Here is a 264139-nt window from a genome sequence, read left to right on the forward strand (position 1 = left end):
TGGTCCATTGCACTGATTAGCCGTACATAGTAATCTCCCCAGATAGCTCAGTAGCCCAGGGTGGGAGAGGAACCCCACAGACTTTCAAAGCCTGCCATACTGTGAAGTTTTTAGGATCCAATAGCTTGGGGCATACCAGAACATCTCTTCCAAAGTAAGAGACAAATTGTTGTGCTTTGCAATCCCCACCATGAAGAACAAGGTGCAACCCTGGGGGGGCTGGACTTCTGAATTTTGGAGATGGCATATATCACCCGTGGGCATGCTCCTCTGGGCAACCTGCAAGGCTGCTGGTGTTGGTGGGGCCTGGAGGAAGAAAGGGTTCTGTGGCAGTCCAGGCCACCATTAAGGTTGCCCTGTCTTTGGGCGTTTTGACATACTACACCTAATGAAGCCAGAAGTGTCTCTGGCCAACACAGATACTCGAAGGAGTACTGACAACACCCAACAAAAGAATGATACACTGGAGAAGGTCATGCCCTCATCGACCAATAAATTATTCTCCATTTGAAAAGCAGGTCCTGTTTTGTTACTGGGCCCGAGTACAGTATAAACACCTGACCACAGGGCACCAGATGACGTGGACGGCAGCTTTGCAGCATTCTGTTACAAAATGCAGTTGGTATATCTGGGTCCAGGCCTGAGAGGATCCAGAAGGCAGAAGTAAACTATACAAGCAGGTGACCAGGAGCTCCTACTGCTCTTCCATCTCTCCCTCTACCTGTACCTATAGACTCATGGCAATTTCTTTACGACCAGTTAACAGAGGAGGAAGAAGAACCAGTAGGCCTGGTTTCTGGCTGAGTCAGTGCAGCATGCTGACATCAGCCCGAAGCAGATGACTACGGCACGTCATCCCACCCAAGCATGGCCCTGCACGACAGTGGTGAAGGAAAAATCTTCCCAGTGGGCTGAACCTCAGATCAAACATGTGGTGGTCCACTCTGTGCAGAATGGAATACGGCCTGTGGTATGAATCCACACTCATTCACTGGCAGTGGCTGATGGGTTGGCTGGCTGGTCAGGGGCTTGGAAAGAACAAGACTGGAAAACTGGGGAAAAGGAGATTCTGGAGGGGAGAGAGATGTGGATGGACCCTTTGGAATGCGTCTAGGGTGTGAGGACATTCATGTTCCACACGTATGCCCACTAATGACCATATACAAGCCCATAAATGAGGTAGACAGGATGACTTATCCTGTGCATATCACTTGGGCTCTTTCCCCAAGCATCCCAGTGCTTCCTGAATAGCCCGTAGGCAAAGTGGCCATGGCAGCTGGGCTGGTGTCCACGCACGGACTCCACAACATCGACTTTCCCGACACAGGCTGATCTGGCCGCTGCCACTGCTAAGGAAGGGCCCTTTCTGCAAACAGAGGTCAACACCGACCTTCCCACATAGCATCATTTCCAGGGTGGAGGGACCAGCCAGCCACCTGGCAACATGTTAATTACGTGGGACTTGTGGACAGGGCTGTGCTTTGTCCTCACAGGAAGAGGTGCCTATTCCAGGTTCAGATTATCTTCCCTGCTTGCCGTGCTTCTGCCAGCACCATCATCTGTGGATCTACGGAAGAGCTTCTCCATCACTATCTATTCCTCACAAGGGTGCCTCCAACCAAGGAACCCTTGTAGGGGGCTCCCACCCACAGAATTCACTGGTCTTAACACATGTCCCACCACCCAGCAGCAACTGGCTTGGAGGAGGGTAGAATGGCCTGCTGAAGGCTCAGTTACAGGGTCAGCTCGGAGACAACGCCTGTGGGGTTAGAGGGTTGCCTACAGGATGCAACTGACAGCTTTAAAAAGCTACCATACCAAATGACTATAGTTAACACTGTTATATTTTATATTTTAGTATATTTTAAATTTTATATTTTATATATTTTAAAGTTGTTTAGGGGCGCCTGAGTGGCTCAGTCAGTTAAGCATCTGACTTCAGCTCAGGTCATGATCCCAGAGTCCTGGGATCAAGTGCCGCGTTGGGCTCTCTGCTCAGCGGGCAGCCTGCTTCTCCCTCTCTCTCTGCTGCTCCCCCTGCTGTGTTCTCTTGCTCTCTCTCCCTCTCTCAAATAAATAAATAAAATCTTTTTTAAAAAGTTGTTTAAGGGGTGCCTGGGTGGCTCAGTTGGTTGGGCAATTGCCTTCGGCTCAGGTCATGATCCTGGAATCCCGCATCTGGCTCCCTGCTCAGCAGGGAGTCTGCTTCTCTCTGACCTCCCCCTTCTCATGCTCTCTCTCTCTCATTCTCTCTCTCTCAAATAAATAAATAAAATCTTTAAAAAAAAAAAAAGTTGTTTAAAAAGCAGATCCAGGGGCACCTGGGTGGCTCAGTCGGTTGAGAACCCAACTCTTGGTTTCAGCACAGGTCATGATCTCGGGATCATGAGATCAGGTCCCAGGTCAGGGCTCTGTGCTCAGCAGGGAGTCTGCTTGAGATTCCCTCCCACTGCCCCTCCCCCTACGCTCCCTTCTCTCTCTAAAAATAAATAAAATAAATCTTTTTTAAAAAAGTAGATCCAAAGAGTTCTCATCACTAGAAAAAAACACTTTTTTGCCTTTTTTTTTGTATTTATATGAGAAGATGAATGTTAATACACTTACTGTGGTAACCAGTTCACACTGTGTAAGTCATGTCATTATGCCGTACACCTTAAATGCATACAGTGGCAACACTAGCTGTAAGATACTTAAGCATAAATCTAACAACATAAATTCGAAACCTCTATAGAGAAAAAAATCTCCAACCATTACTGAAGGACATAAGGAGACCTGTATCCAGAACTGGAGAAATACAACCTGTTCAGAGATAGGAAGACTCAAAATTGTAAAGATGCCAATTTCCCCCCAAATTAATTTATAATCTGTAATGAAACTTCAACAAAAATCCAAATAGGTTTTCTTCTTCTTTTTTTTTTAAGATTTTATTTATTTATTTGAGAGAGAGAGAGCACAAGCAGGGGGAGGGGCAGAGGGAGAGGGAAAAGCAGGCTCCCCACTGAGCAGGAAGCCTGACTCACAGCTCCTTCCCAGGACCCTGGGATCATGACCTGAACCTAAGGCAGACACTTAACTGACTGAGTCACCCAGGCGCCCCGCAAATAGGTTTTCTTATTGAATTTGATAAAGAACAAAAGCTAAGAAATATCTGAAGAACAATGTAGCAGCATTCACCCTTCCAAATACTGTCATACTATTATGATGAAGACAGCGTGGTATTTGTGCACAAACAGATTAAGGGAACAGAACAGAGAGGCCAGAAACTACTTGTGCCATATGAAAACAATATACAGCAGAGGGGACATTACAAATCAGTGAAAAAAAGATAGTTGGACTATTCAAAAGTGGGGCTGGTAGAATTAGTTACCCCCATGGGAGAAAATAGTTAGATCCTTACTTCATAGTATACACAAAAATAAATTCTAAATGGATTGGAGACCTACATGGGGAAGCAAAACTTGATTTTTAGAAAAAAAATAGAATTATTTTTATAGCATTGGGTAGAAGAAGATTTCTCAAATAGGACACAAATAGAAGAGACTATAAAATTAAAAAACAAAAAACAAAACCTTCTGTACCCAAAGAAAGAAAATAAGAAAGGAAAATAAAATAAAAGACGGTATTCACAGAGAAAAAAAAAAGCCACAGACTTTAGGATTCATTTTCAGAAGATATAAAGAACTCTTATAAACTCAAGAAGAAATGACAAACAACCCAAGGGGAAAATGGGCAAAGGATTTTAACAGGAAACCCAGAGAATGGTCAAAAGCATGTGGAAAGAGTCCCCAGACTCATTAACGGGAAAATGCAAATTGAAACAACCCTCACAGACCACTTTGCATCCTTCAGGTTGGCAGGAATTTAAAAGCCTGGCGATGTCAGGCATTGGCAAAAGATGTGCAGAAATAGGAACTCAGCAAGCTCTCACACACTTGCCCAAAGAGGGATAAACGAGAATGTCCATTGCCACTCTGTCTGTAAGAGCAAAAAACTGCAAACAACTTAAATACCCATCAGCAGGAGACTGGATAAATAAATTGCAGCAGAATTGTACAATGGAATACCATGCAGGAGCTTAAAAAAAAAAAAAAAAAAGAAAGAAAAAGAACTAGAGCTGCATATATCACTAGGGAAAAAATTCAAAAGCATAAATTTGCAAGCATGTTGAAGCATAATATATATATGTTGTAATTTAAATAGAGTTAATAAATAACCCAAACATCAGCTCTAGATATTAGATAATTAGATTATTATATATTGTAAAATTATGAAGAGATCCTAAATATTCAGGAGAGTGGTTACCTCTAGAGAAGGGAACAAGACTGGTTACACAGCAGGAATAATGGTGGTGAACTCTCTCTGTAATGCTTCATTTCCTTAAAAATAAGCAAAAACTCAGAAGCAAATATGGCAGAATATTAAAAGTTGCTCAAATAGATGATGGGTGCAGAGGATGCTATATATATATACATATATATAACTCTCAACTTTTGCTTGAAATATTCTACAATTAACAAAATGGAGGGGTGCCTGCGTGGCTCAGTCCGACTCTTGATCTCAGGGTCATGGGATCAAGCCCCACAACAGGATCCGTGCTGGACATGGAGTCTCCTTCTCCCTCTCCTTCTGTTCCTCCCCCTGCTCTCTCTCTCTCTCTTGAATAAATAAATATACAATCTTTTTAAAAAAATATGTCCCCATAAAAACCTGTACAAAAATATTCATAGCAGCATTATTCATAATAGTCAAAAAAGCAGAGAGAGCCGAAGTGCCCATCAACTGATGAATGGATAAACAAAATATACTATATCCATATAATAGTATTTGGTAATAAAAATGAATCGAGTGCTGATACCTGCTACAGCGTGGATGAACCTAGAGAGCATTATGCGAAGTGAAAGGAGCCAGACACAAAAGTCCACATATTATATGACCCTGTTTGTATGAAATATGCAGAATAAGCAAATCCATAGACACAGAAAACATGGGTGGCTGCCTATGGCTGGGGAGGTGGAAGAAATGGGGAGCTACTGCTGGTGGGTATGGTGTTTCTTTTTGGAGTGATGAAATGTTCTGCAATTAGATGGGGGTGATGGTTGCAAAACTCTGAATACACTAAAAGTACTGAATCACACACTTTTAAAGGGGAATTTTATGGTACATGAATATACTTCAATTAAACACGCGCGCGCGCGCGCACACACACACACACACACACACACACACACACACACACACACTGAAGATCCTGCCATTGGAGGTTGTGGCCTGCTCGGCCCCTCCCCCATCCTCTCCCTGGAGGAGGTTCAGGACATCATACAGGAGTGTGACTTGGAGACTGCTCAGATGCTTTGTCCTCCCACGATGACCGTGAGGAAACGAAGCTGGAGCCCTGTGTCAGAAATCCAGTTTTGCAGGCTGCCGTGTGGCATCAAGAGTGTTTACCACTTTATCCTATAGCCAAGCAAAACACATGCTTGATTGCAGAGAACAAATGAGCTCTGGAGTGAATGGGAGGCTTTTAGAGGCTCCTCCATATTTGCTTTGAGTTGACTTAGAAGACAGCCATCGTCATGTCACAATAACTGGTCCTTGGATGTGCAATCATTTCTGCTCCTTTTGCAAACTGATATAAATATGTTTATATTTCAAATAACTAAAACATTTGTAAAAAAAAAAAAAGATGTATTTTATACATTCATTTATTCATCCAGCTAGCAAACAGACGCACCTAACGAATGAGCACCTACTACTTGCCAGGCACTGTCCTAGGCACTGCGGAGACAAGAAGAACAAAATGGAAAAAGCCCCTGCTCTACTGGAGATCACGTTCAAGTCAGGGAGACTGAAAATGAGCAGAGAGTATATGAGGCAGATGGTGACGAATGCTGTATTGACAAAGAAAACAGGCTGAGGGGATCAAGTGTCTGGCTTGCAGGAAGGACATTCATGATAGGCTTATCTCAGAAGGAGACACCGAGACAGAGATCCAGATGAGGTAAGGCGGAGCCAATAACAAGCTCGGCATACACCAAACAAGCACAAATACCCAGAGGTGGGAACAAGCTGGGTGGGTGTGAGCCACAGCAAAGAGGCTAGTGTGGCCAGAGCAGAATGAATGAGGAAGAGACGGGTAGAAAATGCAGCTGGGGAAGATGCGAGGTGCCAGCCATGTCTCGATGCCAATGTGCAGATTGGCATAAACACAAAGTGCGATGAGAGGCCCATGGAGGGTTCCAGGTGGGGAAACCATACGTTCTGCTTTGTATTAAGAGGCCTACTATGCAGGAACTGGGGTACCAGGGTGGGGGGCAGGAATGGAGAAAGGAGACACAGCCTTCCCTGTACAAGCACAGACGAAAATCAGATGGATCACTCTCAGTGTAGTTCCCTCCAAAGAACATCTAACTTGCAATTCTCCCTACAGTTCGGATTTGTTATAATGGGTATGCATTAATTTGGAACTCAGAATAAAGACGTTTTCAAAGATAACCACCCAGGGCGCCTCGGTGACTCAGTTGGTTAAGCGTCCGACTTTTGATTTCATTTCAGGTCACGCTCTCAGAGTCGTGAGATCGAGCCCCACATCGGGCTCTGTGCTGGGCAGGGAGCCTGTTTAAGATTCTCTCTCTCCCTCTCCCTCTGCCCCCCGCTTCCCCCACTCACACACTCTCTCTCTCTCTTTAAAAAAAAAGAAAGATAGATAGAAAGAAAGCTAACCACTCATTTGGAATCCTTGCGCCCTGCTAGTGGGAATGTAATGCGGTCACTATGGCAAACAGTATGGCGGTTCCTCAGAAGGCGAAGCACAGGATCACCATACGATCCAGCAATCCCAGGGCTATGTACACACCCCAAAGAACTGAAAGCAGAGACTCCAACAGATACCTGTGCACCAGTGTTCACGGCAGCATTGTTCACACTGGCCCAAAGGTGGAAACAACCCAAATGTCTGTCAAAAGATGAGTGCATTTGGGGGCACCTGGCCGGCTCCATTGGTGGAGCAGGTGACTCTTGATCTCGGGGTCATGGGTTCAAGCCCCACATTGGGCATGGAGATTACTTAAAAATAAAATCTTAGAGAGAGAGAGAGAGAGATGAGTGGATTAAAAAAAAAAGATGAGTGGATAAACAAAATGTGGTGTATATATACAGTGGAATATTACTCAGCCTGAAAAAGGAATGAAATTCTGACACACCCTGCAACATGGATAAAACTAGAAAGCACTATGCTAAGTGGAATGAGCCGGAAACGACAGGACAAATGTTATGATTCCACGTGTATGAGGTACCTAGAATTGGCAAATTCATAGAGACAAAAAATATAACAGAGATCACCATGGGCTGGGACAGGGGAATGGGGAGTTAGTGTTTAATGGGTAGAGATTTTCTGTTTAGGATGATAAAAAAAGTTCTGGAAATAGTGGTGACTGCCAATATTGTGAATGCACTTAATGCAAATGAATTATAGACTTAAAATTGTTTAAATGGTAAATTTTACCTTGTGTATATTAACTACAATTAAAAAAAGTTCTAGGGGCATCTGGCTGGCTCAGTTGGTAGAGCATGTGACTCGTGAGCTCCAGGTCATGAGTTTGAGACCCATTTGGGTGTAAGCAATTACTTAACAATAAATTTTTAAAAAATTTTTTTTCTAAAAATCAAAAGAAGAAGGAGGAGAAGGAGGGGAAGAAGAAAAGCACTTAGGAACTGTCAAGAGACAAGTTCCCTTTCCCCAAATTTATCAGAGAAGGGTGACATTTAAAGATGGTGGGGAGAAATCCACATGAATGCCATCTAGAAGGCAGACACTTGGGAAGAATATGTTTTTACGAAATAATGAAATCATATGTCTAAAACTCTCCTCTATTTTTTTTTAAAGATTTTTTATTTATTTATGTGACCGAGACACAGCGAGAGAGGGAAAACAAGCAGGGGGAGTGGGAGAGGGAGAAGCAGGCTTCCCGCGGAGCAGGGAGCCCAATGGGGATCAATCCCAGGACCCTGGGATCATGACCTGAGCCGAAGGCAGACGCTTAACGACTGAGCCACCCAGGTGCCCCTAAAACTCTCCTCTATTAAAAAAAAAAAATGTCTGTGGTATGGTCTAGGCCAACACAGTCTGATATAACACAGTGTGAGACACGTGTGATTCACATTGCTGGTAGTCACACTTAAAAAAAAAAAAACAGGGGCACCTGGGTGGCTCAGTAGGTTGAGTGTCCAAGTCTTGATTTCAGCTCAGGTCATGATCTCAGGGCCCTGGAAGCTCAGCGGGGAGTCTGCTTGGGATTCCCTCTCTCCCTCTCCTTCTGCCCTTCCCCCCACTCACTCTCTCTCTCTATCTCTCTCAAACAAATAAATAAATCTTAAAAAAAAGAAGACGGGATTCATTTTTACACATTTTTTTAACCCAACATATCTAAAATATCAGCTTGTGAAAAAATATAAAAAATCATTAATCATATATTCTACCTTTATTATTGTTTCATGCTAAGTCCTCAGAAACTGATGTGTATTTTCCATAAGCAACATATCTCAACTTGGACTAGCCATGTTTTAAGGCTCAGTGGCCCCAGGTGGCTCATGGTTTTTGTACTGGATGGCTCTGGGCTAGAATGAGGGTTGAGCCCTGCACCAGCACTCAGACTGCTGACTTCCAGGCCCAACACTACCACTTACAGCCATGGGAACCTGTGGAAAGTGCCTCAGGAGTTACGAATCTTGGTCCTACTCCCGGAAAATATATAACAAAGAGTCAACAGTTCACCTGCTTATACAATAAAGGTTATTGGTAGACTCCAGCATGATAACATAAAACTAGAAAGTTCATTCAGTTATGATGTCTGATTGAATCGACTTAACACTAAAATGCCATGTGTTAAAATTGTAGTGGTACAATAGCCAAACTGTGGAAAGAGCCAAGACGTCCATCGACAGATGAATGGATAAAGAAGAAGTGGTATATATACACAATGGAATATTATGCAGCCATCAAAAGGAATGAGCTCTTGCCATTTGCAATGACGTGGATGGAACTGGAGGGTGTTATGCTGAGTGAAATAAGTCAATCAGAGAAAGACATGTATCATATGACCTCACTGATATGAGGAATTCTTAATCTCAGGAAACAAACTGAGTGTTGCTGGAGTGGTGGGGGGCGGGAGGGATGGGGTGGCTGGGTGATGGACATTGGGGAGGGTACGTGCTACGGTGAGCGCTGTGAATTGTGCAAGACTGTTGAATCACAGATCTGTACCTCTGAAACAAATAATGCAATATATGTTAAGAAAAAAAAAAAGAAGATGGCAGGAGGGGAAGAATGAAGGGGGGGAAATCGGAGGGGGAGACGAACCATGAGAGACGATGGACTCTGAAAAACAAACTGAGGGTTCTAGAGGGGAGGGGGGTGGGGGGATGGGTTAGCCTGGTGATGGGTATTAAAGAGGGCACGTTCTGCGTGGAGCACTGGGTGTTATGCACAAACAATGAATCATGGAACACTGCATCAAAAACTAATGATGCAATGTATGGTGATTATCATAACAATAAAAAAATTTAAAGACTTCAAAAAAAAAAATTGTAGTGGTAGGTGGGGCGCCTGGGTGGCGCAGTCAGTTAAGTGTCCGGCTCTTGGTTTCAGCTCAGGGAGGGAGCTCAGATCCATAGCAGTCTTCTCCAGGAAAAACAAAAAAGCCTCAAAGCCACCTGTCATTGACTTATAGGTATAGAGAGCCCAAGGGGCACATGGTCATAATTGCTGTGCAAGGAGATTTTCTCACAGGCTATAAGATGATATTTCTCAAAGGAAGGAGCTCAGAGCTTCCTTGTTTATGAATTTATCTTCATTTTATTGAAGAGCCTCGGCTGTTTCCTGACAGTGCACACCGAGCCGGCCTGGAAGCCTCAGGCCCCAGCCGGGCTGACCACGAGCCAGACCGAGAGTAAGCTTCGGCCCACGCTTCCTGTTGAGTCCGGCAGCCTGAGTTTCCTGGTGACCCTTCCCTGCACCCAGCTGATTCAAAGGCCTGGCAAGACCCAGTGCCAGCCAAGAAAATCTGAGGCAGCCAGGTTTGTTATTTCAAATCTCTAACCCTGCAGACCCCTGTATTTGCCTAATAAATATGAAAATTAAAACAAGGATGCGTGTGACAGCCATGATTAGAATTTAAGGGGGCAGGGTGCCTGGGTGGCTCAGTTGGTTGAGCCTCAGACTCTTGGTTTTGGCTCAGGTCACGATCTCAGGATCGTGAGATCGAGTCCCATGCCAGGGTCCATTCTCAGCACAGAGTCTGCTCGAGATTCTCTCCCTCTGCCTCTGCCCCTTCCCCCACCCCACCCCACCTCATCCCCCAACATGTGCGCATGCGTGCTCTCTCTTTCTCTCTCTCCTCCGCCTCTGAAATAAATAAATAAATATCTTTAAAAAGAATTCAAGTGGGCAAAAATCCCTGTGTGACCAGCCTTCAAAATGCCAGCCCATTTCAAAGTCAACTAACTCAACCAATATAGTAAGATCACAAAAATTGTGAACAGTAGGAGTGTAAAATGTCACAGTCATTCTAGAAAACAATTTGGCAGTTTCCTATACAGTTAAACATACACTTACTACAAGACCTAGCAATTGCACTCCTGGGTATTGATCCCAGAAAAATGAAAACTTGCATTTATTCAAAATTCTGTACAATATTTATTACAGCTTTATTTATAATAGTGACATATTAGTCAGGGTTCTCCAGAGAAAGAGAAGCAATAGGATATGTATAGATCTATATTGATTATAAGGAATTGGCTCACGTGATTATGGAGGCAGACAAGTCCCAAAATCTGCAGTTTACAAGGCTGGAGACTGAAGAGAACCAAATGTGTAATTCTAGTCTGAGTCCAAAGACCTGAAATCCAGAAAGGGGTGCTGTTTCAGTTTGAGTCTGAAGGAAGGAAAAGACCGATTTCCCACCTCAAAGCAGTCAAGAAAATTTTTCCCTTAATTGGCTTAGGGTCAGCCTTTTTGTTCTCTTCAGGCTTTCGGCCGCTTGGATGAGGCCTGCCCTCATTAGGGAGGGCAATCTGCTTTACTCGGTCATTGGTTGATTGATTGATTTTTAAAGATTTATTTATTTGAGAGAGAGAGAGAGAGAATCTCAAGCAGACTCCCCGCTGAGTGTGGACCCTGACACTGGTCTGAGATCACGACCAGAGCTGAAACCAATAGTTGGACGCCCAACCGACCACCCCACCCAGACGCCCCTAGCCGATTGATTTAAATGTTAACTCATGGGGCGCCTGGCTGGCTCAGTCAGAAAAACATGTGACCCTTGATCTTGCGGTTGTGAGTTTGAGCCCCACGTTTGGTGTAGAGATTATTTAAAAATAAATCAATAAATAAACTTTATTTTTTTTTAAGATTTTATTTATTTATTTGACAGAGACAGAGATAGTAAGAGGGAGCAGCGGGAGAGGGAGAGGGAGAGCAGGCTTCCCGCCAAGGAGGGAGCCCGATGTGGGACTCGATCCCAAGACCCTGGAATCATGATCTGAGCTGAAGGCAGATGCCCAATGACTGAGCCACCCAGGCACCCAATAAATAAACCTTAAATTCATCCAGAAATACTCTCAGAAAAATCCAGGATGACATTTGACCAAATATCTGGGCAACCTGTGGCGCAGTCAAATTGACCTACAAAATTAACCATCACAAGTCAGAAACTGGAAACAAGGCAAATGTTCTTCAACAGGTAAATGGATAAAACAAACTGTGGTATATCCATACAATGAAATATTACTCAACAATAGAAAGGAATGAGCTATTGCTACTTGGAACAACTTGAGTGGATGTCAGGCATTTCTGCTGAGTGAAAAAAGCCAATTTCAAAGGTTACATGGAGGTAAGGGATATGTTCACTTTAGGGGTGCTAATTTCACAGTGTATACATGTATCAAATCATCATGTTGTAGGCTTTAATACATATAATTTTTATTCGTTAATTGTACTTCTATAAAGCTGGCGGGGGGAGAAAAAAGATTAGACCCTGCCCATAGAGCTGTTTTTGCTCCCTTTTGCCTGGTATTGGTACACATATTTAAAATAGCTCTTTTTTTGCGATAATAATAGTAATATATGTTGATTGTAAAAAAAAAAGGTTGCATATTATTTGATATTTGAAGTGACAGAATTATAGTGTCGGACAATCAATCAGTGGTTGCCAGGGGTTAGGGTTGGGAGAGGGTGTGGCTAGGAAGGGGTTAACACAGAGGAGTTTCTTAGTAGTGATGGAACAGTTCTGTATCCAGATTGTGGGGATAGTTACTTGAATCTGCACATGTGATAAAATTTCACAGAACTGTATACCAACAAAACAAAAACAAAAAAGAGTGAATGTTTTTTAAAATAATGTTGTCTGTTTGCCATCTTCCAAACCAAAGTCTTGGAACCTTATGTACATTACACAAGATATTGACAGCAACCTTGTGAATTAAAACTATTGCCCCCATTTGAAAGAGGAGCAAACTGACACCTAGAGAGTGTAATTAACTACACACGATCCCATAGCAGGTAAGTGGCAAAACCAGGACTTCAACCAAATCTGACTCCAAGTCTTCTGCCCCTTCCCTGCCTCATGAAAAGTCCTAATACATAAATACACGCCAAAGCATGGAGCCTCCATCGCTCACCTGCCATTCTAGCCCCGATGTCACCTCACACCACGGCTGGGTGTCCTGCACTTATCCCTCTCACACACGCTGGAACTCCTCACAGCTGTGGCGAGATCCCAAGATAAACGCAGAAAAGGAGAAGCTGCTGGAGAGAGGCTGTAAAAATTAGCAGAGACATGAAGCCACATTAAAAGCCAACCACAGGACAAGTCCAGACAGGCTGATGGCTCCGCGGGGGGGTCAGGGGTCCCAGAGTAAAGAAAGCAGCTTTCCCCTATAAACCTCACTTGAATTTAGATGGTGACTGACTTTTCAAGGATATGTGTCTCCTGTAGGATGCCTCCCCTGACTCCCTCCAGGCTGACCTAGGGGCCCCACTTCAATGTTCCCACATCAACAGGATTTATCTTCTCAAGGACTTTCCATACAGTTCTAGAATCACCAGTGTATATACTGTTGATCTTGGAGCCCAGAAGAGAACGTGGCCTGGATCAGGGGCTCAGTCAGTGTAGCGTGAATGAATGAACTGCAAGCATCTAACACAGGATTGCAGACTCAGACGTCTTGCAAGGCCAGGGAGACGATACAAATGAATGGGGTTGGGGATGGTAACATAGGGAACAGCAAGGAAGAGAGTGAACGGGGGAGCACGTGTGCCACATTCGAAAGGGGCAGCCACTCCTCAGCCCTGGCCACTTGTTGCCATGTGGGAATGTGGACCATCTATTGCCACATCTGATTTTTCAAGAGAGGCCAAAATCCGGGTTTTTATGATGAGCTCCTGATTTTTTTCATGTTGCGAACTAATTTTAAACCTTTTTAATTAAGTGAGAGCCAAACAAAACACATATGCTGGTTGACCACTGTCCAGAGGCCATGTTTGGAACGTCCGCTCTGAAACGTCAGGCTGTTTCAGAGTTTCTGAGGCAGTGATTTTTGTTGATAACTGCTAGGCAAAGAGCTCAAGAGCAGGCAAAGGAAAGCCAGCGTCACCGACATCCATAAGCTAATTCCCTCCAACCGCCTCTTCTGTAAGCAAACCACCAGAAGAGGCCCAAAGAGCAGTCAGGAACTCTGAAGGGGGGTTGAGGGGGGCACAGATGACCACACGACTGCTAGCTGGTTTGGTTATAGGATTCTTGTATAACTTGGACCCTCATGAAAAATGCATCTTTTTTGAATTATCAGACTATTTTCATCCCAGCGCTCTAGGCACAAAGACCAGACAATCTCATCTAATGGACAAAAGATGGTCTTGCCAGATCTATTTCAAGAGGAGCCCTCATTGCTGCTTGCACAAGACAGAGGGAATTTAAGACAAGACTGGACAGGGTCCTGTGGGAGAGGCCACGGGTGGTGAATCAGCCCTGGCCTGAGAACCTAATATGGATGCAAAGTCTCCCCACTCCCACCCTTGACTTGAAAGCCAGAGGCCTTTTGTCATCTCCGTCACTGGCCAGTCCTTCCTCTTAAACTCAGGAAATTAGTACGACGCTCAGAGACCAGCCAAGCTTCTAATCCTCCCTCGACCATCTGTTGGCTGTGTGACTTCAGGCAGGTGACAGCTTTGGAAACTCAGTTTCTCCATCTTTAAAATGTAAACAACACACGTTGGCATCACACACCCCTTCATAAGATATAACGGAAAGGCACTTCATCTCTTTGGTATTCCTCCCCAAAATCTATATCCCCAGTCTAATCATGAGAAAACATCATCATCAGACAAGCTCAAACTGAGGAACATTATACAAAATATTGGAGTATACTCTTCAAAAGTATCAAGATAAAGAAACACAAGGATAGACTCAGAAACTGTCACAGGCTGGAGGAGACTGGACAACTCAATACAACATGGTATCCTGGATTGGATCCCACAATGGAGTAAGGCCAGTGGTAGAATAGCCGGTGAGAACTGAATAAAGTCCGTGTCATTTAGTTTAAAAATCATGGGACTAGGGCTTCTGGGTGGCTCAGTCGGTTGAGCATCCGACTGTCGATTTTGGCTCAGGTCATGATCTCAGGGTCGTGAGATCAAGCCCCGTGTTGGGTTCCACCCTGGGCATGGAGCCTGCTTGGGATTCTCTCTCTCCTTCTCCCTCTGCCCCTCCACCGCTGCTTGTGCGCGCGCTCTCTCTCTCTCTCTCTCTCTTTCAAATAAATAAATAACTCTTTAAAATGATGGGACTAATAGCTCTTCTTCATATCCCTTTCCCCTTCTCCTTCCTTTCTGGAACAATTCAATCCTAAAACTTAGGTGAGACAGAGCTAGGTAGGTGTCCACAGTGGAAGGTTGGGGGGCAGCCATGGTGACCCAGAGTAGGCGCCCACACAGGGTGTGGGTGGCCTGACATAAGGATTCAGAGCCCGAGAAGGGTAGGAAGACTGTCCATGCAGGATGCAGCCTGGAGTGGGGAGTCAGAGCCCACGCGGGGAGAGGAGAGCCTCACTGTCTGAGAACAGAGTTATACATATGGAAAAGGAGAAGGTTGGGACAAAGCCTGCGGTGTTGGACAGGAATTACACACATTGGTGTGAACTCATATTGGTGTGAACTCTTTCAGTATATAGAGATATAAAAGTAATTATAGAGATGAGTATTTAATAGATAGAGTTTCGGTGTTGCAAGATGAAGAGATCTGGGAATGGATGGTGGTGAAGGTTATACAAGGGAGTGTTCTTAATGCCACTGAAATGTACACCTGAGAATGGTTAAGATGGCAAATTGTATGTTCTGAGTATTTTACCATAATTTGTTTAAATAATAAGTAGACGTCGACATAACTGGTTGTGTTTGTATGGGTCATGTTGTGTGTGTTCTGCTGTGTCTGGATGTGTACACACCAACATTCCCTCATTTTCTCCCCTGAGAGGGACAAGGAGGCCTCACCCTGGTAGCAATGAGCACACCCAGCACCGAGATCTTGACTTCTAAACACCACTTGCACTAAAATGAACCGGGGTCCTTGGAGAAATGACTGATTTCCGAGGGCTGGGACAGGAAAAGTATGAGATGAGCCTAGAACATCTTGTGCTAGAAAGCTCAAAGAATGACAGGCCTGGCAAAAGAATACAGCAATTAGCTTGAGTGGGCTCCCACTGGCCACACCAGGAATAATTATCAAAATGAGCAATGAAAGTGACCGATTACAGCCCCCCTGAATCCACAAGCATATACAGACATGACATTTCTCAGCCAAGATCAGAAGGCAAGAGAGCACTGGGGAGAAGAAGGACGTTCACTCTTATTTTCCTTTTTCCTATTTTTTTTTTTAAATGTTGAGTGAAAAGGACATGACACATAGAGCAAACCAGAGGCCCAGAAAATTCCTAGAGAGACTGTCCAAGACATATGGACTTTTGAGATCTGTCCAGTGTCATTTCCTGTTGATGGGGAGGGAGGATACAGGGGGTGTCATTAGAAGGGGGTGGGGGGTTGCAGGGGGCAGGAGGGAGGAAAGGGGGCTAGGCCACCAACTGCTGCTTCCAGTGAGCCCCCTCCCCTGGTGCTGAGGGGCTGGGGAGGGGGCGACGGGTGGCCAGGGGCCTCCGGGAATGGCCTCTGCCCTGCAGAGCAGAGGTGCCCCACATCTGGTTCACATTGACGGGTAAAAGCAAATGGGTTTCTGAGCTGGAAGAAGCCCAGCAGACTTGGCCAAGCCATGCTGCTTGGACACCAGGGCACAGCATCACCTCTTCCACGGGTCACCGGGCCTGGCCAGCTCCCAAGGGCCTGCAGAGAGGACGTGGTTGGAAGGAAGCCATCCTCTCTGCTTAGAACCACATTATCTGGGCCCAGCTCTGCCTAATGTACAAAACAGCCATGGGTCCAGAGGGGCTGGTTCTGTGACGTGCAGATAGATGACTCACTTCAGGCCCAGAATGAGGCTGGAGCTCTACACACACCAAGTGTAACCACCTCCACCCACACGGATTGTTTGTTCTTCTCATGGTGCCTCCCTTGGCTGGGAAGGGACAACTGATTTCTGGGGAATCTTGAGCAACTTTCTTAGCTTCTCTGAGACCCAGTTTCCCCACCTGGAAAATGGAAACGATGATTCCTTCCTCACAGGGTCATGGTTAGCCAATGAGAGTCACTGAATGAAAAGCAGAGTCAGCTCCAGAAAGTTCTTGATCAATGTCTGCCATTCCCATTGGTCATCTGGATACCAGTCTTATCTCTCCTATTGGATACTAAAGTCATTGGGGTGGGTTGGGGGGGACAGCTATTTTTCTTGCAGGCTTTGTACCCCAGCAATGAGTCCCATCCCGGGCAGTATCAGGCAGGGGATCGACAGAGGACAGTTCACTTGCCAGTTTTGCTATTTGGTGGCTGTGTGACTCTAGGCAACTTCCTTAACCCCTCTGAGACTCCATTTCTTTCTCTGTAGTGGTGGAATCCTTGCTCCTGCCTCCCAGGGGTTTGAGGGAATCAAGAGAGGTATTGCATGTCAGGAGATGGTTTGTCGTATCTGCTATTTTCCTTCCCACACTCATTTAAAAGCGTCAAAAAACAGTATTGGGTTGAAGGGATGCACCTCAGGGAAGCATCTTTTAAGACTGTCAGCTCTGGCCCTTTCTCTGCCCAGCGTTAGATCTTTCCTCTCCAAAACTCAGCAGCCGCCGGAAGAGTGCTGATTCATTCTGGGAAGAGCTCTGAGGCCCAGCATCCCGGCCAGCACCCCTTGGCTTCCCAGCCCGGCCTCCAGTTGGCACCCTCACACTAAAAAAAGGACATTGCTTCTTCAGTGGACGCCACCAGCTTGCTCTTCCCCGGCACCCTCCTGGGTGGTCACTAGGAGCCACCCAGCTTCGGTGGGCACACTTGTCCATTGCAGAGCCCTGGTCAGGAGCCAGGTCCACAGAGCCAAAGAGTCTGGGACTCTGGGACACCACCTCCCTTGGTCCTTAGGAGAAGATGAAACCAGAGAAGTGAACTACACCTCGGCAAATCACATGACCTCCCTGTGCCTTTGCTTTCTTATCTGTACAAATGGACACCAGCCACCTCATAGAGGGTGATAAGGCTTTGCTGAGAGGTTCGAGTATATAAGGGGTGTACTTAGCGCAGTACCTGGCACAGAAGAAGTGCTTAGTGAATGTTCACTATTAGGAATATTAGCACTCATTTGGAATCTCTCCAGCCCTGGGCACCTGGGTGGCTCAGTCGATTAAGCGACTGCCTTCGGCTCAGGTCATGATCCTGGAGTCCCGGGATCGAGTCCCGCATCGGGCTCCCTGCTCGGCAGGGAGTCTGCTTCTCCCTCTGACCCTCCCCCCTCTCATGCGCTCTCTCTCTGTCTCTCATTCTCTCTCTCAAATAAATAAATAAAATCTTTAAATAAAGAAAAAATAAAAGGAATCTCTCCAGCCCTAAATAATTCCTGCTAAGCAACTCAGAAGTTGCCAGGATTCAAGCTCAACTTTGATCTACCCAGGCTACTGGGGGAGAGAGATAATCTCTCACTTCCTTTCTTAAGTGAGGAATCTGGTAGTCCATCAACGTCTAATCCACTCCTATAAACCAGCCAAGCTATAGATGGAACCATGATCCAATCAGGTACTTAAGCCTTAATTCCTCTCATCTGATCACCCAGATCCCACCACACCTAATTAACCTTCTCCCCAAATTTTATCAATCACCCACTTAATCACCAGCCATGATCTAACCCCCCCCAACACTGGGACACTGCTCAATGTAATCAACACACAATATTAAAAGCTTTCACTTTAAGCTCTTTTTCTGAAACCTTGAACAACAACAAAAAAAAAGCAGAAAAAGTAGCCTTCCCCACCTCTGTGAAATCCTAAATAAAAAAGATAAATTTGATATGTAATTATAATGTATCATATATAATATAAGAACTATATTACATATAACGAGACAATTATATAAATTATTTTTCTGTTGTGCAAGTGTGTATATATACATTCAACCAGGGCTAAGAGAATGCTTATCACACTCAAGAGGGCAATGGAACAAATTATACATCCTTTGCATGACAAGAAAACTAGAAGGATAACATTGTGGAGGGTCATGGCATCTCTGGAACCGTTCTTGAAATCTGCTTCATGACCAGAAAGGGATGCAATTGTAGGTGAGGACTGGGGACAGGCTCTTCGAGTAACCGTTTAGAGATTTGGGGTCTAACGCATTTTGCACAGCCTTAAAAATATTGCACCCTCAAAAACAAAACCAAGAAAACGCCTATCTATGCCTCTACCTATCTGAATTTTTTTGCCCCTCCCCCCACCTTAAAGTTCTGCTTTTTAAACTAATTGAGAGCTTACTCGTTGAGCTGTTTAGCTCATTCACCCTTAAAACACCCTTCGGGGTTTAGATAGTAGTTTCATCCCATTTTGCTGAGTTCGAACGTGAGGCACAGAGCAGTTAAGTCACTTTCAGGAGGTCACACAGCTACTAAGTACTAGAATCAAGATTTCCCAAACTCCAATCGGCCGCTTTCAGAGCCCTCACTTTTAACCAGTAAGCTCTGCTGCCTCCCTGTGGTGGTTTTTCCAGCTGGGAGAAAGCCCACGGCTTTACACAAATGCCTCCCTTCCGCTGTAACACACCGAACTCGCTACCTCCCAGGTTGTTACATAGCAAATCCCACACCCCGTATTCACATTTTCCACATGCAAAATATTAACCCACCATGAGAAAAAACAAAACAAAACAAAACATTTTTTTAGCCAATAACTTCTCTTTTCTCTGATTTTAGATCATTATGAGAACAGCATTTTGTCCTTCCCTTCCTACGTAAAACCAAAAGAATTCATTGTCAACTCATGGTTCCTCTTTAGAAGTCCTGGGGGGTTGAGTCCATTGAGAGGAACGCGGTGATACGTGGCCCAGTTTGGGGGTCCCTATCGCTTTGACACCCCGATCTGGAACGCTTGGGGGAAGTTACATGTCCAAAGTCTGAGAAACATCTTTTTCTTCACATCAGTGTTTTAGCTACGTCAGGAGGCAGGGAGGCGGGTTGAGTTTTTCCTGTTAAAACTTTCAAGGCTCAGACCTCAAGTGTTTGGCCTCAGAGGCTGGTTCCGGGGTGTGGCGGGGGAGGTGTGGGGCGGCGGAGGGTCCTGCTGGGCGGGAGGTTCGAGCCCTCTGATGGGACGAGGAGCGAGTGTAGCCCCTTTAATTCGAGAATTAGGACAGAGCCGATGGGCTCTGGGCGGGATGGATTGAATTGAGGCCTGATGGGGCAATGGGTTCCTCGCTATTTACCAAGTGGTGTGGGGGGGGGGGGGGGCGGTGACAGAAAAGAATCGGAGAAGAGGACAAAGGAGAGAGTGGGGACGATGACCCACGGCCGGGAAACTGAGGCCCAGAACAAGTGTTAGGACAAGGGCGAGTCGGCTTGCAAATAAGGAAAATAAAATGATTAAAAGGACAGAAACGCTTGTTTCCTTCACCTTTTGCAAACATGTCTGCCTCGGAATCCAGGCTTTCCAGAGCGAACTTTGCTGAGCGCGTGTGGCGGGCCCCACAGGCAAAGACCGCCTGGCAGGGTCACGTGCTGATGGCCGAGCTCCCCTGAGCACTCCTCGCGTCGCCTCACCTACAGGAAGCTCTCTGACCCTCACAGCAGCGTTAACAGGGGAGAAGAGTGAGTCCCAAAGAGGGGGAGTAACCCGCCCAAGATCACAGCAAGCAGGTGGCCCAGCCGGAGCCCCAGGCCGGCACTTGCAGCCCCCGCACCAGACACCCTCCCAGTTGCCAGTGTTGGGAACTCCTCCCTTGCAGGGCTCATTCTGTGACGAATACATGCCTTCTCCTCATTACTCCCAAAATGATTGACAAAATGGCTCTTGCTGAGTTTCCGTTGGTAGCATCGTGTGTGTGTGTGTGTGTGTGTGTGTAATTTATGATGTGGAGGCCAAAGACAAAAGAAATCTAGAAAAAATTAAATTTCTTTTGCAGCCCACTGACAAGTCCTTGAGACAAGTCTTCAAGGAGCTTAGCAGCCTCAATGTTAGTACTTTGCTGGAGGCAAAAGGCAACCTTAGCTTGACATTAGCCTGACCTCCAGGATCCTGTAAAAATCCCTTTGGAAGCTTCCTTTATCTCTACCCCCCCAAGATACATGTTAGCAATCATCCCCCAAGCATATGGCCCACTGATATACATTGGAAGGGTCTCATGACTAAGGTTTTACTAGACTGTAGTAAATGACCTTTTCCTAACAACAGCTAGCCCCTCGAGGTCCTGGAAACCTTGCTTCCAAATTCCTTACAGACTTATGCTATCCCTAACGCCCCCTCCCAACTTGAAAGTATATAATGGGCTCTTTCTGCCCATGGGTCCCACCCTCTGCTTTAATAAAACCACCCTTTTTGCACCAAACATGTCCCAAGAATTCTTTCTTGACCATTGGCTCCCAAACCCCAACACTTCACATCAATTTATATGTTTATATTTATAATAAATTTTTTAAGGATTTAAAAAATGTTTTTAAGTAATCGCTACACCCGACATGAGGCTTGAACCCACAACCCCAAGATCAAGAGCCACATGCTCTACCAACAGAGCCAGCCAGGCGCCCCTATATATATTTATAATTTTAATATTTTTTTCTCTGAATTACTTTAGGGTGTAAGATGCATGCTCCTTTATGCCTCAACACTGTCATGTTGTCTCCTAAGGGCAAGAAGACTTTTCTACACAACCACAGTACAATTTCCAAACAAGAAATTTAATACTGATTAATATTATCTAACATAGAGTCCATATTCAAATTTTGCTAATTGCCTCAAGAACCTCTTTAATGTCATTTTTCCCCCCTCAGTCAAGGATCCAATCCCGGATCATGGACTGCATTTAATTGTTTTCTCCTCCAAAAAGTCACGTAGGACCTCAGCACATGACTTCGTTTGGAGAGGAGGTCTTAGGCAATCAAGTTAAAATGAGGTCATTAGAGTGGGCACTAATCCAATATGACCAGTGTCCTTATAGAAAGGGACAGCTGGGCTCAGAGAATGCACAGAGGGAAGCTGACGTGAAGAGACACAGGGAGAAGGCGGACATCAATGAGCCCGAGAGAGAGGCCTGGGACAGATACTTCCCTACCAGCCTCAGAAGGAACCTGCCCACACCTTGATCAGTTCTGTAGCCTCCAGAACTGAGACGATACATTTCTGTTGTTGAAGCCACTGGTTTGTAGCAGTTGGTTATAGCCGCCCGAGGAAACGAATATAGTTGTCAGGTCACGTTTAGGAGCCTGTTTGGCTTGATTAATGAATAGCAGGTGACCCACTGGGACAGCCACCCGGGGAAAGAGTATCTTCTCTAGGGCACCACAGGCAGCCTGGCTTTCAGAGCGACTTTTCAGGGTCCACAGCACCGATCAGATGAGATCTGGGTGGACTTTCTCCTTTTCAATGTCTACCAGGGGCGTGGGGTGGGCCAGTGCCCAGAGCTGGCCCCAGGTTCACCCAGGGGGGCACCAAGACTTGGAGGAGGAAGCCAAGGGGTTCCGTGGCGGAGGGGAAGGAGAGGCTGCACGGGGCTGTCCAGGGGGCTCCCTGGGTGAGGTGAGGATTTCCTAGGGTGTTTCTTTCCCCCCAGAAAAGACAGTTTTCAAGTTTTTAAGTTAAGGAAAGGTTGAAATGAAGTTCCCTGCTATCTTTCTATTGGCTGAGTATCACTGTGGCTGCCTGACAAACGGCCACAGCCTGGGGTCTCCCTGGCAGTAGGGCCTTGAGGAGGGAAGAAATAAACAGTTGCTCGCCGAATCGGCCCTGCTGGGGGAAAGGAATGCCTCACTCTCCACTGAAGGGAAAACAGGACCTCTGAGCTTTGGGGCCCAACAAGGAACGATGCAAAAAGTGGTTCTGCTTTCGGAAAGACCACTCACTAGAGGCACAAAGCATCTCATTGCCAGGGAACATATGGGGTGGTGAGAGACATGTCTCCAACACCCCACGGCTTAGGAGAATGTCATCACCTGCAGACACATCTACAGCAGGGCTGGAGCCAGGAACCCATGATGCTCCCAGGAGCTTGGATCCTAATTTGAATGGGCTTAAAGGTCACCAACATAAGATTTAGGGCTGAGAAAGAGGACACAAGCCAACGGTGAATCACTTAGAAACTTTAGACCAGAAGTTTTCAATCTCGGCCCTACTGATGTTTTGGACCAGATAATTCTTTATTGTGGGGGTCTGTTCTGCACATTACAGGATATTGAGCAGCATCCCTGACCTCTACCCACTTAGATGTCAGTAGCATCCCTCTCCCCAAGATGAGACAATCAAGAAGGTCTCCAGACTGTCCAATATTCCCTCAGGGGGCAAAAATTGTCCTTGACTGGGACAGTGTTCCTTTAGATTTAAAAAAAATAATAATAATAAGATTTATTTATTTATTTTAGAGAGAGAGAGCATGAGCTGTGGGAGAGGGAGAATCCTCCCACTGAGCGTAGAGCCCAGCACGGGGCTCGATCTCATGACCCTGAGATCATGACCTGAGCCAAAACCAAGAATCGGCCACTTAATCGACTGAGCCACCTAGGCGCCCCTAGACTAAAATTAATCCCAAGCTTGCTAATTTTCTTTTTGTTCACAATTACCTGAAATCTTGCTCAAAAGTCTAAACGACCCAGGTGGAACCCCAGTATCTGACCCCCACTGGAGGTGGCAAAAAGCAAGTGAAAGGGCAGTTAAGGACATGGTGTCTAACTTGCTTTCTCCTTGCACCTCCGGTGAGCTGAGGCGGTCAGCTTCCTCGCTCCCCTCGGTCTGCCCCTGTTGCTGTAGCTGCTGAGCAGGGCAGAAACGGCGGCTGGTCCACCGCAGAGCTGGCTGCATTTCAAAAACGGCTGGGAGCCCTCTCCGGGGGCTCTCCAAGTTTAATTAGTTCTCATTTGCAAAGTTCCTTACACAGCTCAGGCCAGGATGCTATGGGAAGTCCAAGTGACGAGGGTTTTCGCCACCCTCTTAAAAAGAACATTCCCGAGAGAAAGGGCTGCGAGAGCGAGAACAGAGCTTCTAGGAGGGAGCGTGTGGAGTCCTTGCAAAGTGCATTTGAGACCGTAGAGAAAGAGCGTAATACTTTCCAACTTTCTGGGCCTCCTCCTATTCTCTAGAGCAGGAAATTATGTAAAGTGTTTCCTGAACAGCTGAAGTATGTTAGAAACCTGCTAACATTCTCTACATTATCTCCAGGAAATAGACGCTGAAGAATTTCTTTGCAACAAGAAACTATGTGAGCTTTGCTGCCCATTTTCACCTGAATGGGGTGGATACTCCCTCTGGGAAGGGAAGCCTATGATCTTCTTGGCTCATGTGGATGTCATGTCCTAAAGAACATACCCTGAAGAGAACTCTTCTGGGGTGTGTGTGTGTGTGTGAGAGAGAGAGAGAGAGAGAACATGAAGAACTTTCTTTGCCAGGTAATTTAGCAATGTCAGTAATAGCTTGCTAGTTATCTACTCATCCTCACTTAATCTTCGGGTGGGGTAGGGATGAGGTCAACCTCTTCTGTTTTTGGAATCATTCTAGAACGCGCCACCAAAGGAAACTGATTAGCCACATCCCTCCTCTAGAGACTTGCTCTCTCCAAGGCCCGAGCCCATAAATCTCCCAGGCTGGGGGTCCCCAGGCATCCCGCCCCGGCAGGCCGAGTGTAAGTGTCCCAAGCACATCCACCTCGGGATGTTGGTGGGGTCACGGTACCAGAGCCATCTGGGAGACAGCTGTCCCCTGAGTCTCCTACGAGAAAGGGCAAGCGCCATCACCACCGCAGACATACCAGCGGGATTTCAGCTATAACCTCAGAGCCAGGAGCAAGGCCTAGAAAGGAAGCCAGCCCCCGACACAGACCTGCTGCTGCTGGTGAAGGCCAGGCAGGTTCCCTGCTTCCTAATGACAGTTCGCGACCATTGTCCCTGCGGCAGTGCGGCCTGGGATCCAACCCTTGGGAAGTGTGTGATATGCAGTCTGCGGGAACGACCAGGCGCCAAACGCGTCCTGTGGATACCGCCCACCCTCTGGGGCCGGCGGGGAAGCTGGACGGGAGGCCAGGGGGAGAACTACAAAGCCCTGCCTGCTATCTTCACTCCCCGGGGAGAGGTGCCACATTCTTACGCGCTTCATCATGCTTTTGGGAATGAATGTCAGCCCAATGCCATCAAATTTAGGGACAGCAGTTACAACTCCTGTCCAAACAGAGTCCTGTAGGCAAATCACAGCCAAGGTCATTGGTCTGAGGTCTGAAACTACCGCGTGAATGGGGCCGCTGGCTGGCCTCAGGCCGTAGAGCAGGCGACTCTTGATCTCAAGGTCATGAGTTTGAGCCCCACCTTGGGTGTAAAGATTAAGGAGAAAGGGGGGAGCCAAACCACCGTGTGAAGCGAACTCAGATGGTGACATTTTAAAAAGTGGGGGAAGGGCCTGGGTGGCTCAGTTGCTTAAGGGTCTGCCTTCAGCTCAGGTCATGACCTCAGGGTCCTGGGATCGAGCCCCAAGTTGGGCTCCCTGCTCAGCGGGGAGTCTGCTTCTCCCTCTCCCTCTCTCTCAAGTAAATAAATAAAATCTTAAAAAAAAAAAAAAGCGCACTACAGAGTGTAGAAAGTAAATTGGAAAGATCTATACCTCAGGTCTATAGTATTTTTGAAGGTGGCTGCACCTCTGAGAACCTAATTTTCTTCAGGCTCTGAGCAACTTTTCCCCAAAAGCTCACAAGCACGTATTGCATACAATTTGGGGGGTCCATGGGTCCCATTAAGGCCTATTCTGCATCTCAGGTCACTCAGGTTAAGGATTCCTATCGATGAAAAAAGGTAAAATTATATGGTGAGATTTTATTTTAATCTTTCTGGTATCCTGTAGTTTTAAATTTTTGACAATTAGTTACTATTTCTATAACCAGGAAACATTACCTTACAAAGTTACCAAAAAGAAAGAAAAGGAAAAAGCTTCATATTCACTAAATTAATGTTTCCCCAGGACAGAGACAACTGGTTGAGAGGATGGGCAGGAAGGGTACTGGGACAGTCACTAGTCACCTAAAACTCTGGTCTAAATCAGAGTTTGAGTCTACATGTTTTCCCACATTTCTCCCGTATTCCAACAGTCGTGCCCCAAAAATGGTATGTGTTGTTTTTGGGTTTTGGTGTGGTTTTTTTGTTTGTTTGTTTTTTTGTAGCTACCATCAGAAACTACCATCTATATATCAGACCTTGACTTCTCATTCAGTTTCAGTTAATTCAAAGCTTTCTTCTTCATCCAATCCTTCGTTTTCCCTTGTTTTTATGGGTAAGCTTCCAATATTTCTGCCTCAACCTGTTCAAGTTCTAAACATCAAGGCTTGTTCAGAGAAGAAAATACAGTTTTGTTTTGCTGCCTCAGTGCGTTCGAGGAGCTTCCCGTCACTGGGAAGGGCCCATCTGTTGTTTGTAGTGACAAGCTGCCAAGCAAACCATCGCCAAGCTGGACTTGGGTGGCTCAGGTGGCTGTTCTCACAGCCAGTGAGAAGTTCATTGAGGAGGTGCTCGCAACACTCCGTCTGCCAGAATTAAGAAGGGAAACGGTGGGTGCAGGAAGAGAACACAGAGCTCTCCCTGGGGAGGCTACAAGGGCTCCCCTCGGGTGGGAGGCACCGTTTGCAAAGCTAAGGCCAGCCTTTAAAAGGCCTGAGGGCTCATGAAACATTCTAATTTTTGGATTGAATCCTATTGTTGAGTATAGAAACAAATCCATCGGGGGCGTCTCGTGTTAGTGTACGGCTGTGAATGATGAGAAAAACAAAGAAGGGCGCCCAGCTGGCTCAGTCTATCGAGCATGTGACTCATCTCGGGGTTGTAAGTTCGAGCCCCACGCTGGGTGTAGAGATTACTTAAAAATAAAATCTTAGGGGCGCCTGGGAGGGTCAGTCAGTTGGGTGTCTGCCTTCGGCTCAGGTCATGATCCCAGGGTCCTGGGATCGAGCCCCGCATCAGGCTACCTGCTCGGCGGGGAACCTGCTTCTCCCTCTCCCTCTGCCTGCTGCAACCGCTGCTTGTGCTCTCTCTCTCGCTCGCTCTCTCTCTCTCTCTCTCTCCCCCTGTCAAAGAAATAAAATCCTTAAAAAAAAAATTTAAAATAGGGCGCCTGGGTGGCTCTGTTGGTTAAGCAACTGCCTTCGGCTCAGGTCATGATCCTGGAGTCCCGGGATCGAGTCCCGCATCGGGCTCCCTGCTCAGCGGGGAGTCTGCTTCTCCCTCTGCCCCTCTTCCCTCTCGTGCTCTCTCTCATTCTCTCTCTCTCTCAAATAAATAAATAAAATCTTTAAAAAAAATTTTAAATAAAATAAAATCTTAAAAAAGAGTAATAGTAAACTTAACCTAGAAAGTAAAACCTGTCCTGTGGCTAGAATACTGAGATATCACTACTAATATAGTATTTACTATCTGTAGAGAACTTAATTTATACTAGGGATTGTGCTATTTTGATGACCCACAGGTCACTCAGGACATACAGAAGAGGCAGCATTTGAACTCAGGTAGAGCTGACTCCTAATGCCTAGACCTTCCCACCGCAAATCCCAGAACTAGGGTGGGGAAGGGCATTCCCGGTTGTGAAAAGCTTGGGAGGAATGCACAGCTGATCAGTAGGAAAGGGTTTGACACATACAACTCCTACACAGCGTTAGGAAACTGTCCCAAATATTTAGGAGGAAAGAGGCGTTTATAAGACACCAGAATAATGCTTTCAAACTATGCCAGCAACATGCCATTTAACATACAAATGCTCAAAATTAAATTGCTCTTCTGCCCTCAAAAACAAAACAAAACAAAACCCTATTTAATAGCTTGAGTGTTTTTTTATCATCTTTACTAGCTGAGGTTGTGAGACTTAACTCCGTGATGTTGCTAAACACTTTTCACTACACGTTCCCTTGGGGGAGGACGCTACAGGATTTGGCCAGGTTTTGTTCATCCCAAATTAGGTCAACAGCCCAATCTCAAAAGAAAGCACCATTAATGACATGTTTCGAGGGCTTTCCAAATTCAGCCAGCTGGGTTTTGGCAAGCTCCAGCAGGGCAGAGGGAGGCAAGGAGTAGCCAGCTTCACTTTTCTTCATGGCCTTCCGAACTTGGGGTACTGTAATCTCACAAGGGTTCCGACTGCCCAACAAACTGAAGATTTTGCTCCTAGAACTATTGGTAAGATAAAAAGGAACATACCACTTTGGTGAACACCATTTTGGTTTTAATTGACCTGGTTCTTGGAAGCCCAAAAAAAAGCAATTCGAGGCCAAATGCTGAAGCAAAATCCCCCTTAACACCAAAGAGCTGCTATAACGAAATTATCCAGTTTTTATCTTTTCAGTGATGATGCAGCCACAGAAAGATTCGGGGTGAAGGAATAATCCAACCTAAAGAAACGGAATGTCCTACTTTATTCCAAAAACAGTAGCTTAATAGGATTTAAAGCTGATACAATTAGTAAGGTAAAGAATCAACACTTGGTGCAGTGTTTTAACACTGATGTTCAACCTCTAACCATAGCTTAACTCTAAGGATTTTTGCCACAAGCACAAGTGCTAGATTTTCCTTTGATATTTGCCTCATAAAAATTTTAAGTGTTACCTTCCCACCCCTACTTACCTACTACTACAAACTAATACAAAACTGAAAGTTATGGGCAAAGGGAATTTATTAAAGTTTTAAAAGGGATTTAAAACTGATAGGAGCTACAAAATGTGCATTAATAAAAGCTATCTAGACATTAACACTTTGGAACGAGGAAAAGGTTGGTGGCTGTATAGGAAACCAGCATGCTAAAAATGTTATCTAAGACATGAAAATGTATTTCTGGCCATCAACTGTCTCCTGTCCATTACTTCACTACTGGCTCATGCTTTCCCTCTGAAAGTGACAGACCTGATGCTTCTTAGCAGCATGTATTCGACTGGTCCCTCAGCCCACTAAGCCCACCTCTCCTACAACAAAAACCTCTGGTCTCCAGGTTTACTTCCATGTTCTTTCTTCTCACATTCACGATGTCGGGGTCCGGCATCTAGGAGACTTACCTTGGAGCAAGGGTAGGAAAAAAGGGCAGTGCAGCAAGTAGGTGGGACAGGAAGGGCAGCCTGTGCAGTTCTGTGACTTCTGCCTCCCCTTTATGGAGGAGGTCCTTTGTATACAACAAGCCGAGAAAATGACCAGGGCTCCCAATAGGACACCCTGAGCTCGGGAGGACCAGGTGTAACATGGCTCAGTGTTCCAAATTAAAAATTTGGCTGCAGGAGGTGTTTTAAATAAGCATTAGCCAAAGTATTCTCTATTTCTGCACCTAAACAAGCATTAAATATATATATCTCATAGTGGCCACTTTAAAAGCCTGTTATCTACAAAAGGCAAGATGTACTTAGGTGCAGACTGATGAGCTGAGGGGGTAAGAATATCCTTATGTTTATTCCCATGGAGACAAAGTAAACGGAAATCTGTTGCATTATACTACTACTGACTTGCAAAACTAGCTTATTTTACGGAATGCAGTAGCCCTCTGTGGTCCCAACTCATTTTTTTTTTTTTTTTGACAGAGACACAGCGAGAGAGGGAACACAAGGTGGGGGAGTGGGAGAGGGAGAAGCAGGCTTCCCGCCGAGCAGAGAGCCCGACGCAGGGCCGGAACCACGACGCGAACCAAAGGCAGACGCTTAACGACTGAGCCACCCAGGCGCCCCCCAACTCACTTTTAGTCTTCAACCCAAATGCCCACCTCCACCACCTCAGCTCTAGAACTTCTATGGGAAAACAAGCTGGGAAAACAAGCAGGCAAAGCTGTCCGACTTCAGCAGTGGAGGCTTGGCTCATTACTTTCCCACTCATCAACAGAGAAATGGATAGTAGTGCTTTTAAGGTGCGTTTCATTTGTCCTAAGACTTGTGGGGAACTTTGGTTAACCCTCGCTCTCTCTCTCTCCCCCAAATCCATTTCCTATACTGCTAATAGCATAACTATTCCTTAGATTAGTGGCTTTATACCTGGACTGTACAGAAAATGCATACAGGGATGAAATTTTAAAAAGATACTTGGATCCCACCCCTTACCAATTAAACAGAACTTTTGGGTAAATCAATACACCTTTGAAACGTTCAGCCTTGAAGTTTGGGAGGAATGAATTCTAACTGTAGCTCGAGGAGACTTGTGATTAAACTTTATATATAGGGCGCCTGGGTGGCTCAGTTGGTTAAGCGACTGCTTTCGGCTCAGGTCATGATCCTGGAGTCCCGGGACTGAGTCCCACATCGGGCTTCCTGCTCAGCAGGGAGTCTGCTTCTCCCTCTGACCCTCTTCCCTCTCGTGCTCTCATTCTCTCTCTCTCAAATAAATAAAAGCTTTAAAAAAATAAACTTTATATATATACATATGTATGTATTTATCCTGTCTCCCTGGCCAGTGAGATTTAAGGAGACTGTGGCTAAGGGCTTCTGGGAAATTTTGTTCATTATTCTATGCAAACTTCTGAAAAATTCTATTCTGACTGGTGTGTAGTGGATATGACATCTGGAAGTACCAACAGCCACGATTTACAAAGAATGGAAGCAGCCTAGAGCTAAGCCAGAACTCAGAAGTGAGCAGGACAAAAAGTTATCACCCTTGCATCCTTGATGACCTCACAAACCTGACATCAAACCATGTCTGCAACCAGAACCACACCTCTGGTTACTCACATTGGTTTGGGTCTGGTACCCTTCATCTGCAATCTTAAGAACTCCAAATTAGAAAGCAATACATAGGAACAGTGAAGTAAAGAAAAGAGTGGAATTTAATCTTTATTTACAGGACACTGCAAGAGAGGAGATTCTACATAGAAATAAGAAACCCACTGAGGAAGAGCTTCATACAGGTTGTACAGTTTGGAACTGGTCAAGTAGAGTTTTGTTGTAAAAAGTGCTACAATAACAAAACACATTTAAAAAGAGTTCTTAGTAGAGAAACAGTAAGACAAACTTCTACCAAACAGAGTACACAACAAACAACTTTCTGCCTCAGCTGTACAATCTAAAAGTTAAAAGTCCCGGGAGTGCCATCCTGAACTTGGAACGTATAGCCTTCAGAGGTAGTTTCTGGCACAACATTCTGATCTTCCTCTTCCTGGAAGTATTAAAAAACAAAACCAAACAATATAATTCCACAAACAGAGCACATTTCCAGGCAGCAGTGTGTCTAGACGTCTGTATTTATTCTTAAGGTCTTCATCTGCATATTACACCTTTAATGCTGAACCGTATTTCAATATTACAAATAGGGGAGGGAGAGCTGCTGAAACTTGCTAATTCTGGAGCGCCTGGGAGAGGAAGATTCTGAAAGGGTGAAGGATGCTACCACAAGAGAGATTTACTTTCCCACCTGTCACTTTTCAGTAGGAAATGGGAAGGAAGATGGCCTATTAGTAGGGTTGGCCCACTTCTCCATCAACTCCTACACAAACTTACTCTCAAGATATTCTTAATTCCCTAAGACTATTCATTCGAAAGTACACTGGTGATTTTTTTTAATTTTAAAAATTTCTGGTTAAAGATTATATGATCATCAAGCCAAACATCTGAGGAGCAAATACATACATCACGTCCTACTCACACTGATATTTTGCCATATTTAACAAGGGCACAGGGCTCATTTAAAAAGTATAAGGAAAAAAAAGCTTAGGGGCTTGACGTTGTGTATTTTCCAAATTCTTGTTAACATTACCGTGTTACTCACCTCTACAGAGAAATACTTCTCAATCAAGTTTAATGAAGCTTTGTACACAGACTCATTTTCATGGTTTTGTAGAGCTTCAATTTTGTCCAAACCTCCACATTCTTCAATCATTATACTAAGTTTCTCAGTTTCACCTAGTTTCTCAGCAGCCTAAAAAAAAAATTCCAAGTTTACTGGAATTTACTGAATGTTCTATTTTAATGAAAATAATGTTTATGTTTGGGTACTGATGTACATCAGACAACCACTCGAAAAGTTCCTTCAACAACCCTATGAGATGGTTTTATCTCCAGTTTACATTTTTTTAAAGATTTTATTTATTTGAGAGAAAGCACAAGTGGGGTGAAGGAGAGAGGTAGAAGCAGACTCCCCACTGAGCAGGGAGCCCGATGTGGGGCTCCATCCCAGCACTCTGGGATCATGAGTCCCGGGATCACAACCAGAGCTGAAGGCAGACGCTTAACTGACTGAGCCACCCAGGCTCAGTTTACATTTTCTAAAAATTCAAGGTGATCAGATTTCTATTTGCTCTTAGCAGCTACTTCTGTAGCACTCAGCCAGATCTTACAGTAGTTCTCAATTATTTCTGTGCATCAAAATCACCTGGGCAACTTTAATGACACCATATCCAGGTTCAATTGGTCTATGATGAGAACAGAAAATTACTGTTTTATAAAAGCACCTGAGGGGCGCCTGGGTGGCTCAGTCAGTTAAGCATCTGACTCTTGGTTTCAGCTCAAGTCATGATTCTCAGGAGTCGTGGGACTGAGCCCCACACTGGGCTCTGCACTTGGTCTGCTGAGATTCTCTCTCCCTTTCCCACCCTCCCTGCCCCCCTTAACACATGGCTCTGTCTCATAAATGAATGAGTAAATTAATAAATAAAATCTTTTTAAAAAAGCACCTCAGATAACACCAAAGTGTAATCAAGGTAGAGAACCATCGTATAAGGGCAAAGATGGCCTAAAGTGTATAAAAACCAATTTCCCTGATTGGATTATTTGCTGATATCAAGAATTTACTAGGTATAAAAATGAAACTGTGGTTATCCTTTTTTACAGTCCTCAAATTTTAGAATACATAAATATTCACAGATGAAATAACTTATATACTTCAAAATAATTAAATTTAGAGGGTTTAGGTAAGGGGAGAGTAGGAAAATAGGCCAAATGTTGACAAATTATTTATGCTGGGTGATGGATACACCGAGCATCATTATCCTAGACTCGACTGTTCTAGGTAAAATTTCCCTATCAGAAGTTTATAAAGTCATTAGGTAGGACCTACCTACCTTCAACTACTGTGACAAGGTGTCACATGCTAGCATGCTCGGGTTAATTAGGAAGGGAACCAGAAGAAAAATACAATTAGGTAACTTTAAGTCATCAAAATTTAATTGTACCAAAATTCCGTATGACATTGGAGAATTAAAGATTTTTGACAAAATAGATAGGATTGAATCCTGTCCACATATGGACTTGATTTCAATTCAGGTCACCCACTTGTCATCTCCTTTAATCTCTTATAATCCCTTGTCACGTCTTACCGAGAGTGTGCCCCACATAAACAGCCTAATTCTGTGGCCCTACTGAGTAACCTTAGCTGTCCTACCCTGAGTCTAAATATCATCAATTACCATCAAGCCCAAATTCAAATACTACCTTATGACTTACCTGAAAGATGTTTGAAATGGCATCCAGAATAACCAGAATAATTTTGGTGTCTTTTGCAGTTAAGAGGTTCATCAATGGTTCTATTATGCCACAATGAACGAGGTATACAATCTGTTCAACGGTCCCACCACTTGTATAGTTGGTCACAGCCCAGACAGCTTCCTTTTGTGTCTTAAAGTCTGCCTAATAAACATAAGAAAACAAGCTTACTTCAGAACGATTGTTAAAAATAAGATCCCAAAAGTACCGTTACAGAAAAACAAGGACTAAACTACTAACTGATTCCATCCAACTGTAAGTGAAAGAGCTTACTGGCCACTATTTAGAGAAGGACTTAGAACCCAACACTGGTACATGAAGAATCTTATCAAGCACAGCTCTACCAAATGTCCATCCATAAATACTAACATCCATTGGTTAAGTACTAAGACTTCATTACCTTAGAGAGAACACCAACGAGGAATGGGACTAATCCATGATTCACAACTTGCTGTATCTGGTCCTGGCGACCAGCTGTAATGTTTGACATTGTCCACGTAGCTTCCTTCTGAATATTAGTTTTGGGGTTCGTTAGGAGGCTGGGAAAAACAGCAAGTGCTCCTGCATCTATTACAACCTGAGTCTGTTCATCCGTCCCAGTAACGATATTTCCTATGGCTCTTAGTGCAGGAGTCTGAAAAGGAAAAAAAAAAATGTTGGTGCCAACGGTTAGCTTTTATTTTTTCCAACACTGCTCAAAAACTCTACACCCTAAATAAAGGTTTTGACAAGTCAGAGGCTCCTCATGGCCTAAAATAGGCAATGTGTCAACATCAGTATCAATTGACCATGCTTCTTATGGTTTATATTCTCAACGAAAAGTTAACAACTTACCACAATGGGCAATTCAGTAGCTCCTAGAAGCTTCACAAGCTGGGGCACAACTCCTGTTTTCACAACCATTTCAATCCGTTCATTTGGACCATCAGTAAGGTAGGAAATGGCCCAGCAGGTATCTGCCAATACTTCTGGATCATCATGATGCAGGAGACGAACTAAGGTAGGAAGAATCTGCTCAACAGCATCTAATGGGGGTGCAGGATTCTTGTTGCGACAAAGGTTTGAAAGTGTCCAAGTAAGGTTACGTAAGTAACCACACTGAGGGAAAAGAAAAATGCAATGAGAGGTCCCTCTATATTTTGAGGGGGTGGCAAAAATTAGAATCAAGAACTGAGTAACCTGACTTATGTTAGCAACTTACTGCTAAAGATGACATATCAGGAACTGCAAGGAGAGCCAATAGTGGGTCAACTGCACCATACTTGATAACCAAGTCTCGAAAAACTGAACCATCACCTAAAAAAAAAAGTCAAGGTTAATCATAATCTACTTGTCTAGCACCATCAATGTCCAGTGACTGAGTGTACCAGTGTCCTAACACAAAGACAATACTCTCGGAAATTCCCTAACTTACTTAGATGCCCCTAATACCCCTTTATAAGCACTAAAAGCAAGCAAGTTTAAATCTTAACACACAGGTGACTCTTACTTATGACAAGGCACTTCTCCCAACCTCAGTATGATTAGAGATAGTCAAAAGGATTTTAAATCCAAGTACCTGCAATGTTTCCTAGAGCCCATACAGCTTGTTCACTGATGTGGGCATGGGAAGATGCCAACAGAGAAATGAATGCTGGGATAGCACCTCCATCTACCACAGCCTTGGTCTGTTCTGACGTCCCAGAAGCAATGTTAGTGAGAGCCCAAGCAGATTCAAACTGAATGGGACTACAATCAGTTCTGCCCAAGAAGGACACAAATTTTGGAATCAAACCAGCCCGGATTATGTTGTCTATGGGGGGCTGTTTTTCCCTAGAAAGCAGTTTCCTAAGGATAAGCAGAAAGAGAAACAAAAGTTGAAGATGATTATCAAGAGAAGTTAACTTTAAAAATCAATTTAAAATGCAATTCAACTTGAGATAACCTTTTAAAGTAATGCACTAAATGTTGAAATTTCCTGGAATTTAAGAGGAGATGAACAGACTGGTTGCACGGTGCTGCCACACGTGGCGTCTTTAGTTACCTTTTCCCCAAAATTGAAATATTACCAATAACGTAAAATAACCACCTCTCTGCATTCCCACAAACTACTTTAGATCTTGTCACTTTACAACTTTGACAATCTGACAGTTATACTACCGTTGTTAATTTGTTTCCCTAACTACTAGTGAGGTTAAGCATCTTTTCCTTCATCATTTGTCACTTGGATTTGTTTTTCAGCACACTGTCAAACTACAGAAATTATTAATTCTTTGTTATGGATGTCACAAATATTTGTATTTGATAGAAGGTAAGAGTAAATGCGCCATTCTAAATGAATGTGCAAATCCCACTTACTGAATAATTCCTCTTTCTCTGCCACCAATTTGAAATGCCACCAAAGTACAAAAAACTTTGTAACTTACTTAAAAAGCACACCAAAAGGTTATCACTGGGGTGGGCAGGACTTTAGGCAGCTGTGATTTATACAAAATCACAGTTTCACCTAAGGGAAGATTCTAATAAATAGGCCTATGGCAAACTTAACTTTTATTTTACCCATGCTATCTGTCTGTCTCTTTCCCACCAAAAAACTCCAAGAGGGCTGATATCTTAGGTTACCCATGCTTTGGCAGAAAAGACTTACCTAGCAGCTTGAGTAGCCTGGAGCTGGCTTTCCAAATTGTTGCTATTTATGCCTTTGACAATGTCATCAACAGACCAATTTACAGTGCCCTGCAAGGACAGTGGTATTAATTTCACAAATTATCATTTTTAACATTAAATACAAACAATAAAATCCCTACTTGCCACTGTGAAGACATTTTTAGGTTTACAATCAGTTACTAAAAGTTTAGCCTTACATTTAATTTTGGCTATTAATTAAATATTCATTCTTTCACATGCAGAACAGTGCTCAAACTTGGTGTATGACTCACTGGAATCTCCAGTTATGGAGTATCATCCCAGTATTTTGTCACTAAAAGAAGAGACTATGAACAATTTAATAAATGAAATTAGAGCAGTTTGAAGGTTGTTCCTACATTAGTCTCAATCACTTGCATTCAGATATGCTGTTAGGGAGAAAGGGATGGAGTTATGTAGGCAACGTGCTGGGGATTTTCGTATCTAAGCTTATAATCTCTGCATTTCCACAGTACAGTGCTACAAAAATGTTTCATGTTGTAATCACAGTAGAAGGGTTTGAGAATCAGTGCTATAGTTAACTCAAAAAGATAGCATCCCTTTTTCTGTAGCTTACAACTTAACAAGGAAAATGTGAAAAACAGATAACCATAAAACAAATGGTGAATATTCATGTTATGTTAGCATTTACTCTCCATCTTAGTGCACAGCTGGGATGCTATGGGAACCCTGAAAAGGGAACATTTTTCCTGCTAGGTTGACCAAGGAGTGCTATAAGAATATAGGATTTGACTATAGTACTCTAGAAATAGCACACAGGTACTATTTGGTGGGGAAAAAAAAAATTGAGGCACTAAAGATTCCCAGTATCTTTGAAAGATAAAAAATAAATTGAAAATCTAAGATTGATCTAATTTACACACACACAAAATTTTTTTCTAAGAATACGGATTTTAAAACTACCAAAGTTTTTAAGCAGAGAAAGAAGAGGTCTAAAGCAGTATTTTAAGACTATGTTTAGGTAAGTATTATGTGGCATAGAATGAAGGGAAAGATAAATTAGAAGACCACTGAAAATATTTCAGGAGGAAAAAGATCTGAACAAAGCTGGTGAAAAGTACAAAAAACAGGAACACCCAAAAAAAAGGCAGAAAGTGATTGGTTCTAGACACACTAACTTTCAGTTAACATTGGACTGGCCAGTCAAGGTACTGAACTGGTGGGTGGAAATGCAGAAACCTGAAGGGAGTTCAGAGCTAAAGGAGACCTTGGAATCAGCTTCAGTAGATTAGGGAGAGTAGGTAGAAAAGGAGACAACCCAACAGAATTCCTGACTGGGAGCAGAAAAAAAGATCTTCACAGAGTTGACAGTTAAAACCGTTAGGCTAAGTGATCCTGGAGTCCCGAGATCGAGTCCCGCATCGGGCTCCCTGCTCAGCGAAGAGCCTGCTTCTCCCTCTAACCTTCCCCCCCTCATGTACTCACTCACTCTCTCTCATTCTCACTCTCTCAAAATAAATAAATAAATCTTTAAGGGCGCCTGAGTGGCTCAGTTGGTTAAGCGACTGCCTTCGGCTCAGGTCATGATCCTGGAGTCCCGGGATCGAGTCCCGCATCGGGCTCCCTGCTCAGCCGGGAGTCTGCTTCTCCCTCGGACCCTCCCCCCTCTCATGCTCTCTCTCTATCTCATTCTCTCTCTCAAATAAATAAATAAAATCTTAAAAAAAAAACCATTAGGCTAAGAATGTTATTTAAATTTCTTTCTTTTTTTAAGTAGGCTCCATACCCAGTGTGGAGCCCAATGCGAGGCTCATGTCACAAGCCTGAGACCAAGACCTGATGCTTAAGCCACTGAGCCACCCAGAAACCCCTTACTATTTAAATTTCTAAGAAAATCACCATATTGATTTTGTGGGTTTGCCGTAATTCATAATCTAAAATATATATTTACCTGGTTGTTGCGGTTTTCCTGTAGTGGAGAGGTAGCATCATCAGGAAACGAGCTTACGTTTCTCCTTTTCAGCATCTGGTCATCCTTCTTAGCTTTCCTTAGCTCCACATTAACTTCTATTCGGCGCCGCCTCATTTCCTTGGAAAAAGATAAACCACTTCACCTACTGTTATCAGTTTTTGTTGCGAAGTGAGGACATTTATTTCAAATTTCCTCAAAGTTCTGATCCCTTCCCAAATACCTTTCCATTTACAAAATACCACAGGAAAGCAACAGAAGGTACTCACTGTACTGTCTTTCCCCTTGTTCTTGAATCTGTTAAGGCGAGCAGCTGGTGAATTAGCATTCTCATTGGTGGACATGGTTATGAGACAAAGGGAGAAAGCTGTTAAGATGGAGAGAAAAAAATTCCCCTTTTATTATTTTGCTTTGTCAATAAGAAGAGCGTTATAGAATTATCAAATACTGCATCCACACTTGTATATTAGAGGAGCAACTTCCTTTTTCCACACTATGAAATAGTGAACTGGCCAAACAGTATTAGTCCCCTCCCCTCTGAAGGGCTGAGACTTCCTGGAGCAGTGCTGTCCATCAGAAATAGAAAGCAAGTTGTATAAATTTAAATATCCTAGCAACCACATTTTTCAAAGCAGCAAAAAGAAATGAGTGAAATTAATTTTAATCTCTTTTATTTAACCCAACACATCCAATATGTTCTCATTGCAACGTTATAATATTTCGAGCTTTTGAGATATTTTACACTTTTTTCACCCTAATTCTCCAAAATCCTCTGTGTACTTTAGGCTTACAGCAGATCCCAACCGGACTAGCCACATCAGCCTGGTGACTACCATAATGGACAATGCAACTGGACTATTTCAATTAAATAGTTAACTGAAGGCAAAATAGGGGAACTAGCTCACAGTTAAAACCTATGTCCTACGGGCAATAAATCCATATCCTGGAGGCTCTCTCTATTGTCTTTAAATGGCCAAAATAGGTACATTCTCCACACTTGAAAACTTAATAAATATCTGGCTCATCATCACATTATGGAGTCTTCGATAACATTCCGTGTCAACACTGAAAACTCGAGACACAGTTCTGCATCCTCAGCATCTCGCAAACATTTTCATTTCCAGAAATTTCGAGTGAATGCACTTAATTAGGCTGATATCAACTGTGCTTCATTCAGACTTGAAGACCGATAGCCGAAAGGGGACAAAAGTACAAATCCTCCTTACAATTTGTTATCTTTCGTTCGGTGATGTTCTTTTCCGACGCTGTGTCACAGCCAGCCCTGGGCCTACGTGTTAAGAGACAGTTCTTCCAACTGCCACCCCCATCTCCAGGCCCTTCCCCTGCCCCCCACCCGGGAAGATGCAGCGGGGAACCGGCGGAGGAGGGGCGAGAGGCGCTGGGCCACCTCCCGGGACTCTCGCCCTCGGGCCTCATTGATTTTCCCCGCCGCGACGCGCCAGAGGTCTAGCCGCGGTTCGCAGAGCCGCGGCGCCCTAAAACCCAAGCACTCGCACCGCGAAACAGCCGCCTTGTCAACGAACGACGCCCCCGGGGCCTCGTCAACGAAGGAGGCCAGAGCCAGGTCGGGCGTGTACTCCCGGCCTCCCCTCCCGCCACCCGCAAGCGGAGGGCGGCCTGCACATCTGCCGTTATCACTCGGGCCGGGCTCCGGCCTGAGTTCGTACCTACACAGCCGGCTCAGGCTTCCACAGGAGGCGGTCCGGGGCGCGCAAGCCGCAGGACAGCTGCCCTCAAAACGTCCACCACGGATCACCCCAAAGACGGTGTGGCTCGTGCAGCCGGCCGGCGCGATTTAAATTTCCCGGTGTCCCCGCATTCCGATTGGCTGGTTCGAGCCTACGCTGCGCTCCCATTGGCGGATTTAAAAAACACGTTAAATTGGGGGGGGTCATAGGGCGAAGAAGAGACGATAGCATCGCGAGATATGGGAGCGGCCGGGCAATCCCAGAGCGCTTTGCAGTTGGGTGAAGAAAGACTCCAGATCCCGGCATGCAGCGGGCCAGTTCTCAGCCCCACCTTGGCCCGAACCCCAGCGCTTCTGCAGAGGGTTTATGCCAGGGAGATCGCTCGCAGGTCGTTTGCCTGGGCATCTGCTTTAACCAAAGCACCACAGCTGATTTCCAAAATAATTCTCTTTAAAAATCTTGATATAGAGGAGGAGGGCTAAAAAAAAATCTTAATATAGAAATATATTGCTTTGAGTTTTTTCCTTGATAGGACACAGTAGGAACTTAGCAGGGGTTTCTGGCTATTATTGAAGGAAGAGATAAGGCAGGTTTGTGTTGCATTTTTTAGTTGTTTTATTTTTTCAACCTTTGTCATAAAAGACTGCATAGAAGTCACAAATCTGGTAACAAAAGTTTTCTTATGCCTGTTTCTCCAGACACTCTTATTTTTAAATACTTCCAAATACAGAAGAACTGCAAATCTTTACCCAGATTTGCCAAATGTTAACATTTGTGTGTGCATGTGTGTAAAAGTAACATGTAAAAGCCATACATACACACATATATACATATATATATAAACTTTCAAACCAATTGAGAGTAAGTTTCAGAAATTCTGTCCCTTAACCACTAAATACTTCAGTGTGTATCTTCTGATGACATTCTCTTATATGACCACACCGCAATCATCAAATTCAGGACAAATGAACTTTTTTGTTTTGTTTAAGGATGTTTTTAAGGTTTTATTTATACTTGAGAGAGCACAGAGGGAGAGGGAGAAGCAGACCCCAGCTGAAGCGGGGAGCCCAATGCAGAGCTCAATCCCAGGACCCTGGGATCATGACCTGAAGGCAGACGCTTAACCGATTGAGCCATCCAGGTGCCCCTTTAAGGATTTTTTTTTTAAGGTTTTTTGTGTTTGTTTGTTTTTTTAAGTAATCTACACCCATTGTGGGGCTCAAACTCATGAACCGAGATAAAGAGTTGCATGCTCTATTGATCGAGCCAGCCAGGGACCCCAAGACAACTGAATTTTGATGATATTATTTATTATATAGTCTGTATTCAAGTTTTGCCAATTGCTCCAATATGTTTCTATGCTGTATCGTACACTTTTCTGAATAAAATGTTTGCATTTTCTTGCATCACAAATGGTTATCAGAGCATCAGATTTAAAGATGTTTGTTTTCTCTCTGCAATTTTTCTGTATTCTAAAAAGGGTATTTTTAGAAACATTGTATTAGTTTATTACTATAAATAAATTCAAACATTGAACTTTGTTCATTATTGTAGACATTTTTGTCAGCCCCACTCACTGTGTAGCAGCAAAGGGGTTCATTGGCAGCTGATTCTACTCCCACCTCCTCAGTCAGTATAATCCAATCCCCCTAAGTGCAAAAATGTGGAAAGAATTCACCCCTAAACCAGTCATTGCAAGGGATTCTCTTGGCTACTGTGAATGGTTCAGGGAGGCATATGACCTAAATTCATTCAGCTGGGAAGCCTATGCCTTTTGTTTAATGACTGGAGATAGGAAAGCAGGCTGTGTTCTTCTGGACTGGGGGATGTGAGTCCTAGAAATTTGAATAGGACAATTGTAGAGAAACGATGAAAGCTCTGATCAAAAGCCTGCCCTACCTCTGAAAGTTGCAATTACATAACTTTGCAATTATGTCACCCAATACACTTCCTTTGTTGCTTAAGCTAGTTATATTGGGTTTTCTTCTGCTTGAAAATATGGAGTACCATGTGCCCCAGAAGTGTTCTAAGTGTTTTACATATATTAATACATCTAATCTTCACAACTCTGTGTTGTAGTATTATTAATCTACCTGCACCATTTCACAGAAGAGAAGACTGAATTAGGAGTGGTTAAAGGAGCTTGTCCAGGTTCACACAGCCAGTAAATGGCAGACAGGATTCAGACCCAGGCTGCCATGCTCTTCTGTACTCTCACCTGAAAACAACCTGAAACAGAAATATGATGTCCAAAGTGAAAGTTGCCTTTGAAAGATACAATGTCATCCTGGGGGTACCATACATCCTCTACTCTTAACTATTATAGTTTGGATGGAGATTCAGGAGAGGACCTTGTATGGCCTAGGCCAATCAGTACATTCCATCCCCAGGCCCCGGGGACTGGTTTGGTGAAGATGTAACACAATGCAATAAATATTTACTGAGGCCTTTGGGTGTGAGATATCCTCTCTCTTCCATAGGACTGCGTGTGCTGGTGGCATGAGCTTGAAACTCTCCTGCTTTCAGAGAAGCAAATCCAAGTGCATCTAAGGCTAAATAATCATAATTTGTCTGTTAGTTGTTCTTTCAAGTAAAAACCATTTTCCACTGAAAAAGCAGTTAGTTTAGCTTGCAACTCAAACATCACACAATTTCTTTCCCTCAAAAGACATTGTGGGGCACCTGGCTGGCTCAGTCTCTGGAGCTTGCAACTCTTGATCTCAGGGTCCTGAGTTCCAGTCTCACCATGGGGATAGAGATTACCTGAAAATGAAGTGTTTTTTTAAAAAGTGGAAGAAAAAAAAAGACAATTATTGTATTTGTATGTGAAAGAAGTGATTTATGTATACTTCCCATTTTGTCACACAAAATATTAAAAAGACGTGTCCTCAGGTGTGGAGATTTAATACAATTGACAATTCCTACAGTGTCATCAAGGACTTTTTTTTTTTTTTTTTAAGCAAAGCCAGCTACCTCCACCCCCTTCGCCAGTGTATGAACATGAAGGATGACCATTACTAGTTTGGTTCCACTGCCTTGATTCACTGAGGTGTCAGTTTTACCCACTGTCATTTCTGTACCACCAATGCTAAATGATTAATGAATTGTTATTTACTAATAATGTCCTAATCTTCATTAAAAGCATTTCCTTAATTACTCAGGCTTTACAGGTACTAAAACAGTGACATGGGACACACAGACACCTAAGATTTGAAAGATACACACCAAAATGTTAACAGTGGTAAGCTCCACGTGGTAGAATTTTCAATTTCAATTTCCATCGTTTGGCTTATCCATACTTTATACAATTCTACAATGAACAGGTGTTCGGTGTCTAAGGAGAAAACGAAATTGTGCATTTTTAAAAACCACGAATGGAGCATCTTCACAGGCAACAAGCATGGACGTATTGTGCATGAACCAAAAAGTCTCTGAATCTTTATCCAAGACCCAGGACAGGATAAAAACAAAATCCCTATTGTTTTGTATTGACGGACCTTGTTATATCTATTTCCCCTTTAATCCGGAGGTAAAGAAGAGACAGGGGAGAAAAATGGACGTTAAATGAGTGAGGGAGAAGGGCAGATTTGGAAGAAAAAAAAAAAAAGGCCTGTTTCCCCTGGAGTCCCCCAACAATCCCCAGCACATGATAGTTTATAACAACGCTGCACGCTGAGTAACTGCGGGAAAGCAAGGGACGGAGGGGCAGTAAGGGACGGGAAGGTTGTAGGGTGTGTAGGTAGCAGAAGGGGCTCAGGCTCTGCGGGAGGCGGCACTAGGCGATCCCAGGGAACTTTGTAAAATGCAGACGCCCGGGCTCCGGTAAACAGAATTAGAACGGAGGGAGGACAGGCACTGGAATTTCGTCTGAGTTCCCCAAGCACGCATATCGCGCAGCGAGGACAGTGAACCTTCCAAGCCCACAGGCCGAGAGCAGCCCGGAACCTCCCGCGTGCCGGCCACGCAGTGGCGGAGCACTGGGGCGGGGAGGGCCACGCGCAGGCGCACGAGGCCGCGGGTGCCGGGCCGGGCGGAGGGCGCAGAGAGGCGCAGGCGCGCGCTGCCGCCGCTGGGCGGCTTCCAAATCACTCGGCGCCCGACGCGAGACCGCAGAGCGCGGAGCGCGGGGCGGGGCGCGATGATGGCATCGCGTAAGGAGACGGTGTGAGAGCCCGGATCCTGTGGTGACCCAGTGGCCTAATGGATAAGGCATCAGCCTCCGGAGCTGGGGATTGTGGGTTCGAGTCCCATCTGGGTCGCACGGAGATTAGTTTTGGTGGAGAGAAAGGTGGTAATGGGCACTGACGGCAGTGAAGTAGATTTTGAATTGTGGTCATTTGGCGTCTCTAACAGCGATCTCAAGAACAGCTGTATTTAGAAATTAGGAAATGCATGTCCGCGTTTTTAAAATACTGCGATTAAGACCCTGCAAGTGAAGGCGGATATTTGGCACAGAACAGGAGCACTTAACTCTTGCTAAATTTATGCTGACTTTTTTTTTAAGTAAAAAATCCTTAGGAAGCACGAACTGCCGACTAGACAGACAGATGGCATCCCCTCTTGTTGTCTACCTTTTCAAGCTTAGCTTCCCGGTGGGCAGCCACACCTGCAAAACTTTCTCCCCATGCTTATGCTCGGGGCTGGCTCCAAACAGATTTATTTTCAGTACTAAGGGGAGTCTATAGGGAAGAACCATGCTGTTGCAACGGGCATATATAATAAACATATTTTATAGTTTCTATCCTAAGGCATTGTGAACAAAAAACTGTAGTTAGAATGTATGGTTTTGGGGTATGTGTAGGGGTGTGTGTGTGTGTGTGTGTGTGTGTGTGTGTGTGTTTGATTTGCAAATTAATGTAATAAAAGAAATACAGACATTAAGCTTTTCAGACCAGTTCAGTAGACCATCTTGAAAAGTTTAAACTCTTCTTGCAAAAGTTGTGCAAGAGGAATATCACTGAGTTAATTCCTACTCTTTAAAAACAACTAAATACAAAATGCAATATGCTATCCTGGATTTGAACCTGAAACAGAAAAAGGACGTTGGTGGGAAAAACAGTCTGGGTCTGGAGCTTAATTACCAGTAATATGCCCACGTTGATTTCCTCCTCCTTATGTCAAATGTACATGGCGATCTAAGAAGTTAACAGTAGAGGAAACTGGCTGAAGGGTAGATGGGAGCCTTCTGTTCATTTTTGCAACTTCTCTGTAAATCTGACATTATTCTAAAATTAAAATTTTATTTTATTTTTTAATTTAAAAAAAGTGTTTATTTGAGAGAGAGAGAGAGCACGTGCAAGCACAAGCAGGAGGGGCAGAGGGAGAGGGAGAGAGAATCTCAAGCAGACTCCACGCTGAGCACGGATCCCGATTCGGGGGGCTCGATTTCATGACCCTGAGATCAGGACCTGAGCTGAAACCAAGAGTTGGGTGCTTAACCCACTGTGCCACCCAGATGCCCCCCAAATTAAAATTTTATTAAAAACTAAACAACCAATGGAGAAAGGTAACTGATATACTTACTCCCCCTTTTAAAGATTAGGAATGTAGTGAATTTTAATTTTTTATTTTTTTTAAGATTTGATTTATTCATTTGAGAGAAAGACCCACACAGAGAGAGGATGAACCACAGGAGGGACAGAAGGAGAGGGGGAGGGAAAGAAGACTCCCCCACAGGGCGCAATCCCAAGACCCCAAGATCATGACCTGAGCCGAAGTCAGATGCCTAACCGACTGAGCCACCCAAGAGCCCCTGTAGAGCTGAATTCTTAAACCAGAACACATGGATAAATGAAGATCAGGGGATAATTCAGCATCTGGGGACACTGAACAGTGACAATGCCCCCCTGGCTCCCAAAGGCAAGATCGCTCTCCTAACAGAATACCTGTCCCTGAGGATAGGGCAGGACAAACCCCTCACTGGTTCTCTGCCCTTTGGACTTCCGGCCAGCCTGCTTAGGCCTCCAGTGTGTTCCCCTGACTCTCCCACCCCATTCCTCTTCTCCAACCTCCTTCTCAGCCTCATTCCTTCTCTAAGGTAGGTGTTTTGTGGCTCACTCACCGTGGTTCACTCAGCTAAAATCAGCACACATTTATTGAGTGCCTACTGAAACCCCCAGATTCAGGTCACTTAATGCAAATTCCACATTTTCCTCTTCTCTCACCACCGTCATCTTCCCCATTTCTCCCCTTTCCTGTGTCAGATGCAGAGTTGTCCCTCCTCCAGTCACAGCCCAATCCCTCTCTCCGACTTGGCTCTGAACCCATCCCCTCTCCCCTCAGGAAACTTGTCTGGCTCTTAGGAGGCACTCAGAAGGTATAAGCCCATTAATTTCCCTCTCGCCTGTGCCTTTAGCTTTCCGCATTACTGGCTCTTTCCATCGAGCCCAGAAATACTCTACAGGTTCTCTATTCCTTAAAAGCTCACCCTTGGCCCTGGGCATCTCACCTGAGTCCTGGGTACCCTTCCTCCCTGCAGCCAGGGGGCTTCAAGGGCAGTCTCCACGTGCCCAGAGTCTCCGTTTACCCCACATGCCATCCTCTCTTCACTTTCCTGCTGATGGGCAAACTCCTTCTTGAAGGTGACCTCTTAATTGGCACTTCTTTTTAAGATTTATTTTTATTTATTTATTTGAGAGAGAGCACATGTGCATGCGGGGGCGGGGAAGAGTGAGAGAGAGAATCTCAAGCAGACTCCCCGCTGAGCACTGACCCTCACACGGGGCTCTGTCTCACAACCCCAAGATCATGACCTGAGCTGAAATCAAGAGTTGGATGCTCAACTGAACTACCCAGGCGCCCCTTAACTGGCAAATTTAAGAAACACCTTTCCAGTTCTTATCTTGCTTAACTTCACCCCAAAGATTGAAGTTCCTGACCAGTCCTTCCTTTTTTTTTCTTTTTTTTTTTTAATATGAGTATTTTTTTTTTCTTTTTACGTAAGCTATTTGCCCAACATGGGGCTTGAACTCACGACCTTGGCATGCTCTACCGACCGAGCCAGCCAGGTGCCCTGATCCGATCAGTCCTTCCTTCTTGAAACAAGCTCTTTGCCCACACTTCCAGAAAATCCCATTTCCTCAGTTCTCCAGACAACTTCTTTTCAATCTCCTTTGCTAGTTCCCTCTAGGTGCCCACAATGGAACACAATGGAAACAAACCAGCTCAACCCAAGCAAAGCGAATGATAATTCATTGGAAAGACACTGGGGAAGGGAGGCGCTCACTAAATAGCAGGGCAAAGCGGGACAACCAGGCTCGGGGACCGGCAAGCATCAAGGACACACCAATGGCCCCCCAAAAGCGAGGAGCTGAAAGCACAGCGACTCTGAGAACCAGAAACGCCTGGTCAGGAGGCTACCACCACTGTCATCATTGGCACTTGTCACACAGCTGGAGCTGTGACAAGTACCTCTGACAGTTCTCTTCGTCCACTTGCTCCAGAATCAAGGTTCTGGCGAAATGTTTACAATTTCCCAGTTTGGATCAAGGACCTTTCTCCTGTTGATCTATGGGGCCACATAGAAATTACCTTCCCACCAATTCTTCCCTTAAGGCGATGAGGTAATTCCTTAAAAGGAAAAAAAGAGGCATGGGTGCTAGCTAGACATTGAAACACCAGCACCTCTCCTCACCATGAATTTGGTACATTTTGTTCTTAGTGATCCATATTAATTGGTCTACCACTACTGTTGATTTTAGGTGATATAGACCAGGATTGTTTTTTTTTTCCTCATTGAACTTTGTTTAAAATGGTCTCAAAATTCTATGACAGATTTTTGGTCGTTTCCATTAAAAATTACTGATTTTCACGGCACCTGGGTGGCTCAGTGGGTTAAGGGGCTGGCTCTTGATTTCAGCTCAGGTCATATCTCAGGGTTGTGAGATCGAGTCCCCTGCCTCAGTAAAAAAATTTGCTGATTTTATTTTATTTTTTGAAAGATTTTATTAATTTATTTATTAGAGAGAGAGAGAGCACAGGCAGGGAGCAGGTCAGAGGGAGAGGGAGAAGCAAACTCCCTGCTGAGCGGGGAGCCCAACTGGGGCTTGATCCCAGGACCCCGGGATCATGACCTCAGCTGAAGGCAGATGCTTAACCAACTGAGCCACCCAGGCACCCCCCCAAAATTACTGATTATAAAGACTAGTAACTTAAAACTGCCACACACACACACACACAAAACAAATGGTCCACAAGCATTCTCATTTCCTTCTGAAGGTTTTATGATGCATCATATCATTAACTAGTCTTTTACTATTAAACTGAAGTGGACAATTGAGACAAGAGTTCTGAGACCATTCTTCTACCACCGATTAAGACTGGAGTGGCAGGTATTGGGGGATAAGATCCATTTAACCTTCTGGGCCCTTTGGGCAGACTTGTGACCTTGCCAGGTCCAGCCTTCCCATCCATTGCTTTGATGACACTCACAACAACCACCTGTCTCATGTCATGAACAGCAAAACAGCCTGGACAAGAATAGTCAGAGAAGTTCTCAGTACACACGGCCTTGCGAGGAACCATATCAGGGATGGCAACATCACTAGATTTCAAGATTTGGGGGCCACCTTCCAGTTTTCCCAAGAAAGACCATCCATCTCCTTCAGCTCTGCGAGCATGTGAGCTGTGCGAGCCGTGTGACTATCCAGCACTGATTTGGCCTGGATGGTTCAGGATAATCACCTGAGCCATGAAGTCAGTGGCTTCCATTGGTGGGTCATTTTTGCTGTCACCAGCCACATCGCCACGATGAACATCTTTGGCGGACACCTTTTTTTTTTTTTTTTTTTGAGAGAGAGAGAGAATCTTAGGCGGGCTCCATGCGCAGCGCAGAGCCTAACACAGGTCTCGATCTCATGACCCTGAGATCATGACCTGAACTGAAATCAAGAGTCGGACGCTTAACTGACTAAGCCACCCAGGCACCGCTGACAGACACCTTCTTGACATTGAAGCCCACGTTGTCCCCAAGAAGAGCTCCACCCAGAACTCCATGGTGCATTTCAACAGTTTATTGTTTTGCGCCAGTTATACTTACTTCCATTGTAGCCTTGACTGGAGCAAAGGGGACCACCATGCCAGGTTTGAAAACACCAATGTCCATGTGGCCCGCAGGGACAGTACCAATACCACCAGTTTTGTGGATGTCCTGAGGGGGCAGATGCAAGGGCTTGTCAGTTGGACAAGCTGGTAAGAGGATGCAGTCCGGAGCTTCAAGCAGCAATGGTTCCACTGGCCATTGCCTTTTTACAGGTGACTTTCCATCCCTTGAACCAAAGCATGTTAGCACTTGGCTCCAACGTGCTCTCACCATTCCAACCAGAAATTGGCATTTGTAACCAATTGGCATTTGTGCCAAAATTGGCACAAATGCCCCTGTGTTGAGGTTGTAACAAAGTTTCTTAATGTAGGTGCAGATTTCATTAACGTCTTCCTCATTTCTCTTTGGGGTGGGGGTGGTTCCCGGGAGGCTCAGTCGGTTAGGTGTCTGACTCTTGATCTCAGCTCAGGTCTTGATCTCATGGTCCTGAGTTCAAGCCGCATATTCCACACTGGGTGTGGAGCCTACTTAAAACAAAGACAAAAACAAAACCAAGAAGATCGACAACAACAAAAAAACTCTAAATAGACATCTAGGGATGCTTGAGGTAAGTTGGATGTCAGCTGTCCTTGCTGAGGTCCTTGCTGAGTGCATGACTCTGAAGTCCTAGCCCCACCGTGGGAGACAGGCCAGCATATGAGGAGACAATGACAGAACCTCCAAATGCTGGAATTCATTGTATAGTGTATAAGCTGGGGTGTTTGTCCCCATTAGAATTGTATCACTGTAGACCTGGTTATTTGGAGAAAACCATTTTCCCCACAGGAAAGATACGTTATACCTATGATCAAACATAGCATCCTCAATAAATAGAAGAATATGGCAAAATTCAGATATTTGACATTTTTGCATAAAATTCTCCCTTTCCTTTTAATTGAGCTAGATAATATCAGGCGTTTACTGGGATCATGGATTTTTTTGAAAGTAATTTCTAGGGGCACCTGAGTGGCTCAATCGTTAAGCATCTGCCTTCGGCTCAGGTCATGATCTCAGGGTCCTGGGATCGAGCCCCACATCGGGCTCCGTGCTCCGCGGGAAGCCTGCTTCTCCCTCTCCCACTCCCCCTGGTTGTGTTCCCTCTCTCTCTGTGTCTCTCTGTCAAATAAACAAAATCTTTTAAAAAAATAAAAAATTTAAAAGTAATTTCTACACCCAATGTGGGGCTTGAACCCATGACCCCGAGATCATGGGTTCAAGATCAGGGGTCATATGCTCCACCAACTGAGGCAGCCAGGCACCCCGATTTATTTTTAATTGTAGGCTGTTCTACTTTGGGGTTAAAAAGTAATTATTATCAACATGTAACATACATGCAAGAAAGTCAGGTATCATAAGCATGCAGTTCGGTTATGTTCACAAACTGAACACACTTGTATAACCAGCACCCAGATCAAGAAAGGGGATCTTACTCACTGCAGAAGCCCCCCTTGACCCTTGACCCCTTCCAATCACTATCTCCTCCAGGGCTACCAGTACCCTTTTTCTAACACCGTTGGTTAGTTGTGCCTCTTTTTATACTGGATTACTTTGGAATTTTAATTTTTAAAGGTTTGACTAAATACAGACACTTATTAGTATTCTATCAGTCCAAATTTTCAAAATTCATTTTAAAATGTCACAATAAGTGCCAGAATTAATATTAAAATGCAATCCAATAAGATTAACATTCAGAATTATCATACTTTGAAACTTACCAGATTCCAGTGTTAAAACTACAATAAAGTTGACATTTTTTCTCTACTCCTCTTGGAAGTCCCACAAAAGCAACAAGAGGAATGAGAAGCAGAACCACAAACATCATCATCAATGACACTAGGAGGAGACATCTGCAACTCTTCACATAAAAGCGGAAAGGGCTACAAGGTCTACCGAAAGCAGGGAGGAGCTGACAGGCCCATTAGATGCTCCTGGCCGCAGATGCTAGGAAAGGCCAGCAGAGGGCGCTTCTCCAAGGGGAGGGTCGCAACTCAAGAGGCAAAACAATAATCCCTTGTTTGCAAAGACAAGACTGGGGTGTGTGGACAGCGCCTTGTCCTCACAGGAACAGATTCGTGTTCTGGGTATGGATTTGCCTTCCTCGCCTTCAGGACTTCTACCAGCACCACCGTTTCCAGATTTAGACATTGCCAGGATTTACCAGTCCAGGAACCAAGGAGAGATGGGAGTGGTCCCTCCCACTATGACCCCTAAAAACTCACTGGAAGAACTTTTTGCTTTCCTTGCCAGTGGTCTGGGACTCAGTGGGTCCAGAGGTCCTAGTGCCCAAGGGAGAAATGTTAAGACCGGGAAACACCATCATGGGTCCATTCATTTGGAAGCTGAGACTGCCCATTGGGCATTTGGGATTCCTCATGCTGCTGAAGACAAAGGAGTCACTGTTATGGGCTGAATGTTTATGTCACCCCAAAATCTATATATTGAAGCCGTAACACACAATGTTATGATATTAGGAGGAGGGGCCTTTGGGAAGTAATTAGATTTAGATGAGGTCATAAGGATGGAGTCTCTCTCTCTCACTTCTCTCTCTCTCTCACTTCTCTCTCTCTCTCACTTCTCTCTCTCAGTTACAGCAGGACGTTCCTGCAAGCCAGGAAGAGAGCTCTCATCAGAACCAAAAACCATGCTGGCACCCTGATCTCAGACTTTCTGCCCCAGAACTGCAGAACTATGAGACATAAATGTCTGTTGTTTAAGCCACCCTGTCTATGGTACTTTGTTGGAGCAGCCCCAGCTAGGACTGTCACTGAATTAGCCTGTGTGATTGGTACAATTACCAAGTGGAAAATGGCCCTGCGAGACAACGTCTGGAGCCCAAGGATTTACCAGGGGCACATCTTAGTGTGCCCTTGTCCCAAAAACCTGGTTAATGGGAAAGTACAGCAACCAGATAAAGCAACTGCCAAGAACTCAGGTCCTACAGGAATGAAGTTTTGGGTCTCCGTACCAGGCATAGGGCTCTGCCCAACTGTGGGTAAGGGGAACATGGAATAAGTAATAGGAGAAGGCAGCTATTATGGCCATTTGTAGAGGAGGCCTCTAGTGCTATGTTTTATGCTAATTTGTTCTTTGTTCTTTTTTCTTTCTACCTTATATAAAGAGCACTAGGAGTGGCTAATGATTTGGGTATCACTTGATTACTAGCTGTATAACTTGGGCAAGCTGTTAGCCTTTATGTGCCTTAGTTATTCATCTATAAAACTAAGATAATAAAAGCATCAGCTCCTAGGTTGATGTAAAGACGTAATACTTGGAACAGTGCTCAGTAAGTGCCAGCTATTATTATAATCATCGTTAATATTAACAATAGATGTTCTTTTTTTATTTCATTGTAACATTAGACAAGGAAGTCCCCAAATTAAGAAAGGAAATTTTCTCTAATTTTATTATCTTTAATTTAAAAGGCTATTTATTGAACTACAAGTACCTGTTTATATTGGATGTCGTAAAATTTGGAACTAGAATTTTTTTTAAAACCTTCAAAATTAATTCATAAGACTTTTTTTTTTTAAACAATAGTTGCTATAGTCATAATAGGAGAAAACATCCAAGAGAACGGTAGAAACCCCAAGTTCGGCATAATGATTACCTCTAGGAAGGAAAGAAAATTGGATTAGGGAGGACATAAGGGGCTTTGGCTGTGTAGTAGTTGTCTATTTTTGCAAGGCAAATTACCCCCAAATTTGGCATCTTAAAATAGTGAACATTATTAATCACACTTTCTGTGACCCAGGAACCTGAGAGTGCTTTAGCGGGGTGATTCCACTCAGGTCTCTCCAAGGTTTCAGTCAAGCTGTGGGTTGGGGCTGCAGTCTCATCTGAAGACTCAAGTGGGAAGGGTCTGCTTTCAAGCCCACTTCTTGGCTGTTGGCTGAAGCTGTCAGTTCCTTCACATGAGCCTCTCATAGACTGCCTGACTGTCCTCCCAACTTAGCAGCTGGCTTGCCTCAGAGTAAATGATCTAAAAGAAAGAGAGAATGCATACCCAAGATAAGAGTTCAGGCTCTTTGTAACCTAATCTTGGAAGTGTATATTATCATTTCTTCCATATGCTATTGGTGACTCAGACCAGTCCTGCTATAATGTGAGAGGGGGCCATAGGGTGTGAATACCAGGAAGTGGGGGGTCATTGGGGGCCAGCCATCTTGGAGACTGATTACTACCAACTATATGTGTAATTTTAAAAAATTAAATGTTTACTCTGAAATTATGATACCTCAATTATATTGACTAACCAGTAGTTTTTTTTTAAGATTTATTTATTTATTTGACACAGAGAGAGAGCACAAGCAGCGGGAGTGGCAGGCAGAGGGAGAGGGAGAAGCAGAAGTCCCCCTGAGCAGGGAGCCCGATGTGGGGCTCGATCCCAGAACCCTGGGATCATGACCTGAGCCAAAGGCAGATGCTTAGCTGACTGAGCCACCCAGGCGCCCCCAGTAGTTTCTTTTTAATTAGACCCTGTTTTACACAATACAATTTTTGGAATAATGGAAAAGGAGAGTAATTTTTTTTCAAGATTTTACTTATTTTTTGAAGCAGACAGAGAGAGAGAGAGACACGGTGGCAGAGGGAACACAAGCAGGGGGAGTGGGAGAGGGAGAAGCAAGTCTCCCGCCGAGCAGGGAGCCCGATGCAGGGCTCGATTCCAGGACCCTGGGATCATGATCTGAGCCCAAGGCAGACGCTTAACCTACTGAGCCACCCAGGCACCGCATGAGAGTAATTTTTTAATACTAAGAAAATATGATGCAAATATAGAAAAAATATTAAGATTTGACAAAACTGGGTCATGCTTATGTAAGTATTCACTATATCATTCTCAATAACTTTCTAAATGCTTGTAATATTTCATAATAAAAATATCTTCCCTTAAAAATGTTCAGAGGAAGAGCACACCTCAAATAATGATGACAAAGAATCCTGAAGAGAATTTCAAGACACAGTTAGGCATTCTCAGATAAATACAAGAAGACATGGTCCTTGTAATTAGGAAATTATAATAAGGGAGTAGACTGAGATGAAAGAACAAAAGGATGAACCCAAAAAGAAGCCAACTAATAAGAATTCCTTAGCTTTAAAATCCTCTTGGAAGGGGTGCCTGGGTGGATCAGTTGGTTAAGCGACTGCCTTCGGCTCAGGTCATGATCCTGGAGTCCTGGGATCGAGTCCCACATCGGGATCCCTGCTCAGCAGGGAGTCTGCTTCTCCCTCTGACCCTCTTCCCCCTCCTGCTCTCTATCCCTCATTCTCTCTCTCTCAAATAAATAAATAAAATCTTAAAAAAAATAAAATAAAATCCTCTTGGAAGGAGCCAAAGGCAGAGTAGATAGTACTGAACATGAAAATCGGTGACATGATGTACTGAGTCAAGAAAATCTCCTAGAATGAAAAGGAAAAAGGGGCACTTGGCTGGCTCAGTCAGAGGAGTGTGCCAACTTTTGATTCGCAGAGTTACGGGTTTGAGCACCACGTTGGGTATAGAGATTACTTTAGAAAAATAAGTAAAACTATAAAACTAAAAAAAAAATTTTTTTAAAGAAAAGGAAAAAGATAAAGAGATTAAAATGATGATGGAGAAGATAAAATATATAGAAGACATTATCAGAAGATCACTATTTAGAGGCACCTGGCTGGCTCAGTGGGTAGAGCATGTGACTATTGATCTTGGAGTTGTGAGTTCCAGCCCCACATTGGGCGTAGAGCTTACAAAGAAGATCAATATATAAGGAAGTGCCAGTGCTTAATGCACTTGAAGCAAAATCAAGTGTTTAGCCACTTGAAAGTGAAACATTTTGGGTGCCTGGGTGACTCAGTTGGTTAAGTGTCCGCCTTGAGCTCAGGTCCTGATCCCAGGGTCCTGGGATCGGGCCCTGCATCCAGCTCTCTGCCCAATATGGGCTTGAACTCATGCCCCAATACTTATTTTTAAAGAGAACTTGAATTTGATCCCAAACACTGCCACTGAGTAACAAGCAATCTTGAGCAAATCTCTCAGCTTCTTGGGGTGCCCGGATGGCTCAGTTGGTACAGCATGCAACTCTTGATCTCGAGGTCACGAGTTCAGGCCCCACATCAGGCGTAGAGCTTACTTAAAAAAATTGTATTAAAAAAATAAATTGTCGGGTGCCTGGGTGGCTCCGTCGGTTAAGCATCTGCCTTTGGCTCAGGTCATGAGCCCAGCGTTCTAGGGTCCAGCCCCTCATAGGGCTCCCTGCTCAGCAGGGAGTCAGTTTCTCCCTCCCCCTGCTCTTTTGTGCATGCTCTCTCTCTCTCTCAAATAAATAAATAAAATCATTTTTTTTAAGTGAAACACTTGAGGTAGTCCCTATACACGAGGAAATATCAGTAAAACAAAGATGATGACTATGATTGATATTATTCAACAAGGTTTGGAAAGTTCTCATCAATGCAATAAAAAAGTTAAAGGTTTGAGAAGAGGAGACAAAATACTTTTTAGATTACATGGTTTCCTTTGGGAAAACCCAAAGGAATCAATTGAAAATGGTTTGGGGGGTGCTTGGCTGGCTCAGTTGGAAGAGCACGTGGTTCTTGTTCTCAGGGTCATGAGTTCAAGCCCCATGCTGGATGTAGAGATTACTTAAAATAAATGAATAAATAAAAACTTAAAAAAATAGTTTGGAATATTTTTGGGTATACACAAATTGGGTTATACAAAATGTATGATATACAAATTAGTAGCTTTTCTATACATCTACCAAAAGCAGTTAGAAAATATAAAAGGCAAAAAGAACTTTTCTACATTACATCAAAAATATAAAATATCCAGGAAATGAATTTAACATAAAGATGTATTTAGAGCTTAGATGAAGAAAATAATAATATCCTAGTGGGGGAAAGAAGACTCAAAGAAATATAGAGATACGCTATTTTCATGGACAGAAACACAATATTGGACAGCTGTCAATTCCTTTACAAATGAATCTATTCATTTAATACAAATTCAAAAAACCCAACAGAATTTTTAAAATTTAGCAGAGTATACTTGGGAAAACAAAACACTGTGATAGACAATTTTTGAAAAGAAAAATGTGTTATAATATCACTATAATTATAACAATGTCCGAATATGAGCATATAAGCATGGGAGTAGACAGAGGGAGTAAGAGAAAATCTAGAAATAGACCTAAATTTATTAGAAGTTAATACTCTGTTAAAGGTGACATCTCAAATTTAGAAAGGATGGATTTATTTGTCAATTGGGTTAGACAACTTTCTAGTTATTTTAGAAAAAAATAAATTAGATTCTTACCTCATACTACATATCCAAATAAATTCCAGATGGAACCAAGATTTAACGACAAGCACTAGAAAAACAGAGGCTGATATATATATATAATTTTGAGTTGGAGAACGTCTAAGCATGAGACAAAGACACTGGGGACATTGTTAAACAAAAGACTGATGGATTTTACTGTACAAAATTTAAAAATTTGATGACCAATAAATCACTAACAGGTTAAAAATCAACACAATTTTGTGAGGAAATATCTGCAATATATATAATGGACAAAGAGTTAAAATTCTTAGGCTAGAAATAGCTCCCAAAATCATAAAAGAAAATGAACATCCTAATAAATAGACAAAGACGAAGAACAGGCATTTGGCCAAAGAAGAAATCCAATGGCAAATAAATCCATGAGAAAATCTACAATATCACCAGCAATTAAAGACATGCAAATTAAAACAAAGAGAAACTTTCTTTATTTTTTAAAATATTTTATTTTTAAGTAATCTCTACACCCAGTGTGGGGCTCAAATTCACAACCCCAGAGATTGAGTCGCATGCTCCTCTGACTGAGCCAGCCAGGCATTCCAGAAACCCTTAAAAAAAAAAAAAAACTTTTCGGAACAGCAAGGATATCAAATAATGATGATCTGATATCCCAATGTGGAGAAATAGGCATTGTTACATACCTACATTGATTGCTGGTCAGTGTGAACTGGTACAACATATTTGGGGGACAAAGCAGCAATATGTAGCAAAAACATTGAAATTATCATATATATTTGATGCAGCAATACAATGCCTAGGAATTCAGTCATTAAAAATGACCATGGGGAACCAGGCCGGCTCAGTCAGAAGAGCATGGGACTCTTGATCTTGGGATCGTGAGTTCAAACCTCAGATTGGGTGTAGAGGTTACTTAAAAATAAAAAATCTTAAAAAAAATATGCCATATGATGGAATCCCATACTTAATGAAATGGAAAGATGTTGACATGTCATTAACATTTTTTAAAAGATTTTATTTATTTATTTGAGAGAGAAAGCGAAAGCGCACAAGCAGGGGGGAAGGAGGAGGCCCGCCGCTGAGCACGGAGCTGGCCACAGGAATCTGGAATCAAGACCTGAGCCAGCTTAACTGACTGAAGCACCCAGGTGCCCCTCATTAATATTTTAATAAAAACCATTTTAAAAGTATCTATATACCATGATCCCACTTTTATATAAAGAAACTATATAACATATTTACATGCACATGTATGTGTAGAAAAAAGTCTGGAAATTGATATACCGAAATATCCATAGTAGTTATTTCTAGATAATAGGACTGTTGATTTTTTCTTTTTTCTTTTGTATTATCTATTCTGCAAAGAATATGTATTACTTATACACATTTTAAAGGATTTTATAAAGGGATGGAAGATATCAGAAAAAAATAGCCAACAGATTTGACTATATAAACTAATAACATTTCTTATGTAAGATATCAAAAATTATTCATCAATCAATCATTAGAACACTTCAGCACCTCAGAAACAACCACCCCACCCCTCCCGTACCCTTTCCAGTACCTACTCCCAAGACCACCCTGACTTTTTGCACCTTGAATTAGTTTTGTCTGTTTATGAACCTATAGAAATGAAATTACATAGTATATAGTGTTTTGTGTCGGACTTTTTTTACTTGAGATCATGTTTATGAGATTGATCCATATTTTGCTTTTGTAATTGCAGCTCATTTATTTTCATTGGTTTATGGCAACAAATGTGGTTCACAATTTTGTCTCCAGGAGACATTCGGCATTGTTGGGAGACAGCTTAGATTGTCATAACTAGAGGTGGAGGGCACTGGTACCCAGTGGGTAAGACCAGGGAAACTGGTCAACGACCTGCGGAGCACAGCAAAGAATTATCTTGGCCTCCATGTTAATAGTGCTGAGGTGAAGAAACCCTGCTCTAGGGGTGTCTGGCTGGCTCAGTTGGTAAAGGATGCAACTCTTGATCTTCGGGTTGTAAGTTCAAGCCCCTTGGTGGGTGTAGAGATTATGTAAAACTAAAATCTTTAAAAACGAAAAAATCCAAACCCCTGCTCTATTTTGTTCCAGTATGTCACGATATATCCATTCCTTTAATGATGGGGACACAGAAAGGTTTACAATTGTAAACAGCCTGAAATGTTCACACATTATGGTTTGTCCAAATGACAATGTATTATGCAGTTATGAGATTTCACATTCGCAAAGAGTTCTTAATAGTATTTTGAACAGTTTTTTAAAATTTATTTGAGAGAGAGAATGAGAGAGAGAGAGAGCACAAGAGGGGGGAGCGGGAGAAGGAGAAGCAGACTCCCCGCTGAGCAGGGAGCCTGATGCGGGACTTGATCCCGGGACTCCAGGATCATGACCTGAGCTGAAGGCAGTCGCTTAACCAACTGAACCACCCAGGTGCCCTGAACAGTTTTAATTGAATAAGAGCTGGATACAAAAATTGTATGCACAAAACATAAAATGGGGAAGCCTTTCTGTCATGGTGTCATGTGAACAACACAGGATCCAAAATAGTGTGGACACTCTGCCCACACCCGTGGAAGAATGATAACCAAGAAGGAGCCTGGGAAGAAATACATGGAGATGTTGTAAGGATGGTGGGGTGCAGGGGTAGAGAAGCGAGGCCTACATTCGGTAGTTCCCATGTCCACTCTTTTATTTTCCAAATGTTCTGTTACAATAATGTAGAGTGATAGGAAAATACAACAAAGAGCTAAAACAAAAACAAGCTACTCACAACCTCTCCTGGACTCACCGTTGTTTGTGGGAGAGTTTGTCCATAGGGCGTGGAGGCTCTCCAGCATCTTCTCCCATTGAATGTTGTTTTCCACAGTGAGCCACATGAGGGGAGGATTTATGTCCTTACATCCCAGGATCGAGCCCAATCCCTGTGGGAGTAAGCCTAGAGGTTGTCTTTTTTTTTTTTTAAGATTTTATTTATTTATTTGACAGAGAGAGACAGTGAGAGCAGGAACACAAGCAGGGGGAGTGGGAGAGGGAGAAGCAGGCTTCCCACCGAGCAGGGAGCCCGATGTGGGACTCGATCCCGGACCCTGGGATCCCATGACCTGAGTCGAAGGCAGAAGCTTAATGACTGAGCCACCCAGGCACCCTAGGGGTTGTCTTTGAAAGTCTGAAGAATTTGGGGAGACCCTGGTCGCCATTGAGATGGTCCTGAAATCGAAAAACTGGAACGTGACCGTGATTTACCTAATGGAAACCAAAGCAACTATTGTACTCTTATTAAAGAATGATTATGACTGAGATTTCTGGCTTCTAAAACAGTGTCTGGAACATAGTATTTTGATACCGACTGGTGGACTAGAGTTCAGTTCTGGCACTAACCACCCAGAGTTAGTGCAGACCCCACTATTTAAAGGGCATGCTCCACAGCAGTACCACTCCTATTTTGGACCACCTGGCTGCAGACCTGGGGGTTCTCACGATCCCCCTCAGGTGCGATCATTTTCTGTAACAACGCACAGAACTCAGGAAAGCACTATACTTAGGATCGCAATTTCATCATACAGGAGTCAAATCAGGACCAGCTACACGGAGAGACACATAGGATGAGATCTGGGAGGGTCCCAAATGCATAGCTTCAGTGTTCTCTTTCCATGGTTAGGGAGTATCGCCCTCCTAGCACATCACCAACCAGGAAGCTCCACAGAGTTTTCACTGGGGTTTCTTTTTTTTTTTTTTAAGATTTTATTTATTTATTTCACACACACACACACACACACACACAGAGAGAGAGAGAGAGAGAGAGAGAGAGAGAGCAGAAGCAGGGGGAGCAGCAGAAGGAGAGGGAGAAGCAGGCTCCCCACCAAGCAGGGAGCTCAATGATGGGCTTGATCCCAGGACCCTGGGGACCATGACCTGAGCCGAAGGCAGACACTTAACCATCTGAGCCACCCAGGTGCCCCTCATTGGGGTTTCATTACATAGGCTGGATGGGTTAAATCATTGACCATCCAACTGAACTCAATCTACAGCCTCTCTCCCCTCCCTGGAGGTCAGGCAGGCTCAAAGTTCTGCCCCTCTAATCGCATGGTTGGTCTCTCTGGTGACCAGCTCCCATCCTGGAGCCATCAAGGAGCCCTCCAAGAGTCACCGCACTAGCAAAAACTCAGGTGTGATCCAGGAAGCTCACGAGTCACTATGATACTTCTATCACCTGGGAAATTCCAAGGGTTTTAGAAGCTCCATGCCAGGAACCTGGCACAAATTCTTTATTATACAACACATAGTAGACACTCCATAAATATTTGCTAAGCGGAAAGATACACTAAAAATACCAGAAATTGGCAGGGGAGAGAAAGGCAGTTAGGCTCCTAGATTCTTCCACCTGACAAGTGTATATACCTATTATGAAGACAGATACATTAGGCTACAAAAAAGCCATACCGTTAAACATTCCAATCCTCTGACCAACTCCCCATGCTCTGGTTTATATTACCAAGCACCCTGATGATAATTTGACTTCCCATGTGGCTTGTTTATATTAAGACAACACTAGCCAAGCTGACATGAGTATGCATTTCTGCCTGAGTCGATTTCTCGTTATAAATTAATAAAGTGGCATTCTGGCTTACGTGGATCAGTCTCTTTGAGTTCTTTGTGCCTTCCACCATCAGTGTAGTTTCTGAGCCAGATGCTGCCCAAGACCCAACCCTGGACTCTGGCAAGTACTTCCAGGCTGGTGCCACCCCAGAAGCCTCTAAGAGCCTGTGGGAGCCATCCAGCCGGCTCTCTGCCTCTACATTTCAGGGTGTGGGCTTCGGGGCATTCACAACATTCCTGCAACAGAAGAGTTTCAGGAACACCCCAAATTGGATCTGGGTGACTTGAATATAATCTCAAGCAAGCAGGTATGTCTGAGATGTGGTTGTAAACGAGAAAGCTTAAGCCTAATTAATTTGATTCCACTTGACTTAAAGAGCATGTGAAAGAAGGGGATCTGAGGACATCTGTAAACTGGGCCTCAAGAACACAAGCCTCCAGAGGCTGGAGACACTGACTCTTGTGTACACAGGCTTTGCAGTGACTGGAGAGATTTTACTCTTCTGGAAGAAATAACTCACTCCTCTAAAACCCGAATGAGGGCGCCTGGGTGGCTCAGTCATTAAGCGTCTGCCTTCGGCTCAGGTCATGACCCCAGGGTCCTGGGATGGAGCCCCGCATTGGGCTCCCTGCTCGGCCGGGATTGGGCTCCCTGCTCGGCCGGGAAGCCTGCTTCTCCCTCTCCCACTCCCCCTGCTTGTGTTCCTGTTCTCGCTGTTGTCAAATAAATAAAAATAAAAATCTGAAGAAAAAAAAAACCCGAATGAGGAAGATTAGCCCACCATGAGCTGCAATTCAATTTAGTGCTCAACAAATTTCTGGTTAATAATGAGATTGCTGAATCATCTTTACCATATCCTCTCCATTGCAAATTAATGAATGATGGTCTGGTTTATACATCTTCTTATGAGTTTGTTTAATATGAGTCATTCCCACAAATCTGATGAACTGACAAGAGTTTCAAGCTAAAGAAAGTTGAGGATCAAACTACAGAGGACAGTGATCCCCTCCAACATATCAACAGCCTGTGACTAGTCAGCCAGCTCCTCTCTCGATGAACATATTTACCTCACTGTATCCCTTAGACCACAGGACACCTAAATCAGGAAACTGTTCCACAGTACTTTTTTTTTTTTTAAAGTTTATCTATTTTTAGTAATCTCTTCACCCCACAAGGGGCTCGAACTCACACCTGGAGATCAAGAGTGGCGTGCTCTTCTGACTGAGCCAGCCGGGAGCCCCTGCTCTACAGTGAATGACATTCTCTTTGGATACCCACTATGGCCCCATTGTCACCACCTGCTTTCTTAGAGATCTTGGTTGTTAGAATACCTTTTCTTAAATTGGAATTAAACGTGTCACCTTATAACTTCTACCTCCTGGTTCTTTCACAAAATATCACAAATGTTTTTGTGCGACCAGGCTGTTTAGCCTCAGTTCCTGTGAAGGAACTTGGTGATGGAGCCAAGCCTCTCACTCCCCTATTGTTCTCCAAGCTTTCCAGTGTCTTTCTTGAAAACATGATCTCCCCTGAACCTGGTCAGTTCACTAGCATTATTATTTTTGAGACATAAGATATTGGTGCAGCAAAAGTTTGTTATTTCTTTCAGCAGCTGCATCACACTTGTTGGCTCATATGCTTCAGATAAAATGCCTTCACCTCAGTGCATTTCCCCTTCCTTTTGGGTTTGAAGCTGTTGAAATGAAACACACATTGGTAAGGCTGTGGGTTTACCACCGTGAGCTTATCCACACACACCCCCCACCCTTGGTGAATGCTATTTCTGATCAATCTGAGGAAGAGGGTCCTTAGCTCAGGACTCATATCCAGAGTCGTTTCAAGAATTCAGACCTAAGCAGTGAATGAGTTTATTCTTAGAAAGAAAGAGAAAGAGGGGGGGGGGAAAGGGAGAGAGAGAGAAAGAAACAACAAAAGATCTACCTTTCTCTAGGAGAGGAGCCATCACAAGAGAGCTGGGGAGGTGTTTTTCTCATTTTTATCTCCTAGCACCTGGTTGGGTAAAAAGCACTCAGCATGGGCTTGATGAATCTAGCCAACGAGAGACTAATTTCAATTGAGAGAGAGGAAAGAAAAAAGAAAAAAAGGGAAAGGAGAAGGGAGAAGAGAGAGTATTTTGCTCAAGGCTGTTTTTCCTTCTGGTTCTAGAATATAAAAATGGCATACATAGTAAAATAGTTTAACCAAACCTAGGCTTGGTTTCTCTCAGAACCCCCGACACATTCCCCGATGAATTTTTTCCTGTCATCTTGAATCCCTTCCACAAGCCCAAATTGTCTTCAGCACTAATCTGCCTATTTGTTGTTGACTTAATCTGGAAAAAACTTCCTATCACTCCTTCTCCCCCACCCTGTCCCTCAGCCCCTCAACACCCTTATTCTCTCCACTTGCCCCACCCTCCCCTCCCCCCTTCCCCAGTGCGCAAACCCACACGGGTTTCAAGTTTAGGATTTGATGTTGTCACTGCCCACAGACATTCGCAGGGACAACTTTGAGAGGCCATGTGCTTGTCCCCCTTAGGAAGTGGGAGAACTCCCTGCAGCTCGGTTTTGTTCCAGTGGTCTGTTCAGTGAGTGATTCCCGTTTCCCCAAAGGCTGCCCCTCATTAGCATGAACGGGGGTGGGGGTGTGGAGAAGGGGTGGGGGGAGAGAAAGAGCAAAAGCCCAGGCTCAGTTTTAGAGCCTGGGAACCGTGTCTACGAAAATGACAGCTAGAGCTTTCTGGCTCCTCTGTTTGATCGTTGGATCATCTCCCGAAGCCCCAGTGGCGGAGAGAAAAGGTAAGATCGGCGAAATGCTGAGTCCTGGGAGAGGAGCAGGGCTGGGGTGGGGGGTGGGGGACGGGGGAGAGGGCGCGCTGAAGGGCGGGACAAGAAAGGGGTCAGAGCGTGCAGGAGAGGGGACTCGGGTCCGTGTTCGTGTTCGAAAGGAGCCAACTGTGTCCCCAAGATTTTGTGTGTCCTGGCAGCCTTTTCGGAAAGAAGCCAGTTCAGCTACTGAAATGATCTCGAGCGAGCCGGGCAGGCTGGAGAAAACTTTGCATGTTAAGTAGTTGCTCCATCGCAGAGGAGGGAAAGTGTCAAAAGGGGTCGCGGCGTGCCTTTCGGGCGCCGTGCGGGCCGGGCTCGCAGGACGCGGCGGGCGGCGGGCGCCGGGAGGAGCGCGGGGTCCGCCCTGCGCGGGGGCCCGGGTGCCGCGGGCGGTCCGGGGCGCTGGGTGCTCCCGCCGCGGCTGAGGGCGAAGGGGAGCCCAAATCGGACATTTCTCCCCTCTCGCGGCAAGCCCCAGCGAATGGCCCGGGGGATACCTGAGTCTTTAACACACACACACACACACACACTTTCGTGCATGAGACGAAAAGAAGTTACGGAGGGAATGAAATAAGGGATTCTCTGCGGGGAGAGGTTTTTGTTTTGCTTTGATTTGGATGTTCTGCTCGATTCACTATCTCTGGGAAAAACAGCTTCCGCACCTCACAGGGCAATTTACTTTGGGTTATTTTTCCACATGGAAATCGAATGACTTCAGTGGCATTTAACCCAAATATCAGACAATCTTTCCCATGACAACAGATGGTGATATCAATGGGGAAGCAGTTGTGAGGTCAACAGTTGACAGTCAGGAATTGGATATCTACCAGAACTTTATTCAGCTGTGTATGGGACAACGTTGGACATAATGAGTCAGAATCAACCTCTTTGCAAAAACATGAACTATAACCAGCTATTATTGCTGGGTGAAAGCTGATTTTAAAGGAGATTGTCAATTGGGCAAGATAAATCACTTTAAATGAAGTGTTGAAAGAGCTGCGAGGGGGGAGACCAAGCTCTTCGATGCAAGAGGAGAGAAATGCGGAAAACCAGCCGTTGAGACAACAGAAAAAGAAAAATAAAGACAGGTTCTTGCGCCTCTTTGGAGGGCACTGGGACCCAGGCAAACGGGGAGGTGATATTGTGTAACTGTGCATGGAAAGTTGCCCAGCTTCCAAGCTGGCTGAAGTTTGCTCACTAACCTGTCTGCAGAGCTGGGGAAAATCACTAATAATTTAAAAAATTTGTTTTCATGCCGTATCATTTAAGAGAATTTTTTCTCCACCAGGGAAGGGGGAAATGTTAAGTGGTGTGGGTGTGCTTTCATACTCAACCAGGGGCCTTGGCCTCCCAGCCATGCTTTAAAAATCTTCCTTAGCTGTAGTTTACTAGTAAGTGGTGTCCAAGAAGCCAGATAAAAATCCACTCACAGAGACCAAGATGACAGTGTAAACACGGATGGGAAAACCAAATAGCTCTGTTGTCAGGGGCGCTTAAACAATTAGGAGAACCTGTAATATGAGACCTTTCCCCCTGGGGTTTGCTCTTGGTACTTTCTCAACAAATTGTACATAGCAAAAAGGCGGATGTTTATATATATATTAAAGAAATGGCAAAAAGAGTTTATTTAACCACAGTTGACAGTTGTGTTTAGTCCTAAAACAAATAGGTTGTTGCAATTTTAAAAGCTATAGATTTGAAAAGGTTCCTTAAGAAAATGAAATGTTCCCATGTGGTGAGAAAATTTTTCTTAGTTGGCCTCACTCTTAGAGGGCAAGACGCTCATCTCAAGTCTTTCCCTGGGGCCTAGGAAACCTGTGCTCCACTCGGACCCGAAGCGGAGTGGCGCACAGGGGCGCCTTCCTTACCACAGGGGCGCCTTCCTCTCCCCCTCCCGTTCCTTTCCCTTCACTTCCAGGTCTCCCGGCCTCCCCCCAGCCCCCCATCGCCCCTCTCGCAGGTGCTTGCTAAGTTTACATTGTCCCCATCTCCTCTCCCCTCCCAGAGCCCTTTCTTCGCCCGCCCGCCCATCTGCCTCTCCGACCCTCCGCCCGCCTCTCCTCTCCTCCCCACTCGGCCTCCCCTGCCCTCCCCACAGAGTCTCCCCTCCCCGCCTCTAACCTTCCCCCCCACCCCGCCCTCCCCACTCGGCTTTTCCCTCCCCTCCCCTCCCCGCCTCTCCTCCCCTGACGGCCTCCCCGGCCTCTCCTCTTTTTTCCCCTACAGCCTCGCCGCCCCACAACAGGAAGCCCGACCCCGGCGGCGGCCCGAGTGCGGAGGAGACGCCGGGGCCCCGGGCGCAGTCGGTCCCTGAGGTCCCGCGGAGGCCGCGCGCAGCCGAGGCCGTTCCCCGCGCTTGGTCCGACCCGCGACGCCGGAAACCCCCGCCGCCCGCCGAGAACCGGGCCGGCTTCCGGGAGGCCGCGCGCGCGCCCGCTGGCCCGCCGAGCCCCCGCCTCGCGCAGGCCGAGAACCGCGCCTCGCCGCGCCGCGTGCCCGCGCTGGAGGACTCCCCACGGCGCTCACGCGCTCGGGCCCTGCGCTTCCCGGCCGCGCGGCCGCCCGCGCGCGCCGCCGAGACTCCCGCCGGCCCCGCCCACCCCAACCGGCCGCGCGCCGCCGCGCCGCCCCCCGTGCCCGCGCCCGCGCCGCCGCCGCGTCTCAGCCCGCCTCAGAGGGACGCGGAGCCCGGCGCCGAGCCCTGCGCGCGCGTCTGCAGGGTGGACCTGGACGAGCGCGAGTCCTACTGCGCGAGCGAATTCGGTGAGCTCCGCCCCGCAGCTCCTCCCGGGCCCGGGCTGCAGAGCCCAGGCCGCGAGGCGAGCCTTTCCGAGCCCAGAGCGCCGGGCTGTGCTCGCGGACTCCCCTAGGGCAGACCCTGGAGAAACCCACTCACTTGATCCTGCAGTCCCCAGACCCATGTGGACTATTTCGTGATGTGTGCAAAACTCACTAGGGAAGGAGAGGAAATGAGCGTTATGCATTTCTCCAAACTCTTTGTTTTTTGAAAGCAGCAGTGAACGGAATCGTGCATGACGTGGACGTGCTCGGCACAGGGATCCGGCTGGTGACTCTGCTGGTGGACCGGGACGGGCTGTACAAGATGAACCGCCTGTACATCACTCCGGACGGGTTTTTCTTCCGAGTCCACATATTAGCCCTAGACTCCTCCAGCTGCAATAAGCCATGTCCAGAATTTAAACCTGGTATTGAAACTGATCTCACTACTTTATATACGGACTTTATGCCACCACTTGTAACTTGGATGCCAGAGCCCGGTCTGTTTGTTACCCCAGTACCGTTTTTTTGAGGAGGAGGAGTCTAAAATGAATAGAATTTAGACGACAGGTATTATTTCCGCCACTCCGATTTACGCTCCATCAGCCTCCCGGTGCCTCTGGCTAAAGGTGGGAACAGCATGGATTGACACAAAGCGGGCCCTCAGATATTTGTTGATTAAGTGGAGTGAGCAACGAAACAAGGTTGCTAGAGGGACACAGAAGAGGCTTTTAGAAAAAGTTTAGCATGGCCTTTTTTTGGAGGGGGGTAAATACCCACTCCCGCATCTTTCTAGAGGTGTGCTCTGGAAAATCCTCCTGATACACTGTGATTAGGACCTTTGTTCTGTGATGTTGGCTGGTTACAGGTTGATTATCTGGTTATCTTCTGAAGGCCACTAGACTGTTTCCCCCTGTTGTTTGAGGGTGCAATGTCTGAGATTTAACATGTGCAGCAAGATAATAGATTCAAGCTTAGGCATTCCTTGCCGGCCTTGCATTTTCTTACTGTTTCTTGGCATTTAAGAGACACTACGAATTTACATCTTGGTTACTTTTTTTCAGGCAGCAGGTATATTGTGATGGGTCACATCTACCACAAGAGACGGCAGCTCCCTACATCTCTGCTCCAGGTCCTGCGGGGACGGCTCCGACCAGGAGATGGACTGCTCAGGAGCCCCAGTAGCTATGTGAAGAGATTTAACCGAAAAAGGGATGGGCAAGTTCAAAGTGCAATTCACACCCAGTGCGTTTGAAATGTACTACCCTTGCACTGCTGGATTGTAAGAGACTTGTATTCAGCAACGAGACAGGACAGGTCTGTCTTCACGGAATGGGGTCTTCCTGTGGAGTAGGGCACACAGCTCCTTCTGGAACTGATTGTGTAGTTCCAACTCTAATGTTGAAGTTGCCACTTTCTTATTTGCAAAATGCCTCTTCAGTGGCATGCTTCTGAGCTCCCTGGCAAAGTTATTCACACGGCTCAGGTAACTGACCTGTCCAGTTAGCAGATCACTGCTTCATGGGGTTTATTTTTAATTATTTTAATTTAAATACATTCTTCAGTAGAAATAGTTCACACACACACACACAAATTTCCTTGATTTTAAATATACAACTCTGAATAGGTTATATCACATATCAAACCAAGTTTCATACTAAAACCATCACATTTTAAATTCTGTACAGAACAGTGCACTAGTCAAAAGACATTGTATGAAATGTCATTTAGATCAAACACTAGGGTCAGAACTCAAGACAAGTATTACAGTTTTACACTTAAAAGAGTACTAACGGGCTTAATTCGAGCAAAATATTATTCGAACAAGTGTTCCTGATGTACCAAAATGTAAGAAATAGTTTATTTTTTGCCTCCCTGCTCCTCATATGTCTTGTGCCAAACTGGCAACTATCCCAATGCTAAACATATTCTGGGTGTATCTGATGTCATTTTTCTGTTAAGACCAAGTATCGTGTTTGTGTTCGTAAAGTAGTAAATCTTGCCTTGAAATCAGATCTTGGATGCACCTGGTTTTTTTAGCCTCACGGAGCCCTAAAGGTTTGGGAAAAAGCCTTTCTCAAACTTACTCCAAAAACCCTGGAACCAATATTCAATGACAGCTTGCAAGTATGTGAATTTTAAACATGTTTTCAGTTGCTTTGGGAAAGGTTTAATCATTAGCTGAATTTAATACTGATTTTATACTTGAATCCACAAAGACATTAACAGTTTTTTTTAGAGGACCAAGCTGTGTTATCAGTTAATTTGAAACACGTGAATAGAGACAGATCCTCCACAGCTGAAGATTACTGCCTAAGGAAAGATAAACAGAACTGTACCAAAGAGGAAAAAAACAACCCCAGCCTATTCTGGTCTCAGAGGAGAGGCACTCAGGGAGCTCAAGATGTGTCTTTAGGTAGTCTTTGGCCATACAGAACAGAAGCACACTACACCTAAAGGACGTTGAGGACATGACAGTCAAGCATCCACAAGGAAGCTAGTAGCAGTAACATTAAGACATGACATCTGATTGTGATGGGCGATACTCTCATTTGTCCCAAACAGGGGGCAAAGAGAGAAAATAACATTTGAGAGCTTCTGACTGTTCTGTGGTAAAGCATTACTGAGGGATTTTTAGAGAGTTTTCCAAAAATGAGTCTTGCCCAAACTTACTAAAAATCATGCTAGAATTGCTTCTTGGGAATGAATCAGCTGCATTCATTATAACACGAACTATTGGCAGGAGAGTAAGAGATTGAAGAGCTTCTGGCTTTTTTTTTTTTTTAGGATAAACATTAACTGAGGTAATAAGTAGCACCAGGCACAAAAACCAAAGCCGAATTTTTAAATGTGAAAAGACTAAGTGGTGATCTTGAATAACATGGTGAAGAAAACTGCAAAATGGCCAGATAAACAATTGGTTGGATGGTCGCCAAGTTAGAACGTGAAGGGAAGAGTTAAATTGCTTTTCCGTAAGCCCGAGGGTGAGGGTTTGGTGAGACCACTTTGACGATGCTCCGTTTCTGAGGAGCTGCAGAATCACACGCAGGGACAGAATCCTGTAATGGGCCAGAGAGCTGGAGGCTGTACGTGAGTGTGTTCACGCGGGCAGACACAAGCAGGCCAGCTTTTCAGAAGCTGCCCCATCAGAGTTACAGCCATCATTCAAGACCGGGTCGAAAGGAGAGACAGGTGAAGCTCAAAAGAGGCAGAACAGGGGTGGGCGAGGGGGTGTGTGCACAGGAGGCAGCAATAATCCCGGGTTAGGCAAAAAAGGTTAAGAATCTCATCTTCAATGTTCAGTCATTACCTTGGATACAATCTTTAATTTTATGGAAAATTTTAAGTAGCCAATTCATCGTAGTTCCCATTCCTTTTGTCCTACTGAAAGATTTCTTTTTTAGCACATGGATTTGTGCTCCAAAGACTATCAAAGGCTGTATGCTCGTGTACTAGTCCCTCATCAGTAAAATACTCCACTGCCTTCAAGAGGAACTCAGCAGCATCCCTCCTTTGAATTAAGCTGTTAGAACTCAAGAAAAAAGTACTTGTCTTGCTTTTAGGTCTATACAAAATATATACCTTTATTTGGTACTAACTTTTAAGTTTTTAAAGATATCGCTTGGCACTGTTTGTATTTCCCTTCAATCTTTTTTTTTTTTTTTAAGATTTTATTTATTTGACAGAGAGAGACACAGCGAGAGAGGGAACACAGGCAGGGGGAGCGGGAGAGGGAGAAGCAGGCTTCCCGTGGAGCAGGGAGCCCGATGCAGGGCTCGATCCCAGGACCCTGGGATCATGACCTGAGCCGAAGGCAGACACTTAACCAGCTGAGCCACCCAGACGACCATCCCTTCAATCATTTTTAAGGTTGATCAAAAACACGTATATGTAAACACCTAAAAACTGACCAAGCAACTGCCACCCAATTTCAGGTCCAGAACCTTATCATTTAAAGCTTCTCTTTAGTTGAATTTGGTCTAAATTGGACCAACTGGGGGTGTGATCTTATAAGAAATGTCTTTTTCCGTAGCTTACTCAAAGTATCCAGAAGTAACCTCAGAATATTTCAGGTTATTAAAAATACTTCTCAGCTGGCTCTTTACCCCCAAGCACTCACAAGACACTGCTCTGTCCATGAGACAGCACCATTCTCACTTTCGGAATGAGAAACTGGAGGCTTCCAAGGAACAGCCTCAAATCACAAAGAGTGGGAGCCAGGATAACTGCGCAGCTCTGTCTAGTTCAGCCCGTCCTCCGTCCGTGCGCATTTTTATTTTATTTTAAGATTTTATTTATTTGAGAGAGAGAATGAGAGAGAGAGAGCATGAGAGGGGGGAGGATCAGAGGGAGAAGCAGACTCCCCGCTGAGCAGGGAGCCCGATGTGGGACTCGATCCCGGGACTCCAGGATCATGACCTGAGCCGAAGGCAGTCGCTTAACCAACTGAGCCACCCAGGCGCCCCCGTCCATGCGCATTTTAAAAAAGTCACCACCAGGCTGGCTCTCTAATCTCAGAAACGCACAACAGATGAATACCAATAGGGAAAGAACCTCAATTTACAGATTCTGGGAAGGTAGATTATAAACAACAGCAAATCTCAGGGTCTCTAAATAACACTCCAGGCCATTTGAAATATAAAGAGACAATTGTTTTACTTTGGAAAAGATCTCTAAAAGTTCACAATTTTTTTTTTTTTTAACCTATTGCAGGACATTAACTAAAATACAGATCCTGCAGACTCTGGATGGGAGAAAAAATCCTTACCAGTATTATGAAAACACTTATTATGAAAGGCTTTCAAGGATTGTGAACTTCACAGATGAAACATAACAAGCACCGATAATACTTTTAGTCAAGGAAATCTGATGCAAAGTACATGTATTTACAAGTCTAAAGACTGGATAGAAAAATCCTAACCGCATATCACAAATGTGCCTTCTACTACTTGGATTATTCAAAGTAAAATAGCTGTGATATGTATATCTTATTGACTAGCAGGAGCTTGTCAAAGAATACTCATTGAAAAGCAGCTTTTGAAACTCATTATGTGTTATAAGAATGTTTCCCCAAAATTACTTTTGAAATAAGACTAAAGCTCTGTAGTTGATAAAACTATAAAATGTCTATACGGTGACAGAAATTGCAAAAGGCTTTATACTATTAAATACACATATGAAATTAATTTCTTCCTGGGCTGAGGATTCCCATAAAATTTACCTTTTTTGGTACAATTTGGCAATGCCAATGGCTACAGAAAATATATCAACCAACCAAACCACTGTTTCATTAGAAACTGCACCAAATCCAATGTCAAAAACATTACTTTATTTTTCTAGGATGAAATGTCCTATTACGTACAAAAAGAATTGCTGTTTAGAATTTGCCACAATCTGTTAAAAACATAGCAATCTATTGCCTACAGGTAGGAAAGTTCTTGCCGCAACAAGTTTTAAATGATTAAGCCCATATATATCTATCTCTCTCTCTATATATATGAATAAATAGTACAGAAATACTGTGACATGACGAGATGCAGAATGATTTTATAATTCATTAAAATGTAGGATTCTTGCATCAGCACAGTGCATACAATAGGTAACATTTTTTTTTAAAAGTAAAAGGACAAAATAACCTGTATTTGACTATTTCCATGTTAGTATTTTAAGCAAAACTTTGTTTCCATGTTTTCATATTGAGCAATTAGTCTCTTTAAGTTGGTAAGCACAGGTTTGTAAGTGACATTTTTAGGTACAGAAAGGAATGGACTTCATGAGATAAAACTAACCCAGAATAACCTGCACACCTGAGTCTGTGATAAGGAAGAACTGGGAACTGGAGCAACATCTTTCTTTTAAGAAACTAAGGTCCGGGAAAGGTTTTGCATAGCAGGGTGATATTAAACAGAAGGAAACTTCTTAAAAACATGATTTGACAAATTCCAGAAACTGGCAGGACAAAGCTAACATGAATTAGTGCAAAATCTAGTAAAATTTTTGCAAAGCTGCATAAACCAACTATGGCAGATCTCACAGAAGCTGTTATCACAAGGCGGTAGGTAATACAACGTGTAAGTTTAGAACACCGAAAGGAAAAACATGCAAAATACACCTTCTGCTGACTCCATTTTGCCCCTACTGCTTACACTACTTTTTCTTATGTGGGAAAAACCCCCAAACAACTCAGCCAACCAACAAAAAATACAAAATGGATGAAGTAATTTAAAAAATGCCCTTCATAAAACAGAAGCAGCTGTCTGTAACTGATAATTTGCCTGGTATTATATACTGTACAGATGAAGGCAATGTGTACTTTGCCACATTACCCTTTAGTATGATCAACTGATGCAACAGGATTAGCACCCCTGAAGGTTCTTCTTTGATGTGATGACAGTGGGCTGGGAATTATAAAATGAAGGGCCACTACTGTCCTCAGGAAACCCAGGTACACTTAAATCCTTCAGCCTGTTATTTGCCTTGCAGCCCTCCCTTTCCCCTCAAAGGCTTACAGATAATCATTAGCGCACATTCAAAGACACCATCTGTGGGAGAAAAATGATCTCCATTTATTTTGTTTCATATACATCCATAGTTGAATTTTAATACAAAAAGAAAAAAATTAGAATCTGACAAATGTTTACAAACAAGATACCTTCAAATAGATTTTACTCAGTTTAGCCTGGTGCAGAGTAAATGACAAACTGTACTGTTATATTCAAGGCAACAGAGTCTGTAGTCCAGGACTACTTAGCCCAACCTTTATGCAAGCTTAATTTTTATCTACCATGAACAATAAACTCATTGTTGATTCCCAGTTGTGTGTATGTGTGTGTATGTGTGTGTGCACATGTGTACATAGCAGCTCCTTTCATAGAAAGAAAAGACATCTAGAGGTCGTCTTGTACTTTTACCTACAGGAATCATGATAAGATACAGAATGGATTACATGTAACCGGGGCTGGATTTTATAAGAAAAAATAATTAGCTGACAAATGAGGGCAGCAATAAAAAAGCGTCTTTTTTGCAACAATAAATAAATACAGTCAAAAGTTTTCTGTGAGACTCTAAACCAGCTTCTTCACTGAAGAGCAGACGTGGCATTTCCATGGAGTTACACTTGACCCCATATTATCTTTTTTTTCTTGCTTTCTTTTTTCTTTTTTTTTTTTTCAATAAACAGTTTTCCCGCTTCTGCCACAAGAGTAAAACCATTTGATCTTGACAAGATAATGGTGACGTTGACTTTGCTTTTCCCTTGTCCGTTGGACAAAATTGGCCAAGAATATAATTGGACTGTTATGACCAATAAAAACGAAGTTTAGGTCAAGTCTTGTCAGGATAACCTGACTAAAAACATCTGGCTCCTTAATTTAAAATAGTTCAGACAACCAGATTCTTGCTGTGTTTTATGTTAGGTTAACACGCTGAACTTTAAGAAGCTGTAGACTGCAGTTTGTTGTTATGAGACCTACAGAATACAGAAAAAAGGGAACAATTAAGCACCCTTCATTTTTTAAAACAATGATGCTTTACGTGGATGCCAAGGTCGGTCTGTCTGGGGGAAGCAGCCATGTTCTTTCATTCGCCCTTGGCAAGCAAATATATGAGAACGAGTAAGAAATTTTTAACCTAAAATAGAAATTTTCACTGTACACTGAAACATGATAGTTCACTGGAAAAGGCCATTATTAAAATATATATATATGTATATGTATATATATATATATATATATATTCATCTAATAAAGATTATACATTTTTAGCCAGAGGGACAGATAGAAACATTTACAGAAGCATTACCATTGTGGTAAAGACATGTGTGTGTGCGTGCTTATTTACATTGATTTGGGGGAATATGAAGAAAAAATTGTATTAAAAAAGAAATAGCAGTATTAAAAAATCACATTTTTCTGTTAAAGTCCAGAAAGTCTCCTTTCTAGTTTCACAGTTTTATTCACAACTTTCGTTAGTAAAACCAAATTACTGTACAGTTACCAGGACTAAGTCAAAGTATGGTCTATTGCAATAGTGTATATAAATACAGTATTCCAGGAGTTTACAATTCTTAAATACATTGTTCAACATGGCTGCTAGAATAAACTGTTTACTACTATACATATATTTTCAACATTAAAAAATTATATTAACTAATGAACTTTTGGGGGCAATTCTGAATTAGGTAATCACGTGGTACAATAAAAGAAAGAGTGACCCCAACATCCAGTTCTGATTCCAGTTAAGAATTCAGACTAAAGATATCAGAATCTGTAAGAAAAGAAAGAACATGGATGGTATAAATGATGAATTATAACAAAGTACAGTAATGAAAATAATGTACAAACAATGCTGGAGATCATAAATTAAAAATGGGGAATATGGCAAAGGAAATACTGGAAACCCATAAATCAATCAAATTTCAATGAATGGCTACATATATGTCTCATTCTGCCTTAACCCTGGAAATCAACAAAAATTCCCTAAAATCTCAGTTCATTTCATTTCATAGAACTGAGCCAACTTCTCAATTTGCTCCTATGTTTCTTAATGAAAATGATGTAAAACTCAAAGAAAATCAAAAGCTACAAGAAATAACTAGGTGGCAGGCTCTCCTAAGCGGGCCCCTCTACTGTGCAGACCCAGCCCCTGGGCCGCCCTCCTCTCCTTTCCCCAATTCCTTTGTTTTGTCACAGGCCCACAGACGCTCTCCTCTCCAGCGGCAGCTGCTACCATCCCCACTCTGGGTTCGGCCTGCGAGCCCGGCAGCAGGGTGGGATTCATATCCCCAGCTTCCACCTCACAGTTACCGCCCAAGGCTAAAGCCTTTCCAATTAAAAAAAAAAAGCAATTTTAGAAACTGAATTGAAGGAAGAACTGCATGAGGTGCAAATAAAAAAGCAGGGAGAGACTTAAACTGAGTTGTGGTCCTCTACCCTAATCTTTACCCCACCTGGAGTCCAGGCTCCCTAGGACCATTTACTTTGAACTTCAGTTCTTGGGTAGGTAGATTTCTTATACTGATACTTCTTGTTTTATCAACTTCGTATCGCTTCAATCCTGTTCCAGCAAATGAGAACTAAGCTCACATAACCATTTTCCTGCCTCCCTTCTTGAATCCAAGTTTTACTTCTAATTTTAAATTAAATCTTTCTGTGCTTTGTCTATAGGTTGATTCTAAAAGTTGAAAATCAATGTATTGTTTACATTATTAGGACTACATAAATATTTTTCTCCTTGGGGCACCTACTCCTTGGCTAAGAGGGCATTCTTAACATTCCTATTCAACTTTGGTTTTCATGGAATCTTGAACTGCCTTCCATTTTTTCCTCTTACACTCTTAAGCTAATTATCTAATGTATGAATCATTTCTCCTCCCAGACACCTTCCTCTTGGGAGTGTTCCATTCTCCTGCTCCAGTTTGGACTGCTTGCTGGGTTGGCTTGCTGTACAAATGTCACCCTGGGTCAGAGGAATTCATATTGTTTTCTTGAACCTCTTGTTTTTGGATCCAAGATGTTTGGTTTTCTTGATTTACTTCTTTAATTTGCTAGTGCGCATCTTAAAATAACTTGCTAAGAAAGAGTACATAGGAAGAAGTCCCTTTCCGAGTCCTTCCATGACTGAAGATGTACTTTTCTCCCCCTCACTTGATTGATTGGCTGGACACAGAATTCTAGGCTGAAAATCCTTTTTCTTCAGAATTTTAGATTTATTCCTTCAAAGTCTTCTAGCATTCCATGTTGTTAGAGAAAAGTCTGATACCAGTCTAGTTCTTGTTACTTTATAGATTGTTTCACCTTCTTTAGAAACTCTGAGAAGAGCTTCTTTTATCCTTGGTATCTGGGAATTTTACAGTGATTATATGCGGGATGGACTTTGTTTCCCTTGTCCAGCTGACTTACTATGTTTATCCACTATCCTCATCATTCCATACCCCACTCCATCTCCTTACTCCACAAGAATGGAAGCTCCATAGGGACTCAGTATCTGACACACAGCAGGGTCTCAGTAACCATCTGCTGAATAAATGAACTTTGTTTTCCTTGGGTTTGAAGTCTTGTGCCTCTTCTCATCAGCTCAGGGAATTTTTTTCCTATTAGTCTTTTGATAGTTTCTTCTCCTCAGTCTTCTCTCTTCTTCCTTTCTGGAATTTCCATTAGGTGAATACTGGATATGCTATCGTGCATTTTTTCCTTTCGTATTTTTTCATCTACTTGTCTTTTGTTCTTCACAGTGCAAAAGTCCTTGATTTTGACTTTCACTGCTTCTAGTAAGTTTTGATTTTTTAGATTGCTTTTCTAGCCACACTTTCTGATTGTTCTTTGTTCCTAATACCTTGTTAGTCATTTTGTAAATTCAAGATCTTTTTTTTTTTTTAAGTAAACTCTACCCCCAATGTGGGGTTCGACCCCAAGATCAAGAATTGCAAGCTCTACCAACTGAGCCAGCCAGGCGCCCTTAGATGCAATTATCTTCTAAAATTTCTCTTAAGACATGATTTAGAGGCTTTTTTCCTTTTTTCCCCCCCGAGTTCTCTTTTGTTCTCCCTGGAGTCTATTCTTCTGCTATACCTTGACCTTTCTCTTTTACACGGAAAGCTTTCCTTACGTATCTGGCCATCCCTGGGGTGTTGCCTCAGATCAGGGTTCCTCAATCTCAACACTATTGACATTTTGGGGTTGGATAATTCTTTGTTGTGGGGGGCTGTCTTGTGCACTGAGGATGTTTAGTACCATCTCTGACCTCTACCTATTAGATGCCAGCACTAATAATACTGTATTAATTCTTATTGACACCGCTCAGTAGGACAAACAAAAATGTCTCCAGGCATTGCGAAATATCCGTGCGGGGGTGGGTGTGGGCAAATTATCCCCACCAAGAGCCACGACTTTAGGGTGACAGGGCTGTGGACCGAACCAATCCTCAGAGGTCAGGGTCTTTACTCTGGGTCCAATTCTCTTTTGTCTACTTGAGTTCTCTGCAGACAGTTTATTCCATTTCTTCAGGGAAAAACCTTGTGTTTTTCCAGTTCTTTGGGCTTTCCACACAGGGCTACAGCCAGGTTAGGAATTTACAGATCTTCAGTTAACTCTTCTCTTGCCTTCTATTATATTTTGGACTCTCCGTGTTGGGAGGCCCTCAGTGGTTCTACTGGTCAGCAAGCTGGTACCTCGCTGAAGAGCCCTCTAGGAGGAGTCTGGGCTATGGTGTTCCCGGCTGTGTCAGCTAATCTTCTTTCATCTGCTTTCTGTATTTCAGAGTCTGTTAAAATCTCATCAGCTAACTTTCACCATATTCTTTTCATGTTCTGAGTTGATTCCTTTATTATTATTTTACTAGGGGCTTTACCATATGAGTGAACCCTCTTCCACTTTAGGTTTTAGAGCTAATGGGTTAACAGAGAGGAGGTGACACAAATGGGAATGTTGCAGAGATTTTCAAAGTCTCTTTGGTTTTGGTCTAGAGCCTGCCTACCTACCTGCTTTCCTTTCTTCCTTGCCTATACTTTTTGATTCCTGGGCTTGTTCCTTACCTTTAGTTTATGTAAAGTGATTCTAAAACACAGTTCTTGATCTACCTTGCTGCAGAACAAGGGGAGAGACAACACTCTATGGACTGTCCTCAGAGGAAAATAACTAAGCCGAGCACTGCTTCTTACACTTTGGTATGCAGAGTTCACTAGACAACAGAGATGCCCAGGTCCCAAACCAGCAAAGATCTACCCAATCTGAGTATCTAGGGAGGATCAAGCATGCAGGTTGGTGGATGGGGGATGGTGAGTAGTGAGTCTCAGGGCTAGAGAGTGGTGGCAGTTATCACAGGAAAGGAGAACAGGCTTTTACGGAAGGAAGAAAGCCATGGGCTTGAGAAGCAGGGACTGAGGTTCAGACACAAAAGGCCGAAGGCGCTACATCTGAATTATCAGGCCAAGTTGCTCAATGCTTCTATGTTACTGGAGGTTCATGGGAAAGGTCTGTGGACTTAAAGTCTAGTCTTGCCCACAGAAAAATATCCAGAGAAATAAAACATTTTATGATCTCAAAGATATAGCCAACATAAATTAAGGAGAAAGTACTTAAATCCCTCTTCCTGGTCTTCCCCTTAGTCTACCCTATACAACAGTCATTTTTATGCTTTTGTAAACTCAGTAAGGGGAAGAACTTGGTCTTACTACTACCTTTGTATGTGCCCCGTGCCATTTCTTAAAAAAATATATATATATATATGTGTGTGTGTGTGTGTATATAATATATATTTTATTAAGTAAATTCTACGCCCAATATGGAGCTCAAACTCATGACCCCGAGATCAAGAGCTGCATGCTCCACCGACTGAGCCAGTCAGGTGCCCCTGCCCCACGGCATTTAAGACAGCACCTTACATTTCTGTAAGCATCTGATAAGAGCTTTATTTATTTTAAAAAATAACTTTAATTTTGAGCAAATCACAAACTCAACAATTTCTCATTACTGAGTCTGTCTTCTGGTCCTTGGCGGTATGTCACAATGCTAGAGTCTTGATTTTTTTTTTTTTTCCTTATTCTTGATTAAGGTTCAAATTTACCATAAACAGCACTGGCTGATTCCCTAGACAAAGCAGTATAGAATGTGAGGAACTGGATCACTTTAAAACGCTGAACACGCATGCTCACCTGCTAGCCTTGAACCCTTTCAATTTCTGTACAAAGAAGGACTCAAGAACTTCTGCACACTGGTAAAAAGGCGAGTCACTCGGATTGTAGTAACGACAGTTATCAAAAATTTTGGTCATATCTGCCACAAATTCTGTCAGCTTTTCATAATATCGTCTTTGAACTCTTTCTTCCATGGTGGCAAGGTCTTAAAAACACAAAATGTAAAACATTTTCAAAGCTTTAAGGCAGATCCAATGTGAATATTGCCCACAGTTCTGACTCACAAGACTATGTATTTCCTGCCCAAACAGTCCTGGAAACAAGTTGATTCACCACTGGAAACTAATAATTCATGAAGAAAATAGGAGCACTTCTCCAATTTTGTTTTTGACTGGGGGAGTCTAAAATATAAATCTTGGCTATTGTTACAAAGGTACTTTTACTTTCAGTTAACTACAGAGAAGAGCCCTTTATTCAGCTGGGTTGAAATAAAAGCAGCTTCACCAACACCATCTAGACATCTAAGTACAATACATTTTTTACATGCAAACAATTATGTATATGTATTACACGTACAAAGAGGAGGGAATCCAAAATTACAAACAAAAAATCTTTGTGGTTTTGTGATATCTGTGATACCTGTATTAGACTTTAATAACATCATTTTATCTTTATTCATTTTTCTTGTTACCTTATATTGGTGACAAGTGACACTGACCTAACACTTAAGGTGGCAAAGACATAAAGTGTCTACTTAAAGGGAAAAATGTCAGCTGATATGAATAAAAATATTAATATATTAATAGTACAGATAGTATGCAGAAATGACTTAAATAATTCAGGAGGTACACAGGTGAGTGCTTTCAAATACACTGAACTAAATCTCCCTGAAATACCATTAGGTCCTAAGAGACAGTTATGTTTGAAGGAAAATTCCATATACAATTTTACATAAAAACCTGGGAGAGAAAAAGCTGGTGATCTCAAATCAATCTAGGATTGACAAACTCATAGGTAACACGATTCTAAATGAAATCTCAATGATTATTTTAGAATTTGAGAAAATGATTTTTTAAAATTTATTTATTTGAGAGAGAGAGAGAGAGAGCAAGTTGGGAGAGGGGCAGGAGGAGAGAGACTCTCAAGCAGACTCGGTGCCGAGCAGGGAGCCCGACGCTGGGCTGTCTCACGACCCTGAGATCATGACCTGAGCTGAAAGCAAGAGTCAGATGCTTAACCAACTGAGCCAGCCCAAGGGCCCCGAGTAAATTTTCAAGTCCAAGAATATCTAAGAAACATTTAAAAATATAAGTAATAGGACAGAACTTAATCAGACTTTAAACAGATCTTATAAAGCTGTGATAATGGAAAGCGTGGCACTGCGCAGGATGACACAGATAGTCATGGAACTGTACTCAAAACAGGAACAGACCTAACTGTATTCGGTATAAGAAATTTATATATTTGAGGATGTCATTTCAAATGAGCAGAAGAAAAAATTCATTAATAAATTGGGTTGAGGCAACTGCCTACATATCTGAAGAAAAAATTCTACCCCACACTAATGCCAAAATAATTCCAGGTGGATTAAAATTTAAGGACAATGAAAACTATAAAATGTACTAAAAGATACAACATTGTGAATGTAATTAATCACTGAACTGTGCATATTAAAGAGTTGTTATATATATGTGTGTTTTTTAAAGATTTATTTATTTATTTGAGAGAGGGAAAGAGAGAGCGTGCAAGCAGGGGGAGGGGCAGAGGGAGCGGAAGGAGGAGGAAGCAGCGACCCGCTGAGCATGGAGCCTGACACGGGGCTCATTCTCACAACCGAGATCATGACCCAAAATCAAGAACTGGAGGCTTAACCAGCTGAGCCTCCCAGGCACCCGATATATAGATTTTTAACACACGCACGCACGCACACATCTTTGACAGTTCCAGTTTATGCAGATAAGGGAAAGAACACATGTGCAAACATGCTCCTAGCCCGATGAAATTTCAAGCCAGGCTTGGGCACATCTGCTGTGCGTAGCGGGTCCAGTAAAGCTGTACCAGAAAGAGAAAACACTAACACAGCACATCATTCTTGCATTTAAGTTCCAGGTACTTACTGCCTGCTTAATTTTAATAATGTATGTGAACAGTGCTTGGACATTTTGTGATTCCAACTTAAACAGATATCCGTTAAAAAGAAAATACTAGGGGGGCACCTGAGTGGCACAGTCCGTTAAGTGTATGAATCTTGGTTTTGGCCCAGGTTGTGATCTCGGGGTTGTGGAGTAGAGTCCTGCATCAAGCTCTGTGCTTGGTGCTGAGTCTGCTTGAGATGCTCTCTCCCTCTCCCTGTCCCTCCTGCTTGTGTGCGTGCTCTCTCAGATAAATGAATTAAAAAAAAAAAAAAGTACTAGGAGAACATATAAGTGAGTATTTATAAATCTGGGGAAGGACAAAGGACTAAAGTATGACTCCAGAGGCAGAATTTATAATGATGAATAGATTTAAAACCAAAAACATTAAAAAATGATCATATGCTGGTGCACCTGGCTGGCTCAGTAGGTTAAGTGTTTAACTCTTTTTTTTTTTTAAGATTTTTTTAATTTATTTTATTTGAGAGAGAGAATGAGAGAGAGAAAGCACATGAGATGGGGGAGGGTCAGAGGGAGAAGCAGACTCCCTGCCGAGCAGGGAGCCCGATGTGGGACTCGATCCCGGGACTCCAGGATCATGACCTGAGCCGAAGGCAGTCACTCAACCAACTGAGCCACCCAGGCGCCCTAAGTGTTCAACTCTTGATTTCAGCTCCAGTCATAATCTCAGGGTTATGGAATTGAGCCCCATGTTGGGCTGTCCGCTCAGCATAGAGTCTGCTTGTCCTTCTCCCTCTGCTCCTCCCCCTGCTCCTCCCCCTGCTCGTGCACTATCAAAAAAAAAAAAAAACATATGCCAAAAAAAAAAAAATCAGTAAAAAACTTTGTTTTGAAGTAGGCTCCACACTGATCTCATGACCCTAAGATCAAGACGAGCTGAAATCAAGAGTCCGATGCCCAACCAACTGAGCCACCTAGGTCCTTGGTACATAAAGAGCCCTTAAGGAACAGTGACAAAAATATGAATATCCCAAGAGAAAAATGGGCAAAATACATAAATAGGAAACTCACATAAAATGCAAACAATAAGTACACATCACTAGTGAAGTCATGCAAAGCCAAAGAACCACTTTCTTTATCCAAATTAGCAGGAACTAAAAATAACACATCAACATATTTTCAATGATCACCTCCAAGACAGAGTATGAGAGTGGCAGTACATTTTATACTTTACACTCTGAAGCTGTGTAACATCTGTACACCAAACATATTATTTTGAAATCAATATTTTCAAAGAAACTATTTCCCCTCAAAAGTATAATACTCAGTGTTTTCAAGAGTAGAGAGGGAAGGATACGTATATGCACTATCACTGGGAACTGGTTCAATCTGCAGAAGTGCAATCTGAAAGTATGTATCAAAAACCTAAAAAGTATATATATCTTTTGACCTAGAATTTCTAATTCTAGGACTTTCTCCTCAGAAAACGAACAAGTGCAGGCAGATGCTTAAACAAAGACGTTCACAGAAGTGTTGTTTAGAGCACCAATAACTGCACACAAGTGAAAAACCCATTAATTGGGGGTGATTGAATAAATTATCTTAATGGCATACGATTAACAATGATGTAGGTCTATACCACGTTTTCACGTGGTATGAAAAATGTACTGACAAGTTTATAAAGTATGTTATAAAACATGGTCTATTCATATAACCCTATTTCTGTTCAAGAAAATTTATAAAAGCTGCTGATTTTGCTGGCTCCCTCATTCCCTGAAAAGAAACTACTATTTTCAATTTAGTCTCTATATCTTTGCAGACATCTTCTCTGCATTTCTAAATACATTTATGTGCCCTCAGAAAATACAGAATTGTTTGCTGCTTAAAACCTAGGTGTTTTTCTGTAACTTTGATTCTTCTTTCAACAGTATGTCTTGGAGAGCTGTATCATCTTTGTGTACGTACCTACTACAGAAGGGGATGTTTACACTCGGCGGTCTGAAAAGGAGGAGGGGGGAGGAGGGGGAAGAGGAGACCAGAAAACAATCCAGTTTTGTTTTTTTTTTAAGCTTTTATTTATTTATTTGGACAGAGAGAGAGACACAGCGAGAGAGGGAACACAAGCAGGGGGCGTGGGAGAGGGAGAAGCAGGCTTCCCGCCGAGCAGGGAGCCCGATGCGGGGCTCGATCCCAGGACCCCGGGACCATGACCTGAGCCGAAGGCAGACGCTTAACGACTGAGCCACCCAGGCGCCCCAACAATCCAGCTCTTCAAGAAAAGAATTTTGGTTAAATAAGTTAAGGTATATTCAATTCACAGACTACCGAAAGCCCTTAAAGTCATGTTACTGAAGGTTAACAACACAGGAACAGGTTTGTTAAATAGATGATTATATATATTTTTAAGTTTATTAATTTATTTTAGTAATCTCTACACCCAACGTGGGGCTCAAATTCACAACCCCGAGATCAAGAGTTGCATGCTGGGCGCGTGGGTGGCTCAGCCGGTTAAGCGTCTGCCTTCAGCTCAGGTCAGGATCCTGGGGTCCTGGGATTGAGCCCCGCATCGGGCTCCCTGCTCGGTGGGAAGTCTGCTTCTCCCTCTCCCACTCCCCTTGCTTGTGTTCCCTCTCTCGCTGTGTCTCTCTCTGTCAAATAAATAAATGAAATCTTAAAGAAAAAAAAAAAGTCGCATGCTCCCCTGACTGAGCCAGCCAGGCGCCCCTCAAACAGATCATCATATGGTATCATTTTTAACACACACACACACACACACACACACACACACAAGAACACACCAAAATGGGATTCAGTGAGGAAAAGATAAAGGTGCATTTTATCTTTTCTTACTTCTTTTATGTCCTAGATTTTCTAGAATTGTGTTATGTTTAGAAGCAGAATTATCTATCTAGATAAATATCCCTAGATACTTTCTCAAAAGAGATTATACAAATCTAAAATACATACATGGATTAGCTTCTTCTACCTTCAACATCAGAACAGAGGTAACTGGCTACTTGTTTATTCTTCAGATAGTTTTAACTAAGCCCTCACTTATTTCCCCTTCACATTTTTCCCCCTTTGAAGTTGTGTCAAACACAAACCCTTCTCCTTTTTAAAAACTGAGGTAATAACTGACATATAACATTGTATCAGTTTTAGGTGTACAACATAATTATCCGATATATGTATATACTGCAAAGTGATTGAATACCTAATAAGTTTAATTAACATCTATTACCAACAACATATACTAGAAAAGTTTTTTTCTTGTGATGAGAACTTTTCAGGTAACTCTCTTAGCAACTTTCGAATATACAATAAAATCCTTCCCATTTAAAAAATGCTCAGCTGGCTTTTGAAATACTTCTTTCATCAGCTGGAGCTAATCCTTTCTTGGGCAATTTTGGAAGCTTTTATCTATGTTTTAATTTTTATAATTTCATTTGCAGATACACAAGTTTTAACATAATCACCTGAAACTGTTCATTGTAATACAATCACCTGTGGCTGTTCCTTATTACCATTTTTCTGTCCTGGGAAATGACAGTATATTCTCTTGGATCTCTACTGTAGGCCCAACAAACTTGCTTTCTTCCAGGAAAAGATGAGGAAAAGGTGGCAGGGAGTGATGAGAGGCTCAGACAGATCCTGACCTGTGCACTGATTTCATTCATCTTTTACATAGCTGCATCATACTCTGCTTACGTATCATTTGATTCAGCTATTCCTTTACTGATGGCCACTGATTTCATTTCTGTTTTTCTGGACTTATAAACAGTGCTGTGATGAACAACATACTTGTGCACATGTAAATCCTAAGAAATGAAATCGCTGGGTCCAAGAGAATGCAGATTTACACTTTAATACACACTCCCAATTTATCCCACAAGTTACCACGGTAATTTATTCTTCCACCAGCCCTGCTCAACGTATCCTCACAATATATCAGTTTCATGGATGATAAACATCTGCTGAGACATCTGAAAACACTCCATATATTCAACTCAAGTACCTACCCATAGGTTCCTTAATAACACCGTAATAATCTGGTGCATCATTAGGATCCACTGGTTCAAGGAAAGGCCAGGCCATCTTATGGGCCTATAATGGGGGCAGAAAACAACATTATTGTCAGGTGGAAATACTAATTTCATTTAAGTTTCCCAACTGAGTTATTGTATCAATCAACCCTTAAATTCCAAAAGTCAGTTTTAAGCCTGAGAGATGCAATTATTTTATACTTAGAGGAGTTTTGCTCTAGTCATAAATCATTTCAGGTGAGCATAATCTATGCTAAGCGTTCTCGAAGGGTGGTCTGAGGACCTCGGCTGGTGGCGGGGGAGCACTAGCCTAGAAGTCAAAAACTTATACTCTCATCCCTACGTGACAACCTGCTATCTATCTGTACAGCTGGAGTGGAACAGGTTCAAAGTGTGGAATGGTTCCCACTAACGAGGGGGCAGGGACATGCTATTAAATAACATCACCCATTTACCGAGACCATTGTTCTTTTCAGTTCTTTTAGAAAGTTTTTATTTTCCTTTAAAGATTTTATTTTTAAGTAACCTCTACACCCAATGTGGGCTCAGACTCACGACCCCAAGATCAAGAGTCGCATGCTCTTCTGACTGAGCCAGTCGGGCACCCCTCACTAGAATTTAATCAAACTGTTTTTCAATCTATAGTGGTGAGGTAAGCTTTTCTTTAAAAACGAAATCTAGGTTAAAAAAGTGAGTCATTTAAAGACCGAGTGTTACATAGACAACAACTGCGCTCATGTGTGGATATGGTTAACCTCATGATCTCGGCATGTGAAGGACTGAAGTCTGGAGGACTTCACTAGACTAGCTGGGAGTCAGGAAATAATCACAGACTCTGAGACTGGAAGGTTCAAACCCTACAAATATCTCCAAAGTCACGCTGGTTGACTTCCTCTTCAAACGCTGCACACAGAGCGGTTTCTCACCTGTAAAGAACGAAGCACCCTTTTTAAACCCTCATAATCTTTCTCTGTTAGCGGCGTGAGCACTGTCATGGCATCCTCTGTCGACTGGCACTGTGGACAGACATACTCGTCAATGAGCTCTGCCTCACTTTGCAAGATGCCAACGCAGCGCCCATGGTACCAATTCTGACACCGATCACAGCCAATATAAAATCTGCAAGATCCGAAATGGAAATGTGAGTTCAAAACAGATGGGATCACATTATTTATAAGTTACTTTTAAAAATACTAAAACATGCACCTGAAAAGATTCTAACTCTGGGTATAAAATAGTTTTGGTATTACAACTGTTTTAATACTTTCGCAGATCAACATTCAACTGTGTTAATTTAGTGTTTCTGATGTTAAGAACAAGCATTAAAAGTTTATCAAGAACACTACGTAATATTGGAGAATATTATGCAAAATATTTAATTGACTTTAAAGCTCAAAACAAAATAAACCAAAAATCTTTCAACTAGTACTGTATCAAATGGGAAGCTGGTATTGGCCACCCAACCGGGAGTTCAAAATCCTAAAAGCTAATAACAGTCTCAGAACTTATAACCAAATTAGCGTTTTTTTTCTAACCTACAATAAAGCGCCATTTCAAACACTGATAAAGTCCAAACAAGTCAGGCTATTTTAATCTCATTAATTTCTGTTACATATTGAAGAATCAAGTCTACCATTAAACCACATTTTTTCCCCAGTGCATCTCAAACATTCACTATGAAGCAACATAAATTTTGAAGGGGAGGTAAAGAGGGGAAAGAAGAGGGAAAAAAATTGGAAAGGAATTTGTAATGTAAGTGTATAATATATGCAGAAAAAGATCTTGCTTTTTATTTTAAAATAAATAAGTAACCAGTCAGAGCAATTTGGCTTCCTAAATTATTAAATATGATGCTCTTATCAGAACTCACTGTGACTCATCATAAGGTGTTCTGCAGATACAGTACAATTCCTCACTGCTGCCCTCTTGTGCCCGTTTACAATCATTACAGATGTACACATCCATTTTCTTAGCCTCCTTTTCTGTGATGCCAACACATTCTCCATGATACCAGTTAGTACAAAGATCACAGCCAATATAGAACCTAAAAGTATTCACAATGAAAATGACAATGTAGTTGTCATTTTGAGCTGCATGATACTTAAATCTGTCTTCCCTGTCCTGATTCACTTGCTTACAGGATTACTTTCTGCAATGAGTCAGCTGAACATCTGTATCCAACCATTCTACCCCTGGCAAACTACAGCATCTGACACTGTATCAAGTGTAGAAACATAAAATCACTCACATCAGTTTCAACAAATACACTGTTTAGTGAAATATGGGTCTTTAAAAACACACTGGAATTTGAAAAAATAAACAACACACTGATGGTAATGTCTCCCTCTTAATGAATGTGTGTAAAACTGTAACAGGCACAAAACCAAAGCCAAAGAATCAATGACTTACATCTGTCAAACCTATGCCACAGAAGCCATTTCAAATTCAGGGCTATTTCTTAGATAGGTTTGAAAATGTATCTCACAGTTTAAATTTGAAAACAAAGCAAAGCGCAAACACCAAGGAGAAGTTACACTACAAGGAACATGCAGGTCAGCCAGGTATAGAAGATAAATGGTCAAAATATGATATGAAGAAGAAATCTAAGAAAGATACATGTGATAATTCAATTTCTACTAACTTTTCTAAATTAACATGGGAATTTAATCCAATTGTTAACAGATTATGACATGGGCCAGTTTTTCAATGTAATGTATGTGACAATGTGGAGAGTGACCAGGTTAATTACCTGGTAAGGAACTGCTTCAACTCAAACTGGGGGATATACAGTGTGGAGTGTGATATAAGAATAGGTAGCCAAAACAGCAAGAGGTTCCACGGTAATTGGCGAGCTGGGGCTGTATGAGTGTGTAACGGAGGGCAATCACACTCAGTCAACCCTCCAGGCTTTTGTAATATAAGATCCCAAATGACAGAATGAATGAAAAGCATCTCTATGACAAAGAGTGTATCTAAAAGTGCTGACAGGAGCTATGTAGCAATGCCATGTAAAAATCATAGCAAGAATTAGTGTGAATCACAAGGGATCCGACTGATCTTGCTGATAACGATTCTACCAAAGTATTTCTTGGTATATTAACCTGGAGAAATGGAAGTAGTCCTCAAACTAACCTGCCATATGAATGTAAAGGAATAATAAATGATTGTGTAGTTCATCCTATTCACATTAATTTTTTTCTTTTGAATTAAGACTCCTGCATGATTTTCACTGCCACATGTGGGGGCTGGGCCTTCAAAGTGTTTCTGCATGTTGACTTCACCCAGATGGCGGGCTATGTGTTCTGGAAGTAAGCTCAGGACTTGAATTTCAAGTTTTAGTTACTCTCACTAGGTTTCCAAACCAGCCTAGTATGGTACAAGAGATCACAAAATACTCCTAAAAAACATAGCTCATCCCAACTAGAACAGGGAGTGCATGAACCTGGTACACTGAAGTTTTAATAACAACAAACTGAAAAATATGAAATACCCACAAGATAATGAGGTGATCGCAGAAGAAGGAGCACATGTTCATGCGTGCCTCATTTTATGCAACTTAAGTATGACAAAAATGTGTGTGAAATGAATTTCTGCGATCTGAGTATTTAAAATAAGCCAAAGAAGCCTAATTATTTAAATAAAGTCCATATGCAGATATTTTTGTAAAGAAAGTCAATCATGTTCTGTTTTGTTCTGTAAATCACTGAGTACTCTTGTGCTTAAAGGGAGGCACGCTTGTGTTAGACTAAAGGCAAAATCAGTTAGCAGGGCCCCACTTTCCACACTATCTATCATCTCCAATAAAGACAATGAAAATGGAAGATGCCAAAACTGAGGTGTTTAATTCAACACACAGCTAAATCTAGCAACAAAAAGTGTTGATCTAGCAACTGGTCATAATTTTAAATAGCACCGCCAAACAGCTTCAATGTTGTAACTTAAAAAACATCATTGAAGAGATGACAATTTTATTTTATAAATTGATTAGGCATCCACTGAAGGCAGACATTAAGCATGGCTAACTCTAAATAATCATATATTTTTAGCACAATCAAACTTTCTGGTACTGCAAAAAACACTGTAGTTAATCTTGGCTTTAAAAAGCTGGCCTACATTTAAATGCTCAAAATGAAAGCTCAATACTCCGTTCAATGATAATGATAAAAAAAAAAATGAAACTGCATTAATGGACTAGTGTTTCTAAAATCTTGTATATATCACCAAATACAAGTCACAACAGTCAAAAACATCTTCCAGCTGCCATGCTTTATTATCACATTTTTGAGTGTCATTCTTGAGGACCGAGTGAAAAGAACACTCCGGCTTTTGTCCCCAAAAAGAAAGTGGGAACTTTGACAAAAATATTAATTTTCAGTATTCCAATACAAAAAAACAGAATTGCTTAAAATTAAACAATAAAACCACTCAAACTTGAAACACTGTCCACCATTCATAGTCAGATAGTGCCTAAGATTTGATGTAATCATAAGGTTGGGAACAGATTCCAGAAAGGATGCTCTCGGCTTTGGGCAGCAGTAATAATATACCTCCTTCTCCAGACAGCATTACTGATTGATTTGGATTTAATCCAGAGAGAAGAGAAAGCAAAGAGCAACAGAAAGCTTGTTTTTGACAGAAAAGAATGTGATGAAGAACAAACATGAATCATGAACACGTAAAATACAAAATTTTTACTTCTCTAGTGTCGAGTTTAAGAACATCAGCTACAAGACCACAGATGAAACCTCATTACCCTTACTTTCAACTACTTTCATTGACATTGCTACCAATACACTCATCTTCTTCACAACTGGAAATTTAACAGCTAAACTTTTAATAAAATAAACTAGAGCCCCCCCAAAAATCTACTCACTTAGATTCATCGTAAGGCGTTTTACAGATACAGTAAAGCTTTGTGTCCTTCTTAGTTTCCTTTGAGGTAGTAGAGATCATTTTCTTCTTCTTGGACTTGGAGCTTGAGTCTCTTTCTTCTTCTCGCTTCCTCTTCTGGGAAGCCGCAGGCAGCGTGGCCGTGGCCGTGGCCAGGGGGCCTGTGTGCTGCGGGGGAGGCGGAGGCGGGGGTGACGGCGGAGGGGCTGGAGGCGCAGGCGGGGCTGCAGGCGAGGTGGCCGCCACTGCAGTGGCCTGCACCATGTCTTTTTCTTTCTTAATTTTCAAGTCTCTCTTGAGCTCTTCCTGTTGTCAATTAAAGACAATACAAGACTGTCACTCCACTTAAAGTAAATGCATCACTTGGCCAGAGGACTTTATATGACCTTCCTTCTTACATTACCTCCCTTGTCCGAGCAGCTCCACAGCTCAGCCCCGTGTAAGGGGTGAGTAACTGTAGTGTCCTAACTATTTTAAACCCAACCAAATCAACAAGCAATATAAAGTGAAGATTATGTAATAGCCAGAAAGCTGCTAGCTATCCTCAAAGAAGATCTGACAGAAAGATGACCAAGTTTCTGAAAACAATGTCCCCTCCTGGCTTGCCCGTGTTGTATCCTAGTTACTTCAGTTGTTGCTCCGAATGGGGTTTCAAGTGTCCTCACCCACCGCCTGCTTCCTTCTGGCTGCTCTCCGTCTATGTCCCTAGAGTGAGACCCAGCATGAACTGAACATGACACTCAAGATGTGGTCTGACCAGCCAAAAGCTGAATGAGAGACAGACTTGCCTTATTTATTATGCTCCTATGTCTAGAATTTAAGAATGCAGGGAAAGCTATTTTATCAATACACATTTTGACATAAATGAAAATCCTTACTTCTCTTCATGTGAAACACTTTACAGACACACCTCTGTTACCTAGTACTACAACTTATTCTTTGAAATAATGATTATTTCCCTAGAGAAAAAAAGCCATTGTCATTGGCATCCATATACAAACTTGGTATAAATAAATCACCACTAGGACCAAGCCTTTAAACATCACACACAAAAAAAATTTTAAGTAATTTCTACATCCAATGTGGGAACTCGAACTTGTGAGATCAAGAGTCGCATATTCCAATGACTCAGCCAGTCAGGCACCCTGTAAACATCACAAAAATCCTAACAAATAAACCTGAATGGTCCTGGTTTAATGAATCTATTTTTTCTACCTAGCATCTAGATAGTCTTGTAAGTGAGAAGGTAAGTCGTATGACAATTCAGCAATCCTTCTCTATTTAAAAACAAAGTCTAAACTTCTTCCAAGGGAAGAAAGTAAATCTTGGGTGCCATTTTCCTAGTTAATATGATGTGTTTGTAACATAATGAAACAGATTTTAGAAAAATCAAGATGGATATAGTGGGGTGGGGGTCCTGGCTGGCTCAGCTGGTAGAGCATGCGACTCTTGATCTCAGGGTCTTGAGTCTGAGCCCCACATTGGACACAGAAGTCACTTAAAAAAGATGTTATAGTGGTTATACACGTTGATCCCCCACTTCAAGAATATACCAATGGTAGTAAAAAATAAAACAGAGAAGGGGCGCCTGGGTGGCTCAGTTGGTTAAGCGTCTGCCTCAGGCTCAGGTCATGATCCCAGGGTCCTGGGATCAAGCCCCGCATCGGGCTCCCTGCTCTACGGGAAGCCTGCTTCTCCCTTCCCCACTCCACCTGCTTGTGCCTGCTCTCTGTCAAATAAATAAATAAAATCTTAAAAGAATAATAAAACTGAAAAACTTGAAAAGCTACAGCCATGCTTGAATAAGATATAAATGTCTCTATGAAATGGAAACACAAAACCGTACACAGAGCTGACACTGCAGGCCTGCGGGATTCCAGACTCAGAACTAGGAGGTGGTAGCCCAATAACAACCAGTTTCTGCAGGGAGAGGGGGACTCAGCATGCTTAGTGGGACTGGGCCATAAGAACAGGCTCCCTGCTTGATGGAAGGGTTGGCTGGTCTATGCTGGGCCTCCAGAGAGGAAACAAAAACACAACTCCTCTCACTTAAATGCGAAACGTTGGGACGCCTGGGTGGCTCAGCCGGTTAAGCGTCTGCCTTCGGCTCAGGTCATGATCCCAGGGTCCTGGGATCGAGTCCCACACTGGGCTCCCTGCTCTGCCGGGAGCCTGCTTCTCCCTCTGCCTGCCGTTACCTCTTCTTGTGCTCTCTGACAAATAAATAAATAAGATCTTTTAAAAAAAATGCCAAATGCAAACCAAATGAAAACATGTGATATGAAAAAAAAAACAACCAACAAAATCAGTTAACTGAATCTGCGGCGCCTGGGTGGCTCAATCGGTTAAGCATCTGACTCTTGATTTTGGCTCAGGTCATGATTTAGGGTTGTGAGATGGAGCCCCGCAACGGGCTCCGTGCTAGGGGTGAAACTTGCTTAAGATTCTCTCTCTCTCTCTCCCTCTCCTCTGCACCCCACCTGCACACCGCTTGCACTCCCTCTTAAGAAAAGAAAAAATAACTGAATCTGAATTCATTCCAACCGAAATTAATTTTATAGAACAATTTGACAAAAACTTTGTAATATGTTTGAGGAGTTCAAAGAGCTAAATGAAGGTTTAATTCTACTAAATAATAAAATTACTTTATCAATAAGAGAAGCAAAGGGGGATGGAGGAGAGAAGAAAAGGTGGAACACAGGACATTTTTAGGTCAGCGGAATCATTCTGTACGATACTGTAATGATAGGATTCTGTATTCTGTATGTAACACGGAAATATGACATGATGCATTTGTCAAACTCCTAGAATTGCATAACACAAAGAGTGAAACAATGTAAACCATGGGCTTTAGTTAATAACAATGTACCAACATCGGCTTATCAGCTGTAAAACATGGCCACACTAACACAAGATGGTAACAGAGGAATTTGTGGTGTGTGAGTGTGTATGGGGGATAGTCTACAAGAACTCTTTCTGCATAATTTTTTTGTAAATTTAAAACTGCTCTAAAAAATAGCCTATTTAACAAAAAAGAGATAAGCAGAAATCATACAAGAACATAAAGGACCAATCACATATCTTGAATATAAAAAAATTATAATTAAAGTTGTGGAAGCATTTTTTTGTAGAATAACTTGTTAATGCTATAAAAAATAATGGAATAGTAATTCCACATTGTTACCATGGCTTCGTGAGGGAGTAAAATTGTGGGAGAACTTTCATGATTGGCTTTATATGTTTCTATAATGTTTTAATTTTCTATAAGCATGTATATTGTAAAATTAAATAAAGAAATCCACTACACTTGCAAAAAAATATTTTAAAAATATGCTAGTACATATACATTTGAATACTGCCCTTCAAAGCAAATTATCTTAGCCATAAATTCTACTAGTTAAAATAATGCTGAATGTCTGGGGCGCCTGGGTGGCTCAGTCATTAAGCGTCTGCCTTCGGCTCAGGTCATGATCCCAGGGTCCTGGGATCAAGCCCCACATCAGGCTCCCTGCTCGGCCAGGAACCTGCTTCTCCCTCTCCCGCTCCCCCTGCTTGTGTTCCCTCTCTAGCTGCCTCTCTCCCTGTGTCAAATAAATAAATAAAATCTTTAAAAAAAAAATAATGCTGAACGTCTTCTTTCTTAAAGCATAATAAATTTTCTTCCTTATTATGTAATATACTGTCAAGAAAACCACACTGTAAGATGTTTATAGCAGAAATATTTTTAAATGGCTGCACAGTAAAATGAATGCAGAAAAATGTTCAGTATATGTTGTCTCCAGTGTGATTCCGTTTCCGTATAAATTACATTTATACATGAATACGTCTATTAAAAATAATATATACAAGATATATTCTAAAATTTTTTAAAAATGGTAATCTTGGGGGCACAATGACTTATAGATTATTTTTATTTGTTGGCCAAGGTAATTACTTTAGAAAGACATCTGAATGTACATGTCCAATTTACTTATTTATATGTAAAGAATACAAACTATTAAATATCTCTCCCCACTCTGTGCAGAATATGCAGTGGGAATAGCAAATGACACACGTTAGATGTTAAACAAATACCTGCTGAGTGAATTAAATGGATAAGTCACATTAGATTTACTATTCTGCAACCTGAATTTTTCATTCAAGCATTTATCATTGAGAATTTCCCCAAAGAATTAAAAACAAAAAGGACCAATCCTACCCACACCACTTTGTTAAAATGGTAGTCCACTGAGTGGACACTCTCACATGTATTTAATCCAGTGGTTCTCAGCTCAGGGTGGTGCTGGTACCTTGAGTATTTAAGAATGTAGGTGGAGGGGACAAGGTCACTTTTTGGGTTGAAGGTGATGATACTAGTATTGAGTACTCAATGCTATGCTTCCTACACTGTGTAAAAATCTGGCCTGTGGAAAGGGCCCAAAGTGCTTCTTTTGAGAAATACTGATTACCAATCTCTTCTCTGTGGATTTCAGGTTGATTCCAAATTTTTGTTATGATTATTAACATTATGTCCTTGCTCATACATCTTGCCTGTTTCTTGGGTGAGTTTCTAGAACTGAAATTATGGAATATCAGAATATCCACATTTTAGAGTCTTTTGATATACACTGATGTAATGTTCTCTAGAAATACATGGTATTTTCTCTAAAAAAACAGTATTTTCATTCCACTCCTTAGTATTTAGGTTGACTATCTTTTTTTAAAGATTTATTTATTTTAAAGATTTATTTATTTGACTGACTCCTTAGGATTTAGGTTGAGTATCTTTTTTTAAAGATTTTATTTATATGAGAGCACAAGCAGGGAGAGAGGGAGAAGCAGGCCTCCCGCTGAGCGGGGAACCCAACATGGGGCTCAATCCCCTGGGATCATGACCTGAGCTGAACTGAAGGCAGACACTTAACCAACTGAGCCACCCATGTGTCCCTAGGTTGACTATCTTTTTATATGTTTACTGGTATTTGGCATTTTTAAATTTGAAAATTGCTTATTTGTATGTCTTACACATTCTTGTACCAGAGTGTTGTTTTTTCTTTTTTTAATTTCAGCTTTATTGAGGTATCACTGACAAAACTGCAAAATATTTAAAGTATACATTGTAGTAACTTGATATACATATATATTGTGATAGGATTTCCCTTATCTAGTTAACCCATACTCACCTTTTTCTTAATGACCTAAGAGCTCTTTAAATTTTAGGACTACTAATTCTGTCATCAATGTCACAAAATTTTTTTCCTGTTACCTATTTTTCAATATTGTTTATGGTATTTTCTTTTTTCCTATATGAAATTTTTTCTTCTGTCATCAAATCTTTTTCCTTTATGGCATCTGAAATCTGTAATGCGCAGGAGTGGTTTTCCACACCCTGAGATTACAAAAATGACAATCTTGTTTTCTTCTATTATTTTTGTGGTTTCTTTTTTCACATTAGAATTTTTGACCTGAAATGGATCTTAAGTTGAGAGGGAATATCTGCTACTGTGAATTGGCTCTTTTGTTTATGACACTTTCGCAATGCTTGTGGTCTCAACATGTATCTAGTGCGTGACCACCTCATTGAAATCTTTCATAAATAAAATTTTTCTTTGTGGGTTTTGATATAATGATCGTATCATATACAATAAGAATTTTATCCCTTTTTTTCTTTTCTTGACTTAACACACTAACTAGAAATTTTTGGAGATGATAAATAATAATGTTGGATTTTGGCACTGTCATCTGGCTTCTGACTTTAGTGGGAAGATCTCTCAAGTCTCAGAGTTGCGTAATGTTGATTGTTGGGCCGATCAATTTTTTTAAAAATGCTTCTCATCTTAAAATATACAAGGTACTTCCAGGGATGCTTCAGATGCCTACTTCTCTTTTAAGAAGCTGTTCAAATATGTGTGAATAGATGTCTTCTTTCATTTTTCAATAAATTCCCCAAGCAAGCAGAGGATTAGCAATGCCTACAGGATCAGTCAAGGAGGAAGGTGTCTTATTTAATGGACAACTCTTTATTTTCCATTTTTCCAACACTATTTTGCAGTTCTTGGTCTACCTTTCTCATGAAACTTGGCTCCTGATAACTACTGGAGAGACTATGTCATAGAGCATAAAAGCTATCCTCAAGAGGGTTCTCAAAATGTTTTCCTTTACATCAACAGACTGACCTCTAAGAGTGGCTATGGTAGAGATTACAATACGCCTTCAGATGTAAGACCTCTGTCCTGTTTCAAAAAGACGTGTGTCCCACTGTTTTTAGTCTCTGTACAAAAATGTAAGTTTTAGAAACAAGCTGACATTTAAAGCTTAACCCAAGTTGCAAGGGGGAAAAAAAGAATTAAAGTTAAATGCTAAACGCTGGACACAGAAGGAAAGGAAATACGCTGTTACCTGCACTTCAATCTGTAGGTCTTTGTCCAGGAGCGCTCTCTTTTTTAGGATTTCAGCTTTGAGTTGTTCTTTGTGTTTGAAGAGCAGCGCGGAGAGCTTGGTGGCATTCTGCTTGCTACGTTTCTGTTCCACACTCTCTTCACGCTTCCGTTTTTTTGCTGCCTGTTTTTCTTCTTTGTCTATCTTATCCAAAATATACTTCATCACCTGGTTACAGACAATCATTCTAGAGAGAAATACACAATCCATGTAATGCTGGGCATTTCATTCTGAAAGGCTTAAGAAATAATTTTTCTATGTCTCTATGGTTGATACACAAACTTTCTGTAACTGGAAAGCTTCAAAGAGTGATTCAAACCAGTTATGAGCAGCTAGCAGTGCCAAGTGTTCTCATTTAATGAACTTCAGCCAAGATTTAAAAACAAAAACCAAAACCATAAACTCAGACCTCCCGTGCGTGTGCACGCTAAAGAAGATTAAGGCTGGTATACAACGAGTCCTTGTGTTCCTGGGTTATAAACATTTCTCCCTACCTTTGATTCTCTTCTCTTTCAGCTGGAGTCATGGTCTTTTTCTGCTTTAAATGTTCTATTACAGCATTATGCTTCATCACCACCTTCAGGACAGAACAAAATCCCAAAGTGCATATTTTATATAATGACTGCAAGTTGGTATACAGTTAACAACAGCAGAAATCTGAGCACGTGTACGTTTTCCAAAGAAACTGTAAGAATTTTATATCCTAATACAAAAAAAATTAGAGCTACAACAATATGGCCTGGGCGCTTATCGTGTACTGGGCACTGTGCTAAGTAAGCACTTGACATTACCTCAACTGTTCCTCCTAACAACACTGAAAGGGATAATTTTATAAAAGAGATTCTGAGACATGAAAAACTTAACTCACTTGTTTGAGATTAAGTAAGTACTATAAGCTGTAATTTTTACCCAGCTATCATTCTCCAAAAGCCATATATAGTTTTTTAACGTTACGCTCGCTTTCTTGGCATCAATTTCAAATATTTTCCCTCCTCCCTGTCCCACTTTGCACAGAGATTAGGATAAAGACAGATATTGTAATAATTCTCAATTTACACACTACACAGTACTAAAAGCTGGGTAATGATGCAGTTGAACATATCTATGACATCACAATCTCTAAGAGTATTACCATACACCTTTAAAATCCCTTTGCTGTTTAAAAAATGCTTCTAAGCACGTTGTAGTAGAATCATCAAACACGCTAAGAGACCAGATCTTAATTATTCCCACCACTAAAAAGAAATGATGCCCATATGATGTGACAGAGGTGCTACTGCTACAATGGCAATCATGTTCCAAGTATCAGGGTATCAAATCAACACGTTGTACACCTTAAATTTATACAATGCTGTATGTCAAGCATATCCCAATAAAAAATAAAAAGTGCTTCTACATACATGACCTCATTCAATCATTACAATAATCTTTTATGGCTGGAAGGAGGGAGTATTAATGAGGATATAGAGCTCAGGGCAGAGAGATGAGTTTCACAGACTGAATAGAAGACCCCGGAACTGAACACAGGTCTCATGACTTGGGAACACTTGTAATCCACACTCAAACTCCTGACTAATGCTGTTGATGCAAAGGCAGTTTTCTCCAGTGATGCTACAGGATCTTATACATGTGACTTCATTTTAAGTAGAATAATTCTAACTCCTCTAAATGGCCTTACTTCACTAAGACGCTACTGCAGGATGGCACTTTTTAGTTAAGCTATGGAACAGAAGAATGTCAACCTTTTACAAAGGTGTGGTTAGAAATGCAAGTGAGTTTCCACTGTCTATAATTTGCTTGGTCTACATGCAAACTAAGGAATGACAATTGCAAAGAGCTTCAAACAAAGGACTATGACACCTGATGTGGCTTTGAGCTTGGTCAGACCTTCAAGTTTTGTATTCATAGTACTCAAACTCCTAACTCCATTCTTCCCATCTTAGTTCTCCCCGAATACAGGTAGTTCTTCTAATAAGCACTGATTGTTTACATCCAACAAAGAGTTCCAAGCCATGGTAATCATTCGTTATTTCTTGTCAATCCAGTGCTGCTTCTAAATCGAACCATCAATGACTTTTGTCTCATGTCGGAAACCTAACACAACCAACACTAGGTCTACTGCACAGCACAATCATTCAAGCTACTGAACATGCTGCTTTTACTTAATAACTTTACCTGTTTCTGAATGATTTCACTTTGATTAGAAGCTTGGAGGGTGTGTTCCCGCTTAATTTCTATCTGTTGCTGCTTCTTCTTTTGCTGCTGATCCCTGAGTTGCTGAACCCTTTGCAACTGCTCTTGCACACTGGCTGCCTGCACTGTAACCACATTCTGAATCTGGTGAGTCTGTACAGGACTGCTTTGCTGAATTTGAATAGGTAACTGGAGTTTGATTTGCTGGGGCACACCACCTTGCTGAGCCTGTATCTGAGCCACAACCTGCGACTGGATCTGAGAGAGAACCTGGACTTGTTGCAGCTGAGGCACAGCAATGACTTGGGGCTGTGGCTGCTGTATCTGTAGCTGAGGACGGGATGGGGATGACACAGTAACTTGACTTAACGTCTGTCCTGATGAAAGAGTTTGAGTTGGAGACTGTACCTGGGGTTGTGATTGTGGCTGGCCCTGGGAAGGTATCTGAAGAGATGTATGTGGTTGAATTGGAATCGGTTGTGAGGTTGTAGTCTGACCCTGGGATTGCTGTCCAGGAGACACTTGGGATGGAGTCGATGGACGTATTCGAGTCTGTGGTGGACTTTGGACGCGAGCAGGAGACTGTCCTTGGACATTACTTTGAGGCTGACACTGTACTGCGACTTGGGGTTTGGATGACTGTGCTTGGGTGGGTTGTGCTTCAGAAGGGACATGGGATGCAACAGTTGTTTGGGTCTGAACTTCAGCTTGAGTCTGAACTTCAGGCTGAGCTGGGGACGGGGGCTGGGTTTGGGGCTGGGGCTGAGCTGAAGGCTGAGCAGTCTGTGGCTGGGCTTCTGGAGGACTCACACTTGATGACTGAGCTGGTGGCAAGGTTTTGGCTTGTTGCACCTGTGTCGGGGGTGATAATTTACTCTGTCTTTGTTCACTTGTACCTGTGAAAAAGAAAGACCAAATATTTCTATTACTCTAGAACACAGGACCTTGCTAAAAGAAGAATTTGAAGGGGATTTTCTAAAGGTGAGAATTCCTTATTTTAGTATAGAAGATTGATGCCTTAGGGGCGCCTGGGTGGTTCAGTCGTTAAGCGTCTGCCTTCGGCTCAGGTCATGATCCCAGGGTCCTGGGATCGAGCCCTGCATCGGGCTCCCTGCTCGGCGGGAAGCCTGCTTCTCCCTCTCCTACTCCCTCTGCTTGTGTTCCCTCTCTCGCTGTGTTCTCTGTCAAATAAATAAATAAAATCTTAAAAAAAAAAAAAAGAAGAAGAAGAAGAAGAAGACTAATGGCTTAGAAATGTTCCACAGACACACCTGAGGTAGGACTCTCCCAACTGGGGAGCCGGGTCCTGCTTCAAGGCTGCCCTCTGCACACGCTAACTCTCTGGAGCACTGGCTTTTAAAGCAAGGTGCAGTCTCTGGACATCAGCCAGGACTTCTGGCATAAGGCTAATGCTAAAACCTCATTTTTCTCCTATGGCATGGTGAGGGCAGCTTTCAGGAGGAGGCTAACAAAGTGGTTCTGGACACGCAGCTCTCAGATGTAAGCTATGAGCTAGACAGATCCACCTTCCCTGAGATTATCTGCATGACTCAATCAGTGCCTACACAAAGCTGGGCAAGAAGCAAGTGTGAGCACAGTTACCATGATAGCCACTATTTTTTGCTCCCCACCCCAATTTTCTGTATTTTTTTATGGGGGGATGGAGGTGACAGGGAGCCTGTAGGAACAAGAGGTACTGTGAGGCTGACCAGTCATCTCGTAAGCTCACTGGCTTGAGGCATATCCTCCCAAAGGTAAGCAGTGGGCCTCCCACCCCTCTGTTAGCCCAGCCACCTGAGGACTGACACGCAGCATTTCTGGTAACCCCGAGTTCTACCTGCTGCTGTAGTGGAAACGGTGGTGGTGGTGGTGCTGGCTGCTGTGGCCGTTGTTGCCAAAGGCGTAAAGAGGAACCGCTGAACGGTACCGTTTGGCATGGCAGCTTGCATCAGCTGCTGGCCTGGACCCGGAAGTATGGTCACCCCTTGAGGTATCAACTGCAACTGTCCAGTCGTTTGACCTTGTCCTTGAATTACTACTGTCAAACCTTGATTGCCACCCTGTGGAAAAGAAGAGACAACATGTAAACAGTGTCCAAGGCATCAATCTGTAAGTATATCACTTTTATGTTAGAAAGATCCTTTCATGTAATGAAAACATATATTTGAATGTCTACAGAATAGCATCAGAAGGAATTCAGATAAGCTAAAATACAAATATTTATTCGGGAAGACTGATGCTGTATAGTGGAAAAAACATAAACTAAAACCCCAGAGCTCCAGTCCAAGCTCTCCAAATGGACAGCCAGGTATCTGTTTACAAGTAACATTACTCCTCCAGATCTAAATTTCCCCAATCCATACAATAAGGGCGTTGAGGTGAATGACTAACATCTCCCCGAAATTCTGATTTTAAACCAGATTATATTCATATTATTTTATAATTTTCAAGCATCTTTATACATACTGTCTTGTGACTTCGTGGAGTAGTGAGAGAAAATATTACTATGATCTTATCACTAATTAGAAATTCAAGGTTAGAAAGTCCAAGTCACTTGCCCAAAGTAGGAGACCAAGTTCAAGGTAAGATAAAATGAGGAGCCCAGGTCTCCTGGTTTCAGTTTTCAACACGTACCAGGTTACCCATGGTGTGTGTCTGTGTGCGCTCAAGTATGAAAAGCTTAGGGTTTAGACAGGGAATGCAAACACCAAGTCAGGAGGGTTGCTAATGCCCACATAGTTCTCAAAATGGGGACCAGGAAGTAAAAACTCTGTATGTACTACCTCTTCCGTCCAGGACTTACTAATCCAGTGACCTCAACTACCAGGGACATGGCGGAGAGTTAGAAAGCAAAGTAAAAACAACCCACCCCAAATTCCCAACAGCCAAAACTGACACCACAAAGTTCATGTACAGAACTCTATGTAACTTCACTCAGGAGTCCCTTATTTATTCTTGCATTTCAAAAATATCGTTTTTTGCACATTCAAAAATACATAAAACATCAAGTGTAGTTTGAAAAATAATTATAAAGTAAACATCTATAACATCAGCATTCAGGTCACCATCACCAATATCCAAGAAGCCCCCGCTGTGCTCTGCTCTGATCTCCAGTCCCCTGGAGGTAACCACTGTTCTCACTGCTACCATAGCATTGCACTGCTTCATACTGTGTAGGTATGGATCTTTTTTTTTTTTTTTAAAGATTTATTTATTTATCTTTAGAGAGAGAGTATGTGTGGGGGGGAGAAAGAATCTGGAGCAGACTCCCTGCTGAGTGGAGAGCCCAACACGGAGCTCAATCTCACAACCCCGAGGTCACAACCTGAGTCAAAATCAAGAGTCAGACACTTAACCGACTGAGCCACCCAGACACCAGTTGTAGATCTTCATAGGGCTCTGGGTTCACAACTTCAAGAGCACCATCCATGAAGAACATGATGGGAATGACGCCCCTCCAGGCAGGCAATGTAATAGCCCTGTATCCCTATACAATAGAGCTAGTTTTGCTTGTTTCTGAGTTTTATGCGAACGGAATCGTATGTTTGTTACTTGCTCTTTTAGCTCAACAATGTGGTTTTTGTGTGGCTGCAGTTTTTCATTTTCATTGCTGTAGGAATGTACCACAATTTGCCTAATTGATAGTAGACAGACATCTGGGTTGTTCCCACGTTTTTACTCTTGTGAGCCATGCTGCTATGAATACTCATGCCCACTAACCTGGTGTTCACATGAACAAGAACTTCGTTAGGGAATACACCTAGAAAAACTCCTGGATGTATGCACATATCCTCGATTTTGCTAGATAATGTCTAGGAGCTTTCCAAATGGCTAAACCAATTTATACCACCAGCAGTTGTACATGAAAGTTCATTTTGTTTCATGTCTTTGCCAATTCTTGATCTGACATTTTAATTTATACCATGCTCTTATATACATAGTTTTAATATTCATTTCCCTCATTACTAACGGAGTTAGTACTTTTTTTGATTTTGGAATTTAGATTTCCTCTTTGCCTTTTTTTTTTTTTAACTGAGCTTTGCCATTTTGCCTTCTTGATTTTTATTCTTTATGTATTTTGGATAATTGTCCTTATTTGACTGTATTTGTATCTTCTCTCATTCTCTTCACTTTTATAATGTTTCCTGAACTGAAGTTCTTATTTTTGATGTAGCTGAATTTACAAATCTTTTCCTTTACTGTGTTTTTTTTTTTTAAGTAAGAAAGCCTTTCTTTTCCTACCTTGAGTTATGAAGGTTTTCTTCTATCATGCTTTCTGAAAGTATTATAGCTTTACCTTTCACAGGTAGGACTTTTATCCTCCTGGAATTGAGTTTATGAGTGAGGTAGTGGTCTACTTTCATAGCTTCCCATATATTGTCCCAACACCATTTACTGAACAGTCTGTCCTTTTCTCAGTGACCTGCAATGATACCTCTATCGTAGAGCAAGTGTCCACGTGCACATGGTCACTTTCTGCATTCTCTGCTCTGCTACTGGTCTATCCGTCCTTGTTGTCTGTACCTTTCTGTATTAATGAGTGAGGCATCGTAAGAAGTTTTGGTATCAGGTTATCAAATACGGCAAAACCTCTTGTTCTTCAAAAGTGTTACAGCTATTCTTTCTCCTTTGCATTTCCACATAAATTTTTTAAAACCAGCCTGTCAAGTTCCACAAAAAAATCTCCTGGGATTTTTACAGGAACTGCATTCAATCTACTGATTACTACTAGAAGAACTGATAACAATACTGAATCTTGCAAGAAAGCAACTTATGTCCTCAAATTTTATTTTTTTCCATGGAAATTGGTCAACTAGTAATGTTTGGTAGTTAAAAAGATTATCCATCTGGCTGTTTTAGTTCACAGTCTAAGGTTTAAGCACTCTAGATAACTGAAATTTATTATATCTTGCCTTTAAGAAGTATTTTTGTTCGACTCTAGGAAGCAGCCATTTCTCATTTCCTTAAAAGGTGCATTATAAAGTTCTGAGAGTAAGTAGATGGCTTTGTTTTTTGTTGTTTTTTTTTTTTAATACATTTGAGAGCGAGAGAGGGGGGCAGGGGGAGGAGAGACAGAATCTCAAGAAAACTCCCCACTGAGCGTGGAGCCTGACCCAGGAATCAATCTCACGACCCTGAGATCATGACCTGAGCCAAAACCAAGAGCTGGACGCTTAATCGACTGAGTCACCCAGGTGCCCTAAGTACATGTTTTTAAACTTACTCCAAGAATAAATAAATGATCACCTCTAAAGTTAAAATGAAGAATGCTAAGTGGAATTAAAAACTTAAAAAAAAAAAGTTAAAATGAAGTTGCATTACTTACGTGACCCTGTGTTAACTGAGTGAGCTGAGCCATGGTAAGCTTCACCTGTCCCTGTTGGGGGCGAGGGGACTGTGAGGCTGAAGACTGCAGATTTGTGCTGGATGCTCCCGAAGTTAATCCTTTCTGCCCAGGGGTTGAGGAAACTGCACTCGGGGCAGAGATTGCGGTGGAGACGGGCTGCCCTCTAATGATCTGAGTCACCACTTGTTGAGGAGCACCTACACACACAGAACGCTATGAATGCTTATATGCCCTGAAGCAGCATTTGGAGTTGAAATATTGTCCAACACATCAGATGAATGCATGCTTTTCAATTTTCAATTTTCATCACCAATGTGATGCTGTCAGCCCAACGATGCACTCAGACATATACCCACACCCAGAGTTCCACCTGGTTGTCAGTGAACCTGTTTTCGTTCGGCTCCCTAACCACCATTCCCCAGTTCTTGCTCTCTGCAGTAGAGTGAAAACACAATCAAGATTCTTCCCACGAGTCTAAAGCAAAAACGACAATAGGCAAGACCGAAGAAAAAATACATATAAAGAGCCATTTTATAAGGCTGCCTTTCCTTTGGAATATTTAAGATAAGAAGATAACCTAATATATAATTATTCACATGAATTTCATATGAATTTTAAACGTAACAAACAGAATAGGACTATCCTGAACCAATTGTGTTTATAAATGAGCTTTTCTTATAGCTTTTCACCAGACAGTTTGGGAGAACCATGAGGTCAAGGATCACTTTATCCTCAATATCAGGGCAAAATGCTCAAAGAATACTTCTATAGTTCATTGTTCAATATCCACTGAATGAATTAATTTAAATTAGAATGGCTTCTGCAGTCTTCTAAAAACGTTCACCTCTCATTTAACTTGCTGAAACTAGAAGACAAAACAGGTGGAATTTTTCCCTTGTGGAATAATTGCTAAGAGTAATTATTTGGTAGCTAATTTTACTTTTGCAATGTCCTAATTCGTTATTAATTAGTGAATACCATCACATTTCTGAAGTTTTATATTCATTTCCTTTTTTTCCATTGCTGAGTACATATATATTTCTGTACATATACACAGATATTTCTTTTTCTTTTTTTTTTTTTTTTTTAAAGATTTTATTTATTTATTCATGAGAGACAGAGGAGGAGAGAGAGAGAGGGAGAAGCAGAGGGAGAAGCAGGCTCCCAAGGAGCAGGGAGCCCGATGCGGGACTCGATCCCAGGACCCTGGGATCATGACCTGAGCCGAAGGCAGACACAGATATTTCTTTTAACGAATGGTGTTTATGTGTAACATTGTAAGTCTTGACATTCAGAATACCTTCCCCTTTTATCTTTTTTTAAATAATGCCATAGTGAAATTCCTGTTTATAAATTTTTATGCACTTCTAGTTATTTCCTTAAAATAAACTCCCCCCAGTATTACTGGGTTTCTAACAGGAACACAGTACTAAACTGAATTTTATATAGGTTATACCAACTCACACTCTCACCATCACTGAGTTTCTATTTCACCGAACCCTTGCCAACCATAGGTACTATCACTAAAGTACAATTTCCAGCAATTAGAAATGGTATGACAGCATCATGGTTTCTGACTTCAATTACTAAAGAGGGTCAGCATTTAAACCCGTGTCAAGTTGTTACGCTTCATCTGTGAACTCGCCACATTCTTCCCATTTCTCTTCTTTTCCTACTTATTTATAGGTGCTTTTTACAGATTAAGATAAAAATTACAACTATGTATTCTTTCTACTTTGCATTCTGCCTTTTATTTCTTTTTAAATCTCAAAGTTGTTTTTTTTTTTTTTTTTTAACATGTATGTGTGTGTTTCTTGTTCTGGCTTTATTTACTTCTTTTAAATTTTCCTGCATTCTCTAATCAGATATGTCTTCCCAAATATGTTCTTAGTCATGATATGCATTGGCAGAGGTCTGCCCCACCACCAAAACTATAAACTGATTATTCCAGTATCATTTGCTGTTAAGTCCAGTCTTACCTTCCTAATTCAAAATGACACCTTTGTCACACTGCAAATTCTCACATACCATGCCTCTTTAGTTGCTTCTATTGATCTAGTTTCCTTTGGTGTCAGTGCTAATTCTGGTGGTGTACAAATTGCTCTAAAAACTAGCAGTGCATTTTCCATCATTACTCTCATCTTCTAAACTTTTCTCAATTAATCTCTTCCATTTAGTCTTAAGATGAACCAAAAAAAAAAAATTACATCATATGAAGTCAAGTGCTTTAATTTGAGAACTTCTGGACCCCACATTATGTCCTTGTACTGCAGTTTGAGGAACAATGCATGAAAAATTACTTAAGTTGATCCCCTGGTACTGATATGATGCCATCATAAACAAAGATGGATTAAAGGGTTAGTGCTGTTCATTCAGATGATCCCCAACATGTACATGTTAATTTGAGATTATCACCAAAATGTAAATTCAAAAATTAAAAAATTTTTATTACATCCAGGAAGTCTGTGGATTCAGTTTTGGGAAAGGCCAGTGTGGTGGTAGGAATAGGATAAGCTGAGCTGCACATAATCAGAGGCACACTACACACATCCACCCACCCTCCACCTCTCTGGCCACAACTCCTAAGATTCCACATCTTCACTGGGCCCCACCAGACCCACTGGCCATCTTGCTTTTCTTTGACACAGGAGACACACTCATACGTGTAACGATGGAGTCACATTATGCGAGTCAAACACATAACTGACACTACATAAGGCAATATAGAACAAAGGCTCTATATCTTGCAATTACCAAATTTTTTCAGTTTTGTAAGTATATTACAAGTATATTTGTCATCTATAATTTTTTTTTTCTCATTTACATTACACTTTTATTGTTCCCTTTAGTTACCTGACAGCTATTTTTAAACAGTAACAGATACTAAATTAATCAACTGTCCCTGCAGCATTAAGTGAAAAAATGGATCACACTTTCTTTTCTGGGGTAAATCCTGTTTAGACTTTAGAAAATTGCCTTTATTTAGATAAAAAAACAAGACAGTGCTTTATTTCATATTAGAACTTTGCTAAAATTGTAAAATAATGGAAAAGATTTAATCTTTTCTTTGCCCTATGCCCTGGAACTTTTTTTTTTATAAGAAGAAAATTGCTTCCTAATCATTTCAAAGAATTTTACCCGTAAAACCATGAGGTCTGGATTTTTGGGGGGAAATACTATGGCAACTTTCTAAATTTCTTTCCGTGATATGAGTCATTGAGACTTGAAATTTATAAGCATAGTATATACTTATGCCTCATTATTCAAATAGATTTAGTTCCTGAGTATGGGGTGTGAGAATCCTCCAGTGTCTTACTATAAGGATTCCTACACACAATTAATTCTCTTTTGATTAAAAAAAGTTCATTCTAGGGGGCGCCTGGGTGGCTCAGTCAGTTAAGCATTTGACTTTGGCTCAGGTCATAATCTTGGGTCCTGGGATCTGGCCCTGCGTCAGGCTCCCCGCTCAGCTGGGAGTCTGCTTGTCCCTCTCCCTCTGCTCATGTTCTCTCTAATACATAAATAAAATCTTTAAAAGAAAAAGTTCATTCTATTTTTATAGCATTTTCTCATTACTAATTTTGTAAACTAGCATTTTGTTCCCATTTCTCAAGATTAGACTTGCAAAAGAATGGTTTATTTTATTTTTTTAAAGATTTTATCTATTTTCTGACAGAGAGAGAGAGAGACAGCGAGAGAGGGAACACAAGCAGGGGGAGTGGGAGAGGGAGAAGCAGGCTTCCCACTGAGCAGAGATCCCGATGCGGGCCTCGATCCCCAGGCCCTGGGATCATGACCTGAGCCGAAGGCAGCCACTCAACGACTGAGCCACCCAGGTGCCCCAAGAATGGTTTATTTTAATAACATTTGCCCTTTTCTCTCTTTTTTTAAGATTTTATTTTTAAGTAATCTCTATACCCAACATGAGGCTTAAACTCTCAACTCCCAGATCAAGAGTCACATGCTCTATCGACCAAGCCAGCGAGGCACCCACCCTTTTGTTTTCTAATTATTACTTGTATTTTTATTTTATTTCCTCCTGTTTTCTTTAAGACTTGTTTTATATATTTTTCTAACTACTGATTAAGACTTAAGAATATGGGGTTTTGGTCTGTTTTATCTTCCAGTGTATTTCAACTGCCTGGAGTAGGTGCTCAAATTATTTACTGAGTAAATTTGTCTCTGAGTCCAGCTTTGGCAGCATAACTTAGCTGCTACTTGATAATCTGCTTGAACCTATGCATCTGATGTTCCCTTAACTCAGAAGTTACTTATGAGAACATATGTTTTAAAATTTTCAAGCAAGTAAAAATTAGTAGAATAACTTAATATTAACTTCTAGCTTTACTACACAGAATGTGGCCGATACACATTCTCCTTTTTGGAAGGAATTCATCAGGTTTTACCTATGACTCATTATGTGACCATTTTTGTATAAAGAGCCCATATATATTTAAAACCAATGTGTATTCCTGAAGGTTTAACAGTTGACACAGTCTGTTTCTGGTCTACTATGCTTCTGTTGATCCCTCCTTGATATCAAATAGTTTTTGCTTTAAACACTCCAATGAAATCTTATTTGGTTCTTTTTTTTTTGAAGATTTTATTTTTAAGTAATCTCTACACGTAACGTGGGGCTTGAACCCACAACTCCAAGATCAAGAGTCACATGCTCCACCAGCTAAGCCAGTCAGGCGCCCCTTATTTTGTTCTTAGAGATTCCAAACTGCATCTTCATTGCAAATTATCTTACTAATATTGAACAGAGCAAAAGTCAATGACTTTTACATTGTCTTAAAGATAATTTTTGTCCTCCCCACCCATACCCCATATCTCCCTTCTTACTTTCTATTTTTGGTCTTTATTTCATGTAGCTTTACCCATCTTTTTATTAACCTTTTGTGGTAACTCAACTTTAGATAGGTTTCTTATTACTGTACAGTTGAATTTTTTTTGTTCTATCTTTACAGGATTCAAATTTTAAATATGGGAACTTTAACCTATTCACGTTAACGAAGGGCTGTTAATGCCTTTGTAAGCTTTTTTTATGTTTTCTGTTTAAATCCTTCTTAGCTGTTTCCTTGACTTTGTCTTTTGCCACACAGACTGTTGTCTTTACTCATTCTCTTTACTCCAATGATTTGAATTAATATATATTCTATTTATTAGAGGTTTTTAAAAGATTTTTATTAAGCATGCTTGGATCTATTTTTCCCTTATTGGCAATGCCAGAAATGAAATAATATGAATGTACCCCAAAATGGATTAGAAATTTAGTATGCTTTGAAGTACGCATTCAAGTCGGTATTTTTTAGTATGTAGAGTAGCAAATACAGAGTATTACAGATTTCCCAGACTGGGTATTTAGATATAAAATGAAAATGCTGGAGGGATGACTACCTGGCTGTACCATCACAGGTGTTCGAATAATCGCCTTTCCTAGTGTTGACTGTTGGAGTGGTGTTCTAATCACCGTCATACCCGGGCGGATCTGAGGCCCTGTGATTACCTATAAATGACACAAAGGACAATGAATTAAATGTTTTTAAAAGACTAAAAGCATGATGGACTTAGAACACAGATCTTTAAACATTCTCTACTGATAAATAGGTCTACAGAAATGACAAAGGCTCTTGGACATGACATTTTAAATTACATCAAGCATCAGCTTAAAGATGGAATTCTGAGGGGAGAAAACTTAATTCAAATGAGATCATACGAAATTCCTTGTCACTGATACCAAGTACAGCTTTATAGACTAGAAGGAAGGGACAAGACTCAGTGAAGCTCTGTTCTATAACCACCATGGCTGCCCACAGGAAAATGTTGAGTCCTATGTTCCCTGAGGTCCAATACATATCTGTCACCCAAAGAATACAATAGTAAGATTAGAAACCCAATGTTCTTTCATGGTTTTAGAAGAGAGACTACAGAGCATATTAATTTTCAGTCTTATAATTAGGTTTAGAACATTTTCAATTCTATAAAACTTCAAACTTTTTCCATGATACTAGAGCCACAGAAATTACGTATCTAATATGTGTGCATATCAGCTGATAACAAACTAGTTGTAATGTCGTGGATTCTATTTTCGTTCTACTTCCAGTTGCACAGCAAGTTTCCCGGGGGGCTCCAGTGCTACCCATTGTTTCACATGGAGGAATTTTCTTTACAGAATCCTAGAAAGCATTAATTTGACTCATAACGTATACGAATATGCTATTAACTAAATGTTAAAAATTAACATTTTGCATGATTTATGCTTAGAAATATAAAAGATTTTTTAAAAAAAAATCAGTACTTCGTCACAGATGAAGTAAAAAGCAAAGGAGTATTAGAAGCTGGATTAATCCTGGAAGAGGCCGTTCTAAAAACTTCAACTTGGTCTGCTTAACACTTCAAAACAAAATAAGCCTGTAAAGAATTCTTACTTGTGAAGTGCTTGTGGTTCCTCCAGAGCCTGAGGTATTGGGCCTAATTGTGACTGTTGCTGTCCTGGGCTGGAATGAAGTAAAGGTCTGCTGACTTGTACCTGTACTTGATGGAATGATACCCAGGACTTTCTGCTGTACTTGAACAACACCTTAAAAAAAGATGAAGAAGTCATTAACAACTGCCCCTTTAATAAAAAGCAGCAGGTGTTGCTGGGTTTCTGAGGAGAAACTACGTGTGGCAGGGTTTTTAGTGGGCTACATAGAATGTGAGATCCGAGGACTGAAATCAGTGAAAAGGAAATGAAAAATAATGGCGACAGTATGATCTGGCAAATGTGAATTAAAACTCTTCACATTTCCCTTACCTCCTTGTGTTGCTGGCACATTTACAGCGACAATCTTGCTGTTTGCAGGAAGTGGCAGTTTGGTAATTACTTTTCCTGCCATAGTGACTGGACTGCCTGTAATTTGGAACGTCTGACCTGTGCTGGCAATGGTTGTAGCAGATGTGGCAGCTGTGCTGGTGGCTAATGGGGTATAAGACATTTAATAAGCTTTAGATTTAAAATAACCAGCAACGTAGTGACTTATAGGAAGGGCACCAATGCATGAAATGTGGCTCATTTTGTATTTTTAAGACAAACATTCCTCTCCACTCAAAGTAAGTGAACTATGTAAATGTTGAAAGTGAAATAATGTAAGAGTGGAGTTTCGCCAATGTTAATAATTATATTATTTGTAACAAACCAACTGTTGCAGCTTGTTTGCTCAATCAGCTGCAGAAAAAAAACAATTTTCTAAAGAAATGTTTCATTTCAGTAAAGGAATGAAATTTCTTTTCCCTGAATGAAAGTAATCTTTTCTTTAATAACAGTTATGTACCTGAATTTGACTGGCCTTGCTTAACCCACGTGGCAAAGGTCTGATGGAAGTTCTTGTTTTGCTGGAATGTTACTGTGGCTGGAGATCCAACTTTAGTAGTGAGAACCATTTTGGTTCCAGTTGTAACTGAGCCACTTATGGGGGCCACCATAACTTTTTGTGCTGGAGAAATGGTACTAGTTGTACTGTTTGGTGGGGAAGTGGTGGAAGCTGCAATTACTGTAGGCTTCTGCTGTTCCAATCGTTTCTAGAAAAGCCAGGGAGAGAACACATGAACCAAAAGAGTTCTAAATAAAAACAATACCATTCTGCAAGAAGTCCAGCCATAATTTCTCCAAATCTAACTGCATCAAACTTCTAAAATATTTCTGAAAATATGTCCATATAAATTTGCCCTTAATTTCCTGAAGAAGGCCATTATGTTATGACCCTAAACCAAGCTTTCAGACTGCAAATAAAAGAGACACGGGTAATCTCACTGGAGGCAGGAACACCTTGCTGCTCGGGGGCAGAATTTAGAGCACAGAGCAAATGATAGGAACTGTAAAAGTTTTCTGGTTTACTGTAATGTTAACTTATCCAATTATAAAAAACATGTCAATATTTAAATAATCACTATTCCAGTTGACAAACAGGTAAGCAAGCAAACTGAAAATCATAATAAAATATCTTTTCTAAACTTCTTATACTACTCAGTTCAAAATTTCTTACAGAAAAATATTTTAGACTATTTTATGCAGAGAGGTATAATCTGATCAGACTACAGGGTTTTTACAGACAATCTGAACATCTTGTATCATAGATTGCTAACATTTCCTGACCTTACCAACACGACAACGTAAGCTTCCACATGTAAGAACAAGAGGCAGCACTGATTTCAAACCTGGTGCAAATGCTTTATCATCATTATTTTATTTAATGCTCAGACCAACCCAATAAAGTTACTGGTATTGTAACTTAAAGATGACAAAACCGAGACTCAGAGAGACTGTGTAAATGCCCTGGACAGAGCTAGGTAATGGTGGGGCTGAGATGTGTACTAAGATAAAATTGTAATGCTGAACTATCTCCTGCCATTGGCAACTGCTCACCAGTGACATCACAATCTATGTAGGATTGCTTTTGTACATATCCTATACACCTGAATATAATGTGAGGTATTTTCCATAGTTTCTCATTCCTCAGAAGAAAAGGAGTTTAGTTTTGGATACTCAGAGATGTCATCTGACTGAAATCAGTTTTAAAAAGGTGCGGGAGGGGGAAAGACAAAGAAACTGAACACATATTTAGTAGTTATTTCCTGAGGGTATGCCTTCAAAATTGGAAATGTTGACTGTATTTGTAAATAAGCATCTTAAATAAATTTTTAAAAGTAAAACATCAGGTTTCACTATAGAGATGACAAAACACACCCATAAAATGAAAAACAAAACTAGTTAGTTTTTCTCTGAATGGACAGATAGACATGAAAAAACCCAAAAGTGTTATCTCCAACTTTGATGTAAGGGAAGGCAATGACCTACAGTACACCAAAGTAAAAGATGCATAAAAATTTATGCATAAGGAATGTTTTATAAAACATGAGAGGAAAAAAACAGTTTGAAATGAGTATTTTGGTTGATATAATATGTAATTTTTAAATACTTACATGTAACTAAGTTAGTGATATTGTAAGTAGACCTTTATTGATTTCACCTATATCCTAAAAAGTTTTATAACCTTTATACTATTTTCTCAAGAGAAAAAAGTGGGACTCATCCTTTACGTGAGCCCCTAATATTCAGGCACATACAGTACATTATTTATAGTGTAGAAATGCAAAGAAACCATCAGTAGCTTTATGATCCTCAATTATAACAAACTCTTAAGAGTTTTAGTACAACTTGCTTTTTCATGGCCTACAGAGATATTACAGATTGGAACTTGGTAGGAAAACATTATCTTTGAAAATTACCCACAAACACCTCAAGCTAATGGAACACTGTGTGCCAACGATATTTCAGTAACAACAAACACTTACCCATTGAATTCTAGAGATAATAAATAAAACCACATGAATATATCGTTATTGTGCTTTTGGTGTGCATGAATTTGGCTAAAAATGTCAATTCGCTGCCAGGTGGGACTAGTACCAACTCCCCCACCTGCTGGACAGCCAAGCGCTGCTGTTTGAGGTGAGCCTCCATGTGGGCCTTGAAGTCCTCTGCCTTCTTCTGTTCACTAACCTTAGCCTGTTGCTCAACTGCTTGTGCCTTTTCTTTCTCCACTCTGCAGGGGGGGGAGAAAGGAGGAATTTTATCAGAAAGTACACTAATTAGACAACTGGTACCAAATATTAAGTGAAATCTGGTCGGCTTTCATATTATAAAAAGATATAAAATTATTTCTGCTTAAAAAGAAACAATAAATGTAAGATAGTTAGAAACTGACAAATGGTAAAACACATTAAAATTAGAAACAGGACTTTAACAAATGATCTATAGCTAGCACTTAAAATCAAGAGGTGAAATAAAATTAACTAGGATATACTGAAATTAAGCTTCAAATATCCGATTACATGTAAACCACTTCCTTACCTTTCAGCAAACGCCCTGATCTCCCATAATTCCAATTCTTCCTCTGCTACCCAAGTTTCGATAATAACAGGGCCAGTTTGCTTGGGCGTTTCTGGTCTCTTTGGCCGTAATGCACTTGATCGAAGGCCTTTCCTCTGAGGTGTAGGTGTTTCTTGGGAAAAGAAATCAGAGCATTTTAAGCAAATATAGCTTCTAAAATTACAATACTTCTGGCATCTCCTCTTAGATCATGAAAAACAGGAGTTGGCAAACTTTTTCTTAAAGGGCCAGATGGTAAATACTTTATACTACGCAGGCCAGATGGTCTCTGTTACAACTATTCAGCTGTGCCTCTGTATCATGAAAAGAGCCAGAAACAATACATAAGTGAGTATGTATGGCTGTGTTCCAATCAAACTTTATTAACAAAACCAGGTGGTGGGTTAAAGCTCATGGGCCAGGTTTGCGGGCCCCTGATATAAAAGGCCTATAAGCCTTTACCCAGCCTGTTCCATCTGCCTGTAACACTATTCGTAGGCTCTGTCCCCCTCACTTGACTAACGTCTATTTATCCTTCAGACACTGACATGGATACATGTCCTTCAAGAAGCCTAGCGTATTCTTCCCACACAGTTGGGCTGGGTGTCCTTGGCATGTACTATTCTGGCAATGTGTATTTTCCATCACAGCACTGAGAAGGGGGATTTGAAAGTTGCCCACGTAAAGAAGGGATCTGAAACTATTAAGCAGAGGTAAAATCTCCTAATGGCAAGATTTTAAAACTAAAAAGTAGGAAGAGGCCAGCATTGAACCATCCCATTTGTTCAGGGAACAGGGAAGCAGTTGAAGAAAACAGAAACAGCAGTAGGACCTAGGTTATCCAAAGTGGTAAGAGGCAAAGAAATGCGATCCAAGGAGATTGCAGTGATCTGAAAGCTCTGGGGCCAAGACTGAAGATGGGTCAGAAACCGCTTGTTCCAATCTGTTTCTCTGCCCATCAACTGAGCTGTCTCAGTTCCACAACAACCCTGTTTTAATTATGCTAATTTTCATCCTCTACTAGGACAGTATCCCCTTATTGAAGTTCTTTTTTGAAAAATCTATTCTCATTTATTCTGCAAGAAGAACTTTTGAATTAATTCAATCGATTTCAAAATGTAAACTGTATACATTTGGGGACAATTAGCTTCTATTATTAAACAGCACGTTTCTTTTTTTTTAAATATTTTATTTATTTATTTGAGAGAGAGAATGAGATAGAGAGAGCATGAGACGGGGGAGGGTCAGAGGGAGAAGCAGACTCCCCGCTCAGCAGGGAGCCCGATGCAGGATCGATCCCGGGACTCCAGGATCATGACCTGAGCCAAAGGCAGTCGCTTTACCAACTGAGCCACCCAGGCACCCAAACAGCACGTTTCTAAGGACAGCATTCTCTTTTTACCCATTTCATAAAAGATTTCCCCCTAAATGTTTTTATTGCACATATGAAATAAAATTATTGATTTTAAACTCTATCTCTTGAATCTGGTCACCTCACTGAACTCTTTTTAGCATTAATGGTTTTGATTCTCATGGTACAGAAGTGTAATACTATAACCTTTTCTTTGCTTCTGTGAGAATAGGGGCTGAATCCCATTCTTCCATGTATTTGCTGTCTAGTGCTTATCATGTAGTTGTTCTATAAATGTTTACTGAATCACTCTTTATGCCTCTTAGATTATTTCTACCCTGAGAACTCAAGTATTTCACAACAGCTTTAGCCCTTGAATCAAGAGATGGTCAGTGACCACTTATGTGTCATATTCTGCAGCAGGTGTCAGGACAACAAACTAGACAGACTCAGTAGTTGCCCTCTTGGAGCTGATGGTCTGGTGTCAATCACTGCTCCATAGTTTAATTATAAGAGGTATTATTATTTTTTAAGACTTACTTATTCTGAGAGAGAGAGAGCTCACACGCACGCACGAGTACAAGCAGGTGGAGGGGCAGAGGGAGAGAATCTTTCAAGCACACTTCCTGCTGAGCTAGAGCCTGACATGGGGCTCGATCCCACAACCCATGAGACTGTGACCTGAGCCAAAACCAAGTCAGACACTCAACCAACTGAGCCACCCAGGTGCCCCGTAAGAGGTATTATTATACTTCTCTGTACCCTCCCCGTGCTTGGAACAATGCCTATAGATATGTGTGTCTAGTGAAATCCTATTAGGGTTTATTACTTAAATATCATTTTAAAAAATATAATAGATTGTAATGAAAAGATCTCTTTTTCAAAAGTGGAATAAAGAGTTAAGGAAACAATTATAATCAAATTTTTTTAAAAGATTTTATTTGTCAGAGAGAGAGCACAAGCAGGGGGAGCAGCAGGCAGAGAGAGAAGTGGGCTCCCCACTGAGCAGGGAGCCCGATGCGGGGCTCGATCCCAGAACCCTGGGATCATGACCTGAGCTGAAGGCAGACACTTAACTGACTGAGCCACCCAGGTGTCCCTATAATCAAATTTTAATTCGTAAAAGATGTGGTTAATAGGTCAATAACAAAAGAACAGAATTCTTTGTATTCCTTACCTTTTGGTGCTTCTGGAACTCCAATGGGGCAAATGATTTTCCGGATACAATATTCAGATCGAATGCCATAAGGACCAACATCTCGCCTTTTAATTATCTCTGTTGTTGTGATTTCAGTTTCAGATGTTTCTATGGTGATTTAATCCACATAATATTAAGAACCACCTAAAATATTCAGAGACTAAAAAGGTACAACATCTGGTGCTTTAAGAAGGAGACACACGTGGATTAAACTTTTGAAAAAAATTAATTAATGACTTTAGGACCACTGCTAGAGTGCAATAATACTGATTTTCTTCCTCACTGAAAGTTTCTAAACTGAGCAAAATGCTATTTGGGGGCAGCTTGGTTTCTGGTGGCAAAACAGTCAAAATAATAAGAGTAGAAAGAAGCAGCAAGCATAGGGTTCCAGATGTCCCAGTTTAAATGACTTATATTCTACAATAATAAAGATCTTTTTTTAAAAAAGATTTATTTTTTGAGAGTGAGCATGGGGGGTTGTGGGGTTTGGAGGTGGGGTGGGGAGGGAGAGACAGAATCTCAAGCAGATTCTCTGCTTGAGCATGGAGCCCAAGGCAGGGCTCAAGCTCACAACCCCAAGATCATGACCTGAGCCAAAATCAAGAGTCAGACGCTTACCCGACTGAGCCACCCAGGCGCCCCACAAAGATCCTTTAAAAAATTCAGACTGGTTCACACGTAACTGACTCACCTTATAATCTGACCCCCCCTTCCCTGCCCCCAGGATCTTACAGCATGTGCTGCCCAACTTTAGCAAAGCTGTATTTTTATACATAAGTGTTATATTTTAATAAATAACAGAAATGCTTAAAATTAAGTGAACTGTCAAGTGATTTTTTTCTCTTTTCAACTTAAACTAGAAAATGGGAAACCCTTACCTGTCCGTGTAGTCCCTCCTCCCGGAGGAGCCTTGGCCGCCATGTCATCCCATCTCAGGCTTGCCCACAGTAACCGTAACATAAGGCTCACTCCAGCTAGGGACTTTACAGTCTGAAGTCTGTACCTGAAAGAAAAACCCAAGAAAAACTACGTATGTATTGTGTAGTACACACGCACGCACGCGCGCACACACATTCTATTATTAAACCAAAGGGCTGTATCTTGTCTTCATTATGATTTTAATAATTATAATACGATTTTGTAAGCACTGTGGCTATTATACATCCCTTAATAACTTTTTTGTTCCTAGGCATAACATGCATCTAACAACTTAAAAAGGGTCTGTAGTCGCTTCAAATACCATATAAATTTGTAAAATGAGCATGTTTCATTTTAAGACTGACATGGCAAGAATTTATGAAGATTTTATACATTTAGCCTAATTCCAAAATATGTGTTAGAGAAATTACAAAGAAGAACAAATATAGAGAAATAACTGTGTCACTAAAGATGATAAAGGTTTTGAAGGATAAAATCTTAATTAACTGATTGATTTGTGCTGAAACAAACTGCAATTGTTTAAATTTTCTCAAAACACAATACAGAAAAAAAAAAAGACCCCCCCCCCCCCACAACAAATCCAATCCAAGGCCTTTCCAAATGGACAGAAATTTTGTATCCAAATGGTGGTTCTGCAAAACATGAACTACTGGACGCTGAATACCTGCTAATACTAATAAACACTAACCACATTAGAATAATAGTTGTAGGATTCTACAATATAATCAGTAATAAAAAAGGACAATATTAGATTAGTTACTGATCAGGAGACAAAGGAATCTCTGTATTCGGGTTTTTTTCTAAGCATTGGATGCAGTTATTGAACATTTTAGATACTCTTTTAAAAATAATATTAAAGATATATTTCAGAATGAATTTACAACTGCAATGAATATTATGTCCTGAGATGGAACTAACCATAAAATACTGTAAAGCAGCCCTAGGGTATCAATTCTCTATTAGTGTGGTCTTTGTGTAATTAAACTCTGTTGACATTTCCATGTACTTAAATAAATATCCTGATTAACTGCAGTATACAGAAAAATCTCTAAAACTAAAATAATTTCCTCCTCTAAGAGGTAGAAGGTAAACCTTAAGACAATTTGTATTTGAGAAGCAATGCTTTCTATTCTAAACATTAAGCTGGGAAAATGAACAATGTGAGAAAGGGAAACACTCCAACCAAAAAGTTGCAGCAGCTTCTTAAATTCCCATCTCCGCCTGTGACACCAGGATTTCCTTTGCTGTGCTGTCGCCCTGTGAATCCTCTGACCTGGACAGAACAATTCTTAAATGGGAGGGTGAATGTTATCCAGTGCAGGGATGTCCTGAGAAGGGGGTGGAAAGTACATGTCACTTTCAGACCACACCCTATAGAAATGCACAGGGAACTCTGGACGCCAAATGGTTTGTATGTGGGAAGAGAAATGTTTCTCATTCTCTCTCTTCTTCCTCGGATTACTCTCTACAACTTCAATGCATCTCTATATTTTGCAATGGAAACACCACAGCAGGGGCACACACCAAAAGCCTGTTCATCCATGTATTCATTCAAAAAATACTTGAGTGCCTTCTATGTGTGTTAGACTAACTGAAAGGAGCTGGAGACAGGGAAATAAATCATAATCTGTTCTCATATCCTCAGGGCTGCTCAGTGCAAGGGGCCCCTGACTCGGCTCTGGGATGGGGAGCAGAGCTTAGCTTGAGTCTCAAAGGACAAAGATGCGGAGGTGGCTACACCAGGGGCAAGGGGCACACATATGCTCAGGAGGAAAGAGTACAACAGCACACTCTTCTTCCCAGAAACCACATCTGGTGTGCTCTGACTGGAGGGAAGGGGTGTGGAAGCGCAGCAAGAGATGAAGCCGGCATGAGAGAGGACTGCAGAGTCCAAATGTGCTGCACCAAATGGGAGGACAAAAGAAGAGCCTTGAAGGTGAGCAGTATGAAGGCTTCTGAAACGCATCCAGTATAGGATGGGTTGTAAAGGGAAGTACTTCTCACAGACATGGCATGGCGCACAGGTGACGAGCTTCCCCCCCCACCCCCCCGCCCCCCCCCCCCCCGCCACAACCCCCCAGCCCTGCAGTTGTAGTTAATACTCTGAAGGCTGCTCAGCTCAGTCAGAACATTCACAGAATAGATCTGCCTTTTGGGAGAATCGTTTGGGCAGCACTGTGGAGGCAACTACTGGTTCCAAGTGATAATGAAACACAGAATCGGGGCCCGGGAAAAAGGAAGTAAGAGAATGGACAGTGTGGAGGAAAAAAAGAGGCCTAATGAGTTGACAAGACAAGTTTCGCTTTTCACTACTGCTCAGCCTTAACATTAATAAAGATCAAACATGTACCTCTTGGCATTCTTGGCTTCTACTCTAAGCATCAGACATATTTTATTCAAGTGTGAATATAAAAATGCATTTCACATGCATGGTTTTTACAGCAATACACTTTTTAAAAATGCATTCTAAAGTCAAGAATATTTTACATATTTACCCATGCCTCTTTTAGATACAAGGGATTCTGTTTCCCTCAACTTCGGCAAATTAAGACGTTAGCACATATTTGACGTCAATATCTGTTTAAAATATACAGGAAGGCATTTCCTTCCATTAAAAAATGAGAAATTAACTAAACAGATACCAATTGTGCCCACAGTGCATATTAAAACATACACGAGTCTCCTGAAACCCAGCCGTGCAGAAAAGGGCCCTGGGCAACACTTGATCGGAACTGGTTCAGAGAAAAGTGCTTCCCAGTTGAGCCTACCTTCCACTTCAGAAAAGAAAAGAGCAGAAAGGTCGGCCTCCACAACTGCCAGGTCATTTTAATTAAAGTATTTGTACATAGTAACTTTTCCAGTGGGAAAGAAGTTACCTGCAGGACAGTCAAGGATACATTTTGGGACCGCTCTCAATGAAGAAAGCAGAAAAGTGCAGAGTAATCCTATAAATCCATGAACTGTAATGAAGAGTTCCTTGATTCCCTGCAGGATTCTGCAAATCCTTCATTGCAGGCCCTGCAGAGAAATTGTACTTTTCAGCTGTCTCTATTGAATGTGTAATGGAGTGATGATATTTTAATTCAAATCAAAAGATGAGTTATAAAAACCTTGGTCAAACCAACTATGACTGGTCATATTAATAAGTTAATTCCTTTAGAGAGAGTACTCATTTACACCTTTTGTTTTATAATACTAATTATAATATAAAAGAAACAAAAAAAAAAGGTATGGTTTTAACTTAAAGAAACTGGAACCATAATACAGACATACAGAAATGAAGCCTAGAGTGCAATGGAGCTGGCTCAGTCACCTGCTAAAATAACTTCAGGTTCCTATCAAACTCTAGCAGCAATAAGACTGTTCCTGACTTCCAAGCCTGCCCCACAGAGACTCTCGTGTTTTCAGTGTTTATGTTCCATCCTTTCCAGTTGTGAGGGTGAAAAGATAAAAAGACAGGGACATGAAAAAGCACAAAGGACAGATGTGTGAGAGGTGACACAGCCGTACCGGACTGGGCTTTAGGGACACCGGGCACTATTCCTAACTCTGTCCCTCTGTGGCCAGAGGTAAATTATTACACATCTCCAGAAGATAAGAATTTCTAAGATCCTTTCCCAATATAAAACTACACGATCTGACAACTGCCAACACTACGTACTTATGACTCATCCCCAAAGCTTAATGCCCAGAAAATTTTAAATTAAGACTATTTCTGGGTTTAAAAAAATCCCTAAGGAACCTGAGACTATCTCTTCTCACATATATAACAAAGAACTCCAAAACAAATGTTTACCATGCAAATAAATTACATTAGGAAGATTTCCACATTATGATGAACTTTGTGTGCTTCCCAGGCATGTTTCCTATGTCTTTATGTTTCTATGAATTACCTAATAGAAATAAAATACAAACATTCCAGAGAGTTGATTATCCAAGTCTGCAATTCTCTCATTCCCAAGGCAAACACATGGCAATAACTTGGAAAGTTAAACCACAAAAACAACTATGTTTGACACGTTTCTTCTGTCTTGTGAAAAGTAAAACTGAATTTCATTTTAAAGAATTCCCTCCCATTTTTTCAGTCTTTTATTAACATTTTTCCCTAAGAAACTTGAGTACCTCCCAGCTGGCCAAATTCAAGATTCTCTGTATCTTATTTCCGCTGCTAACTTGGCCCATTAAACTTCTGCTTTCCTGTCGCATCTCTTATTATCTCATTTTTTCTGTAAAAAATGAGATATGCTTATCAGATAATGCTTGTAAGACTTTCTCCCTTGCCCAAATACATACCTCCAAGTGATACCAAAGGTTGGTCGAGGAGAAGGATATGGCCATATATCCAAGGCAGGTTTTGCATTGTAATTAAAATAAGGGACTTCTCGGATTCCTCCTTTTCTGGCCAACTTTTTTAAGTCATCATTAGGCAAGACAAATATGCTCTTCTTGCTGCTCTTGGTGATAAACTTTCTATAGGATGGCAGAGCTGTACCTGAACGAGTCTTCTTGGGTCTTGAAAATTTCATGAGTTTCACTTTGTCTCTTGTGGAATATTCTTTGCTCACGGTCATCGATGTCACCAGAGTGCCCCCTGCAGTGGTCAGCGAGTCTGTCACTGTTGTGGTGACCACCGTTTTGCTCTGCTCCTTCACAGAGATGATGTCCACACTGCTGCCTGTGGCGGGTGTGGAAAGCTTTGTTACTGTTGTAGTGGTGGTTGTGACAGTGGATTTGGCACAGTTTTCTGTGGAAGAGACCACAGTCTGCTTATCACCTTTTGCTACTTTGATTACAGTTTTTGATTCTGTGGCCACTGTGGATGTCATGGTGGTGACTTCTGTGATGACTGTTTTTCTCTTGGACTCTCCATTGACATTTTCATCTTTGTGGGCGGGCAGACCATTTTCATCAACAAAATCATTACTGAGGTTAGATTCCTCTCCAGAAGGAACAGGTGAGGGAGTAACTTTCTTAACTTCAGAGGTTTCAATTTCCATATCTTCTACCTGATTCGCTGAACTGCTTTCTGGACAAGACAGTGGAGGCATGGCAGCGTGTGCACTCTCAGGCTCTCTGGTTGACGGCACGGTCTCTAGGCCATCTTGGTAGTCGCCTTCAGCATCTGAAGATCTCAGTAAAGATGACTTTATTTCCAAGTTGTTTTTTTCATTAAAATCTTCCATGATGACATCACCGTTCATGAATGGCTTTACAGCAGATTCTTTAGCAGTCAAAGACTTAATATCATTTTCAGGGATTATCTTATTTATATTATTAAGCTTTGGTTCAATGTCACCACTTACTACTTTACCCTCAGAGATTTCCTTCAAGCATTCCCCTTTTAAATATGACTTGGGTTTATTATCTTTTCCATTTATTTGAAAGGTACTTGCTTTCTGTCCTTTCTTTTCAGACTCTCGATTTTCATTATTCTTTTTGTCAGTGCTACTTTTTAGATTGACTTGATCAATACATTTATTAACTGATCTCTCTAATTTCTGTTCTTGACTTGGCTTTCTACCATTTGCTTCAGTTACCTTACCCTGTGGTCTTTTATCATAGTTTCCAGTGGACTTATCTGGAACAAACTCCCGTTTCAATGGTTCCAAGCCTTCGATACCTTGTTCTTGAGTTATGAACTGCTCGGAAAGACTTTCATTGCTATTCTGAACAATCATATCTTCTTCACTGCTGTCCTGAACAGACATAGTATCAGAACTATTTTCCAAAGTGCTGTTATATTCAGAGACACAACCTAGTTTTCCTTCAAAGTCCACTGCTTTTGACAGAGACGGGAGATCTCTATCATCGGTACTTTTAGGTACCGATGGAAGTGAAGGGCTCTGGGAAGGAGAAACAATGGTGTCATTATCCTCCTGTATGAGTGGTTTTTTGTTCTTATAGATCAAAGTACCAATTTCATCTGCACTGGCTGGTTTGGAGTCACCAATGAGAAAGTCACTTCCTCTTGTTTTAATCTTAACAGGTTCCTGGCCTTGACTGGTAGGTTCAGAGAGACTCTCATCTATGGCATTTCCAACAGAATTTTGTTTCTGACAGTTTGTCTCTGGACTCTGAAAGGAGACGTCATCTAACATTTGATCTTTTGGATAAAGACTGTCTGTTGTATGATCAGGATCACCGATTCCAAGAATTGAGGAATCGCTTTGTGAACATCCCCGAATCACATCTTCAGATTTACCATTACTTGCATTAGGGCTTTGTTCTTGTCTAAGTGAGTCACTTTGACACCCTTCTTTTGCTTTCGTTGTTACTGGTGACTCAGAAAGGCTTTTCAAAGAACTTGTAGAGGTCTTTCCTATACCCTTAATTCCACCCTCCAACTTCATTTTCTCGAGGCGCTGTTTTTCTTCCAGTGTAAACTGTTTAATTCTCCTTTCAAGAAGTCCATCTAGTTTGGATGACTTAATTTTCTTTTTATAACTAGTCCTTAGATGGAAGCCCTCACTGACATTAACCACATCTACTTGAGAACCTTCCTGACAGTTAATACGTGGCTCTGTTTTCACATCATCATCTATCTCCATTGGTTCTTCCTTAAAGGGTTTCTCATTGTCAGAATCTAAAATTTCTTGTACATCTGTGAAACAAAGACATTTATATAAGTGTAACTTTTAGTCTCAAATGTGGAATTAACAATATTTTATTTTAGAAACTACCAATGTTTATTTTCACTCAAGAGCTTCAATATAAATATATATTTGAAAGCTCCTGATACATGATTAAGATAGATCAATGGACAGGGCTAAACTTTATAAAAGGTTTAAAAACATCTAGTAAATATTTAAATATTCTGATTCTTAGTATCTGAAATTGGAATGTCACAATGTAAAACTACTTAGCACGTGACAGTTAGCCCATACACCAGTACCTTCATGGAAGATTTTGTATAGACTATTCTGTAGTCATAAAATATCTTGGGGCTCATACATTATCTAGCTTATCGAGTTTTTAAAAAATGACTTTTCACAAAAGACAGTATAAGCTCCTCAGAAGGTTGGACACAGAGTTATTAGCTCATGACCCAGTAATTCCACTACTAGGTATTTACCCAAGAGCGATGAAAGCATATGTCCATATAAGAACTTGTAAACAAATGTCCTTATCAGTATTCATAACAGCCAAAAAGTGGAAATAACCCAAATGTCCATCAATAGACGAATGGATAAACAAAATGTGGCACATCTATACAATGGACTATTATTCAGAAATAAAAAGGAATGACAAAATGCTGACACATGCTACAACATGGATGAACCTTGGAAACATTACGCCAAGTCAAAGAAGCCAGTCACAAAGGACCATATATTACATGATTCCATTTATACAGAATGTCCAAAATTGGGCAAACCCATAGACACAGAAAGTAGGCTGGGGTGATTTAGGGAGGACTGGAGACTGACTGCTAATGAGTATGAGGTTTACTTCTGGGGTGATGAATATGTTCTAAAATTGATTGTGGTGGTAGGTGAACAGCTCTGTGAAATACTAAAAAACCACTGAACTGTACACTTTAAATGGGTAAGTTATATAGCAAATGAGTTATGATTCAATAAAGGTGCCATCAAAGAAAGATAAGGCAGTACCTTTTCTGCTGTGTGAACCAGATCCAATGCAATCTTATCACCCCCAGGCTGCCCTTCACACCTGACTCTCCTTACCTTGGTCCTTCTTCTCAGTAATCTTGGAAACGTCCATTTCACTTTGGTCTGCTCCTTTGGCAGCATCTGAATCTTTTACCTCGGCTTTCTCAGAATCAGGCTCTGTTTTTATTTTTTTTGGACTCCGTGGACTTTTTCTTCTATCTGACTCATCCATATTTTCATCCATATTATTTTTGGCTAAAAAGAATTGAATATATATACAATTATGGGTAGTCTGATTATCAGCAATTTACTTTAATAATAATGTAGTTTAGTGGAAATTATCAAGTAATTTCCAGCAATTTATACCATTGATTTTTATTAAAAACAAACACAAAAATTGAAGATAGTATATACTTTCCTAATATGCTCAGCTGACCTAAAGCATAAAAGGAATGAGTGCATTTTAGATGTTCTTCAGGATCCTTCACATATGAGATTATTTCATCAGCTCAATGACTCCACAAAGTCTACATCAGTGTTTCTAACATACTTTGTGTTAAAGAATCACATTAGAAGGATAAATACTTAAGTATTTTTCACCCAGAGTCCATGGGTAGACTTCAAGGCTATCCAAGAGCCAGTGAAATTAATTACAAAAGTTTGTTTACGGACTTTTTCTGGGTAGGGAATCATAGCATTTATCACAGAATAAATGAGACTTCAGAGAAATAACCAAATGCAATGTTTGGCCTTGTCTGGACCTGACTTACTGCCAACAGTAAAATGTCATCTCTGGCACAACTGGGGTAACTGGAATAGGAACTGAGACTCTCAAGATGGATGTGTTAAATATTGTTAGTCTGTTGAGCGGGTAATGTCATTATGGTTATGGAATGTCCACTCCATAAGAGATATATACTGAACTGGTAAATAACATGATTTCTGGAATTTGCTCTAAATACATGGGGAAAAAAAAAAAAAACTCCAGGAAAAAAAGTAGGCGATGACAACTAACAGGAGAGTGACAGAAGCTGAATGGTGGCTGCATGGGAGTTCATTATTTTATTCTCTTTTACTTTCGTGGTAAAGTTGTAGTTTCAAACTTTCCATAAGAAAAAAACAAAAAACAAAAAACAAGCCCATGATACAGAACTATTGTCCAGATGAATTTTCTTGGGCCTTACAGGCATTTTCTATTTTTTATTTTCTCCTTCACTTGATGCCAAATATCCCAAGGACTTAGAACCATGTACCTACTTCTTATTTAAATAAATGACTTTTTCCAGAAAGATCTGGCTGAGGGAAGGGCAAAGAGTGCAAAAAACAAACTTGGTATCTGTCAAGACAGTAGGATATTGCTGAAAGAAGAAAAAAATCATAGAAAACGGTGACAGGATATGTCTGGACCCCCAGGTATCTAAAGGACAAAAACTAAACTGAGACTCTCCTTATTCAGTGCTTCTTTAAGTTATTTCAGAATAACTGGGCAATATGTTTTCAATGATTTCAAGTTGCTCAAAGAGAACTTTATATGATGGCAGTAACCCCACTTAAAAGCTTTAATAACCCGGATACTTAAAAGAGACAATTATAAAATATTTGGGGGATTTCCTCTCCATAAAGGTCTTCTTGACATACAGACTATTAATATCCTTTGTTAATCCTTGCACATCAATACCTTTATTGACACTTATAAACTAATATGCAAAACAAATGCATCCAGTCTGAGTTAGAATGGAGGTTAGGGATAAGGAGACAGCAGTCAAACAAGTCGAACATTCTAGTCTTCTGATGCTAAGTCAAGGTTCCCTGAACTGCATTTCTGTTTTCTCCAACACATCTGTGCCTCTATCATATGATTGGACTAGATTAGCCATTATTATAAGGACCAGCAGTTCTGAGATTATAAATTGGTGGTTACTAAGGCCTTCGTATTGTGCAGTTAAATTAAGCTAACAATGTGCACTGCTACCACTAAGAGGAAAGGCTCAAAAGATGCCGGAAAACCAACTTGGTACCTGACTGGATAAAGGCCCGGCATTTGGCCATTAGAAACCGTATGCTAAGGAAAGTGGATATAAGATAAATCTACAAAAGCCTAAATATTTTGCTTATTGATAATCTGGATTTTACTACACAAGACAAACCAGGTCAGACACAACTAAACAAAAACTCCTTATAATTCTAAGTGCTACGTGGGTAACTGGAGCAACAAAATGGCAATAAAAAAAATGTTAATATTTTAGAATTTATTATAAAAGGGCATTTAGCTTGAATATAATCAGATCATAATAGAATTTAATACTGAATAGTTCTTTTTGGCAAACAGAAATATTCACTGAGCATCTATTATGTGCAAGACACTCCCAGTCCCTATAAGTTCCAGTGAACCTTATGAAATACATATTTTTTTTGTTAAAGGGTAATCCAAAATGATAACTTGACCACATTAATGGTTTCAAATATCTAACCAGTCCAGGATTCACCAGAACCATTCACAAGGAAGTCAAATTAGTTAGCTATGTATTACAGTACTCACTGCAGCAAAGGCTTCACAGGAGAGAACACATCACACCATACATTAGCAAATTACACTGCACAGTGAGCAGAACTGCTTTTGAAAACTGCTCAGGTAACAAAAGAGAGATGGCAAATGTAGTGTGCAAAAAGGACAGTAGGAACGAGGAGACATGGATTCCAGTCAGGGCTCTATCCCTCTCTCTCTAGGTGACCTGTACATAACTTTACATCTTCATGAAATAATCTGCTCATGGAATGTGAGATTCAAAACAGATGGTCTCTTAATAGGGCAGTTCCCCTCTAGAGTTCTGTGATTCTAAATACTAAAAGTTGTTAGAGAATAGCACAAATTGAGTTAATACCTCCCTCATTTATGTGGTAGTGTTACAGAAGTCTCTATCACTTCCTTTCTGGCTTTGTTATGCGCTATGACGTTGAGGTTACCAGATAGGTGCCTCCTTAAGAAGTAAGGTAATACTGAATTTAAGATTTTAGAAAAACAATTAGGTGGCTGAGGCCTTTTTTCTTTTTCTAGTAAGTTCTATCTTCTTTAACTGAAATCCTAGATAATGAAAATCCTGAGAATAAAGGTAATTTAAAGTATTTTAGAGTTTATTATTAATAAGCTACATTGGCAGTTTTGCATGTTCAATTAAAAATTCCAGAAAAACACTTTTATCCAAAATATGGACAATGTACTACAAATTTATAATAAATAGTACAAAATCAGAAACTATAACACAAAATATAACTTCAATTACTTACTTCCTTCTAATGACTTTCTGTAATTCACATTAGTATTGCCTGGCAATTTAGGAACAAACCGATAAACGTGAGTTTTACTAATCCAGCTCCAACCACCATATCCTGTTACTCTGTATTCCTCTCCTTTTTGTTTCCAAACCTGGTGTAAATGAAAACATTCTGATTAAAAGAGAATGAGAAAGCTTTTACAAAGCACATCTTGTTTTATGCATTTTTACCAAACAAGATCAATAGTCAGGCAAATAAGTTTACCAATTTTATTTTCAACAGAAATCAAAGATTTATGAAAAAACTGATTACAGCCGACCCCTGAACAACATAGGGATTTGCCGCCTCCCCATGCAGTCAAAAATCCACGTATAACTTTTGACTCCCCCAAAACTTAACTACCAATAGCCTCCTGTTGACCAAAGCCTTACCAATAACATAAACAGCTGATTAACACATATTTTGTTTGTTATATGCACTATATACCGAACTCTTTACTACAGAGTAAGCTAGAGAGAAGAAAATGTCATTAAGAAAATCCTAAGGAAGGGGGCGCATGGGTGGTGCAGTCGGTTAAGTGTCCAACTCTTACTTTTGGTTCAGGTCATGGTCTCAGGGTCATGAGATTGAGCCCCGCGATGGACTCTGCTTAAGACTCTCTCTGCCCCTCTACCCCCACCCTTTCTCTAAAATAAATAAATCTTAAAAAAAAAAAAAAAGAAAAAGAAAAGAAACATCAGAAGGAAGAAAAATACACTTACGGTACTGTACTATATTTACCAGAAAAAAATCTGTGTGTAAGTGGACCCATGCAGTTCAAACCCATGTTTTTCCAAGGTCAATTACACCCCTTTCTAATATGAAAAATGTAACACAATTTTAGTTTTCTAACAATTTCAACAAATTAGTCTAATAGCCCACCTATATTCTAGTAAGATAAACCCTATGCTTATAAAATTGCCAGAAAGATTTACTTTGTTCCAACTACATTAAATAAAAGATTGTGTCAAAAGTAAAACAAAATTTAGATATTCAAAGTTGCAAAATACAAGTCTCAGAAATGGCTAACCCTATTTTAAAAGACTATAATAAAAATTACCTGATGTTTAACTGGAAACGTGTATTTTACCCATGTAGCCTGTTGCATTGTTTCTTCCTCTTCTTGTTTTTTCTCTTTTTTCTTGACTTTCTCCTTTTCTTCTCTTTCAATTGATGTCATCCTGTGTAACCTAAGAATATATGAATGGAAAGACAGAACTGCATTTGACTTTGAAAAATAAATTAAAAAGATAAAAATACAGGACTGCAAATTAGGAAGACAGAATCAAAGGATGGTTAGCTATATTCCCATGACCTAGACAACTCCAACTCACAAAAATAAGTAGGTAAATAATTCCATAACGGGAAAAATCAAACAGTAGAAAGAAGCAAGAACATGCCATCCTTCCCATATACGTCCCTATAAGAAATACACTCACTTATGGCTTACTCCTGAAACTATTCATATATACACCAACATCATATTTACACAAAAGGGATACTACATTCACAACTACACAGCTTTTAATCAATAATTAAATAATTGCACTAGAAGATCTTTTCATACCAGAGGATAGAGATCTTTTTAAAGAATTAAATAATATACCCCACTGCATGGACATACTGTAATTTATTGGACCCGTCCCCTATTAAAGAATACATTATTCCTTTCCCACCAAAAAGACCAACAAATCCAAAACCTTTTATTTTAACAACCAATATTTCTAATTCTATCTAGCACTGGGGGTTTTAAAGCCATCACAGGATCCACTAATGTAGAATTCAGGCTTTCTACATCCACAGAGAAAAAGGCCCACGAAGCTCCCGCTTTTGGGTGAGGGGAAGGGCTGGGAAGGAAGGACCCACACTGATTCGCGTCAGTCATTAAACATAGGGCATAGGCCACACTCTTTTTTCAGGATGGAAAATGGCTATCACTGCACCCAGCAGTAAGGAGACAGGAGGGTCTGTGGTGAGGCTCTAAGTTAAGATGGATTTTTGTCAACGGGAATTTCTCCCATAAACAAGGACACTGACCAAAACCTATGAAGAGAAGAGCCTGTCTCTAAGAGCTCCAGTGGTAGAAAAACTGCTTTAGCACACCCTAACCAGATGCAGCCCATCTTGCGTGCATAGCTACATGAAAACAAAAACAAAAACAAAAACAGAGATCTTTTGTCAACTTGCGGGAGGAGGTGGTGCTGGAAAGATGTGCGAGGGGATTTAATTCTTTTTATCTCTAGCCTCCCACTAAAAGTTCCTTATTTATCTCCACTTTCAAGAAAGCTTTGTGTCCCTAGGAATCTAAGACCCTAAAAGCTAGCCTACCCCAGGCCGAGAGAGAGCTCATGCCTATTAGCTGCACAACCCCTAGTATAGCAAACAATCTTCATTCTCTCACAACTGATGGGAGGAGGGGAAAGGGAGTAGATTCTCACGGGAGACTAACTTACTCAAATACCATCAATTTGCCACTACTTTTGGAACCAGGGCATGGGGCAAGCTCTGCAGGTACACCTTGGTGGAGAACCTGACAGCTTCAGTCCGCTAGAGTAAGGAAGGAGTGACTGAGCCAGGATCAAGTAGTATTTCTGAACATAGTTTTTGTAGGCTGAGCTTTAAAACCCTCTGAAAGTTCAGGTCTGACAGAGCAACTGAGCTATCTGCGCTGATAGTGGCCGGGACCGGTGCACTGTGTGGGGAGACCACCGATGGAGTGACACTCTGGGAGCTCACAGCTGGGCTGGGCGCTCAGCTTGTGCTCTTGGTGCTCACATGGAAAACAGAAACATTTTCATCACCAAATACAAAGGCACCACTTTGCTGAGGAGGCCAGGCCACTAAGGTAGTACTGTAGCTAATCTGTGATGTTAGCTACTCTAGAGTAAATTCTATTGTTCTCACTGCCACCAAGACAATCCTTATGTTTTGGCAGCAACAAAGCTCAGCTCTGAAAGAGGTCAATTCCATTTGGTTGGGCAGAAATCTTGGCTACTGCTGGCAGCCTAGAGGCCCCGGGAAGGAAGCCCGATCGGGCTGGTACCGTGCAGCCTCCAGCTGCCGCTCCATACTGGCAGGCGCACTGCGTGGCAGGTGTCCCTTCCACACCTCCACGGTGCAACTGAGAGCATGACCAGGAGTAGGGACCAAGCTTCAACTCCACTGCTAATCTCCACGTGGTGCCAGGGTCTTGTGCTTGTTTTGCTGTTATAAACAAAGCTATGAGAAAAAATGTTTTGTGTCTTTCTTGGTAAACTTGGACAGTACCCCCAGTGTCCCCGAGTGGGGAGGTAGCTAGGTCCAAAGGTTCTTGCATTTAAAATGCTGACAAGTAAAGCCACAAAGCTCTTCAGAATTGTACACGTCACACTGCCGCCCATAAAGCCACCTGCTTTCCCACACCTTCACTCAAGTTAGTACCAAACTTCTAAGTCATTAGCCCAATTGAGAGAGAAGAGATTATGTCCCACTGTTTTGATTTACATTTCCTTAATTACGAGAAAAGTAAACATTTTTTAATGTCCACTGGCCTTTCATATTTATTTTTCTGCAAAATGCCTGTTCAAATCCTCTGTCTTGTCTGTACTGGACTATCAGTCCTTTTCATTTATAAAAGATCTTTATCAATTAAGGTAACTTCCCATTTGTGGTGCAAATATTTTTCCTCAGTTTGTCATCTGTCTTTTGAGTTTGATTATAATATTATTTTTCCACTCAGAATTTTAAATACATATATCCACTTTTTCCTCTATGGCATCTGGGTTTTACATCTGTTTAAAAAAAAAAAGTATCACAACAAAAACATAATTAATCCATGGTTTCTTATTGAAGTTTTTTAGTTTTTGTTTTTTTAAAAAAAATCTTCATTGATCTGAATGTTTTTGCTGAGGCAGGGATCCAGTGATATTTTCTCTACACATGTCCTCTTTCCTTCTCTTACATGTAATGTTATCATTGCTAGATGCTCACATGTGTGTAGGTCTATTTCTGGGTTCTTTGTTCTATCCCGCTACCCTAAATCTTACTTTTTATTGTAGCTTCAAAAATGTTCTAATATCTATTGCTTTTTTTCTCATGCCTACTTTCCTTTTCTTGCAATTCATTTTTCTAGCTGAAATATTAGTATCATTTTGATCAAGCCTGCCTGCCTCCCAAAGAGGGAAAATCCTATTCATAATGCAAATGAATGATTTTTGATAGATTAAATTAATATAATTATCATAATGCATGGTTTTCAAAAAAGTAGTATACATATCTAAACATATGATGTATCTTTACCTTTTCATTTTTTTTTAAAGATTTTATTTATTTGAGAGAGAGAGCATGAGCAAGAAAGCAGAACCAGGGGAGCAACAAAGGGAGGAGAAGCAGACTCCCTGCTGAGCAGGGAGCCCGATACAGGGCTCGGGCTCGATCCTAGGCCCCTGGGATCATGACCTGAGCCGAAGGCAGCAGCTCAACTGACTGAGCCACCCAGGCGCCCCTCTTTACCTTTTCATTTACTGAGTATCCTTTCTATCCTTAGTAAAGTTTTAACAATTTCTTTACACGATCCTAAATGTTTCTTAAATTTATTCCTAGTTATTTGAGAGTTTTGTTGTTGTTATGGGAATCTTTTCTTTCATTATAATTTTTAAAACTATATAAGACATAAGCAGGTTAAGAAAGAGAACTTTGTATCAATAACCAAATACATCAGAAGCTAGTGTGTCCCACTCCCAGGCAGTCATTATCCTGATTTTTGGGTTATCGTCCCCTTGCTCTTCTATACAGTTTTATCACCCATGTGTATATCCCAAACAGTATAAAGTTTGGCTTTTGAAAATTCGGTAGCAAGAATAAAACTAGCTGCATGAGCAAAAGAGCAATACTGTTACTATTAAAAGAAGGCTCCCAGGAAAAAATAAACTTGTCGCTGGGTCACAGTAGCCTCTTCTGGTGAAATCTGAGGGTGAGGGTCTGAGTGAGGCCTGGAAGACACTGGGCTCACCATACTCATGGTTATCTGGCAGGACTGTGTGGAAGTTAAGTACACTGCACAGATATGATCCAAAATGGACTGCTATGGACTTTCTGCACCTATGCTTTCTGATGATTCTCTGGTGTGACTTGTGAAAATTCTCACTTCTCCCCACTGACTTGGGCTACGGTCTTCTTAGGCAGGTTACCATATGTTCACCTGTGTTATTGCTTCCATGGCTTTACTGCTGCAATATGTATTCTCTGTTGTTACCCTATTCTCTGTGGATTTATGCTTTAAAAAGATCCCCTTGCCACAGTTTTCGAGGAGTTAAGCAGGGAACAAAATTAAATGTATTTATACAATTTGTTATTTTAACTCAGAACTCCCACAGTATTTTCTACATGGTTACTGTTACATAAAATGTATTGTTCTGGGGGCACCTGGGTGGCTCACTCGGTTAAGCATCTGACTGCGGCGCCGGTCATGATCCCGGGGTCCTGGGATCAAGCCCCACACTTGGCTCCGTGCTCAGCAGGGAGTCTGCTTCTCCCTCTCCCTCTGCTCCACCCCCAACTCGTACACATGCGTGTGTCCTCTCTCTCAAATAAATAAATAAGATCTTTATTTAGTTTTCAGATTGTTTCTGATAGTTTTTCAATTTTCTTGGGGTTTTTAAGCATCTAATTAGGTCAACTGCATATAATAATTATGCCTTATCTGTCAACACACACATACATACACATAATACACACATATATATGTATGTTTTATTTCTCTTGACAAACTGCATTAGCTAACACTTTTAAGAAAAGTTTAAAAGCATTGATAGTGGGCATTTTTGTTTTGTTCCACTTGAATGTTAACGGGAACATATCAAGAAAGCATGATGGTTTGGTTTGGAATACATCTTTATGGGGAAAAAAAAAACAAAAAAGACTATTCTCTATTCCTAGTTAAGATTTTTTTAAATAAGAATTAATGAACTTGATCATCTAATGAGATGATCAAAGTTTTTGCTCTCTGACTTCTTAAAATAGCATGACATTAATAATCTCCTAAGAGTGGACAAGTCTTCCATGTCTAGGGGAAGCCAATTTAGCCATGGTTTATAATTTTAAAAATTTACTCCTGAATATATTTGCTAATGTTTTAGGAGTACCTGAATGCACATCTATTTGCCATTAATTATTAACCAACGACAAATATTAATAAAGGAGACAGGGCCATGTCCATTACTATGTATCAAATTTTATAATAGTGTTATACTAAGAAATAATAATCTGCAAGATTCCCTTCTTTTCCCATTTTATGGAAGAGTTTGAATAGAATTACCTATTACCTGAAATCTGAAGAACTTCCTTATGAAGTCGTCTGGTCCTGCCCACCTCCTTATTGACAGGTACAGTGACATCCTTTAAACTGAACCAGAAATCCTTTTCCTGCCTGAGAAGAGAGTGTGGCCCATGCCGTACTGTCTAATAACTGAGATGGGGGCGGGGGGCTGGGGACCCTCTTCCCCAATCCTTCTACCCAAAACTAGAAGCCCAGTGGGCCCTTCCTCTATGGATATAGGAAGCCTGAACACTATGTTAGTGGACCCTCTCAAGGTTTAAAATCCCTAGGGCCAGTGAGAGTGAATCAGAAATACTGATTGGCATAGCCCCTTTTCTATTTTTGATGGTTATTTGTGTTTTCCCCTTTATTTTTTCTTTCCTGATAATCTCACCAGAGGTTTGTAAATTATAATGGGAATCTAAGGTATGTTCTCTATTTCATCAAATATTTAATATTCAACAGTTCTTAGTATTTCCTGTCTTCGGGGTGACTTCTTGAGATGTATACCTAGCTAATTAATTTGTAGTTCTTCTTTTCTAATGTAAGCATTAAAGACTACCAATTTCCCCCAGGGTACTCTTTAGGGGCAGCCTGCAAATTTCAATATACGTAGGATTCTCGTGACCATTCAATTCAAAGTGTTTTCTAGTTTCCATTACAATTTTTCTTTGAACATTTGTTATTTATTTAGAAGTGTATTTCTTAGATTTCAAGCGTACAGCTCTTGCACTTCTTTAAACTTTTACCAGAAATGTCTGTATCTATAAACAGTATTTTAACATACTAGAATACATGCTTTTAAACTTTACATAAATAGAATCATATAACATTTATTTTTAAGAAAGGAATTGTTTTAACTCTATTGTACATTTATGAGATACAATCTCGTTGACACTTGCTCTAGTTTCATGGCTGTATAATGGCCCATTATAGAATCACACCGTAACTTAAATGTACCTAATTATGGACAGTTAGGGATTGTTATCAAATTTCACCATTACAAAATACTGTAAGAAACATCTCTGAGTGCCTGGGTGGCTCAGTCGGTTAGGCGGCCGACTCTTGACCTCAGCTCAGGTCTTGATTTCAGGCCCTGCATTGGGCTCCACGATGGGCGTGGAATCTACTAAAAAAAAAAAAAAAAATCTTCCTACATGTCTTCTCATGTACACATGTAAGGTCTCTCTAAGGTACTGAGTTAGGAGCAGAATTGTATTTTGAACTTTGTTTTTACCAAATGATTCTTTAACATGGTTGCAGCAACCATTTCCCTCCTTGCTCTTTTATCAGCAGTGTATCAGAATTCTCTTCCTATTATGTCACATATTTGCCTATGTTCTTTAAATTTTTAACAATCCGATGGGTATGAAATAATAGTCCCTAGTTTTAATGTGCATTTACCTCACCTTACCAGGGAAATTTTCATGTTTTTGGCTATTTGTGTCTCCTGTGAATTATATTTGTATCTTTGGCCTTTTTTCCTACTAAATGATTTGATTTTTTTCTTACCGAACTAGAGAAGTTCTTAAATATATTGTGAATACTAACCCTCCTTTGATCATAGTATGATAAAAAAATAAAAATTCCTTTTAACCCATCTATGACTTAGTTTTTTAGGATGACACATTATTATGAAACTCAAACAAGAGGAAACAATCCACCATTCACTGATCTATACATATGTGATAAAACTACACAAAGAAAGGGTATAACAAAACACAAACTTAAAAATTACATTCTCTCTCAGGGGAGGCAAGGTAATGTGAATGGAAAGTAGATGCAATAATGATAATGTTCTTATTTTTTAAACTGGTTGATGAATTCACAGATGTTATTTTATTATGACCCATTCTTACTTATATATTACAATCTTATGTTTGTATCATAATATTAAACGTGAAAAAGGAAAGTCACCTGTAGTAACAGCAGACACACAGACACATATATGCACACTCATTCTTATCTGATAGATAACAGCTTATAAATGGGAGAAATAATGCCACACTTTGGTATGTTCTGAAACATAACGAATCAGGAAGGTAAAAAACAAGAGTAAGAGAAAAGGAATGAAGTATGGGAGGAGGGGAGGGAGAAGGAAAAAATATGGGAAGGAGAGGCAAGGGGAAAAGGGAAATGGGATAGAAGGAAGAAGGGAAGGGGGCAGAGGAGACAGGAAGGGAGGGAAGGAGGGAACTTTCTTCATTCCAAAATCATAATCTTTTATATTTTCTTCCAGGGAGTTTTGCTTTTGACATTTAGGATTTACTCTACCTGGAACTGACTACTGTGTATGATATGAAGAATGGGATCCAATTTTCCCCATATAGATAACTCAAATTGCCTCATCACACCTGCTATGAAGAGTTCAATCTTTTTAAAATGCTACTCTATCATCTATTACATGTCTATATATGGGCCAGTCTCTTTCTGGATGGTTTATTCTGTACCACTGGTCTATTTAACTTTGCATCTATACCACAGTATTATTATAGCTACCAAGTAAGTTTTGTTATCTGGTAGGACAAGTCTTTCTACCCTGCCCTTTCTTTTCCTTTTTTTATTATTTTATTTCTTTGTCAGAGAGATAGAGAGAGAAAGAGCACAAGCAAGGGGAGCAGCAAGCAAAGGGAAGAGCAGACTTCCCTTCGAGCAGGAAGCCTGACTCAGGACTCGATCCCAGGACCCTGGGTTCATGACCTGAGCCGAAGGCAGACGCTTAACTGACTGAGCCACCCAGGCATCCCTCTACCCTGTCCTTTAGGTGTAAACCCTACTGCTGCCCTTTCCATATAAAATTTCTGATCTTGTCAAATTCTGCAGAAAGCCCAATGATAATTATTCATGCTATTGGAATTAATAATTATGTAATAACATGAGAAAAATTTAAGACACTGAGTATTCCTATACATGAACATGAGATATACTTCTATTTATTTACATATTCTTCCATACCTAATGTTGTTTTTCAACAAAGCCTTTACAATTTTCTCAAAAAAAAACTTAATTTACTATTTTTAAAATGTTCTGCAACTGTTAGATATTTAGAAGGCTCTCAAAGCTTTATTACTGACTCTCATAATAAACAATCATTTAATGAGTAAAATCATTGGCTGAATTTGTAAACAGTACCTTAGGGTCAAGTCTTAGAGAAGTTTGTCACCTGTAAGTTTTTGACCACAGTATAGAGAGAAGTTAGAGTCCTGTTATTAATCTCTAATTTTTCTGAATCTCAGTCTCTAATTTTTTAAAAAATTCAGAGCATTCTATTTTACCTCATCATATTAAAAAAGAGTTCTTTCATATGTATTACCAGATGTGTCATACTAATACAAATACAATTCATGATATAATTTTGTAACTCTAAGTAACATGTTTAGAAGGCTAGTCATAATGACAAACCAGGAAGAAAAAAAAACAAACCTGATTAAAAAAAAAGTTGAATTCCATCTTCCATTGGAATGTTTAAAATTGAGAAATGAATTTATAAAAGGTATGATTTAGTCACTTTAAGTTATGTCTGAGTACTGGAGTTTATTTAACAACATTTAGCTAAGTTTCAGTTCTCAAAGTACTGATCTCTGTCACCAGAGACATGGTTGCTTGGTCCACCAACATTAGCTTCAGGATGACCACTGAATAGAATAACGCTGGGACAGAACAGTTTTGGGCATGTCTAGAGGTAAATCCAAGAAGCAGCAACAGAAACTCAGTATACTGCTTCACAATTCCCTCTCACTCTCTCCTTGCTCTACTACCTTGATAAAAGAGATCAGTAAGAAGTAGAATAAAAGCCCATGGCAGCCATTCAGCTCTCCTCTCCTAGCATGCAGTCTGTAGCACCTGAACTTAACCCTCTTTTTTTCATCCTAGGAAGAATTAAGTCCATTCCACTAGTGGAAGCCTCTATTGGTAGCAGCAATTACATTCAAAACAGGAGGGAGAAAAGAGAGAAAACAAAGTATGATTTATGCAAGGAGAACACACACACACACACACACACACACACAAACAAAAAACAACTGAAAGCAATCCTTAGCAGATGAAAATTTAGCAGGTGTAAACTATTTTTCTTAAAAAAAACTTTTCATTATAAAATAAAACACAGATGTGGGAAGCAACACAAAATATATTTATATTAACAAAATAACAGTGTCATACCTTCAGAATGGGCTCCATAGAGGGGCAGGGAAAGTAAAATGATTCTTTCTTTTCACTTTGAATAGTAATTTACATTTTTTTACCAAAAGCTTATATTAGTTTTTATAGTAATAACTTTTTAAAGACTAAATAAAGTTAAGCAAAACCACTAGAATTAAAAAGCAGATTCAAGTCACAAAATTTATCATTTTTTTTAACCCTCTGCTGAAGTCACACAACTCTGGGTCTACTTAGGAGCTGAATGATGTTTGGATGTTCAATTCTAAATAAATCAGATGCCTAGCACAGTAACTGAAACATTCTAGAATATTCAAAAAATGTGAGTGCTTTCTATTCAATAAAAATGCTAATTTTTACTTAAAAAAATAAGAAATAATATTTATTCATGTTACATTTCATAGAGAAGGAAAAAAAGGCCAGGAAGAGTTAAATTTAATATGTAATATGACCTTCTGAATACATTAACTGTCATTATTAATAGGTTAATATTCCAAAAGGAAGTACGGGATACCATTTACAAGGCTCAGAACTCACTTACCTGGTGTGTCCTAAAGATTCTCGCCATATTGGTAGCATCACAACAGGTTTGACGGCACACTCCAAAATTGCTAAAGCCAGTGCAAATTCTCTGGGTTTGCTACACATCTGAACTGCTTTGATCCAATTTGCCCTGCATTTCAGAAGGAGGGGAAAAAAGTTATTTTACTTGTTGGTCTTAAATTAAAACCACAAGAGCTGTAATTTCTGTCTCCATCTCATACAGCATATGTTTCTAGGCTAAGCAGGTTTAAATATACTGCTACTGAAAACTCCTACCTCACAGAATCATAGTTTTTTTATTTTTATTTTTCGGTGCGGAATGGTGGTTTTATTAAAGCACAGGGGCAGGACCCGTGAACCCCAGATTTTCAACACTAGCAGGAATCCCAGAGATTAAGGCCTCCTACAGTGTTCTGGAACTTTGACTGGCCCCCTCTTGACTCCAGGGATGAAGACTCCACCTTCCAGAAATCTTCCAAATGCTAATGTTGGTCCAGTAACTTAGAAGTATACTCACATCCCTAAAGTCCTCAGTGTTTGGCTTAACTAAACTGACTTCATTCAATTCATGGGTAATGAGTTTCAAGTGAGCACCTGCAATAATTACTTTGTAAATATTTAATGTATTCACAACAATAAATGAACCTTAGTTTCCCTTACCTGTGTGAAGCCCAGTTTGGATGAAGAAAGGATGAAGGGATATTGTTTTCTAGTTGGGTGATAGTCAGTCTCAAAGTAGATATGGTAAGAACCTTGGACCCGTGGACAGAACCGTTCCATTTGAACTCTCCTGCTGGAGTCAGACAGAATTTATGTGCAAGATGTCTTCTCTTATCATGATCTTCTCTGTGCTGGTGTTTATTCAAAGCAAATGAGTTGGTGGAGTACTGATTGTGGTAGACACGATACTTCCCTTCTTGACCCAACTTAAAATAATTGTTGATATTTCCTTTCATGACCACTTCCTTTTTGGTGCTCAACCGTGAAATTTCTCCTTGAGAGTTAACTACCAGTACCTGACCAAGAAAATAAAAAGACTCATTATTCATATCAAATATGTAAACTTGATCAACTGTCTTTCAATAATCTGTGATTTATCATTCCAAATAAATCTGTGATTTATTTATTCCAAATAAAGTTCAGGTATATCTTACAACTGAACGTTTGAAATTTGTAAGTGAAGTTAAAAGCTACACCTGTTTACAATTAAACAACCAAGATCTTCCCATAAAAAGAACCCCTACTAAGTGCCTATTATATGTCAGACATTATGAAGTATTTTTAAGTATCTCAAATATACACACAAAACCACATGTGTACCTCAATCACCAATCATTACTTCAAGCTTATAACATACAGGGTAGGGAAAAAGGAAGGCATTACATGTACTATTCGCCAAAAATATTCCTGGAAATATATTTTTGTCTGCTCCTTTTATTATTCCAGCTTTAGTATGACAGCCCATGGATACTTTAAAATCATGTTTTCAAACAGCTGATCCCAATCCTTTAGTGAACCGTGAGATCAATAGTGGATCTTTCTCAACTTTTAAAAAAACAAAATACAACACAATCAACTAGACTAGAAGATAAAATACGAGAGTGCTTCCCACATGGTAAGGTAAAATACTATTTCAGGAAATTTCTGAATGTGTGTACTGGGTTGCTATGAAAAATGTCATACTGAGGGTCAGAGTGAAAAACCAGCTTGGAAGCTATTGCTTTTAAAGAAATTCCTATGATGTTTAGAAAAAAACACTATATATTCTTGCATATCTACCTTGCAAATAATTCTTAAATATGGGAGACCCAGTTGTGGCATGATTCTGCCACCCTGGCCAGCTGGGGAACAGAAATACTAATAAGTTCTAGCTGGGGTGCCTGGCTGCCTCAGTCGGTAAAGTGTCTGACTCTTGATCTTTGGGTTGTGAGTTCAAGCCCCACACTGGGTGTAGCGATTACTTCTTAAGAAATAAAAAATAAAAATAAAAATACTAGGGGCGCCTGGGTGGCTCAGTCGGTTACGTGTCTGACTCTTAATTTCAGGTCAGGTCATGATCTCAGGGTTGTGAGATCAAGCCCCTCATTGGGTTCCTTAGTGGGGAGTCTGCCTGAGATGCCCTCTCTCCCTTACCCTCTGCCCCCCCTTTTGTGCATACTCTTTCTCTCTCTAAAATAATAAAGAAATCTTTAAAGGGGGGGGCTGGGTGGCTCAGTAGGTTAAGCGTCTGCCTTTGGCTCAGGTTACGATCTCAGGGTACTGGGATGGAGCCCCGTGTCGGGCTTCCCTGCTCAGCAGGGAGTCTGCTTCTCCCTCTCCCTCTGCCCCTCCTCCCTGCTCATGCTCTCTCTCTCTCTAATAAATAAAATCTTTAAATCTTTACTAAAGCCCACAAATAGTGTACTCTTTATCATATATGAAAAAGAAGCCTCTATCTCTTTAGAATAAAACTAACCATATAGTAAGAAAGTATACCACCCAATTACAGCATTTCCCCACATGAAGTGAAATTTGGGTACACAACTATATTTATTGTATAAAATATGTATTATATGTATTATAAACCTAACCACTTTTAACCTGCTACCCACTACACTCTTGAAAGTAGAAAAATACAATTCAAAAGTAGGTCTACAAACTTCCCGCCCCTATTTCTCAGTTCGGATAAATAAAATTATTTCACATTCCAGAGATTTTTGTTTTAAACAGAAAGAACATACCTCTTTGCCCTCCTTAAATAATTTATTTGCTTCATGGGCTGCAGCTGCCACCTGTTGGCTCTTCAGCTGGCTAAGTTTGCTGTCTGGATTCCGTAATCTGGTGATAATTCGAGTTGACCCAGATGCCCCTCTTCCGGCTCCAGGAGACTCACTTATTTCCCCATTAGACTTCTCTGATTTGAAATCACCTGTTATCAGATGAAAAGCCAAAAGGAATTGCTAACAGTAAGTTATTTATAACAACACCTTACTTATCCAAAACTCTTATCTGATGCACATCTAAGATCCAGAGAGTAAACAAAAAGTCCTTGAATAGCCAAAGCAAATAATTCCTAAAGGTTTTACTTAAAAGAACTTTACTGTGAGTCACTTGTTATTTTACAGAAAATTCAAACATGCCAGGTTATCTGTTTCAAAGCTCATGTACTAGAAAACATGAAGGGCTACTACAAATGTATAAGCAACAAACATCATAACTCAAAATGCACACTAATAAAACACTGCCTTATATATTCAATATGGATCCTGTACAAAAAGTAAAGGGTATAATTAATTTTAGAAAGATTTCCATTGAAACTGTTTAAATACCCAATGATTTAAAGCTTATAAATGCCAAGTGAATTTTCACCTAAGGAACCTAGAATTATCTGTGTATGCAACTAATTATACATGTGAAATCAACTAAATTAGTTTTTTCACTATAATAAAGGCCTCTCACATTTTCTTAACAACTTAATTTTTTAAAGCCACAGACTGCACCACCAAGGGGCAATTACTGCTTTGCCAAGAATCTCACTTTGGCTGAAAATTTCTCTATATTCTTAAAACCATATCACTATCCAATTTCCATTGGCCAGATAGCTGAACAAGATTTCTCTCTGTGTTTAATTTAAAGCTCTTTAACATGAAGAATAGTGTGTCACTGGCAAATGAAAGGCCAAACATAAAATTTACTAAAGATGGCATTTTGAGTAGAGAAAAAAATTAGATTGGGAAAACTGGCTATTTTGAAAAATACAAAAAACAATTCAGGAAACATTTCCTAATTTTATCTGACCAACACCCTTTCTTTCCTTTGTGCAGATGCTTTTCCCCCACATCAACCATGATTCAGCGAGGGCTACAAATCAAGATATTCTACCATATTGGGTGAACAACGTCACCCAGCTTAGCCTGACAGAGCATATAACCACCTGGCCACAGTGACTGTCCCAGATCCGGCTATGCTGCCCAAGCCATGCAGCATACTACTCTAATTTTTAAAATCTGGAGATGGATAAAGGGTCTTTTTTTTTAATTAAGTTTATTTAATATTTATTTAAGTAATCTCTACACCCAACATGGGGCTTGAACTCACAACCCCAAGACCAAGGGTCGTATGCTCTTCCAACTGAGCCAGCCAGGCGCCCCAGTTTTGCTTTTTGTGTTAGCGAACAAAAAGAGTATAAATTAGAGGCTGTCTACCTTTTATCCCACAACATGGGAAAAAACTTTTAATAATACGAGACAATAAGCTCATCGGGGGGCAGGTGGGAGGTGGGGTTGTGGAGGATAGGAGGAAGACCCGTGATAACCTCACTTGGTGCCCAGGGTCCAATAATGCACCTGAAGCTGTCTGTCACTACGTCTAGACTTCCCAACTGCATGACCCAATTAAATTCCCTTTTTATTTTAAGCAAGTTTGGTGGATTTCTGTCACTTAAAACCAAAAAATTCTAAATAATCTAGAGTGTTTAAGATTTTTGACCCCAAAATATGGGTAAGGGATACCGGGTGTTTTTCCATCCCAGGCTGGAAAGCTAGAAACCTTCAGTGTGTGACAGCAAAGCACTTAATCAGACTATCAACAATTTTCTCTTGGGTCTCAGACCATGAGTCTACCCATGCTGAAGTTTTATGTCAAGATACTGAACTATGGTGGCTACTTCCTGAGGCTATCTATACGGTCCTACAATAAAGACTTTTTAACAGCATCTTATCTAAGTTGGACTTCCTAAAAGGGGAAATGGAAGGCACAGTGCTTTTTAAAAGCCCTTCAATTTAGAGCCAGAGATCCAATACATTTGAGAGTCAATCCTTTGACACTTGTTTCTTTAAGTTTATTTATTTATTTAAGTAATCTCTACCCTCAGTGTGGGGCTCGAACTCATGACTCAGAGATCAAGAGTCACATACTCTTCCGACTGAGCCAGTCAGGCACCCTGACACTTGCTAAGTTTAATAAGGGAAAGGAGGCAGAAAATTCACCCCTAGGGGTAAGAACTTGAAAGGGCTGAGAAAGGGAACAAGGCTTATCCAACACCCCCTGCCCAAAGGCCACATTCCTATCATAAAGGAGTGAATCACTGCCATGCAGCCTGGAGGCAAGATACAGAGCTGCTTTACCCCAGCCTCCAGAGCTCATTGTTTAAGGATGGCAGGAGGCAGAATTCTGCCTAGGCAGGACTTCATTCACCCAAAGGCTAGGGAATTGGGTCTGCAAAGTAGACCAACAGAGCAAGTAGAGGGGCTTTACCTTCAGAGACCCGGAGAAGAGTTTCTGGGTACTGGGGACCCAGCTGGGTACTCAGACAATCTATGAGGGAGTGCTGCTGCCAAATCCCCAACAACCCATCCCTGACAACAGCCAGCAGGAACTAGCTGCTAAAGCAGAATGGCCTCCTGAAGGGGGATCTTCCCATATATTTCTCACGTTTCATCCACAGCCACCCTCCCAAAAAAACAAGGGCAGCCAGAACACCCTCCACTATCAGGATAACAAGTGTGACAGGCAGTTAAATTCATAATTTGGCTCATAGATTATGAGACTAAGAGAAGCTATACCCAGACCTAATCAAAAATAAAAATAATACACAACACACAGAAGTTCTAAATAAAGTTACAACTACCAGAGGTAATTTTGGGAAGTTTTTGAAAAAATCTTCAGGTGTGGGTGAGCTCTTTGCATTGTGTTAGGCAGAAGCGTTCCTGAATTTGAGTAAGTATGTTTGTGCTGAGCTACCAAAGGGTGTAACTGTGGGGATATCTGTTTCCTATCTTTGCAGCATTCCTCGTTCTTTGGAAAACCATTCCTACCCCACTCCAATCATATACTTTTGCTGGAGCCATCAATTATAATACCTTGCCTGCCCTGGCCACAGGGGTGGGAACAATATGTCCAAGATAGGCCACTCAAATTCCTTCCTCAAGGACTTTTGATTTGGAGCAGGAGTAGGGGCCTTGCCTTTGGGTCACAGACCTTGGAAAGATAGGAATACAAACCGCTGATGCCATCTTCCCTGCCACTTGGAAAAAGCCTGTCTGTATTAGGAGAGAATGAAGTTAACACACAAACATATGCACATCAAAAGGTGGAGAGAAAGAGAGGAAGACAGAAAAGCTTTGATACCTGGGGGTCCAGTTATGCCTGATGATGGTTTGGACTTCCCAATTACATGAGCTAGTTAATTTCCCTTTTCACTTAAGCTAGTTTAAGCTGGTTTGGTAGCTTGCAACTGAAAACAAGTTCTAATTAAAACAGATCTCCATCTCCTACCATACACAAAATTATACAGCAGGATTAAAAACAAAGTTACACAAGTAGTATGTGAAATTACTATAAAACATGTATATGCTTGGGATAGCATCTTCCTTAGTAAGACACAAAATCCAGACAAACCCTAAAGAAAAAAATTAGTAAATTTAACTATATAAAAATATAAAAGTTTCTATATAACAAGTTAACAGGAAGAGTTAAAACAAGTAATGACCGTGTAAGTATATACATAAAATCAAAGATAACAGCCATAATACATAAAGCATTCCTAAGACTCATTAAGAAAAACTATCAAAACGCAATAGGAAAAAATGAGAAGATATAAGCAATTCACTTGAAAGTTCAACAAACACACAGAGAAACTAAAAACATTAGTAAGCAGAGATATGCAAATTTTTAAGTGAAATACTTTTTCATCATTAGCAAAAAAGAGACCGATGTTGAATTTAGGTAACAGTATGAAAAAATACATATGTATGTAAATTATTGGTATAAATCCCTTTTACTATACAACTAAGCAGCAGTCATCACTATTTTAAAAATGTACCTACCATGTGACCCAGCAATTCCACTTACTGTTCCTGTCCTGCCAGAAATACTTGCGTAAGTACACAGAGATATATGCTGAGGATGCCAAAAAAAAAAAAAAAGCACCACTATTTGTAATAAGAAAAAAACTGTTAACAGCCTGTATGTCCACTAACAGAGAAATAGTAAATGAATTACTGTTCATCCATACCGTGGAGTATCATGCAGCAGTTTAAAAAAAAAAAAAAAAAGAGTGAATTCAATTTATATCATGAAAAGATCCCCTACATGTATTACTGAGTGAAAAAAAGCAAGATGCAGAACAATGCATGCAGAATGATTCCATTTATGTTAAAAAAAAAAAATTAAAAAAAACCTTTTGGTAAACATACATACATTAATGTAACCACATGGAGAAAGACAGAAAATGTTACACACCAAATCGATGACTGTGGTTACCTTTGGGGAGGGGGTACTAAAAAGATTTATTTTTTCCTGCGTGCTTTTGTATTTTTTTAAATAAACACCATGACAAGTGCTACTTGAGTTCAAAAAAAAGAGAAAAAAAGAGGAAAAGAAAATCTAAGTCTTCCCACCCCATCAAACTTTTATCTAAAAAATTAAAAATTAAAAAAATTAAAAAGCTCGCTTTAATGGATGAAGTGTATTCTTACCTATCTCTTCTTGAACAGAGACAGGTGTGTGAGACTCTCTCTCTCCGTTTTCAGGCTCATCGGCTGCCTTAGCGGGTTCACTCTGGGAAGAAGCTAGTTCACTGCTGCTGTTACTGTTTTCCAGATTAGGCTGGATGGAGGTAGTGGGAGCACTAGTGTTACTGCTGTCACATGTCTTGTTAGGTTCTTCTAGAAAAATAGAATATCTGATTTTTAGATTAGAAGTCACATGAAAAGTAACTACTTTGTCAGAAAAGACATTGAACTGTTTGAGGACTGCATTACAAAGCTAGAGTATAAAAAGAAAAGCTGCTCATATACGAAGAATGGGATGTCTGAGACCTATAAAGCAACACCCTACGAGTTATTTTTGAAGTCTCTCAGTCTGCTAACTCAGACTCTTACCATCTTAGTCTCTAGTACAAGGCAGACAATCTTTCAGATTCCCCAGAGCTGAAGAAGAATAAAGTGATACAACTACCCCACAAAACTCAGAAGTGGTTTTGAGATAATCCCTCAAAATCTGAAATTTACACTCTTACTTTTCAAAGTCAGTTTTAGAAACAGCATTGAACTAGATTATTTATCTCTAAGATTTTCTGCTTGAATTCTGTGCTCCCAAACTAACTAGAAGGTAATGCTGAAGTCATTGTAAATTTTAAGAACAATTTAATAGTTATCATTAAGAATACTATTCCTAAAAGTCTATCAAAATGAACACTACCATGAACTGAAAACCTAGGTCTTTCCATGATAGTTCAGAAATTAAGAGCCTCCTTCCTTCTGTATTTCATTTTGTCACTAGGGTAGTCTTTAAATCACCTAAGTTTAAAAGGAGTTGGCAAGGGGCGCCTGGGTGGCTCAGTCCGTTAAGCGACTGCCTTCGGCTCAGGTCATGATCCTGGAGTCCTGGGATCGAGTCCCGCATCGGGCTCCCTGCTCAGCGGGGGGGGTCTGCTTCTCCCTCTGACCCTCCCCCCTCTCATGTGCTCTCTCTCTCCCTCATTCTCTCTCTCTCAAATAAACAAATAAAATCTAAAAAAAGGGGGGGGGTTGGCAATATATCACAAAGGCTATCCTTAATGTATAATGAGCTCCTATTAATTTTTTTAGGAAAAAAAATCTCAACAACCTGATAGAAGAATAAAAAAATCTATAAGCAGTCACAAAAGAAAATGGCCTTTAAACATTTGGGGAAATGCTCACTTAATTCAAACTAAAAGAAATGCAAAGTAAAACTATACGGAGCTTCCCAGCTATCTGGCTGGCAAAAATCCAAGACCCACAATACATTCAGGTAAAGAAGCAGTTTGTTAATAGGCACTCCCACATAATACAGCAGGAGTGAAAAATGGGACAAAGTAGATAAAAAGGAACTGACAATATCTACACATGTACTCTAAACCTACCAATCCCATGTCCTAAGATCTATCCCAAAATACACTGGTAAAAACACTAAATTACTTATTTACAGAGCTATTCACTGCAGCATTATTTATAATGACAAAAGACCACAGACAAAATGTCCATCGATGGGGCAATGATTGAATAAAAGGTGATATACACAATGAAATATGTATCATAACAAGGATTGGGGAAATCACCAGATCCATACATGAATGATTGAATGTAAAAAGAAAAGTGCAGAATAGCAGTTACAGTATGCTAACTTCTGTGTAAGAAGGGGAGAGAAATATAAATTTATAGGTAGATTTTGCCTTTATTTGCAAAGATTTAAAAACACTGGGAAAATAACCCAAAATTAACAAATGTGGCTACCTATGAAGAATGGAAAAGAAATGATTACCTAGAGAGGGAAAGGACAGATGTGAAAACTCTCTGTATACAGTTATACAATTTGGTTTTGGAATCATGTAAATGCTTTACATTTTTCTAAAAATTAAAGTTAGAAATGCAATCCCTAAAAACTGAGAACTGAAACAAATTAACCTAGTTGTATATCAAAAGTTATTGGCATAGGGCGCCTGGGTGGCTCAGATGGTTAAGCATCTGCCTTCGGCTCAGGTCATGATCCCAGGGTCCTGGGATCGAGTCCCGCATCGGGCTCCCTGCTCCTTGGGAGCCTGTTTCTCCTTCTGCTTCTCTCTCTCCCTCTGTCTCTCGTGAATAAATAAATAAAATCTTTAAAAAAAAAAGTTATTGGCATAACCACACAGAGAAAAAAATTATTTTAAGTGACTCTGGAACACAGTACTTTGTATGTCTTTACTAGAAATATGGCATTAGTACGAATAAAGAACTATAAAAATCATCTTAAATGCTATTTAGTGGTCTTACTGCCAGCAGTAATAGTGGTATTACAAAATTACTACGATATGTAAAATCATTTCTTATTAATGTACACCAAGATGTTAATAAGACATATATTAATAATGTTATTATTAATGGACATCCGTATCAGGACAAAGCAAATGTGTAATTAAGTTACTACTCTGTTAGGAACTAAAGCTTTCAGTGTAGGGGAAGAGATACAAGTTTAAAACCAAGGGGAGGGCGCCTGGGTGGCTCAGATGGTTAAGCGTCTGCCTTAGGCTCAGGTCATGATCCCAGGGTCCTGGGATCGAGTCCCGCATCAGGCTCCCTGCTCCTTGGGAGCCTGCTTCTCCCTCTGCTTCTCTCTCTCTCTCTCTCCCTCTGTCTCTCATGAATGAATAAATAAAATCTTTAAAAAAAATAAATAAAAATAAAATCAAGGGGAAAAGAAAAAGAAAGAAAAAGAAAAAGGGAAAAAAAAAAACCTAAGTATGCAATCCTCAATCTGAATTTGAAATGTCAATATGAACTGATGATCTTTTTCTTTTCAAAAATACCTATTTCCTAACACCATCCACCAAAAAAGCCTAAAGGTAATAACAGCCCAAGAGCAGTAAATACCTCTGGGCCCAGATTGTGGTCTCTAATATCATTCCCCACTAAAAGGAACCAGGACTTCTTGGAGGAATGACTGATTCCAGGTCTGGGGTAGGAAATATGTAAGATAAGCCTCATACATCTTATTCTGTCAAAAAGCAGGGAAGCTCTTGGAGCGCCTGGGTGGCTCAGTCATTATGCATCTGCCTTTGGCTCAGGTCATGATCCCAGGGTACTGGGATCGAGCCCCACATCGGGCTCTCTGCTCAGTGGAAAGCCTGCTTCTCCCTCTCCCACTCCCCGCTTGTGTTCCCTCCTCGCTCTCTCTCTCTCTCTCTCTCTCTCTGTCAAATAAATAAATAAATTAAATATTAAAAAAAAAAACAAGGCAGGGAAGCTCTCTAAGACTACCAGGGTCACGGAAAAAGGATTCAAAAGAAAACATGAAGGGGTTTGCGCTGGTCAATATATGCGCTGGTCAATATATGCAAAATGAATAACTACAACAAATTGAATACATAAAGACCCATGAGTTCAAACAGATATTTAAAATTAGAAAGCCATGCCCCTGTGTAAAAGTTCGTAACTCATGAATCACTACTGAAGGTAACGACACCAACTCCTGATTCTGAAAAATAATTGAACATGTATTCCTGCTCTAACTACATTTCAAAGTATTCAAACAGCCTCAGTTAATGAGGGAAAATTCTTCACAGAATTCCAGTTAAACAAATAGAGAAAAAAGACAGAATTAAAAAGCACCATATTATAATCTCCAAATAACTGATTCTGAAATGATCATCAATGAATGAGAGGTTAACAGGAAACTTTACAATGTCACTACCTGAACTCACTGATCAATTTCAGCATTTATAAAGGCAGACCACAAACAGACATCATGAGCCTTTTGATGCTATATGATATGAAGTACCCAGCACATAGCTTATGGAATATTCTTGCCAAAAATAGTTTAAAAATTATTTTAATCAAGATTTTAGAATAAATTAAAGAACACTAAGAGGAAGGAAACAGACAAATCCTGAACGTGGGATATCCCATAGCAAGATACACTATGATTCTTCAACAAGTCAACAGTGTATAGAGGAAAAAAGTCGGGGAAGGGGAGAGTACTCTAGGCTAAGAAGACTCACGAGATATAAAATCAATTGTCATGTCATATGGGAATCTTATTTGGAATTATTACAAACACAACAAATGTAAAAAAAGGAATTTTTTTTTAAGTGAGGAAATTTAAACTGACAGAACAGTAGATGATATTAAGGAACTGGTATCAATTTTATTAAAATGACAATGACACTGTAATTATGTAAGAAAATGTTCATATTTTTTAGAGATGTATGTAAGATTGGTGTAACATGATGTCTGGGATTTGCTTTAAAATACTGCAGTAGGAGAGAACCCCAAATCGTATTAACAAGAAAGGGGATAAAAAAACTGTGGTACAGTTGCACAGAGGAATATTACAATACAATTAATATGAAAGAACTCCAGCAACATACATTATATTAGTAATATAATAGAAAGTGAAAAAATTAAGTTCCAAAAATTTACACTTAACACAATACACTTAATATATATTTAACACAATACACTTGGAATAAAGTTTAAAACAACTACAAGAGAAATATATAGTTTTTAGCAAATTATGTAAATCAACTCAATGAAGCAAAAGCATGTGAATTATATATCACTTTGATCTCCAGTATCAACAGTCTTGATTCTACTGTGTATCCCTTATAAAAACAAAAGAAGATGTTAGTGAACACAGGATTCAGAGCGACAACTACTTCAGGTAAGGGTCAGGAAGGCAGAGAATGGACTGGGGAAGTGATTATAGATGCAGGTTAGTTTCAAAGCAGGACTTAGCCTTTTGTTTGGGGTGACAGATTCCTGGGGGTTTATTTTCATTATTAAGTAATTTAAAACCTGAATGAATAAATTAAGGGATGCTATGCAATGGCCAATGATGAGTACAACTAACTAAGGATTGTGATTTATCTGACAATGTACACCTAGGGTCAAAGAGGAAAACATTTTTTCGAGCCAAAAAAAGAAAAAACAAGGAGTTAAAAAAAATCATGGGTAAAGCAAGTATGACAAAATTTGATAATGCTTTTTTATATAAGTGTTAGATATATGGCAATGTGGGTGCGGTCATTATACTCTTAACTTTTCTGTATGTGTGAAAATGTTTATAGTAAAAAAATTTTATATGAAGGATTTCAAAATGCCAAATTTAACATATGACAGCTACAAACCAGTAATAAAATCAACTAAGTCAGAAAAATCTGGAACAAAAGAAGTCTCTCACAAATAATATCAAATTCTTCACTAACCATTCTTTTTACAGCTGTAAGATCTAGATTTGTAAAGTGTAGTAGTCCTAATGTATAACGGTCTAAATATCATCTTCTCCAATAATGAAGCAATATATAAAGATATCCCCTCATGAGCTCAGAGTGCACTGTCTCACAGAATAAGAAAAAGAGATTAGACTCTAGACCAGCCCACAAAAACTTAAAATATTAGCGCATAATATACTCCAAGTATGGTAAACTAAGAAAATTCTGGGATAGGAACTTAAGAGATTCTGACTATATATACACATCTTAAAATACTTTAGAGAAAGTGTTTTCTGCTATTAGGGAGATAATGGTACTTCATACAAGGATAATGGTACTTCATACAAGAATAGGCAATCAATCCCTTACCAGGTATTCTCATCTAAAAAAGCCAATAACCCACTGAAACCAAACTGAATTCAGATTGTATCCACTTAAACTCTCAAGGCGATAAATAAGCTGAGGACTACAAACTCATAAAACATAGCTTTTTTGTTAGTTCGTTCAAAGTTAATCTGTCTTAAGTGGAAAACAGTGTTTTACTCCATTTCAGTTTAGAATACTGATTTTGGTTGTTGGGGTTTTTTTTAAGATTTTATTTATTTATTTGAAAGAGAGAGAATGAGAGCGAGTGAGCACATGAGAAGGGGGAGGGTCAAAGGGAGAAGGAGACTCCCTGCCGAGCAGGGAGCCCGTTGCGGGACTCGATCCAGGGACTCCAGGATCATGACCTGAGCCGAAGGCAGTCACTTAACCAACTGAGCCCACCCAGGCACCCCTTGGTTGTTGGTTTTTGTTTTTTTTCCTAAAGTACTCTCCACGCCCAGTGTGGAGCCCAACGTACAGCTCGAACTCATGACCCTGAGATCAGGACCTGATCTGAGAAGGCTTAACTGACTGAGCCACCTCGATGCCCTGGTTGTTGTTGCTGTTGTTGTTGTTTTAAATAATTGATCTAGGGGCGTCTGGCTGACTCAGTGAGAAAAGCATGTGACTCCTGATCTTGGGGTCAAGGGATTGAGCCCTACACTGGATGTAGAAATTACTACAAATAAACAAACAAAAAACCAAACTTTAAGTAACTGTTCTATAACTCTTCACTTCTTTACTTCATTTGGCTACAGATTAAGGAAATCTGAAGCCCGTTGCTTCAAAATACCACCAAAAAGGTATCGCCTACCAAGATGTACGTTTTAAACTTCAAAGTCCAAATGTTCTAGCCCTATGGCAAATATTATAGATTTCGGTATTTACAATTCTATTTTTGTTAGACAAAACAAACACTGTCAATGAATAAAAACAGGGTAAGTTTTGTACTCATCCCTCAAACCAAAATTACATGTAGATCTTGATCTACAACTTCTGAACAGTAACACCAAAGCCTAAAAAACAAAATTCTAGGCAAAAAACTACAAAGAAAAAAAGTAACTTTTCTATCTGAAGTGAAAAGAGGAATTTTTTTAAAGGAAAAAAAATGAGGTAAAAATAAGTAACCAGACTGTATACGACTAGAAACTAAAACCAAACCTACTAAAAAGGATAAGAAACAAAAGATTATTTAACTGCAGAAGCTCCAAAAGCTTTACAGATCAACTCAGTGAGGCTAACACATTGGTTCAGCATCTACTACCCACAGCCTCTGAATTTCCTTCTTTTTCCTAAAGATTTTATTCATTCATTCGAGAGAGAGAGTGCACGAGCAGGAGGGGCAGGGGCAGAGGGAGAAGCACGCTCCCCACGGAGCAGGGAGGACGATGCAGGGCTCCATCCCAGGACCCTGGGACCATGACCCGAGCCAAAGACAGACGCTTAACTGACTGGGCCACCCAGACACCCCCACCAAATTTCCCTTGTAATAAAATTCAAAACTAAAGCAAAGTGCCTCTCTTAAAATGTCATTATCACAAAAAGTTAAGAAATAGGTTAAATCAATGTTCTTTTAGTTTAACTTTATAGCTGTTAGAATTTCAGTATGTCCATGGAAACATTTCCAAAACAACTATAGTTATGGAAATAAAGCCAGTTTTATCTACTACTGATATGTTCTTAATCTCAAGCATTAAATCTGGAAGCATTAATTTAAAACAAATGCTGTCTGCATTATGTCTGAATACAAATTCTCAATAGTGGATTTGACTTTGAGATGCTAGCAAGTCATGTGTCTTTTTCTCCACTTATAAATTTAAAATTTGACATTCTGCTACAAAAAGGTTCTAATCTAAAATCCAGGACGAAAGTGTAATTCTGAAACTGAGCCTTTTGCCAATTACAAAGTAATACTAAACGGCATACTTGCTACATGGGGTTGTTTTTGGCAACATAACCATTTTCATGAACGAAAGTGAAGTGTCTGGGACACAGATGCAAGAAAAAAAAATCTAAGGAATAGGTATATTAAAAGATTATTTTTAAGTGATGGCTACTAGCCTTGCCCAAAATATGGCCCAACTGAAAAGTTTAATCTTCAGTCTTTGCCACATAAAATCTTTCTGATCACTGATCATACCCAGTATGAAATCATGATATTGCCCCATTTTTTCATGTTCTCACTCCCAAAGATTTTTAGACCATAAATTCGTAATTTTTCCTTTGTATAATATTTATTGCATTACATAAAAATGACAGTACTCTCTGACAAGACTTTCCATCAAGATATAGCTTGATACACATTTACTTCTTTTCTTTTGAAGATTTTTAAAAATTTTTAAATAATCTCTACACCCAACAGGGGGCTTAAACTCAACCACAACTCCAAGATCAAGAGTCATACTCTCCACCAACTGAGCCAGCCAGGTGCCCCAATATACATCTACTTCTAAAGAAATCTGAAAGTAGATGTATTTATTTATTTTTTTTAAAGATTTTATTTGAGAGAGCACACGAGTGGGAGGGGCAGAGGGAGAGGGAAAAGCAGACTCCCCACTGAGCAGGGAGCCCAACGAGGGCCTTGATCCCAGGACCCCGAGATCACAACCCCAGCTGAAGGCAGATGCTCAACCAACAAGCCACTCAGGCACCCAGAAAGTACATGTATTTCTAAAAAGATTCTGGATATATTTCTAAAGAAATTCTAGGTGGCTCAGTCGGTTAAGCATCTGCCTTCAGCACAGGTCATGATCCTGAGGTCCTTGGATGGAGCCCCACATCGGGCTCCCTACTCAGTGGGGAGTCTGCTTCTCCCTCTGCCCTTCCCCCTGCTTGTTCTCTCTCTTTCTAATAAATAAAATCTTTAAAAAAAAAATTCTAAATTCCCAGTTTAAAAATTTTTTTCTATTCCAGAAAAGATAGATAATACAAACACTAACCAAAAGCAAGCTGTTGTAGCTTAGAAATGTTACTAAAGATGAAGGACATTTTATGGGACGCCTGGGTGGCTCAGTCAGTTGAGTGTCTGCCTTGATTTCCACTCAGTTCATGATCTCAGGGTTGTGAGATTGAGCCCTACGTCAGGCTCCATGTTTAGCAGGGAATCTGCTTGAGATTCTACCCTTCTCCCTCTACTCCTCCCCCCACTCGCATGCACGTTCTCTCTCTAAAGTCAATAAATAAATCTTAAAAAAAATTAAAGATAAAGGATATTTTACAATGATAGTTGGTTCAACAAGAAATATAAAGATTATGTGCACCTAATTATACAGCCTCAAACTATATAATGCAAAAACTGAAAAAAATTAAAAGAGAAAAAGGCAACTCTACCGTAAATAGAAATAATTTTAAAATATCTTACAGAGAAGAGAAAAAAAAGACATAGCAAGGATATAGATTTGAACAACACAATTCAAAACCTTGACCCGATTGTCCAATACTGTACCCAACGACTAAAAATACATATCCTCTTCAAGTGTACATGAGACATTTATCAATATTAACCATATACTGAACCATAAAACCTCAACAATTACTCTGATTACAGTAGGTTAAGTTAAAAATCAGTAACAAAAAAGATAAGCAGAATGGGTTAAAAAGAAAACTATATCATAATGAAAAATCAGAAACTATTTTAAACTGAATGACAAAGACAATATGTAAGTTTGTAGGATGCAGCTACAGCAGTACATAAAGGGAAAATTATAGCCTTGACGGAATAGAAAATATAAATAAAAACTAAAAATCATCAAAGCATCCATCTTAAGGAGCCAGGGGAGAAATAATATTTTCATCTAAATGTAGTATCAACTAGGATACTCTTTTGAGGAGGTCTTTTTTTTTTTTAAAGATTTTATTTGAGAGAGAGAATGAGATAGAGCATGAGAGGGGGGAGGGTCAGAGGGAGAAGCAGACTCCCTGCTCAGCAGGGAGCCTGATGCAGGACTCGATCCCGGGACTCCAGGACCATGACCTGAGCTGAAGGCAGTTGCTTAACCAACTGAGCCACCCAGGCGCCCAAGGAGCTCTATTTTTTTTTTTTAATGTAGCCAACAACAATGATAAAAATTAAAAATTTTAAAAACAGAGGGATAAAAGCTAGGTGATGAATATGCTTATGCCAGATTGTGGTGATGGTTTCATGAGTGCTTATTTATCTCCAAACTTATCAGGTGGCATACATTAAATATGTACATCTTTTTGTATGTTAATTATACTTCAATAAAGTTTTTTCAGAAAAACAGCAGAAAAAAAAATCCCCAGAGATGCAAAGAAAATAAAAGGAAAAAAACAAAGACATGAACAGAAATAAACTAGAAAAAATACAATAAAAAAAGGATCAACAAAGCAAAAAAAGTTATTTCTTAAAAAGAGACTAAAAATTGTTAACAGTTTTGTAAGATGATTAAGAGAGAACAGATAACCAATTTCTGGATTAAAAGAAGAACATCACTACAGATTCTGCAGACATCAAAAGACAGGATGTCATTAGGCCAAGAAAATTTAAAATTTAAGCGAAATAGGTAGACCCGTAGAAAAATGCAACTTACTAAACTGACATAAGAAAACAACAGAAAATATGAATAACCCACTACCCATCAAAGAAATGTACTTTATATATATATATATATATATATATATATATATATATATATATATACACACTTTTTTTTTTTTAAGAGACAGAGAAAGAGAGAGAGAGAGGCAGAGGGAGAAGCAGGCTCCCCGCTGAGCAGGAAGGCCGATGCGGTACTCCTGGGATCATGACCTGAGGCGAAGGCAGAAGCTTAACCATCTGAGCCTCCCAGGCACCCAGAAATGCACTTGATTTTAGTCAAAACGCCAAGCAGCAATCCATCCATCAATGAAATGAAATCTAAAATTAATCTTTCCCATAATGAAAATTCCAGGACCAAGTGGCTTCAGGAAAATAAAAAAAAAAGCCCTTTATTTAATTAAGGAATAAATAACACCAACTCACAGAAACTCTTACAGATAACAGGAAAAGTGGGAACTTGTCCTAACTCGTTTTATGAGGCCAATATAATCTGGACACCAAAGCGTGACATGGACATTATTAGAAAAGGAAAGTTACAAGCCAATATCATTCATTAATGCAAACTCCTACACAAAATATTAATAAACTGGATGCAACAGTATATAAGAATGAAAACACATCACAACCAAGTGGCATTTATTCCAGAAATATGAGATTGGGTTAACACTTAAAAAAAAACAATGTAGGTACTTCTGCTTCCAGATGGAGCAGAGGGACTGGATTTAACCCTCTGTCATGAAAACAACCACAAACAAAAAAGACACCACATAAGAGAAAACAAAGGAACTGACAGGTAGTTTACAAAAGAAGGTAGCCAAATGGCCTGTGTATACATATATTTAAGAAATATATGCACATACACACACACACAAGAAAAAGTGCTCGACATCCTTAGTCACCAGGGAACTACAAATTCAAACCACAATAAGATATCCCTACAATGCCATCAGAATGGCTAAAAGAGAAAAAATGAATGATGCTGATAATACCAAGTGTTATCAAGGATGCAGAGGAGCTAGAACTCTCACAGACTACTGATGAAGTGTGAACTTGTATAACCACTCTAGAAAACTAGCCATATCTATTAAAGATGAGCATACACAAACTGAATGACCCGGGAAATTCCACAACTAGACTTATACCTCTAGAAACATACATATAAGGAGCATAAAAAAACATGTAAAAGAATAGTCACAGTGGTCCCAAAATGGAAACCATTCAAATGCCCATCAACACAGAAAACGAATAATTATGATTAATAACTAATCATTACATATCTGTATAATAGACCATCATGCTGCAATAAAACAGAATGCACTACTATTACAAGCAACATTTGGATGGCTCTCATATATTGAGGTAAAAAAATTGGACATCAAAAAGTATATGCTGGATGATACCATTTATTATCTTTTATAAAGGCAATCCTGATAGATGGTTATAGAAGTCAAGATAGTAAATGCCTTTGTGGGGGTGGGCGTAGTGGTGGCCAAGACAAGGCGCATGATGTGGTTATACAGGTGTGTTCTATCAAGCTGTTTACTTAACACTTGTGCACTTTACCATATGTTATATTTTAATGAAAAAGTTCACCAAAAAACATCTTTCCATACCAAACACTTTCCAATCTGACAGTCTTCTATCGATAAGCTTGAGTCATTAAACTAGGTGTCTGAATACATTCTGAAGGTTTAGAACAGAAAACTAGGAGATGCCTTCTATCAGTTATTGTTCTCATCTACCTAAATTAATCCCCCTCTCCAGTTCTTTTAATACCACATCTCATCTATTGACCAGAGGGTGATCCAGGGATACCACAAAGTACCCAGCATGCTGTCAAGCACCATTATAAATACTCAATAAATATTTGTTGAATAAATAAGTGCATAGAGAAAGAGAAACAGAAGGAAGCAGAGAGACACATTACAGCTTCTCTGAGGGTCAGGACTCTACCATTAGGCCTGCCTACTGCCCACTAGAAAGTAAAGTCCTCAAGGGCCTTGACTTTGTCTACTTTGGTCACTGATATATTCCCGCTAGTGTCGTAAGTTTTATAGTCAGGGATCTATTAAAATGTTTATCTACTTTAAATGTACCAAACTCCTCTTTCAACGCTGGTGTGGTGTGTTTAATGTATGTCTTTAAAAATGCTTTTCATGTTGTTTTGGAAACAAGTATGAGACTATCAGGTTTCTAGGTTTAGGTTCGTTTTTTAGTCTAGTCAAGAAGAGAGCTATGATTTACTAAATGGTCAGGTTTTGAATTTATAGCATCTTCAGCTATCTGGCACTCTGATCCTGCTAATGAACCCAATCCACTCCGATTACAGCTACTGACAATTGCTATTTGCTCCCACTCTAGCTTTCCTAACACTTCTGTTCAGGTTCTCATCTAAATCAATTTTTTGTGACCTACACATGAAAAAACCAGTTGAATGCCAAGTTTAAATAGGAAGGATCTCATTTACAAGAATTATGTTAACTACTACTGAACCAGTAAATGTAGAATTCAACTCACCCACTTTATTATTTTTTACTTGCTAGGCTTTCTCACTCTTTCAAAGACTTGGCTGTATACAGCAATAACAATAACCAACATTTGCTGAGCAATCAACATATCAGGTACTACCCTAAGTCTTGTATATATATTATTTCATTTGGCATTCTTCAAAAGTATACATCAGGGCGCCTGGGGGGCTCAGTCGTTGAGTGTCTGCCTTCGGTTCACGTCATGATCCCAGGGTCCTGGGGCCAAGCCCTGCATCGGGTTCCCTGCTCAGCGGGAGGCCCACTTCTCCCTCTCCCACTCCCCCTGCCTGTGTTCCCTCTCTCGCTGTCTCTCTCTCTCTGTCAAATAAATAAATAAATAAAAGTATGCGTCAGATACCAAGAGAGTTTCTCCCTTGAACCATTCTAGTAACAAAAGAATATCTCAGAGACATTAATAAACTGGTAATAAATAACTTAAAAGCAAATGTCTGCTAAAATCTGTGCACAGTTGTTACTCTACTGTGTTTGGTTTAAGAACCAAGCAATTAACCAGTACATAAACCCACTAGTAAGACCGAGGTTTACAATAAATACCAATCAATCTAAAAGAGAAAGAATATTTTACTAAGGATGTAATCATAATTCCAATACAAATGGAATTCTGTTCACATTTTTGGGGGCCTAGTACTCCACTTCCAAATTCTGACTCATGAAGGTATTAAAGTCATAATAATGCAATATTTTAATTGGACAGGACCTAGAGATCTAACCATAGAATTACAGATCTCTGATTCTTCCATCCATTCAATAAAGGACTCTCGCTGAAATCATCGCTGATAGGTCAGATAGAGATCAACATTACTAATTACTCCTTCATGAAATGAAATTATCTCTGATAAGTATTTACTAAATGCATCTAGTAAAATGGAATCTGTTACTTCTATTTTCTGAACAGCTGTAATTTGAAGGAAGTTGTTAATATTCACTCGTAATATTCCTATTATTTCTACTTATTTGACTTAATATCCTACATTTCAAAGAGAAGTCTAATCCCCCCGGCCAACCCCTCAGCGGACAATTATATTATTTCCAATCTAGCTTCCTCCTGATACCAAGTCTGTTCTTTTCTAGGGTCAAAAATTTGTTTTCTTTATTTATTCCACCAGTTAGCAGTTTCCAGACTTTCCTTCATCTTAATGACCAATCTCTCATTAGTATAAAATATGGTAAACTTATTAATGTGATTCTTTTGGACCATACACATACATCTCTGCATGTAATCTAATGTTACAATGGTGTTTTCAGCAACAGTTCACTGTTTCTAAGCACTCAGTTGAAAGCAGTCTCATAAGAACTGTCGATCATCAAAATCTTTCAAGATACAAAACAGGACCATTGAGGCCTTGCAAGATTAAACATGACATTAACTTAATGACAGAAGGAGATCTAGAATCAAGTCTTCCAACTACTAACTAATGCTGTCTTTCTGCCCAACACATCAGAATCACATCCCCAATAGCAATGACAGTACCGCAAGTTGGAAAGTATGTGATATTCTTACAGTATTAGAAAAAAACCATTAAGGATTTCCAGCAAGGTATGAGCTGCAATTCTTGATTTGTGGTGGGATTACCAGTGTTTATTTTGTTTTGCTCCATCTGAATTTTCTAGTTTGCTTTTTAAAATTTAAAATTTAAAAATACATATAGCTCCTATAATAAAAATTTTTTCATTTAAAAAAAAAGGCAAAAGGAAAGGCATGACATTCTTTGTGTGTGATATAACTTACTTCAAGTATAATTTTAATTTTAAAAAGCTTAAAATATGGACTACTGGTTAGCTTACATTTTTATGTCAAAATATATCTTGCAAAAAATGTTTTGTGACAATGGTTTTCTATCATAACATTATGGTTTGAAATGTTTAAAAAAACTACATGAGCACATGCAAACATAAATTAATTTGTTAGTACATACAGAATTGGAATGGTCAAATCATTCAATACCGAGCCATTAGTATGTAAGTACTTAAAACCAAAATATCTGCCACTATGATCTGATGATAAAATATACAAATAAGTCTATTAGTCAAAACCAGCTAAATGAACTTTAAAAAGCATGAAGATTATGATGAGTTTCAAGCACTAACTGCAAGAACATGTGTCAAACTCCAAATGTTAGGTGACAATTTAGCAGTCAGGGATGGCACTTATGTAAGCAAGCAGCATGAATGAACACATACTTTAAAATTTCAGGTGACATTCAGCTTTTACTACAAAAGGGAAGGATTCCCCCCATTACAGAGGCATTGATACACTGCCCTCTGTACCTGGCACATCCTGGGGGAGCTCAGATGCCACCTTCTTCTCTGCCATGTTGCTGCTATCGTGGGTTTCTGAGAGACACCCCACGGGACTCCTCCCTTCAGAGGGACTAGTCTCTTCTGAAGAAGCATTTGTTGTGTTGTCGCCAAGATTTGCTGACACAGAGTTACCTTTATCCCCAACTTCTGTTGGCTCTACAGTAAAATGCACAACAAAACTTTAAAGATATCCTTTAAAATTGCTTTAGGACAAATGGCCACATTCAATCAACTACTAAAAATGAATGATCACCAAGAAAACCTGCTTTTATTTGATGGCCATTTTGAAGCAATCAGATTCTGGGATACTTTTGCAGTAAGTAATCCAAAGAGTATTTACGAATATTTAAAATATTAAGAATGTTTAAGTAATTAATATAAAAATGAACATATCTTATCACATACAAAAGTGTATATTCTGGTATAAAAATAGGGATTTTTCACCAACAAATCTCATAGGAAAATGGCACCTTATGAGGAAGTATAAATAGAGATACAGGTATATTATAACCAATCCACCAATATATAAAACTCACGACAATGATTATACATGTTAAAAAGGGAAAAGACACCCTAATTTCTTTAGAAATATAAAATTAAATAGGTATTAGTAATAAAGAGATTCATTTTCATTTTGAAAGTAAAACTGAAGTTTTCATAAATAATACTGATTAAATATTACTTTCTAGCCAAGTAATTTTTTTACCCTCAGATTTTCCTTGCTCAGGATCATCATCCGGTGTTTTGTCGTCGCTGTCTTTATCAAGGGACTGGTCTTCAAACTCCTCTCTGCTTTTCTCAACATCTTTGGAGTTATTATTCTCGGTCTCATTCTTGTCCTTTTCTATTTCTTCTGGGCTTTTAACAATATCAATTTCTCCTTTTTTGGCTCTTATGGATTCCAAAATTTCTTCTATAATAAAAACAAAAAATTTTGTTTCCATATATACCAAATATAAAAGTACTACAAATGCCACTTAAGAGTTTCAGTATGTTATTAAAGTTAAATATGTTAAAACATTAGAACTATGAAATAAGGATTAAGACTACCAATACAATGTTGATGCTTATAGAACTCAACCAATTTGGTTGTCTTTACTCTAGAAAATACATGGTAATTATGACTATTCTCTTTTTTTAAAAAAGAAAATCAGTCTAACTTTTGAAACTGACATGATAAGAGATTACTGTCATCTCTTCTACCATATGAGGAAAACTGTAGGCTGCACTGACCACAGTCTAGGCAGTGGTACAGTGGTCAAAACCAAGGTACCCATGACCCAGTGCACATGTGACTTGAATTAGCTGTTTAGGCTTACTGTAGGCAAGCTATTTAATTTTCAGGCTTCCACTGTAAAATGAGAAAACAAAGTCCCATTGGGAAAAACCCTTTCTCTCTGAAGTCCCATAACTGTTTTGAAAGCCAATAAATCCCTAAGGGCTCTAATCCTCTTTCAATTTGGGTAGAATGATACTATAGCATGATGTAGACCACAAGTATATCAACATAGACTCTTAGGTACTAATGATATTCTTTGGGTTATGATCCAATACTATCATTTTTTATTTTGTTGCTCAAATTCTGTTCCAGCTTTGGCCACTGGAAGCTAAAAGTGAGGCCTGTATTCTCTGAACACACTTCAGTCATTCATTTGTTCATTCATTTAGCATTTCCTTACTTTCTAGCACTACAAGATGCTCCAGGCTCACCTTGTATTCTCCCTGTCCCAACCCTAGAATCCATGATCTCTGTAAGGACTCTTTGTTCTTTTTTTGTTGGAGAATGATATTTAGAAGACATGATTTGGGCTCTAGATGAACTTGTTACTATTACAGTGTCACTGTTTCTGTACTCTCTCAGCCAAATGCTAGGAAATGTTATGTGTATGCATACTAACCCATGTATATATACATCTATGTTTTTTCACTATCTATGTGAGGTGGTTTGTGTGGTTCATTCAGTCAATGCCCTGTTGCTTCTTTGTAACTTCTAACAAGAGAAACCTTGTTCTCATTATCCATAATGTATCTATTTATTTGGTCAACCCTAGTATAAATAGTAATCTCAGAATTGCTAAACTGTACCCCATGAGAAATAAATTAACCAACTAGAGTACAATGTTTGTAAACAAGAAGAAACTTTTTTTAAGATTTTATTTATGTATTTGACAGAGACAAAGCGAGAGAAGGAACACAAGCAGGGAGAGTGGGAGAGGGAGAAGCAGGCTTCCCACTGAGCAGGGAGCTCTATGCGGAGCTCAATCCCAGAACCCTGGGATCATGACCTGAGCCAAAGGCAGATGCTTAACAACTGAGCCACCCAGGCGCCCCAAGAAGAAATATTTTTAATGCCACGTCACACAGTATTTTTTTTAATTTTTAAATTTCCTTGTTTAAATTTTCTGTACCTGTACTTTCACTGATGTTTCTTAAACTGTAGGTATCTAGAATGTTTCCTAGGATTAAAAAAACCTTGTAGGGTGCCTGGGTGGCTCAGTTCGTTAAGCGACTGCCCTCGGGTCAGGTCATGATCCTGGAGTCCCAGGATCGAGTCCCGCATCGGGCTCCCTGCTCAGCGGGGAGTCTGCTTCTCCCTCTGACACTCACCCTTCTCATGGTCTCTCTATCTCATTCTCTCTCATAAATAAAATACTTAAAAATAAATAAAAAAATAAAAAAAATAAAAAAACCTTGTAAAGTCATCACTGGAGAACACTGATCTTTCTGGTAAAGTGATGACAGTTGAGCTGGCTAGAGTTAATTCTTCACACTCTCTCTCACCTTCTCTATTCCTAATTCCTATAAGAATTTGGAACCAATGAATATGTGAACATCTAAGATAGATAAAGGACAATTTCATATGGAAGAAACTCCAACTGGCATGTTTTCTGTCCTCATCATCATCCAAGTCATCCCAGGATCCTTTTGTACATATTTCCTCACATCCCTTTACCTACCACTTTCCATTCAATTCACCTTAGCTGTAGTTACTCTTGCTACTAAGTACACTTAACTTACCAGTGGAAGTATCTCATTCTTTTTTAAAGAAATTTTTATTCAGAAAGTCTAGTTTCCAATCACCTGCTTTTCTTAGAGAGCCATGTTATTTCTCACTTTCAAACATAGCTCCACTCTGATTTTCAATTGCCAGCTTTTCTATTTTCTTTTTTCAAGGTATCTCTATGCCCAATGTGGGGCCTGAACGCATGACCCCAAGATCAAGAGTCACCTGCTCTATGGACTGAGCCAGCCAGGTGCCCCAACTGCTAGCTTTTCTTAACCCGACTAGTGCAAGTTCCTCCCAACTTTCCTAGTGCCATTTAATGAGAATAAAACAACATTCAAAACAAAACAAAAACAACTACTACCAGGGTGCCCAGGTGGCTCAGTTGGTTGAGCATCCAACTCTTGATTTTGGCTCAGGACATGATCTCAGGGTCGTGAGATCGAGCCCCGTGTTGGGTTCTGTGCTGGGCATGGAACCTGCTTAAGATTCTCTCTCTCCCTCTTTCTTTACCCCTCCCCTCTGCTCTTTCTCTTTCTCTAAAATAAAATAAAAACTATCTCTACTTAGAAAAATGCATTCCAAAATAAACTTCCTTCAAAAACACCAAAATAAAGCATTATAAAATACAATTACCATAAAGGTATATGATAAAGCAAATATAGCAAACTATTTACAACTACAAATATATAGTAAACTGTAGAACCAAGATGATGGGCATGTAGGTGTTTACTGTATCATTCTTTTGACCTTTGTATATTTGAAAATTTTCATAAAATATTAGAAAAAATAGAAAAAGAAAATTCAACTACCAAAAGTGGAATTAAACTCTCCTAAAGTATACGTGTAAGTATATAAAAACCAGAGGGCTAAACTTGAAAGGAATTTATGCTACTTGCAAGGTTAAAAATGTCAAATCATTAGAACGCACTGTGATGTTGAAATTGCTGTCACAATAATGCAAATTACTCTTGGCTATTTCAGAACCCAGTAGTTTCTGCTGTTTTCATCTCATAAAATCCCAAGTTAAAGAACACCACTAGATACTATTCTAGGTTTTTACCTGGGCTGGATGCTCATAAACTGACTACCACAGCCCACGTTTTGGTTCCCAGGGACAGCAAATAAACTTAACAGTGGCAGACCAGCATTTTAACGGGGGATTCTTCTGTCTGAATGCTTAATGCATTGCCAGTACACTCCTTACAAAATTGTTGAGAGGACTAAAGCCTTGTAAAACATCTAGTTGAACACCCAGCCCACAGTAGGTACTCAAAAATGTCAGTTTTCAGGATGCCAGGGTGGCTGGCATCTGCCTTCGGCTCGGGTCATGATCCCGGGGTCCTGGGATCAAGTCCCACACCGGGCTCCTTGCTCAATGGGGAGTCTGATTCTCCCTCTGCCTGCTCTTCCCCCTGCCTTGTGCTCTCTCTGATAAATAAAATCTTAAAAAAAAAGTCAGTTTTCCCTCCTCTTCCCACCAATTTTCAATTCTTTTGAATTAGAGTACCATGTTGGATAAACCTTAGCAGAGAAGAAGAAGAGAAAAGAAAAACTGTCACTTTTTGTCTAGATCTCGCCATGAAATCCAAGCTGCAGTTACCCTTACTTAAATGGAAGTCCACACTGTATTAAGAGGGTAAGACAGTCTCACAGCACATAAGCGTTGGCCACCTAACTTTCCAAGAAAATATTGTGGCCTAATGCTCAAAGCTTTCTCTGCCGTTCTTGACTACATAAAAAAGTTTAACTAATTTTTTTAAAAGTACATTACTTGCTGGGCACCTGGGTGGCTCAGTCGGTTGAGCACCTGACTCTAGGTTTCGGCTCAGGTCATGATCTCAGGGTTGTGGGATCAATCAAGCCCCCCCCGTTGGGCTCCGCACTCAGTGGGGAGTCTGCTTGAGATTTGTTTCTCCCTCTCCTTCTGTCTCTCCCTCCCCCTAATAAATGAATCTTTAAAAAAACAAAAATAAACAAACAAAAAAATGCTCATTGTAGAAAATTAAATAGGATACCAACTATAATCCATTATGCTAATTGGGTTTTTTTTTTTTTATAAAAGCTGCTCTATTTACCCAGTTGGTTATTTAAAGAAAGAGAATTTAAGTACCTCAATGACCCAGGTACTGTTTTGGCATGGTACCTTATATAATTCTCCAATTCTCTAGTGTTCTATCACATGATAATTGGTAAGAGAATTAACCAATTCTTCTATATTGGGATCTAGTTTTTCACATTCCCCTAAATCAGACTGCTAAACATTTTGATTACCAATTCCTATTTTGGTTTTGTTCTTTAGTTAAGATGATACTGGGGCACCTGGGTGGCTCAGTTGGTTAAGCATCTGACTTCGGCTCAGGTCATGATCTCAAGGTCCTGGGATGGAGCCCCATGTCAGGCTCTGCACGTCAGGCTCTGTGCTCAGAAGGAAGTCGGCTTGTCCCTCTCCCTCTGCCCCTCCCCCTGCTCATGCGCCACCTCCTGGTCTCTCATAAATAAATCTTAAAAAAAGATGATACTATCTTTACAATTTTGTACATAGGCAAGCTCACTCTAGAAATTATTTCTAATTCAACATACTTGATAAAAATGCACTTAATATTGCTTTTTAAGGGAATGGACATAGTTCTTTATTATTGTACTAAAAGCTGAGAATGCAAGGTAAAAATGGATTTGTCAATTTTAAATGCCCATTCATGAAAGAAAATTAAGAGGGAAGTAACCTGACTAAAATTAATAAAACTTCCTATTATCTGATCTATACTATGGAAAGAAGTAAGAAGGGGATACAACCTCCCCCCAAAATTCTAACAACTAAAATTATCTGATGAAAATGTTACATATTTTTCTAAACAGATCTAATAGAAAAATTAGATATGGATAAACACAATCCTTGGTAATTAGTCTGCTAGTTTCTGAACATGAAGTGTATGTGTATCCAACAGTATTTATATATGACAGTATGACTATCATCCTCAAAAAAAAAAACACGTGAATTCAAGTGAATACTGACGTAGAATATGTGAGAACAGGCTGGGATACAGCTTAACTAAATATATTTATTAAGTATAGACATTCTAAGCAAATGGGAGAATGGGGAAATTTTTTCAGTAAATAGAGAATTGAGAACATTAAAAGTATTATATGTATAGCAGATAATGTACATAGAAAAGCAGAACCAGGCAGTTAAAGTGTACTTGCAGAGTCTTACCTAATCCTTTTAACTAAGTTAAGATTAAAAGACACTATTAGAAAACACAGGTGATACTTATTAAGCATGCAGACTATATCCGACAGGATTTTAAAAATGGCAATAATAGCTGTCTCTGGGAAAAAAGAAAGTGAAACTGGAGATTATGAAGGAGATTCACTTTTCACTCTATACCCTTTTGTACTATTTAAACTTTTTTTAAAAAATCATATATATTGGGGCACCTGGGCGGCTCAGTCGTTAAGTGTCTGCCTTCAGCTCAGGTCATGGTCCCAGGGTCCTGGGATCGAGCCCCGCATCGGGCTCCCTGATCCACGGGGAGCCTGCTTCTCCCTCTCCCACTCCCCCTGTTCGTGTTCCCTCTCTCTCTCTGTCACTCTGTCAAATAAATAAATAAAATCTTAAAAAAAAATTATCTTTTTTATGAAGCAAAAAGTTGAGCAACAAAGTAAATCAGGTAGTACTGAAATATAATCCAAACTATAAAATAAATATCCATGAGTCCACACTGATATAGATAAACTAGGAGAACAGACAAATCTCCTATGCAGAAAAATCCCAAATAATTTATGAAGATAGCTGCTACCTCTAGGAGTGGAGCCTAAATCCTCACCACCTGAGTGCAGGCAGTGTATAGTGACTTTCTTCCCAAAAGCACAGCACAGGTGGAAGCAGTAATTTTACACTGGAGAAACTCGACAAATGCCACCTGAACCAGATGAACATCATCAGTGATAAGTCATGTTGATAGTATGTACTCCTGATAGGATGAGGAGAATGGCACTTCACTTGTGTGGTCTTCCTTCCAAAATCCATCTCAGTTTTGAGAAGAACATGAGACAAATCCATATTGAGGGCATTCTACTAAATACCTAACCAGTACTCGTCAAAACTGTCAGAGTCATTAAAAACATGTAAAGTCTGAGAAATTGTGACAGTCTAGAGGAACCTAAACAGACATGACAAGTAAATATAATGTGGTATCCTGGATGGGATCATGAGATGGAAAAAGATTATCAGTAAAAACAAAGAAATCTGAATAAGGTATAGATTAAGGTATTATAATGTATCAATATAGGTTCACTACTTAAGACAAATATGCCACACTAAGGTAAGATGCTCATAACGGGGGAAACCTGGTACAGGGTATCTGGAACCCTCTGTACGGCCTCAGCAACTTTTTTGTAACTCTGAAACTATTCTAAAATTAAAAGTTTTATTTAAAAATAAAAAGCAAAGAGTATATTTATTTATTATTTTAAAGATTTTATTTATTTATTTGAGAGAGGGAGAGACAGCCAGAGAGGGAACACAAGCAGGGGGAGTGGGAGAGGGAGAAGACGGCTTCCCGTTGAGCAGGGAGCCCGATGCGGGACTCGATCCCAGGACCCCAGGATCATGACCTGAGCCTAAGGCAGATGCTTAACGACTGAGCCACCCAGGCACACCGCAAAGAGTATCTTTTAAAAGAATACGATTTCTCATAATTAAAGGCAGGATTCGTGGGGCACCTGGGTGGCTCAGTCGCTTGAGCATCTGCCTTTGGCTCAGGTCATGATCCCGGAGTTCTGGGATCAAGCCCTGAGTCGGGCTTCCTGGTCAGCGGGGAGTCTGCTTCTCCCTCTCTGCTCCTCACCCCACTCATGCTCTCTCTCTCTCTCTAATAAATAAGATACCTAAATTAAAGAAAAAAACAACTGGGGGAAGATCAGTAATGACCAAGGAAAGATAGAAAACGCTAGAATGCATAGAATCCCCTAATTTATGTTGGGATGAACAAAATTCCTTAGGAAAAGGACAATACAGAAAACTGAGGCACCTGGGTGGCTCAGTCAGTTAAGCATCTGCCTTCGGCTCGGGTCATGATCCCAGGGTCCCGGGATCGCCCCATGTCGGGCTCCCTGCTCAGCAGGGGGTCTGCTTCTCCCTCTCCCTCTGCCCCGCCTTGCTTGTGCTCTCTTGGCTCTCTCTCTCAAATAAATAAATAAAATCATTAAAAAGAAAAAATACAGAGAATTAAAATATATGTAATTTGAAATTTTAATATTTTCAAAATTTTGCAGTGATTTCATACTAAGAGTTTATCTCAAATTTAATAACAATTAATTGAGAAAATTTCCTTCTCACCATTAGCTGCCGCCAGAAAGGATTTGTTACTGCCCCGAGCCTTATTGGTCAAGTCTTCAGTTATGTCCATGTGCCGGTGGATTTCTTCACGCATTTCTTCCAGAATTTTGCAGAGTTCTGCTTCCCAGTAATCTTTATCTAGACAGTCAATTAATTCTGCAAGTTGGACCTTTGTGCTGTAGTACCAAATTTTCTTCTCATTTTCATTTTCTGTATCTTCTTCTCTGTTTAAAAGAAGTACAAAAACATTTCTATGTTAGACATAACGGCACTGATTTGACAACTGCCATCTATCCAGGGAAAGTTAGAATATGTAACACAAAGTCTGCCCACTAAAGCTCAGTATATTTGCTCACAAGAAATCCCCTCAAGTCTCATTCTAACTCAAGTTACTTTTACTTTAATTGAGCAATCTCTCATTATTTTGCTTTCCTACCCCACAGCAGCTTATGATAAAATAATCTGTGAGTAACAGTGGGGAGAGAGGTTGGGGGGCGCCTGGGTGGCTCAGTCAGTCAGTTGAGCATCCAACTCTTGATTTCAGCTCAGGTCATGATCTCAGGGTCGTGAGACTGAGCCCCACATTGGGCTCTGTGCTCAGTACGGAGCCTGCTTGGGATTCTCTCTCTTTCCCTCTCTCTCTCTCTGCCCCTCCCCACTCGCTCTCTCTCTCAAAATAAAAATAAAATATAAAATCTTTAAAAAACAAAAGTAGTGGGTAGAGAGAAGAATTAGTATAGCAGCAAAGAAAGATATCTAAGGGTGCCTGGGTGGTTCAGTCGGTTGAGCATCTAACTCTTGATTTCCGCTCAAGTCATGATCTCAGGGCCCTGGGACTGAGGCCTGTGTCAGGCTCCTTGCTCAGTGGGGAGTATGATTGAGGATTCTCTCTCCCCTCTCCCTCTGTTACTCACCCTACTCACGTGCACGCTCCTTCTCTTTGAAATAAAAAAATAATCTTAAAAAAAAGAAATATCTAAAAACATGACACAGAAACAGGACCTCAAACTTCAGAGTATGTGAGTACTTGGTGGGGGACAGTCTTGCTTATACTTCGGTTGACTTTGAGATCACTATAACCACATGAATGGAATTTTAACCAGAAATATTTAAATTATGGTCAGTGCATGGCAGGCACAGAGCAGCCTGACACTACAATTCAGTTTAGAACATTTCCATCAACATGATATAAATGCTCTGCTAAATTCTGGTCCTTGAAGGAGAGTCATCTCAATGAGCGATGTTTCCTCTCCCTTTCTTATGGACAAAGTTCAAACTGGAGAGAAGAGGAGCAGCTCTCTGTCCTGCTTGCATCTCTCCAAAGGTCCCATTCACTTGTGATGCAGGCGTAGACTTCAACTAAAAACACAAGGTAAATTCATGCCTAGGACCGGACTTTCAGAAATACGTGTGACGGTATTTCTTCTCTCATTCAAAAGGAATTCAGGAGCATGTATGAGGTACCTGATGAGAGAGTCTAACTTTCCTGTCTACTCAACAGCAAACTCACAGAACTGAAAGAACTGGGCTTTAAGAAAGATCTGGCTTTAAAATGGGCCCAGGCATTTATGAGATATGCAAAAGTGGACAAGACACAACCTCTCTGAGTCTCTGAGCCATTTTATTTACCTTGCTGATAAAATGGGGATAATAGTAACTCCTTCAGGGCCACTGTAAGAATTAAAGGTATTATAATAAGGCACAGATTGTAAAAAAATAAAATAAATAAGGTATAGATTGTAGCAACCAGGCACATTGTTAGTAATCAATAAAAATAAAATATTATTGTTACTATTACAGAAGTAAATAAATAAAAATTGAGCAGAATTTCAAGAACGAGTCATTCAGTAATTCTGAAGAAAGGAGGGACATATTAAGTCATGGATAAATAAATGGGTATCAAAATTATCAAAAATGAAAAAAACAAATTAATGAATGTTATCTCACTTTGCTTTTTTTTTTTTTTGAAGTTCTTTTTTTTTTTTTATTTACTTGAGTAATCTCTACCTCCAAGGTGGGGCTTAAACTCACGACCCTGAAATCAAGAGTTGCATGCACTTCCCACAGAGCTAGCCAGACGCCCCTCATTTTTCGCTTTCAAATCAGCATCTGACATATGAAATTTGTATATTGCTTCTGTTAGAAGCTTTTTACAAAAATTGCTGAAAATCATTTTCTTTAAAACCTGCTCTCGATTACTCTCTATAATGGGTATTTCTAACTTCTTATGACTCAGTGATGACAATAGTTTTATTCCAATTTACAATGTTAAAGATTGACGTCAGAGTCCTCTAATCAAAAAGACTAATAATAAAATACGTTTAAAAGGCAATACCATATCAAAAATCTAATTAAGTGACAATATCAAATCAGAAAGCACTTACTGAGCTTTGAGCATAAAAGTTACAGGACAGCCTGGTTCTCTATGTTCTAAAAAAATCAATCTTAAGGATTCACTTGTTATAAAGATCTTGAATTCTTTCTTTTACTTTTGCTTTTTCCTCTTTACTCAGAAATATCTATAAATTTCAATGAAACAAGAACATTCTGCATAAAAACATTTTTGGGATAGAAACATAATTTACAAGTGTAAGATTTCAACATGAAAATGAGATGGTATGGGAGCAAACTTAATTAAATGGACATTCTGTCCATTTTTTCAAGTAATTCACATACTATTGAAAGGGTTCCTAATAGCTGATTTAATCCATACTGTCATTTGCATAATTTCTATCTAAACAGGCTACTTAATTTCAATTTTTTTTTTAAAGATTTTATTTATTTACTCGAGAGAGAGAGAGAGTGAGCGAGAGAGAGAGAGAGCACAAGCCAGGGGGGAAAGGCAAAGGGAAAAGCAGATTCTCTACCTAGCAGGGAGCCTGATGAGAGGCTGGATCCCAGGACCCCGGGACCATGACCTAAGCCAAAGGTAGATGCCCAACCGACTGAGCCACACAGGCACCCCTTAATTTCAATTTTAATCTTAATTTTCATCTTAAAAGAGAACTCGCTACTTCATATAGCAGAAAGTTCTTTCTCCTTTTTTTTTTTTTTTAAGGTCATGGGGCTTGAACTCCCAGTCCTGAGATCAAGACCTGAGGTGAGATCAAGAGTCAGACCCTTAACCAACTGAGCCTCCCAGGCGCCCCAGAAAGTTCTTCCTTTTAATGAGATGACACAAACCTAGTGTTTCCACCAATTAGTCCTGGTTCTGCCTGCTGGAGTTATGTGAAATAAACTTAACACCTCCTCCACACACAGTCCTTCAAATCATTCACAACATCTACAATTTTACTGTTTTTTCTTTTCAGGCCAAACATGCTCAAATACTTTAACCATTTCTTATAGTACATTTTCCAGTCCTCACAACCCTGATATTCTTCCCCTCATTGTCCCTCTACAAATGTGGCACCCGAAAACTATTTTTTATTCTTTTCATCAAAGATCATACAACACTGACAGTTTTTTCTTCTTGAAGCTGTAGAAGGACAAATTTGTTAAAAGCATAAAGTAACAAAACAGAGTGAACAACTGTTAATGTTTTCAAAGAAAAGCTGTTTTGTTGGGTTTTTTTGAGTAATGTCTATGCCCAACGTGGAGCTCAAACTCATGACCCTGAAATCAAGAGTCGCTTGTTCTACTGACTGAGCCAGTCAGGTGCCCCATGAAAAGCTGTCCTAATCCTTGTGGACTGAGGCACATTTACACAGTTTATATAATCAAAATTATTTGTTCTAATCATAAAAGTGACAAGAGCTTTCCTATACAAATATACATTGATTTGTATATATATTTGGTTTGGGGTTAGAATGTGGTTTCTATAGAAGCTCTGTTCCCACAGTGCCTGCAATGTTCCTTCTATACACCCAAACTGGCCTGGCTTTCCTAAAGACACTAATCAGCTCAAAGGAGCTCACAGGTGGCAGGGGAAAGCAGGTTGGAATGAAAACATTTGCCAAAAATATAATTAAGAGCAAACATAAATATTATAGGTCTCCATTTTAAAGTTTGTTTGGCTTTTACTCATGCAAGATAAGTAGGAGGTTAATGACTAACAATAAGTTTCAAGTTTCATTTTTAAACAAACCCACAGAAACTTAAGAGTAGCGCCTGGGTGACTCAGTTGGTTAAGCGACTGCCTTCGGCTCAGGTCATGATCCTGGAGTCCCAGGATCGAGTCCCACATCGGGCTCCCTGCTCAGCAGGGAGTCTGCTTCTCTCTCTGACCCTCTTCCCTCTCGTGCTCTCTATCACTCATTCTCTCTCTCTCTCTCAAATAAATAAATAAAATCTTTAAAAAAAAAGAATAAAAAGGGGCACCTGGGTGGCTCAGTCACTGGGCATCTGCCTTCGGCTCAGGTCATAATCCCAGGGTCCTGGGATCAAGCCCTGCATCAGGCTCCCTGCTCAGTGGGAAGCTTGCTTCTCCCTCTCCCACTCCCCCTGCTTGTATTCCCTCTCTTGCAGTCTCTGTCAAATAAATAAAATCTTTAAAAAAAAAAAAAAAAGATTGGCCTTCTTATATATACTGAATCTCTAAGTTGATTGCTCAGCATTTTGGTTCCTCAGGTAGATTCAGGTAAAAACCTTTCCTTTATTAGATGCTTCACTAATCTATACAAATAACCTATTTTTAAATGAATATTAAACAAATAAAAGCAGTAGCAGAAAAACTTAGTTTCTATAAACTGCTAGCACTGCAATTAAAAACCGTTCACTACTGGGGCACCTGGGTGGCACAGCTGGTTAAGCGTCCAACTCTTGGTTTCAGCTCAGGTTGTGACGTCAGGGCTGTGAGATCAAGCCCCAAGTTGGGCTCTGTGCTCAGCACGGGGTCTGCATGAGTTTCTCTCTCCTTCTCCCTCTCCCCCTACACACACATGTGAGCACATGCTCTCTCTCAAATAAATAAATAAATCCTTTAAAAAAATTGTTCACTGGGGCGCCTGGGTGGCTCAGTTGGTTAAGCAACTGCCTTCGGCTCAAGTCATGATCCTGGAGTCCCAGGATTGAGTCCCACATCGGGCTCCCTGCTCAGCAGGAAGTCTGCTTCTCCCTCTGACCCTCTTCCCTCTCATGCTCTCTATCTCTCATTCTCTCTCTCTCAAATAAATCTTTAAAAAAAATAAAAATAAATAAATAAATTGTTCACTACCCCACACTTCCCCCTTGGGCAATAGGTCCACCGACTCCTCATTTTAAGGTTCCAGGGAGAGCGTATACCAAATCCCCATACTGTCAACTGAACAATTTACAAGACTTCAAAAGTTTCACCAGGAGTCCACATATAATCTACCACAAGAGGGCATCAAACTGAAATTGTTTTAATCTTTTATTTATTTTTTAAAGATTTATTTATTTGACAGAGAGATAGAGAGCACAAGTAGGCAGAGGGAGAGGGAGAAGCAGGCTCTCTGCCGAGCAGGGAGCCCGATGTGGGACTTGATCCTGGGACCCCAGGATCATGACCTGAGCCGAAGGCAGCCGCTTAACCAACTGAGCCACCCAGGCGCCCCTAATCTAACTTTTAAAAAGATGTAAAATCTTTCTGATTTACTGAAATTATTGACAAGGAACACTTAATTACCACTAACAATGATATTTAAAGTTTTTTGACTTTATAAAAATAATAGTAAAAAATCACAGCATGAGAAAAAGACATCCTTATCTGTCTGAAATCTTCACTAAACTTTGTATACTTTATTATGCATCAAGAAAGGCAATTTCAGGGGCACCTGGATGGCTCAGTAGGTAGAGCATGCAACTCTTGATCTTGGGGTCATGAGTTCAAGCCCCACATTAGAGTAGAGTTTACTTAATAAAAATATATATATATTTAAAAAAAAAAAGAAAGGCAATTTCAGGGAATGAGTAAAGCTTTCAAAGAAAATAAATCAAATGAATAGTTTCACTACCAAATATAGAACTTAAAGAATTTTACTGTTCAATTTAGAAAAGTAGATTATTTCATCTCCTCAAATGTATCAAAAATCCATCGACAGGTGCTTCAAAGGTAACAAGTCCTCTGATGTAATTACAAAGGTTTACACACATTTAACTACATTTAAAGAATCTTCTCTCCTACTTGCCTGAGTTTTGTTTTAAATACTAATACTGATTTATCAGGGAATAGAACTTTTTTAGAATGCCACTTATATTTTCAAAAAGTGTCTTTGTCTCAAATTTTTAAAGATCTCAAAAATATCCAGTCCAGGTACAGCAAAAGTCATTAAACTATCTCCACCCACCCCCACCCCCAGTCATAAGCATTGATTTTAACAACTAAAACAATGTAAGTCACAGACATCTCAAGATGATGCCTTGGAAACTAGACTACAGTATAAAATTTTTTTTTATTTTTTTTTAAAGATTTTATTTATTTATTTGAGAGAGAGAATGAGAGATAGAGAGCACGAGAGGGAAGAGGGTCAGAGGGAGAAGCAGACTCCCTGCTGAGCAGGGAGCCCGATGTGGGACTCGATCCCGGGACTCCAGGATCATGACCTGAGCCGAAGGCAGTCGCTTAATCAACTGAGCCACCCAGGCGCCCTACAGTATAAAATCTGTTAACTGAAAATATTCTTATCAACAGGTTCTGAGAAAAAATTCCAGGTCTCACTTACTAATAGCCACAGTCTTGGGCAAGCCCTAGGGCAAGTTATTTAACCTGAGCTTTAGTCTCTTCATCTATAAAATGCAGACAAAAAAAACACGTACATTACTGGGTTTTTGCAAGGATTAATGAAAAAAATGTAAATAAAATGCTTAGAACACTATGAGGCATATATTAAGTGCTCAATAAATGTTGCTGGCTATTCATTACTAGTCCACCACCTACTGGTTCCACCTTCAAGTCCCTAAAACCTAGGCCCAGACCTTACAATTATATTGTAATAAATGTCAAGGCCTATCAATATTTGGACAAAGCGCCTCTGGCATCTCTCTGGCCCAAAAGGACTGGACGGAGAAGGAAGTGAGAAGCAGGGAGAATAAACATCCCAAAGGATGAGGAAGGGCAGGATAGGGAAGGGAAGTATAGGAAGGGAAAATAGGAGCACAGAATAAATTTCACTTACTTCCTAATTTGTTCACAGCGGTCCCAAGGACTCTGAGCCCTTTCGAGAGGGCCTTAGAGACTGAGTATGAACATGGTCTGTTAACTGCTGAATGTCTATAGAAAAGGACAAGCACTAGGCTCCCTGATGGGCAATGTCACTGACTTTTCACTTAAAATGAAATAGAGCATTAAACTTCAAACCAAAACATGGTTACAGTGATCTCACCAACTGTAATGACCTCGCCAACAAAAAGCTTCCACGCTACCACCTCCATAGCAAGAGGTCAAAAAGATGGCATGATAAAACACCATGACTAGATATTTGGGAGGTAGGGGGGGCAAGACAAAAATTACACAAATTTTTAAAAATAACTGATCCAGAGCACCTGGGTGGCTCAGCTGATTAAGCATCTGCCTCCAACTCAGGTCATGATCCCAGGATCCTGGGATCGAGTCCCACATCAGGCTCCCTGCTCAGGGAGGAGTCTACTTCTCTCTCTCTCCCTCTGCCCAACCTGGCTCCCCCGCTCCCCGACTCATGCTCTCTCTCTCTCTCTCTCAAATAAAATATTTAAAAAAAAAATAAAATATAAAAATAACTGATCCAAATCAAAAGATGCAAAATATACATTTTAAAAGTTCATATACTCTTTCTCTTATCAGTTTCTGAATTAAGGTAAGAGACTAAATCCAAACATCTCATTTTGCTCCCTCCTGAAACCCTCTTAGAACTGCTAAAGAAAGTATTTTTTAAAACATTAAACTCACGAGGATAGAGAAAAGAGCAGAGGCAAGAAACAAAATTTGGAAGCAGGAAAGCAAACGGACGAGTGATAACTGCTGTTACAGGAGCCAAGAAAGCCCAATCCCAAACCAAAAGGGTGATGCTGAGATATATATAAAATATATAAAATAATCACAATCCCCAAAAGACACTAAAAATGGTATCTACAGCAGAGAACTGCTTGAAAGCTGCTTAATGAGCAGATCCCTTGACCACCTACACCTATACTCTTCAGCCACTAAAGGCTTAGTCTCCCAAAGGAAGTAAACACTGAAGTTCTCTGGACTAGGGGACACCAGTCCTCTGCTCAGGTATGAACAAAGGTACTACTGTACAGAAAATCAACCACCAAGGGGCTAAAGAAAGTATTTTTTAAAACATTAAACTCACAAGGATAGAGAAAAGAGCAGAGGCAAGAAACAAAATTTGGAAGCAGGAAAGCAAACGGACGAGTGATAACTGCTGTTACAGGAGCCAAGAAAGCCCAATCTGACTGGCTAAACCAGTCAGATCTTCATGTGCCAAGTAGGACACCAGAAAAGGCCTCTCTGGGCCATCTGACCAGCTCAAGAAAAAGGACTAAAAATAGTGAGTGACATCAGTGATGCCCAATAACATAGATTAAGAAAATCACCCAGTGGTTAAGCTCAAAACTGATAAGGCCCACCCACTTGCTCAGAGCTTCCAATCAGCTGTATAATACCACAATGTTAATCAGGATCAGAAAATTTTGAATTAATAATCTGAGGATGGAAGAGACCAAAACAAATCCCAGGAAGAAGCAACAGAAGAAACAGAGATTATGCAAAGAGGGGAAAATGCACGCGCGTGCACACACACGCACGCACACACACACACACACACACACACTCATACACACAAAAGCATCATTGATATCCTCAGAAAAGAGAAAAAATTATTATATCCACGAAACAAAAACAGGATTTTATTACTTTTTTAAAGGAGGAAGATTCTAAGACCAAAAGAGCTCTTAGAAAATAAAAATATGATAGCAGAAAAGAAAAACTAAATAGTAGGACTGGAAGACTAAGATAAGGAAATCTAGAAAAACTGAGTAACACCGCATACACACACACACTCACTCACTCACTCACTCACTCACACCCCAAAGAAGAACAAAGACAAAGAGGAAAACTGGAGAAAAAAGATAAGAAAATCAGAAGACCAAAATAGGAAGTCCAGTGTTTGATAAAATAATGGCACAAGGTAAATACAACGGGGAAAAGGGGTGGAGGAAGTCCTCAAGAGAAATTCTCAACTGAAGGACTCAACTGCCAGATTGAAAGTACCCACCAAACACCCAGTGGATGAAAAAAGACTCACACAAAGCCATACCACTTTAAAACTGCAGAACACTACAAGCAAAGAGAAGGTTCCACAAGCTTCCAGGTAAGTCCAAACCAGTCACAATCAATGACCGAATTCAGACTTCTCAACAGCAACACTGCAAGAAGACAACTGCACAAACAACTCAGAAGATCTCTGCTTACTCTGTACCATTTTTATAATCAAAGGGTGAGCCCAACTAAGATTCTTCTCTCTACCTGGCTTGCTTGCCCAGGTACTGATGAAGTTCCTGCTCTCTTCTCCATGCCCTACTCTGATTTCATCCCACCACAGATTTTCTGATTTGACCTAATTCTGAGAGCTGAAAGAAGGCTTTGAAGACTTCAAAAGCTGGAAATACAAAGTAGCCCACTACCTCTGATTATATTTCCACAAGATGTCAAAACCAAGTCCCCACTACAACCCTGCCCAACATCTGACTGAGGTACATGCTCTGCTTTTCCAGACTGCCCCCTAACCTTCCCACTGACCTGCCTGGAAGAGCCCCCTAAAAACCCTCAGAAAAGCAGAAGCCTATGAACATGAGTCTGTTGAGCTTATCTTTTCCTGCAAGACTACAACTAATAATGACAAAACTGATCTTTCATAAGACAGCCGGTTTGTTCTTGCCAGTCCATTTCACGTACAGATATAGCAAAACTAAAAAGAGAAGCAAGAAAATCCTAACACCAAAATTAGGGCAGAGATTACCTCAGGATAGGCTGTAGGGAACATAACCAGGGAAGGGCCCACAGTGGCATCTGCCTTGGAATAATTCTAATTCTCACCCCACCAGGCAATTAATAGACTGGTGTGTAATGTGTTTTTCATAAATTTTTCTTTCTTTGCAACTGAAGAAACTTTTAATGCATTTATTTCTTCAAGTTAGAAATTATTTAACTATGTAACTCATTATTAAATCACAAAGGTTTATATGACATCAGCAGCATAGCTCTATTATATCAGTCATGAAGGAAACTGGCTTAATTTTAAATACATACAAAAATTAAGACCAGATTTACTTACATTATGAGTCTTCGGTTTAAGAACCAGTATTTCCTCCGACTCCTGTCATATCCAATAGGTTCATGTCGAATATATGGTTTGTTTTTTTGGATTTCAGCAACACAGTCAGTCACACCAGGCACCTTATGTGCTACACAGACTTCACACTGCCATTCATCCTCTGGTACCTCCTCAAGAGGTGGTTTCACACATTCCAAATGGTATACTGCTGAACATGTCTCACAGCAAAGCAAATCCCCAAGTTTGTGACAAACCCGACAATGGTCATCATATTGGATCACCCCTTCAGACATCAATTCCTCACGAGCAATATTTGTGGTAAGAAACTGATCGACTAAGAACTGCAGAACTTTGATTTTGTTCTCTACTGGTCCATAGGGATAGTCCTCTGCTTCTTGGTAAGGAAGAACATGATGGTACTCCTTATCACTCTCACAGTACACCCGCAGCACCTCTGGCCACGTCATCCCATCTATGAAATACAGCGTGGAATTAACGCTATCTTTCAGATCAGCAGGTCCAAAGGTAGTATTCGAAGTGTCTTCTTCACGCAAAACTGCTTTCAAAAGCACAACGTGCATCTCTGCCATAAGTGTGCACTGCTCTTGACTCACCAGAGCTGCACAAAAGTCCTCAAAGCGAAAAGGAGATAACCTTAAAACAGTGCCAAAGTTCCGCAGTACCTCATAAATGGCAATAACATTCATTATATGCTCATTAGGCACCATTAAATCCTCAGAGGACTTGGGAAATTCAAGGGGTGGGATGTCTTTTTCTTCCAATATTGGAGAACGAGGCCGATGTACTCTTGGTTTTCGCCTACCTGTAAAGAAAGAAATGGCATAATTACAAAACAGTACATCGTTTCTTTTTTTAAAAATATTTAAGTAATCTTTACACCCAAAGAGGGGTTCGAACTCACAACCCTGAGATCAAGAGTCACATGTTCCTCCAACTGAGCGAGCCAGGTGCCCCACAAATCAGTACATCATTTCTAAAAACTAAGAGTTTTCTAGTTTTTCCTATCTGGACATATACCTCAAAAATAGATAAGCATACTTCTATTTTTCTAATAACTGTCAAGTTAAAATAATACCAATAAGTAATGATTTACCTCTAATTTTTAAGTCTATAAAAAATCTGAATTTGACGTTTTCCCATTATATTACAAACTACAAGTAAAAAATTTTCAATTATCATCAGCTCTCAATTATCTAGAGGGGTTAACTGGTGTAGAGGTAACCATGATAAAAAATAACTGTGTTTATGAAAGATGTGAAAAGAACATAAATGAGAAAAAACATCCCAATGTAAGATAAGAGGCACAACAGAGCTCATACTGTGTCTGCTGCGATACAGAAATGCCTGCCTCTCAACAACCAGACAGGAAGTTCTCTGGTGAAGCACCCCTTTTCCTCTGCCAGAAATGCTTCCTGAGAGCCACATATCAGGGGAGTTCCACAGTGAAGCACAAAGTTAGGACTGAAACAGAAAGGAAGGAGGAAGTAGGAGGGGAGAGTCCCAGTGCTGGGAGAAGGAAAAAGGGAGGCTCAGGTAGGAAACGGGCAACAGACTATGTATATTTTTTAGCAAACAACTGTAGGCGCCTGTTCCCCAATTTATGAAATGTGATGTCCAAGAATATATAATATATGCATATAAATGTATCAATATTTAGCACATTTGAGAACTTTGTACCAAACATACAGATCTTTTAATTCTCTGAATGAGTCTATGAGGTATTTTAATAAGCCCTGCTATATAAGTAAGAAAACTTATTGAAAGAAACAAGTTTCTGCAGTGCCTCAGTGGCTCAGTTGGTTGAGCATCTGTCTCTGGCTCAGGACATGGTCCCAGGGTCCTGGGACCAAGCCCCAAGTTGGGCACCCTGCTCAGCGGGAGGCTGCTTCTCCCTCTACCGCCCGCTTGGGCCCTCTCTCGCTATCTCTGTCACTGTCTCTCTCTTTCAAATAAATATATAAAATCTTAAAAAAAAAAAAAGTTAAAAAAAGAAACAGGTTGCTCCTAAACTGCTATGTCTGTTATTACTATTATTATCATTATTATACTTTCCAATAATGTTTACAGAACAGGAAATGTATTTTTAAATATCAGAAATAGGGATGCCTGGGGTGCCTGGGTGGCTCAGTCGGTTAGGCGTCTGCCTTTGGCTCAGGTCATGATCGCAGGGTCCTGGGATCAAGCCCAGCATCGGGCTCCCTGCTCAGCAGGAAGCCTGCTTCTCCATCTCCCACTCCCCCTGCTTGTGTTCCCTCTCTCGCTGTGTCTCTGTCAAATAAATAAATAAAATCTTTAAAAAAAAAAAAGAAAGAAGGATGCCTGGATGGCTCAGTCAGTTAAGCACTGCCTTCGACTCAAGTCATGATCCCAGGGTCCTGGGATGGAGTTCTGCATTGGGCTCCTTGCTCAGCGGGGAGCCTGCTTCTCCCTCTTGCCTGCCGCTCCCCCTGCTTTGTGAGCACGCTCTCTCTCTCTCTGACAAATAAATATTTTTTAAAAACAAAAAAATTAAATATCAGAAATAATTCTAACAAAATCAATTAACATTAAATTCATTTTTGTACAATTAACTTTCATCAATCATGATTTTGGGTTACTGGTAAACTCTTTTAACTACCTGCTCCCTCCCCCATTCCTGAGCCCTCACTTCTGGCTTTGTCTCATTATCTGCACACTAAAAGGGTGTACGGTATAAGGAGAAAAAAGTATGTTAAAGAATATAAAGGGCCAAGATATTTTAATTTATACATGTACACCCAATATTCATTCACTGAAAAGATTTTCCAAATAAAAATACACCCATTACTTTCTGCAGAAAAAAGTCCAAGGGATCACCCTGGGCCAGACATTGCTGGTGAGCCTATATAGCGAGAAAGGAGCCTACATCTCAGCAAACTTCTCAGAAGTGACACCATCTACACAGATGCAGTTTTCACAGACTCAATTAAATCACAGAATCACCATGATAGTAAGCACCACGATGGGTAATCCAGTCCATTTTACTGTCTCCTGGAAATTATTTAGGACCTACTACATAAATATAAATGAGAAAGGAGTAAAAGGAAGACTAAAACTAGAGGAATTCCCTCAAATAAGAGAAGAAACACAAGTCAGCAGAGACAAAACTGCTTATAGAAACAGTCCCTGCATTCCTCTCAGATGTTTACACAAAATGCTGTCAAAGAGTATCCAAGTAAAGAATCACAGAAGGAAAGGCTGGAAAAGCAGTTCTAGGACCAGGAGAATGTAGATGTCCTTAAATGTTAGGTTTAGGAGTCTGTATAGTAGTACTTTATACTGGCAGTAATGAGGGTTGTTACAGGTTTTCTAAACAGGGCAAAGGGTTGAATGTTCCAGAGAGACTTCTCTGGCTTCACTGCATAGAATGAAACCAGAAGCAGGGCATCTTCTGCAATTAACCATAAGATGAAGGCTGGGATTCAGTGAGAACTGAGGGGCTGTGAGAACAACAAAAAGATGGATACAAGTGACCTTATGAAGAAAGAAATCAACAGGTGTGGAATATACCACCACCACCTTGAGATGTAACTCCGTAAGTTACCATTTCCTTCAAAAGCTTTTCTAACCTCCCCAGGCTCTTCTGAATTCCCAAAGCCTTCTTCAAACCATGTTATCTTATATTATAATTTACCTTTTCATGTTATCTACTCCATCTCCCCAGCTGAACACCTAACTCTTATGCCAAAGAGAATCTGGCATATTTCTTTTATTAGTAAGTATTTGCCCAGCATCATTCCCCATGGAGAATTTCCCTTCCCCCACACCACGTGATTCTGCTGAGGCCCCCCAGTCACAGTATTCCATCTCCTCATCACTGGCATGGAGATAGGCCCCAGGGCAGCCCAGCAAGACTCTATGCACGGGATGTTATATTCATCTTGTTAAGTGAGAAGTGCTCTGAAGCCCTTTCTTTCCATGAAGGAGGCCAGAGCTGTCCGTGGCTAACCCATCATGGAAGAAGGGAATCAGGATGATGGACAGAAGCGGAAGTAAGATATATAATCACTGATAATTCTTGAGCCCTTGGTGGAATGTATCCTTCAGTTCTCACAGCTACAGAAACCAAAACCATTTCCCTTGCGCTTAAGTGAACATGTTGGTTTTCTATCACTCGCAAATAAGAGTACCCGTTAAAAAGTATCTGACAGTGTATCCAGTAGGCTTTTTATAATGAGAAACACAATAAATTACTATTTAAAGTCTATCAATGAAAGCAGTTAATGTTAAAAAAAAACGCTGATAGTAATCTATGTGTAAAACAGTAACAGAAATACTGTCTAAATTTAATGTCTAATTTTATTTTTTTAGTTATTTTTTTAGAGGGGGGAGAGTGGCAGAGGGAGGGGGAGAGAGAATCTTAAGCAGGCTCCACGCCCAGCACAGAGGCCAATGCAGGGCTTGATCTGATGACTCTGAGATCATTACCTAAGCCAAAATCAAGAGTCGGACACTTAACCCACAAGCTACCCACACGCCCGTAATGTCTAAGTTTAAAGCATCAGCTTTCATACATTCTGAAAGATTTTGGACAACCATTGTATAGATCTGATCTTTAACAGTTCATTTAACTTTGTATTTATAAGCTAAAGTCTGTTCATTTTCTGTTGGTGTTAGAGGTAAAAGGAGAAAAAGGCCCATAAATTCTACATCCTACACATCTAGCTGGAAACCACAAAGTAGCTTCTATTCAAAGTATGACTATAGTCATATACATCCTGAAAGTGTGAGCACTTTTGAAGGTTAACATTAAATATAGATCAGTTCCCTCTGAAGCATTATTGGAAAAGTATAAATTGTTTCAATTTTTTAAAGGGCAATGTGGCAAAATCTATCTGAATGTATAACCCTTTGACCCGAAAATTCAACCTCTGAGAATTTATCCTACAGATACACACACACATTCAAGTACAAAAAAATTTAAAGCAACAGTTTGTAGAAGTCAAGGTTTTGTGTTTTTTTCTTTTTAACCTAAATATACATCAATACTTAAATGAATTATGAATTATGATAATCTACACAATGTAATCCAATCTAGCAGTTGAAAAGAACAATGTAAAATTCATATATCTGAAATGAAAAATTTTTTTATTTTTATGTTTTTTAAAGATTTTATTTATTTATTCACGACAGACAGAGAGGCAGAGGGAGAAGCAGGCAGGGAGCCCGATGTGGAACTCGATCCCAGCACCCTGGGATCATGACCTGAGCTAAGGGCAGACGCTTAACCATCTGAGCCACCCAGGCGCCCTGAAATGAAAAATCTTAAAGATACATTATTAAATGAAGAAAAAAGCCAGTAATGGAGAAAAAAGAACAATGAATAGAAAGTCAATGAGGGGCACCTGGCTGGCTTAGTTCATGGAGCATGAGGCTCTTGATCTCAGGGTTGTGAGTTCAAGCCCCACACTGGGCATAAAACTTAATTTAAAAAAATGAAAAGAAAAAAAAGAATGTCACTGAGAAAAGAAATTAGAAACAAAAGGAAAAAAATAGGGGATAAGGATAATATATATATACCTAAGAAGTCATTTAAGAATCTTCTTAGGGACACCTGGGTGGCTCAGTTAAGCGTCGGACTCTTGGTTTCGGCTCAGGTCATGATCTCATGGGTTGTGAGACCCAGCTCTGCCACAGCCTCGGCGCTCAGCAAGGAGTCTGGTGGAAGATGCTCTCCCTCTGCCCCGCCCCTGCTCGAGCGTGCGCGCGCACACACACTCTCTCTCTCTCTCTCTCTCTCTCTAAAAATAAATAAATAAATCTTTAAAAAAATCTTTTTAAAGTAGTTTCTGAGAACTGGGGGACAGAAAAAAAACTATTTTTTTTACTTTTTTACATTTTTCAATATCACACGCATGTATTTTTATTTTAATAATTTAAAAGAAAAATATTGGGCAGGTATCTATGCACACATATGAAACAATATTCAAATCAATAAAATGATGCTCCTACTAATGGCTTACTGATGATTTTATATGAACACAAACATAAGATTATGCAAAATTCAAAGATTCAGGTTTACAGAACTGAGCACAGATAAGAGTACATAAAAAGAAAACTCAAAATTAAACCACATAAGCCCCTCAACTGTCAACCATTAGTATTAATGAGTCCTTTCAACTATTCATAAAAATGTATTTATAATGTGCCACTGAAGATTACACTCATCGTTTTCAACACTGATATCTAGCAGACAAATTGTATTAATTTTCCTGTATTTTTTTTAAAGATTTTATTTATTTATTTGAGAGACACGGCAAGAGAGGGAACACAAGCAGGGGGAGTGGGAGACAGAGAAGCAGGCTCCCCACTGAGCAGGGAGTCCGATGCGGGGCTCGATCCCAGGACCCTGGAATCATGACCTGAGCCGAAGGCAGATGCTTAATGACTGAGCCACCCAGGCACCCCTAATTTTCCTGTATTAAAAAAAAAAAAACACAAAAAACCATTCGGATCACTACATTTGTATCTTTGGAGTAAATACCCAGTAGTGAATTGCTGGGTCGTAGAGTAGCTCTATTTTCAACTTTTTGAGGAACATCCATACTGTTTTCCAGAGTGGCTGCACCAGCTTGCATTCCCGCCAACAGTGTAGGAGGGTTCCCCTTTCTCCGCATCTTTGCCAACATCTGTCATTTCCTGACTTGTTAATTTTAGCCATTATGACTGGTGTGAAGTGGTATCTCATTATGGTTTTGATTTTTATTTCCCTGATGCCTAGTGATGTTGAGCACTTTTTCGTGTGTCTGTTGGCCATTTGGATGTCTTCTTTACAGAAGTGTCTGTCTGTGTCTACTGCCCATTTCTTGATTGGATTATTTGTTCCTTGGGTGTTGAGTTTGATAAGTTCTTTATAGATTTTGGATACTAGCCCTTTATCTGATATGTCATTTGCAAATACCTTCTCCCATTCTGTCGGTTGTCTTGGTTTTTTTGACTATTTCCTTTGCTGTGCAAAAGCTTTTTATCCTGAAGGAAGTCCCAATAGCTCATTTTTGTCCTTGCTTCCCTTGCCTTTGGCAACGTGTCTAGGAAGTTGCTGCAGCTGAGGTCGAAGAGGTTGCTGCCTGTGTTCTCCTTTAGGATTTTGATGGACTCCTCTCTCACATTTAGGTCTTTCATCCATTTGGAGTCTATTTTTGTGTGTGGTGTAAGGAAATGGTCCAGTTTCATTCTTCTGCATGTGGCTGTCCAATCTTCCCAATACCATTTGTTGAAGAGACTTTTTTCCATTGGATATTCTTTCCTGCTGTGTCAAAGATTAGTTGACCACAGAGTTGAGGGTCCATTTCTGAGTTCTCTATTTTGTTCCACTGATCTATGTGTCTGTTTTTGTGCCAGTACCATACTGTCTTGATGATTACAGCTTTGTAATAGAGCTTGAATAACATCTTCTCTTCTATCCTAATACCATCTATTCTATTCTGTCAGCTTTTAAAACATGCTGCTGCAGTCGTCACTTCTCCAGAGAAACCTTCCTCATGTATGTGCAGAATATCTGGTATTGTTTAAAAAGCAAATAAACAGCCAACCCAACTAGAAACAACCAAAATGTACATCAAGAGGGGAAAAATTAAATTGTGGAACATTCATCTGATAGGATTCTATAGAGCAGTCTTGAGTAATTTAGGGCTTCATATGTCAGCATGTATCAATCTTAAAAAAAAAAACACCATGAAACAAACAAAAAATTGCTACAAAAGGATGAACAACTTGAAACCATGCAGAACAGTTCTATCTACTGCTTATGGGGAGATACATAAATATACATACATACATATAGGTACATGAAGTAGTATTTAACATAACCACAAGAATGAAATCTCCCTAGAGGCAGGGAGTTTTCTCTATGTTGTTTGTTGCTATCAATAGGGGCTGGCACACAGTAAGATACATGATATTTACTGAAAAAATTAGTAGTTTTTAAGTGCTAGCCCACACAATTACACAAGAAAATTATGTCTCTACATTATCTGCAGATGTTAGAAATGTGCTTTTACTCCTCACTACGAGAACTCCTGGAACAGTGCTCCTCAAACTTCGTACAGCAGAATCACCTAGAGAGCTGATTCTGATTAAAATAGTTTGATTTAATAGGTCTAGAAAAGATTCTCAGAATGTGCATTTCTAACAATTCCCAGGTGATGCCAACTGTGCTGGTCTGAAGCTACACTTTAAGAACCACTGCCCTAGAACGTAGAAAGGCTATCCCTCTGAGATCCAGACAAGCAATAATTAATACACATCAGATGAAATTCACTAATTCCAAAAAGCACCTTCAAACCTTGCTACTCAAAATGTGACTGGCATCAGCTATGATGCTTGCAAGAAATTCAGAAGCTCAGGCCCCAGGTCTACTACATAAGGATTTGCAGTTTCTCAAAATCTTCAGGTGATTGGGGTGCCTGGGTGGCTCAGTCATTAAGCACCTGCCTTCAGCTCAGGTCGTGATCCCAGGGTCCTGGGATCGAGCCTCACATCGGGCTCCCTGCTCTGCGGGAGGTCTCCTTCTCCCTCTCCCACTCCCCCTGCTTGTGTTCCCTCTCTCACTGTGTCTCTCTCTGTCAAATAAATAAAATCTTTAAAAAAAAAAATCTTCAGGTGATTCATATGCTCATTAAAGTTTGAGAAGCTGCCTGAAATAGTCCATCATAAAACTGGAGATGCAGCGAAGTCACACAGTAAGCTGTTAAAAGTAGAGGGCCAACATACAACCCAAATTTACAGAAACCCAGGTTAAGCTCAGTAATCTGTATTTTTATCTTTCTCCCCAGGTAATTCCCTTGTGCAGCGAAATTTGAAAACTACTGCTTTACAGAAATTGGATATTTCTCCTATCAAACAGAAAGTAAGGCTTTCGTGGAAACTCAGGCAAGAAAAACTAAGGGGTTGGGCGCCTGGGTGGCTCAGTCATTAAGCGTCTGCCTTTGGCTCGGGTCATGATCCCAGGGTCCTGGAATAGAGTCCCACATTGGCTCCCTGCTCGGCGGGAGGCCTGCTTCTCCCTCCCACTCCCCCTGCTTGTGTTCCTGCTCTCGTGCTCTCTCTGTCAATTTAATAAATAAAATCTTTTTTTTAAAAGCTTTTATTTATTTATTTGAGAGAGCGAGAATGAGAGAGAGAGAGAGAGAGAGTGTGAGAGAGCGCGCGCGCGCACATGAGAGGGGGAAGGGTCAGAGGGAGAAGCAGACTCCCTGCTGAGCAGGGAGCCCGATGTGGAACTTGATCCCGGGACCCCAGGATCATGACCTGAGCCGAAGGCAGTCGCTTAACCAACTGAGCCACCCAGGCACCCCAATAAATAAAATCTTAAAAAAAAAAAAAAAAGAAAAACTAAGGGGTTGTCTCAGAAGGCAAGACTAGAATAGGACTGATGTCAAAGAAAGCTGAAGCCTAATCAAAGACATTAATAAGCCTACAAAAAAGAAAATGCTAAGGATGGAAAGTGGTCTGCGTCAATTCGGGGGGGGGGGGCGGGAAGAGAACCAAAGAGCAAGAATTTGTCCATGAATTTCTAGCACAGTCAAAGAAGAGAATTTCTTGACTGAATAACAAAGATTCTGGCCCAGGAGATATGTTACTACCTTAACAGAAAAACTGTGTTACTATGTATAGACACTTTAAAAAAAAAATGAACTGGCACTTCCAAAACTTTCCACTCTTTAGTATTTCATAATAGAAGTCTAACTTACTAGAGTCTGCAGGGATGCTTCTCTTCTAACTCTCTGGAAGAACCAGTCAACAGTACTCACCAAGTGTTAACTGTTGCTCAAGGGCCCTTTTCTACATACCTGGGTTTTTAAAATACGCACTGCGGGCACAATCTGCATTTGTTTGGCTAATTTCTCTCTCTCTTTTAAAAGATTTTAAGTAATCAAGGGATGCCTGGGTGGCTCAGTTGGTGAAGCATCTGCCTTCGGCTCAGGTCATGATCCCAGGGTCCTGGGATTGAGTCCCCCAATGGGGCTCCTTGCTCAGCAGGGAGCCTGCTTCTCCCTCTGGCTGCCGCTCCCCTGTTTGTGCTCGCTTTCTCTCTCTGACAAATGAATAAATAAAATCTTTAAAAAAAAAAAAGGATTTAAAGTAATCTCCACACCCAAGATGGGGCTTGAATGTACAACCCCCAAGATCAAGAGTCAGATGCTCCACCGACTGACCCAGACACGCTCCCCTAATTTCTTTTTTAATTAAACACACACACACACACACACACACACACACACACACCCTTCTCTATACATTCTAAAAAGAAAATGCCTTAATTTGTTCAACTTGTGAGAAATCCCCGACCTTTTCTAAGGCTCTGATCAAATGTCACCTCTTCTCTCCTGTGCCTGCTAGAACTGTGCTTCTCTGGCACTTTGTATAGCTCTTCATTGTAGCTGGAGTATGTTTATATTACAGGCAATCATTCATGTGTCCCCAGCTTATTTGTTAACTTCCTTAAAGCACAAACCTAACTAAAAAGTATTTGTTCAACTAATGACACCCAGAAGCAACACTACTTGCAGAAGGAGGAGGTCCAGAGGCGAAGTCATGCCAAGATTAAAACCCTGATGCCACTGTAGATTTTTCAAAATTTGGTTTATAAATTTTTATATTAATTCTAAGAACATTTACATTAAGTCTCTATACAATGTGTGTTTCTAGAGGAAAAAATGTAATATCTATTTCTAATCAGCATATCTGAGAGAAAGATGGACACTCAGTATTGGTATAAGGGATGAAGGAAGATCATTTTCATCAGAAGTTAATACTCCAGATCTAATAAAATCTATTTAATATACAGTTACACATAAACTATAAATGGCTTAACAAAAATAAGTCACCTACATTCACTAGTCATCTTTTAAAAATTATGGAACTCATTTGTCATAAATAACAAGGATTCCCCCTTTCATCTGGAATAGTGTCCCATTCTGGTTCAGTGGGTAAAGCATGTGACTTTCCATCTCAAGGTCATGAGTTCAAGCCCCATACTGGGTGCAGAACCTACTTTAAAAAAAGGGGAGGGCGGGGGGACACAACTAGCTAGTTTCAGTTGGAATAGTGTCCCAACCCAGTTTCAAGATTATTATTCACAAGGCTGTGCTCTTCCAGTGAGTACATTCCATTTGTCTCCATTCCCTATCCTTTCGTGACAGTAATAATATGAAAAACAGCAGCTAGCTTTCACAGAGGGCTTCCAACAGGAATTGTGCTAAGCACATTTAAATGCTTTATATCATTTTATCTTCAGATCAACTCCATGAAATAGGTACTAAATTCTATCCTCTTAAAGATGCATGTAGAGGGGCGCCTGGCTGGCTCAGTTGGTGGAGCATGTGATTCTTGGTCTCAGAGCTGTGAGTTTGAGCCCCACCTTGGGTGTAGAGGTTACTTAAAAAGAAAATCTTAAAAAATTTAATATAAATAAAAATAATTTAAAAAACTGAAAATAAAGATGCATATAGAAAGGCTAAATCAGGGGCGCCTGCGTGGCTCAGTCATTAAGCGTCTCCCTTCGGCTCAGGTCATGATCCCAGGGTCCTGGGATTGAGCCCCGCGTGGGGCTCCCTGCTCCGCGGGAAGCCTGCTTCTCCCTCTCCCACTCCCCCTGCTTGTGTTCCCTCTCTCGCTGTGTCTCTCTCTGGTCAAATAAATAAATAAAATCTTTAAAAAAAAAAAAAAAGAAAGGCAGGCTAAATCCCTTGTCCAAGGTAACACAGCAAGTATCACTGAGAAAAAACTAAAACACAAACCCACCTCAGGGCGCCTGGTGCCTTAGTAAATTAAGCATCCGACTTGATTTCAGCTCTGGTCATGATATCAGGGTCGTGGGATTGAGCCCCGCATCACGCAGCACGGAGTCTGCTTGTCCCTCTCTCTCTCTACTCCACCCCCAAGTCCCCACACCCACTCACATACATGCTCGCTCTCTCTCTCTCTCTCTCTCTCAGGTAAATAAAATCTTAAAAAAAAACAAACCCAACCACAAATCCACCTGTCTCCTAAGCTTGTGCTCTTTGCATTAGACTTCCTCTCGTTAAAAACCACGGGAGTCGACCTCTCAGCAAAAGGGCATTTGAGAAATAACAAATGCTCTTTGTGCAGGTGGGAGAAACAGCAGATAAAGGAGATCAATGACAAGGTTAGGAAATATGAGCCCTGAAAGCAAAAGTTTTAACAAGAGCCAGCATTTCAAGTACTTAATAGCCACAGGTAGCTAGTGGCTACCACACTGGATAGTACAGACAAGGAACATTTCCATCATCACAGAAAGGTCTACTGGACAGCCTTGGTCTAGAAATAACATCTAGGGACTACTGCACAAAGACTGGAATTCAAATAACAACCACACTGGGTTATTAACACAAAGCTAAAATATATTTAGTACCCTCTCTCTTTAAACAATTGCAAAGTATTAAAAATATTTTCTATGGGTTTCCAACAAAACAAGAATTCCATTAAAACTGATATAAAAATGTAAGCATCTGGGGCGCCTGGGTGGCTCAGTTGTTGAGCGTCTGCCTTCGGCTCAGGTTATAGTCCCAGGGTCCTGGGATCGAGCCCCGCATCGGGCTCCCTGCTCCGCGGGAAGCCTGCTTCTCCCTCTGCCACTCCACCTGCTTGTGTTCCCTCTCTTGCTGTGTCTCTCTCTGTCAAATAAAGAAAATCTTTTAAAAAAAAAAAAAGTAAGCATCAAAATAGAAATCCATATATTTACACACAGATGTATGAATTGATGCTCTGAAGAAGCCATCAAAAGTGAAAATAACCTAAATATTCATCAGTATTAAATGGATAGATATAATGAAATACCATACAGTATTTAAAAATGAACAGCGGACGCCTGGTTGGCTCAGTTGAGCATGCGACTCAACTGATCTTGGGGTTGTAAATTCAAGCCCCACATTGGGTGTAAAGATTATAAAAATAAAATCTTTTAAAAAAAGGTTGCTGCATGAAGTAATAAACCAAATAAATTGCCATCAATCTATATAAAGCAAAACTGTAAGAAATCCAAGAAGAAATGGACAAAAACAGAATTAGAGCAGGAGACTTACGACACTTCTTTATGTCCTTAGCAGATCTAGTAGACTGAGTAAACAGTTACACGCAGTGCAGGTTGCAAATTCAAAAGGGTACAAAGAGGAAGTAGAAGAATCAGGAGAGGACAGAGGTAACCTATACGGTCTATTTAAACTAGAACTAACGTGATCAAGAAAAAAATAGGATATTATTCAGCCATAAAAAGGAATGAAATCTTGCCATTTGCAACGACACGGATGGATTTAGAGATTATAATGTTAAGTGAAATAAGTCAGAGAAAGACAAATACCATGATTTCACTCATATGTAGAATTTAAAAAACAAAACAAAAAAGAGGCACCTGGGTGGCTCAGTCGGTTAAGCGTCTGACTCCTGATTTCAGCTCAGGTCATGATCTCGGGGTTGTGAGATCAAGCCCCAAGTCAGCTCCAAGCCCAGTGTGCAGCCTGTTTAAGATTCTCTCTCTCCCTCATCCTCTGCCCTCCTCTCTCTCTCTCTAAAAAAAAAAAAAAAAAAATTAACTATTGAGAACAAACTGATGGTTACAAGAGGGGAGGTAGGTGAGGGGATGGATAAACAGGTGATGGGAATTAAGGAGGGCACTTATCGATGAGCACTGGGTGATGTACAGAAGTGTTGAATCACTATACTGTACCCCGGAAATTAATATAACACTATATATTAACTATATTGGAATTAAAATTAAAAAGAAAGAGAATAAAAAAAGAAGAAAGTAGGACAGAGCACAACAAATTAAACTGGTGATGACAAAGGGGAACTTGCCATAGGTACAAAGGCTATTAAAAGAATGCTAATAAAGTATAAATCCTGGGTGAAGGAATGTTTGTTACAAAATTACTGATCACCAAAACTGAATTAAAAAAAAAAACAGAAAATCAATCAATAATAAGAAATTACACAATTATCTCAAAAGAAGCTAGGAAGACATCTGAGAAAATACAACAGCTACATCTGACTTAAGAAAAAAAATCTCAGTATGGTGATTAACATAACAATAAAAAATTTTAAAAAAATCTCAGAGAGAAAGCCAAGAGAAATAGGTGAATATACTCAACACAAAGGTCTCGACCCACCAGCCAGCATAACAATTGAAAGTAAAGTATTAGTATCAGTCCATTAAATTTGGAAAGCACAAAGATGCCCAGCATTACAACATTGTTTTGGAGGGAGTAGGCAATGCAATTTGAAAAGAGAAAAAAGGAGATATAAACATAAGATTTCTGCACGATTTATGTTTGCAGATGATACAATTTCATTTCTAAAAAATCCAACTCAATCAACAGATAAATTATCATACACAAGAAAGAAAAGGCAGGTAAATACAAAACTAACTTTTAAAGTCCATGGGTCTCTAAAAGCTCCATGAGAGCAGGTATTTTTATGGACAATTTTATTTAGATATAGTAAGATTCCATGGTATAAGTGAAAAGATTTACAAAACTAATTACAGATATAACAATATGTATATTTCTACACATGTGAGTATTCACTCATATATACACACATATTCAAAGATGGTTACCAAAGGAGAGTGACCAAAATATTAATGTAATCTTCTGAATTTTAAAAAATTTTCTCTTTCCTAATATACGGGAAAAGCAAAAATAAAGTTCTTACTAGACTTTCAGAAGTGTTAAGTTAAAATTCAAAGCTTTCTTCCTAATTATCCAAATCACAGATTAATGAACGCCAAGAGCTCCAAAGCGGGTTGACACACTATGGCCAGTCACATCCTGTTTTCATAAATAAAGTTTTATTCGAACACAGCCATGCTCATTTGTTTACTTATTGTGTGGCTGCTTTTGTGCTACAACAGCAGAGCTGAGTAGTTGCAACAGAGTCTGGCTCACAAAACGTAAAATATCTATCTGACAATTTAAGAGAAAGTTTACCAATCCCCCGCCCATTAGATCACCTAGTCCAGCCAAGAGCTGACAGATGAGTAAACTGAGGCCCACAGGAGAATGACTTTTCTAAGGTCAAACTCAAGCTAAGAAGCAATAAAGAGGGGTGCCTGGGTGGCTCAGTCGGTTTACTGTTCTACTCGATTTTGGTTCAGGTTCACGATCTCAGGATGTGATCTCGACACTGGGCATGGAGCCTGCTTAAGATTCTCTCTCTCCAGGGCGCCTAGGTGGCTCAGTCAATTAAGCATCTGACTTTGGCTCAGGTCATGATCTCCAGGTTGTGGGATCAAGCCCCATGTTGGACTCCGCGCTCAGCGGGGAGTCTGTTTGTCCTTCTTCCTCTCCCTCTGCCCCTTAACCCGCTGGTGCTCTCTCTCTCAAATAAATAAATAAAATCTTAAAAAAAAAAAAAAAAAGATTCTCTCTTTCCCTATCCCTTTGCTCCTCCCCACCACCTCTCTCCCTCTCTTAAAGAAAAAAAAGAAAGAAAAAAGAAACAATAAAGAACTCCATTCTAACCTAGCCAGAAAATTCTCAAAACAAACATCTGCCCCCAACCCCCCAGTCTGGAAGGTCAACCTCAGGCTCTCAAATCACAGTATATTTACCAATAAAATGATGAGAAGAGGATGTGGAGCCTAATCTATATCCAACACCACCTACTAAAGGTCTGAATAAACTGTGATAGATTCTAGAAAAAAAATAATTTAAAAACCACATAAGCCTGGGGATGTAATGTACAGCATGGTGACTCTATTTAATGATACTGTATTATATACTTGAAAGGTGCTAAGAGAATAGATCTTCAAAGTTCTCATCACAAGAAAAAAAAAATTGTAATTGTAGTGAAAGATATTAAACTTAATGTGGTAATCATTTTGCAATATATACATGTATCAAAATCATTATGTTGTATACCTGAAATTAATACAATGTCATATGTCAATGACATCTCAAGTAAAAATAATTAATTTTTAAGAACCATAACGCAGATTAGGCAAAGTTTAAAAACAACTAGGTGATGGGAGTATAATCTAGTTCAGCCTATTAAAAATATCACCTGGGGCGCCTGGGTGGCTCAGTCATTGGGCATCTGCCTTCGGCTCAGGTCATGATCCCAGGGTCCTGGGATCGAGCCCCACATTGGGCTCCCTGCTCCATGGGAAGCCTGCCTCTCCCTCTCCCACTCCCCCTGCTTGTGTTCCCTCTCTCCCCATGTCTCTCTCTGTCAAACAAACAAATAAATAAATAAATAAATCTTTAAAAAAAAAAATACCACCCAACATGGGGCTCCTGGGTGGCTCAACCATTAAGTGTCTGCTTTCAGCTTGGGTCATGATCCCTGGGTCCTGGGATAGAGCCCCGCGTCAGGCTCCCCGCTCGTCAGGGAGTCTGCTTCTCCCTCCCCCTCTGCCTGCTGCTCCCCCTGCTTGTGCTCTCTCTGTCAAATAAATAAAATCTTAAAAAAAAAAAACAAATCACCCAACAATCCCACTCTTGCAATCTACCCTATAGAAACACCAGCCTGAGTGACTACAGATACAACTCTAGCACATTTAGACAGCACTGTCTGTAAAAGCATAAAGGGGCTAGTTGTTTACTTTTTCATTGTATTTTATTTATTTATGTTTAAGTAAGCTCTACTCTGAATGTGGGCTTGAACTCAAAACCCCTAAGATCAAGTTGTATGCTCTACCAACTGCACCAGCCAGGTGCCCATCAATATAGCTAAGGTTTTTTCGGGGGGGGGGGGGGGTGAGAGAGAGAGAAAGAGACCGAGTGCCGGTGGGGAGGGGCAGAGGGAGAGGGAGGGAGAGATTCCCAAGCAGGATGTCCGACAGAGGACTCGATCCCATGACCCTGGGTTCATGACCCGAGCGTAAATCAAGAGTCGGACACTCAAATGACTGAGCCACCCAGGCACCCCTCAATATGGCTAGTTTTTTAAGGCAAATAATATTAACAGCAAATGCAGTTATGTTTTAATAAAGAAAAAAGGCTATTTCAAGTCTTTACCTTACATACTTGAATCCTGTAGGCATTTGAGGTTGTGACCCCTGCCATAAACAATCTCCACCATTAGGTTTCTTCCAAGATACAGGAAGGATTCATAACTCAAACAAGGATAATGTATCTGGAAGGAGGTAATTTTCTAAGTTTACAGAAAATCAGAAATCGAAGGCATCTCACCTGGATAATTGAGGACCAGAAAGTTCAAATACGTATCTGAAATTACAGTAAAACTGCTTTTTAAATTTTTTATTATTTGCATAGCACTCTGAAAGCAGAATATGGTCATGAGTCGGAGAAAGGGGTAATTTACTAAATAAGGCTTCAAGGAGTATGTGAAATTATTTCAATGTCTAGAAGAAGAGTGAAAATTGCACTGATAGGAGGTGCTAAAATTTTACTAGCTATTTTAAATGTTGGACTATTTCCTCAGAAAAGTCTTGATATCGCTGTGCAAGCATTAGAAGGAATAAGGACAAGAAGAGAAATTCCACACAGATTAATATGTGCATTTCTGAAATACTTTTTAAGTTCCATAAATAGAATATACTATAAACAGACAGACCTCAAAAGGAGACAAGTGTTAACATACTGAAATGAAGCACAAAGCCATGACAGGAAAATATAGAAATTGAACCTACTGAACACTGCCATTTGGTATGAATCACTTGGCTGTGCAGTCTCCCAAGTGTGTGAATTCTAGAAAACATCCATGAGCAGAGAGGTCTAGGCATCCACTTTCTTAGCAAATCTCAGGAAGTCCTATAGTTGCAATTTAACATCAATTAAGTAACAAAAGAATTCCACTCATAAAAAAAAAAAACAGTAATGTGTTTTCCTTGAAAACTATTAGTTAAATAATTTGGCCAGAGATTCCTGAGAAAAGGTTTTATATAGGAGAACAGACACACTGGAACACCCAGTATCTCAAAAGTCAGCTCATATACCAAATGTTAAACTTTTACAACATTGGAATACTCAAAGTTACCCAATTAAATTTCCCAACCCAAAGCCTCTAAATTGTAATCCTTTCCCTTCTGTCCCACATCTATGACTCTTAGCTTAATTTTATCAGGACCATGGCAGATTTTCCAAAATTAACTGACTGCCTCTAACAACAGGCAACTCCATATGCGGCTATTGGGGGTGCCTACAGCTGACTCAGTCCATAGAGCATGCAACTCTTCATCTTGGGGTTGTAAGTTCAAGCCCCATGTTGGGTGCAGAAATTATTTAAAAATAGTCTTTTTAAAAAAAATTTTTAGGGTGCCTGGGTGGCTCAGTCAGTTAAGCATCTGCCTTTGGCTCAGGTTGTGATCCTGGGGTCCTGGGATCGAGTCCTGCATCAAGCTCCCTGCTCAGCGGGGAGCCTGCTTCTCCCTCTGCCCCTCCTCCCACTCATTCTCTCAATCTCTCTCTCTCTCAAATAAATAAAATCTTTTTTTTTAAAGATTTTATTTATTTATTTGAGAGAGAGAGAATGAGAGATAGAGAGCACAAGAGGGAAGAAGTTCAGAGGGAGAAGCAGACTCCCTGCCGAGCAGGGAGCCCGATGTGGGACTCGATCCCGGGACTCCAGGATCATGACCTGAGCCGAAGGCAGTCGCTTAACCAACTGAGCCACACAGGCGCCCAATAAAATCTTTTTTAAAAAATAAAATAAATAAAATTTTTATTCAATCAATAAAGAAATAGCCACGTGTGGCTAGTGGCTGCCATACTGGACAGCACAGAACTAAGAGTGAAAAGAATACAGAGACTTTCTTTGACTCATCTACTCATATACCTGTGCTGCCTACTACATACTGGAGACTGAGCTAGGTACTAAGGAGAGGGGGATGAATGAGGCCCTGCCCTAACATAGCTTCTCACGAAGGAGGCACCCAAATAATTAACAATCCATTTCAGGACAGTATCTTAACAAAAATATATTGAATGATAAAGGGGTCAAATAATCTAGAGGATAAAATAATCCCTCCTAAATATTTATGGACCTAATAAAAGAGCCTCAAAATATATGAAGACTAACAGAACTCCAAGGAGAAATAGGTAAATCCATAACAACAGATGTAGATTTCAACACTCCTCTCTTAGTAATCAATAGAACAAGTAGATGAAAAATCAACAAGGATACAGAAGACCTTAACAGCACTGCAACCAACTTAACCTAACTGATATTTATGGAACATTCCACCCAACAACAGAATACACCTTCTTTCCAAGTACACTTGGAACATTCATCTAGAAAGACATTATTTTGGAGCACAAAATAAACCTCTAAAAATGTTTTACAAAATTAAAGTCATACAAAGTATATTCTCTGACCATAATGGAATTAAATTAAAAATCAGTAACATAAAGATATCTAGAGGGGCACCTGGGTGGCTCAGTCTGTTAAGCATCCAACTCTGATTTTGGCTCAGGTCATGGTATCAGGGTCGTGAGATAGAGCCCTGCATGGGGCTTCCCACTCAGGGGGGAGTCTGCTTGGGATTTTCTCTCTCCCTCTCCCTCTGCCCCTACCCCAGCTCCCTCTCTCTTTCTCAAATAAATAAATAAAATCTTAGGGGAAAAAAAAAAAGACACCTAGAAATTTCCCAAACATTTGGAAACTAAACATGTAAGGGTACAAGGTTCTGCAGGGTGAAATGAGAGGTAAAAGAACTTAGCCCTACTTGGGGAAAAGAGAACAGTGACCAGAGAAGGTAAGCTGGACAAGGTGATGGCTGGGTGACTAGGAGTTAATCATCGCAGCAGTGAAGAACTTCAAGGTATGTGAGGAGAACTACAAAGAATTCAGTATTACCTGGTGATCAAATTCAAGGTGAAGAGAAATAGTTGTGAATAAAGAGAAGTAAGGGAGATTTAGAAGTCAATTCATCTTTGACCTTTCTCTCCTTCACCACACCCCACCTAATCAATCTATCACTAAGATGGGTCATTCTAAGTCCTAAATTATTTTTTTCAATTCTGTCTTCACTGCCACTGACACCAACCTAGTACAAGATCTGTCAAGTGGCTTACGGAACTCCTTTCTTCCATTATCTTATCCCACTCCAATCTCCATTCTATAGCCAGTGAGGCCTCTTTAAAAGCAGTCTGATCACATTTCTCCTTATAAAATCCTTCATGGTTTTCCCGCCAGTCCATTGCACATGATGATCCTAGGGCCTACAATCCTCTTTCCTCTAATTTTGAGCTTGTCAGCTCTTCAGGGAAGCTTTCTCTGACCCTCACAGACTAGATCATATTTACGTGCCCCCTTTCAAGACATTCCTCTTACTGATACACTTGCTGCCTTCCCTGCCACATTAGGGCAGAGGCCTTACCTGATTTATTCCCGGCTCCATTCCAGATAGTGCCTGGAACATAGGAGGTGCTCAATAGCTTTATTTTTAAATGAACAAATCAATGAAGCAACAGAAGATAAGGCTGGACATAAATGAAAGGAGGCCAGGGAGCAAGCTGGTTCCTTCAAGAGGCGAAGTGAGGGATGAAGAGGGCCCGATTTAGGGAACCATTAGCATAAATGAACAAAAGAGTTCAAAGATATGTAAACTGAATAGGACCTGGTAACAATCCTGCAGATGCAGGGTGAGGCATAGGGAGGAGTTTCTTACTTCCTCACTTCTGACTTGGGCAATTCTGTGGGCAGTGCCATTATTTGCTGAGCAAGGAAATGGGAAGTTGGGAGTGGTCACTAAAGTATGAATTTTATTTGGAACATGTTCAATGTGATGTGCCTATAGGACATTTAAGTGGAGGGCTTCAAGAAGTATTCATCCAGCGGTGCCTAGGTGGCTCAGTCTTTAGGCATCTGCCTTCGGCTTGGGTCATGATCCCAGGGTCCTGGGATCGAGCCCCATGTGGGGCTCCCTGCTCCACAGGAAGCCTGCTTCTCCCTCTCCTACTCCCCCTGCTTGTATTCCTTCTCTCACTGTCTCTCACTTTCTGTCAAAATAAATAAATAAAACCTAAAAAAAAAAAAAAAGTATTCATCCATTACCAAGTTAAAATACAGGAAAGAAATTATGACTACAAATAGAGATTTGGACATGAGAGGTCATGAAAGTATTAAATTAGCGAGGAAATGCAAATTCAAACAAAAGAGCTTTTAACCCATTGAATGCAAAGATGCTTTATAAAAGTGCTGGCAAAATGAAAGCTGGTGAAATATATATTTGTATATTGCTGGTGAAAATATATTTACTGTACTTACAGTATATCATGTTATACATAATATGCCTATTGTTATGTTATATATAATGTATATTACATACTACATATGTATGTATGTTAGTGTGACACATAGTGAAGCCTTAAAAAAAAATCAGGAATATGAACCAAGATTTATCTAAAAGAAGAGCCACTAAAGGTAATCATAGCAAACAGAGTACAGCTTAACTATTTTGGTAAAGCCTTAGGATGGAACCTTACATAGCTATTAAAAGTCATATTCTATGGACATTGGGGAGGGTATGTGCTATGGTGAGCGCTGTGAATTGGGTAAGACTGATGAATCACAGACCTGTATGTCTGAAACAAATAATACAACATATGTTAATAATAATAAAAAAAAAAGTCATATTCTAGGGGCACCTGGGTGGCTCAGTCAGTTAAGTGTCCCACTTTTGACCTTAGCTCAGGTTGTGAGTTCAAGTCCCACATCGGGCTCCATGCTGGGAGTAGAGCCTACTTTAAAAAAAAAAAAAAAGTCCTATCCTATCAGCCTTCTATCACAATAAATCCTATACACTAAAGCCACATTATTATTTTTTACAATCACCTTTATCATGATATGTTCCAGTTTTAAAACATTCAGTAACTGTCAACTAGGTACAAATTTCTCAGACTGGCATTTATTCAACTTGGACCAAAATACAATCTCCCTTTCTTCCAGTCTTATCTCACCACTCAAATCACAAAAACATAGCCCCTAAACATGCATCTTTCTGTCCATCTGTTACAATTCGCATCCTCCTTTCTCTGCCTGTTCAACCTCCACTTGGAGAAATCTACCCAACTTACAAAGCGTTATCTAAAATTCAACCTTCTGGGCGCCTGGGTGGCTCAGTGGGTTAAGCGACTGCCTTCGGCTCAGGTCATGGTCCTGGAGTCCCGGGATCGAGTCCCGCATCGGGCTCCCTGCTCGGCGGGGAGTCTGCTTCTCCCTCTGACCCTCTTCCCTCTCATGCTCTCTCTCATTCTCTCTCTCTCAAATAAATAAAATCTTTAAAAATAAAATAAAATAAAATAAAATTCAACCTTCTTCTTCACACCACTTCTGATCTTCCAATAGAATGCAACTTCTCTCATTTCTTTTTCCATATAGTACTTACCATAGCCTGCCCTGTGTTAGCGTCATTTATGCACTGTGCTATTATTCCTTTTTCAAAAGAATAAAGACCCTGAAAGCAAGGACCACTTCTTTTTTTTTGAAGATTTATTTACTTATTTGAGAGAAAGAAAGAGTGCACATGTGTGGGAAAGGGCCGGGGTGGGGAGCAGAAGGAGAGGGAGAGAGAATCCCAAACAGACTCCCTGCTGAGCACAGAGCCCAACATGGGGCTCAATCTCATGACCTGGAGATCCTGACCTGAGCTGAACCAAGAGTCGTACACCTAAATGACTGTGTCACCTAGACACCCTAGCAAGTACCATTTCTTATCCATCTCTGTATCTCTTTGAAGCTTTTTTTTTTTTTTTAAGATTTACTTGTTTATTTTAGAGAGAGCAAGAGCACACAAGTAGGAGGGGCAGTGGGAGAGAGAATCTCGAGCAAGACTCCACGCTCAGCATGGAGCCCGACCCGGGGCTCAATCTCATGACCCCAAGATCACCACCCCAGCCAAAACTGAGAGTCAGATGCTTAATGGACTGTGCCATCCAGGCACCACTATCTCTTTAATGCTTTTAACACAGTACCCTGCACACTAAATAAGTATTAGATAAATTATTTTTAAGTTTTTTTATCACATTGTAAATAAATAAAGAGACTTCAGTTTAATTTTTTTTTTTAAGATTTTATTTATTTATTTGAGAGAGTGAGAGAGAGGGAGCACAAGCTGGGGAGAGAGGCAGAGGGAGAGGGAGAAGCAGACTCCCTCCCTGAGCAGGGAGCCGGATGAGTAAGACCCTAGGATCATGACCTAAGACAAAGGCAAACGCTTAACTGACTGAGCCACTCAGGCCCTGAGACTTCAGTTTATATGACAAAAATCATAGCATGAGTTAATATCCTCTTCCTCCTAACACTTGGAAAATTGACAGTGAAGAAATACAAAATGCAAAACATACTAGAACAAACAGAAAAAAACACAATGAGATATCAACTCACACCTGTTAGAATGGCTATTATCAAAAAGGTAAGGGGCACCTGGGTGGCTCAGATGGTTAAGCGTCTGCCTTCGGCTCAGGTCATGATCCCAGGGTCCTGGGATCGAGTCCCGCATCAGGCTCCCTGCTCCTTGGGAGCCTGCTTCTCCCTCTGCTTCTCTCTCTCTCCCTCTGTCTCTCATGAATAAATAAAATCTTTAAAAAAAAAAAAAGTTAAGAAATAACAAGTGTTGGCAAGGGTGTGGAGAAAAGGGAAAACTTGTGCACTGCTACTAGAAATGCAAATCAGTGAAGCCACTATGGGAAACAACATGGAGGTTCCTCAAAAAATTAAAAAAACAGAACTACCACATGATCCAGCAATTCCACTTCTGGGTATTAATCCAAAGGAAAAGAAATCACTCTCTCAAAGAGATAATCTACATCCCCATGTTCACTGAACATTATTTACACTAGCCAAAACATGCAAACAACCTGTGTTCATTGACGGGTGAATGAATAAAGAAAATGTAATGTGTACATGTACGTATGCACACACACGCCACAAAAAATGTGGATTATTATTAAGCTATAAAAAAGGAAATCCTGCAACAATATGGATAAATCTTGGGGACCACCATGCCAAGTGGAATAAGTCAGGCAGAGAAAGACAAATACTGTAGGATCTCACATGTGGAATCTAAAAAAAAAACTCAAAAGACACAGAAAACAGATGGGGGGGAATGAGTGAAGATAAAAAACACAAACTTCCAGTTATAAGATAAATAAGTTCTGGGGATATAATATATAGTATGTAACTAAAAGGTAACAATATTGTATATTTGAAATTTGCTAAAACAGTGGATCTTAGGGGCCCCTGCATGGCTCAGTCAGTTAAGCATCTGCTTAGGTCATGATCTCCAGGTCCTGGGATTGAGCCCTGCATCGGGCTCCCTGCTCAGCAGGGAGTCTGCTTCTCTCTCTCTCTCTCCCCCCAACCCCTGTCCCTCGCCACCACTCATTCTCTCTCTCTCAAATAAAATCTTTAAAGGGCGCCTGGGTGGCTCAGTTGTTAAGCACCTGCCTTCGGCTCAGGTCATGATCCCACCAGGGTCCTGGGATCGAGCCCCACATCGGGCTGCCTGCTCGGCGGGAAGCCTGCTTCTCCCTCTCCCACTCCCCCTGCTTGTGTTCCCTCTCTCGCTGTGTCTCTCTGTCAATTAAATAAATAAAATCTTTAAAAAATTTTTAAAAATAAAATAAAATCTTCAAAAGAGAGAGAGAGGAGACAAAAGCAATCAAGCAATTTCAGTAGCTTTGTAGAATGTGGAAACTGGGAAAAGAGGCATCTGACTTTGCAGAGAGAAGTCTCCATTCTAAGAACTTTCAGAGGCAGAGGGGAGGAGCAAGAAAGCTAATGATCTGGAGGCAACAGGACTCCTGGACCATTGGGCTTAGAAGGCTCAGGGTTCCTGATGGGAAATTTAGTGACATGTGCATACTGTAAGGTGAGAGCCCTAGCTACCTCCCTTCACTTAACTTCCCAAGATATTGGGCATACACTCTCTCTCAGGCCCCTAAATCCCAGCCTCAGGCAAGAAATTAAAGAAATCTTCCCTTAAGACACCAAACAGACTCACAGGAGAAAAATAAAAAAGAATGAAAGACAAAAACAAAAATACACAAAAATAACAAATACTAATATCTGGGGTTCCACCAAAGACAAGGTTGGCTCACTGCCCAATCACCTCACAGTGAAACCTACCAACTGGGAAACCATGGCCACCCACTATCCAGCATCTCACTCCATGAACAGCTAAGGATCATGAGGTATTCAAAAAGAAAGCCTCCACTATTAAAACTAAAACAGAAGAATAGAACCTGGGGCGCCCGGCTGGCTCAGTCAGTAGAGCATGCGACTCTTGATATAAGGGTGTGGTTTTCAAGCCACACACTGAGTATGGAGCCTACTTAAAAAAAATAAAAACAAAAACAGGGGTGCCTGGGTGGCTCAGTCGTTAAGCGTCTGCCTTCGGCTCAGGTCATGATCCCAGCGTCCTGGGATCGAGCCCCACATTGGGCTCCCTGCTCAGCGGGAAGCCTGCTTCTCCCTCTCCCTCCGCTGCTCCCCTGGCTTGTGCGCTCTCTCTCTCTCTCTCTCTCTCTCTGTATCTCTTTGTCTCAAATGAATAAATAAAAATCTAAAAAATAATAATAAAATAAAATAATAAAAACGAAACCAAAAAGAATGGAATCTGAGGTAACAAATGAAAAAAAGTTTTAAAAAACTAATAAATATCCTCAGAGAAATTTAAAAAAAGGGTATTACATCCAAGAAGAGTATGGTTTGAAAAAGGAACAGAGAAAAGAGCTCTGGGAAATTATATAACATAAATAATTATTGTTAGCTAAACTTTCCCAATTCAAGAATAAGAAAACAAATACACCCGATTAAAAATTGGGCAGAATATTTCAACAGACACTTCATCAAAGATTTGTTTCACAGACAAGAAAATAAGCACGTGAAAAGATGCTCAGCATCATTGCTGGGAAATGAAAATTAAATCATAATGAAACACACCCCTAAGGGCGCCTGGGTGGCTCAGTGGGTTAAGGGTCTGCCTTTGGCTCAGGTCATGATCCTGGAGTCCCAGGATGGAGCCCCACACTGGGCTCCCTGCTCAGGGGGAGTCTGCTTCTTCTCCCTCTCCCTCTGCTCCTTGCTCTATCAAATAAATTTTAAAAATCTTAAAAAAAAAAGAAAAGAAACATACCACTATATACCTATTACAATGGCTGGAATCCTCATCCATTGCTGGTGGGAATGCAAAATGGTAAAACCACTGTGGAAAACAGTTTGGCAGTTTCTTTTTTTCTTTTAAATTTTTTTTAAGATTTTATTTATTTGAGAGAAAGAGAGACAGAGAATGAGGCAGGGGAGGGGGAGAGAAGCAGACTCCTCACTGAGCAGGGAGCCTGATGCGGGGCTCCATCCCAGGACACCAGGATTATGACCTGAGCCAAAGGCAGATGCTTAACCGAGCCACTCTGGTGCCCCTGGCAGTTTCTTATAAGGTCAAAATATACACGGCATATAACCCAGCAATTCCACTCCTAGGTATCTACCCAACAGAAATAAAACTTGTGGGGTGCCTGGGTGGCTCAGTCGTTAAGCATCTGCCTTTGGCTCAGGCCATGATCCCAGGGTCCTGGGATCGAGCCCCTTATCGGGCTCCCCGCTCAGTGGGAAGTCTGCTTCTCTCTCTCCCACTCCCCCTGCTTGTGTTCCCTCTCTCGCTGTGTCTCTCTCTGTCGAATAAATAAAACCTTTAAAAAAAAGAAAAAGAAAGAAAAGAAATAAAAACTTGTGTTCACACAAAAACCTGTAAGTAAATGTTTACATCAACTTTATTTATAACCTCTAAAACCTGGAAACAATTCAAATGTTCTTGAACTGGTGAGTGGATAAGCCAACTGTGGTACATCCATATAATGGACTACCTATTCCATGATAAAAAGGAATGAACTGTTGATACAAACAGTATTTTGGATGAATCTCAAATTCACTATGCTAGGTAAAAGCCAGACTCAAAAAGCTAAATAGCCACTTATATCAGAAAAAGGCAAAACTACAGGAACAGCAAATATATCAGTGGTGGCCTGGGGTGAAACAAAGGAGAAAGGGCTGATTAAAGGAACACAAGGGAATTTGGGGCAGATAATGGAACTGTTCTATACTCATGGTGGTGGCGGTTACATGGCTATATGTGTTTGCTAAGCGTCAAAATTATACACTAAAAAGGGTGAATTTTACTGTATATATAAGCTGTACTTCAATAATTTTTTAATTAGTATTAATAAGAAATATAAAAAGATATTATATCATTAAACAGGATGCTATGAAAAAGGAACAAAGAAAGCAGCTTTTAGAAATTAAGTATCTGGGGCGCCTGAGTGGCTCAGTCATTAAGCGTCTGCCTTCAGCTCAGGCCATGGTCCCGGGGTCCTCGGATCGAGTCCCACATCGGGCTTCCTGCTCAGCGGAAAGCCTGCTTCTCCCTCTCCCACTCCCCCTGCTTGTGTTCCTTCCCCTCGCTATCTCTGTCTCTGTCAAATGAATAAATAAAATCTTTAAAAAAGAAAAGAAAAGAAATTAGGTATCTGACAGCTGAAATTAAAACCTAACAGAAGACTTGGAAGAGAAAGAGAAAGAAATCTCCCAGAAAGCAGACCAAAAGGACAACAAGAATTTAAAATGACAAGAAACTTAGTAAGATCAGTCTACAAGACCCAGCATCTAACTAACTAGGAGTTCAGGAAGAGAACTGAACAAATTTGGGAAAAAATGAGCAAATAATAGAAAAAAACTTCCCAGAACTAAAGAATACAAATCTCCATATTAAAAGGGCCCACCAAGGGGCACCTGGCTGGCTCAGCCGGTAGAATGAGACTCCTGATCTCGGGGTTGTGAGCCTGAGCCCCATGTGCAGCATTAAGTTTACTTAAAATTTTTTTTAATTTTAATTAGAAAAAAAAGGGGGGGGGAGCCACCAAACACCCAGCACAATGAATGGAAAAAAAGAGCCACATTAAGGAATATGGTATCACTGCAAAACTGAAGACCATAAAAAGAGCCGAAATGCTTTAGAAAGGAAAAAAACAGGTCACACATGAAGAAAGTAATCAGAACTAGGCCCTAAACTTCTTAACTGCAACACTAGATACCGGAACACAATAAAGCAAATATTTCACATGAAACTGATTTTTAAATTTAAGATCCTATACCCAGCCAAACTATCTACCAATATTAAGGTCACAAAGAGCATTTCTTTTATTTATTTTATTATTAACATATAATAATGTAAATTTGTTTCAGGGGTACAGGTGATTCATCAGTCTTACACAATACACAGCGCTCGCTAGCAAAGAGCATTTTCAAACATAAAATGGTATTTTTTTTTAAAGTTTATTTCTCATGCACCCATTCTTAGGAATCAATTAGGGTTGGTTGCGCTGAAAAAGAGAAGTAAATCAGGAAAAATGTAGGACTCAAGAAAGAGAATCTACATGGGGAAGCAGCAAAAAGAAATTCCAGGGTGATGTTCAACAGACCTACAGAGTAGTCAGTTCAGGTGAAAGGAGAAATGGGGAGGGATACAGAAGGGAGACCAACAAGGAAAAAAAATGGAATTGTTACATTTGAGAGTCTGGAAAATAGTAAGTGATAAGATATTTTACAGACTTGATAGTGCACTGGGACAGATATGTAGAACATTAAGCAAATGAAAAACTAAGGCAATAACTCCAGAAAAGGTATTATTTATAATAATCATATAAATAAATCATATTTACATAGTTATGATCATGTAACCAATCCCTCAACATTTATCCAAAAATCATGCTATAACTATAATGAAAGGATAAAGAAAAAGTAAGAGTAACTGTAATAAGGCTAACTCTTTATCTACCATTAACAAAGTCAAAAGAGGGGCGCCTGGGTGGCTCAGTCATTAGGCGTCTGCCTTTGGCTCAGGTCATGATCCAGGGTCCTGGGATCGAGCCCAATATCGGGCTCCCTGCTCCACGGGAGGCCTGCTTCTCCCTCTCCTACTCCCCCTGCTTGTGTTCCCTCTCTCACTATGTCTCTCTCTGTCAAATAACTAAAAGATTTTAAAAAACAAAAACAAAAAAAGTCAAAAGAAAAATGTCTAAAACTGATAAACCAAATGTTTAAGCATATTATTTTAAAATACTGTGGTAAATGGCAAGGGGAGAAAAAAAACTACAAGAATTGAAAGCCACTGCCTCTAGAGAGGTCTCAGGTAGAAAGAGGTACGTCAGGGAACTGCCTTTGTTCACTATGAGCCTTTAATACAATTTTAATTTGTTACCTATGTTCATGTACTACCATAAAGACAATGAAAGGAGAAAATCTTGCTATATATCAAGTAAAAACAATTAGTTTATTATAATCCTAGTTGTACTTTAAAAAAAAAGATTTGGGGGCGCCTGGGTGGCTCAGTTGGTTAAGCGACTGCCTTCGGCTCAGGTCATGATCCTGGAGTCCCGGGATCGAGTCCCGCATCGGGCTCCCTGCTCGGCGAGGAGCCTGCTTCTCCCTCAGACCCTCCCCCCTCTCATGCTCTCTCTCTCTATCTCATTCTCTCTCTCAAATAAATAAATAAAATCTTTAAAAAAAAAAGATTTGGGGCGCCTGGGTGGCTCAGTCGTTAAGTGCCTGCCTTCGGCTCAGGTCATGGTCCCAGGATCCTGGGATCGAGGCCCGCATCGGGCTCCCTGATTGGCAGGAAGCCTGCTTCTCCCTTTCCCACTCCCCCTGCTTGTGTTCCCTCTCTTGCTGTGTCTCTCTCTGTCAAATACACACATAAAATCTTTTAAAAAATAAATTTTTAAAAAGATTTATTTGTTTATTTGAGAGAGTGAACCCCCAAGCAGATTCCCTGGTGAGCACGGAGCTGGATGTGGGGCTCGATCCCAGGGTCCTGAGATCATGACCTGAGCCGAAACCAAGAGGCAGATGCTCAACCAACTGAGCCACCCAGGCACCCCAGTTGTACCTTTTTAAAAATACATAGGTAAAAACATGTTACAGGAAATGGTATAAAAACATCCCCAGGAGTTATCTTTGGTTGGTGAGATTACAGATTTTCATTTTCATCTTTGTATTATGAGTATTTTCCCAAAAGGGTAAATCTGCACTATTTTTATAATTTTTCATTGCAATTCTTAAAAACAACTTGAAAACAGATGAGCTTTCCAGGGAAGGAGGGAGACAGTGAGAGGGCCATGTACAGGCTGGTGTGAAAACCTGGAAAACTGGTGTTGAAGAAACAGGAAGAGAAAGAGCACAAACTGCCAAGAGTTAAAAGTGTCACAACTGCTTTCTCTACTCTAATTGACCACTGTGAACAGCCGAAGTAAATATATTATTTACCACAGTTCTGGAATAAGTCAGAGAGTAGCTAAACTAAATTTTTTAAATGGGTATTTAATATTTCTTTTAAAGGAGGAAAATAAAGCTCTGTTGTTGTTTTTTTTTAAAGATTTTATTTATTTATTTGAGAGAGAGAGAGAATGAGAGAGAAAGCACATGAGATGGGGGGAGGGTCAGAGGGAGAAGCAGACTCCCGGCCGAGCAGGGAGCCCGATGCGGGACTCGATCGCGGGACTCCAGGATCATGACCTGAGCCGAAGGCGGTCACTTAACCAACTGAGCCACCCAGGCGCCCAAAGCTCTGTTTTAATGCATATTTTTACTTAAATGTGGTCCTCAAAATATGTTTAAACTTTATGAGTCAAATGACATCCTTTTTTTGAAGAAGAAGAAGAAGCCTCCATCCCCAGCGTGGAACCCAATGTGGGGCTTGAACTCAAGACTCAGAGACCAAGACCTAAGCTGAAAACAAGAGTAGAACACTTAACCAACTGAGCCATGCCAGTGCCCCTAAATGACATTTTCTCACTATACTCGAAGTAAGGTCCCTATATATTCAAAGAATCTCCATCTTCAGGGGCGGTTCCCCTGGGAATCCTGGGATCAAGCCCCGCATCAGGCTCCTTGCTCAGCGGGGAGCCTGCTTCTCCCTCTCCCTCTGCCTACCACTCCCCCTGTTTGTGCTCTCCCTCTCCCTGTCAAATAAATAAATAAAATCTTAAGAAGAAGAATCTCCATCTTCAGTTTAGGAGCAAATCGACAGATAATAATAGCTAATATTTGTTGAATCTTTCCCACGTGCCAGGCACTGTTCTAGGCATTTCATGTATATTAACCATTTAACCCTCACAACACCTTGATATCTCCATTTTACAAATGAGGAAAGTGAGACACCAAGTGTTAAGCAAATGGCCCATCATCACAGAGCCCAGATTCAAACTCATGAAGTCTGGTCCAGATTCTCCACTTTAAATCTCTACACTACATGCTATCCCTCTAGATCCTTGACACACACGAAAGATTCCTCAGATTCTCATACATCACGATAGCTTAAAATTCTGTAGTGGGCTTACATATGCAGGTGCCTCCGATACCTGCCACAAGTCTCCACTCTGTCAGCGTGGGAACCAATGGTGTCACTCCACTTACCCTAGTCCTTCTCTGACAAATCCTTCTGGAATAAATTCGCCAAACTGACCTAAGGCAATTCAAAAATCAGAGATAATTTGGAAGACTTACAACCCAGCTCTCATTCATCCTAAGAAAACCGTTGTTGTTGTTGTTTTAAAGATTTTATTTATTTGAGAGAGAGAGAGAGAGACAGAGATAGCAACGGAGACAGCAAAAGCAGGGAGGAGAGGGAGAAGCAGGCTCCCCACCGAGCAGGGAGCCCAACACGGGGCTCGATCCCAGGACCCTGGGATCATGACCTGAGCCAAAGGCAGATGCTTAACCAACTGAGCCACCCAGGCACCCTGAGAAACTGTTTTTAAAACTATTGCGCCTGGGTGGCTCAGTTGGTTAAGTGACTGCCTTCGGCTCAGGTCATGATCCTGGAGTCTCTGGATCGAGTCCCGCATCGGGCTCCCTGCTCAGCAGGGAGTCTGCTTCTCCCTCTGACCCTCCCCCCCCATATGCTTTCTCTCTCTCTCATTCTCTCTCAAATAAATAAAATCTTTAAAAAAAAATGTATTGGGGGTGAGAGGGAACCTGAATTTGTGGGGCACCTGGCTGACTCGGTCAGAAGAGCATGTGACTCTTGGTCTCAGGGTTGTAAGTTCAAGCCCCACGCTGGGTGTAGAGATTACTTAAATAAATAACTTTAAAAACAATAATAATAAAATAAAACTGTACTCGTCATGATCCAGAAATTCCACTCCTAGGATATACCTGTGAGAAATGAAAACACACTGTCCAGCCAAAAACCTATACACAAATGTCGACAGTAGCATTACTCATAATAGCCAAAAACTGGGAACAGTTCAAATATCCGTCAACTGATGAATGGGTAAGCAAAATGTGGTATATTCATATAATGGAATATTATTCAAATATAGTACTGATATATGCTACAATATGCATGAGCCCTGAAAACATGCTAAGTGAAAGAAGCCACATATCGTATGATTCCATTTACATAAAATGTCCAGAAGACACAAACCAACAGATAATAAGTAGTGACTGCCAAAGAATGGCAGAAGGGGAAGGAGAGAACGAGTGATTGCTATGGGTATGGGGGGGGTGATTAAAAAATGGTACGAAATTAGGGAGTGGTGGGGCGCCTGGGTGGCTCAGTTGGTTGAGCGACTGCCTTCGGCTCAGGTCATGATCCTGGAGTCCCGGGATCGAGTCCCGCATCGGGCTCCCTGCTCAGCAGGGAGTCTGCTTCTCTGTCGGACCCTCCTCCCCCATGCTCTCTCTCTAATTCTCTCTCTCAAATAAATAAAATCTTAAAAGAAAAAAAAAGAAATTAGGGAGTGGTGATGGTTGCACTTAAAAACCAATGAATTATACACTTTAAAAAAGGGTGAATTTTATGGTATGTGTATCTCAATAAAGTTATTTTTCTTTTTTTTTTAAGATTTTACTTATTTATTTGACAGAGAGAGAGAGAGAGAGAGAGAGCGAGCGAGCGCACAAGCAGGGGGAGCTGCAGGCAAAGCAAGAGGGAGAAGTAGGTTCCCCACCGAGCAAGGAGCTCGATGCAGGGCTTGATCCCAGGACCCTGAGCTGAAGTCAGACGCTTATTGAGCCACCCAGATGCCCCTCGATAAAGCTATTTTTAAAATGGAATTATTAAATATTGCTTGAGATTTAGCTTTTTTTTTTTTTAAGTAGGCTCCATGCCCAGTGTGGAGCCCAACATGGAGCTTGAACTGACAACCCTGAGATCAAGACCTGAGCTGAGATCAAGAGTCACACTTAACCGACTGAGCCACCCAGGTGCCAGTCAGCAATTTAGATGTCCAATAAGTGTTAGCTATTACTGTTACCCCTTTTAAAAATTATTCAGCAGTCAAAACATAATATTTGACTAATATAAATACCTAGAAAAATATAAAATAACTTGATAAATAACAACAGACAAAACATAATTACCTTTAGTTATATGCATTTTCATTCTTTCTGTATGATTTGACTTTCCATCTCTCTTTTTTTTAAATAGGCTCCACGTCCAGTGTGGAGCCCAATGCAGGGCTTGTACTCACAGCCCTGAGATCAAGACCTGAGCTGAAATCAAGATTTGGACCCTTAACGAATTGAGCCACCCAGGGACCCATCTTACTTTCCATCTTTTAAAGTGCATTTTGCAGAGGCGCCTGGCTGGCTCAGTTGGTGGAGCATGCAACTCTTGATCACAGGGTTGTGAGTATAAGTCCCATGTTGGGTGTAGAGATTACTTAAAAAAATAAAATCTTAAAGTGCATTTTGCAAGTTTAAGTTTGTTTCGTGTTGTTTTATGAAATCTTCTGCCTCCTGAGGCTTATCATTTTAAAGAACTGAAAGTATGAAAAAATTAGAATGTGGGTCAGTGCTGAACTAGTGCTCAATCATGAAGTTGAGGCTATAAGAGCTATAAGCAAGCATTCAGGGGCACCTGGGTCGCTCAGTCGGTTACGCGTCTGCCTTTGGCCCAGGTCATGTTCCCAGTGTCCTGGGATCGAGCCCCACGTCGGGCTCCCTGCTCAGGGGGGAGTCTGCTTCTCCCTCTCCCTCTGCCACTCCCCCTGCTTGTGTTCTCTCTCACTCTCTAATAAATAAAATCTTAAAAAAAAAAAAAAAAAAAAGGCATTCAAAGAGGAAAAAAGACCAAGAAGGGAGGAATCTATTCAATGCAAAGAGGGCATCTGCTAGGACTGGCTCCTGTCCATGTCACCCAGATTATCAGTCCTCCACCACAACCACCACCTTCTTATCCCTTATATGCCCCCTACAAGGATCTGCAGTCACAGGGAGGACACAGGGTACTGAGGAGGAAAGGAGAATCTAACAGAAGAAATCAGAGTTCCCGGCCTCAACATCCCCAGTGCTGCTGTGCATACACATTTCAATACATAGCTCCATTCCCAAATATACACCGGAAAAGAAGATGAACATGAGATGTACACAAGACTATTCATTACTGCATACCTCAGACGTACCTCTTTACCACTCACAGATCATTTGCCCAACTTTTTATTTTTATTTTTTTTTAAAGATTTTATTTATTTATTTGACAGAGACAGACATAGCGAGAGAGGGAACACAAGCAGGGGGAGTGGGAGAGGGAGAAGCAGGCTCCCCACTGAGCAGGGAGCCCAATGCGGGGCTTGATCCCAGGACCCTGGATCATGACCCGAGCCAAAGGCAGACACTCAACGACTGAGCCACCCAGGCGCCCCTTGCCCAACTTTTTAATAACTCTTTGGGGCCCTCATTCTCTTTCATGTTTAACCTCTTCAGATACAGATACCTGAAAACAGATCTCACTCATTTCCCTCATAATCCTGAATTCCTATCGCCACTCAAAGCACTACCATTCCTACAGAGGCATATGTGATGCATTCTTCTCTCCATCTATACTTCTGATGTTGTCGAGGCCTGGGGAACCTGAAGTACCTCCTGAATTGATCTGCCATTCAGTGCTTCAAAACCCATCCAGATACCGACTAGTTATCTCATCTTCCAATCCATCCTGCAGAACAGAAGCTATGCTAAACTTGCTAACATCCCACTGAAATCATATTCCACTTGTTCCCCGATCTTCCGACTGATCACCAATATCCACAAATGAAATAGATTTGAAATAGATGGGGGGAGGGGTCTTCAGAAACCACCTCCTCCAGTAATCCTCTCAGTTTGGGGGGAACGAGCTGGCTGCAATGGTAGCTTAACAGTATCTCCGTGATTTGATTTGGTTTTGTTTCAAACTCCTGCATGCTGCTGATGGAAATACTGCATATCCCTTGGGTGTTCCAAGACTGAAAAATGAGGATCACTGATCTAGCCCAGTATTGACCCTGCAGATGAAAAGCGGAAAGTTATAGCTTGGTTCTCTAGATACTGCCCAACAACAGACCTTTATAGTTTCTTTCTTTCTTTTTTTTACTCACATACTCAGGCTCTTACTAAACCAGGATACTTAAGACTGCCCACACTTTAAAATCAGTGCCTTAGGGGCACCTGACTGGAGGCCAGGTTGGTGGGGCATGCGACTCTTGATCTCAGGGTTGTGGGTTCGAGCTCCACACTGGGTGTAGAGATTACTTAAAAAATAAAATCTTAAAAAAAATCAGTGCCAAGGCACCTGGGTGGCTCAGTCGTTAAGCGTCTGCCTTCAGCTCAGGTCATGATCCTGGGGTCCTGGGATCGAGCCCCGTATCAGGCTCCCGGCTCCACGGGAAGCCTGCTTCTCCCTCTCCCACTCCCCCTGCTCGTGTTCCCTCTCTCGCTGTGCCTCTCTGTCAAATAAATAAATAAAATCTTTAAGAAAAAAAAAAACAATCAGTGCCTCAGTTCATGCTGCTCCCTCCCTTGATCCTCACCTTGCACACGCGCATCCAAGAAGCATATACCCACACCAACTCCCCCAAATAGGGTATAAACTTGTCCTTCTCTAAATCTCTACTGCACTTTGTCCACTTGTAGCAATCCGAAATTACACAAATACCAAAAAGACATTTGGTTGACACCGGTGGAAATAAATACTACCAAACCAGTAACAAAGTCGGCTTCAGATAAATCTACAGTTCATTCATGGCATCTATGCCACTGTTCTCCTCTGTCATAATCCTTAGAGGACATAAATCACTAACTCTCCCAGGAAAACATCAGGGCTTTGGCTTTCTGAAGTCATCAAAGGTTCCAAATCTCAAAATTCCAGCTAAGTATAATACCTCAGAAGTCCCACACAAGTTAAATGCAAAAACCATCCAGTTTCAAGTATGATTTAATTTTTTTTATTTAGCAATGCTTGATTTCAAGGTGCTGTCAGAACACCTAACCTATTCAAAACAGATTTTCTATGCGCTCTTTCTCAATGAGTTGACAATATATGTCATAAAACTGGGGGTGCCTGGATGGCTCAGTCGGTTAAGTGTCCGACTCTTGGTTTCGGCTCAGGTCATGATCTCAGGGTCCTGGGATCCAGCCCCGTGTCGGGCTCCAAGCTCAGTGTGGAAACAATCTGCTTGAGATTCTTTCCCTTTCCCTCTGCCTCTGCCCCTTCCCCAGTTCACACACGCACGTGCACGCTCTCTCAAATAAATTAATAAAATCTAAAAAATATGTCATATAGGGGTACCCGGGTGTCTGAGAAAGTTAAGCACTGCCTTCGGCTCAGGTCATGATCTCACGGTCCTAGGATCAAGCCCTAGTCCAGCTCTCTGCTCAGCAGAGAGTCTGCTTCTCCCTCTCCCTCAAAGCTCGCACTCTCCCCCTCTCAAATAAATAAAACCTTTTAAAAAATGTGTCATAAAACCTATAGGCTGAAATAACTCTAAACAATAAAAATAAATAAATTTTATTTTATTTATTTTATAAATAAATGAAGGAAAAAAAATTTATTTTATAAATAAAAATAAATAAAATTTGGCCTTTTTTAGCCAAATGCCTCTAGCTGAAGCAAAACTAGATGATTTCAATTTTGAATAAACTGTCATTTCTATTGTAGTTTGTCATGTGAATATCTTACACACCCATTTAAAATTTTTCTCCATAAAAGGAAAACATTTAATCTCCAATGAAAATACTTTTTAAAATCTATGATTTTAGGGGTGCCTGCCTGGCTCAGTCGGAGGAACGTGTGACTCCTGATCTCGGGGTCATGAGTTTGAGCCCCACAATGGGTGTAAATATTACTAAAAAAAATAAACTTTAAAAAAAACCCTATAATTTTAGAAAAGTAAGCTCATAATATCAACCAACATCTCTGCATCAGGAACAGTCATATTACCTACAAACCACTCAACAGATGAATGAACTAACAAATAATTTCTTATGGTAGGAATTTAATGTTAGTACTTAAGCCAATGGTAGTACTGCCTAGAAAAATTAATCAAATTGTTCTAAATTCCCAATAAAGTATAATCCTTTTTTAGGCTTGACAGTACAGGATTCAAACCCATCACTCCTATTTCCTTCTGTGCTCTTGGGATATCTGTCCCAGAACGTTTTTTCTCCCCAGGCATATACACATACACACATTTACCTGAGAGCCTTCTCCCTAGCCTTTATTGTCTGGAAATACAGACAATGAAACCAATGAAACTGGTGCTTAGCCTCAACAACTCCTGTCATGCAGTTACTCATTCTAGCCAAGTGGACATATTCTCAAAGTTTAGAACACAAAATGCATGATCTCTTTCACCATAATCTTGAGGAATAATGTTTCAAAAAGTAAAACATCCAACAAGTTAACACCACATCCAATAAAGAAAGGAAAATGTTGGGCAAGTAATATGAAAGAGCAGCTTAAAACACACTAACTGCTACTAAAAACACTCACTGGTCAAACTATCAAAATCTAATTAGATCAATTTTTAGTTTCCCAAACCCAAAATATTTAGGAGCTAGGACACCCACTGAACAATTATCAAAACTTCATCTATTACAAGCTCTCACCTAACTAACAATCACTTATCCAACCAATCTTTGTTGAGCAGTTGGTATGTGCAAGACACTGTACTAGGAACTGCAGGAGATAAAAGATTAACATAAGGATATATAATCCTTAATTTCTTATAAAGACAAGTATACACAAAGTAGTCTACAAATATCAATAAAAACACAATGTCATGGAAGTACATAAATATACAAGTAGTTTTTTTATAAAAAAGGAAACCTAAACACAAATTTTAATTTAATTCATATACACAGCTATCAATCCTAAGTATTATTTGCTAGTCCCTCAAAGAGGTTAAAGTTAGCTGAACTGCCCTGCCAAATGCCTCAGCTCTGTCTAGCTGGAAAAAACATCCTCAGATAGTGTAATTCAGTCTCTATGGGTCTTTCAATTCTGGGTAGAAAGAACCACGTAGGATTTCTTAAGGTAAAAACTATTACTATAAAAGATCTTAAGTTGGCTAAAGAATGAAAAGTGGCGCGCAGTTCCTTCTACACACAAGACATAAATACTTGACACTTGATTCATTCTCTTCACTCTCCTGCCAACGTCCCCTCCTGCCCCTGACTGGGCAAAGGCAGGCAGATATTGTCAGGCAAAAGAAAATTACCTTTTGCATTTGCTGTTAGGACAACCTAAATGAGTCTTCGTCTGGCTTCATACTCATACTCCTCCATAAGTAGTTAAGCATTTATAAAAAATGGAAACATCTAAATGTAACCCCTTCTATTACCCTAGTCTCTATTAAAAACAAGTGACACACATTAATTACTTTTTTAAGATCCTATTTCCTCATAAACTTCACTCTGTAAATGCTCTTAAAACTGGAATCTAATTTTGTTAATCCAGATTAACAAAAATATAAAGGCAAAATCTTGTAGGCTATTGCTACAAGTTACTTCCCGCCCCCCAACAATTTAGTAATCTGCAACTACGTATTTAATACAAAGCAGCAATTGTGTGTTAAAAAAAAATTTCATCTCAGCACCAGCCTAGAGAAACTTTCTGCGAGAAAATAGGAGAGAAGTCACCCTGGAGAAATTCATTACAGATCCAAAGACGACTTTTATCCTTAGAAACAGAACCAAGAAAAAAAAGTGATTCTGTAATAAATCCCCATGTACTTCTGCCATGTGACTAAGAAGCTGGTCCAAAAGTTCACCTTCAGCAATTATGTCTGCATGATCAACTATACATCTTCTGCAACAGGTGACGCGAAACTGCGTTTCTCAGGCGAAGCAAAGGGATCGGATTAGTTAAGACGCATGTTGCTGCAGTTTCTTACTTTTTGGGGGGGGTGGATTTTACGAAAATGATTTGGAATCTAATGAACTGCCAAATTTGTTTTGGTTCTGTTTGACTTTCTACTCTGCTTTAATCAGCCATTTACCTGCAACTGTTCCACGAGCCCATTAGCACTCAAGAATAAAAACAAACACACAGGACCAGATAAGGCTCCCCTACTAACGCAACTGATCCATTTCCTTAACACAATTTTAAAAAACCACACTGCTGGGGGTGTGAAGAGAAGGATGTTTTTGCGTGTGTTTGTGTGCCACAATGTGTCTAAATCCTCAATTCCCTTTTAAGGAGCAGATATATAATAAAAATCTAAAAGAAACCACATTAGAAATGCAAAGACGTGTGCAAAACAAGAGGCTTCTTTCATTCCAAAAACCAAACCAAAACAAGGGGAGAAAAATGAATGCAATGGATATGTGTGTGCCAAAGTTTCAGTCCTGCCCGGTGGAGACACTGCACTGGCACAAATTCTGAAGAGGAAAAAGAGGGGGTTGGGGGGAGAGAAAGAGAGAGCGAGTGTGTGGCCTGCAAACTGCAACAATGCAATCTCCATTTTGAACAATGCGCCTCTTTCCTCTTGTAAATCTAGTTTTTTGCCACTTGATGTGCCGTCGCGTTTCCCCTCCGTTTGGGGGGGAGGTGGGGGTGGGGGGAGACCAGAGAGGGAGTGAGCAAGGGGGGAGGGCAGAGGAGGTGGGGAAGGAGTCTGCAGCAACTGGGCTGGGTGGGTACCTGGAGTGCTGCTATAGGTGCTATGGCTCCTGAAGCTGCTTTCCGTGCAGTAACTGGCGTCGTCGTCGTCGTCTTCCATCTCCTCCGGATAATCGGAATCATCGTCGTCCTCCTCCATCTCATCCTCCTCGTCGTCCTCGGAATCTTGGGTCTCCTCGGCGTCGCCGTCCTCCTCCTCCTCCTCCTCCTCCTCGGAGACCATGTCCTCCTCCTCCTCCTCCTCCTCCTCGCTCTCGTGGTCATCGTACACCACTTTGTTGACGGCCCTCCGGGCCGGGGTGGTCCGGGCCAGGTGGCCGCCGCCGCCCCCGCCCCCCGTCCTGCCGCCCCCGCCTCCTCGCCCCCCCCGGCCCGGGGCGCTGGTGCTGGGGGGGGCCGGCGGCGGCGGCGGCGGCGGCGGCGGCTTCCTCCGGCTACTGCTGCCCCCCCTGGGCGAGCTCAGCCGCGTCTTGGGCGCCACCTCAGCCTGGGCGGCGGCCCACCTGCCCCGGCTGCTGCCGCGGTGCCGCGAGCGCAGCCCCCCGATGGGTCCGGACGTGGGCGGAGGCGGCGGCGGCGGCGGCGGAGCCGGGGTGCAGCGCTCCGCAGCGGGAGCCGCGGGCTGCTTGGGCGGCCTGCCCCGTCGGCCCCTCATGTCGGAGCCGAGGCGGGGGGGAGAAGGGAAAGCGGAGGGGGGAGGGGCGGGCGGAGGGGTGGCGGTGGGGGGCGCCGGGGCCGGGTGGGGAGGCCCGCGGGGCCGGGCGGGAGGGGCCCGGCCGGCGGAAGCGGGTGGAGGGAGAAGGCTCAATCCGAATTGCTGGGGCCCCACTCCGGATCGCCTTCAGCCGCCATCTTGTTTCTTCCCTCTCGCTCGGTGACTGGGGGAACCGACAGCGGCCGCAGGCCCGGAGCGCGGTCACGTGAGCTGCGCCGCCGACGAGCCTGGGACGGAGCGAGGCCGCGCGGCGGCCGCTAGGGGGAGCGCGGGAGCGCCGGGTCGGGGGCGGGGAAGCCGGGGCGCCTCCGCGCGGCGCGGCTGGACCGCGGGCGCAGGCGGCGCGGGGGAGAGGGGCGCTCAGCTCGCGGAGTGCCGCGGGACACGGGCCTGAGGAGCCAGCTGCTTCCGCGGAGCCCCTGCTGAAGCCCAAACTCGGCAAGTCCTCCCTTCCGCGTCTCCTCTTCCCCGGCGCGGAGAGGAGGGCAGGAGCGGCTCCATACTCGTCTCCCCCTCCGCCCCGCCCCCTTGGGGGAAACCGATGCTGAAAGAGCCGGAGGATGTCGCGGAGCGGGGAACCGCCTGCACCAGCGTGGGACGGAAATTAACTGGGGCCGGGGAGACGAGCTCCCAGAAACGTGAAACGCCGAAGGCTCGGTTCTAAGAGTCCTAAAATTGATCCCTATGACAACTGTTCGGGGGCTGTGCCAGGAACCACACCCTGGGCTGCCAGACCCTAAGGGAAAGTCACTCTGAGACTCATTGGATAAAATCCCCATCCGAAAAGCCTCAGATAAACTCCAGAACGCACCTACATTCCAGTCGTCCTCCACCTTTCCCAGTGTCCCGGCTAGAAACTCTCGACTACCTCAGCAAGAACTTTCCCAGTTTCTCATAAGCAGTAGAAAGGTTGACTTTCTAAAACCTACTTCGCAATGTTGTATGTTTCTGTTATCTTATGAGGAAATAATTTTATTTTTTTAAGATTTTATTTATTTATTTGAGAGAGAGAGAGAATGGAAGAGCGAGCACGAGAAGGGGGAGGGTCAGAGGGAGAAGCAGACTCCCCGCTGAGCAGGGAGCCCGATGTGGGGCTCGATGTGGGGCTCGATCCCGGGACTCCAGGATCATGACCTGAGCCGAAGGCAGTCGCTTAACCAACTGAGCCACCCAGGCGCCCCAGGAAATAATTTTATTTCTTTACCTGACAAGTCACCAGGTCTCAGTTCAGCCCAGGGAACGAATCCTGATGGTGACATATCAGGCACCGCCAAACCAAATGAGGTATTCAACTCACACGGGTCAAGGTCAGCTCGACGTTGGAGAAAGGTTTTATAAACATATTAATATTTATCGAATATGTGACAACCAAAAATTGATTTAAAGAAAGACAGTAAGCAGGGTTCCGTCCACCAAGTGGCTTATTACAATCTAGTTAGAAGGATAGAACACAAGTGAAATGAAAATGAAAATACAAGCATTAATTGCCAAGTAAACTCAGTAGAATCCGATTGCATCAAGAGTGGCAAATTTACATGCCTTCAAGGACCATGTAAGTGAGGAAAGTAAATAAAGTGGGCAGGGCCAAGGCTGACAAGTGGAAGGGCCCGTGTTTTCTTAGGGAGGGCAGCTGTGGGAATATGGGTGTAAAATAGCCAGATCTTCAAATTCTTCAAGAGAAGGGGGAAATGTGCATTTCACATGAAATCTCTTGGTTTTTATATGGCAACCGCATCGATTTAAAAAAACAAACAAATAAAACTTCAGATTGATCCAAAAAAATGCAGTTCAGGTACAGCGCAGAATCTACAAGTTTGCAACCTGTATCCTGCACTATGTATAGCACAGTATTCTGGGGCTCATGGTTGGCTCAGTTGGAGCAAGCAACTCCTGATCTCTGGATTGTGAGTTCAAGCCCCATGTTGGGTATAGAGATTACTTAAAAATAAAATCTTTACAGAAAAAAAATAAAATCCTTTTAAAAAATTTTTTAGAAATAAAAGCACAGGGCGCCTGGGTGGCTCAGTCGGTTAAGCGTCTGCCTTCAGCTCAGGTCATGATCCCACGGTCCTGGGATCGAATCCCACATTGGGCTCTCTGCTCAGGGGGAGCCTGCTTCTCCTTCTCCTCCCCACTCATGCTCTCTGCCGCCGTCTCTGTCTCCCTCAAATAAATAAACTCTTAAAAAAATAAAAGCACAGAGTTCTATATACCATAGGGAATACAAAGATACTGGTGACAGCCTCTAGAGTTTGCAAGCTAGTAGTGGAGGAAGACATTTTGTTAAAAAAAAAAATAGATGGCACAAAGAGAGGTGTTTGTTTGTTTGTATGTAAGCTCTATGTCCAATGTGGGGCTTGAACTCACAACCTTGAGATGAAGAGTCCCATGCTCTACCAGCTGAGCCAGCCAGGCAGCCAGGAGAAAGATTTTTGTATTACTTGGAGTTTTTAGTTGCAAGCAACAGAAACTGACTCTGGCTCATTTAAACAGAAAAGGAACTCATGAGAAAGATACAGACACCTCCAGAATTGCTGGGTCTGAGTGTAAATGGAATCCAAGCTCTCAAGGTGTTGTCTTCCAGCTGGTTCAGTTGCTGTCTTCCATGGATCATTCCACTACAAAGCCAGCTGCTTCCAGTTGCTGGGGTCCACAATAGGGCTAGTGAATCTGATAGGACAGCCAGTTTCTTTACTCCTTTCACTGTAAAGTTAGCTCCTTAGTCGGATGCTGTTATGCGTCCAATGTTTGCATACCCACTAACTTCATATGTTGAAACCCTACCTCCCAATGTGATACCAGGAGATGGAGCCTTTGGGAGGTACTTAGAATTAGATCAGGTCATGAGGGTGAAGCTCTCAGGAATAGGATTAGTGCCCTTATAAAGTAATGAGAGAGCTTACTTCCTCTTTCTGCTCCCCACCATGTGAGGATATAAAGAGAACTCAAAAGCGTCCAACCCAGAAGAGGTATCTCACCAGAACCTAACATGCTGGCACCCTGATGTCAGACTTCCAGATTCCAGAACTTTGAGAAATAAATTTCTGTTGTTTAAAAGCCATCCGGGCTATGGTAATTTGTTCTAACAGCCCAAACTGACGAAGACAGGTGCCATGATGTATGTATAAGATACTGTGATGGCAAGAGACGCCTGGGTGGCTCAGTCAGCTAAGTGTCTGACTTGGACTCCGGTCATGATTTCGGGGTCCTGAGATTGAGCCCCATGTCAGGCTCTGCGCTCAGTGTGGACTCTGTGTCTCCCTCTGCCTCTGCCCCTCCCCCCGCTCATCCTCTCTTTCTGTCTCTCTCAAATGAATGAATAAAATCTTAAAAAAAAAAAAAGTAAATCCAAATTCAGTATAAACCTCTTCCCAAAGAGATAGACTCACTGCAGCCACCATGGTAGAAAGAATCTGTTATAATGATTCCTTCAAAAATGGGCACCCAGCAATAGCAATAGCCAGCTCAGCCTCTTCTTGGAGAAGCCCATGCTGAGCCTATGATCCCAAGGCACTGGCTTGACTAGGCAAGGAGCTTGACCTACATCCACAAAGTAGGGCTTCTTGTCCTGTAACTTAAAGCTTCTTTTGCAGAGAGGGCATTTTGATAAGTATTCGTATAGGACACAAATAGTCTTATTTTCTTGGTCTGCTCTGAGAGGTTCATCTATGTCCTCTCTCCCAAACCTTGTCTCCAATCTAAGTCCCTGACCACTTGGCCCATGACCTGGTAATAGAGTCTTTCTCGAGGTAAAGAGAACCATAAGAATACAACTCAAAACTCTACCCATTGGGAGATTTCCTTTTGCCATTGTCCTTTCAAGACTATTTGCAAGTGCAACTATAACAGCCACTCCCAGCTGATACCATTTGTAAACCAAGCTCAAATGTCCTCCTTAGTCACCTGGTCATGGGAGTTTTCCATAAGGCTGTGGCTGTGAATGGAGGGAAGGATGGTAGTGAAATGTGAGGAAACATACCAGGAGTTGCACGGTTGTGTCTTCTCCAAGAAACGCTCAGGCCTGCTCTTGTATATTCCATGTCCTCTTGAGGAACAGGGCACAACTGGGCACTTTATGGCCAAGTGAGACAGATATTCAGTTATGATAAGCCACACAGGTCACGTGGTCAGTGGTACTCCGTGGCCAGGCTGCCAATCTTGCCAGGGCCCAGGAGAAATTTCAGAACAGTTTCTAAAAAGGAGAATAGCTGTCAGCCAAAGACAGCAAAGCTTTGCTCCAAAACCATAGCACAACATAGGGATGCTCTTTTGGGGGCTTGCCACAGGCTCCGCACAGCATCCCAGTGTGTGGCTGTGCACAGAGCACCAGCAGACCCCCTGGGTCATGAAGACCACTTAGCAGGAATCTTTGCACTATAGCCTGGACCTGCTAAAGAACCTTCTCCAGCTCCATGCTGTTGCTCAATGTTAGCAAGCTTTCGGGTCATTTGGAAAACTCAGTAAGGCAGCATATATACAAATGTGGTATATATTTGCATATATGTAGTCTTGTAAATTTAAGAGAGCTGCCAAGTATCCGGCACTGTTGGAAGAAAGCACCACACCCCACGGTCAAATTTCTCACATCCATTATATATTCTATGGCTACAGCCATTCACTCAAAAGACTTGCCTTTAATTGTAGGTGACACATAACTGGTTGAATTATTTTGCCACTAGTTGCTGTGGGGCTTTTAAATCTCAAACCTCAATATTTGGTGCATTTTCTCTACCATCCACCTCAAAAGACTATACAGTCACAGATCACCTTCACCCCATTTCCCTGAGAGTCTACAGCCTACCACCGGTCTGGTTCCAATTTCTTTACCAGTTGGGTTCTTGGTTGTAAGCAACAGAAACCAACACCGCCTGCTTTAAGCTCACGGAATCTTTGGGAGTGCCGAAAAACCAGCCTCTGATTCCGCAGCTAGAAAGTGCTACAAAAACCCAGAGAAGACAGCACGGCTGTCGCTGCCTGGCACACGGCCCAGCTTGTCCTGGTAACACACCAGCACTAGGCGCTGGGCACTGCTCCATAGCCCGGCTAGCTTCCAGTTCCAAGGCTGAGGTGTCTGTGCCTGAGTGCAGAGTCCAGCCGCCGGGGAAGCCAGGGTTGGAGACCCTGCATTTCACTCCTGTCATGTGGAGGGTTCCTGGGAGGGGACAGAGATTGAGTGAGATATGACACACAAAGAAAGAAGTCAATGTCAGTTGACTTGGACTTGATTGACTCCGAGAGTGATGGATCACAGACCCACAGTGACGACTCAGAAAGTCAGCCCAGGAGCTGGTTTAAGAGGAAAGTGATTAGTTCTGTGACCTTAGCTCACTCAACCCTGATTGAGCCCCAGGTTCCTTACAAATAAATGAAGGGGGCTGGGTTAGATCTGTACTTTCCAACACTTTAAAATTATAGCATCTAATAGAAACTAGAGGATAGGGGCGTGTGGGTGGCTCAGTCAGTTAAGTGTCGGACTCTTGATTTCGGCTCAGGTCATGAACTCAAAGTCATGAGAGATCCATCCATGTCAGGCTCCTTGCTGGGTGTGGAATCTGCTTAGGATTCTCTCTCTCCCTCTGCCCCTCCCCTCACCACTCGAGTGCATGTACACTCTCCCTCTCTAAAAAAAAAAGACTTTACTGACTCTAAGATTGAAGAAAAAAAATTACCATGATTAAAAAAAAAAGAAGAAGAAGAAGAAGAAGGGCGCCTGGGTGGCTTGGTCAGTTAAGCGTCTGCCTTCAGCTCAGGTCATGATCCCAGGGTCCTGGGATCGAGTCCTGCATCAGGCTTCCTGCTCAGCAGGGAGCCTGCTTCTCCCTCTCCCTCTCTTGCTCCCCCTATTTGTGCTCTCTTGCTCTATCAAGTAAATAAATAAATTTTTTAAAATAAAGATTTAGAGAAAGATTTAAATAAAGAGAGAGAGAGAGAGAGAGAGAGCGCACAAGCAGGGGGCGCGGCAGGCAGAGGGAGAAGCAGGCTTCCTGCTGAGCAGGCAGCCCGATGCGGGACTCGATCCCAGCACCCTGGGATCATGACCTGAGCCGAAGACAGACGCTTAACTGACTGAGCCACCCAGGCACCCCTAAATAAAATATTTTTTTAAAAGTTTTTACTTATTTATTGAGAGAGAGATAGCAAGAGATAGAGCACAGTTGGGGGAGAGGGAGAAGCAGGGAGTCCGATGCGGGGCTCCATCCCAGGACCCTGGGATCATGACCTGAGCCGAAGGCAGCCGCTTAACCAATTGAGCCACCCAGGCACCCCAGCTCCTTTTTATTAAATGAGAAACTTGAACCTGAATCCTGGTACCTAACTTTATATTCTCAGCTTTGTGTTTTAAATAGCTCATGCAATTCCTGATCCAGACTCTTTAGCAGTGATCTCTTTAAATGACAAGAAACTATTTGCAGCACTAGGTGATTAAAAAAATTTTTTGAAAGGAATTTTATAACCGCTGGAACATTTACAACAGTAAAAATTATATTTAAGTTATATTTAAAGCTCTTCCTTTTCTTTCATTGACAAAGTGCTCATGAAATTTCTTGTGGATTTTAGATCCAATCAAACATTTTCATAGCTAGTGATTCAAAATAATGATGAGACTCTAATTTGCAGAACACACAGGCATTATTAGAATGGTCACCTCAAAGCTCGGACATGATTTGTGGCACACCAATCACAGACAAAATTTTCCGATATAAAAGTATTCAAAGACAGAGTTTCTGAGTGGCCTGCCCCAGAACCCCCACCCCTGTTCAAACACACACACACTCACTCATACCTCCCTCTCCACTGGATTGCTCCTCATGATCCTTGGGCACCTGGAACACAAACCCCACCAGCATCTCTACACAGGCAGTGACGTGCCCTGCATCTGAGTACAAATGGTGGCCTTTCGCTCACTATCAGACCTCACTCTCTTAGGGCCATCAGAGGATGAGGCCGTAGTGGACAGAGGTGAAAGGTCCAGAGGCCCCAGGCACTCTGAGGGCTAGGAGGATGACCATCTGCCCCTGCCCAGATCTCATTCGCTGTGCACTAGTGTGTGCCATAGCTCCCTGGTTTGGCAGGTCTGGATTAGGGCATCCCAATGGTTCCTTCCAATGCTAATGTCTATGATTATGATCCTGCCATGTTTCATCTTAGGCTAGGCTAAATTTGGCTTGTTGGTGGGGAAACGAAGCAAAAATGTCCAGGAGACAGTTTGAAATGCCGACTGAAGCTCTGGAGAAATTGATGCTAGAGGAATAACTTGAGAACCAGCCTCTTTGAGATGAAAGTGGCGGCCGTGTGGATAAATTAAACTGTCATGGAAAAGGGGCACCTGGGTGGCACAGTCGGTTAAGCAGCTGGCTCTTGGCTTTGGCTCCGGTTATGATCTCAGGGTCCTGGGATTGAGCCCCGAGTCAGGCTCCACACTCAGCATACAGTTTGCTTCGGGATTCTCGCTCTCCCTCTCCCGCTCCCCCAATTCTCGCTCTCCCTCTGCCCCTCCCCCAGCTCATTTGTGCTCTCTTTCTCTCTAAAATAAACAAATAAACCTTAAAAAGAAAAAAAGAAAACCTGTCACGGAAGAGAGCGCAGAGAGAAAAGAGGACCTCATACAAAACTTGGGGAATCACTTACATTTCAGGAACTGGAAGAAGAGGAAGAGAAGTCTAGAAAATGATCAGACAGTACAAATCCTGGATGTGGGGTAAGACACAGGCAAATGGAAACCAAGGACTGATGGTGGGGAACTGTGCCCCAAAGCTGCAAACCTCGAGTTCTAGTTTTCTTCCTATCTCTTTAACCACTCCACTCATTTCTTTCGTGGACTTGTGTCCCTCTACCTATTGGCTCAGATGTCATGATTTTCAAGCTTTTGTCCTACTTACAAATCTCCTGGATCCTCTAGTCACTCCTATGACTTCAGTTACCACCATGAGTTCACGTTCCCCAGACCAGCATCTCTTGTCCAGACCTACGCTCTGATCACTTGTTTCTCAAGCAACATTTTGATTAGTTGTCTCACTTCCCTGGGACCAGGAATCAAAGTCCCCCGAATTCAAGCCTGAATATTCTGCTCACCCCATCCTCTGTGCAATCCCTCAGTCTTTATTTTGGGAGGAACACAGCCTGGCTCCAGCTGAGAAAACAAACCCCATTTGCAGACCTAAAGACTTTGCTACTTTCGAAGTCCCCTGCAGCGAGAGAGGGTGGCCAATTTATCCCAGCTTGCTAAGGACTTTCCCAGTTTGGGCACTAAAAGGCTGGAATCCCAGGAAACGTCTCAGGTCCAGGCAAACCGGGTGGTTGGTCACCTCATAGGGAGGTGCCCTTTGTGAGGTTCGCAAGGGCGGAGGCCTGGAAAAAGAGTAGCTATGCTTATCAAGTACCTACATTTTGAACACTGGGGTGGTGGGACGGGGAGCAAATATGTTCTAGCTACTCCCTAGGGCCCCTAGGGCCTTTGCAGAGGTCTGCACGAGCAGGTGGGGGCACTGAAGCGGAGAAATTTGAGTACAAGATGAATGTAGCCTCATTTAAACCCACAGGCTGGAGAGGCCCAGGGACTTTGGGGGTGTATTTACATAGCCAAGATGACACCATATATACCATTTTGTCCAGTGAATTGTATCTATGACTCTACAATACATTCTCACAACTTAATGGTTGCAGAATGTTCCATCAAAAGGATTTTGCTTGCTTCAAAATTTTTCCTATATAAATAGCACTTCACAAACAACTTTGTACTAAAAGCTTTTTTTTTTAAAGATTTTATTTATTTGAGAGAGAGAGAGTGAGAGACTGAGCAGGGAGAGGGGCAGAGGGGGAGGGGCAGAGGGGCAGAGAGAAGTAGACTCCCCACTGGGCAGGGAGCCCGATGCGGGGGTCGATCCCAGGACTCTGGGAGGACCTGAGCCAAAGGCAGACTCTTAACCGACTGAGCCACCTAGGTGCCCCCATGCTAAAAGCTTTTTTTTCCTGTATTTGAAATGTTTATGGAGGCGGCTAGCTGGCTCAGTTGGCAGAGCATGCAACTCTTGATCTCGGGGTGATGAGTTTGAGCCCCACATTGAGAGTAGAGTTACTTAAACAAATTAAAATTTTTATTGGCAATAATTTAAATGTATCGTTGATTAAGTGTATATATTATGAAATGTTATCTCATTTAATCCTCACAGCGATGCTCTGGACTAGGTACTATTTTCCCTAGGTAGAAACGAGATCCCAGGGGTTACATACTTTGCCAAGGTCACATAACTAGTGCATGGAGCCAGGATTTGAAACCAGCAGCACCGTACATATTTTTAAAAATTTTTATTTGTTCAGAGCCACAACGTCTCTTGCCTACATTTACTGTTCTGAGGCTCCCTCAAGCCTTACATAGGCGTCTCTTTATTTTATTTTATTTTTTTGAGAGAGAGAGCACGAGTTGGGGGGGGAAGGGGACAGAGGGAGAGGAAGTGAGAGAACCTTAAGCAGGCTCCATGCTCAGCGTGGAATCTGATGCAGGGCTGGCTCTCCTGACCCTGCGACCATCACCTGAGCCAAAATCAAGAGTCAGATGCTTAACGAACTGAGCCACCCAGGCGCCCTGCATCTCCTCATTTTTGATGATGTGTTGTGCAAGTGATCATGTGTGTCTCTGTTTTGCACTTTTCCCACTGTGTTGTATTTGCTTGTTCACACATCTGTTCAGCCTGCAGCTTGAGGAAGCCCCTTGAGGGTAGAACTGCATCTCATTCATCCCCTTCCAGCATGTCTAGCATGATGGAGGAGAGACTCAAGGGAGACTCGTTGTTGAATGTGCAAAAAGAGACATCCATTGGTTGCTTGAAAGTGAAGGGAAGGACTATTTCAGGACTGAAGGGACTGGAACAGCTTGTTGCGTGAAGGCTGATAGCCTTGTACGTGCTCAGAGAAGGTTGTGTCGTTGGAGGGAGGACTTGAGCCAGGCAGACAAGCTATCCTGGCCTGTGGGAATGGAGGAAACAAACATAGGGGGCTGGGAATGTCCTTGGGGCGCCTTCACGTATTCAGTAAATATCTATTGAGCACCTACTATACGCAGGTAGTAAACACAGTGCTCCTTTGGATAGGGTGAGGAGGGAAGGCTTCTGTGAAGAGACGACATTCTAGCTCAAATCTGAACATTATAGAAACCATCTATGTGAAGATCTAGGCAAGAACATTCTGGACATAGTGGACCCAGCATATTCGGGAAACAATAAGAAGACTAAGTGTATTGGGGCAACTCTGTGGTCCTGGGCAGGTTTCTTGACCTCTGTTTCATCAAATGTGAAATGGGAATGATTATAGCACCCACCTCATTGGGCTGTTATGAGTATTAAATAAAGGAATGCACAGAAGGAGCCCAGTACAGTGCCTGAAACTCAGCCCACACTTAATAAAGGTTAACGATAATGACACTGTCATGATTTTATTGTTATTTATTATTTCATTAATGGGAGAACCCTGAGAAGTATGTGGAAAGTGACACAGAATAGCCCAATGTTAACACTCAGGCCTCAGTGCCTAGGTGGCTCAGCTGGTTAAGCGTCCAACTCTTGATTCTGACTCAGGTCATGATCTCAGGGTCTTGAGAGCAAGCCCCACCTCAGGCTCTGTGCTCAGCGGGGAGTCTGCTTCTCCCCTTCTCCTACTGTGCCTCCCCCCACTTGCTCTCTCTCACTCTCTCTCTCTCTCTCTCTCTCAAATAAATAAATAAATAAATAAATAAATAAATAAATAAATATCAAAAAACAAACAAAAAAACCCCAAAGGGTTAAAGGGCGCCTGGGTGGTTTAGTCAGCTAGGCGTCTGACTTTGGCTCAGACTGTGATCTCAGGGTCCTGGGATCAAGCCCCACATTGGGCTCTGCACTTAGTGGGGAGTCTGTTTCTCCCTGTGCACCTCCCCCTTCTTGTGCTCTCTCTCTCTCTTTCTCTCCATTAAATAAAATCTTAAGTAAATAAATAATATCTTTATAAAATCTTAAGTAAATAAAATCTTAAATAAATAAACAAAACCTTAAATAAATAAAATAAATCTTAAAAAATAAATAAATGATAAATAAATAAATAAACTCTTAAAAATTTTTAAAATAAGGAGAATACTCAGCCTTCAGCCCTGGGACTATCACACAGAAGCATTACCCGCATCATTTGTTACCTCTCTGAGCCTTAGTTTCCTCAGCTGCGAAACAAAAGTAAAAATAGGACTTAGGATTATCTTAAGGCTTAAATGAAAAACACACAGAAAGCATTTAACACAGAGCCTGGTAACATGGGAAATTCTCAAAAAGTTTGTCTTTTGATTATTGTCTTTGAAGCATCTGGAGATTAAAGCTCTACTACCCCAATACCTCCCTAGGAAGCACACCTTCACTTCATGTCAGCCTGGAGCCCATCTCTGACTTCGCCTTTAACTCTGTTAGCTGGGTGAACAATCCATTTGCAGCGACAGAAACTTAGATGTGTTTTGTTCTTTATTTTTTTTTAAAGATTTTATTTATTTATTAGAGAGAGAGAATGAGAGATAGAGAGCACAAGAGGGAAGAGGGTCAGAGGGAGAAGCAGACTCCCCGCCGAGCAGGGAGCCCAATGTGGGACTCAATCCCGGGACTCCAGGATCATGACCTGAGCCGAAGGCAGTCGCTTAACCAACTGAGCCACCCAGGCGCCCTGTTTTGTTCTTTAAATCCCAGTGTGTATTAGCAATGCACTTCTTGTGGAAAATAATTATTTTACTAATTATACAAGAAAAGAATTAGTATACTTTCTTGATTTCAAAAACTAAAGCATTATAGGGGCGCCTGGCTGGTAGAGCATGCAACTCTTGATCTTGGGGATGTGAGTTTAAGTCCCACGTTAGGCATAGAGCTTACTTAAAAAAAATTAAAACATTATAAAATTCAAATTAAACCACAATGAGAGGCTATTTCACATCCACTAGGATAGCTGTGATTTAAGAAAAAAGAAGGGGGAGGGGCGCCTGGGTGGCTCAGATGGTTAAGCGTCTGCCTTCTACACAGGTCATGATCTCAGGGTCCTGGGATCGAGCCCCTGCTCAATGGGGAGTCTGTTTCTCCCTCTCCCTCTGCCCCTCTTCCTGCTTATGTGCGTTCTCTCTCTCAAATAAATAAATAAAATCTAAAAAAAAAAAAAAAGAAATGGAAAAAGGAGGGGGATAACAAGTGTTGGTAAATATAGGGAAATTGGAACCCTTATGTATTTGTGTATAAAATGGTACAGTACTATTGGAAACTCTTTGGCAATTTCTTAAAAGGTTCAACATGACTTACTATATGATGCAGCAATTCTTCTCCTAGGTACACAGCCAAGAGAATTGAAAATTTATGTTCACGCAAAAACTTGTACACAGATGTTCATGGTAGCATTACAATCGCCAGAAAGTGAAAACAACCCAATGTCCATCAATTGATGAATGGATAGGCTAAATGTGGTATATCCATACAATGCAATATTATTCAGTCTTTAAAAAGAAGGAAATTATGACACAGGCTACAGCATGGATGGACTTTGAAGACATCATGCCAAATGAAATGAGCCGACACAAAAGGACAAATATTGTATGTTTCTGCTTATATGAGGTCCCTAGAGTAGTGAAATTCACTGAGACAGGAAGTAGAGGGGTGGTTGCCGGGGGCTGAGGGAGGGCGTAATGGGGAGCTAGTGTTTAAATGGGTACGGAGTTTCATCTGTAGAAGATGATAAGGTTCTGGAGACGGATGGTGGCAATGGTTGTACAACAATGTGAATGTACTTATTGTCACTGAACTGTATATTTTATTATTTTTAAGTAATCTCTATACCCAACGTGGGGCTTGAACTTACAACCCCGAGATCAAGAGTCACATGCTCCACCAACTGAGCCAGCCAGGTGCTCCTGAACTGGACGCTTTAAAATGCCTAAAATGGGGGGTGCCTGGGTAGCTTAGTTGGTTAGGCATCCAACTCTTGATTTTTGGCTCAGATCATGATCTCAGGGGCGTGAGATCGATCGAGCCACAAGTCAGGCTCTGTGCTCAGCGGGGAGTCTGCTTGAGATTCTCTCTCTCCCGCTCCCTGATCCTCCCCCCATTCTCTCTCTCTCTAAAATAAATAAATAAATCTTTAAAAATAAATAAAATTGCTAAAATGGTATATGGATTTTTGTTACGTATATTTTCCCACAATTAAAGTGAGAGAAGCCAATCAACAAAAGCCACATAAGACATGATTGAATTTATAAGAAATGTCCACAATAGGCAAATTCATAGAAACAGAAAGTAGATTAGTGGTTGCCGGGAAAGGAGAGAGGGGAGAATGGGGAGTGACTGCCAGTGGTCGCGAGGCTTCTTTTTTGGGGGTGCTGAAAATGTTCTGGAACCAGATAGTGGTGATGGTTGCACAACCTTGTGACTACACTAAAACCCACTAAATTGTACATTTATTTAAAAGGGGATATTTTATGGTATGTTAATTATATCAATAAAAAAAGAAATACATAAGTGGTATAAGGAATGGAGAAAAAATTATAAATATACCTTAACTCTTTTTTATTTTTTTTATTTTTTTGAGTGACCTCTACACCCAGAGTAGGGCTCAAACTTACAACTGAGATCAAGGGCGGCATCCTCTGCTGACTGAGCCAGCCAGTCACCATACCTTCAGCCTTCTTTAATCAATTCTTCTTACCCTTTCACAATAGAGTTACCCTCAGCTGATAGTTGATAGTTGTTGGCTTTTTTGTTTGTTTTGTTTTGTTTTGTTTTAAGTAAACTCTACCCCCAACTTGGGGCTTGAACTTACCACTCAGAGATCAAGAGTCACATACTTTGCTAAGACAGCCAGTCACCCCTGATACCATTATTATCTATTAGTAAGGTTTCTAGTCCCTTTTCTAACATTTAGAGAAAGACAGACACAGACAGAGAGAGAAAAATATGCAAGGTGATTCGTGGATTTTTCTTTGTATTTTTCATACTTTCCAATTTTTTTCTTTTACTGTGTCTATAATTCCACGCCTCCCTTTCCCCCCACCCCCATCGGCTTTCTTTCTGTCTCATTTGGACTCTGCTTAAATTGACCTAGTTTTGTCTTTAATCAAATCTTCAGGAACCAGTTCGGTACCATTAGAAATGATCTCACCAGCTTTATTTTGATCATTGTTAAAAATCCTTTTTTATTTTTGGATAACGCAATCACAAAGTGAAGACTGTTACCATTTCTTTGACCAGTAAAAGACAACGCTTCTGAATAAAATTTGAAAAAACATACGCCAGCAGATTTACCTTGATGATAAAAATGATCGTGGCTGAAAGCGGCGCCCACCAGACAATGGTTTTAGATTTGCAGTGCGCTCTGAAAGCCGTGAAAAATGTATCACCTGGCATCTTGATAAGGAAATCAATTACTTACCTCATTCTGAGTGAAGGGAATGAAAAGATTAGAAAAAATAATAATAATAACCCAAAGGGCAAGAATAAAACAAACTAGGAAGAGACACATTTCAAGCTCGTATGGCTTTGCCTGAAAATAGTCTTTAGGCGCCCAGCTATTCACGGTGATTTCTGTTCCTTCATTCCTGAGTCCTCCGAAGCCACCGGGAACACCCGTCCTGCAGGAGCCAGCTGCCAGCCTTCAGCCACACTGGGTGCCATTCTTTGCAGCCTGTCAGGACTGTAATAGAGTCTCTTTTGATTCTCCCTACCCCAGGCACACTATTCAAGAATTCGCAGTCCCTGCAGTCCTGGCAGCAGAAAGCAAATTTCCTTTCCAGGGCGGCAGTTACACACAAGCTTATTTTCTGAACAGGGTTTCCATCACACACTTTTGGGTCCTCACTGCTCCCTGCAAAGTGCTGGAGGAAGTGAAGCAAGTATAGGTATGGAAAGCCCCAGGGGGTCCTCCTGACAGGTCATTTTCACCGAGCGATACGGGGGCAGAATAGTTTGATTTCCTGACCGTCGAAAGCCCACCCCGAGTTACTGGAGCCTTCCTTATCTCCTCACTCTTACAAATGCCGCTTTTCTTAGCCAGGAAGCTGTAAAGCCAACGTCTTTGGAGATTCCAAATTTTATTAAACATGTATTTGCTTTACTCAAAAGTGAATATATGTTAGCTTGATCATAAAATGAATGACCTTTTTTTAGGGGAAGGGAAGGTGGTAAATGAAACATGGGATTCATTTGCCAGCTGATGCTTAAGGCATAGAATAAATAAGAGGCTTCCAGGGGGGAAAGTTCCCCACCCCTCGGCTGGGATGGTGTATCCATGACTTGAGAGTGGAAGGAAAGGCTCTGCCTTGCCCTGCCCTGGGAACAGGCGCACGCACGCAGGCACGCACACACACACAGTGCATTGCCCTGAGGACAGTCATGGCCAGGCTGGACCTCATTTCACAGGCTCTACCCTCAGCCAGGGCTACTGTAGTCTCAAAGCAGTTGCCACCCAGGACCGAGCCTTGCTTTGCTGATTCTCCACTTTCTGTCCTGTTCAGAAACTAGAAGCAGATCACAGAGGTAAGGAATGGAAGGCAGTCTTGCAGACATGCCTCAGCCTGTTTGCACAGATCGGATCCCTTGGCCAGAACAGGGGCCCAGAGCTGAAGAAACTGAACCCCATCTCGCAAGGGCCTCAAACTGCCTGTAGCTCCGCCTCCTTCCTGACCCCTCCACTAGGGGACACTGGGCTCACCATAACTGAGGACGGGGCTGGCCAGGCTGCTACTGGCCCCTCAGTCTAGCCCTGCCTGCAATCCTCCTTAAGGATGTCACATCTTTGCCCTTTAAACACTCAGAGTGCGTTTTGATCAGAAGAATTTTTTTTCTTTAAGTTATATTTATTTAAATAGTCTCTACACCTGATGTGGGACTTGAACTCAGGACCCCCCGATCAAGAGTCACATGTTCATCTAAGCCAGCCAGTCGCCCCTTGATTGGAATTTTTAAGGTGTGTCATGGAAGGATTCGTGGTAAGGCTGGATTTGAAATGTTTTACAAAGAAATCAGGTTGTAGTATTTAAAACCCAGATCACTCTGGATCTGAGGGGATGGGATTTAAAAACAGATTTCAAGATAAGTCTTGAGCAGTTGGAAGATATGACAGTGCTCTTAGGCTTGGGCAATGTTCCTGTTCTTTTCCAGGAGCTGATGAAAGGGACCAGCCTTGGGGAGCCTGGGATGTTCAGTCAATTAAGTGTGGGACTCTTGATTTTGGCTCAGGTCATGATCTCAGGGTCATGAGATCAGGCCCTACTTCCGTGGACTGCTTGAGATTCTCGCTCTCCCTCTCTGCCTCCACCCCCTTCTCCTACATCTCCCCCTTCTCTCTCTCTCTCTCAAAAAAAAAAAAAAAAAAAGAAGGAAAGAAAGAAATGAAAAGGACCAGCCTAACCCTCTGGGCATCTTCCACTGGGTAACATCCTCATACCTTTGCCAGACACGCCTGAGTCTTGGATCCAGTGGTTCCAGACCAACAGCAGGGGCGCCACCTCCAGGCCAATCCTGAGAAGTGTAGTTTTGTGAGACAGACTGGATTCCTGGACACTTCATTCCAGGCAGCGTGTATCCACAAGATGAAGGGCAAAGGGTCTGGGCTCCTGGGTTAGGAACACCTTACCCTGGGCAATTCTAGAATGGGGTTTCTTAGGGATCAAGAATCTGAGCAGTCCGTGCCCTACTTTCCCACCCTGATTGTTCCCAGGGACCTCAGAAAAGAGATGGGATTCCTCCTGTATCAGCCTCACTGTGTGTTTTCTTTCAGGGATTACTCTTTATCTCTAGCTTGTCCTTGACCTTCCTCCAAATCAGCCTAACCTTACATCCTCAAAGCCAACTCTTCCAGCCTGTCTCAGGAAGTCCCCTGACTAAGTGACTTCTGCTAAGTGACATTATGGGAAGAAACCTGTGATTGGGGGCGCCTGGGTGGCTCAGTCGTTAAGCATCTGCCTTCGGCTCAGGTCATGATCCCAGGGTCCTGGGATCGAGCCCCGCATCGGGCTCCCTGCTCAGCAGGAAGCCTGCTTCTCCCTCTCCCACTCCCCCTGCTTGTGTCCCCTCTCTCGCTGTGTCTCTTTGTCGAATAAATAAAATCTTAAAAAAAAAGAAAGAAAGAAAGAAAGAAAAAGAAAGAAAGAAAGAAAGAAAGAAAGAAAGAAAGAAAGAAAGAAAGAAAGAAAGAAAGAAAGAAAGAAAGAAAGAAAGAAACCTGTGATGGCTAATGTACGTGACTTTGGGGGCAGGGTGGGGGAAACATTGCTACTGAGCCACGTGGTTTGCAGGGAGGGGAGCTCCCATCACCTGACAGCGAGCGGTGCCTTGAGCTCACTTGGTTCAGCTCCTACCTGATCACAGTCTTCAAAGAGTTGGATATTCACATTTGCCAGTGAAGCAGCCCAAAATGTCCAGCGGATAGCCTGTCACATTAGCTGAGGATGGCAGGAAAGCCCCACCTCCAAAGCCCCATGGCCTGAGAACTTTGCAGTCATGCCAGCTTTGCTGCTGCTGGTCTAAGCAATTCTGCAAGACCATCACCAAGTTGCCTGGAATTCAAGTCCGCCCAAAGGTAGGGAATGAACAGGATCCTCTTCCCCCTGAACATGCCCTGGCAGCAGGATACTGCCCATCAGTGTTGAGATCAGACATGCATCACTCAGCGTGTCATTGAGGATCATTCAAAATCCTGAACATGATCATGCAAGGGGACTTTTGGTGACCCTCTGGTCTGGAAACTGCCCCTTAAATCCATCAGCTCTTGGGTCCAGGTACTCTGGCTGAGAATAAACAGCAATGCTCCTAAGGATCAATGGCTGGCTTGATATGCCCACAGTCATCTCATCATGGTGGGAAAGCTGGTACCCCAACTATGGTGGCATTGTACACCCTCTACCTGGAACTTACCCCTGTATTCCTAGTGGAACACATCAATCAAGCTCTAGAGAACTCTCTCTGCTGCTCCCTGCTCACCAGAAAACACAGTTGCACCACCCACTTTAACTCTGCAAAATTTGCATACAGTTCACTACATTCTGGAGTCCACAATACACTGACACACACAAACTTTTAAATCACCAACCACCTTACCAGCAAATGGTCAGGACCCCAATTGCTTGCACCCTAAGGACGTGCACCAGAATCACTTGAGGAGCTTTTAAAAAACAGATGTCCCACCAGAAACAGACACTTATATGGCCACTTGGTTTTCAACAATGGCATCAAAGCAAACCAGTGGGAAGAGGAAAGTGTCTTCAGCCAATATTGCTTGGAAACTGGATATCCATATGGAGGTAAAGAAACAAACAAACCCCAACCCCTTTACCTCACATCATATACAAACATCAGTCCATGGTGGATCCTAGACCTAAATATAAAAGCTAAAACTTTAGGGTGGCTCCATCAGTGAAGCGTCCGACACTTGGTTTCTGCTCATGTCATGATCTCAGGGTCAGGATCTCAGGGTCGTGAGACTGAGTCCCATGCTGGGGTCCACGTTCAGCAGGGAGTTGGCTTGAGATTTTCTATCTCCCTCTCCGTCTGCCCCTCCCCTCTCATGTGCATGTGTTCTCTCTCTCTTTTTCTCAAATAAATAAATAAATCTTAAAAAAAAAAAAAACCCAAAACTTTTAAAGTTTTTAGAAGGCAACATAGAGGGGCACCTGGGTGGCTCAGTCGATTAAGTGTCTGCCTTTGGCTCACATCATGATCCCAGGGTCCTAGGATTAAGCACCACATTGGGCTCCCTACTCAGCAGCGAATCTGCTTCTCCCTCTCCCACTCCCCCTGCTTATGCTCTCTCTCTCTCAAATAAATAAATAAAATCTTTAAAAAAGAAGAAGAAGAAAACATAGAATATCTTCATCACTCAGATATAGGCAAAGGTTTCTTAGGACGCAAAGCAACAACCATAAAAGGAAAAATTAATAAATTGGACTTATTAAAGTTTAAAATTTTTGCTTATCAAAAAGACATCATTAAGAAAATTAATAGATGAAGGGTGCCTGGGTGGCTCCCAGTTGACTAAGCATCTGTCATCATCTCAGGGTATGGGATCGAGCCCCATGTCGGGCTCCATGACTCAGTGGGGAGTCTGCTTCTCCCTCTCCCTCTGCCCCTCTCTGCACTCGTGCCCTCTTGCTCTCTCTCGCCCAAGTAAATAAAATCAAAAGAAAGAAAGAAAGAAGAAAGAAAGAAAGAAAGAAAGAAAGAAAAAGAAAGAAAGAAAGAAAGAAAGAAAGAAAGAAAGAAAGAAAGAAAGAAAGAAAGAAAAAGAAAGAAAGAAAGGAAGAAAGAAAGAAAGAAAGAAAGAAAGAAAGAAAGAAAGAAAGAAAGAAAGAAAGAAAGAAAGAAAGAAAGAAAGAAAGAAGAAAGGAAGGAAGGAAAAAAAATGAATAGATGAGTCATGGACTGAGTAAAAGTATTCTCGAAATATATATCTGACAAAGGAAAGGTATCCAGGATATAAAAAGCATTCTTAAAACTCAATAATGAAAACAATCCAATTTTTAAAATAGGCAAGGGATTTGAAAAGACGCTTCACAAAGACAGATGGATAGTCAATATGCACATGAAAAAGCGGTCTCCATCACTTGGTTATCAGGGAAATGCAAGCTGAAATCACAATGAGATACTTCTACCCTGCCACCAAAATGGATAAAATTCAAGACTGAAAATACCAAATGTTGAAGAGGATATAGAGTAACCAAAGCTCTACATTTTGGGCGAAAGTTTAAAATGGCACAACACACCTGGCTGGCTCAGTTGGAAGAGCATGTGACTATCAATCTTGGAGTCGTGAGTTTGATCCCGACATTGGATATAGAGATTATTTGAAAAAATAAATAATTAAGTAAGTAAGTAAGTATGTTTCAGAAATGGCACAACTTGGGGCACCTGGGTGGCTCAGTCAGTTAAGTGTCTGCCTTTGGCTCAGGTCATGATCCTGGGGTCCTGGGATCGAGCCCCACATCGGGCTCCCTGCTCAGAGTGGAGCCTGCTTCTCCCTCTCCTTCTGCTGCTCCTCCCCGCTCATACTCTCTCTCTCTCTCACTTGCTCGCTCTCTCTCTCAAGTGAATAAATAAAATCTTAAAAAAAAAAAAAGGAAACGGTACAACTTTGGGAAAATGTGTGGCAGTTCCTCATAAAATTAAACATACACCTTACTTATGACCCAGCACATCATTTCCTGTGTATTTACCCAAGAGAAATGAAAACATATGACCACACACATACACAAAGTTGTATAGAAATGTTTATGGAAGTTTTGTTTGTTTGTTTTCCTTTAAGTAGGCTCCATACCCAATGTGGGGCCAGCCTGAACTCATGACCCCGAGATCAAGAGTTGCATGTTCTACCGACTGAACCAGCCAGGTGCCCCCAGAAAGACATTTTTTTGTTTTAAAGATTTTATTTATTTGACAGATAGAGACATAGTGAGAGAGGGAACACAAGCAGGGGGAGTGGGAGAGGGAGAAGCAGACTCCTCGCCGAGCAGGGAGCCTGATGCAGGGCTCGATCCCAGGACCCTGGGATCATGACCTGAGCCGGAGACAGACGCTTAACAACTGAGCCACCCAGGCGTCCCGGAAAGACATTTCTTCAGGCTCCTGCTTGAAACCAACAGCTTCAGGGGCGCCTGGGTGGCTCGGTTGGTTAAGCGACTGCCATGGCCCAGGTCATGATCCTGGAGTCTCAGGATCGAGTCCCACATCGGGCTCCCTGCTCAGCAGGGACTCTGCTTCTCCCTCTGACCCTCCCCGCCCTCATGCTCTCGGTCCCTCCTTCTCTCTCTCTCAAACAAATAAATAAAATCTTAAAAAAAAAGAAGAAGAAGAAGAAGAAGAAGCCAAGAGCTTCAGCAAACTGCTGGCCTTGACTCAGGGCCAATGTAATTTACTTTGAAATGCATGAAAAATGAGGTGGGTTGATGGATGGATAGATGGGTGGAGAAATGAATAGTTGTGTGATAAATAGGAAAATGTGAATTATACAGACTTATGGTGGGTATATCGGTAATTACTACACAATTTTTTCAATTTTTCTGAGGCCACAGGAACACTAAGCTAAATTGGCAATTTTTGTTTCTCCTGTGGCAAATGTACGTGGATGTTTGTTACACATCTGTCATATTTCTGTTATTGAAATATTCCATAATAAAGACATTAATTAACAAATAAATCAATAAATGTCACCTGGTGATTCTGACACCCACCCCGTGGGGCTCTGACATCTCAGAAGTCTCACAGCATGCTGAGAGGAGTTACACAACGCTTTTCTGAAAGGCTGGAGAGGAGGTTCCTACGGCTGCTGGAAAAAGACATCACAAACGTAGTGGTTCACAATCACACACATTTACTATCTTCTGGTTCTGAGGTCCAGAGTCAGAAATGGGTCTCACTGAATTAAACTCAAGGTGTTGGCAGGGCTGCTTCCTTCTGGAGACTCGAGAGAATCAACTTCCTTGCCCTTTCCAGCTCCTAGAGGCCACCTGCATTTTATGGACTCACAGCTACTTCCTCCACCTTCAAAGCCAGGAGCAGAGCATCTTCAAATCTCTCACTGACTCTGACTTTTCTGCCTTCCTCTTTCACATTTAAAGACCCCTTGGGATTCCACGGAGCCCACCCGGATAATCCAGGATAATGTTCTTGTTTTAAGGTCATCTGATTAGCAACCTTAATTCCATTTGCAACCTTAATTCTCCCTGGCTATATAATACAACAAAATCACAGGATGCGGACCTCTCTGGGGAGCCATTATTCTGCCCACCACAGGGCTCTGCCCACATGGAAGTGGCTCCCAGAGTACATGGGATTCCCAACACGTACGTGTGACCCAACATCAACGGAAATGGAAATGTCAGTTCTTGCAAAGCCATGGCATTGCTCTCCATTCACGTGGCTCTACCTCATCCTCAACTGCTCCCTACGACTCCCAGACTAACCTCCACACTCCCACAACCAGCCTGGATGAGTCAGAAGGGGCAAGTGTGACATGTAGCACAGGAAACGCTGAATCCCCGCTGGCCGTGGGATTAACTCCACCATTTGGTGCTAACCAAAGGGTATGAGTTGGCAGATAGATTATTGGTCCCCATCTCCCTGTTAAGAACTCCTCTGAAGAAGGTAAGACATACCACCGGGTGAGTGAAGAGATGCCTTGCCCTGCCTAGGGGACTTGGAAGGGTCTGGTGCCTGCCCCAGTTCTGGCCCTTTACTTGGCTAGCCCAGCCCCCCGCTCCAAGCCAGCCCTGATCCTCGGACACCCGCAGGATACCTGCCCCTATTTCCCCAGCCTGATCCTCACCTGCTCAAACTTTTCTTTCCTCTTCCTAGTCTGGAACCTTGATTCCATGTTCCTTTCTAAGTGTCTTCTCACAAACAAGAACCCCAGTCCTAGTTTAGAATTTTGGGCTCCTTCTCCTCCTCCAGCTTCAGTGAGAACTCCTTTGATTCAGGCTCCCAGTTCTGAGGACTCCACCCTGCAATCAGGGGCCAGGGAAGGTCCAAGCCCCAGCACCCCTGTAAGGAGTAGGGAGAGAATTAAATCCTTTAGTGCTGGACATTTGTCATTTTATTTTTAAAGGTTTTATTTTGGGGGCACCTGGGTGGCTCAGGCGGTTGGTTAAGCGGCTGCCTTTGGCTCAGGTCATGATCCCAGGGTCCTGGGATCAAGTCCCACATCGGGCTCCCTGCTCAGCAGGGAGCCTGCTTCTCGCACTCCCTCTGCCTGCCTCTCTGCCTACTTGTGCTCTCTATCTCTCTGTCAAATAAATAAATAAAATCTTAAAAAAAAAGATTTTATTTTTAAGTAATCTCTACACCCAACATGGGGCTTGAACTCACAACCCCAAGGTCAAGAGTCCCATGCCCTATACCAGCTAAACCAGTAAGGCGCCCTGACATTTGTCATTTAACATTATTTCTTATACACAGTTCCATGTGTCAGTGGAGTCCATTCTACTGATAGACCATATTTTGCTTTGTTGCCTCTATGTTTTAAGCTTTTGGGACACTGTCAATCTTTTGTTATTATAAGTATCTCTGCAATGAACATCTTTATTCAAATTACTTCAGTTTCCTTTTGGGTTGTTTCCTTGGGACTAATTTGCAACCAAAAGATAATTGGGTTGAGGTATTCATCTGTTCCTTCTTTGATGCACATCCCTTTCCACTGGGAACATCCCTCTCCACTTTATGGTTCTGATGTGCTTTCAAGCAAAAGTCCCCACCTGTCCTGTCCCAAGGGTGGGTGTTTGAGCCAATTTGTTCATGGTAGATTAGTAACAACAAACCACAAGTCTCAGTGGTTTAACACAGTAAGAGTTTGTTTCTTGGTTACATCATTGCTTGATAAAGGTTTTGGGGAGGTGGGGGGGGCAGGACATGGGGAGGCCCTTTTATAAGCAGAAATTCAGATATAAGCTCCTTCCTATTGGTGTCTTCAGTATTCTCTAGGGCGTCCTTGGGGCCCTGCCATTAGACATGTACATGCATCAACCATTAGTGAGCAGACAGTAGGAAGATTGGGAGAGGGAGTACACTTTAGGAGCCAGCGCTGAAGTCATACACCTCACTCCTGCCATGTTGCATTGGCCAGAACTAGTCACATGCTTCCATTGGATGTGAAGGCACGTGAGAAGTGTAGTCTTCTGTGCCCAGGAAGAAATGAAACAGCGGTCAACACAAAGCATTGTCTTTGCCACTTAGAGTACTCCATACTTGAACACGAGATTGCTCAATAATGGGCACATGGCCTAAGTAGGTTTATCAGAGTTATTCTGGGGGATTGCTATGGATCCTGGGAGTCTTTCTAAGGACGAGAGCTGTGCAGCTCTTGCTAACATGGAGATGGCAGGGCTTCTTAGGAAGGCTGCTGGAAAACAAAGCCAGGGGCAGGGAGAACCAAGGAGCTCAGATCCCTGGGATGTGCTTTGAGCTCTTGGATCCAGGATCAAGTCCTCTGGATAAACTCCCTTTGCTTCAGCCAGTCTATGTTAGATTTCTGTCACCTACAACCAAAGGAGTCCTGACTAATAATACATAGGTCAAGGGATAAAAAGATTTAATAATGCGTGATATGTATTTCTAGAATATTCTCTAAGACAAACTAGCCACTGTGTAAGGCAGCTTGTTTCCCCAGCTTTTATTTTTAGAACTTACATTTTTTAAGCAAACCTTAATGTTGTTGTATTCAAATCTTTTATTGCTGGAAGAGCGAAGTCTTTTTTCACAGTTTATATGCTGTGTTTCTTGGGTTTATCACTTCTAACCATATGTTAAAGATATTGACTTTATAAGTCTGGATAAAAGCAGTTTTATGAGTCTTACCTTCCTTATATATTTTGAAGGGTGACCTGTTATTGGTTACATCCATCATATAGAAAGTGCACAAAGGCTTATGTGGATGGTTGTAGCAGGAATGTCTTTATTCTCTCAACAGAAATTTACTTCTTATTATGAGAGTAAGTATAGCACAGGGTTGAGGGCAGAGGCCCTGAGGCCAGACTTCCTGGGTCCAAAATCTGGTTTATGTACTTACCAGCTATTTAACTTTAGCAATATCATTAACCTCCTCCTCATCTCAGAAATGCAGATAACGCCTACCTTGCAAGTTTGGTTGTTGTTTTTTTTCTCCTACGAGGTTTTTTATGAGGATTGGATGCGGTAATGCATATAGAACAATCAGAACAGTAACTAGCTTCAGGAAACACTCACTAAGATGCTGTTTTGGGGGGTCTTCTGGGTGGCTCAGCCAGTTAAGTGTCTGCCTTTGGCTCAGGTCATGATCCCAGAGTCCCGGGATTGGCCCCCCCCCCCACCCAGCATCGCATCAGGCTCCCTGCTCAGTGGGGAGTCTGCTTCTCCCTCTGCCACTCCCCCTGCTTGTGCTATCTCTCTGGTACTCTCTCTCTCAAATAAATAAATAAAATCTTTTTTAAAAAGATGCTGTTTTGGGGACATCTGGGTGGCTCAGTCCGTTAAGTCTCTGCCTTTGGCTCAGGTCATGATCCCGGGGTCCTGGGTTGGAGTCCCGCATCGGGCTCTCTGCTCAGCGGAGAGCCTGCTTCTCCCTCTCCCTCTGCCCCTCCCCCACTGCTCATTCTCTCTCTTTCTCTCAAATAAATACAAATTTTTTAAAAGATGCTGTTTTTGTTATTATTATTACTGAGCACCTAGAGTATGCCAGACATTGGCCTGGGCACTTGAGATATAGCAGCAAAGAGACCAGATAAAACTCCTGATTGCCCCTATGGAACTTACATTCTTTTTTTTTTTTTTTTTTTTTTTTTTTTTTTTGTGGGGCTTGAATTCACAACCCTGAGATCAAGAGCCACATGCTTTACCAGCTGAGCCAGCCAGGCGCCCCTGGAGCTTACCTTCTAAAGAGACTAATTAAGTAAGGGAAATATAGGTGATTAATTCAGTAGAGGGAAATAAAGCAGGGAAAGGAAATACAGAGTAATGGGGAGAGCTGAAATTTTAAAGAGGGTGTTCTGATAAAGGCATCGTTGAGGAGGCGGCATTCAAGTACACACCTGAAGAAGGGGAGGAAATAAACCTCACGGCTATCTGGGAGAAAAGTGTTCTAGGCAGAGGGAGATGCAAACACAGATGCACCAAGGAAGGACCAGACCTAGACACACTGACCTCCATGTTGGTTGGAATTGAGGGAGTGGTAGAAGTCAAGGCAAGGGGGAGGAATGGGGCCGGATCATGTGGGGCCTTGATGGTCTTTTTTGTAACACCTTCGGATTTTGCTCAGAATAAGATGGGAGCCACTGGAGGGTTTTGAGCTAGGGAGTGGCCTGCGATGGGCGCCACTCCGGCAGAAGCAGAGAGACTAGCTAGGAGACTGCTCAATAATCCAACTGGAAGGGGCGCCTGGGTGGCTCAGTCATTAAGCGTCTGCCTTCGGCTCAGGTCACGATCCCAGGGTCCTGGGATCGAGCCCCGCATCGGGCTCCCTGCTCGGCGGGGAGTCTGCTTCTCCCTCTCCCATTTCCCTCTCTCGCTGTATCTCTCTGTCAAATAGATAAATAAAATCTTAAAAAAAAAAAAATAATCCAACTGGAAAAGAATGGTGACAATCTGGAGCAGGCTGCCAGTAGTGAAACCAGCTGAGTAGAGTCAGAGTCTAGATATATACCGCAGACAGAGATGACAGGATTTGCAGGTGGATAAGACACAGGGACAAAGAGAAAGAGAGTCTTCAAGGATAAACTCCAAGAGGTGCCTGGGTGGCTCAGCTAGTTAAGTGTCTGACTCTTGATCTCAGGGTTGTGAGTTCAAGCCCTGTGTTGGGCTCCACACTGGGCATGGAGCCTACTTCAAAAAAAAAAAAAAAAAAAAAAAGAGAGAGAGAGAGAGAAAGAAAGTTTCTTAAAAAAAAGAAATACAAACGGATGGCTCCAAAGTTGAGGCCTGAACAACCAGGAGAGTTGCCATTAGCTGATGTAGGGAAGACTCGGGGAGGAACAGGTTAGAGAAGAAGATCAGAGTTTAATTTCAGAGTTGGTTGAGGTACCTACTAGTTCTGTGTTTATTCTTTGTTACATTTGTGCCAACTTGCATACAGCATGAGTGATAACTGCTTATGATTAGTCATATTTGTTGTAAATAATACCTTTATCTCAGTATTTTTCCTATGACACTGCTTGTGTTGATTTTTCAGAAGGCAGAGGACTGAGAACCTTCACAACACTGTGCTAGGTCCCAGTGATTCTTCTCAGAGGGCTTCACAGTTCTATCATTCTGTGTTCTTTTCCTGTTACCCACTAAGGGAATTTTTTAAAAAGTAATCTCTACACCCAACGGGGGGCTTGAACTCACAAACCCAAGATCAAGAGTCACATATTCTATTGACTGAGCCAGCCAGGCACCATGGAGAATCTTTTATCCGTGCAAACAGGGTAAGTTTTGTGGTAGATTTGCCACTCCTTTTTTTTTTTTTTTTAAGATTTTATTTATTTGTCGGAGAGAGAAGGAGCGTGTGCAAGAGCGTGAGGACAAGCAGACGGAGAAGCAGGCTCCCTGCTGAGGAAGGAGCCCGATGTGGGGCTCGATCCCAGGACCCTGGGATTATGACCTGAGCCAAAGGCAGACACGCAACCAACTGAGTCACCCAGGCATCCATAGACTTGCCACTCGTAAGCACTGTGTATTATAAAATGCACCAGAAGGGGCACCTGGCTGGCTCAGTTGGTAGAGCATATAATGCTTGATCTCAGGGTCATGAGTTGAACATAGAGATTACTTAAAAAAAGTAAGTAAAGCAAGATGCACCAGAGGATGATGGAAAAGAGCACGTTGTTACGACTGGAAATAAAGCTCTAGAAACTGTTGGCTTTGCCTTCACTATAAAACTGTGAAGGTAGGGCGCCTGGGTGGCTCAGATGGTTAAGCGTTTGCCTTCGGCTCAGGTCATGATCCCAGACTCCTGGGATCGAGTCCCGCATCGGGCTCCCTGCTCCTTGGGAGCCTGCTTCTCCCTCTGCCTCTCTCTCTCTCTGTCTATCATGAATAAATAAATAAAATCTTTAAAAAAAAAAACTGTGAAGGTAAATGGGACTGATGGTAGATCTGACCTTTTCAGTTTAATCTCAGTGTAGTTTTAAAGTCCCATGAAAAGGAGGTCAAATATGTCAGATAATATTTATTACCGGCTTTTAACCAGTGTTCCATGGAGATGTTTTGGGGGGAGGGCGCTGAGGATGGGGCTCCAGGGTCACTCTGTGTGTCCAAGGGCAGCTCACTCATATATTTACATGGACACTGTAATATAATATAATAAATATAATATAATATAATATAATATAATATAATATAATATAATAATATATTTATATATATAATATAAAGCATCTGAATATGAAGGACTTAATATGAAACAAGTTTCTGCCATTTGAAAAAAATTGTGAAAATAATGTGGCTCCATATTATTTCAAGAATTAGGGTCACAGTGGGGCGCCTGGATGGCTCCGTCTGTTGAACATCCTACTTGATGTTGGCTCAGGTCATGATCTCAGATGGTGAGATCAAGCCCTATGTCAGGCTCCACCCTCAGCACAGAGTCTGCTTGTCTCTCTCCCTCTGCTCCACCCCTCTCACTCACACACTCTCTCTCTCAGATAAGTAAATAAATAAAATCTAAAAAAAAGAAAAAAGAATTAGGGTCATAGTCACATGACCTAGCTCCCAACCAGTGTTGGTTTATAATGGCTAAATCTGAGAAAAATTGAATGGCTCTTACATGTCCAAAGTGAAGTTAATTCCTAAATGTTTACTGGTTGATTTGCATTTGCTATTGTCTGTGGGACCTTTTCCTCCCCACTGACATTTCCAGCTGTTTTTCCAGCATGGATTCTTACAACCTAAAATCTTGCTGAACCCACTACTGAACTCCAGCAGTGTTTAAGATGATTTTCCTAAATATAAACATCTTGACTGCCCAAAGTGACACAGGAGCTCCTTTCTTCTCAATTCTTATGTATCTTACTTTTCCTTCTTAGAGAATTACGACAAGCATTTCCAATATAGTGACTACCAAACTAAATTGTGCCAGTTAAATTAATTAAACTCCATTATGTTAGGGCATCTTGGTTTTGCACTTTGAGAAATTCAATGCATATACAGGTTTGAAGATTCAACGTCTACAAATAATAGCTAAGTGAAAAATAAAATCTTTCTTCCTTACCACCTGTCCTTCTCTCTAAAGGCAAACAATTTCTTGAGCTTCCCTCCAGAAAAGCAAATCGTTGTATATGGGAGAATGTGATGAGAGTGTGTGTGTTTGTAGGCACAAGTTCTTAATCACATATCCTTTTATAGCTGTCTTTAGGTGTAATGATTCTAATGCTTAGCAGTTACGTGAGGATTCCGGGTATGAGAGCATCTAGCCTCTTAAGCCATGAAGCAGATGGGAAAGAATGCATTCACCCGGTGGGGCGCTTGGGGGGTGGGGCGGGGAGGAGGGGCACATCCCGAGAGGACCCTGCTTGAGACTCAGCCAGGAGGACACTTGAATGGGTTGACACTATTGAATCATGGGCGATTTTGCAAGAATTCTGCCCTTTCCTTATAGCTGTGAGTTTTAGGTCCTCTTTAGCATTTGCCATTTTGTCAAGAAATTCTTTATGGATTGTTGCATAGCCTCTCTTGTCTTCCTTAGTATTTCTTTTCTGATTAAAAATACTCTGGGATTAATGCTTTTTTACAAGTCTTTCTGTTTTTGAGATGTTTTCATTTGGAGTTCCTTGTCAGCTTCCCTTCCCCTTTGTGGTGGGCTTACCGGGGCTCCAAGGGGTACTTGCACCCCTGCGGTCTTGGAATGTGAGCACGCCAGGGCAGGAAGCCCCGCTGGGAGTCTAACTGCCTTGAGTTATCTCCTGGGGAAGAATGTATCCTAAGGGAAAGCAGCTTCATTGAGGCAGACAAACCTGGCCTCAAGAATAAGCCTCGGGTGACAGAGTAGAGGGGGTGTTTGTTACTCCCTAACCCAGCCAACTGGAAGCCAGGGTCCCTGGTCCTGGTCTTTAGGCTATATATGTAAACTAAATCAGGAAGAGCCGTTTCTAGTACCACGTCTATACAGGACCAGAAGGACTGATGTTCCCTTTCACTCTGTCCACATGACAAAGTACATTGGTAAAGGAGGGAGAGTGGCCTTGCTCCCCACTTCTACACGGACATGTCACAGAAGATAGCACCCCAAGGTTTGCCACAGAACACAATGCAGCTTTGCCTCCTGCTCATCAGGATGGTGGCACCCATGCATGATGTTACTTCAATGGGTCAACTTGGCTGAGCTATAATACCCAGCGATTCAATCAAATACTAATCGAAGTGTTGCCGTGAAGAAGGTATCTTCTGTGATTAATACCTACAATAAATTGAATTTAAGTAAAGGAGATTATCCTTGAAAATCTGGGTAGGCCTCATTCAATCCACTGAAAGGCCTTAAGAACAGAACCGAGATTTGCCTGAGGAAGAAGAAATTTGCCTATGGATTATAGCATCTGCCATAGAGCTTCTTGCTCAAGAATTTCCAGCCTATATATTTCACAAACTTGCCTCAATAAAAGAGGAAACATTAAAAAAAAAAAGAAAGAAAAAAGAAAAAAAGAGTTTCCAGCCTGGCCTGCACTACAAGTTTCAGACAATCCCATAAACCAACTCCTTACAATAAATCTTTTTTTTTTTTCTTTTTTAAGTAATCTCCATACTCAACGTGGGACTCAAACTCATGACCTCATGATCAAGAGTTGCATGCTCTTTTGACTGAGCCAGCCAGACTCCCATACAATAAATCTTTTTAAATCTATCTATCCGTCCATCCTTCCACGCATCCATCCTACACCAGTAGGATGTTTCTCTGGTGGAAGCCTGACTGAGATATCATGCACGTGGCAGCGCCCAAGAAAGGCAGAGGTGAAGCATTTTGTAAAAATGGCAATGCGTGGACGCCTGGGTGGCTCAGTCCGTTAATCGTCTGCCTTCGGCTCAGGTCATGATCTCAGGGTCCTGGGATCGAGCCCCGCATCGGGCTCCCTGCTCGGCAGGGAGTCTGCTTCTCCCTCTGCCCCTCACCCTACTTGTGCTCTCTCTAATAAATAATTTTTTTTTAATGGCCGTGCCTATGTGACATTGTCCCGACTGTGGGTATCAGACAAAATGCCAACATGAGCTCCTACACCTTCTTCACCGTTAGTGAGTATCATTGAAAGAAGCCGGGGTGGAAGAAACGGCGGACACCTCCAGGAAAAAGGCAGACATGTTATCGGGGAACATGTATGCACACCCCCTGGGGATGTTCAGATGTATCTGGGGAAGACTTGGAGGTGGCTGGAGGTCCTTCCTCATCAGCAGGTGTGAGTGGGAACCCAAGTAATACAGTTAATCTTCGTGTGAACCCATTCGTAGTTCCAGAAGGATGTGGTGCAGAAAAACACAGGGCTTGAGTTCCAGCAGGAAATTCTCAAATTTATGATCATGAAAGGGGGCGGGGTGTGTGAAAAAAAGACCATTCACTCAAGGATAGGCCCGGCATAAGGACACCACAGAGATAGTCCAGTACTTCTGGGGCTGGTAACGGCCCAACTGTTACTTCTCCTGGGCTGAAGGGACAGAGGAGGGAAGGATTCCCAGAACTGGAAACAGAGTTGCGGACAGAAGTTCGCCTTGCAAGGACCTGTCAGTGAAGGGACGGCCAGAGCAAGGTGACCCCTCAGGTAGGGAGCCGATCTTCCTTTTTTTCTTTCTCTGATGTCTTGCCTGGGCTCCTCCTGACCAGAAGCCAGGGACACGAGAGGCCCTTTATGGGATCCATATAGGTCAGCAGATAGAGAATGATGGAGAATCATCTGGAAGGGCCGAGAAATGCTGTCTGGCCTACACAGGTTACACTGGAATACTGAACTTAGCTAGAGCTTTCCTCTCTCTGGAAGACATTTTTTTAATGTTACACTCTAATTATAGTTTCTCTTCGTTCTGGCGATTCTCCAGCAGGGGCAACAGTGTTCCCCTAGAGGGCAAGGGAAATGTGGGGGCGTCTCTTTGCTTGTCTCAATGACTTACAGGCACAGTCGGCATTTTGGGGGCGGAGGCCAAGAATACTAAATGTTTTTGCAAAACCAAGAAAGAGCACTGAAGAATGAAGAACTTGTGGATAGCCCGGGAGGGCAGGATGGGCTCGACCAGGTGAGGGGGGCAGAGGCACTGGGGCTGGAAGTGGGGAGTCTGGAAGAACGCTGGTGATGCCCGAGGGTAAGAGTCTTGGGTTGCTTTCGGCTGCATGGGCACCTGATCAGGGGATCAGGAGCTGGGACGGACACACACCAAGCTAGCAGAGAAACGATCCACGGGCTCAACAAGAAAGACATTAGAAGTCCAAAATCAGGTTAGCAGATATGTCAAGAACATCTGTAGGCCCACGAGGAGGCCCATGGGCTCAAGGGTGAGGCAGATGCCCTAACTCTAACGTCAAAGCCAGGGTAAGGCGCGCACTCCAGGTTCAGATGGCACCAGCATGGATGGACGTTGTCATGGGCTTACACGGGGACACCAGCAGTTCGTCTTCCCCTTGTCCATGAGCTCAGGTGAGAGGAGTGTTAGCGCCTGCGTGCGGCAGAGTCACAGACAGGTGGCTCTGGAAACGGGCGCAGGGTGGAGTGCGCCCGTGGCGGCAGCAGGGGGTGCTGCTGGCCCTTCTAGAGGTGGGAGGTCCGGGAACTAAAAGGGTTGGTTTCATATATATATGTATGTATAAGATGCCATCGATGGTAAAGCACATCCCAATTTCAGAGATATTATATGAAGAAAGTATCTTAGACTCAATGAAATATAGTTCTTTTACTCGGTTCTCTCAGTAACCCTAAAAAATGTAGGTGATACTCTCTCCATGTACCACTGAGAAAATTGAGGCTCAGAGAGAGTAGGTAACTTCCCAAATGTAAGGTTTTAGTCCAACGGGAACTTATCTCTTCCAGAGCTTTCTCTGGAGCCAGAGATGCTCTGAAATGTCCATTTAGCAGGGATTTGGGAATAGCAAGTGGATTGGAAGGGGCTGGAAGCTAGCTTGTCTTGAAACCCATCTGGGAGAAGTCACAGGCTTACGTGGGGTGTGTGGGGGGACTCAAGAGATTTTGGTGGGGATTCAAATCTCCCCAGGCCACTCCCTTGGTGCTGCCACTGCTCAGAGATGTGATGGTGCCACCAAGGCTTGTATTATCTGTCAGACACCAGCCAGTTCTGGCTGGGGACTCCACCATCGCCGGACCCTCTCAGGACACCAACTGCCCTTTGTCTCTCTCGGATGACCCCAACTTGTCTGACACCATTGTGCATGTCAGCTTTCCTGGGACCAGGTCCCAGATACCTCAGGGCTGCCTCTAAAATGCTGAGGGTCTGTGGGGACTCCACATAGGCCACACAGCCCAGCCCATGCCTACTCTCTGCCTGGGGGCCCTCCGATTCCAGGCAGGCCCCACTCTCCCCTGAGACCTTCGGTCTCCTCCAGAACCCAGTCTAAAGTGTCTAAGAACAAGACCAGATGCCCCATCAGCTCTTGCTCAGAGGAAAGATGATAACTCCAGGCTCTTATTCTGACCCCGCATGTTAGAAAAGCTTCTTCTTGGATATAGAGCATATCTGAGAGAAAACGGAGGCCCGAATGTGCCTCTCAACATGCATGCCTGTGTTTCTGAAAAAGTGTGCTGCAGCATCTTCTTTATGGATAAAGAAAGCACGTTTATCCCCCATCAGCTTATATTTTCAGCTAAGACTCTTGTGTTAAGAGGCTAATGTATTAAGAATCCTAGTGAATTGGCCCTTAGTGGGGTCTTGTGGTTTCTTCATGATTTTGGAAGCCAGTGTAACATTAAAGCAAATTTTGGGATGCCTGGGTGTTTCAGTCAGCTAAGCATCTGCCTGCGGCTCAGGTCATGATCCCAGCGTCCTGGGATGGAGCCCCGCATCGGGCTCCTTGCTCAGCAGGAAGTCTGCTTCTCCCTCTTCCTTTGCCACTCCACCTCCCACCCCCATCCCCCCCCCACTCCTGCTCCCTCTCTCTCAAATCAATAAATAAAATCTTTTTTTTAAAGGATTTTATTTATTTGAGAGAGAGACGGAGAGAGGGGCAGAGGGGACCCTGAGGTCATGACCTGAGTCGTAGGCAGACGCTTAATGGACTGAGTCACCCAGGCGCCCCAATGAATGAAATCTTTAAAAAAAATAAAGCAAATTTCAAACAGAGAAAAGACTTCATCCCCAACGCCACAAACTCAGCACTGTTTCCATAGTCACACATCACTCCTATTACTTACTGACTTACGTACTATGTGCGTACTTACGTACTATGTGCCAAGCACTGTACATACGTCACGGTGCACAGTGTTCTTAATTACAATCATCCTGATTTCATTATACCTTCTGCTAAAGAGAACAGGCTCATAACTGATTCATAAGTATTATTCACATTTTCTCATAACCTTCATGATTATTTTTTCATGGTTATTTTAAAAATAGAATACATTATACAAAGTTTGAAAATTAATTTTGAAAACTATCCCATCTTGGCCCCTACCAACCATTACCTTTCCTATATATTTCCCTCTGCACATCTACACCAAATAGTAATCCTATGTGATGTTCCTAACATTGTGTCATAAGCATTTCTCCATCTTGTTATCCAGTCCTCTTGCAAAATAGTCTTAGCTTATAGAAATTTCCAGCTTACTAGCATTTACCTGCAGCTGACTTCCCAAGCGTTGCTGGAAAGGCGCCAAAACAACTGTCTGAGTTGGGATTTGTTCTAAGTGGTTTCTTGTGTCAGGAACTGTCTGGCTCTGTGGGAGTCAGTCTTGTCCACATGTGAGCAAGGGCTCTCCTCCATGAGCCCCTTTCAGAAAGGGATGGTGTAGCTTTGCAGCTTCTCCCTCTGCACCCCTCCCTCACCCTCTCTCTCCATCTCTGATGCCCATTTCCTCCGGTACAGGAGTCAGACAGTGCAGGGCTCAGCCACTCAGCAGAGTGGCCATATCTCTGAACCCCTCTGTTTCCTCGGCTGTGGGACGCAACGCTGTCTTCACGGGGCTGTCGTCTACACCTGAGATGGTGCACGGGAAGTGCAGAGCAGAACAGTTGCTATTATTTGTGCTCAGCAGTCATTTCTGTGCCTGGGGTTTGATCTCCACCACGGAGTCCCTCTCTCTGGACCTGACCTGCAGACTCCCAAACGTGGGAGCCAACTGTGAGTGAGTCTGGCTGTCATGAACCAGGTCCTCTGGGTCTGGGATTCAACAACCTCGTTACCTACACCTTCTACGTCCTGACCTCTACCTTCAAGACTTGTCCCTTGTTTGACTTCCTTACTAGAAGGGTACTGCTCTTACTGACCAGTGGCAATGTCCCCAAGCTCCAGACTTTAACAGTCCCATTACATCTCTGCTCCCCAACTCCTTCCCCTCTTTGCTTTGGATCCCCGGACATAAACTCCCATCCGTACACCAAAGCACTGTGACCCATCGATGCCCTCTACTTCAAACCTCGCTCCTTCTCTACCTAGAGCACTTGTCACGTGGCTGCAGACCACGAAGTGTCTTTTACATGCACGCTTTGCTGCGTTAAGGAAGCAGTCTGATTAAATGAGTTACCGCGACCTTGCAAGTGTATGGCAGTGAACACTACATATATAAGGCACTTGCTGGCAAGTTACCACCTTTGATGATCACAACAGTCCCACGAGTGAAGTAAGAATGGTTTTGCTCACTCTGAAGACGGAAGATTAAGGCATTGAGATGTGAATTGCCCAAGTTTGTCGACTTAGTGATGGTGCTGAAATGAGTATCCTAGGTCTTCAAGTTAGTGTTTTTTTCTCCCATTCCACTTTACTTCCAGAAATGAATAGCCCCCTTGCCTCTCCCTGAGGTATATGCAGTGTAAAGGAAGATGTTTATTAATGAATCCAAATGAGTTTGTCTTTTCTGGCTGGCCATGAGAAAAAAGAAAGAACTTGAAACAGAGCAAGTTCTGTAATATGGAAGATGCATTCCTGTGGCTACGCTGAAGGCTACAGAAGCTAGCCGCCTCGGCCACTTCAGCTTTAAGAGGAGGAGGAATGAGCGGGGAGCAACTCTGAGGGCAGCCAGAAGAGGCATGGGGAAGGAGAGAGAACTTTCGGTCCCAAGGGTTGGGGCCCCCAAGCTTACGCTTTGGCATGCTTCGGGGAAATGGCAAGTGCTCAGAGGGGAATGGCCTACTGGTGTCCCCAGGAGTCTAGATCCTTGGCTCGGGGTACCCACCCCCACCATGGTGAGAATTCCCAGATTCCAGACATGGCACAAAAACAGAGATCTGCCAGACTTGAGGGGACCTCGGGGTTTTGGACAAAAACCATGGTGGACTGAGCATCCCCCAGATCTTTTTTTTTTTTTTTTAAGATTTTATTTATTTGAGGGCGCCTGAGTGGCTCAGTTGGTTAAGCGACTGCCTTCGGCTCAGGTCATGATCCTGGAGTCCCGGGATCGAGTCCCCCATCAGGCTCCCTGCTCAGCAGGGAGTCTGCTTCTCCCTCTGACCCTCTTCCCTCTCGTGCTCTCTATCTCTCATTCTCTCTCTCTCAAATAAATAAATAAAATCTTTAAAAAAAGATTTTATTTATTTGAGAGAGAGAGCACTAGCAGGGAGAGGAGCAGAGGGAGAAGCAGATTCCCTGCTGAGTGGGGAGCCTGATGCAGGGCTCGATCCCAGGACCCTGAGATTAACAGCTTAACAGAATGAGCCACCCACGCACCCCTGACCGTCCCCCATATCTTTGGCATCATATAAACCTCCTAGTAGCTATGGAAGGTGAAGGAAAGCCAATCATGACTGAGATTGAATTTCCTATAAGTCTGCTGAAATAAGAGCTCAAAGTAGGATTTAAGTTGATTTGATTTAAAGAATATATTTAGGATGTTTCTTGGACCCCTGGGGCTGTGGACATAATAACCACCACTCCGCAGTCATTCATTCATTAAGAATTTAGCTAATATTTACTGAGGTACCGGGCGTTGTGTCAGGCAATAGAAATACCTTTCATATTGATATTATCCTTACCTGATGAAGCAAACAAATAATGGTAAATAGTTGGGGCATCTGGCTGGCTCAGTTGGTAGAACATGTGGCTCTTGATCTTGGGGTCATGAATTCAAGCTCCACGTTGGGTATAGATTGCTTAAATAAATAAACTTTTAAAAATGGTAAATAGCAATACATAGCAAAAAAAGGAATTGAAGAAGATGTTGAAGTGACGGAACATAAGGTAAGGAAAAGGCAAACCAATCCTACTAAGTTAAGGGGGTCAGGGGCACCATGCTGGCTCAGTCGGTGAAGCATGCGACTCTTGATCTCAGGGTTGTGAGTTCGAGCCCCATGTAGGGAGAAGAGCTTACTTAAAAAAGAAAAGAGAAGATAAGGTGGTCAGAACAAGCTTCTCTGAGAAGGGGACAGCAAAGCTGAGACCTGAGAGGTAAGAAGGACCCAGTCATGTTCAAGCAGAGGGAATTGCTTTGTGCAAAGGCCCTGTGGTGGGAAAAAGCTTATAGGTTCAAGGGGCAGAAGAAGGCCTGTATGCTTGGAGCACTGTGGGATGCTTGGAGCACTGTGGGATGCTTGGAGCACTGTGGGATGGTGAGAGAAAGAAATGCAGGGAAGCTGGAGGTAGTAGATCATTCAGCCTTTTCTCCAATGCTCAGCGGGAAGCCTGCTTCTCCCTCTCCCACTCCCCCTGCTTGTTCTCTCTCTGTGTCTCTTGCTCTCTCTCTGTCAAATAAATAAATAAAATCTTTAAAAAATATATTTTATTTACTTGAGAGAGAGCGCGTATGCGCACACAAGCAGGGGGAAGGGGCAGAGGGAGAGGGCGAAGCAGACTCCCACCTGAGCAGGGAGCCCAACTCGGGGCTCCATCCCGGGAGCCTGGGATCATGAACTGAGTTGAAGGCAGATGCTTAACCAACTGAGCCACCCAGGCTGCCCTATTTGTTTTTAAAGATTTTATTTTTAAGTAATCTCTACACCCAACGTGGGGCTCGAACTCACAGTCCTGAGATCAAGAGTCACATGCTCTACAGCATGAGCCAGCCAGGCGCCCCTGATGATAGGGTTTTTTGATACTTCTAGCCAGTTCTGACATGGATGCCTTCACAGTTGTCCAGGAGAGAGGTCACGGTGGTTTGGACCACGATGGTGATGGATTTGAGATATATTGTGGAGGAGGGCCACCGGCCTCGCTGGGGAACTGGACATGGGGAGCGAGGGAAGGGGTAGGCTGTTTCTCCAAATATGCGCCTAGCAAGTGGCGGAGATGAAAGTCAAACCTAGCTCTGCCTTGCCCCTTTTGTACACAAGTCATTTGATAAATGCTGTTGATAGTGACTTCCCAGGGCTCCAGCTCTTTTCTCCAATGCCAAACCCATGCCCATGGAGCTTTCTCTGACCTTGGGTTGACTTTGGGAGCTGCCGTGGGTTTAAGGAAGCTCAGCTGTCAGTGTGGCCAGCCTTCTGCCAGTGTAGGCTAAACACTGACTAACAATGTAGAGGCAGGGGCTCCTCAGCAAGCTGTCTTGGGGAGGAAGGGGTGATATTCCCAAGACCCTGATTCCCGTAGGCTCCCTCAGACGTCCCCCAGAGTTTATTAAGCCCGTGAGTCCACCTAGTCTCCCAGCCGGTCTTTGTGAAGATGAGGTCTAAACTCTGTGACCGACTTGTCAACAACATGAAGATTGCAGAGTCAAGAGACTTTCTTCTAGCCCGTAGAACAAGTGATCCTTAATTGTACATCCTACTGGGAAAATTGGATAACGGAAGAGGATTTTATTCTTCTTGAGTATATGGTTGTCCTGGTTTCCTGAGGTTGCCATATCAAAGTACCACAAACTGGGGGCTTAAAACAACAGAAACTTATTCTCTCACGATTCTGGGGGCCAGAAGTCTGAAATCAAGGTGTTGACGGGCCTATGCTCTCTGAATGCTCCAGAGGAGGATCCTTCCTGCCCTCTTCCGGCACCTACTGGTGGCTGGCAATCCTTGGCTTATAGAGCCATCACTCCAAATCTGCCTCCATCTTCACTTGGCTTCTCAGTGAACGTCTGTACCTATGTCTCTTCTTATGAGGACACCTGCGACTGGCTTTAGGACCCACTCTAATCCAGTATGACCTCATCTTCCCCTGATTACACTTGCAAAGACCTTTATTCCGAATGAGGTCACATTCACAGGTAACGGAGGGTAAGGCTTCAACAAATCTTTTTGGGGACATAATTCAACCCACACCGATGTCACCATATCTAAATAATGGCAGGAAATTGACAAATTATCCAAAGGGAACATTTTCTCATTCTCTTGTTTCCCACATGAATGGAATAGTTTTCCTTGTCGTAAATTACACTCCTTCCCTACACCTTTTACTTTTTAAAAGAGAATAGTTGCTTTCTTTTCTTTTCAAGATTTTAAGTAATCTCGGGGCGACCGGGTGGCTCAGTCGTTAAGCGTCTGCCTTCGGCTCAGGTCTTGGTCCCGGGGTCCTGGGATCGAGCCCCGCATCGGGCTCCCTGCTCGGCGGGAAGCCTGCTTCTCCCTCTCCCACTCCCCCTGCTTGTGTTCCCTCTCTCGCTGTCTCTGTCAAATAAATAAATAAAATCTTTAAAAAAAAATTTTTAAGTATCTCTACACCCAACACGGGGCTTGAACTCACAACCCTGAGATCAAGAGTCACATGCTCCACCAACTGAGCCAGGGAGGAGCCCTGAAAAGAGTTGTTTTCTTAATTACAATGAGAAACAACTGCTCCCTGCATAACATGTAGAAAACAGAAAAGCACAAAGAAAATCACCCATAATTCTACCTATCAAAGATAGTCATTACTTAGAGTATTTTTCCATGCATATAGTTTTTCTTTGTATAAACAGTATCACCTTCCACAAACTGTTTGAAGCCTATTTTACTCAATATATCATGTATATTTTTCTGTGCTAAGAAATACTCTTACACGATGTGCTTTTTAATGGTGGCAAAGAATTTTTCTTTTTTCTTTTTTTTTTTAAGGATTTTATTTATTGGGCGCCTGGGTGGCTCAGTTGATTGAGCGACTGCCTTCGGCTCAGGTCATGATCCTGGAGTCCCGGGATCGAGTCCCGCATCTGACTCCCTGCTCAGCGGGGAGTCTGCTTCTCCCTCTGACCCTCTTCCCTCTCGCGCTCTCTCTCTCATTCTCTCTCTCTCAAATAAATAAATAAAATCTTTAAAAAAATAAAATAAAATAAGGATTTTATTTATTTATTTGAGCAAGAGAGAGCAGGAGCAGGGGGGAAGGGAGGGGCCGAGGGAGTGGGCCAAGCAGACTCCCCGCTGAGCAGGGAGCCTGAAGCATGACCCCGAGGTCATGACCTGAGCCAAAGTCAAGACACTCAACCAACTGAGCCACCCTGTGTCCCGGTCGCATAGAATTTCTTATAAATTACTTAATGACTCCTCTATTATTGGCTACTTAGCCTGCTTATACTTTTTGCTATGTACGTAGCACTATGATGAACACCCTTTTCACGTCTTTGTACACATCTGTGATAAATTCCTAGAAATGTAATTGTTGGATTAACAGATATGTGCATTTTAAGGTTTTTTTTAAGATTTATTTATGTTATTTCAGAGAAGGGGAGAGCATGAGCAGGACGGGCAGAGGGAGAGAGAAGGAATCTCAACGTGGGGCTCAATCTCACGACACTGAGATCACAACCTGAGCTGAAACTGAGTCGGACGCTTAACGGACTGCACCACCCAGGCGCCTCATCGCATTTTAAGGTTTTTGATGCATATTGAGAAGCTGTCCTCCAGAAAGACTATACAACAACAGCATATGAAAATGCCAACACCAGAAAAGGGGCTGGGGGTGGGAGGGGGAGAAAAAAAGGAAACAACAAAACAAAACAAGATGCCAATACTACATCACATAGGCCTCCCTGAAGATATCTGTCCATTATATTCTGGGAGTCTTATTAAAAATGCAGATTTATTTTTTTTTTTAATAAGTAGGCTCCATGCTCAACATGGGGCTTGAACTCATGACCCTGAGATTGAGAGTCGCGTGCTCTACGGACCAAGCCAGCCAGACGCCCCTAAAAATGCAGATTGTGAGCCTGCTGGTCAGGAGTGAGGACAATACCTCGATTTCCAGCATCCAGGGCTGCTACCACGCTGACCTGCGACCGCACCTAGACAGCAGGACTTCAGAGGACTTCCAGTTCGAACAAGTCAATAAAATGAAAAGCATCGTCTTCATACCAGATCCGAATCAGCACTTTAACGATTACTCCATCTGAACAGAAGACAGCCTGGGTGCTCAGTCGTTAAGCGTCTGCCTTTGGCTCAGGTCATGATCCCAGGGTCCTGGGATCGAGCCCCGCATCGGGCTCCCCGCTCGGCGGGAAGCCTGCTTCTCCCTCTCCCACTCCCCCTGCTTGTGTTCCCTCTCTTGCTGTGTCTCTGTCAAATAAATAAATGAAATCTTTAAAAAAAAAAAAAGACAGCGATAAACTGCCAGGTGGAATGGTTGCCAGGTGACTATGGTGGAAAAATCCTGGCTCCATTCGTCCTTTATTTTTTTAAAAGATTTATTTATTTATTTGAGAGAGAGCGAGCACGAGTGCATGAGCAGGGGAGGGGCAGAGGGAGAGAATCTCAAACGGACACCCTGCTGAACGAGGAGCCTGACACGGGGCTTGATCCCAGGACCCATGAGATCATGACCTGAGCAGAAACCAGAGTTGGATGTTTAACCAACTGAGCCACCCAGCCGCCGCCCCCCCCCATTAGTCCTTTAGATGAACCTCACCTTCAAAGGTTCCTTCTTCTTTGCATCTGACTCCGTCTTGGTCCTGACCTCTACATCTAGGCCAAGTCCCTGGTTTTCCACCATAGTTTCGTGAACACAAAATTGTGTCTAAAGAGCTACAAGGGTCTTGATCTCATTCTTGCCCCAGTCCTTGGCCCAGCTCAGCTCCTTCACACTGAGTGTCCTCCGAGCCTCTACCTCGACCTGCTTTAAGTCCTTACCTACATCAGTAACACCCCGTAGGTCCTTTCCCCTGGCCCGACCTCCAGCTTTTCCTACTCAGTGAGAGTTAGAAGGAAAAATTGTTGGCAGTGAGAAGCGAGTGTATTTCTAGGAGGAAAGTAACGCCAGCAAAAATAATCATTCCTTTCAGAGACTCCTTCTCACACGTTCTATGGTTCTGTCCAGTCTAAGGGTGTGGGGGTGAAGGCCCACTGGGGGAGTCCTCCATGCAGAACACTTTGGGATCCTCAATTCCACCAGCAGCTCACTAAGACTGTCCTGTGTAGCTAGGAAAGAAAACCCTATGTGGAGTATCTCTGGGAGCTCCAAGACCACCTGGGAGGACCTGGGGAGAAGCAGAGGTCAGAGAGGGCCGTGGCATGAAGGTGGGCTCCCCAGCACATATGACACCTTTGTGACAGAGTTGATATCCATTGCTGACATTGCCAATGACCCTCTGGGTCTCACCAATGACAGGAATGACACCCAGAATAATTCCAAGGACATTCCAAGGACAATGGTTCAAGGGACCACTGCTCTAATTCCTTGAGAACTGTGAGATGTGACTGTCTTGATTTTACTTCTGACCCACCCACTAGCCACATGGGGGTGAGCCTGTTTTCAAGATGGAGGATTCTTTCCCAAACCAAATCCCTTCCAACTATTCAACCTAGGAGTATCCATCAACCCACCTAATGTGCCTCATCCAACTTCCTTTGCCCTGATTCTGACACCCCCTCCCTGTCCTAGGTCCTCTGTGGAGCTCCCAACCATCTCTCCTTCACAGGAGACAAGAGACAGCCCCGGCAGTACAAGGTGAGGTGGGAGGCGCGCATGTCACTGAAGTAGAAATGGGGCCTGCATTTTCTCACACAACTATGAAGACAAGGGAGAACTTGTTCTATCCTATCAATACTCTATTTCAGGGGCTCTTGTGATACGCAAGCTTCTGTGGGCTGATCCCTAGTCTGTAAGGTGTGTGTGTGAGCCAGGGGCGATATCGGTTTTGTTCAATGGTTGTATCCCCCAAACCCAGAACTATGCCTGGCACAAGTAGGCATTCACTTAATATGTGCTGAATGAGAAACAGCCTGGGATCAAAACTACTGTTTAAAACATTGGCTGTAGTCTAAATTCCAAACACCTATAATCACGTTCATGGTGACCGCTGACACTCACGTAGAGCCCACAGCGCCCTGGGTGCTCTCTCAGCAGATGGCTATAAAGCAACCTGCAAGGCAAGTCTTGTTATTCCACTTTCTAGATGTGCAAACCAATCTTAAGAGTTTAAGTTCCTCGGGCGCCTGGGTGGCTCAGCTGGTTAAGCGACTGCCTTCGGCTCAGGTCATGATCCTGGAGTCCCGGGATCGAGTCCCGCATCGGGCTCCCTGCTCGGCAGGGAGTCTGCTTCTCCCTCTGACCCTCCCCCCTCTCATGTGCTCTCTCTCTCTCATTCTCTCTCTCTCAAATAAATAAATAAAATCTTTAAAAAAAAAAGAGTTTAAGTTCCTCAAGCTCCATAGAGACTAGGACCTGGGGTTTGCAAAGAAAGGCTAGGGCATCCCATAATGTCTGTTAACACATGCCCCTGGGTCCAGAGGGAGAAGCCGACACCCCACTGGGTGGCTCAGTTGGTTAAGCGTCTGCCTTCAGCTTGGGTCATGGTCCCAGGGTCCTGGGATCGAGCCCCACATCGGGCTCCGTGCTCAGCGGGAAGCCTGCTTCTCCCTCTGCCTCTGTCTGCCGCTCCCCCTGCTTGTACTCACTCTTTCTCTGTCAAATAAATAAATAAAATCTTAAAAAAAAAATAAGAATGAGATATTCAGGTGTGACTGCGTAATGAACTTAAGAATACAAAATAAGTTGTTCTTAAGACTTGTCCTCTAACCAGGATTTGACTAGCTCCAGTCCTCTGCTATGGACGGGGCCAACTGGCCATTTCAACACACTTTACAAGTAGACTAGAACGAGCTAGAAACACCCTATATTTAGAAAGTACTTTGGGGCACCTGGCTGGCTCAGTCTGTAGGGCATGCAACTCTTGATCTTGGGGTCATAAGTTCAAACCCCACATTG

General features: G+C 41.6%; 3 protein-coding genes, 1 non-coding gene and 1 pseudogene across 17 annotated transcripts; 2 read left to right on the forward strand and 3 right to left on the reverse strand.

The window, feature by feature from the left end:
* Positions 1 to 30396: 30396 nt before the first annotated feature.
* On the reverse strand, positions 30397 to 39485 carry KPNA2 (karyopherin subunit alpha 2). 5 transcript variants are annotated; one of them, XM_035724836.1, is made up of 12 exons: positions 39347 to 39442; positions 38885 to 38946; positions 37928 to 38025; positions 37641 to 37778; positions 35691 to 35779; positions 34623 to 34891; positions 34266 to 34360; positions 33899 to 34162; positions 33465 to 33698; positions 33026 to 33208; positions 31353 to 31502; positions 30397 to 30743 (listed from the first exon to the last, which is right to left on the reverse strand). In XM_035724836.1, exons 3-12 carry the CDS (start codon positions 38000 to 38002, stop codon positions 30651 to 30653), a joined length of 1590 nt encoding a protein of 529 aa, XP_035580729.1. In that variant the 5' UTR covers positions 38003 to 38025; positions 38885 to 38946; positions 39347 to 39442; the 3' UTR covers positions 30397 to 30650. The 5 variants fall into 5 exon arrangements, with proteins under 5 accessions (XP_035580729.1, XP_035580732.1, XP_035580728.1 ...); XM_035724839.1 differs by having other exon boundaries at positions 37928 to 37955; positions 39347 to 39434; XM_035724835.1 differs by lacking the exon at positions 38885 to 38946 and having other exon boundaries at positions 39347 to 39485.
* Positions 39486 to 43120: 3635 nt separating this feature from the next.
* LOC113939881 lies at positions 43121 to 48699 on the reverse strand (annotated as a pseudogene).
* Positions 43554 to 43626, forward strand: TRNAR-CCG. The gene has a single exon. It is a non-coding gene; the product is annotated as a tRNA-Arg (tRNA).
* A 14111-nt stretch (positions 48700 to 62810) lies between the features above and the next one.
* C16H17orf58 (chromosome 16 C17orf58 homolog) lies at positions 62811 to 67938 on the forward strand. 2 transcript variants are annotated; one of them, XM_035724390.1, is made up of 4 exons: positions 62811 to 63117; positions 65374 to 65910; positions 66162 to 66353; positions 66990 to 67938. In XM_035724390.1, exons 1-4 carry the CDS (start codon positions 63042 to 63044, stop codon positions 67178 to 67180), a joined length of 996 nt encoding a protein of 331 aa, XP_035580283.1. In that variant the 5' UTR covers positions 62811 to 63041; the 3' UTR covers positions 67181 to 67938. The 2 variants fall into 2 exon arrangements, with proteins under 2 accessions (XP_035580283.1, XP_027480337.1); XM_027624536.2 differs by lacking the exon at positions 65374 to 65910 and having other exon boundaries at positions 62815 to 63117.
* A 4530-nt stretch (positions 67939 to 72468) lies between these two features.
* On the reverse strand, positions 72469 to 220592 carry BPTF (bromodomain PHD finger transcription factor). 9 transcript variants are annotated; one of them, XM_027625141.2, is made up of 32 exons: positions 219793 to 220592; positions 179877 to 180699; positions 169663 to 169886; positions 162024 to 162230; positions 161285 to 161473; positions 146310 to 146498; positions 141573 to 141760; positions 139513 to 139868; positions 138851 to 138982; positions 128917 to 129046; positions 127830 to 127968; positions 124620 to 124799; positions 121231 to 123538; positions 116877 to 117001; positions 115978 to 116106; positions 113432 to 113582; positions 113000 to 113123; positions 110856 to 111102; positions 110339 to 110500; positions 109971 to 110122; positions 108940 to 109048; positions 103519 to 103736; positions 100030 to 100252; positions 98175 to 99088; positions 96494 to 96576; positions 95961 to 96186; positions 89566 to 89888; positions 86563 to 86736; positions 85619 to 85811; positions 84669 to 84753; positions 78575 to 78761; positions 72469 to 73393 (listed from the first exon to the last, which is right to left on the reverse strand). In XM_027625141.2, the coding sequence occupies exons 1-32, from the start codon at positions 220424 to 220426 to the stop codon at positions 73357 to 73359; spliced, it is 9561 nt and encodes a 3186-aa protein (XP_027480942.1). In that variant the 5' UTR covers positions 220427 to 220592; the 3' UTR covers positions 72469 to 73356. The 9 variants fall into 9 exon arrangements, with proteins under 9 accessions (XP_027480942.1, XP_027480945.1, XP_027480944.1 ...); XM_027625144.2 differs by having other exon boundaries at positions 72469 to 74190; positions 98601 to 99088; positions 219793 to 220591; XM_027625143.2 differs by having other exon boundaries at positions 98601 to 99088; positions 219793 to 220590.
* Positions 220593 to 264139: the final 43547 nt, after the last annotated feature.

The sequence above is a fragment of the Zalophus californianus genome, chromosome 16 (assembly GCF_009762305.2).
Source record: "Zalophus californianus isolate mZalCal1 chromosome 16, mZalCal1.pri.v2, whole genome shotgun sequence".
Lineage (NCBI taxonomy): Eukaryota > Metazoa > Chordata > Mammalia > Carnivora > Otariidae > Zalophus > Zalophus californianus.

Bases quoted from the DNA above. Each gene is read 5' to 3' on its own strand.
- KPNA2 (XM_035724835.1), bottom strand. From the start codon at position 38,002: ATGTCCACCAATGAGAATGCTAATTCACCAGCTGCTCGCCTTAACAGA. The intron at 37,779-37,927 runs GTGAGTACCTTC...TCTTTTTCCAAG, and splicing joins ACAAGGGGAAAGACAGTACA to GAAATGAGGCGGCGCCGAAT. The intron at 35,780-37,640 runs GTAAATATATAT...CTGTCCTTGCAG, and splicing joins AGGAAAACCGCAACAACCAG to GGCACTGTAAATTGGTCTGT.
- C16H17orf58 (XM_035724390.1), top strand. From the start codon at position 63,042: ATGACAGCTAGAGCTTTCTGGCTCCTCTGTTTGATCGTTGGATCATCT. The intron at 65,911-66,161 runs GTGAGCTCCGCC...TTTTGAAAGCAG, and splicing joins CTACTGCGCGAGCGAATTCG to CAGTGAACGGAATCGTGCAT. The intron at 66,354-66,989 runs GTATTGAAACTG...ACTTTTTTTCAG, and splicing joins ATGTCCAGAATTTAAACCTG to GCAGCAGGTATATTGTGATG.
- BPTF (XM_027625141.2), bottom strand. From the start codon at position 220,426: ATGAGGGGCCGACGGGGCAGGCCGCCCAAGCAGCCCGCGGCTCCCGCT. The intron at 117,002-121,230 runs GTATGTATTTGG...TTTTTCTTTCAG, and splicing joins ACCTTTGGTATCACTTGGAG to GTACAGACTTCAGACTGTAA. The intron at 96,187-96,493 runs GTAGGGAGAAAT...ATTTCTCTCTAG, and splicing joins GAAAGAGAAGAGAATCAAAG to AATGATTGTCTGTAACCAGG.